The sequence below is a fragment of the Doryrhamphus excisus genome, linkage group LG6 (assembly GCF_037039965.1).
Source record: "Doryrhamphus excisus strain RoL-2023G ecotype Guam linkage group LG6, RoL_Dexc_Guam_v1.1, whole genome shotgun sequence".
Classification (NCBI taxonomy): domain Eukaryota; kingdom Metazoa; phylum Chordata; class Actinopteri; order Syngnathiformes; family Syngnathidae; genus Doryrhamphus; species Doryrhamphus excisus.
Genome location: NC_136362.1, coordinates 9,819,162 through 10,081,029, shown reverse-complemented (window position 1 = coordinate 10,081,029; position 261,868 = coordinate 9,819,162). Strand labels below are relative to the sequence as shown.

The 261,868-nt window shown below is 38.3% G+C and overlaps 16 protein-coding genes and 1 long non-coding RNA gene across 27 annotated transcripts; 9 read left to right on the top strand and 8 right to left on the bottom strand.

Moving 5' to 3' along the window:
* The first annotated feature begins 2,128 nt into the window (after positions 1–2,128).
* Positions 2,129–19,139, top strand: LOC131125343 (1-phosphatidylinositol 4,5-bisphosphate phosphodiesterase delta-1). 3 transcript variants are annotated; one of them, XM_058066801.2, is made up of 15 exons: positions 2,129–2,298; positions 5,092–5,250; positions 6,862–7,090; positions 9,303–9,432; positions 9,499–9,727; positions 9,911–10,112; positions 11,214–11,358; positions 11,414–11,566; positions 11,783–11,932; positions 12,019–12,178; positions 13,538–13,654; positions 14,883–15,061; positions 16,398–16,530; positions 16,998–17,147; positions 18,298–19,139. In XM_058066801.2, the coding sequence occupies exons 1-15, from the start codon at positions 2,280–2,282 to the stop codon at positions 18,387–18,389; spliced, it is 2,247 nt and encodes a 748-aa protein (XP_057922784.2). In that variant the 5' UTR covers positions 2,129–2,279; the 3' UTR covers positions 18,390–19,139. The 3 variants fall into 3 exon arrangements, with proteins under 3 accessions (XP_057922784.2, XP_057922783.2, XP_057922782.2); XM_058066800.2 differs by lacking the exon at positions 2,129–2,298 and adding an exon at positions 4,875–4,994 and having other exon boundaries at positions 12,022–12,178; XM_058066799.2 differs by lacking the exon at positions 2,129–2,298 and adding an exon at positions 4,875–4,994.
* Positions 19,140–20,570: 1,431 nt separating this feature from the next.
* On the bottom strand, positions 20,571–42,800 carry LOC131125344 (CTD small phosphatase-like protein). 2 transcript variants are annotated; one of them, XM_058066803.2, is made up of 8 exons: positions 42,016–42,800; positions 31,224–31,381; positions 31,033–31,065; positions 29,135–29,236; positions 27,153–27,209; positions 26,810–26,902; positions 24,828–25,013; positions 20,571–22,494 (listed from the first exon to the last, which is right to left on the bottom strand). In XM_058066803.2, the coding sequence occupies exons 1-8, from the start codon at positions 42,089–42,091 to the stop codon at positions 22,369–22,371; spliced, it is 831 nt and encodes a 276-aa protein (XP_057922786.1). In that variant the 5' UTR covers positions 42,092–42,800; the 3' UTR covers positions 20,571–22,368. The 2 variants fall into 2 exon arrangements, with proteins under 2 accessions (XP_057922786.1, XP_057922787.1); XM_058066804.2 differs by lacking the exon at positions 31,033–31,065 and having other exon boundaries at positions 42,016–42,797.
* A 1,910-nt stretch (positions 42,801–44,710) lies between these two features.
* On the top strand, positions 44,711–58,366 carry hhatla (hedgehog acyltransferase like, a). The gene is made up of 12 exons (XM_078791384.1): positions 44,711–44,773; positions 46,726–46,840; positions 50,977–51,044; positions 51,140–51,253; positions 52,740–52,934; positions 52,990–53,199; positions 54,338–54,509; positions 55,709–55,853; positions 55,924–55,959; positions 56,017–56,218; positions 57,196–57,337; positions 57,415–58,366. Exons 2-12 carry the CDS (start codon positions 46,735–46,737, stop codon positions 57,555–57,557), a joined length of 1,533 nt encoding a protein of 510 aa, XP_078647510.1. The 5' UTR covers positions 44,711–44,773; positions 46,726–46,734; the 3' UTR covers positions 57,558–58,366.
* A 1,251-nt stretch (positions 58,367–59,617) lies between these two features.
* Positions 59,618–67,673, top strand: LOC131125119 (kelch-like protein 40a). The gene is made up of 6 exons (XM_058066319.2): positions 59,618–60,749; positions 61,893–62,053; positions 62,244–62,351; positions 64,178–64,363; positions 64,549–64,698; positions 67,208–67,673. Exons 1-6 carry the CDS (start codon positions 59,655–59,657, stop codon positions 67,317–67,319), a joined length of 1,812 nt encoding a protein of 603 aa, XP_057922302.2. The 5' UTR covers positions 59,618–59,654; the 3' UTR covers positions 67,320–67,673.
* A 1,645-nt stretch (positions 67,674–69,318) lies between these two features.
* Positions 69,319–112,773, bottom strand: LOC131125120 (vasoactive intestinal polypeptide receptor-like). Of its 3 annotated transcripts, XM_078791386.1 has the most exons (18): positions 112,253–112,773; positions 112,046–112,173; positions 110,943–111,083; positions 105,396–105,603; positions 105,210–105,256; positions 104,761–104,834; positions 97,883–97,976; positions 93,875–93,994; positions 85,084–85,190; positions 83,543–83,640; positions 81,395–81,524; positions 79,572–79,725; positions 77,192–77,252; positions 73,737–73,803; positions 73,565–73,656; positions 73,329–73,458; positions 70,412–70,453; positions 69,319–70,297 (listed from the first exon to the last, which is right to left on the bottom strand). In XM_078791386.1, the coding sequence occupies exons 7-18, from the start codon at positions 97,953–97,955 to the stop codon at positions 70,106–70,108; spliced, it is 1,266 nt and encodes a 421-aa protein (XP_078647512.1). In that variant the 5' UTR covers positions 97,956–97,976; positions 104,761–104,834; positions 105,210–105,256; positions 105,396–105,603; positions 110,943–111,083; positions 112,046–112,173; positions 112,253–112,773; the 3' UTR covers positions 69,319–70,105. The 3 variants fall into 3 exon arrangements, with proteins under 3 accessions (XP_078647512.1, XP_057922306.2, XP_057922305.2); XM_058066323.2 differs by lacking the exons at positions 104,761–104,834; positions 105,210–105,256; positions 105,396–105,603; ... (1 more) ...; positions 112,046–112,173; positions 112,253–112,773 and adding an exon at positions 104,232–104,256; XM_058066322.2 differs by lacking the exons at positions 104,761–104,834; positions 105,210–105,256; positions 105,396–105,603; ... (1 more) ...; positions 112,046–112,173; positions 112,253–112,773 and adding an exon at positions 103,616–104,163.
* On the top strand, positions 110,392–113,388 carry mul3 (mitochondrial E3 ubiquitin protein ligase 3). Its single transcript, XM_058066333.2, has 4 exons — positions 110,392–110,911; positions 110,993–111,080; positions 112,063–112,183; positions 112,259–113,388. The coding sequence occupies exons 1-4, from the start codon at positions 110,795–110,797 to the stop codon at positions 112,746–112,748; spliced, it is 816 nt and encodes a 271-aa protein (XP_057922316.2). The 5' UTR covers positions 110,392–110,794; the 3' UTR covers positions 112,749–113,388.
* eif2b5 (eukaryotic translation initiation factor 2B, subunit 5 epsilon) lies at positions 112,923–125,976 on the bottom strand. The gene is made up of 16 exons (XM_058066318.2): positions 125,812–125,976; positions 125,501–125,625; positions 125,239–125,424; positions 123,591–123,768; positions 123,273–123,353; positions 123,124–123,201; positions 121,246–121,558; positions 121,023–121,168; positions 119,381–119,525; positions 119,190–119,291; positions 117,899–118,000; positions 117,699–117,789; positions 117,503–117,626; positions 116,251–116,376; positions 116,053–116,163; positions 112,923–113,130 (listed from the first exon to the last, which is right to left on the bottom strand). Exons 1-16 carry the CDS (start codon positions 125,953–125,955, stop codon positions 113,068–113,070), a joined length of 2,115 nt encoding a protein of 704 aa, XP_057922301.2. The 5' UTR covers positions 125,956–125,976; the 3' UTR covers positions 112,923–113,067.
* A 1,005-nt stretch (positions 125,977–126,981) lies between these two features.
* Positions 126,982–132,691, bottom strand: LOC131125123 (crystallin J1A-like). The gene is made up of 10 exons (XM_058066329.2): positions 132,591–132,691; positions 132,244–132,310; positions 131,801–131,977; positions 131,051–131,149; positions 130,892–130,984; positions 130,671–130,827; positions 129,289–129,404; positions 129,071–129,148; positions 127,549–127,688; positions 126,982–127,475 (listed from the first exon to the last, which is right to left on the bottom strand). Exons 2-10 carry the CDS (start codon positions 132,308–132,310, stop codon positions 127,377–127,379), a joined length of 1,026 nt encoding a protein of 341 aa, XP_057922312.2. The 5' UTR covers positions 132,591–132,691; the 3' UTR covers positions 126,982–127,376.
* A 7,211-nt stretch (positions 132,692–139,902) lies between these two features.
* casq1a (calsequestrin 1a) lies at positions 139,903–154,994 on the top strand. Its single transcript, XM_058066326.2, has 11 exons — positions 139,903–140,285; positions 146,226–146,319; positions 147,335–147,435; positions 147,578–147,689; positions 147,879–147,952; positions 150,848–150,978; positions 151,052–151,097; positions 151,180–151,234; positions 151,302–151,402; positions 153,807–153,881; positions 153,953–154,994. Exons 1-11 carry the CDS (start codon positions 140,049–140,051, stop codon positions 154,229–154,231), a joined length of 1,305 nt encoding a protein of 434 aa, XP_057922309.2. The 5' UTR covers positions 139,903–140,048; the 3' UTR covers positions 154,232–154,994.
* Positions 154,995–157,102: 2,108 nt separating this feature from the next.
* Positions 157,103–160,316, top strand: LOC131125122 (uncharacterized). Of its 2 annotated transcripts, none has more exons than XM_058066328.2 (4): positions 157,103–157,522; positions 157,723–157,793; positions 157,906–157,969; positions 159,166–160,316. In XM_058066328.2, the coding sequence occupies exons 1-4, from the start codon at positions 157,270–157,272 to the stop codon at positions 160,026–160,028; spliced, it is 1,251 nt and encodes a 416-aa protein (XP_057922311.2). In that variant the 5' UTR covers positions 157,103–157,269; the 3' UTR covers positions 160,029–160,316. The 2 variants fall into 2 exon arrangements, with proteins under 2 accessions (XP_057922311.2, XP_057922310.2); XM_058066327.2 differs by having other exon boundaries at positions 157,903–157,969.
* A 1,788-nt stretch (positions 160,317–162,104) lies between these two features.
* On the bottom strand, positions 162,105–170,918 carry tox4a (TOX high mobility group box family member 4 a). Its single transcript, XM_058069020.2, has 9 exons — positions 170,461–170,918; positions 170,329–170,394; positions 169,552–169,851; positions 168,183–168,425; positions 167,801–168,109; positions 166,741–166,821; positions 165,988–166,668; positions 163,522–163,661; positions 162,105–163,423 (listed from the first exon to the last, which is right to left on the bottom strand). Exons 1-9 carry the CDS (start codon positions 170,563–170,565, stop codon positions 163,366–163,368), a joined length of 1,983 nt encoding a protein of 660 aa, XP_057925003.2. The 5' UTR covers positions 170,566–170,918; the 3' UTR covers positions 162,105–163,365.
* A 681-nt stretch (positions 170,919–171,599) lies between these two features.
* On the bottom strand, positions 171,600–207,136 carry chd8 (chromodomain helicase DNA binding protein 8). The gene is made up of 39 exons (XM_058069105.2): positions 207,006–207,136; positions 205,153–206,175; positions 204,735–205,070; positions 201,667–201,780; positions 201,082–201,587; positions 200,887–200,998; positions 197,661–197,912; positions 197,524–197,592; positions 197,393–197,448; positions 195,553–195,670; positions 195,361–195,444; positions 195,110–195,247; positions 193,515–193,636; positions 193,114–193,357; positions 192,875–193,051; positions 192,631–192,774; positions 190,923–191,021; positions 190,344–190,503; positions 189,045–189,255; positions 188,770–188,965; positions 187,722–187,892; positions 186,199–186,489; positions 185,911–186,131; positions 182,751–182,953; positions 182,504–182,660; positions 182,341–182,430; positions 181,223–181,326; positions 181,010–181,133; positions 179,054–179,129; positions 178,706–178,980; positions 176,996–177,228; positions 176,263–176,907; positions 176,090–176,190; positions 175,774–175,986; positions 174,434–174,526; positions 174,245–174,358; positions 174,073–174,174; positions 173,880–173,984; positions 171,600–172,872 (listed from the first exon to the last, which is right to left on the bottom strand). The coding sequence occupies exons 2-39, from the start codon at positions 206,074–206,076 to the stop codon at positions 172,495–172,497; spliced, it is 7,758 nt and encodes a 2,585-aa protein (XP_057925088.2). The 5' UTR covers positions 206,077–206,175; positions 207,006–207,136; the 3' UTR covers positions 171,600–172,494.
* Positions 207,067–213,395, top strand: LOC131126499 (uncharacterized). 2 transcript variants are annotated; one of them, XR_013627513.1, is made up of 3 exons: positions 207,067–207,343; positions 212,614–212,681; positions 212,911–213,395. It is a non-coding gene; the product is annotated as an uncharacterized LOC131126499 (long non-coding RNA). The 2 variants fall into 2 exon arrangements; XR_013627514.1 differs by having other exon boundaries at positions 212,614–212,807.
* cbln12 (cerebellin 12) lies at positions 212,174–216,877 on the bottom strand. 2 transcript variants are annotated; one of them, XM_058069117.2, is made up of 4 exons: positions 216,721–216,877; positions 215,887–216,362; positions 212,889–213,008; positions 212,174–212,805 (listed from the first exon to the last, which is right to left on the bottom strand). In XM_058069117.2, the coding sequence occupies exons 2-4, from the start codon at positions 216,163–216,165 to the stop codon at positions 212,608–212,610; spliced, it is 597 nt and encodes a 198-aa protein (XP_057925100.2). In that variant the 5' UTR covers positions 216,166–216,362; positions 216,721–216,877; the 3' UTR covers positions 212,174–212,607. The 2 variants fall into 2 exon arrangements, with proteins under 2 accessions (XP_057925100.2, XP_078647509.1); XM_078791383.1 differs by lacking the exon at positions 216,721–216,877 and having other exon boundaries at positions 215,887–216,705.
* A 1,758-nt stretch (positions 216,878–218,635) lies between these two features.
* On the bottom strand, positions 218,636–229,243 carry trim110 (tripartite motif containing 110). Of its 2 annotated transcripts, XM_078791381.1 has the most exons (9): positions 228,438–229,243; positions 226,400–226,578; positions 225,609–226,117; positions 224,262–224,357; positions 223,121–223,354; positions 222,992–223,014; positions 220,930–221,075; positions 220,563–220,834; positions 218,636–219,230 (listed from the first exon to the last, which is right to left on the bottom strand). In XM_078791381.1, the coding sequence occupies exons 3-9, from the start codon at positions 226,095–226,097 to the stop codon at positions 218,961–218,963; spliced, it is 1,530 nt and encodes a 509-aa protein (XP_078647507.1). In that variant the 5' UTR covers positions 226,098–226,117; positions 226,400–226,578; positions 228,438–229,243; the 3' UTR covers positions 218,636–218,960. The 2 variants fall into 2 exon arrangements, with proteins under 2 accessions (XP_078647507.1, XP_078647508.1); XM_078791382.1 differs by lacking the exon at positions 228,438–229,243 and having other exon boundaries at positions 226,400–226,758.
* Positions 225,989–239,236, top strand: sall2 (spalt-like transcription factor 2). 2 transcript variants are annotated; one of them, XM_078791380.1, is made up of 3 exons: positions 225,989–226,565; positions 234,100–237,530; positions 238,800–239,236. In XM_078791380.1, the coding sequence occupies exons 2-3, from the start codon at positions 234,369–234,371 to the stop codon at positions 239,079–239,081; spliced, it is 3,444 nt and encodes a 1,147-aa protein (XP_078647506.1). In that variant the 5' UTR covers positions 225,989–226,565; positions 234,100–234,368; the 3' UTR covers positions 239,082–239,236. The 2 variants fall into 2 exon arrangements, with proteins under 2 accessions (XP_078647506.1, XP_057925094.2); XM_058069111.2 differs by lacking the exon at positions 225,989–226,565 and adding an exon at positions 228,900–229,191.
* Positions 239,237–241,694: 2,458 nt separating this feature from the next.
* On the top strand, positions 241,695–261,058 carry mmp14b (matrix metallopeptidase 14b (membrane-inserted)). The gene is made up of 10 exons (XM_058069112.2): positions 241,695–242,135; positions 252,560–252,708; positions 254,268–254,390; positions 255,269–255,576; positions 256,799–256,960; positions 257,051–257,208; positions 257,282–257,420; positions 257,492–257,642; positions 258,826–258,941; positions 260,099–261,058. Exons 1-10 carry the CDS (start codon positions 242,049–242,051, stop codon positions 260,557–260,559), a joined length of 1,854 nt encoding a protein of 617 aa, XP_057925095.2. The 5' UTR covers positions 241,695–242,048; the 3' UTR covers positions 260,560–261,058.
* Positions 261,059–261,868: the final 810 nt, after the last annotated feature.

Here is a 261,868-nt window from a genome sequence, read left to right as displayed (position 1 = left end):
TAAACACTTTTACCACTAGAGGGAGACAAATGTCATTTCATTATTTAATTGTATGGCAAAATGTCGTCGTTAAACAGGGGACCTATCATTCTTTTCCACTTTTTTGAGCTATAAATATTGTTACAATGTTGTATTCTCGCGTTAAACGATGCCAAAGCGTCTGAAAAAGAGGTTTGCTCATTTGGAGCCCGAGACAGCTATGTATAACTATTTTAATGTAAATTTAATACTTTTTTTCTCTTAAATTTAAAAAAAAATTCTCATAAATGTACATTTTTTCCTCATAAATGTACGAATTTTTTCTTGTAAATTCACAACTTATTTTCTCTTAAATGTATGGCTTTTTTCTCTGAAATTCACAACTATTTGCTGGTAAATTTCTGGCATTTTTTCCTTGTGAATTTACAACTATTTATTTGAAAATTTACAGCTAGCTTCCTGTAAATTTATAACTTCCTTGTAAATATAATTTTTTTCTAATAAATTTAAGACTTTTTTTGGAAATCTACAACTTTTTTTCTTTTAAATGTATATTTTTTCTTGTAAATTTATTACTTTTTTCTTGGAAATTTATTACATTTTTTCTCAAATTTACAACTAAATAGTTGTAAATTTCTCATTGTATGTTTCTCATACATTTATGACTGAAGTTTTTGTAATAAATTTAAGACTTTTTTTCTTGTAAATACAACTTTTTTCTTTTAAATTTATATTGTTTTATTGTAAATTTATGACTTTTTTTTCTCTTAAATTTATGACTGACTTTTTTTCTCTGAAATTTAGGACCTTTTGTTCTCTTAAATTTACAACTATTTGCTGGTAAATTTCTCACATTTTTTTCCTTGTCAATTTACAAATATTTACCGCTAGTTTCCCATACATTTAGGACATTTCTCGTAAATGCACAAAGTTTGTTTCTAATAAATGTAAGACTTTTATTTCTTGTAAATGTACAACTTTTTTCTTTTAAATTCATAATTTTTTTTGGTAAATTTATGACTTTTTCCTCTTAAATTTACAGCTATTTGCTGGTAAATTTCTGGCATTTTTTCCTCGTCAATTTACAACTATTGACTTTTTACTAATTTACAGCTACTTTCCCGTAAATGTATGACTTTCTCGTAAATGCAATTTTTAAAGACTTTTTTAAAGAACTTTTTTCTTTTAAATGTATAATTTTTTCTTCTAAATTTATGACATTTTTTCTCATAAATGTAACACTAATTAGTTGTAAATTTACAACTAGTTTCTCAGAATTTTTTTCTAACACTTTTTTCTAATAAATTTACAACTTTTTTCTCTTCAATTTATGGCGTTATTCTCGTAATATAATACCTTTATTCTTGTCCATTTACCACTTTTTCCCCTTTAACTTTAATTTCATAAAAGTATGACTTTATTTGTGTAAATGTACACCTTTTTCCCGTCAATTTACAACTTTTTTGTGAAATGAAATTTAATTTCTGACTTCATTCTTGTAAATGTAGTCATGAAATCTCAGATACATTTTTTCAATATGGCCCTAATACTTGTAATTTTCGAGCTGCTGCATGACAAATAATATATATCCAGTATATATACAGTAGATGAAATGATTGAAGATACTAAGCAATAGCCTGTTCCACTTGAGGCCATTTATTTGCATCCATATATTTCCATAATTGCATAAAACATAAAAGATGTCAAAGCCATGGACGTGTCAGCGCTATGTGAGGAAACAGCAGGGCTTGCCTCTGCTTGCCGACCAGGTATTGAGAACACGCCGAGACATGACAAGTTATTTTCCTCATCCTCTTCATCTCAAGATCTCTGAATTTTGCTGGATGTAACCCAGCATGTCTTGCGGGTTGATTTTTATAGTTTTGCTTGCGTGTCCTAATATTAGAACTTGTTCTACAATCAACTGAATAATGTGATCATATATTTGAGATTCGAGCCGATATTACGCCACCTGGTATCGACGCTATCGATATTTGTGTCGATCCGCTTATCTCCAGCTTGCACGGCAGGTTAGTCAAGGCTGCAGGAGTGGAGCTGATACCAGGAGGCGCTTTTCGAAACTTACCTGCGTGCTTGTCTTTGGGTGTGTGTGAGTGTTTTTCCTCTTTTCAAGCGACCCCCCCCCCTCCTCCCACTCCCAGACGCAGCCGCAGCGGGAGTGGAGAAGTTTGATCCCCGCCATTCTGCACATGGACACAGGGGCTGTTTTACAGGAGAAGACGACGCGTTAAGAGGGAAAAGTGTTCCCATAAGGGAGGAGGGAAAGAGCAAGGCAGAAGATGGAAACCAATGGAATCGGTATGATATTCGAATCCGTCCTTTACGTTGGAATGCGGGTTGTTTTCAGGAAGAAATATGGGAGATTCCATTAAGCCCACCTGCTGGATTTCTTCTGACGGTTTTATACATTTTACGTTTTAAAGTCAGGAAAAGTGTGCCGGGGGGTGGGGGGGTTGAACTCTGCGAACACATTTTTGGTCGTGATCGTGAAATACGAGGTCTTCCTCTAAAAAAAAAAAAAAAAAAAAAAAAGTTTAACTCGTAATCATGCTAGCGGGCATGTGTTCCTGCCAGTCACCACAAGGGGCGCTAGTAAACTATTGACTGCAGGATACAGGCCCGAGCAAGAATCATGCTCATGAACTGGCTTGGATTTAGTTTTATTTATTTTATTTATTCCTGTAATATTACAGCTGTTTTTTATCATTTCTACTGTTGCCCCCCCTCTCTACAATTTTGTTTTTTCTCGTAATTTTATGACTTTATGTCCATAATTTTTTAACCTTATTACCATAACTCCCTCAATCCACATAAAAAATACAATAAAAAGTCTAAATGTTTCAATTTTCCACTTAAATAATTTTTGTAATTTTTTTGTTATTTCACTTTTGGTCCAAAAATTGCTACTTTTTACTTATTTTACTTTGGTTGCTTTTCATAATATTACAACTTAAAAAACATAATTTTTTTAAATAACACATATTTAAAAAAAAAATCCACTCTATTTTTCCTCCATAGTATGTTGAGTTTATTCTCTTTATTTCTTCTTTTTAATAGTTTAATGATAATAAATATTTTTGCTCAATTTTTTTATTTACATAATATTTTAACCATAATTTTTCCTCCATATTATGTTGAGTTTATTCTCGTAAAATTTTGACTTTTTTCCTCATCACAATACAACTTCTTTTTAATATTTTCATGATATTTTTGCTCATAATTTTTTATTTGCATAATATTTTAACCATATTTTTTTTGCAACCTATTTTTTAAAAAACTTTTAAAAAAATCAAAAAATATTTAAACGGTATACTTAAATAATTGTACATTTTCCATAATTTTATGACCTTATTCCCATAAAAATATAACTATCCCCTAAACCAGTGGTGGGCAAACTACGGCCCGGGGGCCACATGCGGCCCACCAAGTGTTTGAATCCGGCCCGCCAGTTGCTTTTTCAGTATTTCAACTTTTAACATACAAACTGGCAACATGTCTTATTTAGTCTTTTTTTTTTAAATGTAAAATTTAGTGACATAGTTTGATGTTTAAAGTGCTCCTGAAAAAAGCCACATGAGAACATACAGCTACAATTAGACAAATCATTCAAGGAAAATGTGTGTGTTAAATACATGTTCTGGCCCCCTGGACAATTTTGTTAACTGAATGCGGCCCACGAGTCAAAATATTTGCCCACCCCTGCCCTAAACTAATAAAAAAAAATTCTACTAAATTTTTTTCTACTATTTAATTTGTAACTTTCTACTTAAATTATCTTTGACTTTATTCCCATAATATTTTACTTTATTTCCATAATATTAGAACTTTTCTCATGATATTACAACAAAATTTTCCCCTTTTAATATTTCAACTTTACGTTACTAAAATCACATTATTCTAATTAAATTTAAAAAATTTTCTCGTTAGATTACAACTTGTATTATTTTTCCCTCTAAGCGACATAACATGAGCTATACGTATTCTTCCGCCAGGCACACTTACAGTAACGACTTTTTCTTTTTAATATTTTAATGATAATATTTTGTTCATAATTTTTTATTTGCATAATATTTTAATCAAATAATTTTTTTCTTAACCTATTTTTTCAAAAACTTAAAAAAATGTTTCCAAATATTTAAACTATACTTAAATAATTGTACATTTTCCTCATAATATTCTGACCTTATTCCCATAAAAATATAACTATCCCTTAAACTAATTAAAATAAATTCTACTTGTTTTTTTTCTACTACTTAATTGTTTTTTCTACTACTTATTTTTTTTACTTTCTACTTAAATTATCTTTGACTTTATTCCCATAATATTTTACTTTATTTCCATAATATTAGAACATTTCTCATGATATTACAACAAAATGTTCCCCTTTTAATATTTCAACTTTACGTTACTAAAATCACATTATTCTCATTAAATATTTTTTGTTTCCTTGTTAGATTACAACTTATATTATTTTTCCCCATAAGAGACATAACATGAGTTATACGTATTCTTCCACCAGGCACACTTACTGAAACTAGTTCTCTGTCCAATATCATTTTCATGTGCTGATATCACTACGCCGTCTTATATTGATGTATTTATGTCATGTTCAATTCAAAATACATCTAAAATATTTCTCCTGCGTTTTACTCAGATTATAATCACGCTGCACAAATGAAATTCAATGGTATCATCCCTGTAGTGACTTGCTATGGGATCGCTACCAAAATGGGAAGTCCCCCCCCCCCCCCTATGGCAGCCATATTAAAAAGTGAACTTTGAGTGGGGCTGGCACGACACGCCCCTCCCACGCGCCGCTTCCTCCTTACGCCTTGAGCACACAGCAGCAGCAGCAGCAGCAGCAGCAGCCTGGGGGAGGGAACTCGAACCCGCCATGGCGTGTCTGCGTAAACAAGGTGAAGTCAGCAGATCCCAGGAGTTGGTGCGCCGTGCCAGAACCCAGCAGGTGGTAGAAAAGAATGTCAGGCTCTTGGGTAGGATGTGTGTTTTTGGGCAGGCGTGTGGACCGGCGTTCCGTTTAAAGCAGTCGGGAATCTTACAGCGTTCCTCACCTCTCTCTATTTCTCGCAGGTATGGAGGGTGACGCTGATGTCCAGTTCCTCCTGCAGGGTGGAGACCTCCTCAAGGTTCGCTCCTCATCCTGGAAGAGAAGCCGTTACTTTAAACTCCAAGAGGACTGCAAGACCATGTGGCGGGAATCTAAAAGAACCTTCAGGAAGCATCGGACGTGTGAGTGTTTTAACCGATGTGGATTTTTCCATTTCCTGTTGTAAAGATGATCATTTCTAACGGTTGTTGGTCTTATCAGAGATAGCAGGTGATAAGTGATAAAAAGCCTTGTGGGCGTGTCATCATGGAGACAATGATTAAGGTCTCCTGGTGAAACTGTACCAGGTGCAGGTCCATGCGTTCTCCATATTGGTTCTCCGCGGTGGTGTCTTCATACAGCGCTGTGGAGGAATTTTGCGGAATTGTTGTCATTCAGTCACATTGGAGGCTTTTCCAGCATGAAGTACCTTTTTAAGATCATAGTATTCAGGTCAGGACTTTGACTAAGCCACTCTAAAGTCTTCATTTGGTTTTTGGTGGACTTGCTGGTGTGTTTTGGATCATTGTCCTGCTGAAGAACCCAACTTGGTTTCAGCTTGAGGTCACCAACAGATGGCCGGACATTCTCCTTTATCAGAATTCATGCTTCCATTTATCACGGCAAGTCTTCCAGGTCCTGAAGCAGCAAAACAGCCCCAGACCATCATACTGCCTCCACCATATTTTACTGTTGAGGTCACCAACAGATGGCCGGATGTCCTCCTTCATCAGAATTCATGCTTCCATTTATCACAGCAAGTCTTCCAGGTCCTGAAGCAGCAAAACAGGCCCAGACCATCACACTACCACCACCATATTTTACTGTTGAGGTCACCAACAGATGGCCGGACATTGTCCTTTATCAGAATTCTTGCTTCCATTTATCACAGGAAGTCTTCCAGGTTCTGAAGCAGCAAAACAGCCTAAGACCATCACACTACCACCACCATATTTTACTGTTGAGATCACCAACAGATGGTCGGACATTCTCCTTTATCAAAATTCATGGTTCCATTTATCACGGCAAGTCTACCAGGTCCCGAAGCAGCAAAACAGCCTCAGACCATCATACTGCCACCACCATATTTTTTTTGTTGAGGTCACCAACAGATGGCCGGACATTCTCCTTTATCAGAATTCATGGTTCCATTTATCACGGCAAGTCTTCCAGGTCCTGAAGCAGCAAAACAGCCCCAAACCATCACACTACCACCACCATATTTTACTGTTTTTCTGAAATGCCAGATGTAATGGGAAACACACATTTCAAAATGTTCAACTTTTGCCTCCTCAGACCACAGAGTATTTCTCCCAAAGGTCTTGATGTGGTTCTGGTCTTGGAACTCGTTTTTTTTCCCAGCGTCATTCCGATGATGGAGTTATAAACACTGACTTTAACTGAGGCCTGCAGTTCTTTGGATGTTGTTGTGGGGTCTTTTGTGACCTCTTGGATGAGTCGTCTTGGGGTCATTTTGATTGGCCGGACACTCCTGAGAAGGTTCACCACTTTTCCATGTTTTGACCATTTGTGGATAATGGCTCTTACTGTGGTTTGCTAGAGTCACAAAGCTTTAGAAATGACTTTATAACCTTGACCAATCACTTTTTCACATTTGTATTATGTAGGTTTGGATTTTTTCCTCCCTACATAATAAAAAGTTTCATAAAAAAATGCATTTTATGTTTGATTGTGTTGTCATTGACTAATATTTAAATGTGTGTGATGACCTACTGGGCTTTGTGTGTACGTAGTCTCCCTGGACGACATAGCGGTGGTGCGGCTGGGTCGTCAGACGGAGGGCCTAAAGAAGTACACAGACCAGCAGGTGGAGGACTGCTGCTTCGCGATCGTTTTCAAGGACCATCGCAAGAACCTGGACCTCATCGCCAGCTCTCAGGACGAGGCCAAGCAGTGGGTCAGCAGCCTGCAGAAAATGATGGCCAGCAGAAACAACCTCAACCAGCAGCAGAAGGCGGAACAGTATCCTTATCGTGGACTTGTAGCTGTCCCAGGTACCGTCACGTTCTTGGTTATCCACATAGGAGTTAGGGTTCCGGTTTAGAACAATACACTCCATGCTTACTTCAAGCAAGGGGCGGAGCCTGTCCCGGTTGCCAATGAGTGGCAATAAAGCCAACACTCTCAACTATTGCCACAGTGCCCTCGCCCTGCACAATCTAATCTCGGACCCAATATGATCAATATGGCAACCCAAATATCAGTAACGCCTCTGCATCACTGACACCCACAGCCACCTTCTGGTGTGTTTACTTACATAAGGGGTGTCCAAGATGTGCCTTGAAGGAAAAAAAGCTTTTCCAAGAAGAAGAGCAGAAAGAAATGGCAAACACTAGCTGCTATTTTAGTTGAATAAAGTCAAAATATTAAAAAAAATAGTAATAGTAATAAAAGTAATTTTAGTAGCATAGACCTGAAATGTTAAAGAAAAAAATATATATTGTTACAAGTAATAATGTGAGAAACAAACAAAAGACAATAAAGTTGCAATTTTTGGAAACTTATTAAAAATATTTATATTTTTATATTATTTTATATTATTTTTATATTATTACAGGAATAAAGTCATAATATTCAAAGTAAGGTGAAATGTATTTTTTTAAACACAAATGGAAAAAAATAACTAATGTCTAAATATTAAAAAGTTGTCTTCTAATGAGGAAAAAGTCATAATTTGATGAGAATAAACATGAGGAAATATGAGGAAAATAATGTAATTTTAGCAGGATAGCTAGAGTTAAAATATTAAAATAAAATACTTATTTTAAGTAATAATAATAGTAACAGAACCCTATGAAGTTGTATTTTTAGGAAATGTATTTTTCCCCAAAATCTGGTTTTCTCACGTTTTTAGTCGGGAACTGATATTTTCCTGAAACGTACCTATGTTCTAATGCTGATTACTTTGGAATGGAAAAGGGTAGAAGCAAAATTTTTTGTTATGTTGAGAGACGGCAGTCTAGTCTTTGTTTTGGTACTTCCATGTTTATGTAGCCATAGAACAAAACACTCTGTGTGCCTTGAAAGAACGGGTCAATACGTTTTTTTTAAAGTAATAATAATAGTAACAGAACCCAATGAAGTTGTATTTTTAGGAAATGTACCTTTTCCCCAAATCTGTTTTTCTCAGGTTTTTAGTCAGGAACTGATATTTTCCTGAAACTTACCTATGTTCTAATGCTGTAGCCATCGAACAAAACACCTTGAAAGAACGGGTCAATACGTTTTTTAAGTAATAATAATAGAAACAGAACCTAATGAAGTTGTATTTTTTCCCAAAATCTGTTTTTCTCATGTTTTTAGTCAGGAACTGATATTTTCCTGAAACGTACCTATGTTCTAATGCTGTAGCCATCGAACAAAACACCTTGAAAGAACGGGTCAATACGTTTTTTTAAGTAATAATAATAGAAACAGAACCTAATGAAGTTGTATTTTTTCCCAAAATCTGTTTTTCTCATGTTTTTAGTCGGGAACTGATATTTTCCTGAAACTTACCTATGTTCTAATGCTGTAGCCATCGAACAAAACACCTTGAAAGAACGGGTCAATACGTTTTTTAAGTAATAATAATAGAAACAGAACCTAATGAAGTTGTATTTTTTCCCAAAATCTGTTTTTCTCATGTTTTTAGTCGGGAACTGATATTTTCCTGAAACGTACCTATGTTCTAATGCTGTAGCCATCGAACAAAACACCTTGAAAGAACGGGTCAATACGTTTTTTAAGTAATAATAATAGAAACAGAACCTAATGAAGTTGTATTTTTTCCCAAAATCTGGTTCTCTCATGTTTTTAGTCGGGAACTGATATTTTCCTGAAACTTACCTATGTTCTAATGCTGTAGCCATCGAACAAAACACCTTGAAAGAACGGATCAAAATTGTCTAAAATCAGCCGGGCCTGACTTCATCTGTGCTGAAACGTTTAGTTGCAGAATGACTGCCTAAAAAAAAAAACGTTATTTCCCAACACATGACATAATGTGTTGCATGTTTTGTTCTGCAACCAGACTGGTTACTAAGTTCAGCGTGCCTGCAACACAGTGTCAATATTTACCCAGCCCCAGGGGTAGAATGACAATAAAAACCTCAGCAGGTGTATTTCTGATGGAAGATGGAGTTTCTATTATCGGGAAAAATCCGTACTTGCCTTACATGAAACCCTTTCCCAGCTGGATCTTCAGCTGCATGAGCAAAGCCGACAAGAATAAAGACGACAAGCTGAGCAAGTCGGAGGTCAATAGTTTCATGCGCCTCATCAACATTGACGTGGAGGACAGCTACGCCGACATGCTCTTTGAGGTAACGCCTGTGAATAACATATCGATTGGTACAATGCATGTCATGTGACTTTTATATATCAAACAGAAATGTGACAAATCCAAGTCCGGGTACCTGGCTGGAGAGGAGATCAAAGATTTCTATGAGCTACTGACGTACCGGGAGGAAATTGATGTCATCTACCAGGCGTACGCCAAGTCGGCAGGCTTCATGAGCGCTGAGGACCTAGTGGAGTTCCTGCTGAAGGAGCAGAGAGAGAAGGCCACGCTGGCTGAGGCGCGCCAGATTATACACAAGTTTGAGCTGGATGAAAAAGGTCCGACCGCCCCTAATCGAGAGATCATTGATTCTATAGCGTTGATGTGGAAAACTGACTGGAAGTCTGGACCAGTTTTCCAGAAGATGTGACAGAAGCCGTGCTAATATGATCTTCCTTGCTGGAAAAAAAAGGCAGTCGAGTATGCGAACTTACACTCTTTGTATGTTTGTGTTTTTCCAGCCAAGGAGAAGAATGTGTTGACCAAAGACGGCTTCCTCGTTTACCTGCACCATCCCGACGCCCTCATCGCCAACCCAGACCACAAGGTGGTGTACCAGGACATGAGCCAGCCTCTCAACCACTACTTCATCTCCTCCTCACACAACACCTACCTCACGGAGGATCAGCTTAAAGGGCCGAGCAGCACAGAGGCTTATGTCAGGTGACTTCTGCCCCGTCGTGTCTTTTGTTTTGAAGGGGAAGTTAGACCTCCCTTTTGGAGGGTTTTGATTGGCTGCCTGAGAGCCTCTTATGTTAACTGTATATTCATTCACCTATGTCACGGGGTGTCCAAAGTATTTTTTGGGGAGGACTGTGGTAATAATTTATAATCTATATATATATATATAATGACTGAAAAAAATTATTTAATTATAAATTATATATTACATTATATATTATTTCCATATATAATAAGAATAATTTATTTCATATATACATATATACACACACATATATAATTTATAATATATACATTTTATAATTATATATTATGTATTATTCCCATATATAATGATAAGAATAATTTATTTTATATATATTACATATAATTTAATATATACATTTTAAATATTACATAGAATTTATAATATATACATTTTATAATATAAATTCTATATTATTCCCATACAATAATCATAATTTATTATATATATATTATAATACTATATATAATAAATTATTCCTATATATGGGAATATATAATATATATTTTTTTATTATAAATTGTATATTAAGGCTCCAGCACCCCCCGCGACCCTTGACGAAAAGCGGTACAAAATGAATGAAATTATATATTAAATTATTAGATATTATTCCCATATATAAAAAATAATAATTTATTGTATATATTATAAATTATATTATAAAATATTATATAATAATCATTTATTATATATTATAATATATAATTTATAATATATAATAAATTATATATGGGAATTATATATAATAATATAATATATAATTTATAATTATAAAAGAAAATACATTTTTTTAAAGTCCTAATAATAGAAATTAAACAACAAATAGTTAATAGTTTAGCCTTGTTTTAGCTCTGAATGAATGTTTGGATATTGTATTTTAATGCATCGTTTACTCTGTTTTTACTCTATTTTTATTACTTTTTTCTCTACTGTAAAGCATCTGAGTACTCTGAAAAACGCTATAAAAATAAAATGTATTATTATTATTAAAATAGGTTAGTCATATAGACAAGAATAAATTTGGAAAAAGAACGAAATGAAACTATTGTGTCTCTCAGGGCGCTGCTGAAGGGCTGCCGCTGCGTGGAGCTGGACTGCTGGGACGGTTCAGACGACGAGCCGGTCGTTTACCACGGCTACACGCTTACCTCCAAGATCCTCTTCAAGGACGCCATTAAAGCCATCAAGGACTACGCCTTTAAGGTGCGCCTTAGTATCATCACACCTTCTCCCCAAATCAAACCACTCTTTGTCTTAGACATCTGAATATCCGGTCATCCTCTCCTTGGAGAACCACTGCAGTGTGGCGCAGCAGGAAGTCATGGCACATCACATGGCTTCCATCTTGGGCAGCGCGTTGGTCACGTCGCCACTCGGGGAAGGCATGCCCACAAATTTCCCTTCTCCTGAGGTGAGTTTCTGTCGATTTTAGTGTTGACAATAAATAAATAGTGTAATAAACCTGTGGCTTGATCAACAAATAGTGCACAGAACTTCTTCATTTGTATTACCATGACTTTGTACCTTTCTTTTGCTGCTGTAGATCTGGAATTTCCCCCTTTATCTTGTCTGATCTTAAAAAGGTGACGATGCCTCCTCCTCACTGTGCCCCCATGTTTCCATCTAGGACCTGAAGGGGAAGTTCTTGATCAAAGCCAAGCGGTTGAACAAACTAGAGGCCACTTTTGCTACCGAGGCTTTGGCTGCTGATGACTCTGAAGTCACAGAAGAAGAAGAATCAGACGACGAGGAGGAACCGGAGGAAGAACAGCGTAAGGTCAGTTTGGGGCGGATAAGAGGGATGTTTTTTTTTTTTTTTTGGTGGAGAATTTGAATTGTATTTATTTTGAATGAAACATGCAGCAGAAAAAGAAACTGAAGCTTGCAAAAGTGCTGTCCGACATGGTGATCTACTGCAAGAGCGTCCACTTTCACGGCTTTGAGGACGCTAGGAGAAACCTGAGCTTCTACGAGATGTCGTCCTTTAAGGAGAAAAAGGCCATTGAACTGGCAGAGGAGTCGGGTAAGGAAGACGCAAACATTGTGAACATGGTAAAAAAAAAAAGTGACACAAGCAACAAATTGCAGAAAACGATATACCTAAGAAATATACAAACATGTCCCAATACGGGTTTAACATGAAATAAAAACAACTATTTTAATACAAAGCCTTTCATTTAAAGACAAGCGACATGGAAAACTAATGGATGATGCTGTAATGCTGCCTCTATCCATCAGAGGAGGCCAGAGGGAGGCTGACATCATTGCAGCACCCCAGGCACCAATGAATGTTGAGCTTTTTTTCATTTAAAAATCATATTGGTACTTGTATTGTATATTTTTTAGGTATACTTTGAGTGTTAAGTCGCCGTGTGATGAGTTTAGTGTTCCTTGTAAAATGACACCGTGAGTCCCACTGTTATATTGAGTAATGATTCCTGCCATTTCTATGAGAATAACACCGCAATATTATGAGGACAAATAACATTTTAGTAGAAGAAAATTTTAATATTAAATATAACAAAAATATAATTGTAATAATAAATATAAATAAAATATTAAAATATTAAATATTAAATTATTCTGGGAAAAAATTAATTAAAATTTTTGGAATATTTTGTTGCGTGAAAAGTTATACTATAAGTCAAATTATTGTGGAAATTAAGTCAGAATTACGAGAGGAAAATTTACAAGAAGAAAGTTGAAATAATTGATGGGGGAAAAAATGCAGAAATTATGAAAAAAACAGCTCGTAATATTATGTGTTTTTAAAAGTTTTTCATTTTAGTAGCCGTGCAGGTTTGGTTCAGTTTAGTACCAAATGTGAAAATTGTAAATAGTTCATGTGTAAAATATTTTTTTAAAAGGTTATTTTCATGTAAACAACAATTTTTGTGTTATGTTGTGAAAGTTTATGTTAAAGTGATATTTTGCTTAAACCTACCTCTAGTATGTTCTACTGCTGATTACTAAATATCGGGAAAAGGTAGAAAGATGTGTAATATTTCTTTTGGTATATACCATGTCTTTATAGCCTGAGAATATTCTGTGTGCCTTCAAAAATCAGTCCAAATAATCTAGGACTGAATGAGTTAAATATACTAAAACCAATCCAATGTAGCTCAATATATCCTTGTTGCATGTGTTGCATTGTTTACAAAATACAGAGAGCCAATAAAAAAAAAATTAAAAAAAAACAAGCTGTGGACTGAAAATGGCCTCCAGGCTGCACTTTGGACTCCCCTCTAGCAATGCAATCTCCGAAGACAATGCCATAATCACTGATGCTTCTCTAGGAAAATAGTCCGATATTCAAACATTCCCACAATAAGAAACATTATTCAATGAATGTGTGTGTGTGTGTGTGTGTGTGTTCCTACAGCAAATGCTTACGTCATTCATAATGTGGACAAGCTGAGTCGCATCTATCCGGCCGGCTCCAGGACAGACTCCTCCAACTACAACCCCGTGCCTCTCTGGAACGCCGGCTGCCAAATCGGTACGCAATATGTTCTACGATACACACTCTTGATGTGAACGATAATTAGGACCAGTTGGATGGTGAGGAGGTTCTAAGTAGCGCTTCAAAATGTAAAAGGAAGAAATGGGAGTAAGACCAAAAAAAGCAGTCAGTAAGGACTGAAGATGGTTTGACTGAAGACCTCATAGCTAGGAGATCAGGGTTCAATTCCACCCTCGGCCATCTCTGTGTGGAGTTTGCATGTTCTCCCCCGTGCATGCGTGGGTTTTCTCCGGTTTCCTCCCACATTCCAAAAACATGCTAGGTTAATTAGCGACTCCAAATTGTCCATAGGTATGAATGTGAGTGTGAATGGTTGTTTGTCTATATGTGCCCTGTGATTGGCTGGCCACCAGTCCAGGGTGTACCCCGCCTCTCGCCTGAAGACAGCTGGGATAGGCTCCTGCACCCCCCCCCCCCACCCTCGGGACGAAAAACGGTAGTAAATGAATGAATCTACTGTCTGGAACTGATCCAGACCCAAATGTTCTCCATTGGATTTAGATCAGGGGAACATACAGGATGGTCCAAAAGAGTGAGCTTATTCCTTAGTCATGAGGGATCCCCCCCGCTCCTCGCAACATCTCCACATAGCCGGCTGCCGTTAGACGCCCCTGCACAATGTCCAATGTTTGTTGTTCCTATCTTGAAGATGATGAAGATGTTTGAAGATGTTTTTAGTTCTTAAAAGCCCCTACAACCTGCAACATCTCCACATAGCCGGCTGCCATTAGACGCCCCTGCACAAGCTGAAGCTCCATTGTTGCACCCTAGAGAATTACAGCTTTCTATGTCCAATGTTTGGTGTTCCTATCTTGAAGGCGATGAAGATGTTTGAAGATGTTTTTAGTTCTTAAAAGCCTTCACTGGCAGATGGCGTCTAATGGTTCTGGGACGGCATTGGGCGCCAGTAATAATCTTCATTTGGGGCCGAGGATCAGTAGAATCGGGATCTTTTGAAGAAGTTTCGAATTACTGCCTCCAATCTCAGCAATGGAGATAAAAAATCTCACCGTGCTTAAAGACAGAAAGCTTTTCTGCCTTTGCCATCGAGGATTTAAAAGAATTTGGAAGCTCTACGTAGAACCTCGTGAAATCCCAGAATGCAATTTGTCAATTCTTGCAACTTTTCAACCGATCTTAACATTTTAATCCGGACCATGTGACCAAACAAACTGAATGCCATTCTCATCTTTGCCCCTCCCAGTGGCTTTGAACTTTCAGACCAGTTGCTCAGACATGGATTTAAACCAGGGCCGCTTCCTCGTTAACGGACAGAGCGGCTACATCCTAAAACCGGCCTACATGAGGAACAGAGTCACGGACTTCGACCCGATCACCCTGACCCGAGGAGACTGGCTGAAGCACAAGACGCTTCACATCATGGTCAGTACTCGGCAGCTTGAAGGAAGCCTTGGAGGGGGGCGGGCGGTAGGTGGGTGGGTTAGGGCTAAGCAAATCAAGCGCCCCTTTTTTTCAAAAGAAGAATTGGCGAGTTTTTCCATGTTGCCTTTTAAAAATCTTTCAATAGCCACATTTACATGAAGAGTTTTTCTCTTTCCGAATGGAATCTTTCCGAAAGCAATGGTATACATGGAAAGGAATATTCCAATCGCGTGTCTACATGCGCCGCTATAATCAACCAGAATAGTCAATGGGGCATGCACAGTAAAACATAAACACCAACACCAACATCACATGAGACTGGGCCGCATCAGGTTTTCCAAAAAAAAACAAAAAAATTTAAAAACTTCACTTTGGTTCCAATTTTACAAGAAAAGCTCTGATAAAACATTCCACTGTTCTCAAATATCTTAATTTTTATTTTTCTACACAAAATAAGATGAAAAATAAATAAACAAATCAAGAGTAAAGAAAATCAGTAATAAATAAATATAATAATAATAATAATAAAAACATAAGAAACCACATATAGTTGGTGGGTAGACAAATATTTTTTTTCAGATTAAAATGAACAAAGCATTATTAGAGCCCTGTAGACATGACAAAACACGACTATAGTCACATTTATACTCTTTTTATTTACAACATATTGCGCAACTGCAGGGTCTTGAGACACATGCTAACTCGCAAACTAGAGAGCTAGCGGCCTAAACGGTAGCCTTCAAGTTATTTCCTTTAAACTTAAATAGCCAAAAACTTACCACTTCCACACGGATAGGGAGGATAACTATTAACAGTTATTTAACCTTTAAGATGAACGTTAATCAAACATAATAATTTTTTCTGGGTACATGATACCATACAGCATCCATATCAAACTTGCGCGGGCCGCACTAACATTAAACTTTCATATCAAGGCAGGGGGCCTCAAACTAGTGTCCTGCGGGCCACATTTGGCCCGCGGGGCCGCGTGTTTGAGCCCCCTGTTTTATATAGATATTGTATTTTCTTTTTTAATAAAAGTGGACTTGTGAATGGTGTATAGAAGGGTTTAGATTCTGTTCCAAAGATGGCGGTCAACTTTCCGTTTGAGCGGTTACAAGATACCTCAATCGGATTGGGGAAAGGAATATTCCACCCCTGTGAATCCGATTATATATTTATTCGGATTTTCTTTCGGAATGAGGCAAATAACCCAAATGGAATTGGGTTATTCGGGTCCATGTATACGTGGCTAATATGTTTACATACAAAAGCAAAGCCCTTTTGTACCCAAAATGAATCATCTATGATGTAACGTATGCTCACATGTCAACAGGTCATATCGGCTCAGCAGCTCCCCAAAGTAAACAAGAAGAAGTCGTCCATCGTGGACCCGCTGGTGAAGGTGGAAGTGTACGGCGTGCCGGCTGACACGGCTGCCAAAGAAACCAGCACCGTGGAAAACAACGGTAGCGTTCTTCTTGGACTGGCTTCATAGAGTGTACTTTTAGTTCTAGCCCTAAATCAGGGGTGTCCAACGTGTGGTCTGGGGGCCACATGTCACCTGTATCGTGTCTCAAAAATGGTATTTCACGACAAAACTGAAAAAATGTAAATACAACAGCAGCAAAAATGGAAAAAAACATTTTACACAAGAATAAAGTCTGAATACTAGTAGAAAAAAAAAATAATATAACAGGAATATGACATTATATTGTAAGAATTTTTGGGGGGTTGAAATAAATAAATAATATGGAAACAAAGTCAAAATATTTTGGGCACACCAATATATAAGAAGTAAAGGAAGTGGTCTTATTTTAATGAGAAATAAGTCACAAATTTACAAGAATAATCTCATAATATTCTCACAAAAAAATAACATTAATAGGAAGTGGCAATTCTACGAGAATAATCATCCCTTTTCTTCTTCTTATAGGTTTTAACCCAGAATGGAATGAAAATTTCCAGTTTGACATCTACGTTCCGGAGCTCGCCTTGGTGCGCTTCCTGGTGGAGGATCACGACTCCACATCTGATAATGAATTTGTTGCGCAGTACACACTTCCACTCAACAGTTTAAAGATGGGTAAGTCCTCTGGCGGTGCTTTGTAACTTCGTACTTGAAAAGGTTGGAGGGCCCCACACTGGGGGGAAAAAAAACACAGAATTCCGAGGCAGTTTTGGCTTTCTTTTAATATATTTAAAAATGAGCAAATAAAAAATATATATATTAAACTATATATATTAAACAACACTCCTATTTCTTTTCTGAGGAAAAGTGGCCTATTTTCACAAAAAATATATTTAAATATATTTAAAATATATATGTAAAAATAAATATATATTATATTTTTTGAATATATATTTTAAATATTTAAATATATATTTTTTGTAAAATATAAAAATGTATAAATATCACGTGATTAAGATTGTACCATTCTGACTAGATGCGGGGGGGTTGGCTTTTTCTTTTAATATATTTAAAAATGAGCAAATAAAAAAATACATATTTATATTAAACAACACTCCTATTTCTTTTCTGAGGAAAAGTGGCCTATTTTCACAAAAAAATATATTTAGATATATTTAAAATATATATGTAAAAATATATATATTGTATATTTTTTGAATATATATTTTAAATATTTAAATATATTTTTTGTAAAATATAAAAATGTATAAATATCACCGACATACATTCTTACACACAATGTCTTTTTTTTATAATAAGTACCCTATTTAGATAGAAAAACAATCCAATTTGTGCAATTTTTTTGTAAAATATAAAAATGTAAAAATATATACATATATTATATATTTTTTGAATATATATTTTAAATATATTTAAATATTTTTGTGTAATTTTCACAAAAATTTTAAAAATATTCTATAGATATGTATATATATATTATATATTTTTTTCATATATATTTAAAATATTTTTTGTGAAAATAGGCCACTTATTTATATATATATATATATATATATATATATATATATAATATACATAAAATATATTTATTTTTATTTTAAATATATATTTAAATATAATTTTTTCTCCTCAGAAAAGAAATAGGAGTGTTGTTTAATAAGGACACTAATTCTGACTGGTTGGAGCTGCTATGTCAGCCACTGATAACTTCCACTGCCACTGTTCTTCTTCCAGAACATTCTAACATGTAATAAACTGGTAATGTTTTGTATCCACATACTAACTACGCCGTGTTCTCACACAGGATACAGACACATGCCTCTGCTCAATAAAAACGGTGACGTCATCCCCGCGGCGGCACTCTTTGTACACGTCATGGTCATCGATGCTGAGTGAAAACCCCACCGGCCCGCCAGATCAACATTTGACAGTCTTTTTTTTTTTTTTTGCGATTTCATTCTTTTTTTTTCTAATACGTATGACTTGATAGATCAACCACTATGATTTCACCAGAGAAATCCTTTCAAAAATGCCACATTCTATGATGAAACACATTACATTGTCATTTATAATCACTTTAGTTTAATTTTAGGTGCACTATTTTGGAATGAGTACCTTCAGTCACATCTGATTTTTTTTTTTTTGCATTATGACTAAAAGAACACCGACAAGAACACTTTTTGTTTGCTTAGCTCTGCCACATTGCGGCTTCATGTACAACATTTTATGACGTCGGGAAGTGGCCAGCCAATCACAGGGCAGATTTAGACCAATCACCATTCACCTCCACCTAACCTAGCATACATATATTTGGAATGTGGGGAGAAGTCACGCAGGAAGAATATAATGTGAGGTCTGGTGGAGGAAAACGCTAGGCATTAACCCTTTTAAAGCACGAACAGCCGTTTGGTTGCAGCGGCAGAGGCGGGAGAAGTTGACAAAACAGTGCCATCAAGTGGTCAAATGACGCTAGGGCGTTCAAGCCATTTTTCCACCTCAAAGAACCCCCATGCCCAGTGGGTCGTTTTGATGCTTTTATGAAAACATTATGCGGATGAAAAATTTTTTTTGCAGTTTTTCTTATTCAAACCAGTTTTTAGTATCTATATTTAGGCCCAGCTCGAAATAAAACCCAAGCTTTTTCAACTCTATTGTTGTGTTTTGTTTCCGCTCTGCACAGGTAGAAACAGGAAGTACAATGCTCTCAATGTTAACAGTTCTCCGTGATCTCGCAAAACTTCGTCCCTTTAATTCAAAACCACAAAAAATGTTCCCTTAGGGGCTTCAATGGTGACACACACATATCTGTGGGCACACAACAGAAAATTTACATAACATAGGAAACACGTAACTTGAAAAATAACTTGCTTAAACTCTTAGCTAACTCGTTTCTTGCCACAGCCAATGTACGGATATAAAATGAACAGCCTTACCTGTTTTTAATGATACACTATCGATGGTTGTCGTGTGGTATGTAAAAAGCTCCTGACTTTCTGGAGTCACCTTCTCAAAATACTTCCAGTTCCACATTTATACACCATATTTTTGTTTTAGCCTTTATAAGCTAATATGTCCGTCGATGTCGACAGGTCTTCTTCAAAGCTTTCAAAGCTCGCGCTCGCCTCAGTTCCTTTGGATTGTACCACTGAAGTGGGTGGTTCTATTCGTGAGTGGTAAGTATGACTCTTCTATTTTAAAACACACGTCATTGTAAATTCTTTATTAGCACAAATTTTATTGTTTTTTTATCTAAATAGGATACTTATTATAAAAACAAAGACATTGTGTGTAAGAATGTATGTCCCAATCCCCCCCGTATCTAGTCAGAATGGTACAATCTTAATCACGTGATATTTATACTCCAATCGCATGTAGAGCTGAGCCGTACGTCAACGTCGCCACCATATTGGATGTGTCAAGGCTGCGTTCTAAATGAATATACTGTAGCGACCCCGATGTGTTCCTGTTCACATGTCGTGTCCCAGAGTGTATAACCTTTCCGGGTGGCCGCGAATGCACCAGGGGGTGGGGGCGTGTCGTGGTGAGAGAACCAGGAAGTAGCTACTGTTGTGGTTGATGGCGTCTTAGTAGTGTGGTTACAGCCGACAGTAGGTATTGTTTTGCAATAAAAAAGCTTGTTATTGACCACAGTCGTAGCCACAAACACAAAAACTTGTTTCAATGAAGCCTTTATTATGGAAAGTAAAACAAAAAAAGAAGATGCTTAGGGTGACAACACACACTCAAACCAAATAAGAATTGAAAAGTGTTCCAACAAAGTGACAATTTGACCACCCCTGGAAAAATAAACCAACCAAAGAGGGGAGAAGAAGAAAAAAAGCACAGAGAAAAAAAATCAAGTGTTTTAGAACTTTGGTGTTAAATCCTTTTAACAACTCAGAGTAAGTGAGGTGGTGCACAAAGAAAACCAGTAAGAGACAAAAAAAAAATGAGTACAGGTACTGTGTAACTTCTCAACGCAAATACTAACGATAAAAAGGTAGGTAGAAAAATATCACAATGATACAAACATGTTTCTCAGCACGTCAAATCGTTGTGAGGAGTCGTCTTATAAAAAAAGGACATTGCACTGAAACCGTCATGAACACAACACTCAACCGCCATCACAAGTCAGTCCCCAATATCCCGCTATTGGTTGAGGTTGTGTTCTCAGACCACATGTGAATAGCGAAAAAAGTATGGCAACTAATTGAGACGTCGGTAAAAAAAAAAAAAAAGTCTATTTTGACACAGAAATGCCTCCCTTCATTCACGGTGCAAGCAAAAAATAAGTATAACCCGCAAGGCATGCTGGGAACTTACCCAGCATACCTTGCGGGTTATAAAAGTATAAGTATATTATGACTTCCTGTGCAACTTCACCAACCCATGATGTGGTTTTAAAGGGGATTGTTCTGTGTGGAAAAATACGGAGATGTGCACTTTCAAAATAGGTGAGACGCTGCTTTCGCCACAGGCGGTAAGGCAGATTCTGTGGCCTGAGAACCGATATCGGTTTCTAAAAATGTTGGACTGGAACTGATTCTGAAGGTAATGAGACGTGAACCAAAGAAGTGAGATGGTTTTAAAAAAAAAAAAATCTGAAATCTTATTGCCATGACAGCAAATGGCTCCTCTCAAACAGGCACTGAGGTGAAGAGCAGTTCAAGAGTCTTGGAAGGTAAACGACACAAACACACACACACACACACACACACACACACACCTCCACTGGTGATACGCGAGGCCACGCCTTCACTGAGAAGAAAAAAAAAAGGCGTAATCAGGTCCTCTTTCTCTTCTAGAACCCCCCACCAAAGATGCTAACATCATGAGGGGAAAAATAAGCATGACACTTCATACCTTTTCCACCGTGCACAATTCTCGCTCCACCGGTGACGTGCAAAATAAAAATACAAAAACAATAAGAGAGCGGGTTGAGGGGGGAGGGGCTAAATGCTGACATTGAAAAGCGAGAACCAATAAGGAAACAGCAAACATTAAAAGTATAACATTTCATTTGACGTCAATCAAATGAGTAAAAGCTAGAATGCAACACCTGGTTAAGATAGATGTTAAACTAGTTTGGCAACTAATAGAAGGGGCTACCAAAAAAAATAAAAATAAAATGGCACATTAGCTGAGCTTTAAGATGAAAATCAACCAAAAAAAAAAAAAAGACGTGCAGCTGGGGTATATAAGGTTTACTCCTTTTCCTAACAAATTAACTATTTCTACAAAGTACAATGAAAGCAGAAAAGGAAGTATTACTGTATATCATGGCACAGGAGGGAAATATACTAAAGGAGACAATTGATGATTTAAAAAAAAAAAAAATACAGGAAAAATATAAAGTTCTTCTGTGTCCACTTGATGAAGGATGGAGCGTTGAGAGGAGTATGTAGAAAACATCTCCCTTGTAGAAACATCACTCACACAAGGCACTTCATTCGGTAAGAAAAGCAGTCCTTTTCCGCCAACCGCAAACTGCCTGCATAGCAACAAGACGCGGACAAAAATCTTTGTGCCGTACCACAAAAGAAGTCTCAGACAAAAAAAAAAAAAAAGTTTTTTTTTTTTTTTTTTTGGTTTGAAGCACATAACCAAATAGTAAAACTTTGTTGGGTTTTGAAAATAAAGACCAGAGTTCAATCCTCTTAGCATTTTGTCCCTCGTTAGTGTCAACGTAGTTCAACACACAGTGCTCCTGGCTTGGTAAGTGTTTCTTCACATCCTGGGGACTCCGTGGCGCCTCCTACGGGCGGGCCTCGGTCTGGCAGACGTGTGGGGACAGCAGTAGGGAGGGGGGAGAGGTGGAAAAAAAAAAAAAAAAAATAGAGAAGCGCGCGGAGGGCAGAGCCCGTTCTGGGTCCTGCTACCTGCTTCTCAGATTCTGCAGGACGCCGTAGACCTCTTCTTCTTTGCTGAGTCCTTCAAAGAAAGGCAGCAGGTCCAGGAGCTCGGTGTCATTCATGTCGTCAAACCAAGACTGGACTGGGACCTGAAGAAGGGAGGGAGAACCTCTTTACTCTTGCTAAATTTGTGCGTGAAAAGGTTCAAACACATTATACAGTAGATGGCATGGTAACTGAATAAGAAGACGTAGCAAGAGGGATCAGTCATCCTTTTTTTTTTAAATTAGAGCCCTCTAGATATGAAAGACCCCTATAGTCACCTTTATACTATTACCCAATATAGAAGACATAATACATATAATAAGAAGACGTAGTAAGAGGGATCAGTCATCCTTGTTTTTGTTTTTTTGTTTAACATTAGAGCCCTCTAGACATAAAAGAACACCCCTATAGTCACCTTTAATCACCTTTAAACTATTACTCAATACATTTAATAATATAATACATTACATAATACATGCTTTATTAGAGTCTTGAACCAGTCATGATGTGCTATACATATCACTATATTGACAGTTACTATGGTACCCATTACGTTATTGTATGGTCATATCACCTCGTACTTCGGTACGTGACAAAAATAAAATTAAAAAAATGAAAATAATAAATAAATATTTTTAAAAATAATAAACATATATATAATAAATATAAAAAATATATAAATATTAATATTAGGAAAGCAGGAAGTGAACAAATAACAGTTACTGATTGTAAAAGTACCAGATGGAGGGGTAGGATTTAATAAGCTTTGCTTCTTCCTACTCCTTTTGGACATGTGGAACTGTGAACTGATTATGTGATGCATTCAATTGTAATCTGATGCATGTTCGAATGAAATAAAACCATTAATGACTATACTTTCATAAACCACGATGGAGCCAAGTCGCCAAACTGGACTCCAAGAGTCAACAAATAGTTGAAGTGAAAGTTGTGTAACATTCTTAGCTGGTAAGGTTTTTCATGTGTGTACATTTGGGAGATTTGTCATATTCAGCAATACACCAGACAGTTAGTTTTACTTCCCAATAGGCAGTATCAACTAGTCATTATGCTGCCAGAGTATTTCCCTTATTGCCTGTTAGGAAAGAACACGGTGGACGTAATCATGGCTCCCTTGGAGAGGACCAGGCTGCAGATATGGACCTTATTTCTGATTTGGAAGTTCAGTAGATGAAATATGATTTTTATTATTTACAAGCTCTGAGGAGATACCAAGTGCCTATTTAAGATGATTACTGTGACGTCTATTAGGGTTCCATGATTGGTGCCAGACAGAGAAGAGAAAGAATTTCCATAAAGTAGGATTCCTATTTATAAATGGAATACTGTCATGGCTGCACGGTGGACGAGTGGTTAGCGTGCAGACCTCACAGCTAGGAAACCAGAGTTCAATTCCACTCTCGGCCATCTCTGTGTGGAGTTTGCGTGTTCTCCCCGTGCATGCGTGGGTTTTCTCCGGGTACTCCGGTTTCCTCCCACATTCCAAAAACATGCTCGGTTAATTAGCGACTCCAAATTGTCCATAGGTATGAATGTGAGTGTGAATGGTTGTTTGTCTATATGTGCCCTGTGATTGGCTGGCCACCAGTCCAGGGTCTACCCTGCCTCTCGCCCGAAGACAGCTGGGATAGGCTCCAGCACCCCTGTGACCCTCGTGAGGGTCTAAATAAATGTTTTATTATTAGAGCCCTCTACACGTGAACCGTTTAAGATAGTTTGTGCAGACAGGAAGTGACATTCAGAGTTGAGTTTCAGCTTGGTGTGGGTTACGGATGCAACAGTAGCCAGTGTTTTTATTCAGGATTATTGTGCCTGTTTTGCTTGGCCATCTGGGAGGGGCTCAGAGTAAAGCCGCTGGTCCTTCACTTAGAGAGGAGCCAGTTCCGAGAGTCCGGTTCTTCCCTGGTGAGGCGTTCCCGGATGCCCAACCGGGGAGAAGTCCCCAGGTTGCAGACCAAGGACACGCTGGAGGGATGTCTCACAGCAGGCCTTGGTACACCTTGGGACCGGGAAGTCTGTGCTTCCCTACTGAGACTACTGCCGGACCCCGGATAAGCGGGGGGGGGGGGGGGGGGGGGGGGGGGGGAATATGGAAAAAAGGAATGATCCAGGGTGCGTTTAAAAGCAGTGTGTGCGTTGGTCTGGACCATAGATCCAAATTACAAGTGTGAACACAACCTCAGAAGTTCTAACATGGAAGTGGTAGAATCGGAAGAATCGGAAGATTTATTGTCTTGTCGCATATAAAAACTTTTACTTTCTACAAGCGCAGCTGTGTGAGATTCAGCGTAGGAAATACTTTCAACCACAAATTGCCGCTTGCAGAAGTATTTTTAAAATGAACTATGAAGTCATAGCTGAAATAAGACAGTACAAGTGACACACACACACACGCTCAACAAACAGCAAAGCAACTCACAGCATTTTCCGGGTGAAAAATGTACGAGGCGGGTGAATTGTCCACGATGATGACGTTGCTGAGCTCTCGTCCCAGCCGGCTCAGGTCCTTCACGTAGTTCCCTCTGTGGAACACGCAGGACTCTCGGAAGAGTCGTGCTCGGAACACGCCCCACTGGTCCAGCAGGTCCGCCACAGGGTCTGCGTACTATCCAAAGCCACAGGAAAACATGCGTTACTACATATGCTTAGTATTAGCGTTGTTTCATATCACTGTCCTAAAACTATACAATACAAGCGCTCTGCTACTCATATGCCTTAAACATGAGATGATTTACTATTTATATTGACGCTAACAGCTATAGCAGTGTTTCCCAACCTTTATTGAGCCAAGGCACCATTTCATAGCTATCATTAGCCAAGCTATATGCAGTATTGTGGCGACTATGCATCAGTAATGTCATAGAATACGTTACCTTTCACACATGCATGAAGGCTGGCTACTGAACCGAGCCGACTAAAAAAAGTTTCTCCTCTCATTCTGTGTGGAAGTGGTACTTTTTGTCTTCTTTGTCCTTCTTCCTCACTCTACTTGAAAGTGTTTAAGTTTAGAATAAACTGGAGCAGCGGGGTGGTTAGCAGTTTATGTCCCTACAGTGATACAGTAGCCTGCCCATGTGATGTAAACAAAGCATAATAGCAGTATTGGGGTGGTATTTCATGTCTACAAAGCTCTGTAATGCTAAAACCCATATTTAGAAAGTCATAAAAAGGTTTACAAAACTACGCAGGTTATTAATTGAAACCTACTTGGAGGAAATTTGCTTATTGCGGTCAAGTCTGGAACCAATTACCGTGATAAACAAGGGATGACTGTAGCTTATTAACCTTTTCTACATCGTTATGTCTCCCAAGCGGCAGCGTGCTAAAAAACAAAGACTTTCACCATCAAAGTGAAAATGATAATATTAAAAAGAAGTAGAGTAGAAATAAAAAAAAAAGCTTTAACTCATTCAAGACCACATAAGTCGAGAACTAATATTCGTTCATTTTCTACCGCTTTTTCCTCATGAGGGTCGCGGGGTGTGCTGGAGCCTATCCCAGCAGTCTTCGGGCAAGAGGCGGGGTACACCCTGGACTGGTCGCCAGCCAATCACTGGGCACATATAGACAAACAACCATTCACACTCACATTCATAACTCTGGACAATTTGGAGTCGCTAATTAACCTAGCATGTTTTTGGAATGTGGGAGGAAACCCACGCAGGAAACCCACGCATGCACGGGGAGAACATGCAGACTCCACACAGAGATGGCCGAGGGTGGAATTGAACTCGGGTCTCCTAGTTGTGAGGTCTAGGTGGCAAATGTGTAAATGTGCAAATATACAAGTGTACAGTGACAGTTATGATGTTGTCACTACCAACAGCACTAAATTCATCACATAGCAACTTAACACCCAAAAGGTGTACCTGATACAAACCTGGTGGCCAGCCAATCACAGGGCACATATAGAAAAACAACCATTCACACTCACATTCATACCTATGGACAATTTGGAGTCGCTAATTAACCTAGCATGTTTTTGGAATGTGGGAGGAAACCCACGCATGCACCGGGAGAACATGCAAACTCCACACAGAGATGGCCGAGGTTGGAATTGAATCCTGGTCTCGTAGCTGTGAGATCTGCGCGCTAACCACTCGACCGCCGTGCCGCCCATTTTTTTTTTTTTTTTTTTTGGGCGAATGAAGTGAAATTGGGTGGTTGGGAATCACTGTTATAAAAAGGATGCATCGGCTGCCATTTTCTACTCTAAAAGAAGAGGTCTCAGGATAAATAAGCAATAATCCACATCTAGATTCTCACGCATTATTACTTACCCGCATATTAACTGACAGAAAAGCAGAAAAGCAGAGCAAGTGTGAGCAGCTGAGAGTAAAAAATGAAGAAAAGCAGAAAGTGAAAGGTATAAAAAAAAAAAAAAACGATGCCTTCACGTACCTTTGCAAGACTGGCTGTGAAGAGCACACATTCAAAGAGCTCGCCCATCTTTTGGAGGAACTCGTCCACGTGGGGTCGTTTCAGCACGTACACCTGCACACGTGGCGCATCCAACAATCAAGGAGACACTTATGAGGTTATGTGTTTCCCCCATGGATGGTCCTTGCAGAACCTGCTGCTGAGATGTCATCCGTTCGGAATCTGAGGCTGCCACCCAGTGCAAGTAATCGGGAATAGGCCAACCAGGATAAACACAGCCTATCCTGGATTACTTGAATCGGATAACAACCATTTCTCGGATCTCCTCGTAGGCATATAAATAAGGCATTTTTGTGTGTATTACCTGATGAACTGTGCCGTCAATCTCCACTGGAACAATAAAATCTGCATTGCTGATTGGCTGTGAGAACAAAAACAGCAGCATTTGAGTCTCCACCCATTTATACACTACTAATTGTAATTTATTTTAATAACTGCAAGAATTGACATTTTGCACTGGTGGATCTTAGTGAGGTTGTAAGTAGAACTTCAACATGCAAAAAGAAGAACCGGGAGTGTCGAGTAAGCAATTTATTGCAAACAAGCATTACATTCGACGAGGATAAGACAATCATTTGAAACTTCTTCAAAAACAGCCTGGGGCTGTTTCACTTTTATGCTTATTTGCAATAAATTGCATTTCGCAGCTCAACCGGTCTTAACATTGCAATCAGGAGTGTCCAAGTACCGCAGATGACCAGCAGAGGTCCCGCAATGAATACCACAACTCACAATGATTGGGATTTTTTGTTTTTTTTTGTTCCCCTTGGGTGCCTTGCCAATAATTTAATCTTAACTCTTTTGGTAAATTGATGTAAGGAATGAGCATACATTCATACATTACCAATAAGAAGGAAAATACATTTCTGGGGATCACAATAGATGAAAATATGAGCTGGAAACCTCATATTACAAATATAAAACATAAGGTGGCCAGAAATATTTCAATATTGAACAAAGCAAAGTTTGTTCTCAATCAGAAATCACTCCACACTCTTTATTGCTCTCTGGTTCTACCATATCTTACTTATTGTGTGGAAATATGGGGTACTAACTATAAAAGCAATCTTCACTCGCTAAATGTACTGCAAAAAAAGGCCAGTAAGGATAATTCATAATGCCGCCTACAGAGAACACACTAACTCCTTATTTTTAAAATCACAAATACTTCAACTTGCTAATATAGTTCATCTTCAAAACAGCTAAAATAATGCATAAGGCTAAAAATAACCAATTAGCTAAAAATGTCATCCAATACTTCTCCACAAGAGAAGAAGAAGTACATTTAAATAAAACACTTATATGCTAGGACTACGTTAAAAAGCCATAGCATTTCAGTATGTGGAATCAAACTATGGAATGGATTGAGTAAGGACCTCAAACAATGCACAACGATGAGCCAATTCAAGAAACAATACAAGCAGTTGATGTTTGCTAAATACAAGGATGAAGAGTCTTGAACCAGTCATGATGTGCTATACATATCACTATATTGACACTTACTATGGTACCCATTATGTCATTGGATGGTCATATCACCTCGTATTTTGGTACGTGACAAAAAAAACAAACTATAAAACTATATTAGGAAAGCAGGAAGTGAACAAATGTAAGCTTTGCTTCTTCCTACTGTTTTAAATAAAAAAAATTAATTCAAAAATGTTTAAAAATTAAACTTAAACTATATTAGGAAAGCAGGAAGTGAACAAATGTAAGCTTTGCTTCTTCCTACTGTTTTAAATTAAAATAAAAAAAAATTTTAAAATTAAAAATTAAAAAATAAATTAAAAATTAAAAAATGTAAATTTCAAAAATGTTTAAAAATTAAACTTAAACTATATTAGGAAAGCAGGAAGTGAACAAATGTAAGCTTTGCTTCTTCCTACTGTTTTAAATTAAAAAAATTCAAAAAATTTAAAAATAAAAAAAATGTAAATTTTAAAAAATTCAAAAAAAATTTACATTTAAACTTAAACTATATTAGGAAAACAGGAAGTGAACAAATGTAACAGTTACTGATTGTAAAAGTACCAGATGGAGGGGTAGGATTTAATAAGCTTTGCTTCTTCCTACTCCTTTTTGGACATGTGGAACTGTGAACTTGATGCATGTTCAAATGAAATAAAACCATTACCATTATCATAAGATATAACCAGCACTGTAATATTACCTTTTTGGGGGGGACTAAAGCACATCCCTGTGCTCACACAAAGTCACCAAATTGAATTAACATAACCTTGAACGAATGGACATTTAAGTGATATTTCAAACAATACATCAACATACCTTGAATGAGCTGTGGACGAGTGTTTCATCCAAGTCAATCACAACGCACTTTTTCCCGTAGTCCGATATTTTCATCTCCGGTAGGAGGTACTTGGCTGGTGGCTGTGCGGAAGACAAGAGAGACCGAGTGTAAGACGTACACAGACCGGCACAGACAGATGGTCAGCAGGTCCCAGAGAGCGGAAACGGGCAGATGCAAGACACGCAAAAAGAAATACAAACCTTTGCATCAACAATTTAGTATGAGCGGATAATGTCACAATCCTTTATTGAACATCATCCTATGATAGACAGCGACTGGAAGGAGATTTAATGAAGCCGCTTGGAAGGAATAATAAAGGCCATGCAGAGGTGAGCTAAATAGTGCTACTGCGAAAAACAGTCCCATCATGTATACCGTAATTTCCGGACTATGGAGCGCACCTGATTATAAGCCTCAACCAATTCGTTTTTAGAGGAAAACCGATTTTGTACATACGCAAGCCGCACCTGTATATAAGCCGCATGTGCCCACATTAAAACATGTAAACGTATTTACAAAGAAAGACGGTACACAGAGAGAGTTTTCAAAGTTTTAATAATATAACTTAACAATAGCGGCACGGCGGTTATTTTTATTTTTTTTATTTATTTATTTATTTATTTATTTATTTATTTATTTTTTTAAAGCTGAGCTTGGAAAAATATATTAAAATATTTGTGTATGATAATTATAATTCTAGGCAGCACGGTGGTCGAGTGGTTAGCGCACAGACCTCACAGCTAGGAGACCAGGGTTCAATTCCACCCTCTGGCATCTCTGTGTGGAGTTTGCATGTTCTCCCCGTGCATGCGTGGGTTTTCTCCGGGTACTCCGGTTTCCTCCCACATTCCAAAAACATGCTAGGTTAATTAGCGACTCCAAATTGTCCATAGGTATGAATGTGAGTGTGAATGGTTGTTTGTCTATATGTGTGCCCTGTGATTGGCTGGCGACCAGTCCAGGGTGTACAGCTGGGATAGGCTTCCTCGTGAGGAAAAAGCGGTAGAAAATGAATGAACTTAACAATAATAATATAACTTTCTTCACAAACGGTGCCTGTGACACGGCAGTAAAACGGTAGCAACATGGTAACAACACGCTAGCAACATCTGCTCTCTGTGTGTTCACCCAGTCTTCTAGAATGTTTTCCCAGTTCGGGCCACCTGCTTTTATTACCTCTGAAAGCTTTTTTTCATCTTTTTTACATTGCTCCAGTTCTTCCTGCTGGCGTTTTTCAGCGTCTCACCATCGATTCGTTTATGCCAAGTTTACGTGCAGCGTAACTCTGTTCCTTCTTTAATCGGACAGCTCGATTTGCTTTTAGCTTGAAAGCTGCGTCATATGCCTTTTCTTTTTGCATTTTCCATGATGAGGGTATGTTGACGCTAATTTAATTGATGCACAAGACAAGAAGTTGCAGTCTTCCTTGACGCGTATATTCCACCGGTCTTAATCTTACCTTTTTCTACTCGAGAGTCCCTGGCGGCTGTTAGAAAAATTACATAAATTGGCCGCATCACTGAATAAGCCGCAGGGTTGAAAGTTTGGGGGGAAAAAAGTAGCGGCTTATAGTCCGGAATTTACGGTAGGTAACAATGATGACTCTTAATTGATGACCCTGGATAGCAAAAAGCATATAATGGCTGCCTTCCAAACCGGACCAAAGCAACAGTTTTGCTGTCAAAAGTTTGTGCAGATCGGGGCAAACTGATAGCGCCGCTGCAGCTTTAATAGGCTGAAAATGAGCGGCAGCGTGGCAGCAGAGCTGACGCTCTTCTAGGAGCGGTGGAGCCCACACAGGGAGAACGTGCCAGCACCGGCCCCCACACAAGGCTGCATGCAAAGGAAAAGTGAAAAAAAAAAAGCCAATACATACACTAGGGACAGGGAGGACCTCGACCTGGTCGCACTATAACACAGGAGACAGACATATGTATGTGAAGGGGGTAGGGGTGGGGGTGGGGGTGGGTAAAAGGACACAAAAAAAGGTCCATAAAAGAGGAAGTAAATAAAGACAAATAAGAACAGAATAAAAATTAACATTTGTAGCCACTAATGGCGTCTTGCCTTGGGGGGTGATCCATTCTCCTCAACAGGTGGAGGCAGGGGAGCGGTGTTGCTATTGGTGGCTGGCGGCTCCACATTGTAGTTGCGGAAGCAGCAGAAGAATGTGCTGAAGATGCTGCGGCTCCTCTGCTTCTTTAGGCTGCTGTTGGACTGGGACGCTATCAAACAGGAGGAGGAGAGAGTTGAGTATTGACAATATGGGAATCAAACAGTCAAACAAAGTGTAATGTTTCCCCACAGGACACGACAGGAAGTTGGGACATGAAGGGCTTGATGACATCATCGTGTAGTTTGTATTATTAGGCCATAGAACATGTGAATGTCATGTTTAGGAACATAAAGAGAGCCCATATACATGGACCCAAATATTCCAATTCCATTCGGTTTATTTGCTGAAACGGAAAGAATGTAACCTTTGTATACACCTCATTCCGAAAGAAAAGTTCCAATCCGAATGAATATATAAATCGGATTCCCAGGGGTAGAATATTCCTTTCCCCAATCCAATTGAGGTATCTTGTACCCGCTCAAACGGAAAGTTGTTAGACTGTGTTCTTCTTCTTCTTCTGTTGTTTATTGGCGGTTGGCAAGCAGCTTTCGTGTGCATTAGCGCCATCTGTGGAACAGAATCTAAACCCTTCTATACGCCATTCACAAGTCCAGTTTTATTAAAAAAGAAAATACATATCTATATAAAACATGTCCCGAGCTTAATTATAAAATATTAGCAAGATTGAACTTTATCTTTTCCTGTTCCCGGGTGCGTTCTTTCAGCGAATGCTGAGATATGACGTAGCACGCAGCTCGAGACGTTCTTCGATTTTTAAAAAAATGGAGGCGAGCAATCGGCACTGGACTGCTGCGGAAAGTTTGTTTTTGATTCTAACTAAATTTCAAGACTGGATGAACGAAAAACTGGCAATACGGAGTTATTCCAACAAGTGAAAGAAAAACTTGAGGAAGTCGGTATCACGTGATGTTGGTGTTTACGCTTGTAGACACGCGATTGGAATATTCCTTTCCATGTATACCATTGCTTTCGGAAAGGTCATTCGGAAAGAGAGAAACTCCTCATGTAAACGTGGCCATTGGTATACAATACTCCGTATTGCCAGTTTTTTGTTCGTCCAGTCTTGAAATTGAGTTTGGATCAAAAACAAACTTTCCGCAGCAGTCCAGTGCCGATGGCTTGCCTCCATTTTTAAAACTGGAGAACGTCTCGAGCTGCGTGTTACGTCATATATGAGCATGTGCTGTAAAAATGCACCCAGGATAAATTTAAACAAAGCAGGAAAAGATCAAATTCAATCTTGCTAATATTTTAAAATTAAACTCGGAACATACTTTATATAGATATATATTTTCATTTTTAATTTAATTAAACTAATTTTTTATTTATTTAATTACATTTTTCATGTTTTATATAGATAAGATTAAGATATGCCTTTATATATTTTCATTTTTAATTTAATAAATTTTGAATTTAACTTATTTTTTTCATGTTTTATATAGATATATGTTTAAATTTTTAATTTAATTTAATTAATTTTTAATTTATTTAATTTTTTCATTTTATATATATATATACGCTATATATTTTCATTTTTAATAAAACTTGTGAATAAAGTATAGAAGTGTTTAGATTCTGTTCCACACCGAAAGCTCCACACCGCCAATAAACAACAGAAGAAGAAAAACACCACGAAGAACGCACCCTGATTATTCCACCCTCGTGAATCCGATTATATATTCATTCGGATTGGCACTTTTCTTTCGGAATGAGGTGTATACAAAGGTTACATTCTTTCCGTTTCCGCAAATAAAACAAATGCAATTGGAATATTTGGATCCATGAATACGTGGCTATTGATGAGGGATAAAAACATCAGACCCCAACTGAAACGCCGGCAGCGCGACAACACCCAAGGGCTTGTTCCTATCGCCGCAGCGTCTGAATAATACAAAAAAAAAGTTGCCTGGGTTGCCTGAGACAACCTGAGGGTTAAAACGTTCTGTGATTTCATCATGGAAATGACCGACTGCTAATGTTTTGTTACTGGTGGTTTCTAACTTTTGACTAAGAAATATAGAACAAAGTTATCAAATCTTGGGTCGAGTGATCAAGCCTGACTCATCTGCTAATCTGCTAATGAGTTAGCTGTATGGATGACCATCAGTCACACACTGACACACTTCTGATAGTAAATCCACACCCAATAACAACAAGACATGAGGTCTAAATAAATAACAGCTTACTCCTTCCATGCCCAACCTGAGTCCATTTTGGGAAAGCTCCCATTTTTTCAGCTGACAGGTGAGTTCCTGAAAAAAAGCATGCATGCGAGGGGGGTGTTGGGGGGTGCGGAGGCAAGAGGCTCAGACCACGTAGTCTATATAAGGCTGCATTCCACTCCACCTATTATTCCCACTCCCTTGCCCCTTTACTCACACACCTAGAATGATATTACGAGTGAAGAGGACTACGGTCTTTCTTTCTACAAATTGAAATACGCCACTTTGTGCTGTTGTTTTTTGCTCAAATGCAAACCCAACAGATATTCTCCTAAGTCAGTGCATTGGCTTGGAATATACAGTACCTGAATAACCATTTATAGAGTACTGTATGTCGAAGGTCATTCAACAGTTATCGCTCTGCTTAAAAGGAACACTTAAAGTTCAATCACCGCCTCTTGAGAGAGAAAAACAAGCTCATTCGCACAAAGCCGAGTAAAAAAAAAAAAAAATACCTAGAGTACACAGACAATGACTCACATCTCACAGTATATAGGGGAATAGGCGACAACGACACAAATGGAAAAATCTGGTAAATGAACTTAATAGTTTGACACTTGCATGGTAGGCTCTACAAGTTGCCGCATGCAATTCCGATGCTTACTAGGACTCATTTTGGACTCGACTGAACCAAAACTCTGAAGGCGTTATGCTGGTGTTGTAAAAAAAAAAAACAATCCACAGGCTATAAATGGCCCCAGAGCCACAGGTTGGACTCCCCCTAAGAAAACCTGTCACAAAAACAAGGCAGAAGACTGAACTACGGCATCGCTGTGAATGATAATACATGAAGCATTAAGCATTAAGTGTTTTACACACGCTATAAACCTTGCAATCCAACTTAACTCTGTGTTTCCAGAATCACTCGTTCTTAATGTGTGGCTGTAATCAAAAGTTACTTACACAAAAGCTGCATACGACTTCTACCAAAACATGTAATAGTAGCATTTATTTCACAACTGCATCATGGGGTCGTTATTTTAGCGTAAACATAAAACCAGTCAAATGCAATCTACTAGTATTTTACATGTGTCTTAAAAAGGACAGATTATGAGCTTTTCACATTTGGAAGTCAACCATGAAAGAGGTTTGGGGTGGCTCTGAACAGTTTCAGACAGTTTTTTTTAACACCGACTCCCTGTGACATCACAATGAGCCAGACTTCCTTATATGGGCGTGCCCGGGTACAAGCTGTTAGCTGTACAAGCCGAGTGTGACCAGTGGGCGTGCCATGGGTGGAATTAATTAAAAACAGTTTTGGAAATCTGAGGAAATACAGTTGGAATAGGTGCAGATTGTGGAAGATCTTGAAAGCTTTTTGTGCTGGTTATTGTGTGTAGTTGCTCTATGAGTCCACAACTCAATACAAAGGGCCGATGTGAGAATGAGAATAATACAGGTAGGTTCACCTTTAACATAAATACACATCTGCATTAATGATTAGTAGTAGCAGCTAAGTTTGTGGAAAAGTATTGCATTACCATAATAAATACCACGAAACCATTATAGTTTTGCTCATCGTTATCACACCGTTAGAATCTCATACCAATCTACATTCTATACTATTTCTGACTGATATGCGATATCAATATCGGATTGGGACACACCTATTCATTATGTCGTTAAAGCCTCTTTCTCCAGTTTCATTTAATTTTTATGAATGACTTTCAGCAAAATACTGCAAGTACATGGTAATACACCGAGTACATAAATGACCTCTTTCAATGAAAAAATGTTCCCACAACAGTGTGAGAAAATGCTCCAATGGACACAGCAGAAATGAACGCACCAACATCTCCCAAAGCAACTTTCTCATGCTCTAATGATGATTGTTTACCTTGTTGAATTATGAAACAAGTCAAGTAAAAAACGTGAAATGACCTTACATACAATAGAACACAATATTTTCATAAAATCAACCCTCACTGGAGTGGTGTATTGCAATAAAAGTAGGACAGTGAGGCCCAATCCTGTGACTCATCACTACAATTGGCCGCTGTGATGAGGTCGGCACAGTGCGCCCAAGTCATAAACACAGCCGGGGTTGCACAAGTCTTCAATTTAGATTTTGGCAGCTTTGAGGGGTTATTGCATGGAAGTATGCTGCCAAGTTCCGGTAGCAACATACATATACAAATGAATGAAAAACTGAATGGAGAAAATAAGGCACTTGTCTGAACACCCCCACAAATCTGTGGACTTTTCCCTTGCCGATGTTCTGCAGATTCACACAGTACTTAGCTTACTTTAGCGTTTCCTCATGGTTGTTTTGTGGTTGAATACGGGCCTGTTATTACTCCAAAAATATGCACATTCCAGCAAATTTTACATATTTATGCCTAAAATTAACAATTTTCAAGTATTAAAAAATGAACGGAATGAACAACAATACAGCTGCACGGTTAGCACACAGACAATTCCACCCTCTGCGTGGAGTTTCCATGTTCTCCCCGTGCATGCGTGGGTTTTCTCCGGGTACTCCGGTTTCCTCCCACAATCCAAAAAAAACATGCTAGGTTAATTAGCGACTCCAAATTGTCCATAGGTATGAATGTGAGTGTGAATGGTTGTTTGTCTATATGTGCCCTGTGATTGGCTGGCCACCAGGTTTGTATCAGGTACACCTTTTGGGTGTTAAGTTGCTATGTGATGAATTTAATGCTGTTGGTAGTGACGACATCATAACTGTCACTGTACACTTGTATATTTGCACATTTACACATTTGCCACCTAGACCTCACAGCTAGGAGACTCAAGTTCAATTCCACCCTCGGCCATCTCTGTGTGGAGTTTGCATGCTCTCCCCGTGCATGAGTGGGTTTTCTCCGGGTACTCCGGTTTCCTCCCACATTCCAAAAAAACATGCTAGGTTAATTAGCGACTCCAAATTGTCCATAGGTATGAATGTGAGTGTGAATGGTTGTTTGTCTATATGTGCCCTGTGATTGGCTGGCAACCAGTCCAGGGTGTAGCCCGCCTCTCGCCCGAAGACAGCTGGGATAGGCTGCAGCACCCCCCCGCGACCCTCGTGAGGAAAAGCAGTAGAAAATGAATGAATGAATGAATTTAGAAATATAAAAAATATATAAATAAAATATGCTACAGCTCCAAAAATGATCCATTTATAGTAAAAATCTACTGGAAATTCACTTATCACAGTCCAGCTATGGAACTAATAAAACAAGGGATTACCAATTGTCCTAATTGCACCCCCCCTCGCACATTTTTATTGGCCAATTTCCTCCAGAAAAAAATGTTTTTAAAAAATATCAAAAATATCTCGGAAATCACTCCCCAGTCACGGCCCCCCCCGGGGGTAGGAACCTGGAAGTGCGTAGGAGGCATGTGCTGTATATCATGAGATTTGAAGGCATGATGTAAATGGCGCTACTCCACCTCACAGACACATTTGAAGCCTCGTGAAGCACTAGGAGAGTTGAGTCACAACTTTAAACAGCTGACCCTCCTCCTATTTCACGGACGCTTTCAACGTTTTAACAAAGTCGAAGCAAGATGAACACACACAAGCGGAGAGAGAAATAACTTTAAAGGAGACAATTTTCCTTAAAAATTGACAGGAGTCCGGTGTAGCCGCTTTCTCCCCTAAGAAAAAGATCATCTTTGAGAGTCGCTACGATTGGCCCTGAGGTCAGTGTGGTTCCCTCGCCAACAAGGCAGGGAGGGGAGCCTATATTTAGTGCTGCTGTTGGGCAACTAACTCAGTGTGAAAGGCAGCCACATGTCATATAACATTCAGTGGAGGAACAGTTTTTCGTTTTTGTGTCCGTGCCTGTTCAAATCCCGAGGAGGACTACCTGTTAAATTCCTCTGGAGCCGCTGCTGGGGATGGGCCCCACGTCAGATAAGCAAAAGACAAATCATTGACCGAGTGTGTAATAAACTCGCCATAAAGCCGGGCCCCATCTCCTGTCCGACATACATATGACCCATCAATACTCGGGTTCCAAAACTGCTGTAAGTTAATCAAGTGTACACTTAAGAACAACTCTTAAAGTGATAGGGCCGGTGTTTACTTCACATTGAAAGTACAGTACATTCTGGCCTTGGGGGGGTGGGGGGGGTCACCATCAGTGGTACATCTATTTATGCTTTACTCACAGCAAACAAGCCATTCAAAATCTTCTCAATCACTTCTGGAATGGACCAAGATGTTTGCAGTGTTTTGTCAATTCATTTGTTTATTTATTTGCGGCGGACCACCACAGAACGATTTGCACGACCCATTCAGTGGTACATCTATTTATGCTTTACTCACAGCATACAAGCCATTCAAAACCTTCTCAATCACTTCTGGAATGGACCAAGATGTTTGCAGTGTTTCGCCAATTTATTTGTTTATTTATTTGCGGCGGACCGGACCGCCACAGAACGATTTGCACGACCCATTCAGTGGTACATCTATTTATGCTTTACTCACAGCATACAAGCCATTCAAAACCTTCTCAATCACTTCTGGAATGGACCAAGATGTTTGCAGTGTTTCGCCAATTCATTTGTTTATTTATTTGCGGTGGGCCGCCAAAGAACAATTTACATGACCCGTTCATCGCGGAACGTTTGATGGAATTCCTTCGTCTGAAACGGTGAATAAGTCCCACACCATTGACCCCATGTTGGGGAAGTTACGACAGGAGCGCTTGATTTGCTCATGCTACATCGACATCACAGGAATCTAGCCTCATTTTTATCTACTATTGGAGACATTTTTTTTTGACTGTTATTAGATTTATTCCTCACATCGGCCCGATCGTTCACCATTACCAATTATGCATTATAGATCATAATGCCTGCTAGCCCTTTGCCACTGATAAGTGGGGAAATTTGCATTGCACAGCAGCAAGAGTAAAGAATCAGTTAAGCAGTACAAAATACACAATATAGAAAAATAAACAATATAAACAACCCAAGTATTAACAAAATCAACAGTTTTACCCAAATAATATGAAACGAGATGAGATATATGACCAGTCTATACTTATAGGTTATCACATGGTTTGTCTGGTATCAGGCCAGGTATCATGCCCCCAAGTGTCAGTATCACTATACAGGCACTATTTAATACTATACTTTAATACTGATACTATTTAATCGTGAGCTTATTATCACATACTATTTCATATTTACTATTATACTAATATTTACTATACTACTTACTATTTAACCGCTGACATGTTGACAGAGCACAGACAGCAGAAAAACAAACGCTTAGTGTTCACGCTCGTGCGCTGTTCTCTGATTGGTTGTTTCACGGGCACGATACCAGAGCAGCGCGCTCTGAGTGGACAGCTACGGGGGCTGATACTGGACATGGTTAAACTCTATATTTTATCAGTATCACTGCCCTGGGCTTTGACACAGTATCATTTCGGCCTTTTCCCGTATCATTCATGGGTGGTTTCTAGGGTACAGGGACAATTAATACTGTAGTATGTGATAAACTATGAGATCTTGCTAGTGAGTTAATATAAAGGCATTATAGAAATACTTCACATAGAACTTAATATATTGCATTTAGATACTGTCTACTTCGCAGTGGTGCGGTCATATTTTAAATGTTCTAGTAACATCCTCCCACTAACATGCTAAGATATCATCGACTGCGACACCCACGTCTGTCCAAGTCACAGCCGCCGTTACATATTTCCCCTCCGAGGATAGTGCATTGTGGAACTTGGGGAAAAAAAAATAAACTTCTCACATTACAAAAAGGGTTAAAGGTGACAGCTGAGCTGTAACGGTGATATACGTCCAATGGGTATAGGTGACCCGGAAACTGTTCCGGTAGCCTCAGGAAGGACACAAGCAGATGTTAGAAGTTAGAGTTTTGACCTCTATATTTCGACACACAAAGAGTGAGGACATGTTTACTGACTGAAATGTGAGCCATGAGCATATTGTTGTTATGAATAACATAAAAATCCTATTGAACTATGAAGTCATCACAGAGGAGGATAAACTGGAAGAGATATGACGTGACAAACAACTAATGGGTATATTGAGTAAAATTCTGCCTTAATGGTTTGGGATGTCATAACCAAAATATTAGAAATGATTCATTTAACGCAACACTACACTATTGTCATGCAAATGCTAATTAAATGACGGTGACTGTATTATTCAGATATTGCTGTTGTCATTTAGAAATTTTGATTTTCCGTGCCGATTTTTTTCCTCCAATTTTAGGATCGAGATTGGATCAGATCGGATTGGCAAAACTATGCAAAAAAATCGAATCAGAAGTCAAAAAACGTGGATCGGTACATCCCTTTTGTAAACACTTTTTTTTTTTTACTCAAAATGTCGGCACATAAATCAGAACCAGAGGTAATTTAGAATGAAGATGTTTATGTTACACGCTAACGATCTGCGCAATCGATCGATAGCGCTGCGCCAGAAATGGATCCATCGTTAGCGCACAAAGCGATCGATTTCTGCGCTGCCTTGCGCTGGAGACCGATGCTTTGACACTGCGCTGACGGCGGACAAAGCTTTGATTTGACAACAAAAGGAACGTTGAAATAAAAGTATCGCATAAATACATGAGTTCGTGTTGGTTTGTATATTCTGGTATGACTCGTGTTTTGGTCGTGCATGACAAGTTTGCTACCGGTCAAAAGTTTAAGAACTCTCCACAACCAGTCATGATGCGCTTTATATATCACTATATTGACAGTTACTATGGTACATATAATGTCATTGTATGGTCATATCACCTTGTACTTCGGTACGAGGTACATTATTTAAAAAAAAATGTATTATGGAAAGCAGGAAGTGAACAAATGAAACAGTTACTGACTGTAAAAGTAAACTGTATTATGGAAAGCAGGAATTGAACAAAAGTAACAGTTACTGATTGTAAAAGTACCATATGGAGGGGTAGGATTTAATAAGCTGTGCTTCTTCCTACTCCTTTCGGACATGTGGAACTGTGAACTGATTATGTGATGCATTCAATTGTAATCTGATGCATGTTCAAATGAAATAAAAACCATTACCATTACAAAACCTACGTTTTTAAGTGTTAAGAGGGTCTGTGTTTTTCTCTTCCATTGGTCATGAACACTTTTTTTAATGCAAACAGAGGAGGTAGTAAATACTCCAGAGCTTGGAACACCTGTAGGAATTAGTTGCCCCAACTGGCAACCTCCATTTCTGCAGAGCAGCTTTAAATTGTTGGCCCATTTTGTGGTCACTGAAAAAAGAGGCTTTGTGTAGAATTTTGAAAAGCACATTTTTTGGGTCGCCTCACCTTTTTTAACCTCTGATACTTCACCATTTAACCTAGTACCATTTCAAGCTATTTGTTGGACTTGAATGACTTGAATTCATGTGTTTACATTTTGTCACTAGTCTTTTGACTTCCTGTTTGAGTGTCGCTATTTTCTTAATCGATTTTGAAAGCTTTTACATAGCTTACCTATTTTAATGCTTATTTAATGAATTTGGTTCACTGTGTTGTGTTAGTTTGGCTTTGGTCATTTTTTTAGATGTCGTTATTGTGTTATTGTGACACTTGCTGCTAACTTTTATTCTTTTATTGTAACTGTTGCACTTCAATAATGAGATGATTTATTTGATGTAAAGTTAAAATTACATTATTATTAATATATAATTAATATTAATATTTAATTTAATTTTTCCAAAAACATGCTAGGTTAATTGGCAACTCCAAATTGTCCATAGGTATGAATGTGAGTGTGAATGGTTGTTTGTCTATATGTGCCCTGTGATTGGCTGGCCACCAGTCCAGGGTGTACCCCGCCTCTCGCCCAATGACAGCTGGGATAGACTCCAGCACCCCTGCGAACCTCGTGAGGAAAAGCGGTAGAAATTGAATGAATGAATGAATTAATTAATTAATATTTAATTTAATTTTTCCCAAAAACATGCTAGGTTAATTGGCGACTCCAAATTGTCCATAGGTATGAATGTGAGTGTGAATGGTTGTTTGTCTATATTTGCCCTGTGATTGGCTGGCCACCAGTCCAGGGTGTACCCCGCCTCTCGCCTGGTGACAGCTGGGATAGACTCCAGCACCCCCGACCCTCGTGAGGAAAAGCGGTAGAATATGAATGAATTCATTAATTATTAATATTTAAACGAAAGAAAAACAGTTAAAATGCGTGAAATAATAATACAAATACAATTAATCGTATTATTGTAAATATTAAGCGGCGTCAAACCAATTTAGAAGCTATGCGTTGACACCAATCAGTGCGTTTTGACGGCGGGCGACCCTTTTGAAGTTAAATAGGGGTACAACTTGATAAACTATGCATCTCAATGCAAAGTGTAACCGTGCCCTACCAATGTTAAAAGTGTTTACACCTGTTGCTTTTTTTGTTTCCTGATGCCACTTGTGTTTTTTTAAATGATTATGACCACCACGTAGTTGGCGGTGAGCGCAACTACTAGCAGCTGGGAAGTAGTTAGCTCAGCTAGCTACCGTTAAGTCCACGCGACCGTCGAATGTTCTTACCTTTTTCCTGGTTAAAGGATATTATTTCCTCCTCCTTGGGGTTGGAAACTTGCGTTATTATTGACATGTGGTCCATTGAGCCGGGTGGTTATTCCGTTGTGGACTCCGGTAATATTAGAGGGGATGCTAGCTAACGTTAGCTAGCTGTTTGATATGAGGGTGATCGGGTAGCCCACAAAGACCAGACAAGCGTCCGAAGCGAAGCGTTGTGGCAGCGGGGGGAGCCGGCCAGCTAGCGCGGTGCTGAATAAAAGCCAGTTAAGGACTGTCATCTAGAGCTCCGTGAATAACACATTCGTGAAATGACTTCTTTTTGCGGACTACACCTTGAAAAGTCCAAACAAACGAACACTGAATCAAGCCACTAGCTGAAGTTAACAACTAGCCGTGTTAGCCGTCAAGCTAGCCGATCATCGCCCGTAAAGAAAATGTGCAACCTTGTCTACCGCCAAAAAAAAAAAACACTTGGAACCCCGTCGAAAGGTTATTCTTATCCCAAACATGGAACAGACTCTGGGCTGGACAATGTTAAAGTTATCGCGCTAACACTTGTAGGCTATGTGCTGGCCCGACATTCCCCCATGCAACATGGAGGCTTTATGTATTTGAGTTGCATGTCAAGCGGGGGCGTTCGGAGTGGGAGGGGGCGCTTTGCTGCTGTCATGGAGTCTCTGAGGCAGCCTTGTACTAACTACAACATGGCTCAACATTGCAACTTACTTTCGCCACTACGTTGTTAAAAATTATACTTCGGAAACAAAGTAACGGCCCGTTGATAACATAACAAAAAAAAACACATACCGCAGTTAAACCCCAAAGTTTTCACATAAACTGCGCTATTTTTAACTATCGATTGCGTATAGTTTGTTTGATTTCCGGCGCGTGCCAACATTATTGTTTGTGCCCCCCTTTAATGGCTATTTATAGGATAAAGCGCGCCATCTTGTGTCTGTATTGTAGTACTGCATCAAGGCAGTAAAATAATGCACAATTGGCAAAACATAATGTAATGTAATGCAATTAAGACATAATGTATCAATTTATCTTGCAATATATATATATAATATATAAATATATATATTATATGCATATATATGTGAACAAAATGCGGCACAGTGACCGAGTGGTTAGCGTGCAGACCTCATTCACATTTTTAACTTACATTTTAATAAATTTTTGTTTTTGTGTTACTATCCCAACCTTCCATAAGTGGGTCAAAAATGACCCGGTCAGGTTGTTTTCTTGGAATATCTTTGTAATTAAATTTTTTTATCATTTCATATTCCAGGCATTCCTCAAAAAACATGTTTTTGATATCATGCCATTCACATTTTTTAACTTACCTTTTATACATTTTAAGAAATTTTAGTTTTTGTGTTACTACCCCAACCTTCCATAAGTGGGTCAAAAATGACCCGGTCAGGTTGTTTTCTTGAAATATCTTTGTAATTTAATTTTTTTATCATTTCATATTCCATGTATTCCTCAAAAAACATGTTTTTGATATCATGCCATTCACATTTTTAACTTACCTTTTATTAATTTTAAGATTTTTTTGTTTTTGTGTTACTACCCCAACCTTCCATAAGTGGGTCAAACATGACCCGGTCAGGTTGTTTTCTTGAAATATCTTTGTAATAATTTTTTTTTTATCATTTCATATTCCAGGTATTCCTAAAAAACATGGTTTCGATATCATGCCATTCACATTTTTAACTTACATTTTAAAAAAAAATTGTTTTTGTGTTACTACCCCAACCTTCCATAAGTGGGTCAAAAATGACCCGGTCATGTTGTTTTCTTGAAATATCTTTGTAATTTAATTTTTTTATCATTTCATATTCCAGGTATTCCTCAAAAAACATGTTTTTGATATCATGCCATTCACATTTTTAACTTACCTTTTATTAATTTTAAGACATTTTTGTTTTTGTGTTACTACTATTTTCTATGGAATCCAATACCATTGATTCTTATCAACTTATCAACTCCTAAATATAATACTAAATATCATACAAATATACAAATATACATTATTCCTAACCAAAATGGCAAAATTGGCATAAAAACGCATTGATTCTAGTATGGAAGAGTGTAGGGTCCAGTCACTCATGCGTCTAAGGGTCAACTGAGGCAAGTGAGGCCTGCACTTTTTTTGGATGTTGTTGCGGGGTCTTTTGTGACCTCTTGAATGAGTCTTTGCTGCGCTCTTGGGGGCCATTTTGATTGGGAAGGTTCACCACTGTTCCATGTTTTCGCTCTCGCTGTGCTTTGCTGGAGTCCCAAAGCTTTAGAAATGGCTTAGATCTCAACTAATCTGGTATCGATAGTAGTATTTTCTTATGTGTATCTACTAGTAATACTACTTATATACGGCGTATAACCAGTACTGCATCTCTGAGTAGATGCTACTGACTGATGCACCTGCTCCCCTCCTCATCGGAACCACAACGACTTCCCCCGAGTGTTTGATGGCTCTCCAGTGAGCCAACAGCATGGACCACTCCTCGCTGCGGCGCAGTAGTGGAGGATAAATATAACCCCCCCCCCCCACTCCACCTCCTCACTCCCTCCCTCCCTCCTTCCTTGCATTGAGCCTGCAACATCCCGACTGGCCGAAGCTGGCGATTGCAGGCAGCGAGCCCCCCACAAGACGGATGATCTGACCTCCTACAGCGGCCCCCCCCCTTTTTTCTTTTATTTCTTCTCTATTCCCGAAAAGAACAAGCTCTTATTTGGTTGTGCGGAGCGGACAAAAGGTTAGTGAAGTCTCGTACAGTAATAATGAAAGCTCAGCTCAGCATGCAGCAGCAGTAGAAACACTTCATCTCGTATGCAGGACACTTTGTAACCACGGTTACACAACACAGGACTCCTTTCTTGGTCCAACTCGCTTCAACTTGTTCTCCAAGTGTACTAACCTATCAGCGATATTAGAACAATATATCCAGCAAAACAGATGCACCGCTCTTGGTCAGGGCGGGCACTATTAAGTGAAGTGAAGCCGCCCCCCCCCCCCCAACGAGCTCAGATCACATAGCCCTGCAGCTGCACACCACCAACTGCTAGGGCTATAATAGGAGAGAGAGGTAGGGTTGCGTAGCTGACCATGCTGATTCCAAGGAGCCAAGGAGCTCTGCAATCCTATTTAAGTCACTGTCCTGTTCACTCCTGAAAGGCTTTAGTGCAACGTTAACTTGCAAAATGGGCTGCACGCCAATCCTTCAACCAACTTAAAGCTACAATATAACAGCAGCAATCAGCAGTCAAAATATTCAAAGAAAAAGTTGTCACCTCATGAAAAAAAAATTGTTTTCCTAGAATAATATCATAATATTAGGATGGAAAATAACAGAAAAATCAAAGTCATTTTACAAGAGTAAAGTCAAAATATAAAAAAAAAAAGTTGTAACCTCATGAAAAAAATTTTATTCTTTTACTAGAATGATATCATAATATTGGGGTGGAAAATAATGGAAAAATCAAAGTCATTTTACAAGAATAAAGTCAAAATATTAAAAGAAAAAGTTGTAACCTCATGAAAACTTTTTTATTGTTTTACTAGAATAATATCATAATAATAGGACGGAAAATAACTGAAAAAATTAAAGCTATTTTACAAGAATAAAGTCAAAATATTAAAAGAAAAGTTGTAACCTCATGAAAACTTTTTTATTGTTTTACTAGAATAATGTCATAATATTAGGATGGAAAATAACTGAAAAATTAAAGCTATTTTACAAGAATAAAGTCAAAATACTAAAAGATGTAACCTCATGACAAAATTTTATTGTTTTCCTAGAATAATATCATAATATGAGGACAGAAAATAACTGAAAAATCAAAGTAATTTTGAAAGAATAAAGTCAAAATATTAAAAGAAAAAGTTGTAACCTCGTGAAAAAAATTGTATTGTTTTACTAGAATAATATCATATTATTAGGACGGAAAATAACAAAAAAAATCGAAGTCATTTTACAAGAATAAAGTCAAAATATTAAAAGAAAAAGTTGTAACCTCATGATCATTTTTTATTGTTTTACTAGAATAATATCATAATATTAGGATGGAAAATAATGGAAAAATAAAGGTCATTTTACAAGAATAAAGTCAAAATATTAAAAGAAAAAGTTGTAACCTCATGAATTTTTTTATTGTTTTACTAGAATATTTATCATAATATTAGGATGGAAAATAATGGAAAAATCAAAGTTATTTTACAAGAATAAAGTCAAAATATTCAAAGAAAAAATTGTAACCTCATGAAAATTTTTTATTGTTTTTCTAGAATAATATCATCATATTAGGACAGAAAATAACGGAAAAATCAAAGTCATTTTGAAAGAATAAAGTCAAAATATTAAAAGAAAAAGTTGTAACCTCACTGAAAAATGTTACTGTTTTACTAGAATAATATCATAATATTAGGATGGAAAATAACAGAAAAATAAAGTCACTTTACAAGAATAAAGTCAAAATATTAAAAGAAAAAGTCGTAACCTCATGAAAAATTTGTATTGTTTTCCTCGAATAATATCATAATATTAGGACGGAAAATAACGGAAAAATTAAAGTCATTTTACAAGAATAAAGTTTAATTATTAAAAGAAAGAAGTTAGAATCTAATAAGAAAAATATAGATTTTTATGATATATGATACATATATTATGAGAGTGTGTAGTGTTTTAACTGTGCTCTCCTGTGCTGTGCAGATACATCATGGGGATCAAGGCTGCCCTCCCCAGATATGAGCTGTATCTCTACACTGCAGTGCTCTCTGTGGCCTTGATATGGGCCGGCAGTTGGATATTTGAGGCTTCGAGTGGTGAGTGGCAGGACGAACGCTCGCTATGCCTGTGTTCCCACACATTTATGCACCACCCCCCCCCCCCCCCACACCCGACACCTCAACTTTCTATTAATACAAGTACAATTTAAGAATGACCCGATTCACTATCAGCCTGTCATTCACAGCGGAGCCTGGCACAATGCATAATACCCAAACTCATCAGACAGATGTGCAAGGGCTGAGTGTGAGGTGGTGAATGGTACAGTCCGTGCGGGCACGCTCAGTTTTGCTGTTCCGGAGCTTGAAAATGCTCATACATGGCTGCTTTTTTTAAAAAGCTGCACTTAAACCGTATCCTGGCTCTGTGCCCAGAAGTAAGTGTCTCTCCCACTTTGAGATCCATTTTCACAGCCATTAGTTCAATCAGGGAGTTCATTTAAGTAGAATTTAACTTCAGAGGTGTCCAAATGCTTTCCAGAGAGGGCCATCTACTGGAAAAAATATATTTTTTTAGATAGAATTGTTGTTTTACAACTGGTATTTTCCAAATATTTCAATTTTCCTCTTAACTAATTAGCCATTTCTGCAAAGATAACACCTTCAGTGCCGGCCATTTCTGAACAGATCTTTGACGGCACACAAGGTATTTTGTTCTATGGCTATATAAACATGGATCCTACCAAAATTAAGATTAGACGCTGTCTTTTTCCAGGAAAAAAAAAGGTTGTTTCTACCTTTTTCTGTTCTTTAGTAATCAGCAGTAGAACATAGGTAAGTTTCAGGAAATTATCAGTTCCTCACTAAAAAAGGGGGGGCCTAACTTTCACTTTGACACAAAATAAATTTTGTTTTTGTGGCAGTTAAAATAGCTAAACAACTATACCCTCACAGCGGCACGCTGGATGAGTGGTTAGCGCGCAGACCTCACAGCTAGGAAACCCGAGTTCAATTCCACTCTCTGTGTGGAGTTGACATGTTCTCCCCGTGCATGCGTGGGTTTTCTCCGGGTACTCCGGTTTCCTCCCACATTCCAAAAACACGCTAGGTTAATTAGCGACTCCAAATTGTCCATAGGTATGAATGTGAGTGTGAATGGTTGTTTGTCTATATGTGCCCTGTGATTGGCTGGCCACCAGTCCAGGGTGTACCCCGCCTCACGCCCGAAGACAGCTGGGATAGGCTCCAGCACCCCCGCGACCCTTGTGAGGAAAAAGCGGTAGAAAATGAATGAATGAATGACTATACCATCACATAAACAACACAATAAAGTATGATTATTTATACTCTTTATTATTATTTATACTTTTTATTATTATTTATATTTTTTATTATTATTTATATATTTTATTATTATTTTTTATATTTTTTATTATTTTTTATATTTTTTATTATTATTATTTAATTTTTTTTTATTATTTATTTACAAACTTTTTACAATTTTTACATCTGGAACTGAACTTTGGCTAATGTAACAGCTGCATTTTATAGGGGCTTCCTCTTCCTGCTGCCTGTTTCTCTTCTTCTCATGACACACTTCTGCCACCTAGTGGCCATTTTCACGGCATTCAAATTGCTCTCAAGCTTAATCCATTGGCGGGGGAGTTGCATCATCACTTCTATAGCCGTTCTCTTCATATTATCACTTTCTTATCATAAACATTTGATGCTTTTTTACATATAGAATTTTCCAACTATCTTTCGGTAAATTTTTAATTTATTTAATTTTTAATTATGATTTTATTCTTTCAAATTTTCTCTCTTTTTAAAATATACTTTTTAAAAATTATATGTATTTTCAAAAGGGGCAGACTTTGGACACCACTGATTAAAGATTAAATGACATAGTCTGACTTACCCTAAAAACTCGACTTACATCAGTTTAAGAACAGAACAGCGCCCCAGAGCATGTATATGAGTATGACACCTCCTTGTATTCAGTGCAATTTGTACTCTTACTGTAGCTGTTGTTACTTAAAACAGGCTCCTACACAGAGGATAACATTTGAGCGGCGAGGCGAGCGCATCACCACGAGTCTATTATGTAATGTCTAATTTTGTCACATTGATTGAAGTGCTTGTGAAGTGATTAATCAAACAATTGCATAATAAATGTCATGTTTTTTTTCTCCCTGTGATAGAAGAACTGTGTGGGATTTCATGTCATAGTCAAGTCGCCTGCGAGTGGTCTTTATCACACAGGCGTTAAATCACATGCATCAGGAAAATGCTGCAATCTGCAGTTAATCCAAAGCGAGATCAACACCGACGCCGCCTACCTGTGTGACGTACGGCATATTGTACTCTAAACGGAAAATGTACGCCAAACGAGGATGTTAACCGCTACATCCATAGCGTTTGAACATGGGGTGAAAACCTGTTTGCCCCATCCTGATTTATTTATTTTATGCATGTTTCTCAGACGGGCTGCACGGCGGTCGAGTGGTTAGCGCGCAGACCTCACAGCTAGGAGACCAGGGTTCAATTCCACTCTCGGCCATATCTGTGTGGAGTTTGCATGTTCTCCTCCTACATTCCAAAAACATGCTAGGCTAATTAGCGACTCCAAATTGTCCATAGGTATGAATGTGAGTGTGAATGGTTGTTTGTCTATATGTGCCCTGTGATTGGCTGGCCACCAGTCCAGGGTGTACCCAGCCTCTCGCCCCCGAAGACAGCTGGGATAGGCTCCAGCACCCTCGCGACCCGTGATATTCACAATAAATAATTTAAAAATACGTGATTATGGAAGTCAAGTGTACAACGCACAATTTTTAAATGTTTTATGCTTCATTGAGAGCGTTTTTTTCTTTAAGCGTTGACATTTCGTAGTTTGTTCTGGGGTTCTTGAAGGCACCCTAGTAGCGGATAACAGACATTTTAAAGTTTTTCTGCATTCTTTCTACTAATTCTACTACTAATTCTTTCTACTTTTTTTTGTTCTTTAGTAATCAGCAGTAGAACATAGGTAAGTTTCAGGAAAATATCAGTTCCCAACTAATTGTTTTCATGTAGAACAACCTTTTTTGTGTCATTTATGTTGTGGTATAGATATTTCAGCTGTCACAAAAGCAAAACAAGTTATGCTAGAACTCAATCTTTTCACAAAAAGTTAGTCGGGAACTGATATTTTCCCAAAACTTACTTATGTTCTACTGCTGATATTCACAATAAATAATTTAAAAAATACGTAATTATGGAAGTCAAGTGTACAACGCACAATTTTTAAAGTTTTATCCTTCATTGAGAGAGTTTTTTTCTTTAAGTGTTGACATTTCGTAGTTTGTTCTGGGGTCCTTGAAGGCACCCTTGTAGCGGAAAACAGACATTTTTCTGACATTTTCAAGTTTTTCTGCATTCTTTTGTCATCTGAAATACGTGACTAGCACGTAGTTTTCTGCCATGAATGCTGATTAACAAACATGCGGGGAATCGATCGTATAAGCAGTGAAATACAGTAAATGTTCTTTGAGCATGTTTGGAAAAATATTGTGTTCTATGGCTATATGAACATGGAACCCAATGAAAGAAAGATTAGACCCCCATCTTTCACCAGAAAAAAATGTTTCTTTCTACTTTTTTCCGTTCCTTAGTAATCAGCGGTAGAACATAGGTAAGTTTCAGGAAAATATCAGTTCCCAACTAATTGTTTTGATATAGAACAACCTTTTTTGTGTCATTTATGTTGTAGTATAGATATTTCAGCTGTCACAAAAGCAAAACAAGTTATGCTAGAACTGTATCTTTTCACAAAAAGCTAGTCGGGAACTGATATTTTCCCCAAAACTTACTTATGTTCTACTGCTGATATTCACTATAAATCATTTTAAAATATGTGATTATGGAAGTCAAGTGTACAACGCACAATTTTTAAAGTTTTATGCTTCATTCAGAGCGTTTTTGTCTTTAAGCATTGACATTTCGTAGTTTGTTTTGGGGTCCTTGAAGGCACCGTAGTTGCGGAAAACAGACATTTTTAAGTTTTTCTGCATTCTTTTGTCATCTGAAATACGTGACTAGCACGTAGTTTTCTACCATGAATGCTGATTAGCAAACATGTGGGGAATCGACCGTATAAGCAGTTAAATGCAGTATGTGTTCTTTGATGCATTGTGTTTGGAAAAAAGGGTTTACTGCTCAATGGTCATCCAGGACGTTTGTATTTTTCCATTCAGAGAATGTAAACAGAAAGGCATTCAAAGAGAGTGTGAAACCAGGATGGTATTACTTTGGCAGAAAAATGGTAAGTTGCTATATTTCTTACGTGGGAATGCTCTTCTGAGTTGTGGTTTTGCTTACAGTTTCGTCGCTAAATCATATAATTGTTTTGTTTTGCAGGACGTTGCAGACTTTGAATGGATGATGTGGTTCTCGACATTCCGCAATCATATACTTTTTGCTCTCACTGGTCATGTGATCTTTGCCAAGATCTTCACCTTGTTGGCCCCAAAGGTGCATGCATGTGCGTACCGTTTGCCGTAGTCAGATAACATGTGCATTGCCAATTGTATTTATATATACATATGAATTATGTTGATTTTTAATATTGTATATAGTTTTTGCCTTATGTGTTTATTCCAAGGGTGTCCAAACCTTTCCCAGTGCATACGGTAAAATCAAATAATACAATACAGATAATCTGTGTGTGGCTTTCTAAAAACAGTTTTTAACATTATTAGAGCCCTGTAGATACAAAATAACACCCCTATAGTATTGTTTACAACACACTGGGCATCCATTTTGCTGCAGGGACTCGACACGGCGCATACGCATACAGTAAAATCAAATAATACAATACAGATAGTCTGTGTATGGCTTTCTAAAAACAGTTTTTAACATTATTAGAGCCATGTAGATACAAAATAACACCCCTATAGTATTGTTTACAACACACTGGGCATCCATTTTGCTGCAGGGACTCGAGACAGTAAAATCAAATAATACAATACAGATAATCTGTGTGTGGCTTTCTAAAAACTGTTTTTAACATTATTAGAGCCCTGTAGATACTAAATAACAACCCTATAGTATTGTTTACAACACAGTGGGCATCCATTTTGCTGCAGGGACGAGAGACGGTGCATACGCATACGGCAAAATCAAATAATACAATACAGATAATTGCTTTCTAACATTATTAGAGCCCTGTGGATACAAAATAACACCCCTATAGTAGGTACAATCAAATAATACAATAAAGATAATCTGTGTATGGCTTCCTAAAAACAGTTTTAACATTATTAGAGCCCTGTAGATACAAAATAACACCCCTATAGTATTGTTAACAACACACTGGACATCCATTTTGCTGCAGGGACTCGAGACAGCCCCCAAGCCAGCAAGTTAGCATTAGCCTTGAATAAATTTCTTCTACGCTTATGAAATCTCAGACTTACCACTTCCACACAAGATGGGAGGATAACTTATTTTACTCTATCATGTATGTGGGACATGCCAGGCCACATTTTGGACACCCTTGGTTTATTTAATATATTTTAAGTAACAAGGAGGTGATCTATAGCGGCTTATAGTCACATTGTTGACGAATATATTTATGTACGTGATTCCAGTTAAAACGACTGTGGATAGATACCGACTTGATGCATGAGAATGAAATGTATAAGGATGTGAAATATGGCATATTTAAAACAGATTGCGTATGTTTTAAACATGTTCTCTGTCTTGTTTCATGCTTACGCTGAAGATTGGTATAGATGGATGTAAGGTAACCTTAATAAACTTGTGAGTGTTATCATAACCTTTGTTATGTTTCATTCCACTCACTTAGCTGTGTTTGTTTACTCTAACACTATTAACACCTTGTGTGTTACATTTTCATGGTTCTAACATGATTGGTTTGTTAACATAGTGTATATTATGAAAGTTATGCAGTCATTATGCATCATAATGATAGCGGCTTACTGTGTTTTCCCCACAGCACAGATCTTTCGTCTTTGCCGTGTATGGGACTTTGGCGGTCCTGGTCACTATGGGCTGGACCTTCATTGCTTTGGTTCTGTCTCACTGCATCATACTCTACAGCGTGGCCATGATCAAAAGGAAATGGATGTGCTTCGCTGCAGGCCTGGCCACCCTCGCCTCAATCAAGTTGGAGCCGTATAATTCCTGGCAGGTGAGATTTATCAAGACACGACTTGAGGTCAGTAAATGATTGACAACTCCTGCAGGAAGCCTTGGTGACGGGCTCTTTTGACCTGCAAGATATTCTCTTCTACGGAGGATGCGGTTTCAGTATCATGCGCTGTATGAGCTTCGCTTTGGAGAACTGCGAGAAGAAAGATGGCAGCTACACGTTCTGTGACCTGCTGAAGTATAACTTCTACCTCCCTTTCTTCTTCTTCGGACCCATCATGACTTTTGACAAATATCACGCCCAGGTATTTTTTTTGTTGTTGTCGAGTTAATGTGTAAAAAAATATATATATTTAAAAAAAAAAATAGGACAAAAACTCAAACTCATAGTTGCTATTTTTTCCCATTTTTGCAATTTTTTTTGCATTTTTTTTTCTTTTTATGATATTATGACTTCATTCTCATAATATCAATTCTTTACAGCCTAATTTTCCAAAACTTGTAACTATTTTTCTTCTCATATATTCTTTAACAGTGCAACATGCTATTAACTCCCAGCCAATTTTCAAAAGACTGACTGATCTTTCAAGGCACATAGATTATTGTGTTCTATGGCTATATAAAAATGGAACCTAACAAAACAAAGATTAGACTCCCATCTTTCACCAGAAAAAAAAAATTATTTCTACTTTTTTTTGTTCTTTAGTAATCAGCAGTAGAACATAGGTAAGTTTTAGGAAAATATCAGTTACCAACTAATTGTTTTAATGTAGAACAACCTTTTTTACGCACAATTTTTTAATGTATGCCTCATTGAGAGCGTTTTTTTCTTTAAGCATTGACATTTCGTAGTTTGTTCTGGAAAATATCAGTTACCAACTAATTGTTTTGATGTAGTAGCGGAAAACAGACATTTTAAAGTTTTTCTGCATTCTTTCTACTAATTCTACTACTAATTCTTTCTACTTTTTTTTGTTCTTTAGTAATCAGCAGTAGAACATAGGTAAGTTTCAGGAAAATATCAGTTCCCAACTAATTGTTTTGATGTAAAACAACCTTTTTTTGTGTAATTTATGATGTAGTGTAGATATTTCCGCTGTCACAAAAGCAAAACAAGTTATGCTAGAACTGCATCTTTTCACAAAAAGCTAGTCGGGAACTGATATTTTCCCAAAATTTACTTATTTTCTACTGCTGAATTTCCCGATAAATAATTAAAAAATACATGATTATGGAAGTCAAGTGTACAATGCACAATTTTTTATGTTTTATGCTTCATTGAGAGTGCGTTGACATTTCGTAGTTTGTTCTGGGGTCCTTGAAGGCACCCTATTAGCGGAAAATGTTAAAGTTTTTTTGCATTCTTTTGTCATTTGAAATAAGTGACTAGCACGTACTTTTCTGCCATGAATTGTAATGTGCTTGTCCATCTGACCGGCATAGGCAAATGCCACAAAGCTGAGCCGCAAGGAGAGGGAGATGTGGAACATCACCACCAGAGCATTGTTGCATCTGGGATTGATTGTGATGGTGGACGTCTTCTTCCACTATCTCTACATCCTGACAATCCCCAGTGACATGAAGCTGGTCACCAAGCTGTCCGACTGGTGTCTAGGTGAGTTGGTAGTCACCAGGAAGGCCTCTGCAATGATGCTGCCACCTAGTGGCATCTACGGGTAACTGACTTGTGGAGGCACGGTTGATAAGTAAATGCATGACGGAAGAAACACTACCTCACTTTCTTTTTTTTAATTCGCGCCGTGCGGGAATTCGGAGCAGAGTTACGATGCAAACAAAAACAAACAAAAAGTATTTTAGCGCATAAATGGGGCGGCACTAACGTCACGGCGAAGAGTCACGTGTGATGTGAAGAAAGAAAAGTTGTATGAGATTTGTGGTTTTATATACAGATGAGGGAAAATTTTGCTCTGGTTTTGTTCACTTTGTATGAAAACTTTATTGTATTTTTCTACTACAAAAAGAATATGAATGTGTTTATGAATTTAATTTAATTTAATTTAATTTAATTTAATTTAATTTAATTTAATTTAATTTAATTTAATTTAATTTAATTTAATTTAATTTAATTTAATTTAATACAAAAAAATTCATATTCTTTTTTTGTAGGTCAAAACATACAATAAAGTTTTCATACAAAGTGAACAAAACCAGAGCAAAATTTTCCCCCATCTGTATATAAATCCACAAACCTCCTACAACTTTTCTTTCTTAATTTAATTTAATTTAATTTAATTTAATTTAATTTAATTTAATTTAATTTAATTTAATTTAATTTAATTTAATTTAATAAAAAAACATTCAGATTCTTTTTTTGTAGGTCAAAAATACAATAAAGTTTTCATACAAAGTGAACAAAACCAGAGCAAAATTTTCCCCCATCTGTATATAAATCCACAAACCTCCTACAACTTTAATTTAATTTAATTTAATTTAATTTAATTTAATTTAATTTAATTTAATTTAATTTAATTTAATTTAAAAAAACACATTCATATTCTTTTTGTAGTAGAAAAATACAATAAAGTTTTCATACAAAGTGAACAAAACCAGAGCAAAATTTTCGCTCATCTGTATATAAATCCACAAATCTCGTACAACTTTTCCTTCTTTAATTTAATTTAATTTAATTTAATTTAATTTAATTTAATTTAATTTAATTTAATTTAATTTAATTTAATTTAATTTAATTTAATTTAATTTAATTTAATTTAATTTAACAAACTTCAATCACAAAACAGTATAAAACAGTATAAGCAGAATAATATGAATGTGTATCTGCCCTGACATTGACAGCCGGTCTGGCCTATTCCAACCTGGTGTATGATTGGTTGAAAGCAGCCGTGATGTTCGGCGTGATTAACACGGTGGCGACGCTGGACCACCTGGACCCTCCTCAGCCCCCTAAGTGTATCACCATGCTGTATGTCTTCGCTGAGACGTGAGTATGGCCACATTTACAGGACATTCTTCTTTCAAACACGAAGCTCACTTCTATTTGGTCTTTATAGGCACTTTGACAGAGGCATCAATGACTGGCTGTGCAGGTGAGGGTTTACACATGCGGTGCGTTAGGTCAGCCAATAAGAGCGTTCCTTTCTCAGGTATGTTTATGACTACATCGGGAGAGATCACGATCAAATCTTCCGCGAGCTCCTGGCCACCTTGTGCACCTTCGCCATCACCACACTGTGGCTGGGCCCGTGCGAGCTGGTCTACATCTGGTCCTTCTTCAACTGCTTCGGACTCAACTTTGAGCTCTGGGTGGCCAAGTTCTTCTCCATTCCGCCATTTTCCACCATAGAGGTGAGAAAAAAATGATTTTTTTCTTTAATATTTCAACTTTATGCTACTAAATTGACATGATTTTTCCTCATAATATTACAAGCTTATTCCCTAAAAATAGTGACTTTTAATCTTGCTAGAATACAATTTTTATATTATGACTATTTTGAAATTTTATATTTACTATTATTACTAATATTGACTACTATTTTGATTTTAATATTTTACTAATTAATATTTTACTATTATTACTAATATTGACTACTATTTTGAATTTAATATTTTACTAATTAATATTTTACTATTATTACTAATATTGATTAATATTTTGAATTTAATATTTTGAATTATAGTAAAATTCTTGGTTTTTTTTAATTTTTCTGTTGCTTTTATTTAATAAAATATTTCAAATTATTTGGTATATTATTTATTTTGTTTTTCATTATATTATGTCTTATATATTTTTTTATTCTTTAATATTTCATATTTCAACTTTATGCTAAATTGACATTTTCCTCATAACATTGTGAGTTTATTCTTGTCAAATTGGAATTTTTTTTCTCATTAGAATACACATTTTCGCAAATAATGTTTTACTTTATTATCAAAAAATGTCATGAAAAATATTTTTTAAAGTCTTTCATAAAAGTCTTTAATAACTTCTCCTCATTCTTGTGAAATAAGGATTAGATTGAACCTTTTTTCTTAATAATTTGACTTTTTTCATGTAAAATTACTGCTGATTTCTCCTCTTTTTTTGTTTTCTTGTAAAATCATATTTTTGTCCGCGGGCCTATTAAAAAAAAAAACAAAGCTAATTGCTAATTGGTATTGTGCTGTGCAGTTTGTCTGTATTACCACATATTTATGAAGTATGACTCAATTAGTGTTTTTACTAGATTAGGTAATTACACAGATAATTCGATTGTGCCCGATGAGCGTACCTTTCAACGACGTCACAGTCAGAACAGCTGTCACTCAAATTTTTCTACATGTAGGGTGTCATGGGTGAAGCCATGTCGCGTAGGATCCGAGGTCTTTTCAACGCCGCCAACTTCTGGGCTATCGTCCTCTACAATGTTCTCTCCCTGAACAGTCTGGAGTTTGCCAAACTGGTTGGTAGAAGACTGCTTTTCAAAGGTAGGCGAGAAAAACACCCACCATATTTTTTCCCCCCACCTGTTTCACAGTATTACTGTTCCCCTTCCCACACACAGGCTTTCCTATGTCGAGCCTTTCTGTCTTACTGGTGACGTACTGCGGCGTCCAGTTGGTCAAAGAGAGGGAGCGTCAGCAGGCCCTGCAGGAGGACGCGGAGGCAGTCAAGCCGCTAGATGGTGGCAAAGAAAAGGCAGAATAAACATCAGGAAGTCAGGAACACCGCCTCACATTTTTCATCTGCAGCACTTCCAGCCTGCTTGTGACTTATAATTTTCACCTCGGTTGCACTTTCCGGAGACGATCACAACAATCTTTGGCACAAAGACTCACCATTAGATTTTGTATGCATGGTGATGGTACTGTAAAGGAACAATAGAGTGAATTATATTACAATGCCGATATTGATAAAGAGAATGTTATCCAAGGGCTACAAGGTGAAAACGTAGATATAAAAAGGTGCAGTGGAGCACTCCACGTTGCATGCAGCTATTATAATGATGTGTATCTACATAACTCCAGGCCATAATGCTTAGGACTTACTATCGATCTTGAATGTGCAGGATTTTGTAGGTTTTCCTACCTGTTTGTCATGTTTACACTCACTGCATTGCCTTATCTCAGTGTAAGATTTTTTTCATCAAGCAAAACAAGAATAAAGTCTTCCTCAATGCATAAAAAACCGTAGTTTTATCACGGAGAATTAAATCGAAACCTACAAGCATTTAACAGTTTCATTTGTTTGTATTGCTGTTATGGTGGGTCTAACACTGGTGCTGCCCTCAATATCACCACAAGGGGGTGTAGTTGAGGCGGATTTGATTATTAGCGCCGTTCCACTCGCACACAATGACATTAAAGTAAACCTTTAAAGGGCAAACCGATGCTTATTGAATCTGTTGATCTCTTCCGCTCAATTTGAACTTTCTTGACCTCTGCCTCCTTTTCCAGTTAGTGTTTGTTTGGTTTTTTTTCGACAGGTAAAATACGAGAAACTATTAACATGGAATGGGGACACAATACCTCTAAGGCACAGGCATTATTGAAGGAACAAAGCACTATTATTTGTACTAAGTCAATAACGCTTTTGTGACCTCCAGGTTGGATATAATAAATAAATACAACTCTTGGTTAATAGGAAATATTTCAAGACCCTTCAGGTGGTCCAAAATACCGCATGCCGGAAGGAGTCTTACCAGGAACCAGAAGAAGAGCTCATATTTCACCAGTATTAGCTTGTCACAATAATCAATAAATCAATTAACCGCAATATATATATATTTCCCGGCCTTTATAAGTATATAGTTTACTGTTAAACGCTGAAATTCAGGTGAATGGAAATGATGTCGTCGTGAGAAGAAAAGTTGGTGAGTCACTTCCTGATTCTCGCCCCACAACCGCGAAATGCATTCACTGACACTCCGAACATCACAATAACGTCTTCATTATCGGTGTAAATTAAAATAAATATAACTAATAACCAATAGTTGGATATTCTCACAATCATTCACTTCATAACTCAGAATGGAGAATAATTTACGTTTGCTCAGAAATCCTAATAAATAATAACAAAACGTGATTTTTAAAAAATCGTAGTGTCTTCGAACTCCACACCTTTTGCTTAAAGAGACTATTGTTTTCAGACGTGTGGTATGTTTTAGCTTAAATACAAATGTGTTTTATCCTATCTTTTTGTAAATAAAATATGGTAAAATTGTTGCAAATTGTGAATAACCATGATTGAACGTTTTAATCATTCCAAAGCCCGACTTTTCTGGCCTTTTTTTACACAATAATTGTTCATTTCATATTAGCCATAGCAAGTTACAATATGGTTATATTGGTAAAATAACTAATTAATCTAAATATTTTCGATACTACCATTAAATAAAGATATATTCTTCAAAAGTCATAATAATAATACTTATGTAGTATCACGACTGACTAGCTATTTAACTTCCTGTGTAATATGTAATATAAAATTTCTCATATTATCAAAATGACGTCCATCTTAGTTGCCTACTTGATATAACCCGTTAAGTCATTCAGCTGTTTGTGGGGGTCCTCATGATGCATGGGTGGGTCTGCCCTCCGTTCCGATCCACCAAAATGGATTCCTCAGCTCTGAGCGTGTGCCCGTCTATAAATACCCCGGGAGGTCTGACGGCCAATGACAGCTGCAGCCGACCCGTTGAAGCGTACTAGACTGATCTAGGAGGTTAGCGTGTGTCCGTGGCAGTCTTGTGTGCTGACGTGGTGGGGTGTGAGCAGAACCCTCAGAAGAAGGCGACGGAACAAAATGGCTGCTCTGGCTATCGACCCTACGGAGCAGCCTCGGATGTACCAGCAAACCCTGCTTCAAGACGGACTATGCGATCTTTTAGAGAACGACAAGTTTGTGGACTGTGTCCTCAAAATCCAGGAACGAGAGTTCCCCTGTCACCGTTTGGTTTTGGCAGCCAGTAGTCCGTTCTTCAAGGCCATGTTCCTCTCCGACCTGGAAGAGAGCAAAAAACGGGTGATAGACCTCAAAGATGTGGAACCTGGCACCATGGGGATGATCTTACGCTACCTCTACACGTCTGACATCAACCTAACGGAACAGAACGTCCAGGACATCTTCATGGTGGCTAACATGTACCAGATCCCGTCGATTTTCTCCGTTTGCGTATCCTACCTCCAAGAAAAACTGGTTCTCGGAAACTGCTTAGCGATCTTCAGACTGGGATTGCTCCTGGATTGTCCCAGACTCGCTTCGACCGCTCAGGAGTTCATCTGCGAACGGTACCAGGTTGTCATCAGAGACCAGGACTTCCTTCAGCTCGCCGGAACAGAACTGGCCCTCATCATCGGCGCCGACGCTCTTAATGTGGATCGCGAGGAAGTGGTCTTTGAATCTCTGATGGACTGGGTGAGACATGATGAGAAAACACGAAAACAGGAGCTTCCCGAATTGCTGCACTGCATCCGATTCAGGTTGATTCCTTTGGAATATTTTCAAGAAAAAGTGGAAAGTCATCACTTGATCCGGTTCAACCAGGACATCAAGAAAGACCTGGATCTGGTCAAGGATGCTCACAGAGGTCGTCTCCCCAAACCCAGGAAAGAAAATACTGACGGGAGTGAAGAAGACCAGGAAGGTTATCTACCAGGAATTCTCAACAACAACCCCCGCTTTGGGATGTTTGAGCAGGACTTGATACTGATGATCAGTGAAACCGGGACCGTGGCCTACGAGCCGGTCGGAAATGAGTGCTTTGTGGTGTCGGACTCGGCGGAAATTCCAAAGAACCACTGTAGCTTGGTGACCAAACAGAACCAGGTGTTTGTTGTGGGCGGGATGCTCTACAACCAGGAAAACCAAGACGAACCCTTCAGTTCTTACTTCTTACAGGTACCATTTTTAACTGCTAAGTCCATTAAAGGGTCTCTGATATCGTGTTCTACATTGTTCGATTCCTGAAATCCAACGGTAAATTCACAAAAATGACATTTATAGTCAACAACGGCAGCCATGATGAGCTGTTGAGTCTCATTTCTGGAAGTGACGTCATCGCAGTAGTGTCACTCGGCAAAAACGAATACGGCAGTTTGACTACGTCTTTGTCCAAGAGGAAAGTTCAGGACAAAAGTCTTTAACTTTCCTTTTTTGGAAAAGAAAATTAACTTACAGTATTAGTTGCATAATGAACATCCAGCAGCAACACAACATTTTTACATAAATATTTACAAAAATATCAATAATTATTATATGATTATTATTATAATATTATAAAATATTATTATTATTAATAATAATATATTATTATTATATATTATTAATTATATTTTATTATTATTATTATTTTATTATTATTATTATTTTATTATTATTATTATTCTAATTTTATTTTTAATTTTATTTTTATTTTAATACAAACTAAAAAGAATATTTTAATAATATATTACTATTTATTATTATTTATTATTATTATTATATTACTATTATTATATTATAAATTAATTATTATTATAAATTATTATTATTATTATTATTATTATTATTATTATTATATAAGTTGACCATCAGCGTTTGTTTACTCTGCTTTAGCTGACAGGTGTCACCTGATGATGTCATAAATTGAACAATGTAGAAGATAATTAAATTTTTACATAAAAAATGAAAATGAAAAAGAAAAAGTAAAAATATCAATAATTATTATATGATTATTATTATAATATTATAAAAGATTATTATTATTATTATTATTATTATTATTATTATTAATATATTATTATTTTAATTTTATTTGAATACAAAAATAAAAAGAATATTTTAATAATATATTATTTATTATTATTATTATTATATTATTATTATAAATTATTATTATAAAAATAATAATAATATAAGTCGACCAGGTGTCACCCTGAATATGTCATAAATTGAACAATGTAGAAGATAATTACATAATTAAGCAAATCTGATGTAACATTTCTATATGACCGAAAGATTGTGTGCAGATTTCAGATCCCTTGTCATTAATGTCATTCCCAGTTTGACCCAGTAAGTTCGGAATGGTTAGGAATGCCCTCACAACCAAACCCTCGCTGTTTGTTCGGGCTGACCGAAGTGGAGAACTCCATCTTTGTTGTTGGAGGCAAGGAACTGAAGGAAGGAGAACACGCTCTGGACTCCGTTATGATCTATGACCGACAGTAAGTACAGACAGTGATCCATTTGCTAGACGATGCAGGTATGCTGGAGCCTATCCCAGAAGGGGTTCATTCTGGATTGTTAAGAAGTTAAAATACGGGAAACTATGAAGGGTGCCGGGAAAGAAGGGAGGATTGAAGGGTACAATCTGATCTAAAGCACCTAAAGTAGTGTTTTGACCTCTTTTTTCAGGTCATTCAAATGGGGGGAGTCGGACCCTCTGCCATACGTGGTGTACGCTCATGGCACCGTATCACACAAAGGCCTTGTCTATGTCATTGGAGGGAAATCAGACAGCAAGTAAGTGCTAATCCGACATTCATTCATTCATTCATTTTCTACCACTTATCCTCACGAGGGTTGCGGGGGGTGCTGGAGCCTATCCCAGCTGTCTTCAGGCGAGAGGCGGGGTACACCCTGGACTGGTGACCAGCCAATCACAGGGCACATATAGACAAACAACCATTCACACTCACATTAATACCTATGGACAATTTGGAGCATGTTTTTGGAATGTAGTGGCCTTTTATTGTAGCCAGCCTAAGACCAATCATCATGTTGTCTCATCAGCATAAAATAATCAACCAACGTAAACTTATGGCTGTCAGCGTCAGTCATGAAGCTGAGAGTGACGCTTTTGGAATTGAACCCTGGTCTCCTAGCTGTGAGGCCTGCACGCTAGCCACTCGGCCTAGAAATGTCCTTTTTGCACATTTTCATTTTCCAAAATTCGAAAACATAATGACAAACAATATCCAGTTGATTAATTATGTAAGGGATCCCTTGAACTGCACATTTTGTAGTGGCCTTTTATTGTGGCCAGCCTAGGACCAATCATCATGTTGCCTCATCAGCATCAAAAATTCAACCAACGTAAACTTATGGCTGTCAACGTCAGACATGAAGCTGAGAGTGACGCTTTTGGAATTGAACTCTGGTCTCCTAGCTGTGAGGCCTACAAGCTAACCACTCGGCCTAGAAATGTAATTTTTGCACATTTCCATTTTCCAAAATTATAAAAAATTATAAAACATAATTACAGACCATATACAGTTGATTAATTCTGTAAGGGACCCCTTGAACTGCACATTTTGTAGTGGCCTTTTATTGTGGCCAGCCTAAGACCAATCATCATGTTGTCTCATCGGCATAAAAAAATCAACCAACATAAACTTATGGCTGTCAGCGTCAGACATGAAGCTGAGAGTGAGAGTTTTGGAATTGAACACTGGTCTCCTAGCTGTGAGGCCTACAAGCTAACCACTCGGCCTAGAAATGTCATTTTTGCTAATTTCCATTTTCTAAAATTATCAAAAATTATAAAACATAATGACAAACAATATACAGTTGATTAATTATGTAAGGGATCCCTTGAACTGCACATTTTGTAGTGGCCTTTTATTGTGGCCAGCCTAAGACCAATCATCATGTTGTCTCATCAGCATAAAAAAATCAACCAACATAAACTTATGGCTGTCAGCGTCAGACATGAAGCTGAGAGTGAGAGTTTTGGAATTGAACCCTGGTCTCCTAGCGGTGAGGCCTGCACGCTAAACACTCGTCCGAGAAATGTCATTTTTGCAAATTTTCATTTTCCAAAATTATCAAAAATTATAAAACATAATGACAGACAATTTTGTAGTGACCTTTTATTGTGGCCAGCCTAAGACCAATCATCATGTTGTCTCATCGGCATAAAAAAATCAACCAACATAAACGTATGGCTGTCAGTGTCAGACATGAAGCTGAGAGTGACGCTTTTGGAATTGAACCCTGGTCTCCTAGCTGTGAGGCCTGCACGCTAACCACTCGGCCTAGACATGTCATTTTTTCATTTTCCAAAATTATCAAAAATTATAAAACATGACAGACATTATACAGTTGATTAATTATGTAAGGGACCCCACGAACTGCACATTTTGTAGTGGCCTTTTATTGTGGCCAGTCTGATTGGTCTCATCAGCATAAAAAAATCAACCCCCGTAAACTTATGGCTGTCAGCGTCATACATAAAGCTGAGAGTGACGCTTTTGGAATTGAACCCTTGTCTCCTAGCTGTGAGGTCTCCGCACTAACCACTCGACCACCATGCAGCCCTCTAATCCGACATTTCCTGTCATACACAGGAAGTGCATGAGGAGAGTGTGTGTCTACAACCCCACTAAATTTGAGTGGAAGGACTTAGCCCCCATGAAGACGGCCCGCTCCCTGTTTGGTATCGCCGTCCACCAGGACCAGATCTTTGTTATGACGGGGGTTACGGACTCAGGTCTCACCAGTTCTGCGGAGGTCTATGACATCGGCGGTAACAAGTAAGACAACAGCTTTTATACTGACTGCTGTCGGCCATCTTTAAGAGATGAAGCATGTGAAATGACTCATGAAGCGGGAATAGTAGCAGATGATCACGTTGTAAAATAGCTCTTAGTGTCATATAATAATATAATATAGCATATGACTTAACACCAATGTGTGTGTGTGTGTGTGTGTTATCAAGGTGGTCCGAGTTCACAGAGTTCCCCCAGGAGCGTAGTTCTCTTAGTCTGATGTCCATGGGGGGCTCCCTGTATGCAGTGGGGGGGTTTGCAATGATGCCCAGTGAAAGCAGTGATGAGCCAGTCCCAACAGAGATGACTGACATCTGGAGGTAAGAAGGACTTACTACATGTTTTATTAAAGCAAGGGGCGTCCTTAGTTTTTCTACCAAGGGCCTCCTACAGTCACAATATATTTAAAGGGTCCCATAATTATGTTCTACTTTGTTGAATTTTTTTAAAGCGATACAAAATACAAAAAAATACAAAATAAAAAGAATATTTTTATAATATATTATTATTTATTATTATTATTATTTTTATAAAATTATTATTATAAATTATTATTATAAAAATAATAATAATATAAGTCGACCATCAGCGTTTGTTTACGCTGCTTTAGCTGACAGGTGTCACCTGATGATGTCATAAATTGAACAATGTAGAAGATAATTACATTTTTCCATAAAAAATTAAAATGAAAAAATAAAAATATAAATAATTATTATATGATTATTATTATTAATAATAATATATTATTATTATTTTATTATTGTTTTAATTTTAATTTTAATTTTATTTTTAATTTTATTTTTAATTTTATTTTTAATTTTATTGTTAATTTTATTGTTAATTTTATTTTTATTTTAATACAAAACAAAAAGAATATTTTAATAATATATTATTAATTATTAATATATTATTATTATTATAATTACAATTGATTAATTATGTAAGGGACCCCTTGAACTGCACATTTTGTAGCGGCCTTTTATTGTGGCCAGCCTAAGACCAATCATCATGCTGTCTCATCAGTGTCAAAAAATCAACCAACGTAAACGTATGGCTGTCAGCGTCAGACAAGAAGCTGAAATTGAACTCCGGTCTCCGAGTTGTGAGGCCTACATGCTAACCACTTAACCACCGCGCAGCCACTAGAAACGTCATTTTTGCAAATTTTCATTTTCAAAAATGATCAAAAATTATAAAACATAATGACAGACAATATACAGTTGATGAATTATGTCAGGGACCCCTTGAACTGCACATTTTGTAGCGGCCTTTTATTGTGGCCAGTCTAAGAACAATCATCATTTTGTCTCATCAGTATCAAAAAATCAACCAACGTAAACTTATGGCTGTCAGCGTCAGACATGAAGCTGGAATTGAACCCTGGTCTCCTAGATGCATGCTAACCACTCAAATGTCATTTTTGCAAATTTTTTCTTCAAAAATGATCAAAAATTATAAAACATAATGACAGACAATATACAGTTGATGAATTATGTAAGGGACCCCTTGAACTGCACATTTTGTAGCGGCCTTTTATTGTGGCCAATCTAAGAACAATCATCATTTTGTCTCATCAGTATCAAAAAATCAACCAACGTAAACTTATGGCTGTCAGCGTCAGACATGAAGCTGGAATTGAACCCTGGTCTCCTAGATGCATGCTAATCACTCAAATGTCATTTTTGCAAATTTTTTCTTCAAAAATGATCAAAAAATATAAAACATAATGACAGACAATATACAGTTGATGAATTATGTCAGGGACCCCTTGAACTGCACATTTTGTAGCGGCCTTTTATTGTGGCCAGTCAGTATCAAAAAATCAACCAACGTAAACTTACGGCTGTCAGCATCAGACATGAAGCTGGAATTGAACCCTGGTCTCCTAGATGCATGCTAACCACTCAAATGTCATTTTTGCAATTTTTTTCTTCAAAAATGATCAAAAATTATAAAACATAATGACAGACAATATACAGTTGATGAATTATGTCAGGGACCCCTTGAACTGCACATTTTGTAGCGGCCTTTTATTGTGGCCAGCCTAAGACCAATCATCATGTTGTCTCATCAGCATCAAAAATCAACCAACATAAACGTATGGCTGTCAGCGTCAGACATGAAGCTGAGAGTCAGAGTTTTGGAATTGAACCCTGGTCTCCTAGCTGTGAGGCCTGCATGCTGACCACTCGGCCTAGAAATGTCATTTTTGCAAATTTTCATTTTCAAAAATTATCAGAAATTATAAAACATAATAAGAGACAATATACATTTGAATAATTATGTAAGGGACCCCTTTGAACTGCACATTTTGTAGTGGCCTTTTATTGTGGCCAGCCTAAGACCAATCATCACACTGTCTCATCAGCATAAAAAAAAATCAACCAAGGTAAACGTATGGCTGTCAGCGTCAGACAAGAAGCTGAAATTGAACTCCGGTCTCCGAGTTGTGAGGCCTACATGCTAACCACTTAACCACCGCGCAGCCACTAGAAACGTCATTTTTGCAAATTTTCATTTTCAAAAATGATCAAAAATTATAAAACATAATGACAGACAATATACAGTTGATGAATTATGTCAGGGACCCCTTGAACTGCACATTTTGTAGCGGCCTTTTATTGTGGCCAGCCTAAGACCAATCATCATGTTGTCTCATCAGTATCAAAAAATCAACCAATGTAAACACATGGCTGTCAGGCTGAAAAGTGACGCTTTTCGTCACAACGATGCATGGGGGGGGGGGGGGGTCGGGGGTGGCGTTACAGACAATAATAGAGAACCACTGTTGTAACGACATGACGACAATGACTCTAAATCTTCCCACAGGTATGACGAAGCAAAGAAGTGCTGGAGTGGGATTCTACGTGAGATTAGCTTTGCCGAAGGAGCCACCGTCGTTCCCGTTCGCCTCAATACTCTGCGACTCAACAAGTTATAACGACAATCAGTGTGAAAGTTGCTCACTTCGGAGTCTCGGTTTTTTTTGCAACTGAGTAAGATGTTTGAGTCTAAATAAGGACAAAAAAATGCATCATAAAGTGCTGAATATATTTGATAAAAAGTCGATTTCTACATCAGTCTGTTGTTATATTTCGTTACGTGATGACTTGGAAGCATCCAGTCAAAGTGCATATGGTTTTTTATTCATCTTCCACGGAAATGATGTAATAACATCTTAAAAGCTCATTCCATATACTGTACAGTACAGCACGTTTACATACAAATATACACATATTATTAACATGATGCAAACAACATTTAGTCTGAAATGTAAACATCCATATCCAGTTGACACCTGAGCACGATAAGTCATCACCATAAAAACATGCCATAAACTCATCTTTACAATTTCATATGTGTACAATTGGTGCGTGTGACATTTTGTCTGAGGTATTTTCCAGGGAGTTGAACATCTCAAGCAAGCTAATGGCATAGTAGCAGCTGCAGAAGCTTCATCGTGATGCTGCATTCAATGAACCGGCCATAATACTTGAAAAGACAGATTTTTTTCTTGACGTTGACAATTGCCTATGATTTTTGTATCAACATTTCCAATAAGAATAACCGATTAGATTCACTTGTTAAGTCCTAAATACTCCTCAAAATGCATTTCAAGTATGAAATGGACAGATGGGTCTCACAGAACACAACAATGGTGCATTCAAGGACCGACAAAGAAGGTTTTAAATCTTAGCTTCACGAAAGAACAAGCAGAAGACATAAAAATGTCTAAACTGAGGGTTTCCGATAGCCTTGTTTACACTTGCAAGCACTTTGTCTCCACAGTGGTGCGCAATTTTGTGATTCAGTGGGTGGTTAACAGGTCTAATGTCTAAACTGTGCGGGGTTGCGTGCCTGTGCGCAAAGAACATCTTGAAATGTTCCAAATTTCTGATTCACAACTTATGTTCGCAACTGCTTCAAGGATACAGGAAGTGGTGCTAACCATGCGGGAACAGTGCGCGTCGCTCATTATTGTTGTGCGCTAGACGTAAACAGTACTCAACAAGGTGTAAATTTAAAATATAAAATTATCATTATTATACAAAAATATTTTAATATATATTTTTTCAGCTCATTCTAAAAATAAAAATAAAAATAAAAATAAAAATAAAAATAAAAATAAAAATAAAAATAAAAATAAAAATAAAAATAAAAATAAAAATAAAAATAAAAATAAAAATAAAAATAAAAATAAAAATAAAAATTTCATCTTACACCTGAATTGTGTCACAAGCAAACAACAACAATTGCAAGAATTGTAGTTGGGAGGGCAAGGCGATGAGCGGAGAGAAAGCATGGGTGCATGTAAGAGTTGTCACGTAAAAAATAAAAATAAAAAATAAAATAAAATAAAAATAAAAATTTAGACTTACGCCTGAATTGTGTCATGAGCGTACGATGACAATTGCAGGGATTGCAAGGATTGTAATTGGGAGGGCAAGGCGATGAGCGGAGAGAAAATCTGTTTAAAAAATAACTTCACAAAGCCACTTATTTTGTTTTTAAAAATAAAAATAAAAATAAAAATAAAAATAAAAATAAAAATAAAAATAAAAATAAAAATAAAAATAAAAACAAAAATAAAAATAAAAATAAAAATAAAAATAAAAATAAAAATAAAAATAAAAATAAAAATACATTTTCTACCGCTTTTTCCTCACGAGGGTCGCGGGGGGTGCTGGAGCCTATTCCAGCTGTCTTTGACCGAGAGGCGGGGTACACCCTGGACTGGTCGCCAGCCAATCACAGGGCACATATAGACAAACAACCATTAAAAATAAAAATAAAAATAAAAATAAAAATAAAAATAAAAATAAAAATAAAAATAAAAATAAAAATAAAAATAAAAATAAAAATAAAAAAATAAAAATAAAAATAAAAATAAAAATAAAAATAAAAATAAAAATAAAAATAAAAATAAAAATAAAACTCAACAGTACTCAACAAGGTGTAAATAAGTTGCGCGGGAGTGTGGTGATTGCGTGGCAAGTGTGTAATTCTTGCATCAACAGTCCTCAAAGTACACAATTTTGTGTGACAATGCTTCGACAAAATACGTGCAAGTTTAAAAACAGCGCCGACAAAGTTCAGTAACTACCGGTGGTGCGACGTGAGAGTATTTGAAAACATTTTACAATTTACAACGCTATGTTCCGTGATATCTTCTCTGGGACCGGGAACATCTGCAAGTCGGTTATATGCACCAAACTAAAAGCCGCGGTAATCTGAGCTGCACAAGCTTCATTAGTCTCGACTGTGGAATGTCATCCAGCAATAATTCAGTAGAGCGAAGGGTTCACATAAAAATGGCAAAGGGGCGGAGGGATAAGAGATAAGGTCTGGTACATTAGGAGTCTTATAGGGTTCTTCTGTTGTTAACGCAACTTACCCAACATGGGGCCATTAGGTTGAGTGCATGCACGGCTTAGCACAGGTGGGTCTTGAAGTAAACATCCTGCTTTTTTAAAAATCGCACTGGCTTCCAATCCAGCTATTGGTTAATATCGATATACTGTAATGTCACAAGGAACATCGAGAAGCTTGATTTCCTGTCACAAATGAGGGCGAATCCTGACTAGCACATCACATCGGTGAATAAAACAGCTGAGAACTTTCACAATGTACTAAAAAAAGGTCGCGTTGCCCCCTTTCAGTGACCGCAAAATCAACTACGCCGCTTACGTGCGGTGTGTCGCTTATTCCGTTTGCTTTTTAAGGACGTCAAATGGCCGAAAAGTGTTCCCGGCAAGCGGATGCTCGCCGCGCCGTGGGGCTGCATTTGGTCAACATGGTGATTTGTGTGCTGAAGTTGTTACCGTTGCTGCCGATGGAGGGCGGCTGGTACTTTGTGTCCGCGCCCAGGAAGCGTTGCAACATCCATCTACGCCACTTACGCTTCATCTCCGCTTGTACCTGCAGGGGTGGGGGGGTGGGGGTGTGGGGGGGTGGCGAGTAGGCGGACAACAGTGATATAATAGTCGGCGACATAACAGGGAGGTAAATGTTTTAGAGCGTTTCCCGTCTTACCTCGCCGTTAAGGAAGCAGTACAAGACGGCGACAACAAAACCCTGCAAAAAAAAAAAAAAAAGAATGTGAGCTGTTGCCAGCAGTCCAACTGCAGAGGGAATTTTTTTGTTGTATGAATAATGATTTTGGGATTATGACCAATTTGAGGCTCACTCTCAGGGAATATTTCCCAGGAGATAACGTGCTTAAAATAAAAATAAAAAACATCTGTTCAAATCTGTAAAAAAAAAAATAACTTCACAAAGCCACTTATTTTGTTTTTAAAAATAAAAATAAAAATCTGCAAATTTTCAGATTTTTGGTAAATATATTGGACTTTTTTGTTTTAAACTATTTAAAATATAGAATTATAATTATAACACACAAATATTTTAATATATTTTTCCAAGCTCGGCTTTAAAAAATAAAAATAAAAATAAAAATAAAAATAAAAATAAAAATAAAAATAAAAATAAAAATAAAAATAAAAATAAAAATAAAAATAAAAATAAAAATAAAAATAAAAATAAAAATAAAAATAAAAATTCATTTTCTACCGCTTTTTCCTCACGAGGGTCGCGGGGGGTGCTGGAGCCTATTCCAGCTGTCTTTGACCGAGAGGCGGGTACACCGTGGACTGGTCGCCAGCCAATCACAGGGCATATATAGACAAACAACCATTAAAAATAAAAATAAAAATAAAAATAAAAATAAAAATAAAAATAAAAATAAAAATAAAAATAAAAATAAAAATAAAAATAAAAATAAAAATAAAAATAAAAATAAAAATAAAAATAAAAATAAAAATAAAAATAATTTTGTGTATGAATAATGATTGTGGGATTATGACCAATTTGACGTTCACTCACATGCTTAAAATAAAAATAAAAATAAAAATAAAAATAAAAATAAAAATAAAAATAAAAATAAAAATAAAAATAAAAATAAAAATAAAAATAAAAATAAAAATAATAAAATAAAATAAAATAAAATAAAATAAAATAAAATAAAATAAAATAAAATAAAATAAAATAAAATAAAATAAAAATTTCATCTTACACCTGAATTGTGCCACAAGCGAACAATGACAATTGCAAGGATTGTAGTTGGGAGGGCAAGGCGAGGAGCGGAGAGAAAACATGAAAACAGTACAAGACGGCGACAACAAAACCCTGCAAAAAAAGAATGTGAGCCTTTGCCAGCAGTCCAACTGCAGAGGGATTTTTTTTTGTGTATGAATAATGAATAATGATTTTGGGATTACGACCAATTTGAGGTTCACTCTCAGGGAAAATTTCCCAAGAGATAACATACTTAAAATAAAAATAAAAAACATCTGTTCAAATCTGTTAAAAAAAATAACTTCACAAAGCCACTTATTTTGTTTTTAAAAATAAAATAAAATAAAATAAAATGGAAACAATACAAGACGGCGACAACAAAACCCTGCAAAAAAAAAGAAGAATGTGAGCTGTTGCCAGCAGTCCAACTGCAGAGGGAATTTTTTTGTGTATGAATAATGATTTTGGGATTACGACCAGTTTGAGGTTGACTCTCAGGGAATATTTCCCAAGGGATAACATGCTTTGCTAAAGCAGTTATAAATCAGGAAGAGTTTCCATCTTTAGCTGCCATCATGTCCCCCTGGCTCTTAGCATCAACCCAGCAGTGAGTAAATCTTCTGTTTTTCAGAATCTCATAAAAATAAACACACCAGACCCTTCCTTAGATCTTTCTGTGCGCAAGTAAGTCCAGTGGACCCCTACACATTCACGACTCAGCATTCATGAATCTGCAAATTTGCAAATTTTTGGTAAATATATTAGATTTTTTTTGTTTTAAACTATTTAAAATATAGAATTATAATTCATTCATTCATTTTCTACCGCTTTTTCCTCACAAGGGTTGTGGGGGTGCTGGAGCCTATCCCAGCTGTCTTTGGGCGAGAGGCGGGGTACACCCTGGACTGGTGGCCAGCCAATCACAGGGCACAAATAGACAAACAACCATTCACACTCACATTCATACCTATGGACAATTTGGAGTCGCTAATTAACCTAGCATATTTTTGGAATGTGGGAGGAAACCGGAGTACCCGGAGAAAACCCACGCATGCAGAACATGCAAACGCCACACAGAGATGGCCAAGGGTGGAATTGAACCCTGGTCTCCTAGCTGTGAGGTCTGCGCGCTAACCACTCGACCACCGTGCTGCCTAGAATTATAACTATCATACACAAATATTTTAATATATTTTTCCAAGCTCAGATTTTAAAAATAAAAATAAAAATAAAAATAAAAATAAAAATAAAAATAAAAATAAAAATAAAAATAAAAATAAAAATAAAAATAAAAATAAAAATAAAAATAAAAATAAAAATAAAAATAAAAATAAAAATAAAAATAATTAAAAAAATAAAAAAAGAATGAATAAAAATGTCAGCTTACACCTGAATTGTGTCACAAGCGAACCATGACAATTGCAAGGATTGTAGTTGGGAGGGCAAGGCGATGAACGGAGAGAAAACACGAAAACATGGGCGCATGTAAGAGTTGTTGGTCCAATGAATGGGAAATTTACATTAAAAAAAAGCCTAAACATCTGTTCAAATCTGTTGAAAAAAATAACTTGACAAAGCCACTTATTTTGTTTTTATAAATAAAATAAAATAAAATAAAATAAAATAAAATAAAATAAAATAAAATAAAATAAAATAAAATAAAATAAAATAAAATAAAATAAAATAAAATAAAATAAAATAAAATAAAAATAAGTCGGAGTGTGGTGATTGCGTGGCAAGTGTGTAATTTATGCGTCAACAGAAGGCCAAACAGTCCTCAAAGTCCACGGTTTTGAGTGACAATGCTTAGACAAAATACATGCAAGTTTAAACAGCGCCGAGAAAGTTCAGTAACTAAAATAATATGAACATTCACCTGAAATGACCCCAGGATCAGATCAAACACCATCCTCAGCTGCGGTTGAATGTGGTCGGGAATGAAGGCAAAAAGGAGATAATTTATCCCGAAGAGAGGTATCAAGAGCAGCGTGGATTTAGCCAATCTCCTGCACGGAGCAATTTGTGTTTATAGAACAAATTAATCCAGTTTTTGAACATAACATTGTTTCCATTTTCACATGAAATCCTTATATTATAAAAAAGGAAACTTACGAGTACTGATTCGATTCCTTCCTCCCGATGTCGGGGCAGTTCATCTTCTGCCGTAAAATGCGGATTATACACATGAAGAGAATGAAATTGACCTGCGGAGAAGGAAGCATAATGAAGGTGTGCAGATGTGCAGCAAATGCGGCAAAGAAGAAGAAGAAGAAATGTCACTCACAAATATGGTTACTAAAACGGGCGTTTTGATGATCCACCAGGGTTTGTCGTCAATAATATCCCAGCAACTGCCGGAAAAGATATCATTTTATATTCAGGAATGACTTAAGCCTTAATATTCGCAACATTTTCAGGAAATTATCTGATTATTATTGATATGATATGTCGTAATGAATTATATGAGTTCAGAACTGCACACTGCGGCAAGTTTGACTCGCGCAGGAAGTAGCCCGGAGGCAAAAGTTCAACTTGCCGGAGGAGCTGGTCTTTATTTGCAGTGAATCAGCTAGACATTTACACTCTTACTCACACGACACAAACAAACAGGAGATGATCAAGCCGAGGCAACACCTAGCTCACTTACAAGCACCATCCAAAATAACATATATCGGCATAAATACTTACATACTAAAAGACACAAATACTAATACTACAATAAATTTTAGTCTAAAAGCAGGTACCTTTTCTTGAACTTTCAGCCCTAATGCGGCTAATTTATGGTAAAATTCTAATCTTGTGACCTCTTTTTGCGAAAAGGTATCAGTGCACTCACAACAAGCTCAACATACTGGAAATATCAGGAGGTCATGATAACACCAAATTCCTCACACAGCGACTTAACACTCAAAAGGTGTACCTGACAAATATAAAAATGTGTACCAATATGAGTTTGAAATTAAAGCCAACTCCTTTAAAGTTTTCCAATAATGCATTGTGCCTGAGCAACACATTCATTGGGGCGCTGCAATGACATCAGCCTCCCACTGGGCTCTAAATAGAGGCAGCACTGCAGCGGTAGGCACCATTTTCTATACAGCTTGTGTTATTCTTATGCGTATGTTCCTCTGGCAGTAATGCATTATGGGTAGGTGGTAAAATGTTGCTGTTTATTTTAAACTCGTATTTGTACATAAGCGCCAAGGACATCAAATCAATAAAAAACATCAGTTAGAGACACAATGGTGATGCTGAGCCCTTCATGTAACTTATTTGCAATATTAGTTTGACTCCTAAAATATGGGGAAATAAAAAATGATAATTAAATACACAAAGTAATTACAAAAAATATGAAAACAATAAATACAATATAACAAATAAATCAATACACAAAATTTCAACTAAGCGATGGAAATTAAATTAAATGTTACATAACATAACAGGATATTTACCAGTAAAAATATGCTTCGCAGCAGGGGTCTCAAACTCGCTGACCATGTAGAACTAATGAGTAGAGTAGTTACTGGGGAACTAATGACGAAGGCACATTCAATGTCAAGTACTTACTGAGGTACTACTGAAGAACTAATGAGGAGCTAATGAGTAGAGTAGTTACTGAGGAACTAATGACTAAGGCACATTCATTTAGAGTAGTTACTGAGGAACTAATGAAGAAATAATGAGGAACTAATGTATGGAGTAGTTACTGAGAAACTAGGGCACATGCTTTTAGAGTAGTTACTGAGGAAGTAATGAACTAATGAGCCATCCATGAGTAGAGTAGTTACTGAGGAGCTAATGAGGAACTAATAAGCAGAGTAATTACTGGGGAACTAAGCCACATAAATGTAGAGTAGTTACTGAGGAATTAATCAGTAGAGTAGTTACTGAGGAAGTAAGGCGTGTACATTTAGAGTAGTTACTGAGGAACTAATGAGGAACGAATACGTAGAGTAGCTACCGAGGAACTAAGGCATGCACATTTAGAGTGGTTACTGAGGAACTAATGAGGAACTAATAAGTAGAGGAGTTACAGAGGAACTAAGGTATGTACATTTAGAGTGGTTACTGAGGAACTAATGAGATACTAATAAGTAGAGGAGTTACAGAGGAAATAAGGTATGTACATTTAGAGTAGTTACTGAGGAACTAACAAAGAACTAATAAGTAGAGGAGTTACCGAGGAACTAAGGCACATGCATTTAGAGTAGTTACTGAGGAAATAACGAGGAACTAATAAGTAGAGGAGTTACAGAGGAACTAAGGTATGTACATTTAGAGTGGTTACTGAGGAACTAATAAGATACTAATAAGTAGAGGAGTTACAGAGGAAATAAGGTATGTACATTTAGAGTAGTTACTGGGGAACTAACAAAGAACTAATAAGTAGAGGAGTTACCGAGGAACTAAGGCACATGCATTTAGAGTAGTTACTGAGGAAATAACAAGGAACTAATAAGTAGAGGAGTTACAGAGGAACTAAGGCACATACATTTACAGTAGTTACTGAGGAACTAACAAAGAACTAACAAGTATAGGAGTTACCGAGGAACTAAGGCACATACATTTAGAGTAGTTACTGAGGAACTAACAAAGAACTAATAAGTAAAGGAGTTACCGAGGAACTAAGGCACATGCATTTAGAGTAGTTACTGAGGAAATAACGAGGAACTAATAAGTAGAGGAGTTACAGAGGAACTAAGGTATGTACATTTAGAGTGGTTACTGAGGAACTAATGAGATACTAATAAGTAGAGGAGTTACAGAGGAAATAAGGTATGTACATTTAGAGTAGTTACTGAGGAACTAACAAAGAACTAATAAGTAGAGGAGTTACCGAGGAACTAAGGCACATGCATTTAGAGTAGTTACTGAGGAAATAACAAGGAACTAATAAGTAGAGGAGTTACAGAGGAACTAAGGCACATACATTTACAGTAGTTACTGAGGAACTAACAAAGAACTAACAAGTATAGGAGTTACCGAGGAACTAAGGCACATACATTTAGAGTAGTTACTGAGGAACTAACAAAGAACTAATAAGTAAAGGAGTTACCGAGGAACTAAGGCACATGCATTTAGAGTAGTTACTGAGGAAATAACGAGGAACTAATAAGTAGAGGAGTTACAGAGGAACTAAGGTATGTACATTTAGAGTGGTTACTGAGGAACTAATGAGATACTAATAAGTAGAGGAGTTACAGAGGAAATAAGGTATGTACATTTAGAGTAGTTACTGAGGAACTAACAAAGAACTAATAAGTAGAGGAGTTACCGAGGAACTAAGGCACATGCATTTAGAGTAGTTACTGAGGAAATAACGAGGAACTAATAAGTAGAGGAGTTACAGAGGAACTAAGGCACATACATTTACAGTAGTTACTGAGGAACTAACGAAGAACTAACAAGTATAGGAGTTACCGAGGAACTAAGGCACATACATTTAGAGTAGTTACTGAGGAACTAACAAAAAAATAACAAATAGAGGAGTTACCCAGGAACTAAGGCATGTACATTTAGAGTAGTTACTGAGGAACTAATAAAGAGTTAGGTAGGTTGTTTCCTGATTAGCTACTGTAATTTTGTGTACCTTATTGTAAAGTTTTATATATTATATTTTTGGACATACAATATTTGGTACGGCCCAGACTGTACCACCAGCGGTGCCTAAGTAAGTTGAGTTTGAGACCCCTGCTTTGGAGTGACAAACAAACAAGATTCAAACAGCATTATCCTCACCTGAGATCATTTAAACAAACCTTTGTAATCACCCACGCTGACATAAAGATGGCTGGGGCACCTGGAAATGACAAATATGAGCATAATAATAATAATAATCATGGTATTGATCATTAGTGCCAACAATTTTGAGTTTATATCTTGCAAAGACAGAATGAAATATCGCCTGTTGGATATGCTTGACATTTTTACCCACACAAATCGGAGTCCGACTGGCAGACATTAAATTTTAGGACCATTTATGGGGGGAAAAAATGTCAGAATCAGAGCGTTAAATCAAAGCAAAAAAGCACAGCACTGAAGATATAATTGAGTTGCCAATGAGAAAGCCTCTCTCAATGGCAAACATCCAAAATGCATGCTGAGCGTCTGACGGCTGGAATTAGTATTCATGATTGTTATGTCTGCTATGCCTGCATGGCTTCAATGTTTTGACCAGCTGCCGTCCAAACTACAACACCCGTCCATATGTAGATGGGGCGATGTAAAGACCAGATGGCCTACTGTGGGGCAACCTGTGAAAGTTAATATATGGGGGAACACATGGGACTGCACTGTTGGACCTGAAGGAGGTTCTAAGGAGACCACAAAATTGCCTGTTTGGAATTTGCAGGACGTCACCAAATATGGGACATTGAAAGGTGGAAAAAAGTCTTATTCTCCCTTGGCGGTTCTGATGGCTTCCAATGCTACTAGCATGACAAGGAGATCCCACCGGAGAAGAACTAAGACATGTACATTTAGAGTAGTTACAAAGGAACTAAGGCATGTACATTTAGAGTGGTTACTGGGGAACTAACGAGGAACTAATACGTAGAGGAGTTACCGAGGAACCAAGATATGTACTTATAGAGTAGTTACTGAGGAACTACAGAGTAACTAATAAGTAGAGGAGTTACCGATGAACTAAGGCACATGCATTTAGAGTAGTTACTGAGGAACTACCGAGTAACTAATAAGTAGAGGAGTTACCGATGAACTAAGGCACATGCATTTAGAGCAGTTACTGAGGAACTACCGAGTAACTAATAAGTAGAGGAGTTACCGATGAACTAAGGCACATGCATTTAGAGTAGTTACTGAGGAACTAAAGTATGTGTATTTAGAGTAGTTACTGAGGAACTAACGAGAAGTTACCGAGGAACTAAGGCACATACATTTAGAGTAGTTACCGAGGAACTAAGGCATGTACATTTAGAGTGGTTACTGAAGAACTAAAGCATTTATATTTAGAGTAGTTACTGAGGAACTAAAGCATGTATATTTACAGTAGTTACTGAGGAACTAACGAGGAACTAATAAGTAGAGGAGTTACTGAGGAACTAAGGCACGTACATTTAGAGTAGTTACTGAGGAACTAAAGCATGTATATTTAGAGTAGTTACTGAGGAACTAAAGCATGTATATTTAGAGTAGTTACTGAGGAACTAAAGCATGTATATTTAGAGTAGTTGCTGAGGAACTAAAGCATGCATATTTAGAGTAGTTGCTGAGGAACTAACGAGGAACTAATAAGTAGAGAGTTACCAAGGAACTAAGGCATGTACATTTAGAGTAGTTACTGAGGAACTAAAGCATGTATATTTAGAGTAGTTACTGACGAACTAAAGCATGTGTATTTAGAATAGTTACTGAGGAACTAAAGCATATATATTTATAGTAGTTACTGAGGAACTAATGCATGTATATTTAGAGTAGTTACTGAGGAACTAAAGCATGTATATTTAGTGTAGTTACTGAGGAACTAACGAGGAACTAATAAGTAGAGGAGTTACCAAGGAACGAAGGCATGTACATTTAGAGTAGTTACTGACGGAATAATGAGGAACTAAGAAGTGGAGTAGTTACTAAGGAACTAATAAAAAACTAAGGAGGAGCTAATGAATATTGGTTAGCGTTAGGTAGGTTGTTTCCTGATTAGCTACTGTAATTTTGTGTACCTTATTGTAAAGTGTTATCTATTCTATTTTTGGACATACAATATTTGGTACGGCCCAGACTGTACCTCCAGACAGCCTACTGTGGGGAAACTGTGAAAGTTAAAATATGGGGGAACACATGGGACTGCATTATTGGACCTTAAGGAGGTTTTAAGGAGACCATAAAATTGCCTGTTTGGAATTTGCAGGACGTCACCAATTATGGGACATTGAAAGGTGGAATAAAGTCTTATTCTTCCCTTTACGTTACTGGCATGACAAGGAGATCCCACCTGAGATGGGGGCGCCATCTTGATCCTTTGAAGTTGTGCAGGGGCGTCAAACGGCAAACTTTTGTGTGTTGATGTCTTTTTCAACAGCACGTTGTACTTCACGTCACTCCTTAAGCTCCAACAGTGCCAAATTTTGAAGGGGAGGTGGACGTTGTGGTTGACACGTACCCCAGCCAATCAGGATGTACCACCAGAAGTACTTCCTCTCGGAGAAGAAGGAGACAGCTAAGAGAGCATGGAGGTACAGGCCTTCCACCAGCAGCCAGAAGAAACATGCCATGACGCCATAATGGAAGAAGACCACCCCTGCTTTGCAGCCCACCTTAAAACGAACACAGTTGGAAAAATCTGGAATACACGCATTGTGGATGACGGGCAAAATTCCAAATACAAAAGTGTAGTTTTTCCTTGAATATGTTGTTGACTTATTTTGTTAACAAACATTGGAGAAGGGGGAACAGCTGTGTTTGGGAAAAGCCTCGAGGAGGCCATTTTTAAAAAGCCATTACGGATCTCAAAGAAGCTGATTTATAGTCGGCTGATCTAATCCACTCAGGTAATAAAGCAATAGATTCTACTGCTAACGTTGTTAACTTGATCAGCCACAAAAAGACAAAATAGCCCCCCCCTGCCCCCCCCCCCCAATACCAAAACCAGTTCACCAAACAGGAACTCAATGTCAATGTCCTGCTGAACGAACCAATGGGGAGCGTCGTTTGAGGAGTGGACGGACTTAGTAAACACAGCTCCACCCGGCATGAGCGCAAACATTTACTGTAAGTTACTGTAAGTCAGGGGTGTACAAAGTGCGGCCCGGGGGTCATTTTAGGCCTGCTGCTATTTTTTTTATTGGCCTGTGCTGCATTCTAAAAATGGAAAAAAAACACTGAGAACATGTGGTAATTTTATGAGAATAACATAATATGATGAAGAAAAAAAATATCATTATAGTATAAAAATTGTAATTTTTGGAAAATTACATTACGGAAAAAGTTTGAATGTTACACAAATCAAGTTTAAATGTTATTGGAAAAAAAGTCTAAAATAATTTACAAGAAGTGAGTTACAAAATAAAAAAAAATATTATAAAAATTATTATAAGTCAAAATATGAAGAGCAAAAACACATATTCTAACAAGAAAGTTGCAATTTTATATGAATAAACTTATATTATATTATATTAATAATACAAAATAAAATAATAAAAATAATAATATTCTAAAGAAAAACAGTCATTTTATTTGAAAAAAAATATTCTCAAACGTTGTAAAATTATAAGCTATTGTGTATAGAGGATAAGCGGCATAGAAAATGGATAGACATTGTAATATTAGGAGAAACAAAAAAAAAAGATAAAATTTTAATTTTTTGGAAAATTACATTACAGAAAAAGTGTGAATGTTACAAAAAAAAGAATTTTGAAATATTTGGAAAAAAAGTCTAAAAAAGTCTAAAATAATTTACAAGAAGTCAGTTACAAAAAAAAATTATAAAAATTATTATAAGTCAAAAAATGAAGAGCAAAAAGTCATATTCTAACAAGAAAGTTGCAATTTTATATGAATAAAGTTATATTGTATAATAATAATAATAAAAAAAAACATAATAAAAATAATATTCTAAAGAAAAACAGTCATTTGAAAAAATATATATATATACGTATATATATATATTTATTTATATTTATAAAATATTTTCAAACATTGCAATATTATAGGCTATTGTGTATAGAGGACAAGCGGCATAGAAAATAGATGGATGGATGGACATTGTAATATTAGGAGAAACAAAAAAAAAGATAAAATTGTAATTTTTTGGAAAATCATTTAAAAAAAGAAATATTATTTAAGATTATTTGAGAATAAAGTTAAAATATTTAGAAAATAAACGAGATGTACATTTTCTTGAAATGAATATAACATCTTAGTATTACAAAATATGGAAGTGGCCCTTGGTGGGCGGGCTGTTACGCCGTTACCGTTGGTACTCACAGATGATTGACAACTGTCGGCCTCATCCACGCCGTACAGAACCACATCCTTGATGAAAACGGCGATGCCTTTCAGTATGAACGACACGAAGAGATGCATGTGGATGTAGTTTCTGGTGCAGTGCAGCTTCCTGTAACACACAATAACGTCAGTGAATTGGGGCCCTGCCCACACGGGAACGTATGGAAACAAGTCGTAAGCCATTTACGACATCCATTGAAACATGTGTCACAGGAAATTTGTTCTGTGTGGAGGACAGGAAGTGACATTGTGGGTCATGGTTGGAACAGTAGCCCATGTTATGATTAGGCTATGGTTCCGGTCATGGTTATGATTGTGATGATGGTTATTATTGTGGGATCATATAAACCTGTTGTTTGGTGCTGGTGCTTATTGTGCAGAACAATTACTGACACCTAGTGACCACTGCAGAGTACTACATTCACAGTTTGAACGCATCTTCTGCATGCCTTATATTTGTATTTTAGCCATTTTAATGCTTGAACTTGTGTACTTTAGGCAATAAATACATACAATTTGTACAATTGGGCGGCACAGCGGTCTAGTGGTTAGTGCACAGACCTCACAGCTAGGAGACCAGGGTTCAATTCCACCCTCGGGCATCTCTGTGTAGAGTTTGCATGTTCTCCCCGTGCATGCGTGGGTTTTCTCCGGGTACTCCGGTTTCCTCCCACATTCCAAAAACATGCTAGGTTAATTAGCGACTCCAAATTGTCCATAGGTATGAATGTGAGTGTGAATGGTTGTCCATCCATGTCATTAATTCATTCATTCATTTTTATAGCGCTTATCCTCACGAGGTTCATGTGGGTGCTGGAGCCTATCCCAGCTGTCTTCGGGCAATAGGCGGAGTACATCCTTGACTGGTTGCCAGCCAATCACAGGGCACATATAGACAAACAACCATTCACACTCACATTCATACCTATGGACAATTTGGAGTCGCTAATTAACCTAGCATGTTTTTTTTTTTTTTTTTGGAATGTGGGAGGAAACCCCGGAGTACCCGGAGAAAACCCACGCATGCACGGGGAGAACATGCAAGGGGTGGAATTTAATTTTTTTTAATTTTATTTAGTTTAATTTTTTTGTTTTATTTACTTTACTTTACTCTACTCTACTCTACTCTACTTTACTTTACTTTACTTTACTTTACTTGTTCACAGTTCCACGTGTCCAAAAGGAGTAGGAAGAAGCAAAGCTTAATAAATCCTACCCCTCCATCTGGTACTTTTACAATCAGTAACTGTTACATTTGTTCACTTCCTGCTTTCCTAATATAGTTTATATTTATATTTATATTTATATTTATATTTATATTTATATTTATATTTATATTTATATTTATATTTATATTTATATTTATATTTATATTTATATTTGCTTTTTAACGTAGTCCTAGCATATAAGTGTTTTATTTAAATGTAGTTCTTCCCTGAGATCATATTTCTCCTCTCTTGTAGAGAAGTATTGGATGACATTTTTAGCTAATTGGCTATTTTTAGCATTATGTATTATATTAGCTGTTTGAAGATAACTTTGATAACTTTGATAACTTAGCCATAACTACAAACGTACGTTCCTCTCGGAACTACAACAGACTGGATGTTTTTCAGTGAAAAAGCCTCTAATGTAATGTTAATGACGAGTCGTAATCCAGCTGCCAAATATTAACAACGAATACTGCTCACATCCTGTACTGTCTGTGTACGCCAGCGTTCAAACCCCTGGCAAGAAGTAAACATATCCCTCGTTGTTTAACCATACGTACGCCACTGGGAACGGCCACGTGTTTATCAGCGGCCACGCCCCCCACCCGGGGCTGCTTTACTCCACACTGACTGGAGCTTTGGCCGTTCCTGCGTGCACACACACATGCTCTCTGTGTGTGCAAACTGAAGGTCAAAAGGAGGGGGGGGGGGTACGCTGTGAACAACAGCAGCTTGGCTAAGTGGTTGGACTTTATAGCTGCTTTCAATCCGCTTCCTCTTTGTTTGACAAATGTTGCAACCGCCGTCAAAATTCGCAAGGAAATCTGCCGTGAAAAACACCGTCAAACATTCAGGAAGTGAGATGTGAAATGAAAATAACCAGAAGATCAAGAAGCATCTTGATGGATGTGTTTACCGAAAGAGGCACAGGATGACGATGGCCGCCGTGAGAGAAATGAGCGACACGCTGTGACCGATGGTGTAGCCCACTTTGATGGCGTCCAGGAAGTCTCCCTGCAAACGGAGCAAAACGCTGACTAAAAAAATAGAATACATTAATAAAAAATAGAAAGTAAAAATATTTGGAAAATGTAAACAAAAAAAACAATGGCAAAAAATTTAAAAATTGCAGTAACAATACAATAATAAAAAACTAAAAATATAAATACAATGAACAAAAAAAGTTAGAATATGGGAATTAAGTCAAAATATTAAAAAAAGATTATTTAAGAAGAAAGTACAAATATTTGGAAAATGTAAACAAAAAAAACAACAGCAAAAAATTTAAAAATTGCAGTAATTTTACAATAATAAAAAACAAAAAATATAAATAAAAAGTAACTATTTGGAAAAACAATGAACATAAAAAGTTAGAATAAGGGAATGAAATCATAATATTAAGAGACGGAAATGTACAAAGATTATTTAAGAAGAAAGTGGAAATATTTGGAAAATGTTTAAAAAAAAGCAAAAAATGAAAAAAATTGCAGTAACGTTACAATAATAAAAAACTAAAAATATAAATACAATGAACAAAAAAAGTTAGAATATGGGAATGAAGTCATAATGTTAAAAAATAGATTATTTAAGAATAAAGTACAAATATTTGGAAAATGTAAACAAAAAAACAACGACAAAAAATTGAAAAATTGCAGTAATTTTACAATAATAAAAAACAAAAAATATAACTAAAAAGTAACTATTTGGAAAAACAATAAACAATAAAAGTTAGAATATGGGAATGAAGTCATAATATTAATAGACGGAAATGTACAAAGATTATTTAATAAGAAAGTAGAAATATTTGTAAAATGTAAACAAAAGAACAATGGCAAAAAAATGTAAAATTGCAGTAACATTACAATAATAAAAAACTAAAAATATAAATAAAAAGTAAGTATTTGGGAAAAACAATGAACAAAAAAAGTTAGACTATGGGAATGAAGTCATAATAGAAGAAAGTAGAAATATTTGGAAAATGTAAACAAAAAAAACAACGGCAAAAAATTTAAAAATTGCAGTAACGTTACAATAATAAAAAACAAAAAATATAAATAAAAAGTAACTATTTGGAAAAACAATGAACAAAAAAAGTTAGAATATGGGAATGAAGTCATAATATTAAGAGACAAAAATATACAAAGATTATTTAAGAAGAAAGTAGAAATATTTGGAAAATGTTTTTTTTAAAAAAAAGCAAAAAATGAAAAAATTGCAGCAATTTTACAAGAATAAAGCAAAAATTTATATAAATAAATAATTAAGTAAATATTATGAAAAACAAACAACATAGTTGAAATTTTCGAAAAAGGTTCCAATATTATGTAAAAAATAAAATTTAACAAGAAAAATTAGGGGAAAAAGTAACCTTTGACCTACAAAATTAGCAGGGGATGAAAAGAGAGCAAAATGCTTACTGAGCGAGGAAAAAACACTAAATCCGGTTGCCATACCGACCGTATGATCATCCATGGTGTTGTTGGGGTTGTAGCCGCAGTCTATAATGTAGGAGTCTATGCTGATGGGGGTCCAGCCATCCTCAGTGCAAGTCTTTGAAAGGTTACCTGATGAGAGGAAAAACAAAAGCAAAGGAAATAAATGCCTGTCCATGTTTGTATTTGAATCTAAGGGGAAAAGGGGGGGGGAATCCTGGTCTGTCTTTCCACCTTTCTTTGCCGTAGGTAAAGAAATACTTGGATGGGAAGCTCCTGGTCTCGGCCACAACACTGGATATGAGTTGAGGGGCCACTCCGAAATAAGGAAAAAGCCAAAAAAAGCACATGCTGTAAACACCCTGCAGTGGAAGGAGCTGAAACTTTAAGCTGCCAAGCGACAACCTCAAAAGTGGAGCCGGGGGACATTTGGGCCAATATCACGTCACAAAAAAAACTGCAAAAATTCTATAAAGTAAAGTAAGTATTAAAAATAAATGATGAAGTTTACATTTTTGAAAAAAAAGTTATAATATGGGAATGAATTCCAAAAAAAAAATAAAAATAAAGAATATAAATTGAAAAAAATGTACAAAAATTCGTAAAAAAGAGATTTTTGAAAAATTGAAAAAACAACAACAGCAAAAATGTAAAAATTAGCAGAAATTTTACAATAATGAAAAACTAAAAATATAAATAAAGCGTAAGTACTTGGAAACAATAAACAAAAAAAGTTTGAATATGGGAATGAAGTCATAATATTAAGAGAAGGAAGAAGAAAGTAGAAATATTTGGAAAATGTAAAAAAAAACAAGAACATAAAATGGAAAAATTGCAGTAATTTTACAATAATAAAAAACTAAAAATATAAATAAAGAGTAATTATTTGGAAAAATAATGAACAAAAAAGTATGAAGATGGGAACAAAGTCATAATATTAAGAGAATGAAATGTACAAAGATTATTTAAGAAGAAAGTAGAAATATTTGGAAAATGTAACAAAAAAAAAGGCAAAACAAAAAAAAAGGCAAAAAATAGAAAAATTTCAGTAATTTTACCGTAATAAAACAACCAAAAATATAAATAAAGAGTAACTATTTGGAAAAATAATGAACCAAAAAAAGTATGAATATGGGAACAATATTAAGAGAATGAAATGTACAAAGATTATTTTAAGAAAAAAGTAGAAACATTTGGAAAATGTAAAAAAAAAAAACATAAAATGGAAAAATTGCAGTAATTTTACAATAATAAAAAACTAAACATAAAAATAAAGAGTAACTATTTGGAAAAATAACAAACAAAAAAAGTATGAATATGGGAACAAAGTCATAATATTAAGAGAATGAAATGTACAATTATTTAAGAAGAAAGTAGAAATATTTGGAAAATGTTTTTTTAAAAAAGCAAAAATGAAAAAAATTGCAGTAATTTTACAAGAATAAAGCAAAAAAATTATATAAATAAATAATAAAGTAAATATTATGAAAAACAACATAGTTGAAACGTTCAGAAAAAAGTTCCAATATTATGCGAATAAAAAAGAAAATTTAACAAAAAAAAATAGTGAAAAAAGTAACCTTTGATCTACAAAATCAGCAGGGGGTGAAGTCATTACAGATATGAATGTGAGCACCCTGTAATTGGGCCCCACCCTCGCCCAAAAATCTTTAGATATGGGCTCCATCTCACCTGTGATCTTTGAGTGCTACCTTTGACAGGCACCTTGATGTAAAGCCTGTTTGTACATTCATGAAAGCCTCTCTTTCGCTGTAAATCCACTAAGAGGATACCGCCATCAACCACTCCAGTTGAGCTTTTGCGAGCCGCGAGGCAAACCCACTCTTGCATTTCCTCACCCTTAATTACGTCACAAAATGGACCTTCTAACTGGAATGCTCCCAAATGCTAAAAGGAAATGGAGAGGAGGCATGACTGAAGGGGATCAGTCGTCGGTTAAAAGATACCGGGACGGTTCCCACGTGTATTTGCCTCTTAATTACTCTGACTGGATATATACGACTGCAGGCACTCAGTCGGGGGGCAGTGAGGTATTTTTACTCTGCCCCTGCCCGAGGGGGGCACAAGCCAAAGGTGGATGTATGTACATTTAACCGAGAAGATTCATGACCCTCATTAAAGGACATGATCTATGTGGAGAACACCACAGGAGAGGGAACTTCAGACGGGAAGCTGCAGTTCATCAAATACAGTCGCCCAAAGCTCAGAATAGAAGATTCGTCTCTAGAGGGGAAAATTAATTTTTTTTCTCTTATCGCTAAACATGCAAATATCAATCGGTGCAGTTAGGACGTGATGATTGCAAATCAGTTCCCTAAACGGGACAGGAAACAAGTTGTGGAGAGTTGCGATGAGCAAGAACGGTGCTTAGAACTCGAAAAGTCGACAGTAATGCATTCTCACTGTCACCGTGTTCGCTTCCCCCCTAGGCTGACAAATGGACCTCCAATGACGACTCAACGTTTTATCCGAAAGACCGAAACCTTGCGGGTACTGACCTAAAAATGGACATTTATCAACACAGACTCTAAAGTTTTTTCCCACAATGCATTTCATCCGGGTAAAGCATTTAATTGGAAGACAAGCCTGGAGCGAGCCAAAGGAGCCTAGAGCCAAGAGGGAGGCTGACGTCATTGCAGCAGCCAAACAGCGCCACAAATGGGACATCTGTGCCACTTTTGCCAGGAAAGCTTGCTCTTGCCAGGTGATGGATCTTCTCATGATGATCTCATGAAAAAAACCTGAGGTACTTGAACTCCTCGGCCTCTGCATGATGGTGAGGAGGACACTGATATTCATTTTCTACCGCTTTTCCTCACGAGGGTCGTGGGGGTGCTGGAGCCTATCTCAGCTGTCTTCTGAGGGCGAGAGGCGGGGTACACCCTGGACTGGTGGCCAGCCAATCACAGGGCACATATAGACAAACAACCATTCACACTCACATTCATACCTATTAAACTACATAACAGCATGCATGATCATTCCAAACAGGGACCCAAAAGGTGGTACCTCCACGTTGGGAGCGGGGGGCTGTACAACAGACATTTGCTGCCGACTCTAATTGGTGGATGGACCAAAGAGTGTGTAATAGTACTTGATTGTATATTTCTTAGTTGTACCTATTGAGTGCTAAGTTGCTGTGTGATGAGTTTAGCGTTCTTTGTTTATGAAATCCTGAGACTGAGATCAAAGATCATGATCCTATCAAATAGAGAGCTGACTGGTCCTCACGGAGTCGTGCGTGCCATAATATGCCGTTTTATGACGTGGACATACGTACATGCTTGCGTACAAATATGTTTTTTTTCCTTGAAATTTAGCTAATGCACCAGAGGTTACGGTACATTCCTCGTATTTCCCATATGAAAATATGAAAGTCTCATATGAAAGTCTTTGATGATATTGTTGAGTCCAAAATCATCAAAATTTAGAAATGTCCATGTAGCTGCAATGACGTCAGCCTCCCTCTTGGCTATAGGCTCCTTTGGCTTACAGATAGAGTCTGCCAATGAAATGCTTTGCCCAGTTGAAATGCATTGTGGGAAAAACTTTTTTTTATTTTAAACATATAATGGTACTTGTTTGTATATTTCTTAGGTGTACCTATTGAGTGCTAAGTTGCTGTGTGATGAGTTTAGCGTTTTTTTGTTCATGAAATCCTGAGACTGAGATCAAAGATCATGATCCTATCAAATAGAGAGTCTTTGATGATATTGTTGAGTCCAAAATCATAAAAATTTAGAAATTTCCATGTCGCTGCAATGACGTCAGCTCCCCTCTTGGCTCTAGGCTCCTTTGGCTCACTCCGGTGGACAGAGGCTTGTCTTCCAATTAAATGCTTTGCCCAGATGAAATGCATTGTGGGATAAAATTTAATTTTTTTTTATTTTAAACATATAATGGTACTTGTTTGTATATTTCTTAGGTGTACCTATTGAGTGCTAAGTTGCTGTGTGATGAGTTTAGCGTTTTTTTTGTTCATGAAATCCTGAGACTGAGATCAAAGATCATGATCCTATCAAATAGAGAGTCTTTGATGATATTGTTGAATCCAAAATCATAAAAATTTAGAAATTTCCATGTCGCTGCAATGACGTCAGCCCCCCTCTTGGCTCTAGGCTCCTTTGGCTCACTCCGGTGGACAGAGGCTTGTCTTCCAATTAAATGCTTTGCCCAGATGAAATGCATTGTGGGATAAAATTTAAAGTTTTTTTTATTTTAAACATATAATGGTACTTGTTTGTATATTTCTTAGGTGTACCTATTGAGTGCTAAGTTGCTGTGTGATGAGTTTATCAATTTTTTTTCATGAAATCCTGAAGACTGAGATCAAAGATCATGATCCTATCAAATAGAGAGTCTTTGATGATATTGTTGAGTCCAAAAAATTTAGAAATTTCCATGTCGGACACTTCAGATATTTTCCCAACCGTATCGCTCGCCGGCCATAATCAAGGTGGAGAATGGTTAAGAATGCGGTTGGCATTGAAGTATGTCGGGCTGACAAATACCTGAGCGGCGTATTGACGAGAAGAGGGAGGCTTAGATTGCTCAAACAACGTGACAAGACACAAAGGCTGATAAGCTCCTGCTGTTTCAGGCCGCGCACTCGCTGGATTTGGCGCGTTTGAGGCGCTGCCAGAAGAATGCTTTCATCACCCTTCCTCCCCCGTGAAAAACTTGACTGCGCGACGACAACAAGACAGAGCTGAAACGAGCTTCAGCGTCATTTAGATCGAGGCTTTGTTTCACGTCATTCGCATGCAGGAAGCACGCCACGTTCCTGGCTTTGTTTTGTTTGCGCTTGACAGACTTGGACATAAAATGCATACCAGGTTTGTCCCAAATGAACCAGCGATGATTGGTTGATTTCACTTGCAGATGACAGGTATACATCATGATTCATAGCCGACTTCCATATGTTCCCTGAAGACCTCTTCCATTCTAAGGTCACTAGATCTCATCCCATCTGGGTCACATCAGTGCTTCCCAGGAACCTGGTCTTTGCAGCATTGAACCTTTTCACATGCTGCTAATTCAACCTCAGTTCACTTCCTATGTGGTTTCTGCTCGGCGAGCAGGAGATGATGCACTGTGGGTCAAGGACCTCTAACGTCAACATCTCTGCCGCTTGACATGTCTGGAGAACGTAATTCTCCTCATGTATAGTCTTAGTCTGCATGACTAATTGGGATCGTATCTACCACTTATTCTCACGAGGATGCTGGAGCCTATCCCAGCTGTCTTCGGGCGAGAGGCGGGGTACACCCTGGACTGGTGGCCAGCCAATCACAGGGCACATATAGACAAACAACCATTCACACTCACATTCATACCTATGGACAATTTGGAGTCGCTAATTAACCTAGCATGTTTTTGGAATGTGGGAGGAAATCAGAGTACCCGGAGAAAACCCACGCATGCACGGGGAGAACATGCAAACTCCACACAGAGATGGCCGAAGGTGGAATTGAACTCGGGTCTCCTAGTTGTGAGGTATAGGTGGCAAATGTGTAAATGTGCAAATATACAAGTGTACAGTGACAGTTATGATGTCGTCACTACCAACAGCACTAAATTCATCACATAGCAACTTAACACCCAAAAGGTGCACCTGATGCAAACCTGATACCAGCCAATCACAGGGCACATATAGACAAACAACCATTCACACTCACATTCATACCTATGGACAATTTGGAGTCGCTAATTAACCTAGCATGTTTTTGGAATGTGGGAGGAAATCGGAGTACCCGGAGAAAACCCACGCATGCACGGGGAGAACATGCAAACTCCACACAAATTTGGCGTAAATGTACCATTTTATTCTCGTTATATTCCGACTTTGCTCTCATTAAGTTATGACTTGATTTTTGTAAATTCAAGATGTTTTTCACATCAATTTATAATTTTATTCTTGAGCATTTATGACTTTATTATAGAAAATTTACAATTTTGCTTGTAAGTTTGGTTTTTTTTCGTAAATGTATTTATTTTCATAAATCGCGACTTTTTTTCTCATACTTGTCCAACTTTTGAATTTATGACTTTTTTCTTCTTTTTCTTCTTCTATTTTTTTTTTGTAAATTTTGGATATTTTTCATATAAATGTAAGTTTTTGTTATTGTAAATGTACAACTTTATGCTTGTCAATGTCCAACTTTCTTCTTTTATGAAAATGTATGACTTTTTTTTGTAAATCTAAGATGTCATCTAATTTAATCTTGTACATTTACAATATTATGCTCATATATTTAGGCCTTTTTTTTCTTGGAAATTTACGACTTTATTGTTGTAAATGAAAGACTTTTTTTGTGAATTTACGACATTGTACAAATTTACGAAATGTACAACTTTATTGCTGTATGTAAATATAAGACCTTTGTGCACATACATGTAGTACTTTATTCTTGTAAATTCACAACTTAAGCTCAGCAATTTTTCCTCGTTAATTTAGACTTTATTTTTGTAAGACTTTTTGCATAAATTTTAATGAATTAAATTTATACAATATTGTAAAGCATTTATGACCTTGTTCTCATAATAATAATTCTCACTTTTGTGTAAGTAGGAATGCCATTGAAAAGCCAGCAAAGCCCAGCTGCAGTTGGAATAATTCATGAGGAATAATTCCGCCGTGATTACGGGGAGAGAAATATTCACAAGTGCATCTTTACAGCAAATTTTTAAACAATGACGACTTCATGCCTCGGTGTTTACGTTACAGAAGGCCCCTGAAGCACACAGAGGCTTTTTCCTCAAGATGAAAAGCATAATTAGAGCATAATTACACAGAAGAAACTACCGGTAGGTGCGGCACTTGATGACAAATTGAACTTCATGCTAAGCCCAGTGGGGACAAACACTGAAACATTCTAAGAACGGCGTAATGGCAGTGGTGTCCCTTCCATGTAATGAGCTAAATCCCCATGAGCATGGATCTGGATTACAGCAGGATAAATAAACATAGCATGCATCTCTAATCACATCTTGATGCAGAGAACTCTGATTTTTCTCTTTAGGACTTTGTGTCGGAATTACATGGTATTCGATACGCCTGCTAAATATGTCAATGACGACGTCAACAAATACACCCGTAGTCACGTCATTATTAAGACTTAAAACATCCCTTTCATCATCTTGAAGCACATAAATATGAATAATATACTCGCAATAACGATAAAATATTCAATAAGGAGCAAATGACAATCTATCAATAAACGTTGAATCAATTGGCAATGCAGTATTACGTCAAATATCTGATTAAGTCACCTAAAATAAAAATAAAAAACCTTGACTGTGTAAAGAAAAGTATTGTCTATAATGCCAAAACATCACAAATTTCACCAAGGGAAAAAAAACAAAATTCTAAAAGACCAAAAACATGACCGTTAAATATAAATTGCCCTCTAAAAAATAAGAATAAAATAAGAAAAATAAGAAGTAAAAAATCATAAAACCATAAATGCAAAAGATTTTGGAAATAGAAAAAAAAAGAAAATAATTAAAACGCCTCCCCAAAACTATGCAAATAGGAAAAAAAAACATGGAAGGAAAAAAAAATATTTAAAATTCTAAAAGACCAAAAACATGACCGTGTAAATTAAAAAATATATATATCTAAATATAAATTGCCCTCTAAAAAATAGAGTGAAATAAGAAAAATAAGAAGAAAAAAATCATAAAACCATAAATGCAAAAGACTTTGGAAATAGAAAAAAAAAATAATTAAAACGGCCCACCAAAACTATGCAAATAGGAAAAAAAAACATGGAAGGAAAAATATATATATTTAAAATTCTAAAAGACAAAAAACATGACCGTGTAAAATAAAAAAATATATATAAATATAAAAGGCCCTCTAAAAAAATAACAATAAAATTAGAAAAAAAAAGAAAAAATCATAAAACCATAAATGCAAAAGACTTTGGAAATGGAAAAAATAAAGAAAATAATTAAAACGGCCCCCCAAAACTATGCAAATAGGAAAATAAATCACTTAAAATGCAAAAAAAAAACAAAAAACCTGACAATAAAAATAAGAAAATTCCAAAACACCACATTTTCAATCATAGAAAGAAGACAAAAAAATCACCTGAAGTACCAAAAAAACAGAAATTTGATGGCATAAATGAGATAAAAATCACCTCAAATGCCCAAAAACCAGCAGCTTCACCAAAGTGACTAAGGAAGTAGTCTGCAAACACTGCAAACCTCACCAAAATAGGAGGAAGGAAAATGTACCAAAAATGCCCCAAAAAAATAACATATAAGAACAAAAATCACCTAAAACACCAAGAAACCACAAATTTCATCAAGTTTCCCTAAAATGCAAAAAATCCCAAACTTGACCACGGAAAGACGCTAGCTATCCAAAAGACATTCATTTATTTTCTACCGCTTTTTCCTCATGAGGGTCGCGGGGGTGCTGGAGCCTATCCCAGCTGTCTTCGGTACAGGGTACACCCTGGACTGGTGGCCAGCCAATCACAGGGCACATATAGACAAACAACCATTCACACTCACATTCATACCTATGGACAATTTGGAGTCGCTAATTAACCTAGCATGTTTTTTTTGGAATGTGGGAGGAAACCGGAGTACCCGGAGAAAACCCACGCATGCACGGGGAGAACATGCAAACTCCACACAGAGATGGCCGAGGGTGGAATTGAACCCTGGTCCTCCTTCCAAAAGACATATAGTATAATAACATAAAGAAATCACTTGAAAAGTCAAAAGAAGCTAAAGGTGAGCGTCTGTTGGCGTAAGACTTGTTTCATGACGTTTCTTACGTTTACGAGTGGGAAGCTCCATGGAGAAGTAGAGAAGATATTTGGGGCACGGGATGGTGACCACGTCGCCAACGTCAGCATTCGGCCAGCAGGTGATCTTGTCCCACATCCCGCTGCAACCTGCAAGACATCCGAAACATGACTTCTACATCAGCGTGTACCCCCCCCCACAAGGGGCTTCGAGCACGGCCCGAGACGGGAAGCGGTGTTCCCATGGCAGCCGGAATATCAGCTCCGTAACAGATCACACCAAACCGCCTGACTTGATGACTAATGAAAACGCTCCCTGTCCTTTCTTGCATATTCCGATTTGAAATCAACACTTGTCAGTGACTTTCCGTCGTCTATTTGATCTCAGGATGCTAAAGTAGGTCACCGCACCTCAACCTATTTCATCAGAGTCGCCGCCGTAGCGCTCTGGGAATCCTTTTAAAGATGAAACACCTGCTTTTTAGATTACTTTTTAACCCTTTTGATCATAAATAGGAAAAAAAAACTATGACCTAGAATGCCAAAAGGCAACAAATCTCATTTAAATAAGAATAAAGTCACATAAAATGCCAATAAACCACAAACCTGACCATGTAAATGTAAACAAAATCACTTAAAATGTCAATACAGTGCAAACAGCATCACATAGATCAGGAAAATGTACCTAAAAAGCCTAAAAAGCCAAAAAAGCCACAAACGTCATCATCTAAATTACAAAAAAAAATAAACAAAATTGCTAAAAACCCCAAAACTTCACACTGTAAATTAGAAAATAATAACCTAAAATTCCAATACACTGCAAACAGCATCATATAGATGAGGAAAATGTACCAAAAAAAACAAAAAAACAAAAAGTATCATCTAAATGCACAAAAAAATCTACTAAAATGCTAAAAAGACCCAAAACTTCACATTGTAAATTAGAAAATAATAACCTAAAATGCCAATACACAGCAAACAGCATCATATAGATCAGGAAAATGTACCAAAAAGGCCAAAAAACCCACAAACTTTATCATCTAAATGACAAAAAAAATCAACTAAAATGCAAAACGACCCAAAACTTCACATTGTAAATTAGAAAATAATAACCTAGAATGCCAATACACAGCAAACAGCATCATATAGATCAGGAAAATGTACCAAAAAAGCCAAAAAACCCACGTAGGTCATCATCTAAATGACAAAAAAAATCAACTAAAATGCTAAAAGACCCAAAACTTAACATTGTAAATTAGTAAATAATAACCTAAAATGTCAATACACTGCAAACAGCATCATATAAATCAGGAAAATGTACCAAAAAAGCCGAAAAAGCCACAAACGTCATCATCTAAATGACAAAAAAAATCAAATAAAAAGCAAAAAGACCCAAAACTTCACACTGTAAATGACAAAATAATAACCTAAAATGCCAATACACAGCAAACAGCATCATATAGATCAGGAAAATGTACCAAAAAAGCCGAAAAAGCCACAAACGTCATCATCTAAATGACAAAAAAAATCAAATAAAAAGCAAAAAGACCCAAAACTTCACACTGTAAATGACAAAATAATAACCTAAAATGCCAATACACAGCAAACAGCATCATATAGATCAGGAAAATGTACCAAAAAGGCCAAAAAACCCACAAACTTTATCATCTAAATGACAAAAAAAATCAACTAAAATGCAAAACGACCCAAAACTTCACATTGTAAATTAGAAAATAATAACCTAGAATGCCAATACACAGCAAACAGCATCATATAGATCAGGAAAATGTACCAAAAAAGCCAAAAAACCCACGTAGGTCATCATCTAAATGACAAAAAAAATCAACTAAAATGCTAAAAGACCCAAAACTTAACATTGTAAATTAGTAAATAATAACCTAAAATGTCAATACACTGCAAACAGCATCATATAAATCAGGAAAATGTACCAAAAAAGCCGAAAAAGCCACAAACGTCATCATCTAAATGACAAAAAAAATCAAATAAAAAGCAAAAAGACCCAAAACTTCACACTGTAAATGACAAAATAATAACCTAAAATGCCAATACACTGCAAACAGCATCATATAGATCAGAAAAATGTACCAAAAAAGCAAAAAAAATCCACAAGTCATCATCTAAATAACAAAAAAAATCAACTAAAATGCTAAAGGACCCAAAACTTCACACAGTAAATTAGAAAATAATAACCTAAAATGCCAATACACTGCAAACAGCATCATATAGATCAGGAAAATGTACCAAAAAATGGCAAAAAACCCACAAACATCATCATCTAAATGACAAAAAAATCAACTGAAATGCTAAAAACCCCAAAACTTCACATTGTAAATTAGAAAATAATAACCTAAAATGCCAATACACTGCAAACAGCATCATATAAATAAGGAAAATGTACCAAAAAAGCCGAAAAAGCCACAAACATCATCATCTAAATGACAAAAAAAATCAAATAAAAAGCAAAAAGACCCAAAACGTCACACTGTAAATGACAAAATAATAACCTAAAATGCCAATACACAGCAAACAGCATCATATAGATCAGGAAAATGTACCAAAAAAGCCAAAAAACCCACATAGGTCATCATCAAAATGAGAAAAAAATCAACTAAAATGCAAAACGACCCAAAACTTCACATTGTAAATTAGAAAATAATAACCTAAAATGCCAATACACTGCAAACATCATCATATAGGTCAGGAAAATGTACCAAAAAGGCCAAAAAAACCCACAAACGTCATCATCTAAATGACAAAAAAAATCAACAAAAATGCTAAAAACCCCCAAACTTCACATTGTAAATTAGAAAATAATAACCTAAAATGCCAATACACTGCAAACAGCATCATATAGATCAGGAAAATGTACCTAAAAGGCCAAAAAACCCACAAACTTTATCATCTAAATGACAAAAAAAATCTACTAAAATGCTAAAAGACCCAAAACGTATTTAGTTTTAATTAGAAAATAATAACCTAAAATGCCAATACACTGCAAACAGCATCATATAGATCAGGAAAATGTACCAAAAAAGCCAAAAAACTCAACAAGTCATCATCTAAATGACAAAAAAAATCTACCCCGAAACTTCGACCCGAAACTTCACACTGTAAATTAAAAAATAATAACCTAAAATGCCAATATAGATCAGAATATAGATCATATAGATCAGATAAATGTCCCAAAAAACCCACAAACGTCATCATCTAAATGACAAAAAAAAAAAACTAAAATGCTAAAAACCCCCAAACTTCACATTGTAAATTAGAAAATAATAACCTAAAATGTCAATACACTGCAAACAGCATCATATAGATCAGGAAAATGTACAAAAAGGCCAAAAAACCCACAAACGTCATCATCTAAATGACAAAAAAAATCAACTTAAATGACCCGAAACTTATTTAGTATTAATTATAAAATAATGACCTAAAATGCCAATACACTGTAAAAAATCACCATATTGATAAGGAAAATATACCTAAAAAGTAAAAAAAAAACATCATAGTATTCCACACATAGTTCATGGTGTTATATTTGTAAATAAATAGTTATTTTGATGTAAAAAATATGCTTTTTGTGTTGTATATGTTATATGTTTAGATATATGAGCTATCATAAAGCAAATAATATTGCTTGAAATGTGTCTTTTCACAAAAAAAAAAGCTGGTTTTAGTTAGGAGCTGATATTTTCCTGAAACTTACCTAAGTTCTACTGCTGATTACTAAAGATGGGAAATGGTAGAAAAAATTGCAATAATTAAAAAAAAAAACATTAAAAAGTATCATGAAATGTGATCAAGCGGGGTATTTATTTAGGAATCTGAGCTGAAGCGCACGTGACGAGGCCGCGGCAGGAGGCGTAAGAATAAATATGTGCAATCATGCGGCGTGTTCTGCCCAAGGGAAGGTTTGAGAGTCTGTTTAGTGACTTCTACGCTGGACCCTGATGTATGCCGGATGCGCCCTAAGCAAATAAGGAGGACCAAAGATGACCGAGCCCAAATGTGGCGTACCTGTCGTCTTGTTCTCGATTTCCCCCTCGCACAGCTCTCTCTCCTTGGCGATCTCCTTCATCATGTCGCACATCTGGTTCTGCGCTGACGACACCTGCGAAGAAAAGAGTCACCATTCAACAAAGAATGCTGCTAAAAAAACTCCGACACGGTTTCATAGTTTTCTATCTGTGATGGACAAATATTTTCACAATAAAAGTCCTCCATTTAGCAGAATAAAGTTGTACCTTTCCAACAAAAACCCAGAACTTCATCTCAAAAGGTATTGACATGATGACACATAATATTTCCAATTACCAATATTACCAATGTGTCTTCGCTAACAGACAACTTCTTTTCTTGCACATTTACCAGAAAATCTGAAATTTGAGGGGAAAAAAAGTAATCAATGACTTTTTTCCTCTTAAATTTACTAATGTATTCTTGTAAATTCTCGTAAATGTACAATTTTTTTTGGTCTTGTATAGAACTTTTTTTTCCTCTTAAATCTACAACTTTATTCTTGTAAAATTATCACTTTCTTTCCTTACATTTACGACCTTTTTTCATGTACTTTTTTGTCTTAAATTAATAGATATTTGTACATTTGAGTTCCTCATATATTTTTGTCTTAAATTTACAAGGAAATTTAAGACATTTTGTCTTACATTTACAACATTATTTTTGTAAATTTATGGTTTTCTTTCACGTGAATTTAAAAGTTCTTTTTTCTTCATGAATTAAATTTTTTTCGTATTAAATCTACAACTTTATTCTTGTAAAATTATCACTTTCTTTCCTTACATTTACGACCTTTTTTCATGTACTTTTTTGTCTTAAATTAATAGAAATTTGTAAATTTGAGTTCCTCATATATTTTTGTCTTAAATTTACAAGGAAATTTAAGACATTTTGACTTAAATTTACAACATTATTCTTGTAAATGTATGACTTTCTTTCACGTAAATTGACAAGTAATTTTTTCTTCGTAAATATTTTTTTTTTCGTCTTAAATCTACAAGTTTATTCTTGTAAAATTATTACTTTTTTCCTTACATTTATGGCCTTTTTTCATGTAAATGTATTTTTTTGTCTTAAATGTATATATATATATATATATATATATATATATATATATTTGTAAATTTATGAGTTCCTAATAATTTTTTGTCTGAAATTTACAAGGAAATTTAAGACATTTTGACTTAAATTTACAACATTATTCTTGTAAATTTATGGTTTTCATTCATGTAAATTGAAAAGTTCTTTTTTCTTCATAAATTAACTTTTTTTTCGTATTAAGTCTACAACTTTATTCTTGTAAAATTATCACTTTCTTTCCTTACATGTACGACCTTTTTTCATGTACTTTTTTGTCTTAAATTAATAGAAATTTGTAAATTTGAGTTCCTCATATATTTTTGTCTTAAATTTACAAGGAAATTTAAGACATTTTGACTTAAATTTACAACATTATTCTTGTAAATGTATGACTTTCTTTCACGTAAATTGACAAGTTATTTTTTCTTCGTAAATATTTTTTTTTTCGTCTTAAATCTACAAGTTTATTCTTGTAAAATTATTACTTTTTTCCTTACATTTATGGCCTTTTTTCATGTAAATGTATTTTTTTGTCTTAAATGTATATATATATATATATTTGTAAATTTATGAGTTCCTCATAAATTTTTGTCTGAAATTTACAAGGAAATTTAAGACATTTTGACTTAAATTTACAACATTATTCTTGTAAATTTATGGTTTTCATTCACGTAAATTGAAAAGTTCTTTTTTCTTCATAAATTAACTTTTTTTTCGTATTAAGTCTACAACTTTATTCTTGTAAAATTATCACTTTCTTTCCTTACATGTACGACCTTTTTTCATGTACTTTTTTGTCTTAAATTAATAGAAATTTGTAAATTTGAGTTCCTCATATATTTTTGTCTTAAATTTACAAGGAAATTTAAGACATTTTGACTTAAATTTACAACATTATTCTTGTAAATGTATGACTTTCTTTCACGTAAATTGACAAGTTATTTTTTCTTCGTAAATATTTTTTTTTCGTCTTAAATCTACAAGTTTATTCTTGTAAAATTATTACTTTTTCTCTTACATTTACGGCCTTTTTTCATGTAAATGTATTTTTTTGTCTTAAATGTATATATATATATATATATGTAAATTTATGAGTTCCTCATAAATTTTTGTCTGAAATTTACAAGGAAATTTAAGACATTTTGACTTAAATTTACAACATTATTCTTGTAAATTTATGGTTTTCATTCATGTAAATTGAAAAGTTCTTTTTTCTTCATAAATTAACTTTTTTTTCGTATTAAGTCTACAACTTTATTCTTGTAAAATTATCACTTTATTGCCTTACATTTACGACCTTTTTTCTCATAAATGTACTTTTTTTGTCTTAAATTTATGTATATTTAAATTTGTGAGTTCCTTGTACATTTTTGTCTTAAATTTATAAGGAAATTTAAGACATTTTGTTATAAATTTTTTCAGATCTTTACCTTTTTGTCTTAAATTTACAATATTATTCTTGTAAATTTATGGCTTTCTTTCACGTAAATTGACAAGTTCTTTTTTCTTAGTAAATACTTTTTTTTGCCGTAAATCTACAACTTTATTCTTGTAAAATTATCACTTTATTTCCTTAAATTTATGACCTTTTTTCTTGTAAATTTACTTTCTTGTCTTAAATTTATAACTTTATTTTTGTCAATGTATGACTTTTTAAATCTTAAATTTAGGACTTTTTTCCTTAAATTTACAGCTTTAATCTTAGATCGTAGATCTTTCCGTAAATGTAAGTTTTGTCTTAAATTTAAAACTTTATTCATGTAAATTTATGGCTTTCTTTCTCTTAAATGTACGACTTTTTTAAATCATAATTTACTTTTTTTGTTTAAAATTTTATTCTTGTAAATTTATGACCTTCTTTCTGCTAAATTTATTACTTTTTTTCATAAATTTACTTTTTCCAAAATGTACAACTTTTAGAAGTCGGAAATTTCTGACTTCATTCCCATAAATTTACGACTTTGTTCTCGATATGTCCACATTTTTTTCCCCAATTTGGCTCTAATACTAGTACTAAAAGTAGTAACAGGTACATTTGTTATAACATGTAATACTTACAGTACTTTGTCGTATGGTCGTTTTACTCAATCACAGATCTTCCTTTCTGGATGCATTGATTAGCTGAATGCTTGGGTAGCTAACAGGCTAGTAGCTAGCTGGTGTGGTGTGTGGCGAGGTGTCAGCAGGCCAGTAAAGTATGCACGTTTTTGGGTATTTTTGTGTGTTTTACACTGTGGAATGATGTGGCTGTACGGAAGGGGGGGGGGGGGACTAGCAGACTACACAAACTGCAAGCGCAGGATTTATTGCTTACTTGGGTTGGATGAGTGGTTCCTTTCAATGTAAATCAGGCGGCCATTGTTAGTCACAATGTCAGTCCACAATATGACTCCCACCTTTTCCATTCCACGTGTGATTCATGTGGCGTCTTAGCTATGCACCCGTTCGAGTCCAGAAAGTACTACTTGAAATATTATGGTATTTTTCCCCGACACTATTTTACAACAATACATACAATTTGGGAATATTTGTGCATCCATGTTGGCCTAAAGTTTAATGTTTTAACTCATTAGAAAAAAAAATAGAAAGAAATAAGATTTTTGAGTCGTGGGCGTGATGGAGCTTATCCCAATTCAATGATTTAAATTTTTTTTTAAAAAGACGTCAATAGTTATAGATGTATTTGTGTGTTCCATCTGCCACACAGGCTGGATGACAAGAGTGTTCACTCTGCTTTTGTAGTGCAGGCACAGAAGCCATGATTTCACCTTCCGACAAACCCACTGTGGGAATATTTCCGATTCAAACAGAATGAAATCCGACAACCGGGGAAAAAAAAACCTCGGGCAGAGACGCCATCGTCCTGACAATCAACGCTGAATCAGGCTTTTTTTTGGTCATGATGCGCGCTCGCGACAGTGTCGCTCGCTACATTGCGAAAGTAATACAACCATTCAGTATAATACATTTTAAACTTATATAAAATAAAATTTCAGTGTAAATTAGAAAATAATGACCTAAAATGCCAATACACTGCAAAAGTCATCATAGCAATAAGGAAAATATAACTAAAAAGCCAAAAAACATAATAGTATTCCACACATTGAAAATAGTTCATGGTGTTATATTTGTAAATAAATGGTTATTTTGATGTAAAAATTCGCTTTTTGTATTGTTTATGGTTGTTTAGATATATGAGCTATCCCAAAGTAAAAAATATTTGTGTCAAAGTAAAATTCATGCTTGAAATGTGTCTTTTCACAAAAAAAGCTTGTTTTAGTCAGGAGCTGATATTTTCCTGAAACTTTCCCTGAAAGTTCTACTGCTGATTAGAACTCACTGTGGGAATATTTCCGTTTCAAATAGAATTAAATCCGACAACCGACACGGACAGTTTTCTCAACCGGGAAAAAAAAAACCTTGGGCAGCGACGCCATCGTCATAATAGTATTAGTATTATTTACATTTTATTATTACATAATAGTATTCCACACATTGAAAATAGTTCATGGTGTTATATTTGTAAATAAATGGTTATTTTGATGTAAAAATACGCTTTTTGTGTTGTAGTAAAATCATGCTTGAAATGTGTCTTTTCACAAAAAAAGCTTGTTTTAGTTAGGAGCTGATATTTTCCTGAAACTTGAATAAGTTCTACTGCTGATTAGAACTCACTGTGGAAATATTTTCGTTTCAAACAGAATTAAATCCGACAACCAGGAAAAAAAAAACCTCGGGCAGCGACGCCATCGTCCTGTCAATCAACGCTGAATCAGGCTTTTTTGATCATAATGCGCGCTCACAGTGTCGCTTGCTACATTGCAAAAGTAATCCAACCATTCAGTATAATACATTTTAAACCACACAAACACAAGCAACTTCGGTCAGTCACTTGAGTACCATCTAGTGGTTCAACTGTGAATTACACCTCCCATGACAATACAGATTTAAATGTTGATAATATCAATAATTGCCAATATTTTGTAAACAGAATTATATGGACCGGCAAAATTAGTTGGAATAGAGGTGCGTACGCTACATCACGACGTCACACTCGTTTCCGTGTGTTTTCCTATTTTTGCGTTTTCTACTTATAGTCTATGCTCATTAAGTTGATGCCGATTTCTGCACCATCCCGTTAAGGTGTCAACGCTATTTTTAGCGCTTTGACCTGCGGTGTCAGTGACACATAAATCATACATGCTTTGGTCACGGGAGACGGTTGTGGGGAAGGATGCTGGGGAGACAGACAAAGGATGCTGTTGCCATGACGCTGCGTGGAGAAACACCCATGCATCCCCGCTCCATGCCGGGGGAAGGGAATAAAAACACATAAGTGTCAGAGCGAACGTCATATGGTTGGGAAACGTGCATGTGTGTGTGTGTGTGTGTGTGTTGTAAGGATCAACATCCTTCAGTTCACACAAGTTTATAAAAACAGAGATTTTCTTTCTTCTATTCCCGGGATTAATGAAGATGATATTAAAACTAAACATTGTTAAGGTGCCTGAGTGGACTGCTGAGGTCCGTGTGGCGCGCCCCTGCATCCAAAACAAACTGTGTGTGTGTGCGCGCGCACCTCTAAAAAGTTCCAACATTACTGCTAAGCATTGCTGGAAAAGGAGCTCAAGTCACGTGCTAAGTTCTACTCACGGGTTCCAGCAACATGAAGGTCAGAAGGATGAAAAAGCCTCGCGCGCGCATATCCTTTAAAATAACAACAACAAAAGTAGGAATATTCGGTGTTTTTCTTCTCCAAAAAACAGCACACTAGCAGCGGCAAGGGTTGACGTTAAGATAGGTTTGGTTCGAAGTCCGGACTTGGCTGACTTCTGTGCGTTCTTGCGCACGAGAGAGCACGAGCGCGAATGGCTGCGGCGGTGACGCCTCCTCCCATTTTGTTGAGGTGAGTGACAAGCAGCCGATGAAACGTCATTGTGAGCTCATAGACACGCGGACACACCTTCTCTTTCATTTTTACTTCAATTTCTACTTTAAAATATTCACATGTGTGCATTCAACTGTGCTATAAAGGTGTTTTCTGTATAATATCAACGGTTTTTGGACATTTTCTTCAGTAAAAATGGCGACGTTGGATTGCATGTCAATGCAATGTTGGCAACATGTCAGCATTGTTGCCATTGTTACAACGTTACAAGAACGTGTATTATGTCAAGTAAAGTTTATTTATATAGCCCTTAATTACAAAAGGGTTTAACAAGCAGGCAACAGTAGATAACAGCAAAATGATAGACAATAGACGACTTACCATCATACACCATGACTTCCTACATAGCTCGTGCCATGTCGTTCATGTAAGTGTGACGTCATTGTCCCTGCTACACTCTTAAAAATGCTAGGTTAAAAACAACACAATTTGGGGTTTTTTAAACACAGCATTTTGTTTTTAACCCAAGTGAATATTTATGTTATAACGTAAATATTCACTTGTGTCCATTCAACTGTGCTATAAAGGTGTTTTCTGTATAATATCAATGATTTTGGATGTTTTTTTCAGTAAAAATGGCGCCGTTGGATTATGTTTGTCAGCATGTTGCCATTGTTACAACATTACAAGAACGTATATCATGTTAAGTCAAGTAAAGTTTATTTATATAGCCCTTAATCACAAAAGAGCCTCAAAAGGTCTTAACAGTAAATAACAGTAGATGATAGACAATAGACGACATACCATCATACTCCATGACTTTCTAATTAGCTCGTGCCGTGTCGTTCATGTAAGTGTGACGTCATTATTCCCGCTAATGATAATACTATGGAGGCGCTGCAGTACTCACTGCGTCCTGAAGGAGCGAGGGGGCGTGAGTGAGCTGCCGTGATTCCAATTGTTTTTTGACAGCAGCAGCATCAGCTAGAGAGCAAAAGTTTGCAAAAATATGAACAATACACAACTTTTTTTACACAACATAGAAAAACAACATGTAAAAAACAACTATAGTCAAGTAATAAATCAGATATACTGCTAATATTTTACATTTTGTTCGCTAAAAAAGAGCCATTTGCAGTCTCCAGCTGTTTTTAAACAGCCCTCTTGCACATACTAAAAACAAGAAAACCTCATTTGCATTTGCATCGCATTTGCATAGCACGTCTGCAAACAACACAGTAACCTTGAGACGCTGTCACAATGCTGATAGTTATTCCAATCAGTTTATTGGGAGCGTGTTTGTTTTGATTTATGGCATCGCACTCGACAAATGAGCATATATATACACACAGTGTGTACCTTTGGTTCCCACGTTGGTTGCAGCTCATACGTAGATAAGATAAAAGCTTCACCAGCGATGTCCAAAGGGTGGCGTGCAGCAAAAAAAACAAAAAATAGAAATGAGAAAAAGTTATTTCCTTGTTTGTCATCTTTGCAGAATTGTTGTCATTCAGCCATATTGGAGGCTTTTCCAGCATGAAGTACCTTTTTAAGGTCATAATATTCAGGTCAGGACTTTGACTCAGCCACTCCAAAGTCTTCATTTGGTTTGAGATGGACTTGCTGGTGTGTTTTGGATCATTGTCCTGCTGAAAAACCCGAGTTGGTTTCAGTTTGAGGTCACCAACAGATGGCCGGATATTCTCCTTTATCAGAATTCATGGTTCCATTTATCACAGCAAGTCTTCCAGGCCTGGAAACAGCAAAACAGCCCCAGACCATCACACTACCGCCACCGTATTTTTCTCTTCTTGGGTGACACACTTGTTTTTGCCTAGTGTATTTCCTTGGATGTTGTTGTGGGGTCTTTTGTGACCTCTTGGCATCATTTTGGTAGGCTGGGTAACTCCTGGGAAGGTTCAACACTGTTTTGTGATTCATTTAAGTTAAGTTTCATTGAGTTGTGTTGTAATTAATTGATATTTAAAAATTTTCTAACGCTTTTCTTCACGAGGGTCGCGGGGGGTGCTGGAGCCTATCCCAGCTGTCTTTGGGCGAGAGACAATGTAGAGTTGCTAATTAACCTAGCATGTTTTTGTAATGTGGGAGGAAACCGGAGTACCCGGAGAAAACCCACGCATGCACGGGGAGAACATGCAAACTCCACACAGAGATGGCCGAGGGTGGAATTGAACTAGGGTCTCACAGTTGTGAGGTCTAGGTGGCAAATGTGTAAATGTGCAAATATACAAGTGTACAGTATAATGTGTGTACAGTATAATATCGTCACTACCAACAGCACTAAATTCATCACATAGCAACTTAACACCCAAAAGGTGTACCTGATACAAACCTGATACCAGACTGGTGGCCAGCCAATCACAGGGCACATATAGACAAACAACCATTCACACTCACATTCATACCTATGGACAATTTGGAGTCGCTAATTAACCTAGCATATTTTTGGAATGGGGGAGGAAACCGGAGTCCCCGGAGAAAACCCACGCATGCACAGGGAGAACATTCCACTGTGGTGGAATTGAACCCTGGTCTCCTGGCTGTGAGGTCTGCGCGCTAACCACTCGACCGCCGCGCCGCCCCGTCTTCTAAACACTATTCCATTAATCGTTTTTTTCGGGTTACTGATAATTAGCAGTTTTCTTGAATTTTTACATGATCCTTGAATGATGCAGTGATACTACCAATGAGCTACCAAGTGAGCTAATATGACGGTGGTGTTGTGTTCAGTGCACGTGTGCTTTTCCACTCTTTGATGGATATCACCATTCTACTGGGATGCGTGCAGTTCTTGGAAGAAAATGAAGGAATTTCTTGTGTGTGCTCCCAAAGCGCCGACGTTACTCACTATATGTCAGACACAACCTCTCGCCAGTTGATTTATTTACGCTCTACATGGCTCTTGGGGGTCTGAGGCTTTCAAAGTTTGATGTGTGAGTCTTAAGAAAAAAGGTTATCTGGTTTTTACCACTTGTTCACAATAACAACCTCACTCGCAAATTTTGATACGGATCCAGTACCAAGTCAGATCGTTGCAAGTCAATTTTGGACTTACCCCTTGCGAGTCAGTGAGGATACAGTAGCTCTTTATTCAGCCAATCACAAGCTACGTATCAGTATACTCATAACCAACCGGAAGTCACAGGAGGTCATGACATATAACAGTATAACAACTAACTGTGTCATCTGACTGAGAACAACACTAAATTCATCACACAGCAACTCAACACTCCCAATGTATACCTCAGAAATATACAAACATGTACCAATATGAGTCACAATGAGTTTAAATTGTTAAATGAAAAAAACATGAAAACATTTTTACAAGAACAAAGTAAGAAAAAAGATTTTTCGAGAATAAACTTGTGGTATTTTGAAGAAAATGTGTCATTTTGGTGGCATAGAGTTAAGTATTAAACTAAAAAATAGAAAGAATATATTTTTTTAAAGCTGTAATATTAGTTGCAGAAAGTCTATATGTTAGGAAGGAAATTTTAAAAAAAAGTTGAAATTGTTAAAAAATGAAATGAAAAAAAAAATTAAATTATGAAACTGTTTTAATGAAAAAAATGTCACAATATTACAACAATAATTGAAGTATTAAGAATTGAAGTATTAAGCCAAAAAAAGGCGAGGCAAGGTCAGCCCACAAACACGAGTCCGTGCATGTCACAGACAAACGTTAACCGCATTTCCGCAAAAAAAACAGGCCTACACATTGCTATCTGGACTGCGTATATTTATGTAAGGATGAATTAGCGTCAACATGACAGCCTAATCAGCAAAGCCGGTAGCATTGTGAGCTGCTATACATCAACGTGTCAGCACATTTGCAATGCAGCCTGACAGTCGGATGGCTGCTTTCAAGCACAAAACATCCACTAGTGTGTGTGTGAGGCTTATTTTATCGACTGTATTGGGTAGTAGGAGTAAAAAAGTGAATATAGGGGTGTTATTTCATGTTTAGAGGGCTCTAATAATGTAAACAGGTTTGCTATGATGCAACTACAAAAATATTCAGTTTATTGAGTGGCATATTTCGGAAATTCACTTAGAGAATCTGGAACCGGGTGATGGGTTGACAAGCTCCGCCCCTCTCGTCACCCAATGTGGCCCCAATACTGTGTGGTATTAATTAATTAACAGCAGCAGAGAACTAATTACAATGCTTTGCCGCTTCTTTTTCACGCCTCGACAGAGAAAAGCAGCGATAAACAGTGGACAGTGACGGTTCGTACACATTTTGAAAGGGGGTGTGTGTTTAGCGTCGCAACGCTGTTTGCGGAGAGATCATCAGCATGGCAGTCGGCACACAAAAAGGAAGACAGACGTGGAAGAAAAGGGAAGTGAGCGATGCTTTATCTCATATGGTGACGCTCATGGTTCCTCAAACTCACAGCAGACAAGAAAAATCATGAGGGGAAGACACATTAAGAAAAAAAATGCCAGAAATAAAGAAAAGTCGTAAATTTCCCACATTAAAAAAAAAAAGTTAGAATAATATTTAATAAAATATAGAAAATATTTTTTTAATATAAGAATGAAGTTGTCCACTTATAAGAAAAAACTCATAATATTACAAGAATAAAGTCCTCAATTTATGAGAAATGTTTTTTAATATTATGAAAATTACGTCATAGATTTATTTTTAAAAAATTACAAAAATAAAGCCAGAAATAAGACTTTATTCTTGTAAATTTACAAGAATAAAGTTGCACATGTATAAGTAAAAATTCATGTAATATTGTGACAATACAGTCGTAAATTTACAGAAAAAAAACTACAAAAATATTACAATAGTCGCAAATACATTTTTACAAAAAAAACCTTACGAGAATAAACCGATAATGTTACGAGAATAACTTGCTAATTTATGATTAAGTCATAAATGTATGCGGAAAAAAAAGTTATTTATGAAAATGTATGGGAAAAACCTTGTACGGTTACAAAAAGTTGCAAATTTATGACTTTATTCTTGTAAATTCATGGCAAAAAAAAGAAAAAAAATTTGAAATATCACAAGACTAAAGTTGTAAATTTATAAGAAAAATTTGTAATATTATGAAAAACAAAGTCGTAGAAAATATTGTGATATTACAGAAATAAAGTTGCAAATTTACGAGAAATTTTTTTTAGTACTTTTACTGTCATTATGAAAGTAAAGTTGTACATTTATGACTTAATTCTCATAAATTTACATGACTAAAAAGTGGTAAATTTATGAGGAAAAAAAACTAGCAACTAGCTGGAACTACTTTCCTCAGCACCGAAATCCGACCAGAACTCGGATTGGGAGTGAGTCGTTGTTGACGGACTTCACTGCTTATGGGGGTGACTTCTTGTCAAAAAAACACGCAAATCCGAAACCCGTCCCCTTGTGAATTTGTAGGACGGCTTCAGCATCCCCATGTCTATGTGGAAACAAGTTTGTGGAAGGAATTTTTGTTCAACTTCATGATTGCGTGCCAGTGCAAAAAAAAAAAAAAAGCTAAGTCAACACAGATAGAAATGTTTGATAAGTGATGTGAACCCTGACCTCAGCACCATTAATTGAGCTCCTCTGACCTGAAGGGTATCTTTAATGAAAGAATGTGCCAAAATATAATCCTAATCATCCCATGGACACATGATGTTGCATCACCGGTGTAAATGTCCCGCCTCAATTCAAATACAAAAAAATGGTCAAACAAAAGCAAAATCCTAGTCTTGGAGCCATGCCTTTGTCCCACTGCCCTCCATGTTGCAGGACTGCCAACTCTATTGACACATTGTACACACATGGAGTACATTTGGGTCATGTAAACACTACCTGACTTGACTTTCTTTCTCTCTGTTAGCTATGTAAAACTACTATGTGAGAAATGATGCCAGAATTCCATGGATAAAGTTACTTGTGTGCCACTAGTGCAAGGTGCCAAATATTAGATAAACGTGCACTTTTAGCAAGTCAATGAACCACAAATATATGTTGAAATAATCATATCTTATTAACATAGGAATACATTATGATTTAATATGAAGTTAGCATTTGCAATGTCACATTTGAATGATATTCATAAAAAGGCGGGGTGATATTTTAACCAGTGAGAACTAATGCATATAGTTATACTGTAATTTTGCCTTGTTTATCTTAAAGCATAGGTTTTTTATTTAATTTAGTAGTGTTTTATCTTTTATATTATTTCTGATATTACTTATGTGTCTGGCATTCATTTTAGATAACAAAAAAAACCTGTGCACGTGACATTATCTTATCAGACGCTCCTTAACTACACAATTCATACCGGTAGTTTAATAGGACACTGCTGCCATCTGCTGGCTATATATGTTTACTCCATGCTTAGCGACATTTTAATTGGCTGCTTAAAAGTGACGTAAGACTTACGATTAATATTAGTGAAGCGGGAGAACATATGCGCGAGACTGTTAATGTGCTCTGTGATTGGCTGGCGACCAGTCCATTGTGTCTGTCGCGGCCCTCGTGAGGGCAAGTGGCATCGAAGATGAATGAATGGAGTTTGTGTTCGTGTAAATGTGAATTACGGTAGGAAAAATATGGAATATTGATAATATTTCAGGAACTATAAGGAGTAAATAACGTACAGAGATCTATTATGGATTTTTGAAAGACACATGGTTGTATAAAAAACTCTTTTGTATTTCTCTATTTGGTAGCTAATGTAAAGTCGGTTGCATGCTCCAATACAGCAGGTGGCGCTATGCACCATTAAAGTCATGGTTGCAATCTGGCATTAAAGAAGACGAAGAATTCGCTTACAAGGAAATGAAACTAGCTCCGGTTTAAACTTTGTTCGTGTGGACAATTCTTTCTTTAATGTCGATTCTTTTAAGTTTTTTTTTCACGGAAATCTTTTAATAACTTTTAAGAGAGATAGTGTTTTTCTAGTAGTTTCTACACAAACATGGGTGACTTCTCTATCAGTCCTTTGGTTTTATTAGGGGTAGGATCCAGTTTTGCCTGTTCAGGCTTGTTCCATCATTTATACCAACAGAAGAAAAAAGAGTTGACGAAACTTAAGGTAACATTTGAAACCCTTAAAATAAACTGACCAGTTTGATGCTGTTTGCTGTATGCTGTCCTAATGGTGATGGACGTCTAGGAGATACCGGTGTTCAGACCAGACGACCATTTGTGCACGGTGCTGAAATCATCTCCCCACAGGAGGCTCCAGTATGTTGCAGTAGAAGGTACTGAAAATGAATGGTAAAGGAAATTAGATGTTTGTGTAGTTTCCCCAGAGTTTTACATGTGATTACTCTTTATTGCTCTCTGGTTCTACCATATCTTACTTATTGTGTGGAAATATGGGGTAATGGGTATTGCTAAATGTACTGCAAAAAAGGTCAGTAAGGATAATTCATAATGCCGCCTACAGAGAACATACTAACTCCTTATTTCTAAAATCACAAATACTTCAACTTGCTGATATAGTTCATCTTCAAACAGCTAAAATCATGCATAAGGCTAAAAACAACCAATCACCTAAAAATGTCATTCAGTACTTCGGTACGAGGTACATTATTTTAAAAAATAAACAAAAAAAACTTAAACTGTATTATGGAAAGCAGTAAGTGAACAAATGTAACAGTATGTAAACAGTATGTAAATGTAAAAGTACCAGATGTAGGGATAGGATTTAATAAGCTTTGCTTCTTCCTACTCCTTTTGGACATGTGGAACTGTGAACTGATTATGTGATCACTCAATTGTAATCTGATGCATGTTCAAATGAAATAAAACCATTACCATAATTATAATATTTTCATACAGCATAGAAAGCCTGCTTACGACCTAAATACGATTGTTAACATATTAGCGCTCTTTAGACAACATTTAAAAAATAAAAATATGAAAGTTATTATTAAAAAATAATAAAATATATAATAAAAATTAAAAAAAAATAATTATTATTAAAAAAATCTAAACAATTATATAAAAAATAAAAATAATAAAAATATTAATTAAAAAAACTATATTAGGAAAGCAGGAAGTGAACAAATGTAACAGTTACTGATTGTAAAAGTACCAGATGGAGGGGTAGGATTTAATAAGCTTTGCTTCTTCCTACTCCTTTTGGACATGTGGAACTGTGAACTGATGTGATGCATTCAATTGTAATCTGATGCATGTTTAAATGAAATAAAACCATTACCATTACTATGTTTCAAGGCCTAGTCCAAGCAGATGAGAAGCCTCTGAGCAGCCAGTTTGTCCCGAGATGCTTTGGCGTTCTTCAGAAGATAGTAATCCAGGAGCATGGTGAATACTGGAACTCCCTTACTAAAACATGGTGCATTCTCAATCTTCACTTATCACGTCTGCTTTGTACCAACATGTTGTCTGATAACATTCCCGTTACCTCCAGGAGCTCTCGGCGGATGAACAGGAAAGAAACCAACAACTCTGTACCCTTCTCTCTTGTATGCCCTGGCTCCTACATCACTGACTTCGAAGTGAAGGTACAAGAACCGTCGGAGGGTTCGGGGTATTTCCTGGAGAGGGTTTACCACCGAGTGAGACGTGCCGAGGAGGGCTTGGTGAACGTGGTGTTGCAGGGCATCAGCGGCGAGCGCCCTGTGGCTATGGAAGAGAGCGAGGAGATGCTGCGGGTGGGTAGCAGCCTGACTGTATTCGGGGAGGTGGTCATGGAGGGAGGCCACGGCAGGGTACGGGCGCCAAAAGACGGCCGCGAGTACCTCCTAATACCCACTGGCTACAAGAGCTACATCGAGCGACATGAGAGGTCGGCCGGCATGTGGAAAATGCTGACTGCTGTTACGGGCATCACCGGAGCGTCGCTACTCGCCACTGTCATTTACGGCATGGTGGAAACACGGGATAATAGATCCAAATAGATGTTTCAGAGTGATTCCATCTACATATAGATATAGATTAACCATTGAATCAGCCAATCAAGGGATATAAGGGATTTGATTTTTTATAATAAAATTTTTCTTGTTAATTTAAGCATTGTTATCAGTACATTTTAACACTGACTATTAAATTAAAGTGTTGACTATGACTAATGTCATTGTTGCATGTTGTCAAGATTGGACCTTTTTTTAAGGATCATTTAATTCACAGCACACAGAGTTAAAACTGAATGGTGTACATAAGAGTGTGTGTGTTGCAACTCAAGTGTTTTTGTCTGGATTGACTCTTCTGCGATGCCGATTATTCCCCGTCCTCCTCTGAAGACTCCTCGGCTTCCTCCAGCCACTGGATGAACTTCTGGAGCTGCGAGGAGAGCAGAGAAATGTACCTTTAAATCAGGAAAGGACTTCCAAATTTTGATGTCTATCATCATATAGTTTAATATGCATTACCATGTTTGTGTTCATACAGGAAGTAGAGCCACACCTAAGGTAACACAGGCAATTTGAAGGAAAAACAGTGTGTTGCCTTTATGGTAGCCCCATCATTTGTTTCCTGGTAGGTGCTGACTGCATATTTTGTTATCAATATGATGCCTAGTAAATACAGGAATAAATTATTCCCTGAGGTGAGTCTGTTTTTGTGGGCAATATAATGAGAAATAAATTAAAGTTAGTATGAACAACACAAGAAGATATCTATAAGAATAAAGAGAAAAGACCAGAAATAAACAAACGCCAGTATCAAGCCATTAAAGATACTACTTCCGTGTTCAGAGCGGATGTTGGCGGTAAAACGTCAAATTAAAAGCAGTTAGGTTTCTGATATCACGTTTTACTTCGCAGTAGAGCACACAATTGAATTCGATGTATAACTAATTATTGTATTTCCTTTCAAGTATCAGTAAACAAAGAGATGTGGCTCCAGCAACACTAGCTCAGATGTTAGCATTTTACTTTCAACTCAAAAGACGAGCCGAATCACGGAAGTCAAAACTTATTCCTATTGTTACAATATCACTTGATGGCTTTACATTTCTGCAGTGAGGGATGCGGAAATTGCTAAATATGGAAATTAAATGATATATTTCCACCAAATTTTCGCTATTTGGAGGTAAGCCATGACCGGAAGTGTGCCTCCGTAGCTTAACATAGTTTTGCGACACAAAGCTCTCTTTTCCCTTACTGGCCACAGGGGGCGCCAAAGAATCAAAATGTTCAATTTGCAGTGTTTCAATATGCCGCTTATTCTCACTTGGGTAGTGTTGTACAGGATATACTATATAGGAGAGTTCTGACAGTTCCATATACTGCCAGTTGAGGGCGCAAAAGTAACGCTACAACTGGGTTCAAACACACATGCTTGTATCCGGATAATTAAGTTAATCAATTACCGCCACACAATGACATGAAATACCTTATATACAGTGAAGAAAATAAGTATTTGAACACCCTGCTATTTTGCTATTTCTCCCACTTAGAAATCATGGAGGGGTCTGAAATTTTCATCGTAGGTGCATGTCCACTGTGAGAGAGATAAACTAAAAAGAAAAATCCAGAAATCACAATGCATGATTTTTTAACAATTTATTTGTGTGATACAGCTGCTAATAAGTATTTGAACACCTGTGTATCATCTAGAATTCTGACCCTGAAAGACCTGTTAGTCTGCCCATTAGAAGTCCACCTGCACTCCATGTATCATCCTGAATCAGATGCACCTGTTTGAGGTCGTTAGCTGCATAAAGACACCTGTCCACCCCATACAATCAGTAAGACTTTAACTTGTAACATGGCGAAGACCAAAGAGCTGTCCAAAGACACCAGAGACAAAATTGTACACCTCCACAAGGCTGGAAAGGGCTACGGAGCAATTACCAAGCAGCTTGGTGAAAAAAGGTCCACTGTTGGAGCTATCATTAGAAAATGGAAGAAGCTAAACATGACGGTCAATCTCAATCGGAGTGGAGCCCCATGCAAGATATCACCTCGTGGGGTCTCAATGATTCTAAGAAAGGTGAGGAATCAGCCCAGAACTACACGACAGGACTTGGTCAATGACCTGAAAAGAGCTGGGACCACCGTTTCCAAGGTTACTGTAGGTAATACACTAAGACGTCATGATGTGAAATCATGCATGGCACGAAAGGTTCCCCTGCTTAAGCCAGCACATGTCAAGGCCCGTCTTAAGTTTGCATATGACCATTTGGATGATACAGAGGAGTCATGGGAGAAAGTTTTATGGTCAGATGAGACCAAAATAGAACTTTTTGGTCATAATTCCAATAAGCGTGTTTGGAGGAAGAAGAATGAAGAGTACAATCCGAAGAACACCATCCCTACTGTGAAGCATGGGGGTGGTAGCATCATGCTTTGGGGGTGTTTTTCTGCACATGGGACAGGACGAGTGCACTGCATTAAAGAGAGGATGACTGGGGCCGTGTATTGTGAGATTTTGGGGAACAACCTCCTTCCCTCTGTCAGAGCATTGAAGATGGGTCGTGGCTGGGTCTTCCAACATGACAACGACCCGAAGCACACAGCCAGGAAAACCAAGGAGTGGCTCCGTAAGAAGCATATCAAGGTTCTAGCATGGCCCAGCCAGTCTCCAGACCTGAACCCAATCGAAAATCTTTGGAGGGAGCTCAAACTCCGTGTTTCTCAGCGACAGCCCAGAAACCTGACTGATCTAGAGAAGATCTGTGTGGAGGAGTGGGCCAAGATCCCTCCTGCAGTGTGTGCAAACCTGGTGAAAAACTACAGGAAACGTTTGACCTCTGTAATAGCAAACAAAGGCTACTGTACCAAATATTAACATTCATTTTCTCAGGTGTTCAAATACTTATTTGCAGCTGTATCACACAAATAAATTGTTAAAAAATCATGCATTGTGATTTCTGGATTTTTCTTTTTAGTTTATCTCTCTCACAGTGGACATGCACCTACGATGAAAATTTCAGACCCCTCCATGATTTCTAAGTGGGAGAAATAGCAAAATAGCAGGGTGTTCAAATACTTATTTTCTTCACTGTACATTAATAAAGTAAAATAAAAATAAACCTACAGGAAGTCAAGCAGATACTAAAGCAAGAGGTGGCACTCTGAACAATGTGTTGGCCAATTAAAAGTGCAAAAAAAGACCTGATTGTTGTATGAAAGGTGCTGTAATATACGTAGATATAGAAATATTACAAACACATGATGTTTTCCATACAGACAGTGAACAGTACATTTTTTTAAAAATGAGCGTGACTCTAATAATACTGCTGTTATGTGAGCAACCTACCCCTTGGTTCTGCCGGAGCTGTCGGCTCTTGTCGGAGGTGGCGCCTTGAGAAAACCAGCAGAGGATCATCTCCTCCTCCAGGATCTCCAGTTGATACATGGTCATCAGGATCTGGATGAGAAACAATGCAAGTGTGTCAAGCCACAGTGAAACACTAACGTCATGAGTGTGGACTAATGTCATGTTGATGAGCCCCACCTTGCACATGGCCGCCCAATGGCTGTCCTGCTCCAGGAAGTGCTCCTCAAAGGCCGACAGACAGTCCAGTTGGTCCTGTGATCGCTTCACGTAATTCTTAAACACTGGTGACCATTTCTTCAATAACTGAGGAACGGAGGTCGACTTTTTGTTAGAGGCGGTTTATCGCTGGGGTAAAAGCAGCGAGCGACGCGTGATTATGAACAAAAGTAATGGTAGACTAAAGCAAAGTGCAGAAATTAACTCATTCACGACCAGACTTTATTTTTTTCAACAGACATAATTTCCAATATATGCTAATGGTAATGGTTTTTATTTCATTTGAACATGCATCAGATTACAATTGAACGCATCACATAATCAGTTCACAGTTCCACATGTCCAAAAGGAGTAGGAAGAAGCAAAGCTTATTAAATCCTACCCCTCCATCTGGTACTTTTACAATCAGTAACTGTTACATTTGTTCACTTCCTGCTTTCCAAATATATATTCCAAATATAAATTAAATTAAATTAAATTAAATTAAATTAAATTAAATTAAATTAAATTAAATTAAATTAAATTAAATTAAATTAAGTCACGTACCAAAGTAGGAGGTTACATGACCATCCAATAACATAATGGGTACCATAGTAAGTGTCAATATAGTGATATGTATAGCACATTATGACTGGTTCAAGACTCTTCATCCTTGTATTTAGCAAACATCAACTGCTTGTATTGTTTCTTGAATTGGCTCATCGTTGTGCATTGTTTGAGGGTCTTACTCAATCCATTCCATAGTTTGATTCCACATACTGAAATGCTATGCTAACGTAGTCCTAGCATATAAGTGTTTTATTTAAATGTAGTTCTTCCCTGAGATCATATTTCTCCTCTCTTGTAGAGAAGTATTGGATGACATTTTTAGCTAATTGGTTATTTTTAGCCTTATGCATTATTTTAGCTGTTTGAAGATGAACTATATCAGCAAGTATTTGTGATTTTAGAAATAAGGAGTTAGTATGTTCTCTGTAGGCGGCATTATGAATTATCCTTACTGACCTTTTTTGCAGTACATTTAACAAGTGAAGATTGCTTTTATAGTTATTAACCCAAAATATGGTAGAACCAGAGAAGCAATAAAGAGTGTGGAATGATTTCTGATTGAGAACAAATTTTGCTTTGTTCAATATTGATCTGGATCTGGCCATATAAATATAAATCTATCAATATAAACATGGAAACATGGAAAGCCGAAGAGGCGACTCACCGGCAGAAGCAGAGCAACATATTGGGCTGCGGTGAGCTGGGGGCCCTTCTGCTGGAACGGGATCTCCAACAGCACCCGAGTCAGTATCTGCATCACCTCCTTCAGAGTGATGTTGTAGGCATACCTTGCGGGGGCGAGAGATAACGTCACACTCAACAACGCCACGCAAGCAGCGCTGCCGAACGTTGACACTCACTTGAGAGAGTTGATCTCCAGTACCAGGTTGTCGCAGCTGATGTTTTCCTCCAAGCCTCTTTGTAGGGTGCCCACCACCTCTTTCTGGAACACTGTTGGTGGTACAGTAGAAGTATGCATACTGAAGTGTACTAAATGAAGTATTCCATTTGGGATTGTGGTATTTGGCTATAAATCAATTTTAGTACAAATGTGACGCACCTTTGACGTCATCCATCTCAGGGGAGGGAATCACCGGATCATCGGGATCGTCGGGCTCGCTGTCCTCACTCTCGCTCTCAAGGGCAGGGTTCGACGTGGAACCTGGGAAAACAAGGAAGTGTGTGACACAGATGCATTGTGGGAAGTGTACATATGATATTAAAACGTGACATTTCTCGTGACAGCAGGCCAGAGTAGTCTGGGAAGTACAGCATGGCTACTGTGAATGATGATAACAAAATAATATTTTTTATTATTTTACGGCCAATAATAATAAATATAAATAAAGCCAATAATAAAATATTATTATTATATATTAATAATTAATATTAATAACAATAATAAAAATATAAATAAAGTCAATAATAAAATATTATTATTATTATATAGTTATATTATATAATTACTTATTAATATCAACAATAAGAAAAAGATAAATAAAGCCAATAATAAAATATTATTATATATTAATATTATATTATTAATAACAATAATGAAAACAATCTAAATAAAGCCAACAATAAAACATTATACATTATTATATTATTAATAATTAATATTAATCACAATAATAACAAATCTAAATAAAACCAATTATAAAATATTATTATTATTATCATTATTATATATTACTATTATATAATTAACTATTTATTAACTATTTATTTATTATTAACAATAATAAAAACATAAAGCCAGTGATAAAATTTTATTATTATATAATTAATAATTAATATTAATAACAACAATAATAAAAATAAAGACAATAATAAAATATTATTATTATATATTAATATTATATAATTCATTATTAATATTAACAATAATAAAAAGATAAATAAAGCCAATAATAAAATACAACTATTATTAATATTAATAATAATTAGCAGTGCTAGTGTGCAAGGCATTACAGGAAGTGCACGTTAAGTAACCTGAGAATCTAACCTACTTTGGTGTTTCCAGTGTCGGCTGTTTTTTTAATGCCGGAGATGATTAGCTATTAGTTGATGTCCAAGCTAATTCTACATTTGATCCAATTTACTTAAAGATTTGTCAGATCCGCCCACATATATATTCGGACTATTCGCACTCATTCAATCCCAGCCATTTTTCAAAAGACAATGATGACTGATCTTTCAAGGCACACAGATGATTGTGTTTTATGGCTACAAAAATATGGAACCTACCAGAAAAAAACGATTAGAAAGGTTTGTTTTTACCTCTTTTAGTTCTTTAGTAATCAGCAGTAGAACATAGGTAAGGTAAACCAATCAGGAAATGGCTGTCCTACCCCAGAGACAGTGTGACAGTTCTTCATCGTCCGTGTCATCCAGACTGGTGGCCTTCCAGATGTAGCCTTGTCCCTCTGCTCCAACCTCTGCTGGGTTAAAAACTGCACAGGAGCGTAAACTACATCAGCTGACTCGCTGAAACGCACGCTCACGTCAAAAGTCAAAAGTACCAACAGGGTCAAATAAGCACCTTTCTGTTTGGTGTGGTCTTTGCTCTGCCCCGCTGTTGCAACATCGCTGAGGAACTCGTCGTCATCCTCCTCCTCCTCCTCCGCTGGATGATGCATGGACACCACCGTGCCCTCCGGCAAGGAGATGTGTGGTCCAATCACCACCTGGAAAACCAGGAAAAGAGTCAAACAGGAAAAGAGTGACGATGTTGAGGATTTTCTATTGTGTTGCGGAGGCTGTCGAAGGACCACCGCTGTTGCCGAATGCTCTAAATCAGGGAGGGGTTCCCAAACCAGTTCAGGGCCCACTTGAAAATCTAAAAAATGTCTGCGACCCACCTTTGTCCTATAAACAGTACATAGACAAAATGCTGTGTTCTCAGAGCATTTAACTTACTTAATAATAATAATAATAAAATAATATATTTTATTATTTTACAGCCAATAATAATAAATATAAATAAAGCCAATAATAAAATATTATTATTATTATATATTGATATTATATTATTAATAATGAATATTAATAACAATAATACAAATATAATAAAGACAATAATAAAATATTATTATTACTATTATTATATTATTATTAACATTAATAACAATAATAAAAAGATAAATAAAGCCAATAATATTACTATTATTAATATTAATTATTAGTAGTAGTAATTAGTAATAATATTCTAACATTAAATTTTATTTAATTAGTTATTAATAATATTTTATTACTGGCTTAATAAATATAAATAAAGCCATTAATAATAATAATTTCTTGGCTTTATTTATATTTATTATTATTGGCTGTAAAATAATAATAAAATGTGCAGTATGTGGAGTATGTGCTGCTCCATCCTTCCTGGTCTGTGAATTATTATTATTATTATTAATAATAATAAATAATAATCAATATTGAAATGAAAGCAGGGGGATAAAGGAAGCCCAAACTTTTAATCTGTGTACACACATGCATAATTAATTCTCATACTTTTCATAACTGCATTCAAGACGGGCATGATGACCAGAGAGCTACGTTCCAATCATAAACTGTCAATCATAAAAGGTTCCTAAAATATTGTGGTATAATATTGTAATAACACTCAATAGGTTATAATTACCTATAATATATATTTGTAAATCGTGCAATAAGTATTTTACAGTAAAAATAACTTAAAAAATAATATTTGCAAAAATGAATCCTATTTTTAATGACCTCTCATGGCCAGCCTGCAGTACCACCACCACACACCAGGGGGCTATGACCCACACTTGGGGAATCACTGCTCTAAATCATAGAAAAATGATCCAAATAACTAACACACTAATAAGTGTGTGAGGCGCATTGTGTCACGAGTGAACAACGGCAAGTGAAGAGAGAAGGGGAGGGTTCCAGAATCTAATCTAATAGTGACTTTTATTGCAAAGGTTGAGCTGGGATCGGAGTACAACGTCAACGTCAAGCGAGCAGGGAAGGCTTGTGGCGTGTGTCCAATTTAAACATTTTTGTGCGCGTTCAATTACTTTAACACAAAATTGGTATCTACTGCATCAATAAATGAGATAATTATTATTAATAAATAAAGTTGAGTGGTTTAACATTCAAACGCCTTGTATGCCGTTGTAAAGTAGAATAGAATAGAAACTTAACAGGAAGTACATTACATTGTACGCCAGGACGCACTGCTTATTCAGCTGGACGCCTTCTTTGACCTCGGCCTTGTCGCAGACCACAGAATGACTGATGACAACGTTGCTGGCGATGTGAACACGATTCCAGATGTGGGCGTGGTCCAGAATGACATTGTCACCTGTTTGCACAACAGCAGCTCGTGTTATGTAACAGACGCCATTAGTTCCCATGACGACCTCCTCCTGGTGAACTTACCTATGATGCAGTGGTTACCGATCACGCTGTTGGAGATAAAACAGTTGGCGCCGATGCTGGTGTCGCAGCCTATGAGCACGTTCTCCTCCATTTGGCTGCCGTGGCCGAGGCTTACTCCCGACCCCCGGTAGACATTGTGGCGGGAGTACGTGCAGCTCCATCCTTCCTGGTCGGTGAAATTCGACTCGGGGGTGAGGGGGTAGACCCACCGCCTCACCAGATCAGACGACACGGAGTCGTACATCAGCAAGTTGGACACTCGGGCGCCGTAGCCATCTTTGGTGACGTGCATGTGTATCTGATTCCCCAGGATCTGTTGATGCGGATCAGTAAGGAAGCAGTGCGTTGTTACATATCTTGCTGTTGTGGTGAGGTGTCACTACGCCTGTAAAGTAGTTCTTTGGCGTAGAAATATTAATAACAATGTGGTGTGGTGTCACTATACCAGTAAGGTAGTTCTTTGGTGTAAAAATATTAATAACAATATGGTGTGGTGTCACTATACTAGTAAGGTAGTTCTTTAGCGTAAAAATATTAATAACAATATGGTGAGGTGTCACTACGCCTGTAAAGCAGTTCTTTGGCGTAAAAATATTAATAACAATGTGGTGAGGTGTCACTATACCAGTAAGGTAGTTCTTTGGCGTAAGAATATTAATAACAAGATGGTGTGGTGTCACTATACCGGTAAGGTAGTTCTTTGGCGTAAAAATATTAATAAAGTGGTGTGGTGAGGCGTCACTACGCCAGTAAGGTAGTTCTTTGGCGTAGAAATATTAATAACAATGTGGCGTGGTGAGGCGTCACTATGCCTGTAAAGCAGTTCTTTGGCGTAGAAATATTAATAACAATGTGGTGAGGTGTCACTATGCTAGTAAGGTAGTTCTTTGGCATAAAAATATTAATAACAATATTGTGAGGTGTCACTATGCCAGCAAGGTAGTTCTTTGGCGTAAAAATATTAATGTGGTGTCACTATGCCAGTAAGGTAGTTCTTTGGCATAAAAATATTAATAACAATATGGTGAGGTGTCACTATGCCAGTAAGGTAGTTCTTTGGCGTAGAAATATTAATAACAATGTGGCGTGGTGAGGCGTCACTATGCCTGTAAAGCAGTTCTTTGGCGTAGAAATATTAATAACAATGTGGTGAGGTGTCACTATGCTAGTAAGGTAGTTCTTTGGCATAAAAATATTAATGTGGTGTCACTATGCCAGTAAGGTAGTTCTTTGGCGTAGAAATATTAATAACAATGTGGCGTGGTGAGGCGTCACTATGCCTGTAAAGTAGTTCTTTGGCGTAGAAATATTAATAACAATGTGGCGTGGTGAGGCGTCACTATGCCTGTAAAGTAGTTCTTTGGCGTAGAAATATTAATAACAATGTGGTGAGGTGTCACTATGCCAGTAAGGTAGTTCTTTGGCATAAAAATATTAATAACAATATTGTGAGGTGTCACTATGCCAGCAAGGTAGTAGTTCTTTGGCGTAAAAATATTAACAATGTGGTGTCACTATACTAGTAAGGTAGTTCTTTGGCGTAAGAATATTAATAAAAATGTGGTGAGGTGTCACTATGCCAGTAAGGTAGTTCTTTGGCGTAAAAATATTAATAAAGTGGTGTAGTGAGATGTCACTATGCCAGTAAAGCAGTTCTTTGGCGTAAAAATATTAATAACAATGTCGCTGTAGCAATGCAGCTCACTAATTCTTTTTAGAGGTTTTTCAGTAGTCATTATGGATGGAATACTGCATTCTTAGCTAAATCTTTTTAGCTTTTTTTTTTTTTTTTACAGTATGTCTCTAGAACACACAGAAAAGAGATACATGTTCATGTTTCACATAATGAGTATGAAAACATCAATGATATTTTCTTACCTCTTCATTGACCAAAATCCCCCTGACAAAGTCATTCCTCGTTTGGTAATCAAAATTGTCCGTGAAGAGCTCAGCAACCTGAAGCCATAAAAAAAGTGTTCGCTTATTTTGACAAATGTGACCGCGTATTAAAACCGAATGAAACTGACCTGTGGGGAGCAGATGCTGATGTGGCAGTCAAGGAGGTCGTGCCTTATTTCGAAATCATCACTTCCGCTGTGGAAAATGTTCTGTAGGGGTAGCAGTAATTTAGCTAGGTTGTAACATATACATATAAATAATCAGACTGCATCATGCTAACATTTTGCAGCAGTAGATGACTGAATTAAGAAAATATGAATAATACAATTGGTTGTCATGAACATTTACAGTGCAACCAACAATGTGTGGTTAATTATAATAATACTTTACTTTATTATTTTTATTATACTTCTTACCAAGTCACTTTTGTGTAAGGTGTCACCTACCATGGGGAAATGCAGCTTCTTCAATCCGTGTGTTTTGTGGTAATGTAGAACTCGTTGACTCTTGCTATCCAATGCTACGATGAGATCATCTTCCTCACAGCGAGACCTGTGACCCGGCGACGATTCTTTGAAGAGCATCGTCATCACTGAGATGTTCTTGTCAATCTTTCGCCGTTGCCTGAAGAACGTAAAAGGATTTCATTGTATATATTTACATATATTGATATTTACAGCCAATGGGTGTTTTTTTATCGGTCCTCGGCACATCCTAATAACACAAAGCGACAATGCGGGCGGATTTACATAAATAAAAGCGGTACGAAACCCTTTGTGGAAAAGGTTTGGACATTCCAGCTAATAAGACCAATAAAAAAGCTGTACGGCCATAACCAAGACCCCCAGAAAATAGCAAAAGAAGCAAATTTCTGACACCCCTGAAGCCATATAATATGCTTCACAGATTTTTTAAACACATTTTTATTGTAGAATGTATAGGTACTCATCACTAATGAATGATAAAAGATGGATGGAGTCCAAGTCAAGGCCTAGTCTTTAGCATGACTTGAGGTTCATTCATTTTCTACCGCTTTTCCTCACGAGGGTCGCAGGGGTTGCTGGAGCCCATCCCAGCTATCTTTGGGCGAAAGGCGCGGTACACCCTGGACTGGTCGCCAGCCAATCACAGGGCACATATAGACAAACAACCATTCACACTCACATTCATACCTATGGACAATTTGGAGTCGCTAATTAACCTAGCATGTTTTTGGAATGTGGGAGGAAACCGGAGTACTTGCAAACTCCACATAGAGATGGCAGAGGGTGGAATCGAAACCGGGTCTCCTGGCTGTGAGGCCTGCGTGCGAACCACTTGACCACTGTGAAGCCAATATTACCTAATATTAAATTCATTCATTCATTTTCTACTGCTTTTCCTTTCCTCATGAGGGTTGCGGATGTGCTGGAGCCTATCCCAGCTGTCTTCAAGTGAGAGGCGGGGTACACCCTGGACTGGTCGCCAGCCAATCACAGGGCACATATAGACAAACAACCATTCACACTCACATTCATACCTATGGACAATTTGGAGTCGCTAATTAACCTAGCATGTTTTTGGAATGTGGGAGGAAACCGGAGTACCCGGAGAAAACCCACGCATGCACGGGGAGAACATGCAAACTCCACACAGAGATGGCCGAGGGTGGAATTGAACTCGGGTGTCCTAGCTGTGATGCTTGTGTGCTAACCACTTATCCACCATGCAGCCCTAAAATGTAATATTCATTCATTTTCTACCGCTTATCCTTACGAGGGTCGTGGTGGGTGCTGGAGCCTATCCCAGCTATCTTCTGGCAAGAGGCGGGGTACACCCTGGACTGGTGGCCAGCCAATCACAGGGCACATATAGACAAACAACCATTCACACTCACATTCATACCTATGGACAATTTGGAGAAGCTAATTAACCTAGCATGTTTTTGGAATGTGGGAGGAAACCGGAGAGAAAACCCACTCCGCAAAACATGCAAACTCCACACGGAGATGGCCGAGGCTGGAACTGAATCCTGGTCTCCTAGCTGTGAGATCTGCACACTAACCACTTGACCGCCGTGCCGCCCGTGATATCATAGTATATCATAATATTTACCTGTGCTCCAGTAGTGCCTGGCTGATATCAATATTTGACACCACATCTCCATAGACCAGCAAAAAGTCTGAGCGTATAAGGGACTTAGCATCAACATCCCTGAGAACATCTCCCAGGGACCTGTACAAGTCTGATGTGATGATGTGGACTGTGTTTGGAGAGGTTGGTCGACACCATTTTGACTTCCTGTCAGAACAAAATACAAGATTAAAACCTACTAAGAATGACCATAATGTGCATGTATATTGTTTATAATACTTACAGTAAGTGTTCTTTGACCTGGCTAGCCATCCAGCAGCAAAACACAAACGTTTCCTGGACTCCCGTTGACGTGAGGAACTCCAAAGTGTAGTCAATCATGGCAACATTACCCAGGGGCAGCAAAGTCTATCACCAACGTTTGATAATGACGAATATTTTTTTTTTTGACACAACAAGTCAATGTTATGAACCGCCATTATCAGTTTAAGTATTAAAAAGCGTTTTCATCAGTGACAGTGATGTTAGCATTCAACCTGTTCCAATACGGTTAGCTTCGAACTGCAATAGAGTTAGCTTAGCATGGTGACTTACCCGCGGCTGGTCTTTAGTCACTGGGAAAAATTTCCGGTTGAAACTATCGGCTACTAAAACGGCATGCAGCTGAGGTTCTTCTTCCTCTTGGTCACATCCACCTTTTCTGCCTGGAATTCTCTGTTTTGCTCCTTTAGTTGCCATGTTGACTTCCCAATGGCTGAACTATGGCATCAGCAATTGCTATGTACGGCAGCCGACGTGGGACAATTCAGTGAAATGCGCGAGAATTAAAAACACAGAAAAAATACAGAAACTAAGTATCAGTATGTGGAATTAAACTATGGAATGGATTGAGTAAGACCCTCAAACAATGCACAACGATGAGCCAATTCAAGAAACAATACAAGCAGTTGATGTTTGCTAAATACAAGGATGAAGAGTCTTGAACCAGTCATGATGTGCTATACATATCACTATATTGACACTTACTATGGTACCCATTATGTTATTGGATGCTCATATCACCTCCTACTTTGGCAAATTTTTTTGACAAAAAATAATAATAATAAAAAATATAATATTTTTATTAATAAAAATATATATTTTATTATTTTTAATAAACAATATTTTTATTCAATAACAATTTTTATTAATAAAAATATATTTCATTATTTATTTATTATTACTTTTATTATTATTATTATTAATTGGAGACTCCAAAGGTATGAATGTGAGTGTGAATGGTTGTTTGTCTATATGTGCCCTGTGATTGGCTGGCCACCAGTCCAGGGTGTACCCCGCCTCTTGCCCGAAGACAGCTGGGATAGGCTCCAGCACCCCTGCGACCCTCGTGAGAAAAAGCGGTAGAAAATGAATGAATGAATTACTATTATTGTTATTTTTTATTATATAGTGTTATTTATTATTATTAATAATTTTATTAATAAAATAAAGTTAAAAACTATATTAGGAAAGCAGGAAGTGAACAAATGTAACAATTACTGATTGTAAAAGTACCAAAATTGAGGGGTAGGATTTAATAAGCTTTGCTTCTTCCTACTCCTTTTGGACATGTGGAACTGTGAACTGATTATGTGATGCATTCAATTGTAATCTGATGCATGTTCAAATGAAATAAAACCATTACCATGAACAACCCACCAATTTACTCCGGGATAATACCGTGTTTTGTTTCCATGTTGTAATTACAGCTGCTGTACTTTAATGTACCGTTTAAGCTGTTTTGCCATAACACAGTATAACCTCAAAGTCAGTCAAAACGATGCAAAAGGTGTCTTGTTGCTGCTTTATTGGAGAGTTTCTTAATATATAATATATAGTATAATAGAAGCTTTCAGTATTACCATTTCCGCACCATCAATATAAGCGCCAGAAAAGGGTCAGTAATAAACCCAAGTGCCCACCATATCGTATCCATGCACATTTTGATTTGAGTAAAAATAAGGAGAAATAGCACTGAAACATACCGGAACGATCGGCTAAACGTTCACAAAAGCAAAAAACATCCACACCCTGTCGAGAGTTTAAACAGGACGCTTCATTGACTGCTCTGTGAAAGCTCAACAGATGTCCACAATGTTCTCAGCCACCTAGAGAAACAACTACTGGTGCTGTTCTGTGATCTTCTTGCTGTGCTCCAACACAGATTCATAACGCTGGGTTCTGGAGGCCCAAGATGAAGGAATTCCCTCAAGGCCAACCTGGAAATATTAGGAATTGATATTGTATGAATCAATCAAACGTTATATTAAGTTATATAACCAGTGGTGCCACCTGAGCGCCGAGACAAGCCCCGATGAAGGAGCTTCTGCTGCAGGTGCATCCTCCACAACGCATAGTGTCCCTGATGGCCTGCTCATACTGCTTGGCTGTCAGGACTCCATGGAGCGCTGCTTGGAACGCACCCGGCACACCTAATGGGCAGACGTTCAGGATGAAGATTTATTGATATTTACCGGCATTTGCCAATTACACATCAGTACAAAAGAAATTGGTAATGGTAATGGTTTTATTTCATTTGAACAGGCGTCAGATTACAATTGAATGCATCACATAATCAGTTCACAGTTCCACATGTCCAAAAGGAGTAGGAAGAAGCAAAGCTTATTAAATCCTACCCCTCCATCTGGTACTTTTACAATCAGTAACTGTTACATTTGTTCACTTCCTGCTTTCCCAATATAGTTAAATTAAATTAAATTAAATTAAATTAAATTAAAATTAAATTAAATTAAATTAAATTAAATTAAATTAAATTAAATTAAATTAAATTAAATTAAATTAAATTAAATTAAATTAAATTAAATTAAATTAAATTAAATTAAATTAAATTAAATTAAATTAAATTAAAGGGTTGGCACAGCGGTCGAGTGGTTAGCACGCAGACCTCACAGCTAGGAGACCAGGGTTCAATTCCACCCTCGGCCATCTCTGTGTGGAGTTTGCATGTTCTCCCCGTGCATGCGTGGGTTTTCTCCGGGTACTCCGGTTTCCTCCCACATTCCAAAAACATGCTAGGTTAATTAGCGACTCCAAATTGTCCATAGGTATGAATGTGAGTGTGAATGGTTGTCTATATGTGCCCTGTGATTGGCTGGCGACCAGTCTGGTATCAGGTACATCTTTGGGGTGTTAAGTTGCTATGTGATGAATTTAGTGCCACTGTACACTTGTATATTTGCACATTTACACATTTGCCACCTAGACCTCACAACTGGGAGACCCGAGTTCAATTCCTGTGTGGAGTTTGCAAGTACTCTGGATTCCTCCCACATTCCAAAAACATGCTAGGTTAATTAGCGACTCCAAATTGTCCATAGGTATGAATGTGAGTGTGAATGGTTGTTTGTCTATATGTGCCCTGTGATTGACTGGCGACCAGTCCAGGGTGTACCCCGCCTCTCGCCCAAAGACAGCTGGGATAGGCTCCAGCACCCCTGCAACCCTTGTGAGGAAAAAGCAGTAGAAAATGAATGGATTAATAATTTAATTAAATTTTTAAATATTATTTTTGTCACGTACCAAAGTAGGAGGTGATATAACCATCCAATGACATAATGGGTACCATAGTAAGTGTCAATATAGTGATATGTATAGCACATCATGACTGGTTCAAGACTCTTCATCCTTGTATTTAGCAAACATCAACTGCTTGTATTGTTTCTTGAATTGGCTCATCGTTGTGCATTGTTTGAGGGTCTTACTCAATCCATTCCATAGTTTGATTCCACATACTGAAATGCTATGGTTTTTTAACGTAGTCCTAGCATATAAGTGTTTCAAATTTAGTTGATACCTCATGCGTTGGAGAAAACAGCAGGAATGAGCTCCTGGGGCGTTTTGGATAAATTCTCCTTCACCTGAGTAATGTGCCCTGAAAAAAAAAAAATCAAAGTGGATTACAAAGTAATGTTGCATCTTCAGAGTGGGGGTTGCATTTTAAAAGTTAAATAAGCTCATGCAGTCCCATGATTGTGTCCCATGACGTTACACGGAGAAGCAGGCCTTGCATACCAATGACTGCTTTGTCCAAATCTTGGGCCTGCTTTCTGTTTGGGTCATTGAGCTGATCCACAACGGCCTCCAGCGCTTTAGGATCAGGGCCGTTAATGATGAAATGCTCCAGGAACCTATGGGAAAATAACCCAACATGTACTTTTATTTACTTTACTTTTATTGAACACGTCATGTGATTCCTTAATGGTATCTCACACTCATTCACACACACTGGAAGTTCAACACAGCACTTCATGGGAGGAACTCTACAACAATGGAAAATAATCCAACATATACTTTTATTTACTTTACTTTTATTTAACACGTCATGTGATTCCTTAATGGTATCTCACACTCATTCACACACACACACTGGAAGTTCAACATGGCACTTCATGGGAGGAACTCTACAACAATATAGGGAATTATTGAGACCGACAAAAGGGTGGGATTGAACCCTGGTCTCTAGCTGTGAGGTCTGTGCACTAACCACTCGACCACCGTGCAGCCCATTCATTCTGTTTAACACCAAAATAATCCCTCACTGGGATTTAGAAACCACTGTTAGCACTCTAGGCTGCACGGCGGTCGAGTGGTTAGCGCGCAGGCCTCACAGCTAGGAGACCCGAGTACAATTCCACCCTCGGCCATCTCTGTATGGAGTTTGCATGTTTTCCCTGTTTTCTCCGGGTACTCCGGTTTCCTCCCACATTCCAAAAACATGCTAGGTTAATTAGCGACTCCAAATTGTCCATAGGTATGAATGTGAGTGTGAATGGTTGTTTGTCTATATGTGTCCTGTGATTACCTGTATCAGGTACACCTTTTGGGTGTTAAGTTGCTATGTGATGAATTTAGTGCTGTTGGTAGTGACGACATCATAACTGTCACTGTACATTGGTATATTTGCACATTTGGCACCGTTATATTTTAACATGGCTGCACGGCGGTAAAGTGGTTAGTGCGCAGACCTCACAGCTAGGAGACCCGAGTTCGATCCCACTCTCGGCCATCTCTGTGTGGAGTTTGCATGTTCTCCCCGTGCATGTGTGAGTTTTCTTCGGGTACTCCGGTTTCCTCCCACATTCACATGCTAGGTTAATTAGCGACTCCAAATTGTCCATAGGTATGAATGGTGAGTGTGAATGGTTGTTTGTCTATATGTGCCCTGTGATTGGCTGGCCACTAGTCCAGGGTGTACCCCGCTTCTCGCGCAAAGACAGCTGGGATAGGCTCCAGCATTCACATGTGAATTTATCAAGGGCGGAATAATTATCGGCTTGTCTTTTTTTAATCGTTTGATTAATCGATGATCATAACAGGCTATAAAGAACCTTAACATACAGCAGTATAAGACCAATGTTCGCCATTATGAAGGCATATCAAAACGAGATGTTTACCTGGCAGCTGCCAAAGTTTCTGCAACACACATGTCGTTGTTTTGAGTGACTCGAGTGGCCTGCTCAACCTTGTCAAGCATGTCCGGCTTTCCGGCGTAAAAAGCCACAATGGGAGCCAGTTTAGCGATCCCATCCATATCACAACTAGTCTCGCAGCCTGTGAGCAATACAACACCTCGGTTAGTCTTTTCCATCCCCCGGGTAATTAGAACCTCGTTCACCTGTCTCCTCTTTGCCAGAATCCACATTCTTCAGGAAGCTTTTTAAACTGCCGTGTCTCCACGGTCCGTCAATGGGCAGCTGAAGTTTTGGACCTGAAACCAGGACAGGGGAGTGTGAAATGTCATTAAAAACTAACATAGTTAATAAAATCTTCTTACCGTCTTTCTGCCTGTAAGGATCATTGGCAGGTGTGTCGTACTCCGATCCGGGTCCAAAGAATTTTAATGTGCGCTGCTTTAAATCATCAACACGTAGACCTGGTCGAGTGGGTTCCATAAATTAGACAACAATAATCTCGAGCAGAGCTGTGTATTCCGACTGATATTTCATTGGCTGAGAATAGCCACATTTACATGAGATTTTCCTCTTTCCGCATGGAATCTTTCCGAATGACGTACCAGAAAACAGTGTATACATGGAAAAGGAATATTCCAATCTCCTGTCTACATGCACCGCTATAATCAAAACGGAATAGTCAATGGGGCATTCACAGTAAAACGTAAACAACATCACGTGATTCATCAAAGATGGCGGACAAGAGTGTGATTACCACGGTTGTTGGGACAGTTGTAACGCTTTTTTTTTTTAAAAAAAGCAACTTGAACGGTCGGTTCTTTTAAATTTGTATCAAAAACAAACTTTCCGCTGTAGTCCAGTGATGACTCGACGCCGCCATTTTCAAAACTGAAAGAACGCACCCTGACAACAAGATACCTCAATCGGATTGTGGAAAGGAATATTCCACCCCTGTGAATCCGATTATATATTCATTCGGATTGGCACTTTTCTTTCGGAATGAGGTGTATACAAAGGTTACATTCTTTTCGTTTGAGCAAATAATGGAATATTTGGAATTGGAATATTTGGGTCCATGTAAACGTGGCTAATGACCAAAAGTAAAAGTCTACCTCCACGTTCAGACAGAGACTCCAACAGGACGTACGCTTGGTCTCCATAGCAACTCTGTTGGCCGGTCTGCCTCCTGTAGAAGGGATTTGCAGACTCTGAGCGGAACTCTGGATTTGGATGCCGAGTCAGGATCCCTTGCAGCTTCTGGAGGTCATAGACCCAGTGCAGGGGCTGTGCTGTAAAAACAATACCAGTTTTATTGAAAAAAATATGCATTGGAGTGCTTATTTTTATGCCTCTTACAATAACAGTACACCCATAATAATAAGATATTGTTCACTCAGTACAGTTATGTATATAAAATTCAACCTACTGTCATCAGTAGTGCATGTTTCTTGTTTACATAATGCAAGGCAAAGATTGACATCTGTGTGAGTGGTTGCATATAAACAAAATATACAAAATGTAGATCCGGTATGATTGTTATTATTATTATTATTACCTGCTGCATCTGCAACAGCTGATCCCACTATGGCTCCTATTGCTCTGTTGGCCACAGCAGCAGCCATCTGTGTAACAACATTATATACATAATATATACAATATTCAATATGTTTACAATACTCTGAAATTGTTTAAAAGTCACTGAATGCCTCAATGCAAGGAAATTATTATACAATATTTCTTACTTTTCACTTTTAAGGCACCTCGACACAGCTGTAGCTTCGTGACGTTGTATTGCTAGCTAGCGAGATTCTTTTAAGTTCTAAACATCCTATAATTTAGTTCAATTATAAGAAATATATACACAATAATCACAATAATTCAGCTTAAATGAGTAATTCTTACCTTTAAGTACTAGTATTTATGAATGTGATGCAATCTTGTACAACTCGCCGAGACAAGCGACTTCCTCAACTTGTAATACCGGTGACGTCGGGAACAGCTAAGCTCATTAGCGCCCTCCAAAGGATATCAGTGGCATTAATTGTAATGGTATTTTGTTGTGTGTCGTTCAAGTTATTTTTATGAACTGATAAATCATTGCTAACTACGAGATAACTGCTTTCAGGTTTAGCTTTTAGTCAGTTAAACATAATATTGTAGTGACTCCTAGAGGAATTCACACACTATTTAATGACAGGTGCCCCCTGCGTCATAATTTAGACAACACTGTTTTGTTTCACACAGAAAGGTGACGGGTTACTAGTCAAGGGAGGAGTCTGCTTGTCTTTGTAGAAAATTAGGGTTCGGTTTGTACTGTCCATGGTGGTGGATAGCCAACATTACAACACCATTACAGTAACATTACTGACATCTCGTGACCAGTGTAGAATACTACATCTTTCATTGCATCATTTCAATGTCTTGTATTAGTATTTTAGTTCTAATAGTCCTTTACAGTAACATTACTGACACCCACTTTGTTGTTGTTGGCCCCCAAGCCACACTTTGGACACCCTTTTTTTGTGTCAGTAATATTTTTACTTTTTTTAATAATTTTCCAAAAAATGCAGATTTATTTGTTTTCTGTGTTTCTCATTATGGCTTCCTTGAATATTTCTGCTTTATGCTAGTGAAATAACATGATTTTGTTTGTTTGTGTTCAAAATAACTTGAAAAGTTCTGAATGGATTTGGATGAAATTTTCTGGAATTGTCAGAAATGGGATAACAAAGAAGTAATTAAATTTTGGGGGTGATCTGGAGCCCCATCTGGATCCAGGATTTTTTTAAAGGATTCTGTAACATTGTGAGAGACAATTTTCAGCATTTGTATATATAAATCCACAAAAAATTGTCAGAGCACTGGTGCTTGCTACCGCATGCTAATGTTAGCATGTTAGCATTTCTAGCATGCTAACATTATTATACTGCAATTTTTTTCTATTCTAATTGATAGACACATACTATATGAACACTTACCACTACCATGCTAGGTGTTAGCATGCTAACTTCAGCATGTTAGCGTTACTAGCAGGTTAGTATTAGCATATTAGCATTTTTTTGCTATTTTCATAAGTAGACACTATCATGTTAATTGTTAGCATGCTAACATTAGCATGTTAGCATTGCTAGTATGCTAACAAGAGCGTCCTAGAATTTTTTGAGAACGTCATAAATATGAACTTAAGCAAACACCTAGTGATATCATTCTGGTTGTTAGCATGCTAACATAATTTTATGAACGTTTTTTTTAGCATTTTTAGCAATCACAACACAGGGGGAATTACAGTGCTGAGTAGAAATCTGAGCTCCCAGGGTGTTTTTCTAGTTTCTAGACGTTAATCTCGTAAAATGATAACTTTTTCTTTTAAAATGACAACATTTATGGCTTCATATTTTCATATTTTGAGTTGACAGTGCAGTAAAACTACACATAATTTCATTTTTAGCCGTTTACATGGGTAGACACTGATATGAACACATAGCTCTGTCATGCTAGGTGTTAGCACACTAAGATTATAATGTTAGCATTTCTAGCATGCTAATATTAACATGATTTCATTTTTAGCCGTTTACTTGGATAGACACTGATATGAACACGTAGCACTATCACGATAGGTGTTAGCATGATAACATGAGCATAGTAGCATTTTTAGCGATGCGATTTTCATAAGTAGACGCTATCATGTTAATTGTTAGCATGCTAACATTAGCATGTTAGCATTGGTGGTATGCTAACACAAGTATACTAGAATTTTCTGTGATATTTATGAATATGAACTTAAGCAGGCACCTAGTACTATCATTCTGGTTGTTAGCATGCTAACATAATTTTATGATTTTTTTTTTGCATTTTTAGTAATCACAACATGGGGGAACGACGGTGCTGGGTGGAAATCTGAGCTCCCGGGGTGCTTTTCTAGTTTCTAGACGTTAATCTCGTAAAATGATAACTTTTTCTTTTAAAATGACAACATTTATGGCTTCATATTTTCATATTTTGAGTTGACAGTGCAGTAAAACTACACATAATTTCATTTTTAGCCGTTTACATGGGTAGACACTGATATGAACACATAGCTCTGTCATGCTAGGTGTTAGCATACTAACATTATAATATTAGCATTTGTAGCATGCTAATATTAACATAATTTCATTTTTAGCCGTTTACATGGGTAGACACTGATATGAACACATAGCTCTGTCATGCTAGGTGTTAAGCACACTAAGATTATAATGTTAGCATTTCTAGCATGCTAATATTAACATTTCATTTTTAGCCGTTTACTTGGATAGACACTGATATGAACACGTAGCACTATCACGCTAGGTGTTAGCATGATAACATGAGCATAGTAGCATTTTTAGCATGATAGATGCTATCATGTTAATTGTTAGCAATTGTTATGCTAACATGCTAATGTTAGCATTGGTGGTATGCTAACACAAGTATATTAGAATTTTCTGTGATATTTATGAATATGAACTTAAGCAGACACCTAGTACTATAATTCTGGTTGTTAGCATGCTAACATAATTTTATGAATTTTTTTTGCATTTTTAGCAATCACAACATGTGCTGGGTGGAAATCGGAGCTCCCGGGGTGCTTTTCTAGTTTCTAGATGTTAATCTTGTAAAATTACAACTTTTTCTCGTAAGATGACAACATTTATGGCTTCATATTTTCATATTTTGAGTTGACAGTGCAGTAAAACTACACGTGCATGCATTTATATGTACAGTACTTTTGTTGCATGTTAATTCATGAAAGGCCCTTTGACGTTTTTTCTTCTCTCCAAAGGTCAAGCGTGTCGTTAGCTGTGCCTTAGCGGACTAATGAACCGGTCACGGATCGGTTCAAGCAGCTGATGACACGTGTCTGATCTGCATATGAAGTGTCACATCTTCATAAAGCTCAGCCTGTGGATGTGGAACAGCAGCTGCCTGTGTCAATTCGAAGCTGTAATAAAGTAGCCACGCTGCGGTATCTGGAGCACGTCGTACTCGTACTAATGCCTCGTACGACTGCAAAATGTTCACAGTTCCAGAGAATTAGTTTGAATCTCCATTATCGGCGACAACACACATTATCCGTGTCACGTTACACGCCGGTGCACGGATAGAATGTAGAGTGCATCTTCCCGACCGCTGCTGTAATACTGTATGCGTGCATATCTCGCCGCGGATAAGACGGGTGGGGTCAGATGCCTTCATTTATTTATAGTTTTCTTCTTTGCTTTCAATTCGTAAAGTAATATCACAGGTGATCATCTTGAGCGTACACTGCAAAAGGGCACAAGGGGAAAAAATAAGCACACGGTCCTCGGCGAAAAGCTTGTTTTCAAGCCGAACGGCGTTCTAAAGGAGCACCGACTTTGTCTCCTCCATGTCCCGAGGTGACCTGGTGAAATGTTCTAGAGCAGGGGTGTCCACGTAGTGAAGAATGAAGGGACGCAAGGGACACTTTGATATTTTGGGAAGCAACACGTGTGGATACGTGTCATAGCCACAAAAAATGCTACTTTCCCTTTAAATAAGCTTCAGAAATGTTCTTTTCATAATATCATGACTTTTTTTTCCAATAATATTTTGACTTTATTCCCATAATATTTTTTTTCCAAACTTTATTTTTTTGTTTGTTTCTCATGTTATTAGGACTTAATAATAACAATATTAAAACATTCTAATTATTAGTACTACTATTATTGTTTTTTTTCTCCCTACATTCTAGTACTTTTTGGCTGTTTTTTTTCTTATTTTTACAAATATTTCAACTTTCTTCCAGTACATTTTTTTCTCATCATATTTTGACTTTATTCTCAGAATATTTAATAAAATAACATATTTTTTCTTGAATATTTCAATTCTAATAATGCTAATAAAATGACATTTGATATAACATCACCAATCCATATTTTTGTATATATACATTTTTTTTTCCAAACTTAATTTTTTTTGTTTGCTTCTCATGTTATTAGGGCTTAAAATAATAAAATAACATATTTTTTGCTAATAAAATGACATTTGACAAATATGACACCAATCCATATTTGTATATATATAATATTTTTTCCAAACTTTATTTTGTTTTGTTTGTTTATTTCATGTTATTAGGACTTAAAATAATAAAAAACATATTTTTTTCTTGAATATTTTAACTCTATGCTAATAAAATGACATTTGACAAAATGACACCAATCCATATATATATATATATATATATATATATATATATATATATATATATATATATATATATATATATATATATATATATATATATATATATTTCCAAGCCTTATTTAACCTTAAACTTTATTTTGTTTTGTTTGTTTCTCATATTATTAGGACTTAAAATAATAAAATAACATATTTTTTTCTTGAATAATTCAACTCTATGCTAATAAAATGACCTTTTTTCCTTTATTTTGTTTTGTTTGCTTCTCATGTTATTGGGACTTAAAATAATAACATAACATTTTTTCTTGAATTTTTCAACTCTATGCTAATAAAATGACATTTGACAAAATGACACCAATCCATGTAGATAAAAAAGTATTAAAACATTGTAATTATTAGTACTACTATTAATGTTTTTTTTCTCCCTACATTCTACTTTTTTCAAATTTTTACAAATATTTCAACTTTCTTCTTGTACATTTTTTTTCCACTATATTTTGACTTTATTCTCAGAATATTTTGACTTTATTATTGCATTATTTGGACACCCCCTGAACTAGGGCTTTGCTGCCAACTGCAGCAAATAAGACACCGGTGTAGGCCTCCATTATTTTTAGCTTCCAGCTTCACTTTATATGGGAAAAGTAAAAGTACCACATCTTTAAGTTGTTTTCATTTTCTGCACACACACACACACACACACACACACACACACAACTTATATAAAAACGTAGCACTATCATGTTAGGTGTTAGCATATTAACATTATAATGTTAGCATTTCTAGCATGCTAATATTAACATAATTTCATTTTTCGCTGTTGACATGGGTAGACATTTATATGAACACGTAGCACTATCATGCTAGGTGTTAGCATACTAACATTATAATGTTAGCATTTCTAGCATGCTAATAACATAATTTAATTTTTCGCTGTTGACATGGGTAGACATTTATATGAACACGTAGCACTATCATGCTAGGTGTTAGCATACTAACATTATAATGTTAGCATTTTTAGCATGCTAATATTAACTTAATTTAATTTTTCGCTGTTGACATGGGTAGACATTTATATGAACACGTAGCACTATCATGCTAGGTGTTAGCATACTAACATTATAATGTTAGCATTTTTAGCATGCTAATATTAACATAATTGAATTTTTAGCCGTTTACATGGGTAGACACTTATATGAACACGTAGCACTGTCATGCTAAGTTTTAGCATACTAACTTTATAATGTTAGCATTTGTAGCATGCTAATATTAACATAATTTCATTTTTAGCCGTTTACATGGGTAGACACTGATATGAACACATAGCACTATCACGCTAGGTGTTAGCATATTCCATTATAATGTTAGCATTTCTAACATGCTAATATTAACATAATTTAATTTTTAGCTGTTTACATGGGTAGACACTGATATGAACACATAGCACTATCACGCTAGGTGTTAGTATACTAACATTATAATGTTAGCATTTTTAGCATGCTAATATTAACATAATTGAATTTTTAGCCGTTTACATGGGTAGACACTTATATGAACACGTAGCACTATCATGCTAAGTTTTAGCATATAATGTTAGCATTTCTAGCATGCTAATTTTAACATAATTTCATTTTTAGCCGTTTACATGGGTAGACACTGATATGAACACATAGCACTATCATGCTAGGTGTTAGCATATTCCATTATAATGTTAGCATTTCTAGCATGCTAATATTAACATAATTTCATTTTTAGCCGTTTACATGGGTAGACACTGATATGAACACATAGCACTATCATGCTAGGTGTTAGCATATTCCATTTTAATGTTAGCATTTCCAATATGCTAATATTAACATAATTTCATTTTTAGCCGTTTACATGGGTAGACGCTTATATGAACACGTAGCACTATCATGCTAAGTTTTAGCATACTAACTTCATAATGTTAGCATTTCTAGCATGCTAATATTAACATAATTTAATTTTTAGCCGTTTACATGGGTAGACACTGATATGAACACATAGCACTATCATGCTAGGTGTTAGCATATTCCATTATAATGTTAGCATTTCTAATATGCTAATATTAACGTAACTTAATTTTTAGCCGTTTACATGGGTAGACACTTATATGGACACGTAGCACTATCATGCTAAGTTTTAGCATACTAACTTCATAATGTTAGCATTTCTAGCATGCTAATATTAACATAATTTCATTTTTAGCCGTTTACATGGGTAGACACTGATATGAACACATAGCACTATCATGCTAGGTGTTAGCATATTCCACTATAATGTTAGCATTTCTAATATGCTAATATTAACATAATTAAATTTTTAGCTGTTTACATGGGTAGACACTTATATGAACACGTAGCACTATCATGCTAAGTTTTAGCATACTAACTTCATAATGTTAGCATTTCTAGCATGCTAATATTAACATAATTTCATTTTTAGCCGTTTACATGGGTAGACACTGATATGAACACATAGCACTATCATGCTAGGTGTTAGCATATTCCATTATAATGTTAGCATTTCTAGCATGCTAATATTAACATAATTTAATTTTTAGCCGTTTACATGGGTAGACACTGATATGAACACATAGCACTATCATGCTAGGTGTTAGCATATTCCATTATAATGTTAGCATTTCTAGCATGCTAATATTAACATAATTTAATTTTTAGCCGTTTACATGGGTAGACACTTATATGAACACGTAACACTATCATGCTAGGTGTTAGCGTGATAACATGAGTAGCATTTGTAGCGATTTGAAGTCATCTTTTTGAATGTTGGCTTTACCTCCACGCTCACCGTGGCCTGCATTTCCCCACTCCACCAAATTTGACATGTCTGAAACACACACCTACACACAAAGCCGTCTCCCCAGCGACGGCTCGGACCCCCCCCCCCGCCTCATCTTTCCCCACATAGACACGCACGCGCACCAACTTAGCTCAGCCCCTCTTTACGCCCCCCCGTGCCCCAATACCAGTCACCCGTGTGGGCTTTTTAATAAGGTGGATGTAGGAGTTGGTCTTGCTCTCTTCTGGGTGACGCGGATCGGAAGGGCCTCCTCGTACTTAAACACCAAAGTCTTAGTTGTGTACGATTTTCTCGACTTTTTTATTTTTTTTACCCAATTGACTCAAAATAGGAGTCATGAAGTGGACCTGGGTGCTGGTGGCCGTTTTCTTGTCCTTTGCGGGGATCTCCTGGGGTAAAGACAGCTTGGACTTCCCCGAGTATGACGGCAAGGACAGAGTCCACGACCTCCACGTCAAGAACTATAAGTCCGTGATGAAGAAGTATGACGTCATGGTGGTGTACTACCATGACCATCCCGGATCCACCCGCGTCGCCCAGAGACAGTTTGAGATAGAGGAGTTGTCCCTTGAGGTAAGACCAGTTGGGAATTATGGGTAATGTCAAGAAATCAATTTCAATATCAGAAAATATTGGCTTAATACTGACTTTCATGGAATTACCTTGGTAATATTACATAGCCGGGTGAAAAATAGCTTGTCCGCTGAGTTAAGCCGAGCTGGGAATTGTGGGTAATGTGATGAGAACGGCACCCGCATCAGAAAATATTGGCTTAATATTGACTTTAATGGAGTTATCTAGGAAAATGGCATAGCCAGGTCGGAAATAACTTGTCGCTTAACATAAGCTAAGTCAGCAATTGTGCATAAAGTTAAGAGATCCCATACATAAGAAAACTTTGATTTAATACTGATTTTAACTGAGTTATGTCGGAAAATAACATAGCCAGGTGGAAATTAGCTCGCCCCTTAACATAAGCTGAGTTTTGGGAATTGTGCGTAAAGTTAACAGATCCCATACATAAGAAAACTTTGACTTAATACTGACTTTAACTGAGTTATGTCGGAAAATGACATAGCGAGGTAGAAAATAGCGTGTCCCTTTACATAAGCTAAGTTAGGAATTGTGCGTAAAGTTAAAAGATCACATACATAAGAAAACCTAGCCCTAATATTGACTTTGACTGAGTTATGTCGGAAAACGACATAGCGAGGTGGAAAATAGCTTGTCAATTAACATAAGCTGAGTTAGGAATTGTGCGTAAAGTTAAGAGATCCCATACATAAGAAAACTTTGCCTTAATATTGACTTTGACTTAACTCAGTAACTTAGGTAACTCATAACTCACTTAACTTAACTTTAACTGAGTTGAAGTTCAGCTCAGTTAACTTAACTTTAACTTAGTTATGTCGGAAAATGACATAGCGAGGTGGAAAATAGCTCGTCAATTAACATTAGCTAACACTGCCTTTAACTTAACTCAGTAACCTAACTCATAACTCAGTTAACTTAACTTTAACTGAGTTAGGTCGGAAAATGACATAGCGAGGTGGAAAATAACTTATCCCTTAACATAAGCTAAGTTAGGAATTGTGCGTAAAGTTAAGAGATCCCATACATAAGAAAACTTTGCCTTAATATTGACTTTAACTTAACTCAGTAACTTAACTCATAACGCAGTTAACTTAACTTAACTTAACCTTAACTTTAACTCAGTTAACTTAACTTTAACTCGGTTAACTTAACTTTAACTGAGTTATGTCGGAAAATGACATAGCCAAGTGGAAAAAACTTGTCCCTTAACATAAGCTAAGTTAGGAATTGTGCGTACAGTTAAAAGATCCCATACATAAGTAAACTTTGCCTTAATATTGACTTTAATTGAGTTATGTCGAAAAATGGCATAGCGAGGTGGAAAATAGGTTGTCAATTAACATAAGCTAATATTGACTTTAACTTAACTCAGTAACTTAACTCATAACTCACTTAACTTAACTTTAACTGAGTTAAAGTTAAGCTCAGTTAACTTAACTTTAACTGAGTTACGTCGGAAAATGACATAGCGAGGTAGAAAATAGCTCGTCAATTAACATAAGCTAATATTGACTTTAACTTAACTCAGTCACTTAACTCAAAACTCAGTTAACTTTAACTGAGTTACATTGGAAAATGACATAGCGAGGTGGAAAATAGCTCGTCAATTAACATAAGCTAATATTAATTTTAACTTAACTCAGTAACTTAACTCATAGCTCAGTTAACTTAACTTTAACTGAGTTATGTCGGAAAATGACATAGCGAGGTGGAAAATAGCTCGTCAATTAACATAACCTAATATTGACTTTAACTTAACTCAGTAACTTAACTCATAACTCAGTTAACTTAACTTTAACTGAGTTAAAGTTAAGCTCAGTTAACTTAACTTTAACCGAGTTATGTCGGAAAATGACATAGCGAGGTAGAAAATAGCTCGTCAATTAACATAAGCTAATATTGACTTTAACTTAACTCGCTAACTTAACTCATAACTCAGTTAACTTAACTTTAACCGAGTTAAAGTTAAGCTCAGTTAACTTAACTTTAACCGAGTTATGTCGGAAAATGACATAGCGAGGTAGAAAATAGCTCGTCAATTAACATAAGCTAATATTGACTTTAACTTAACTCGCTAACTTAACTCATAACTCAGTTCACTTAACTTTAACCGAGTTAAAGTTAAGCTCAGTTAACTTAACTTTAACCGAGTTATGTCGGAAAATGACATAGCGAGGTAGAAAATAGCTCGTCAATTAACATAAGCTAATATTGACTTTAACTTAACTCGCTAACTTAACTCATAACTCAGTTAACTTAACTTTAACCGAGTTAAAGTTAAGCTCAGTTAACTTAACTTTAACCGAGTTATGTCGGAAAATAGTGGTGGAGGTGGAAAAAAGCTTATCCCTTAACATAAGCTGAGTTTTGGATTGTGCGTAAAGTTAACAGATCACATACTTAAGTAAACTTTGCCTTAAAACTGACTTAAATTGAGTTATGTCGGAAAATGACATAGCGAGGTGGAAAATAACTTGTCAATTAACATAAGCTGACTTAGGAATTGTGCTTAAAGTTAAGAGATCCCATACATAAGAAAACTTTGCCTTAATATTGACTTTAACTTAACTCAGTAACGTAGCTCATAACTCAGTTAACTTAACTTTAACTGAGTTGAAGTTAAGCTCAGTTAACTTAACTTTAACTGAGTTATGTCGGAAAATGACATAGCGAGGTGGAAAATAGCTTCCCAGGGAACGCTGACAGGTGAGGTCTTCAACATGTGTCACCAGCCAGTGGTGTGTTATCCACCTGAAGACAGAGAGCTGAGCTGTAAGGACTTAAGATACGGTGCCGTTGGGCCAGGCATGGGCGTGTGCAGTTTCAACTCGGCGTATGCGTGCACTGACGCACCTCCTTCGGTATATGTGCCATACCTCGGACCTGTCTGTCAACAGCACACGCCGCACATTCCTCATGGCGAAGCATGACGTCATCATTTATCACATATATGTGAAGTATTAGCTAAGTAGGGTTGTATTTTATTTTGAAAATCCTGCACCTGTCATGCACATAAAATACACTGCATGCATTTTGTGCAATATTTACACCAGTAAATAATTATATGCGGCACAAAAATAGCATTATTGTAAATCATTTACGGGCCGTCTGGGCTCAGTCTCGGGGCCCACAAGAGGTTCTGGCTTCGGTTGTGCAGGCTCAGCTCCGGGCTGTGATTGACACTTGCAGTACTGTACTTGTCAGCGGATCTCCGAGAACCGGAACATCACTGCCAACTCACCAAAATAGTCCCTGGAGCCGGTGGCGGCTCGGAGGCTATATTAATCCCGAGCTGCTTCTGTGGCGGGCCCAGCACCCCACAGAAGGCTTGTATTTCTCAGTATTAATGTATTTATATTCACGTGTGATGGCTTTTATTTTTTAGTAAGATCTGATAAAAGTAAAGGTTGAAGACGTTTTGTTTGATAAACGTCGAAAAAGTGTGATTTTTTTTTAAATTTTGCCTAATGAAGCTATGGCGGTCACTATTCATGTCAACGATCATAAATTGTGTGTTAATAAGAACGCCAAGTATAAATTTCCACCAATATAGATGTGTATTCACTTCCTCTTTGGACTTCGTGGTATCAAACCGCGTCATCCGAGGAGCATTCAATGTCATCGGGATAACGGGATGTCATCATCATCCCTTTTTTTTTAATGTTACCAGGTTAAAAATAAACCTCAGGTAATGAAATCGCATCCTGTATTTGGTACAGGAGACGATGTTTAAACTGATTTCATTTTTAAAACCGGGCCACGTGTTTACATACCGGACACGTGTGCAGCCAAACAAAGTGGGCCAGCCGCTCATCCGTTTCCTCTGGGAATGCGGCGCTCCCATTGGTGGACGGGACTGTCAGTCATGAGGTTCAAGTTTCATACGGATTTAGAAAGTGCATAAGCAGCGCAGCTGATAAGAAGGCTTTTATGGTCATGAAATAAGGAGGTCAGACAAGTCTTGTCGAAAAGAAGCACATGAAAACAGTGTGGGAATTAAGGGGGGGGGCGATCCAACTATCGATATCGATATCAGTATCGGATTAATGATTAATGTTTTTTTTTTTCAGTTCTGTTCTTGCTTAGTTTGACATATTTTGTCCAAATTTTGGAACTCGCACAACAAGGACCCGAACAGCAAATCTGCATCACAGACTCGACAAAACGAACGATTCACTGACTCACAGGTGCTGGACAAAGTCATGAATTACACTGACTCATGTATGCACGACAAATTCACTGACTCACGGTGTAACTGGTTACCCATGTGACTCGAGTGAATTGAGTACCCGATACACTACACTTGAGTGACTCATAAGAACTCGAGTCGACAAAACGAACAGTTCACTCAATGAAGACTCGAGTTTGATAACTCGCGGGTGCTCAACGAAGACTCGAGTTTCACTGACTTGTGGGTGCTTGATGACAACCCAAGTTTGTCTGACTCCACAAAGACTCTGGTTTCACTGACTCACGGGTGCTTAGCTATGGCTTGAGTTTCACTGACTCACGGGTGCTCAACAAAGACTCGAGTTTTGCTGATTCACGAGTACCCTGCACAGACTCGAGTCTCACTGACTTGTGGGTGCTTGATGGCAACCCAAATTTGTCTGACTCCGCAAAGACTCAAGTTTCACTGACTCACGGGTGCTCAACAAAGACTCAAGTTTCACTGACTAACGGGTGCTCAACAAAGACTCAAGTTTCACTGACTAACGGGTGCTCAACAAAGACTCAAGTTTCACTGACTCAACAGTGTAACTGGTTACCCATGTGACTCGAGTGAATTGAGTACCCGATACACTTCGGTGAGTGACTCATAAGAACTTGAACTAGAAGAACTCAAGTCGACAAAACAAACAATTCACTCAATGAAGCCTCGAGTTCACTAACTTACGGGTGCTAAACGGAGACTCGAATGTCACTGACTCACGAGTACCCCACACAGACTTCAGTTTCACTGACTTGTGGGTGCTCAACAAAGACTCAAGACAATCCAAGTTTCTCTGACTCCAGGAAGACTTGAGTTTGACTGAGTCACGGGTGCTCAACAAAGACTCGAGTTGCACTGACTCACCTATGTTACTGGTTACCCATGTGACTCAAGTGAATTAAGTACCCGATACACTTCGGTGAGTGATTCATAAGAACTCAAGTTGACAAAACGAACAGTTCACTCAATGAAGACTCGAGTTTGCTAACTCGCGGGTGCTCAACAAAGACTCGAGTTTTACTGACTTGTGGGTGCTTGATGACAACCCAAGTTTCACTGACTCACGGGTGCTCAACAAAGACTCGAGTTTTACTGACTTGTGGGTGCTTGATGACAACCCAAGTTTCACTGACTCACGGGTGCTCAACAAAGACTCCAGTTTTGCTGACTTGCAGATGCAGATTAAGACATGAGTGACTCAGAGGTGCTCAACAAAGACTCAAGTTTCACTGACTCATGAGTACCCCGCACAGACTCGAGTTTCACTGACTCACAAATGTAACTGGTTACCCATGTGACTCGAGTGAACTGAGTACCCAAAACAAACAATTCACTCATTGAAGACTCAAGTTCGTTAACTCGCAGGTGCTAAACAAAGACTCGAGTTTCACTGACTCATGAGTACCCCGCACAGACTCGAGTTTCACTGACTCACAAATGTAACTGGTTACCCATGTGACTCGAGTGAATTGAGTACCTGATACACTTCGGTGAGTGACTCATAAGAACTCAAGTCGACAAAACGAACAATTCACTCAATGAAGACTCAAGTTTGATAACTCGCGGGTGCTCAACAAAGACTCCAGTTTCACTGACTTGTGGGTGCTTGATGACGACCCAAGTTTCTCTGACTCCACAAAGACTTGACTTTCACTGACTCACGGGTGCTCAACAAAGACTCGAGTTTCACTGTGTTTATGTTCCAGCTTGCAGCCCAGGTCCTGGAGGAGTTTGACGATGAGGACATCGGAGTCGGACTCATTGATGCGAAACTTGACAAAGCTCTAGCTAAGAAATTAGGTAAGTCCTACTTTAGATTGAATGACTTTTCTCCGCGTACTCCGGTTTCCTCCCACATTCCAAAAACATGCTAGGTTAATTAGCGACTCCAAATTGTCCATAGGTATGAATGTGAGTGTGAATGGTTGTTTGTCTATATGTGCCCTGTGATTGGCTGGCCACCAGTCTGGTAAGAGGTTTGTATCAGGTACATTTTTTGGGTGTTAAGTTGCTGTGTGATGAATTTAGTGCTGTTGGTAGTGACAACATCATAACTGTCACTGTACACTGGTATATTTGCACATTTGCCATCTAGACCTCACAGCTGGGAGACCCGAGTTCAATTCCAGCCTCGGCCATCTCTGTGTGGAGTTTGCATGTTCTCCCCGTGCATGCGTGGGTTTTCTCCGGGTACTCCGGTTTCCTCCCACATTCCAAAAACATGCTAGGTTAATTAGCGACTCCAAATTGTCCATAGGTATGAATGTGAGTGTGAATGGTTGTTTGTCTATATGTGCCCTGTGATTGGCTGGCCACCAGTCTGGTAAGAGGTTTGTATCAGGTACATTTTTTGGGTGTTAAGTTGCTATGTGATGAATTTAGTGCTGTTGGTAGTGACGACATCATAACTGTCACTGTACACTTGTATATTTGCACATTTGCCACCTCGACCTCACAGCTAGGAGACCCGAGTTCAATTCCAGCCTCGGCCATCTCTGTGTGGAGTTTGCATGTTCTCCCCGTGCATGCGTGGGTTTTCTCCGGGTACTCCGGTTTCCTCCCACATTCCAAAAACATGCTAGGTTAATTAGCGACTCCAAATTGTCCATAGGTATGAATGTAAGTGTGAATGGTTGTTTGTCTATATGTGCCCTGTGATTGGCTGGCCACCAGTCCATGGTGTACCCCCAGCTGGGATAGGCTCCAGCACCCACCGCAACCATCGTGAGGACAAGCGGTAGAAAATGAATAAATGACTTGTCTATGACTACGTCCATAAAACAAAAACAGCTGACCTGCTTCTCGGATCTCCTAGGCCTCGAAGAGTCCGACAGCCTCTACATCTTCACAGAAGATGAGGTCATCGAGTACGACGGAGAGCTTGCGGCGGACACGCTTGTGGAGTTCATCTATGATGTTCGTGAGGATATAATCTCACAGTTAATAGCCCTCAGTTTGACTTGACTTGACACTTGCTTTCCAAGATGGCGGCCTCTTACTCTCATTTCCTCTTGTCTCTCTTCTCCATTTCCTGCGCCGTGTCTTTTTTCCTCCACAGCTTCTTGAAGACCCGGTGGAAATTCTTGACAACAGTAGGGAACTGAAAGGCTTTGAGAAAATCGAAGAGGACATCAAATTGGTGGGCTACTTTAAGAGTCACAAGTCAGAACGTAAGACTCTGTACTGTGATGGCATGAAAACCTACACTGTGCTTTGCAGCTTTTTGGATCAGTGATTGACATGCCTTGTTTTCATAACAAACCCAAGATCAGGCTCAGCTTGCATTCTCGTCGTGATAGCCATCGATCACGCGTCGTCGATGCCATTCGTGCCTTTGACGGCGGCATGTCTCGTTTCAGATTTCGTGGCTTTTGCTGACGCCGCTGAAGAGTTCCACCCTCACATGAGGTTCTTTGCAACCTTCAATCCTAAGGTGGGTAATTATGATTATGATATAACCATGACTATAGATATCTGAGACTACCCCCAACTGGAGAAAAAACAATCAACAATAATATTCTAAACTATTTTATAACCTACAAGGTATGCTGGGAAGTTACCCAGCATACCTTGTAGGTTATAAATGAATATTAAACTGTATAAAACAATATTTTTGCGATTATTTTTGCGATTATTTTTGCGATTATTTTTGCGATTATTTTTGCGATTATTTTTGTGATTATTTTTGCGATTATTTTTGTGATTATTTTGATTATTTTTGCAATTATTTTTGCAATTATTTTTGCAATTATTTTTGCGATTAGTTTTGCGATTATTTTTGTGATTATTTTTGTGATTATTTTTGTGATTATTTTTGTGATTATTTTTGTGATTATTTTTGCGATTTCGGACGGTATCGAAATAGACGCTCACACGCTAATATAAATGCAAATCTATACTATTCTATGCTCATTTACAACCCGCAAGGTATGCTGGGTAACTTCCCAGCATACCTTGTGGGTTATAAATGAATATTATACTGTATAAAACAATATTTTGCAACTATTTTTGCAACTATTTTTGCAACTATTTTTGCAACTATTTTTGCAACTATTTTTGCAACTATTTTTGCAACTATTTTTGCAACTATTTTTGCAACTATTTTTGCGATTATAGCGAAGCAGAGCTTCGCGGGTTATAAATGAATATTAAACTGTATAAAACCAGGGCTCGACAATAACAATGTACCGATGGCCCGGGGCAAGTTAAAACAAAATTGGGGCAAGTAAATCCAATCAGTGATATTCCCATCGGGCAAGTGCACTTTGGAATGCCATACTGCAAAGAGTTTTTTAAAAGTGGTTCTTGTTGGGTGTTGGTAAAACACGGACTGCATAATTCCGGTGGTAATTTGCAAACCAATCCCTGCAAATCTTGAAATGGACCAATCAGAATCGTTTATTTAGACCACGATCCACAATCCGTGTTTTACCCACACCCGTTCTTGTTCGCAATCAACCAATCAGTGATCGATTGACTAGGAAAACATTATCATGGCGTCCCTGCCAACATGGTCTAATTCTTCAACAACTTGTGAAGGAAAACAGCAAAAAGCGATGAACCAGTGCCTCCTAAACAAGTATTTTATTAGCGGCAGCAAATCAAATGATGGCACAGGTGAGTGAATCACATTGCTGTGACAATTTGAAGTGGTCGCAATGAAACACCACCCATTAGATCCAATACCAAGTGCTGATTTTGCACAAGCTACAAAATCTAGCGCTTCCATTTCTCTGTGGATTTTCCTCACCTTTGCTTCACAAATTATTGTTTGACCAATTGAGCATTTTTTTCTGGATTGAAAACACTTTACTAGTACACAAATGTGTCTATTCAATAATGTTTCATTGTGGTGCACAACTTCTAAAAGGCAAAGTGCCTAGAAGTCTCTTGACAATCCAGATTTCCATGCTACGTCATGATCTATGTAGGAAAACAACCGCAAGAAATGATAATCATTTCATCTTTATTTGAGATTCTCATGTGATGCCACAAAAATGAGATGATATCATTATGGCAGTCTTTTCATTTTACATGGGGCAAGTTCGGGCAAGTAGTTCTCACCTTAAGGGTTCCCCATGGGCAAGTCATTTTTGTTTTTAATGTAGAGCCCTGAAAACAATATTTTTGCGATTATTTTTGCGATTATTTTTGCGATTATTTTTGCGATTATTTTTGCGATTATTTTTGCGATTATTTTTGCGATTATTTTTGCGATTATTTTTGCGATTATTTTTGCGATTATTTTTGCGAGGAAGTTACCCAGCATACCTTACTGGTTATAAACTAATATTAAACTGTATAAAACAATATTTTTGCGACTATTTTTGCGACTATTTTTGCGATTATTTTTGCGATTATTTTTGCGATTATTGCAAAGCAGAGCTCACCAAGGGTTGGGTTGTTCACCCACGAACGGGGAACTTGAGCTGGGATCAGTCCGTCGTGACACAGGTTAGCTTTATCCTACTGATGCCGATTTTTTTTTTTGCGATTATTTTTGCAACTATTTTTGCGATTATAGCGAAGCAGAGCTTCGCGGGTTATAAATGAATATTAAACTGTATAAAACAATATTTTTGCGATTATTTTTGCGATTATTTTTGCGATTATTTTTGCGATTATTTTTGCAAGGTATGCTGGGTAACTTCCCAGCATACCTTACTGGTTATAAACTAATATTAAACTCTATAAAACAATATTTTTGCGACTATTTTTGCGACTATTTTTGCAACTATTTTTGCGATTATTTTTGCGATTATTGCAAAGCAGAGCTCACCAAGGGCTGGGTTGTTCACCCACGAATGGGGAACTTGAGCTGGGATCAGTCCGTCGTGACACAGGTTAGCTTTATCCTACTGATGCCGATTTTTTTTTGCGATTATATTTGCGATTATTTTTGCGATTATTTTTGCGATTATTTTTGCGATTATTTTTGCGATTATTGTGAAGCAAAGCTCACGGCTAGGGGACCAGAGTTCAATTCCGCCCTCGGTCATCTCTCTGTGGAGTTAACATAGCATCTTGCCATGTTGCACGAAGGAGGTTACGCAATCTATGTGCCTTGAAAGATCAGTGAAAATCATCAAAAATGGCCGATACAGAGAGGGACGGCTTTTGAAAAATGTCTGTGATCTGGAATTAAATGTATGCCATATATACGTCTGAATCTTACGGTGAAATAAGAGGTCAAAGGTACTCCTCCAGCCGCTCCTCTTTACAGATACTCTCCAAATCCTGAACGCTTTGAGGCTATCGCTTGGCAAGTCTATGATACTTTCTGATACTGTGGTTTTGTCTCTTTTGGTGCGTTCACTGTCACCAACAGGTTGCCAAGGCTCTGGAGCTGAAGCTTAATGAGGTTGACTTCTACGAACCCTTCATGGATGATCCCGTCGTCATCCCAGGAAAACCCTACACCGAGGAAGAGCTGGTGAAATTCATCGAAGATAACGACAGGTGAGTCGAATTGTGGAAATGGATCCTTACGGGAACGCCGAGAGTAACGTGTCATTTCCGTGTGCTGTTCAAGGCCAACTCTGAGGAAGCTGCAACCCCACAACATGTATGAGATCTGGGTAGGAACACAAAAAAACGATTATTTTTTTGCTTTGTTTTTTTTCCAAAAACCGTACTGATTGGGTGCGTTTTTTTCCCAAGGAGGATCATGTTGACGGTGAACACATCATCGCTTTTGCTGAGGAGGCCGATCCCGGTACGTGAACGTCAAAATAAGTACTAACGAACAAAACGGCCTCAACACGGTTTTCCCCTTTCCAAAGATGGCTATGAGTTCTTGGAGATCCTGAAGCAAGTTGCAGAGGACAACACAGACCACCCTCACCTCAGTATTGTCTGGATTGATCCCGATGACTTCCCACTGGTAGGAATCATTTCCTGTTTTCCATTTTCCAACTTTTCCCACATGAAGGACGGTGAATTCCTGACTTGTATCCTTGTGGTCGGTTTGTTACAAGGAGTGAGAGACGGGTTTACTGAGAATTGAGGACATCAAACTACGCTTATGTTATGTTATCACTGAGATGATCCTTTCACATGTTCAAGGATAACATCTTTATCCTCCATTCACATGTTTTCAGGTTAAAACGGCAGGTTTCAACCTTTTATGTACATGAAAACGACATTCTAGGTGACATTCTTTTGTTGCCTTGTTCTCCAAAAGTGGCTGCACGGTGGACAAGTGGTTAGCACACAGGCCTCGCAGCTAGGGGACCCGAGTTCAATTCCACACTCGGCCATCTCTGTGTGGAGTTTGCATGTTCTCCCCGTGCATGTATGGGTTTTCTTCGGATACTCCGGTTTCCTCCCACACTCCAAAAACATGCTAGGTTAATTAGCGACTCCAAATTTTCCATAGGTATGAATGTGAGTGTGAATGGTTGTTTGAATCGTCAAAGTAATTCCATTTGGTCATAAGTCTAGACGACGCTTGGAAAACGGAAGACGAGGGACTTATTTACTTTATTTACTTTCTTCTTCTATTGTTTGCCGTGTTCTGTGTCTATTTATAGCGTCACAAACAATACTGGGAGCGAAAATTTATATTTTCATATTTTTCATTTTTCATATTGTGCTAGGTGTTAGCATGCTAATGTTAGCACATGCTAATGTAATTATACCAACATTTTTAGCATTTTCAGAGGTAGGCACTTATACACTTAGGTCTTTTATGCTGGCTGTTAGCATGCTAATGTTATCAGGTTACCACATGCTAACATAATTATACCAACATTTTTAGCATTTTCAGAGGTAAGCATTTATACACTTAGGTCTTTAATACTGGCTGTTAGCATGCTAATATTATCATGTTAGCACATTCTAACATAATTATACCAACATTTTTAGCATTTTCAGAGGTAGGCACTTATACACTTAGGTCTTTTATGCTGGCTGTTAGCATGCTAATGTTATCATGTTACCACATGCTAACATAATTATACCAACATTTTTAGCATTTTCAGAGGTAAGCACTTATACACTTAGGTCTTTTATGCTGGCTGTTAGCATGCTAATGTTATCAGGTTACCACATGCTAACATAATTATACCAACATTTTTAGCATTTTCAGAGGAAGGCACTTATACACTTAAGATCTTTTATGCTGGCTGTTAGCATGCTAATGTTATCAGGTTACCACATGCTAACATAATAATACCAACATTTTTAGCATTTTCAGAGGTAAGCACTTATACACTTAGGTCTTTTATGCTGGCTGTTAGCATGCTAATGTTATCAGGTTACCACATGCTAACATAATTATACCAACATTTTTAGCATTTTCAGAGGTAAGCACTTATACACTTAGGTCTTTTATGCTGGCTGTTAGCATGCTAACATTTTCAGGTTACCACATGCTAACATAATTATACCAACATTTTTAGCATTTTCAGAGGTAGTCACTTATCCAAACACTTAAGATCTTTTATGCTGGCTGTTAGCATGCTAATGTTATCATGTTACTACAAGCTAACATAATTATACCAACATTTTTAGCATTTTCAGAGGTAGGTCTTTCATGCTGGCTGTTAGCATGCTAATATTATCATGTTACCACATGCTAACATAATAATACCAACATTGTTAGCATTTTCAGAGGAAGGCACTTATACACTTAGGTCTTTTATGTTGGCTGTTAGCATGCTAACATTTTCAGGTTACCACATGCTAACATAATTATACCAACATTTTTTTCGAATTTTCAGAGGTAGTCACTTGTACAAACACTTAGGGCTATTATGGAACGTGTTGGCATGCTAACGTGTTGGCATGCTAACATTTTCAGGTTACTACATGCTAACATAATTATACCAACATTTTTTAAATTTTCAGAGGTAGTCACTTATACAAACACTTAGGGCTATTATGGAACGTGTTGGCATGCTAATGTGTTGGCATGCTAACATTAGCATGCGTGTTTTCATGGTCAAAAAATCTAAATATGTAGGTAAAATCAATGTAGGATTTCATATTTCCGATGTAATTCACAATATGGATGAACTAATTTGTAATGTTTTTTTGTCAAGCGTTAAGATTTGGACTTTGAAGGCACCACGGTTACGCGCTATGAGACGCAAAAGTGAAACCTACACATAATAGATAGATTATGATTTTCTTTTCCGCATTCGTTTCAGTTATTGGTTGTGTCGTAGTTCACTTAGCCAATCCCGCCTTTCACTCAATGTCAGCTGGGCTGGGCTCCACCCCCTTTTGTGAAACGGTGATAAAAGGATGAATGACCATTCCATGATTCCTTCCCGTCCCTGCAGCTGGTGCCTCACTGGGAGAAGACTTTTGGAATCGACCTGTCCTCCCCGCAGATCGGTGTCGTGGAAGCTGATGATGTAAGTTAGTCCTGGCTGACTTGTCAAAGCTTAACGTGCGGTACTGACGCGGGGGTTTCTCGTGGCGGCAGGCGGACAGCGTTTGGATGGACATGGACGACGGCGATGACATGCCGTCTGCCGATGAAGTGGAGGACTGGATTGAGGATGTTTTGTCCGGGGAAATTGATCCCGACGATGACGACGAGGACGATGATGACGACGATGATGACGACGAGGACGATGACGACGACGATGATGACGACGACGATGATGACGACGACGATGATGACGACGACGACGACGACGACGATGATGACGATGACGATGATGACGACGACGATGATGACGACGATGATGATGATTATTAATGAATTAATATCAATCTGACCAATGCAGTTTCAACTGGTATCATCAAGATCAACATCATCCTCATTTCGATCATAGATACAGTGGAACCCGCTTATGTCGACAACACGCTTATGTCGACAACACGCTTATGTCGACAACACGCTTATGTCGACAACACGCTTATGTCGACAACACGCTTATGTCGACAACACGCTTATGTCGACAACATAAATGTCGACAACACGCTTATGTCGACAACACGCTTATGTCGACAACACGCTTATGTCGACAACACGCTTATGTCGACCAACTCTTCAAGTCCCGGTCTCGCGAAAAAAATGCCCGCTTAAGTCGACCGCCATCATCTGTTGATGTAAAATGTCCTAAAAAAAAATAAGTCTGTTTATGTTGACATGGGTTGTAGTTTTTGTCAACGTTGCGACATACCTACACAGCATTCAGCACTAAGTGACTTCCTGCTCAGCGTAAAGCCAGCTTCACAATATGCTGGCTGTTAGCATGCTAATGTTATCATGTTACCACATGCTAACATAATTATACCAACATTTTTAGCATTTTCAGAGGTAAGCATTTATACACTTAGGTCTTTAATACTGGCTGTTAGCATGCTAATGTTATCATGTTAGCACATGCTAACATAATTATACCAACATTTTTAGCATTTTCAGAGGTAAGCACTTATACACTTAGGTCTTTTATGCTGGCTGTTAGCATGCTAATGTTATCATGTTACCACATGCTAACATAATAATACCAACATTTATTATTGACGACGACGATGATGATGATTATTAATCGATTAATGTCAATCTGACCAATGCAGTTTCGACTGGTATCATCAAGATCAACATCATCCTCATTTCGATCATAGATACAGTGGAGCCCGCTTATGTCGACAAACACGCTTATGTCGACCAACTCATCAAGTCCCAAAAAATGCCCGCTTAAGTCGACCGCCGCTTCTGTTGATGTAAAATGTCCTAAAAAAATAAGTCTGTTTATGTTGACATTTGGTGTAGTTTTTGTCAACGTTGCGACATACCTACACAGCATTCAGCACTAAGTGACTTCCTGCTCAGCGCAAAGCCGGCTTCACAATAAAAGCATGGCAGTATCAACTTGGATATTTACCATAGAAACTACCGACATACACCCACTTGAATATTATGGAGGTTGGGGGAAAGGAGGGGGGGGGGTGTCAGCCTCCGAAATAAAACTTTATTGTCCATCGTAGTCAACACAATTAGCGTAGCAGCTCCGGTAGATGTGAGTTTAAATTGAAATAACAGAAAAATAGCAACAAATCAGCCATCTTATGTTTATGTCGGTTAGGCGTCAACATAAACGGGTTCCGCTGTAACATCTCTTCATTATATTATCCGATTTCTTTGACCACCCCGCCCATATATAGCCCAAGTCCGCACAATCAAAACAAACAAGTCAAGTCAAATCCTTGCACTTGCTTGCTAGCGCTTTTGATACGATTGGTGTTTATTGGTGCAAAAAAAAAAAATAACAACAGTCCAATCTAAAAGGTGCTAGCCGCTTTTTTTTTTTCCACCGACGTGTGTTGAAGTTTCACCAGCTGCCTCTGTCAAGTCATTGTGACCCTGCACATCAAATGGACGTTCTCTACCGCCACAGCGTAGAAGGATAGCCATCTTTTATTTTTGTAACAAGAGAGATTACGTACTGTGAAGTCTTAAATAAAGGACAGCTTGGACAGAAACAGCCATTACTGTGTTTTAAGAGTATTCTCATTTTAATCCATGTCCTTTGGTTGTCTTCGATAAAGACTAGATAGGACAGCTCTGGTCTGAGGGGGATGGATCGACACATTTATCCTCCCAGGTAAAGGAAGGCCCCAAATAAGATATTACATATTACACAAAAATAGCTGAGATTTTGAAAATAAAGTCAGAAATTTATGAGCATTAAGTCGTAAATGTACAAGACAAAAAGTTGTTAATTTGCAAGAAAAACGTTGTAATATTCAGAGGAAAAAAAGTTGTACATTTACAAAAAAATACATTACCAGAAAAAAATTATCATTTTTTTTTAATGTTGGATAAAAGGACTATAATATAATATAATATAATATAATATAATATAATATAATATAATATAATATAATATAATATAATATAATATAATATATTATAAATAATTTCAAAATTTACGAGAATAAAGGTTAAAAGCGTAAAATATTATTATTACAAGGAAAAAAAACTCTTAGTATTACAAAAATAAAATGGTAAATTTAGGAGAATAAAGTTATACATTTACAAGAAAAAAAATCTACATTTACAATAATAAATTTACGCACGACTTTATTCTCGTACATTTTAAACTGCGGTGCGACACATTAGAAAAACAAATCTAAGATTTTGAGAGTAAAGTCATACATTTAGGAGTATAAAGGTGTATATTTACAAGAAAAAAGATAAAGATAAGAAAGATAAGAAAAATAAGACCATAAAAACTCATGTGTGACTCGTGATAACAGTTAAATTAACATTATAGTTTAAATTCTAATGGTATTATATCTATGACCAGTGATAATCCGGCATTATTAAAATTAAAATGAGAGAATGCTTTGAAAATAAAAGGAACCAGGCGGAAAAGCGTTTACGCCATTTCCTGTCAACGTTTAAACTGGCGCTACGAAGTACGCATGCGCTCAATAGTGATGGGAATTTCGGTTCTTTTGAGAGAGTCGTGATTTTTCTTTTCTCGGCTCCATAATTGTTCATGAATTTTTGTTGCCATTCCAAAACAGGACTTTCTCAAATTATGTTGCACCGCTCTCCGGACATCACCCCTGGAACGTATATGTAACCCCTCCCTCCATTCTGTGTCGACACATAAAGCACAAAAAGAGTTGTCTCAAAAAGCCGGATCGTTTGCTTACTGCGTCGCTTCCACTCGTTACGCCCATTACTCGCTCGAGCCATGTGGTTGTTGATATCTTTTTAAACAAACCTTTCGTGAATTATTCTTTTATCATTTTTCATTCAAGTGGGGAAACAAAGACAAAATGTCAGCGGACGTGGTGAATATCCACGAACAAGTGGAGTCTGTGTTGGGTGCTCTTGTTAAAGTCGCCGCGGTGGAGTTGACTAAACTATTCGAGAGCAGATACCGAGCTTCGGCTGCTGTTGCTGAACCGGAACCGGACTCGGACCGCGATGAGAACCGCAAAAGGGGTGGAAAGTTGGAGTGTAGTTTATGGTCTGGGCAGAAGACCCGCAGCATCGGCGTGCAGGCGGACCGAGATGTCGAGTATCCAAGTATGCTATTCAGTTGTTTATAATAAACACTACTACTTCCTGTTTGGTGCACGGATAGCCTGCAAAGACAGCCGCCGGGGGAAAATGTAGATGTGTTTTATACATTTGCATGCACTAATAATACTTGCAGTTATTACGTGTACTTTTTGTATTTTCACACTTGTAGAACCCCAGTTTAGAGTTTTCTTACTTTTTTACAGATGGTGATTGTTCCCCACAGTGCCGGGAGGAGTTGGAGTGTCGTGTTCTTTCTGCCGCAAACAATCCGAAGGTCAGTCGGTAGAGTTCTAGGATTCTAACTCCCACGCAGAGTGGGAGTTAATTATATTTTTGATATATACTGTTGTTGAACTTCCGGGTTTTTTTTTTTTCGTTTTAAGCAGACTACAGCAGAGTTGAGCGTCCTTGAAACTGATTGTGAGCTGCAAGCTGATTCAACTTTGAACGGTAAATTATTATTTAAGATCCACGCAAACAGTCAGCATTTATCAGGAATAATCCCTTCCACGCCAGACTGTCATAAGGAGTATTTCTTATTGGTATAATAAAACATTTTTATACAGTTGAAGCCATGTTTATGACCTAAATACAGGTTTCTATATTACTAGAGCCCTCTGGACATGAAATAACACCCCTATAGTCACTTTTGCACTCCTTCATTAACATTATGGCGACACAGCGGTCGAGTGGTTAGCGCACAGACCTCACAGCTCGGAGACGAGTGTTCAAGTCCACTCTCGGCCATCTCTGTGTGGAGTTTGCATGTTTTCCCCGTGCATGCGTGGGTTTTCTCCCACATTCCAAAAACATGCTAGGTTAATTAGCGACTCCAAAATTGTCCATAGGTATCAATGTGAGTGTGAATGGTTGTTTGTCTATATGTGCCCTGTGATTGGCTGGCCACTAGTCTGATATCAGGTTTGTATCAGGTACATCTTTTGGGTGTTAAGTTGCTATGTGATGAATTTAGTACTGTTGGTAGTGACATCATAACTGTCTCTGTACACTGGTATATTTGCACATTTACACATTTGCCACCTCACAGTAAGGAGACCCGAGTTCAATTCCACCCTCGGCCATCTCTGTGTGGAGTTTGCATGTTCTCCCCGTGCATGCGTGGGTTTTCTCCGGGTACTCCGGTTTCCTCCCACATTCCAAAAACATGCTAGGTTAATTAGCGACTCCAAATTGTCCATAGGTATGAATGTGAGTGTGAATGGTTGTTTGTCTATATGTGCCCTGTGATTGGCTGGCGACCAGTCTGGTATCAGGTACACCTTTTGGGTGTTAAGTTGCTGTGTGATGAATTTAGTGCTGTTGGTAGTGACGACATCTTAACTGTCACTGTACACTGGTATATTTGCACCTTTACACATTTGCCACCGAGACCTCACAGCTAGGAGACCCGAGTTCAATTCCACCCTTGGCCATCTCTGTGTGGAGTTTACATGTTCTCCCTGTGCATGCATGGTTTTTCTACGGGTATTCCGGTTTCCTCCCACATTCCAAAATTCACAATTCCATGTTTGTCCACTAGATGGCAGAAGACATAATCAACCTGCGTATCCTGAGCTATTTTTTGTTGTTAAATATGATTTTTCTCATATGACTGAAAGCATTCACTTCCCTTTTCGTCTTCACAGGTGGACCTACCCAAAGCTCTCCACCAAAGGAGAAACATCTTATGGTTCAGAATGACCTGAGTGATGAAACCTGTGAAGATAGAAAGTTTGTCTGTCCTCTCCTCCTGAAACCCGACGCTCCTGCACCTCAGCAAGAAGCGAACGTCGAAGCCCACCCTCAGCGCTCAGGTGTGGGCCCGTCCGACAGTTGCAATAGTCGTCCACGGATCGTGTCGCCAAAGAAGAACAACCACCTCCTCCAGGTGAAGCTGAAAGTCTCCTCTCCTGACCAGAAGCTAAAGAGCGAGTGTGCGGTGAAGCTAGTTAACATGCTTACCGTGACGAAAACGGAGGTGAAGATTCAGGAGAACGCCGCCAGCAGTAAAAAGACATGGCCTCTCCCGAAAGATCTACGTCGCCACCAAGGCGTTCACACGGGACACCGCCTTTGTTGCTTCACGCCGTGTGGCAACGGCGTCTGGCGGCTCCAGAAAGTGGTGGCCCGCTCTCGCAACGGCTACGCCTGCGACGTCTGCCGCAAGACCTTCAAGCGCCGCAAGATTCTTCGCCGACACGAACGCTTCCACACGGGCGAAAAGCCGTACGCGTGCACCAAGTGCTCCAAGACATTTGCGCTCAGGAGGAACCTCCGTCGACATCTCAGGTTCCACACGGGGGAGAAGCCGCACAAGTGCACGCACTGCGATAAAAGCTTCCGACTCCGAGATAATCTGAAAGCGCACCTGCGCTTCCACACGGGGGAGAAGCCGTTCCAGTGCAACATGTGCGGGAAGATGTTCAGGATGATGAGGAACCTGGAGAAACACAACCTCACCTCGTGCGGACTCTTCGTTCCGTCCTTCAGGACCATCGCTGGATTGTAGCGGCGACTCGTCGGCGGCAGATCACGTCATTCGCTACCTCAGACTGCCAACACTGTTAGGTCTCCACTCAAGCCGACCCTCAAGTGATAGAGAAGATGGTAGTTGGTTTAGATGGTATACTTGTTTACTCATGTTTTTGTACTTAAAAGAGACAGTGTTTAAAGTATTTTTTTCTCCATACTAGACGTTTAGTATTAGAACTACTGATTTTGATAAGACACTTTTGTAAGATGGTCGTGATTTCATGTTAAGGATGATGGCTTTGTTATAAATAAATACTTTTGTATAAAGTGGAACTGGTCATGTTTTTCAACACAAGGTACCTAGCACTCTATTCAGGGCTATTCCAAGGTGCATTTGTGGCATGTTGTTATTTTTTTTACATTTATTTTTAGATAAGTTATTAAAAAAAAACACACACACACACACACAGCAATGGCAAAAATGGAAAAAACATAATTTTGGTATCAGAGTTGTAATTTTTGTGAAATTAGGTTATAGAAAAAATTACAAGAATTAAGTGAAAATATGGGAAATCAAGTCAAATAATTACGAGATTTCAATCTACAGTGGAAAAGAAAAAAAAAATTTTTTTTACAATAGTCAAAATATTACGAGAAAAAAGTCGCAATTTTCCCAGAATAGGTGACACTTTTGTATCAGAGTTGTAATTTTTGTGAAATTAGGTTATAGAAAATGTTTTGTTACAACAACCAAGTGAAAATATGGGAATTTAAGTCAAATAGTACGAGATTTCAAACTACAGTGTAAAAGAATTTTTTTTTTACAAGAATATCGTTTTACATTTTTTTACAGTTTTACAGTTGTAATTTTTATGAAATTAGGTTATAGAAAAAGTTTTGTTACAAGAATCAAGTGAAAATACGGGAATTCAATTCAAATAATTACGAGATTTCAAACTACAGTGGAAAAGAAAATTTTTTTTTTTTACAAGAATATTGTTTTACATTTATTTTTAGATAAATTATTTGAAAAAAACACAGCAATGGCAAAAATGGAAAGATAACTTTCGTATGAGTTGTAATTTTTGTGAAATTAGGTTATAGAAAAAAAATTGTTACAAGAATCAAGTGAAAATACAGGAATTCAATTCAAATAAGTACGAGATTTCAAACTACAGTGGAAAAGAAAATTTTTTTTTACAAGAATATTAATTTACATTTATTTTTAGATAAATTATTTAAAAAAAACACAGCAATGGCAAAAATGGAAAGATAACTTTCGTATGAGTTGTAATTTTTGTGAAATTAGGTTATAGAAAAAACATTGTTACAAGAATCAAGTGAAAATATGGGAATTCAATTCAAATAATTACGAGATTTCAAACTACAGTAAAAGAATTTTTTTTTTACAAGAATATCGTTTTACATTTATCTTTAGATTATTAAAATAAACACAGAGCAATGGCAAAAATGGAAAAACATAACTTTTGTATGAGTTGTAATTTTGTGAAATCAGGTTATAAAAAAAGTTTAAAAAGTTTAGAAAAAGAATCAAGTGGAAATATTGGAATTCAAGTCAAATAATTACGAGATTTCAAGCTACAATGTAAAATATTTTTTTTACAAGAATATATTCAAAATATTACATGAAAAAAGTTGCAATTTTCCAAGAATAAACTTGTAATATTCTAAAGAAAAACAGTATTTGTATTTTTTTTGCACACGTCGGTCTGTATTCTAAATGATTTTCTTGTTTATTACTGGTTACAACATTTTATTTGATTGCTTCATTTTTCAAAATTGTACAATAGGTCATAAATAAAATATTTGATTATTCAATATGATCTCAGGGAAGAAATAATTTGAGTTTTGTTTTATTTTTCATTAAAAAAATTAATTAAAAAAGTAATATTTTTTATAATAATTTATAATATTTTTTAAAATAATTTTTTAAAAATACAAAAAACAAATACATAGGAAAGCAGGAAGTGAACAAAAGTAACAGTTACTGATTGAAAAAGTACCAGATGGAGGGGTAGGATTTAATAAGCTTTGCTTCTTCCTACTCCTTTTGGACATGTGGAACTGTGAACTGATTATGTGATGCATTCAATTGTAATCTGATGCATGTTCAAATGAAATAAAACCATTACCATAATTTACTGTTCTTGTCATGTGATTCACATTTCCTTAGATTTTTGGTATAGAGGGAATAAATCCTGTTTCTGATACGAGTAGACTCCTAAAACTCTCAATGTGAGCGACTTGTATGTGTCTCCCCTACAAGAGAAGATTCCCATTGTAGTGTGTGTGCGTGTGTGTGTGTGTGTGTGTGTGTGTGTGTGTGGACTTGCGCAACCTTGAACAATTTAGTCTCTTGTATTCACACAGTGCAGTAGTGGCTTATCGCACATAAACAATCTTTATTTTCACATTCCCATCACAACAGCTGTACATGTGACCTCTCCAATTACGTATTGCTGTATAAAGTAGTATTGATTTGTAATAATATTACTTGACATATTAACAGTGGGGCTGCACGGCGGACGAGTGGTTAGCGCACAGACCTTACAGCTAGAAGACCTGAGTTCAATTCCACCCCTTGCATGGGGGAATAATCCCTTCCACATCAGACTGTCATAAGGAGTATTTCTTATTGATATAATCAAACATTTGTATACAGTTGAAGCCATGTTTATGACCTAAATACAGGTTTCAATATTACTAGAGCCCTCTAGACATGAAATAACACCCCTATAGTCACTTTTGCGCTCATTCATTAACATCATGGCGGCACGGCGGTCGAGTGGTTGGCGCGCAGACCTCACAGCTAGGAGACGAGTGTTCAATTCCACACTCGGACATCTCTGTATGGAGTTTGCATGTTTTCCCTGTTTTCTCCAGGTACTCCGGTTTCCTCCCACATTCCAAAAACATGCTAGGTTAATTAGCGACTCCAAATTGTCCATAGGTATGAATGTGAGTTTGAATGGTTGTTTGTCTATATGTGCCCTGTGATTGGCTGGCCCCGCCTTCTCACTCGAAGACACCTGTGATAGGCTCCAGCACCCCCCCCCCCGACCATAATGAGGTAGAAAATGAATGAATATTAACAGCGTGCAATATGTGCTCATTTATTCGGAAAAATGTGAAGTTGGCAACAGTTTGTGGCGTACAAAAAGCAGATAGAAAGTTCCTCATTTGGTTTTTCATCTAACTTGAGTACGGTATTTCCAAAACAGGGACTGTATATAAAAAGAATAATCAGCGTGTCAAACGACTGAAACTGAAAAATGTTTGTGTACTTGCGTCGAACAACCTTCAGGATGCTTCAAAGTCTTGATTAAGGCGTGCCATCATCAGCCAATAGTCTTTTATTTCACCGTTCCCATGGTCTGGTTCCTGATGGAGCACCACGCCTTAAAAATATTGCTAAGAAAAGACAAGCGTTTACATGAGAGGTTAATAAGGTTTAGCTAGCAGGTTTCAGTGTGTTGCTGGATGACAAAGCTAATGTATAGGGAAGCTACCTGCAGTGGGAGGCCACACATTCATTGCTGCAGTATTCTTTATCCCAGTCTTGGCTCTCCACTGCCGGGTTGGTGCAGCCCGACCTCACACACACGCACGCCGCTGCCGCCTCGCACGACTCGTTCACCTCCATCTCGTCCTGAAAGTGTGAGGAAATGTGTCCGAGTCAGTGACAAGCTTGTTTAAGCAGTATAACAATACAATACAATAGCCTGACTCAAAAAGAACACTGCACTAAAACATTCGACTCATCACACAGCAACTTAACACTTGAAAGGTGCACCAAATAAATATGCAAAAGATGCATTTAAGCTGCAATGACGTCAGCCTCCCTCTGGTGAACAGAAGCAGCAGCGCTTTCTTTGGAAGGAGCCAATCACAAGCTGTCAGTGCACTCACAACAAGCTTGTTCAAGCAGTATAACAATACAATACAACAGCCTGACTCAAAATGAACACTGCACTAAAACATTCGACTCATCACACAGCAACTAAACACTTGAAAGGTGCACCAAATAAATATGCAAAAGATGCATTTGAGCTGCAATGACGTCAGCCTCCCTCTGGTGAACAGAAGCAGCAGCGCTTTCTTTGGAAGGAGCCAATCACGAGCTGTCAGTGCACTCACAACAAGCTTGTTCAAGCAGTATAACAATACAATACAACAGCCTGACTCAAAAAGAACACTGCACTAAAACATTTGACTCATCACACAGCAACTAAACACTCGAAAGGTGCACCAAATAAATATGCAAAAAATGCATTTGAGCTGCAATGACGTCAGCCTCCCTCTGGTGAACAGAAGCGGCAGTGCTTTCTTTCTGTCAGTGCACTCAAAACAAGCTTGTTTAAGCAGTATAACAATACAATACAACAGCCTGACTCAAAAAGAACACTGCACTAAAAGATTCGACTCATCACACAGCAACTTAACACTCAAAAGGTGCACCAAATAAATATGCAAAAGATGCATTTAAGCTGCAATGACGTCAGCCTCCCTCTGGTGAACAGAAGCAGCAGCGCTTTCTTTGGAAGGAGCCAATCACGAGCTGTCAGTGCACTCAAAACAAGCTTGTTTAAGCAGTATAACAATACAATACAACAGCCTGACTCAAAAAGAACACTGCACTAAAACATTTGACTCATCACACAGCAACTAAACACTCGAAAGGTGCACCAAATAAATATGCAAAAAATGCATTTGAGCTGCAATGACGTCAGCCTCCCTCTGGTGAACAGAAGCGGCAGTGCTTTCTTTCTGTCAGTGCACTCAAAACAAGCTTGTTTAAGCAGTATAACAATACAATACAACAGCCTGACTCAAAAAGAACACTGCACTAAAACATTCGACTCATCACACAGCAACTTAACACTCGCAAGGTGCACCAAATAAATATGCAAAAGATGCATTTGAGCTGCAATGACGTCAGCCTCCCTCTGGTGAACAGAAGCAGCAGCGCTTTCTTTGGAAGGAGCCAATCACGAGCTGACAGTGCACTCACAACAAGCTTGTTTAAGCAGTATAACAATACAATACAATACCCTGACTCAAAAAGAACACTGCACTAAAACATTCGACTCATCACACAGCAACTTAACACTCAAAAGGTGCACCAAATAAATATGCAAAAGCTGCAATGACGTCAGCCTCCCTCTGGTGAACAGAAGCGGCAGCGCTTTCTTTGGAAGGAGCCAATCACGAGCTGTCAGTGCACTCAGAACAACCTTGTTTGAAAACGCAGGTGGTCGTTGTACATAACAATACAACAGCCTGACTCAAAAAGAACACTGCACTAAAACATTTGACTCATCACACAGCAACTTAACACTCAAAAGGTGCACCACATAAATATGACGATGCATCTGAGCTGCAATGACGTCAGCCTCCCTCTGGTGAACAGAAGCAGAATTGCAACAACAGCCACCATTTTCTATGCTGCTTGAGCTCCGATTAAAGACAAATTTGCATTATGGGAAAACTTTAAAATGTTTTTTTTTTTCATTTTAAACTCATATTGGTACAATATGTTTGTGTATTTCTGAGGTATACATATTGTGTGCGTTAAAAGTACTATATTATACTCATTTATAACCCACAAGGTATGCTGGGAAGTCTTGGCAGATGCTTTCCCAGCATGTCTTGCAGGTTATAAATTGTTAGTTTTGCATGTGTATTCGTGTCTAAGCGCTTATTTCGATGTGCGCACAATCCCCGTGGTGTGTTATTTTTGGTTGCACCGTGAGTGAGGTGTGTTATATACATTTGTGTGGCCGACTCAATTCCTCACAAATCACGGCTTGTCTTTGAATGCAACCCCAGAAAAATATCAAGGTTCTACTTTACACACAAACAATTGTGTTTAATATGGGAAACTTCTTCCTATTCTGGAAAAATAGGAATTGGAATGCCGGCCTACCGATTAATATGAATATATATTTACATATTTCTAATATGTAAATATGTACCTCTTCTGAGGGCAGCACCTCTGAGACGACAACCTCCTCATCTTGCTGACCTGCTGACTCAGCAGACCTCCCAACCTGCATGGCGGCCGCTGGCGCGGACGCAGACACGACTGACGCCACAGTGGCGGGGATGATGATGGGCAACGTGTCCTTTCTCTGAAAAGAGGCGGGAACTATTTTTATCTGCAGCGGAGGCGGAGGGGCCGCTGTGAGGGTCACGGCGGGCCCCGGTACGCTCCCTCCCTCGCGGGGCTTAGCCAGCAAACGTGGCGGCGCCGGCGCCATCTGCTGGAGTGGCGGCGGAGGTGGTGCGTTCTGCATCTGCTGCAGAGGCGGCGGCTGGCGGGGGGCACCCGCTACCAGGAGGGTCGGCTGCAGGCCGTGGACGCCGCCGGGTAGAAGCGTGACGAGCTGACCCCCTGCCTGCAGCATGTGCTTTGGGATTAGGATCTTGGTGATGGCCTGAGCCGGGGGGGCTGCTGCGGCTGTTGTTGGTTTGTTTGCCCCCGTGCGGGACCGTGTGGCCATCTCTGGGACGTTCAGAATGATGTTGGAGGCACAAATATTGGTGATGGTGTTCTCTTCGGGGTTATTTAGCGGACGGACGACGACGGCGGCGGGAGCTTGGCTGACCTGAGGTGGAGATGGTGAAGACGCAGCTTCCGCCTCCTCACAGGCAGGCTGGTGTGAGAGGAGATGATGCGTTAGAAAAGGCGGGAGTGATAAACACACGCTGGGTCAACACAATCTTACCTGTGACAGCTGATTGGCTCGATAAGCTGCGAGGGCTTTCAAGTACTCCTTTTTCGCTGCATCTGTTTTTCTTTTATACACCTGAAGGAGACGAGCAGGTCAACAAGTACAAGTTTCATTTGCTAAACTTCAACCATCATCATATACCATCTCGCCCATCATCAGCTGGGATAGACTCCAGCAGGACAAGCGGGCTAAAATATGGATGGAACAATAACAATCGAGCAATGGGCAACTTACCCTTGGGCCGCATTTTGGACACCATCAATGTAAGTCAGGGGTCTCAAAACACGCGGCACTAGTTTGAGGCCCCCGCCTTGATATGAAAGTTTAATGTTAGTGCGGCCCGCGCAAGTTTGATATGGATGCTGTATGGTATCATGTACCCAGAAAAAATTATTACGTTTGATTAATGTTCATGTTAAAGGTTAAATAACTGTTAATAGTTATCCTCCCTATCCGTGTGGAAGTGGTAAGTTTTTGGCTTTTTAAGTTTAAAGGAAATAACTTGGAGGCTACCGTTTAGGTCGCTAGCTCTCTAGTTTGCGAGTTAGCATGTGTCTCAAGACCCTGCAGTTGCGCAATATGTTGTAAATACAAAGAGTATAAATGTGACTATAGTCGTGTTTTGTCATGTCTACAGGGCTCTAATAATGCTTTTTTCATTTTAATCTGAAAAAAATAATTTGTCTACCCACCAACTATATGTGGTTTCTTATGTTTTTATTATTTGCCGTTTTATTCTTATTATTATATTTATTTATTTAATACTGATTGATTGATTTTCTTTATTCTTGATTTGTTTATTTATTTTTCATCTTATTTAGTGTAGAAAAATAAAAATTAAGATATTTGAGAACAGTGGAATGTTTTATCAGAGCTTTAATTTACCAAGGCGAAGTTTTTTTTAATTTTTTGGTTTTTAATAAATGAGTTTTTTGGGTTTTTTTTTGAAAACCTGATGCGGCCCAGTCTCACCTAGACCCGAGCTCCAGTGGCCCCCAAGTTTGAGACCCCTGATGTAAGTGAATAAAAATGGTAGCGGATTAGTCCAACCCACCTGCTTCTGCTCCTCAGCCAGGCTGTCCCACATGGACGCCACAATCTTTGACACCTCCCCAAAAGATGCGTTTGGATTCTGGCCCTTGATGGCGGCTTGAGTGTCTCTGAAGAACAGCGCGTATGCAGAAACCGGTTTCTGCGGCTCATTTGGGTCTTTCTTCTTCCTCCCTTTCTTTGCCACCACTGCAACCGGTTGCGATGTGGTTGGTGTCCCCGAGCCCCTTTTGGCTGTTGCCACGGTGATGGAGGACTGCAGAGCTGGATAGGATGAGGACAGAGACATAGGGGAGTCCACCAGCACGCTCCTCTGTGACAAGGACACATCAGATGATATGGTTGGAGTTGCGGGACCATAATAGTGGTTGTGAATGACCTCTCACCTTGAAGTCATCCATGTCCTCGTCTTGTAAGGAGCCAGCTGGGGAAGATGTTGGCGACAGTGGCTTCTGTTCTGAGGACTCTGCAGGATGTCCGCCTTCTCCCAGGCCCATCGCCAACTCCGTCTGGTTGATTGTAGCTAGCTGACCGCTTCCCATTAGACCGTGAGTAATGTCGGCAAGTTGTACGTCGATGGTCATAGGGGACGAACTGCTGAAATGGGACCCGCTGCTGTCACCCAGCTCCTAAATGCAGATGAAAATGAGGACAATAAGATAGAAATTATGTGATTATCCTATAAAGTTGGGTTCGGCAGCTTGCGTATTCGCGGGAAGCACAAAAACCAAGAACTGGATTAGGAGCAGATTCTGGAAGATCTAGAAAGTTTTCTGTGCGGGTTATGGTGTGTAGCTGCTCCATAGGAGTCCACAACTCAATACAAAAAACCAAAAATTAGTAAAATATGTCCTTTAAGTTAATTGAATTGGAATAAGAGCAGATTCTGGAAGATCTAGAAAGTTTTCTGTGCGGGTTATGGTGTGTAGCTGCTCCAAAGGAGTCCACAACTCAATACAAAAGACCAAAAATGAGTAAAATATGTCCTTTAAGTTAATTGAATTGGAATAAGAGCAGATTCTGGAAGATCTAGAAAGTTGTCTGTGCGGGTTATGGTGTGTAGCTGCCCCATAGGAGTCCACAACTCAAAACAAAAGACCGAAAATTAGTAAAATATGTCCTTTAAGTTAATTTACTTGTAATAGTAGCAGATTCTGGAAGATCTAGAAAGTTTTCTGTGCGGGTTATGGTGTGTAGCTGCTCCAAAGGAGTCCACAACTCAATACAAAAGACCAAAAATTAGTAAAATATGTCCTTTAAGTTAATTTACTTGGAATAGTAGCAGATTCTGGAAGATCTAGAAAGTTTTCTGTGCGGGTTATGGTGTGTAGCTGCTCCAAAGGAGTCCACAACTCAATACAAAAGACCAAAAATTAGTAAAATATGTCCTTTAAGTTAATTTAATTGGAATAGGAGCAGATTCTGGAAGATCTAGGAAATTAATTTAACTCGAATAGGAGCAAATTCTGGAAGATCTAGAAAGTTTTCTGTGCGGGTTATGGTGTGTAGCTGCTCCATAGGAGTCCACGACTCAATACAAAGGACCGAAAATGAGTAAAATATGTCCTTTAAGTTAATTTAATTGGAATAGGAGCGGATTCTGGAAGATCTAGAGAGTTTTCTGTGCCGGTTATGGTGTGTAGCTGCTCCATAAGAGTCTCTCCTCTAGTGCGGTATCGCTAAAAAGACACCTGATACTCTCTTCAGTTGAGTAAACAATTACAAAAACAATTAATTACTAAGAGATGTACGCACCAGTGATGAGGAACTGAGCAGGGCTCCTCCACCGGTCTGAGCCATGGCCTCCATGCGAAGATGTTCCAGGCCTTGGGAGCTGCTGTTCACGAAGGTTGATGCAAAAGATGGATCATTCGCCTCCACCACCAGGTTGCTAACGAGGCTCCGAGCAGCTGGAGGTCCCACGGCGCCCCCTGACCCGTCAGCTAACTCGAAGTGGGACACGGTGTCATTAAGGCTGAGGGACGAGTCTGGGTCGAGTGAAATGGGGGGGATCTCGAAAACTTCATCCCCGAGACTCGGGGTGTGGAAGGTTTGCTGTGTGTGGGCATATAACGGTTATTTGGGTTTTTGTTGTTGTTGTTTTTTTTGGCACAGATATGGCGTCTTCTGTACGGAAATGCGGAAGTTGTAACAACTTCAGCTGTGCTTCAATTCGTGCACTTCCATATGTACACTGCGTGCTTTGTTCCTTTTTGACCAAATAGATGACTCTCGTTGCGCACTTACCAAAACTGACGATTATAATATTTATTAGCTTCCCTTTCTTCCCTTATTTGTAATTGCGAATCGAAAACCAATCGAGTCCCTCCCCTTAAGCTACGTAACCAAGATGGCGACTATCTCGCGCGCTTCGCTGCGCACTCACAATATGGGCGTGTTGAGTGTAACATCCGGGTACTGGCAGTGCACTGTATTATTTCGCCGTACGCACTTTATGCACTCAAATGGCGTATACGTGCAAGTGCGCGAATTTGAAACACAACCGTTCGTATAAAACGTTAACACTCTTACCTCAGCGGTCAAAAAGTGATGAGCAGAACCACCAATGGCGAGAAAACTATCGCTGCCCTCGGAAAACTGAAACAGAGCGTTAGCATTAAAAGGAAAACAACTAAGTGTGTATCATCTTAGCAAACACGTTACCTTGTTTCCTTCGGGGTATGTACCATACGCTTGGCTGTCCAAAAACTCCGGGTCAACATTTTGAGCACATCCATCCGCCAGCCCGGCATAAAAATTAAGGTCCATTTTGAAACAATAACGTTATTAAACTATCTCACACGTTGCTTGCGTTTGTGTAATACAGGAACTTATCCAATTCATTGAGATCGTCGACCATTCAAACAAAAAGGGGATGCTAGCAGCTAGCTAACCACTAACACAACCCTGTTCTATTACGTTAGAATATGGGGAAATTGACAGTTAGGGCCGACACCCGCATCCAAAATGATTACTCGGTATTGTAGAAATTATGTAAGACTCCAAAATAGCACAGGTTTGAGTGTAAAGATGAAGTGAAACAACAAACCCATTCAATCGTGCGAGTGGACCCAGACAACTTCAAGGACAGTCGGAAAACAGAGAGAGACCATGAAAGGAAACAGGGAACTCGTGGAGCACGTGTTCTAGTAAAATAAAACAGTCAATTAAAAACGCTTTGAAGCATATTCAAATGTATTGCGTGTACTATTCCAATTTAAATTTCAACAACAGCTGTTAAGAATTGTATTACTACTGTATTTTATATTGTTCAGAATGAGGAGCAGTCAGTTTTCCGAACGGTGAAATGGACATGAATGCAACCTCGTCTGTGACGTTTACGTCAGATCAGTAAAACGTTTAAAATGTGGACCGAACCACTAAAATGTACTTTTATTACATCACTAGTGTTATTTACATTGCGCTCAAACTATCGATTTTCGTGTAATTTGATTAAAGATTGATGCATGACAGGTTGGCGGAAGGTTTGTCAACTTAAAAGTCTACAGCGCCACCTTCCGGGTCTAATGAGTTTCACTGGTCATCTTTAAATAATGGCGTCAATGTCACTTTTCTGTTTTGGGCACGTACTGGAATGGCTTTATATTTAAATTAAATGAACGTCAATTACATTTGTGACGTCAGCTCATACGTGGGCTTAATTGTTTGACTTTTAAAAATATTTAACCTTACATACAAGCTTGGTAATAATTATTATTCCACCCATATATATATATAATAAATAAAAGTAAAAACCCAGCTGTGTATTTGGAGCAGTCATGGAGGAGAACAGCTGTATTTTCTAAAGAAAATGTCAGTTTACTGGCACAAAAGAAGTGACAAAAATGTCAAAATATTTTTGTAAAAATCTATATTCCATAACAAAACAGGTACACTTCTGCAATCTTTTAATGAAACATGAGTGGACACGACTATTAATATCTCAGTTGGAAGTTACACATGACCTGAATATTGCTGTGTGAATGGGACAATAACACACAAGACTCCATTTCACTGTAGATTGCTGTTATTCATGTCACAGATACAATCATATCATAAAACAAGAATAGCAACTCATTGTTGTCGACTTTGCACCATAGTAACACAACTTACCTGATCTACATGATACAATACAACCATCTTTTCTTTCCTGCCTCAGTAACTAAAGCGCCACACACCGTCCGCCGTCCCGTCCCCCCCACACAGTTAAAACATTAACGGCACATCCGTACTGGATCCCCAAGTTCACAAAAGGTGACGTGACAGCACAAGGCTGGCTTGGGGGGGGTGGGGTGTGTGGATCGTGGGATGCCAATGAACTCGGTACACGTCCTGCTCTGGACCCTTTTTTCGGTTCCTAGATAAGAAAAAGGGTATCTACAGCACAACGGAGGTCCCCTTTTGGTCACAGCTGGGAATGTGATGGGAGCATCCTCAATATGAGTTGAGTGGAGGAGGATAGTGGGCCTTAAAGTAAGAGTGATGATTGCCATCCAGACAGTGGCTACAGTGGAGGACTGAGGAGAAAGATTGAAGTTCTTGTTGATGGGAAAAGAAAACATGGGTGCAAACCTGCTCTTTCATGACAAAAAAAAAAAAGTAGCAACATAAATTCATCAATAATTGTATACATAAAGGTAAAAATAAATGAGGAATAGTGAAGCACTTTCCGACAGGGACTAAGTGGGGGGTTCAGAGTCAATCCTCTGAGCTGGATGACGAGTCAGAGTCCTTCTGCGTGAGGATGACATCGTCCAATAGGGCCTCCTGATCCGAGCTGTCATAGTCTCCTTGGGAAAGGCTGTCGCCGGCCTCTATTTTTACATCGAAGTCTGGGCTGGTGAGGAAGTGTTGGGAAGTCTCCAGGTCCTCCTCGTCCATCATGTACGCTCCATCCGAGACCAGGGTCTCCTCCTCTACGCCTTCTAGGTAGGGGTTTTCAGGAGTGGGCTCTGGAGTGTGTTGGTGGTGGTGATGGTGGTGATGGTGGTGGTGGTGATGGCGGTGGCGGCTTTTCTTCGGGATCTCTGTGTACTCGTTGAGTAGTCGGTGGAAGAACGCTTCGGGTAAAAAGCCCTGGAAGAGCAGAACGGTGAAAGAAAAGGTGACAAGTCTTTTCCACACACACACCGATTATGCTAGTGGAATTAGGCTCCTACGTCACCGAGTGACAAGGCTCCAAAGCAAATAGTCGTCCCTCGTAATATTGCGGTTCCATTATCACTCCCTCACTATGTCATTTTTTTTTGCAGAAATTAATTAGTCAAAACATATTGAAATACAAGTGATATGTAGTATTCTGCCCACTAGGTGATACAGTGGGAGAAGGGGGGGGGGGACCCTCCCAACTTGTGTGGAAGTGGTAGATTTTCTAACCCCGGTCTTCCCCGCATGCTAACAACTCGACCACTTCCTGCTTTCCCAATATAGTCTTAAGGTTTGTTTGTTTTTTTAAATGTTTTTTATTAATTTAATAATTAATTTTATATATTTATATATTTTTTTATATATATTTAAATATTTTATTTTGTATTTTTTATTTTGTATTTTTTATTTTGTATTTTTTTATATATTTAATAATATTTCTTTATATTTAATAATTTAATAAGCAAAGCTTATTAAATCCTACCCCTCCATCTGGTACTTTTACAATCAGTAACTGTTACATTTGTTCACTTCCTGCTTTCCTAATATAGTTTAAGGTTTGTTTGTTTTTTTTAATGTTTTTTTATTTTTTATTATTTTGTATTTATTTTATTTATTATATATATATTTAATAATATTTCTTTAGATTTAATAATTTAATAAGCAAAGCTTATTAAGCATTATGACACCCTCACTATGTCATTTTTTTTTTGCAGAAATTAATTAGTCAAAACATTTTGAAATACAAGTGATATGTAGTATTCTGTCCACTAGGTGATACAGTGGGAGAGGGGAAAAAAAAAAAAAAAAACTCCCAACTTGTGTGGAAGTGGTAGATTTTCTAACCCCGGTCTTCACCCGCATGCTAACAACTCGACCATCGTGCGGAACCAACCTCAATAAACGAGTGACAACCGTATCGGCGTTGCAGGACATACCGAGTTCCGAACTGTTTCCGACCAATCCGGCATGACGACGAAATCAGGATTTTCCTCCAGATATTCTCGGAGGTCTTGCAGCATCGGACAGAACGCTGCTCCAATCTTAAATGTGGGGTTAAAAAAAAAAAACAAAAAAAAACTTTATTTATGCAACAAATGTTGCAGTGCCAGCATGTCGTCTCTGTCTCACCTTTTTTCCAGTCCTCATGTTAATAAGTTTGACCTTCTCGTTGCCCGTCAGGACTTTATCTGCCCTCCTCCTCCTCTTCCGTTTGCTCCTGTTTACGAGAAGCTACAACCACAAGACGTTTGACGTCAGAAAACGTCGACATTGACATTGCAGCCCTGATAAGCGTTCGTACCTCCAGCATGTCTCCTTCTACTTCATAATCTGGGTTCTCTTTGAGCCAGGTGGGCGGGTCCCGGCGCCGAGGTATACGTTCCAGTGGATCAAGGAGTCCATCTGGGTCTGATAACTAGAGCAGAGGCAGACAGCAGGAAGTCAGTAAACTAGATAAGGTGCGGTTGTTGCTGCAGCCCCATTCGGGTACCTCTTGGTCCTTGCGTCGCTTGCGACTGCTCTCGCCTCCCGATCCGTTGGGCATCAGCGCCTGCTTGGAGAAGGTCAGCTTCAGACCCTCCTCCTGGGAAAAACAGGAGACAGAGCTCTGATATACACCACGGCTTGGTAATGGTAATGGTTTTATTTCATTTGAACATGCATCAGATTGCAATTGAATGCATCACATAATCAGTTCACAGTTCCACATGTCCAAAAGGAGTAGGAAGAAGCAAAGCTTATTAAATCCTACCCCTCCATCTGGTACTTTTACAATCAGTAACTGTTACATTTGTTCACTTCCTGCTTTCCTAATATAGTTTAAGGTTTTGTTTTTTTTTCTCTAATAATGTACCTAAGTACCTAAGTAGGAGGTGATATGACCATACAATGACATAATGGGTACCATAGTGTCAATATATTTTTTTAAATGTTTTTTATTTTTTCATTATTTTTAATTTTACTTTGTATTTTTTTAAATTTTACTTTGTATTTTTTTATTTATTTTATTTATTATATATTTAATAATATTTCTTTATATTTAATAATTTAATAAGCAAATCTTATTAAATCCTCCCCCTCCATCTGGTACTTTTACAATCAGTAACTGTTACATTTGTTCACTTCCTGCTTTCCTAATGTAGTTTAACGTTTGTTTGTTTTTTAAATGTTTTTTAATTTTTTATTATTTTTAATTTTATTTTGTATTTTTTTATTTTATTTTGTATTTTTTGTTTTATTTATTATATATATTTAATAATATTTCTTTATATTTAATAATTTAAGAAGCAAATCTTATTAAATCCTACCCCTCCATCTGGTACTTTTACAATCAGCAACTGTTACATTTGTTCACTTCCTGCTTTCCAGAATACAGTTTAAGGTTTTTTTTAATTTTTATTTTATTTTTTTAATAATCTACCTCGTACCGAAGTACGAGGTGATATGACCATCCAATGACATATGATGATTCCCAACTGGTTTGGATGCGGGATCCACCACTATCCCCCCCCCCCCCACCTCCAAATTGCAAATTTTTTTCCACTCACTCCAACAATGGAAGAAAAAGACTTGACTTTTTCCATATGCGTCCCTCAATGGACAAAGTTATGACAGATATTTACAACTGTGTGTCGGATGGATGGCACATTAAGTCCGCTTGATGTTTTTCCCCTTCAGATAAGATAAGATAAGCCTTTAGTCCAACAAGGCGAGGCACCATGCGACCAGCACGGACAAGAACATGAGGTCCATTCCGAATAACGATGAACAGCGTTCCACACACACACACACACACACACACACACACAAAAGACGCAACAACAATTTTACCTTGAGGAGCTTGACTGTGAATTCTCCATCCTCTCCTTCTCCTCCAGACATGCCGATGGGCTTGCGGGCCGCGCGAGCGTAGGCCATCTCGTCTCCTGCCAGTTCCGAGTTTGCGTTGAGATGAGCCTCGGAGACGTAACGCCGCCCCGATGGCCACTGTCCGGTCAGCACCAGCGTACACAAACTGTCCAGACGGTTGATCAGCACACGGTCCTGAATTGAAATGAGAGATGCATCCATCCATTTTTTTAATTAAATAATTGAACATAAATTGATTAATTTTTAAGTTATTAAGTTTTTTTTTCATTTTACTCACCTTGGGCCAGTCTACTCTTATTGGATCAGAAGGTGGAATGCCATCTTGAGACAAGGTCATGGAGATTAAACTGTTATCTTCATCACACGTCTTCATGCCTGCTAAGAAAACAAAGACTTTTGTCTTTGGAGCGGCAAAAAAAACCACTATGCTAAAATCGAATGCTAACTCACCTCCATCCACCTCTTCATCACTATCTCCGCTGTCGTCACTGCTGCCCGATCGATCAGACGACGACGACCCCGAGTCCGAATCGGAATCCGAATCGGAGCCGCCTTCTTCGCCTTTGCTCCCTCCCTTGGCCTTGTTCTTCTTGAAGCTCCAGGTCTGCGCCTGTGCCTTGGCGTCATGGAGACCCAAAGGCGTACTCTGCAGATTAGCACCGATTTCCCCCCCGAGCAACCTAATATCCTCTTCTTGGCCTTCCTCCTTCCCACCGGACACCTCCCCGTCAGACTTGGGCTGGCCGAGGTGCATGATGGGCTGCGGCGGCGGCTGAGGCGGAAGCGCGGCTTGCTGGTTCTGAATGAATTCATCTCGGGCCGCGCTGAAAGTGAACTGAGGGTCGGAGAAGATTGAGAGCTCGGTGCGGCTGACACCGTGGAGCGCCGTGCCCAGCATGAGCTGGCGGTCATGGTCGGGTATGTTCCACCAGGTGGGCAACTCGGAGCTGGGCGGGGCCAGTGGCAGACGCTCTTCCAGGGAAGGGTGGGGGAGGACTCGCTCACGAAGGCGCCGGAGGAGGCTAATGCGGTAAAGTGTCCGGGAAGCACGTTCCTCTGTGATGGGCGCCACAGTCTGGGGACCCGATGACGTATCTGGGAATTGAACCAACATCATAAGTAATGGACTACTACATGACTATGTAATATAATCACATCAGTATCGCAAAACGACAGTAGTTACCTTCATCACGGCTAGGACGGAGGTGGCACACTCTCCGGCACATAATTACAAAAGAACGGAAGTACCGACTAAGGCTTTCGTCGGTTTTTTTATCCAGACGGGCAAAAGTACGAAATCGGTTCCAGTCAAAATCTGGATCTTCGCCGTCAGGAAGGCCCGGCTCCTTTTTCATCCGTTCCACGCCGAAGGTCGACACTACACGATAGAAATCACATTCTTCCCTGCGTGTCCACCTGCAGACATAATGGTAATGGTAGTATTTCATTTGAACATGCATCAGATTACAATTGAATGCATCACATAATCAGTTCACAGTTCCACATGTCCAAAAAGAGTAGGAAGAAGCAAAGCTTATTAAATCCTACCCCTCCGTCTGGTACTTTTACAATCAGTAACTGTTACATTTGTTCACTTCCTGCTTTCCATAATACATTTTTTTCTCTTTTTAAACATGTAAAGCACTTTGTGCTACATTCTATGTATGAAAAGTGCTCTACAAATAAAGTTTGATTGATTGATGGGCGGCACGGCGGTCGTGTGGTTAGTGCGCAGCTAGGAGACCAGGGTTCAATTCCACCCTTGGCCATCTCTGTGTGGAGTTTGCATGGTCTCCCCGTACATGCGTGGGTTTTCCGGGTACTCCGGTTTCCTCCCACATTCCAAAAACATGCTAGGTTAATTAGCAACTCCAAATTGTCCATAGGTATGAATGTGAGTGTGAATGGTTGTTTGTCTATATGTGCCCTGTGATTGTCTGGCCACCAGCCCAGGGTGTACACCGCCTCTTGCCCGAAGACAGCTGGGATAGGCTCCAGCACCCCCGCGACCCTCGTGAGGAAAAGCAGTAGAAAATGAATGAATGAATGAGTTCTCCTATTTTGTGTGGAAGTGGTAACTTTTTTGCTTCTTATTTTGTCTTTCCCCACCCCAGGCCATCTCTGTGTGGAGTTTGCATGTTCCCCCCATGCATGCGTGGGTTTTCTCCGGGTACTCCGGTTTCCTCCCACATTCCAAAAACATGCTAGGTTAATTAGCGACTCCAAATTGTCCATAGGTATGAATGTGAGTGTGAATGGTTGTTTGTCTATATGTGCCCTGTGATTGGCTGGCCACCAGTCAGGGGGGTACCCCGCCTCTCGCCCAAAGACAGCTGGGATAGGCTCCAGCACCCCCGCAACCCTCGCAGTAGAAAATGAATGAATGAATGAGTTCTCCTATTTTGTGTGGAAGTGGTAACTTTTTTGCTTCTTATTTTGTCTTTCCCCACCCCAGGCCATCTCTGTGTGGAGTTTGCATGTTCCCCCCATGCATGCGTGGGTTTTCTCCGGGTACTCCGGTTTCCTCCCACATGCCAAAAACATGCTAGGTTAATTAGCAACTCCAAATTGTCCATAGGTATGAATGTGAGTGTGAATGGTTGTTTGTCTATATGTGCCCTGTGATTGGCTGGCCACCAGTCAGGGGGGTACCCCGCCTCTCGCCCAAAGACAGCTGGGATAGGCTCCAGCACCCCGGCGACCCTCGTGAGGAAAAGCAGTAGAAAATGAACAAATGAATTCTCCTATTTTGTGTGGAAGTGGTAACTTTTTTGCTTCTTATTTTGTCTTTCCCCACCCCAGGCCATCTCTGTGTGGAGTTTGCATGTTCCAGTAGATGCAGCGAATACCCAAATTCGTACACCAAAACCCCTATAAAAACAAACGATCATACCTCTGTTGACGTTCTTGCCGTGCGATCTCCTTCAGCTTACTGGCTTGCTCACACCTCCTTCGCCTGCGGTCGCCCTTTGCCTCAGCTTCAAGTTTCAGCTGCTCTTGCCTGTAACTGCGCTGGTACGCCGTGATCAAGCGCCGCAGCCGCGCCGTCAGCGACGAGCTCGACGGCCAATCGCATCCGCTCTGGTTCGGGTTAGGTACGCTGTCTGTGATCGCTGGGATGGCCTTGTCCACCACTGTAATCTCCTCCTCTGCTTTCATGCCGTCAGGCTAGAAGACGAAGAGCGAAATTACGTTATTTGCTAAAATCGCTGTAAACGACAAAAGGTGCTCCGAAGCATACCTCCTCGTAAGAATCTTTGGGGAGTCTTGATGCTGGCTTGAACTCGGGGTCCTCAGAGTATTTATCATAATCCCCTCTGTAAGAAGTAAACACGTAATACGCAGGTGAGACACCAAAACGTTCATTCATGTGCGTGTGAGAACGTAAAATATCGTGGAGAGGGACAATAGCCACGTTTACATGAGTAAACACCGTATTATGCTAGTCATTTAAACCCTTCCATGGTATGTTTTCATGGAATCATAAAGCGACTGTAACACAAAAAGCCCCATTACAGAAGTATTTTTACTTACTAGGTGTCAGTAACGTTACATTGATGGCACAATGAGCCACTGCAGGAAGTCAATAATAATAATGACTAACGTCTGAGATGTGCTGTTTTCTATTATGACGTCTACCATATTGGGTAATACAAATGTAACAGAGTACAGGAGTGTTATTTCATGTTCAGAAGTCTCTAATAATGCTAAAAAACTGCATTAAAACAGATTTTCAATGCTCTGTGAAAATGTAATAATATATATATAATATATATTGATAATATATTACAGTAAAGTCTCGTTATATCGATATCGGTTATAACGAATTACTGCTTATTACAATACTATTTTCATTTCCCAGCAAATTTCTAGTCTTTTATGATATATTAGTATTAGTTCAGTTAGTACGATACCCGGTTATTATGATAATCCGGTTACTAGGATGCCCTTTTCATCTCCCGCCAGCCAATTTGGTCTGCTTATATCGATACAAAAGCAGCTTAAATCAATCTTTGCTTAAGGATTTCAATACCAAAAAAGAACACAGCGAACGGCTGCTTCCAGTCAACTTTATTTTTCACACTTCCACCACCAGAGCGCAGCACACACACACCGATTCCCGCACTTCCTGGTTCACAGGTCATGCTCAACCCACCCCACATAGCTGGCCAAACACATGCCTGCAACAGAAGAACCAACTGCGTTTGTGGTTTCTCTCGTGTGTATAGATTCTATACAGGCATGCTTGTTTTATACTATAGAACCATGTCGAGTGCATTATTGCCCACTTTTAATGCAGTTCGGCGCAGGATCGGATATATGGATAGTCCGGTTATATCGTTATTTTTTCCGACTCCCGAGAATATCGATATAATGAGACTTTACTGTATATTATATTATATTAATAATAATATATCCTACTTGGGGGAAATTCATTTATCACATATGGGTCTAGAATAGGGGTGTGTATTAGCAAGAATCTGGCGATACGATACGTATCACGATACTAGGCTCACGATATATATTACGATACTTTTAACAAGATGATATTTTTTTTTGTTTTTCTTGTAGTTCAAGATTATTTCCTGGAAAAACTGAATTACACCAGCAATATGCACTTACTAAATACATTTTTATTCGATTAGAATAGTATGTTATGCTGTATCACAAACTTTCCTTTGTAAACAATTAAAGTGTAGCATTTGGATAAATAAAGCTTTAACATATAGCTTTAAATTTACAAAAAAAAAAAAAACGCAACGAAAAAAATGCAGAGTGTACACTCCCTGACTTATCCACCATCACAAGAGTATTTTTGTTGAACAAAGTAACTAACATCAGTCAAAAGTCAATTTAGGATGCTTGAAATATCATTATTTTTGTTAAATAATGGTTATCAATTTGAAAAATAAAATACCTGCAATATCACAGTACTACTTTTGTAGTATACAAAAAAAAAAAACCTTCGCATTGCTTGCTAGCGGCTGATTCCTCATGGTGTCTCGCTAAGTGGACTCGCAGATTTGTCGTGTTTCTCGAATACTTCATGACACAATTTCCAAACGGCATAGGTTTTTGTCGATTTCTGCAGACGTTTCACTCGTGAATCTCGTTCAACGTCCTTGCCTAATTGACTACGTAAGTGTGGGGGCTGCCACAAATAAATGAATGTATGGGAAACACTGGTATGACTCACTCATCTCCCAGCTCCCCATCACCGGTATGTTGCTCGGCGTCGATAGCCTTGTCATCGGGGCGACCAACCCTCTCCAAGAAGCACAGGCGTGAATCCGCACGCATGGTCGTGTACATCTCATAACCTGGTAACGGCGTGCCGTTAAAGAAACTTGTTAAAACATACCATTCAGTTCATATGAACGGATTGGATGCTGAATATGAATTTTCTTACCGTGTTTGAACACACCGGCCAGCAGAGAGCGGTCAGCCTCCGCATCCCACCATCCGGCAGGCACTTCTTGCTGCTCCATCTCTGGTATCCAAATATCAACATCCCTGCGAAACAGTAAGGATAATTCATAATGCCGCCTACAGAGAACATACTAACTCCTTATTTCTAAAATCACACATACTTCAACTTGCTGATGAACAGTTAAAATAATGCATAAGGCTAAAAATAACCAATTAGCTAAAAATGTCATCCAGTACTTCTCTACAAGAGAGGAGAAATATGATCTCAGGGAAGAACTACATTTAAATAAAACACTTATATGCTAGGACTACGTTAAAAAGCCATAGCATTTCAGTATGTGGAATCAAACTATGGAATGGATTGAGTAAGGAACTCAAACAATGCACAACGATGAGCCAATTCAAGAAACAATACAAGCAGTTGATGTTTGCTAAATACAAGGATGAAGAGTATTGAACCAGTCATGATGTGCTATACATATCACTATATTGACACTTACTATGGTACCCATTATGTCATTGGATGGTCATATTCACCTCGTACTTCGGTATGTGACAAAAAAATGTAAAAAAAAAAATAATAAAATTTAAAAATTGTATGCAATTTTTAAAATTTAAATATTTTATACAATTTTTAAAATTTAAAAATCTTATAAAATGTTTTAATTTATTTTTTTTTAATTAAAATTTTTAAACAATTTTTAAATTACATTTTTTAAAATTAAAAATTTTATAAAATTTGCAATTTTATTTTTTGTAATTAAAAATTTTAAATTTGTATGCAATTTTTAAATGTAATTAAAAAAAAATACAAATTAAAAAAATAAAAACAAACTATGTTAGGAAAGCAGGAAGTGAACAAATGTAACAGTTCCTGATTGTAAAAGTACCAGATGGAGGGGTAGGATTTAATAAGATTTGCTTCTTCCTACTCCTTTTGGACATGTGGAACTGTGAACTGATTATGTGATGCATTCAATTGTAATCTGATGCATGTTCAAATGAAATAAAACCATTACCAAACAAAACAAAAAAAGCCCTTTACTTGCAATGGAGCGTTTCAATAGTAATAGTAATAGCAATTCAATCAGTGAATACCTGATGTCGGCCCCTTTCAGCACCGAGTCAGCGTGGTCACCAATCACCTCCTGCTTGAGATAGTAGAGCATACGCACCCTCAGCAACACCCTGGAGGAGGTATCAAAACATGTGTTAAAACATGACAATAACACACACACACTTTGAAAACAGTCCCACTAACTTGTTGCACTGGTGCTTGAGGTGTTTGCGGTAACTGTCGTCAAGCAGAAGGGTATCAGGATTGTACTTGCGGATCCACTCCACTTTCTGCACGTCAAACGTGCTCTGAGCTTTTACCCTCTTACCCTTCCTGCCCCTGGGGACGGGTATGGAAAGGCCTATGCAAGAAAGAAAGTTTGAAGTCATGGGAAAAAAAAAAAAAACCCATTTCCGTGGATGTATCAGTTATTTTTAGTGCGTCCTCCTACCGGAGTGGTTGAGCAGTGTTTGGGGTTCACGTCCGTTCTCCGGTGGTGTGATGAGTTCCCAGATAAAACTCTTGATGTTCTCATCGCCACGGTAGTGCAGGAGACAAAAGACCAGGATGACGCGGCAGATTGTTTCCACGTCGCGATCACTCAGCCGCCGCTTACATCTGGCGTGAGCCAAAATGTCCCTCCAGCGCCCCCAACTGGGAAAGAAAATGGACAAGATGTAATTCACGTGGAAGGGTCAATGATCATTTACTCACGGTGCAACTTAACCCTCCTCTTATGTTAGGGTCGGCAATGACATTTTCATTCATTCATTCATTCATTCATTCATTCTCTACCGCTTTTTCCTCACAAGGAAGGGAACATGCAAACTCCACACAGAGATGGCCTGGGGTGGGGAAAGACAAAATAAGCCAAAAAGTTACCACTTCCACACAAAATAGGAGGGGAACTCATTAACTCATTCATTTTCTACCGCTTTCCCTCACAAGGGTCGCAGGGGTGCTAGAGCCTATCCCAGCTGTCTTTGGGGCGAGAGGCGGGGTACACCCTGGACTGGTGGCCAGCCAATCATAGGGCACATATAGACAAACAACCATTCACACTCACATTCATACCTATGGACAATTTGGAGTCGCTAATTAACCTAGCATGTTTTTGGAATGTGGGAAGAAACCGGAGTACCCGGAGAAAACCCACGCATGCATGGGAGGAACATGCAAACTCCACACAGAGATGGCCTGGGGTGGGGAAAGACAAAATAAGAAGCCAAAAAGTTACCACTTCCACACAAAATAGGAGGAGAACTCATTCATTTATTCATTATCTACCACTTTTTCCTCACAAGGTTCGCAGGGGTGCTAGAGCCTATCCCAGCTGTCTTTGGGGCAAGAGGAGGGGTACACCCTGGACTGGTGGCCAGCCAATCACAGGGCACATACAGACAAACAACCATTCACACTCACATTCATACCTATGGACAATTTGGAGTCGCTAATTAACCTAGCATGTTTTTGGAATGTGGGAAGAAACCGGAGTACCCGGAGAAAACCCACGCATGCATGGGGGGAACATGCAAACTCCACACAGAGATGGCCTGGGGTGGGGAAAGACAAAATAAGCCAAAAAGTTACCACTTCCACACAAAATAGGAGGGGAACTCATTAACTCATTCATTTTCTACCGCTTTTCCTCACAAGGGTCGCGGGGGTGCTGGAGCCTATCCCAGCTGTCTTGGGGCGAGAGGCGGGGTACACCCTGGACTGGTGGCCAGCCAATCACAGGGCACATATAGACAAACAACCATTCACACTCACATTCATACCTATGGACAATTTGGAGTCGCTAATTAACCTAGCATGTTTTTGGAATGTGGGAAGAAACCGGAGTACCCGGAGAAAACCCACGCATGCATGGGGGGGAACATGCAAACTCCACACAGAGATGGCCTGGGGTGGGGAAAGACAAAATAAGCCAAAAAGTTACCACTTCCACACAAAATAGGAGGGGAACTCATTAACTCATTCATTTTCTACCGCTTTTCCTCACAAGGGTCGCGGGGGTGCTGAGCCTATCCCAGCTGTCTTGGGGCGAGAGGCGGGGTACACCCTGGACTGGTGGCCAGCCAATCATAGGGCACATATAGACAACCATTCACACTCACATTCATACCTATGGACAATTTGGAGTCGCTAATTAACCTAGCATGTTTTTGGAATGTGGGAAGAAACCGGAGTACCCGGAGAAAACCCACGCATGCATGGGGGGGAACATGCAAACTCCACACAGAGATGGCCTGGGGTGGGGAAAGACAAAATAAGAGCCAAAAAGTTACCACTTCCACACAAAATAGGAGGAGAACTCATTCATTTATTCATTATCTACCGCTTTTTCCTCACAAGGGTCGCAGGGGTGCTAGAGCCTATCCCAGCTGTCTTTGGGGCGAGAGGCGGGGTACACCCTGGACTGGTGGCCAGCCAATCACAGGGCACATATAGACAAACAACCATTCACACTCACATTCATACCTATGGACAATTTGGAGTCGCTAATTAACCTAGCATGTTTTTGGAATGTGGGAGGAAACCGGAAAACCCACACATGCACGGGAAGAACATGCAAACTCCATACAGAGATGGCCGAGGGTGGAATTGAACCCTGGTTTCCTAGCTGTGAGGTCTGCGCGCTAACCGCCGTGCCGCCCGTTTTACATTTTAATGCATAAAAAGAATCACATAACATTTGTTTATTGCATCAAGGCTTTTTGACTTTGTCAGGAAACTCTATTTCAACAAAATAAAACCAAAAAAATAATTTACTACATTTTAAAATGGTCTAGTTGAAATTATGACCACTGTATTGTTAGGGTCTGTTATAATAATATGACTATAAAGCAATATTTTGAGCCAAAACTGAAATCACAAGTGTACAATTAGCCAACACAATGACAACCAGCTCCTCTTGTCATCATGTATACTTCAGGGAATTCAGATTTTCTGGTTTTCCAGTATACCAGCAGAAAAACAAGGTCCAGACATGTGAGGGGAATTCACTCATTTGATTGGCTGATTTCACTTTTACAATTTGGATCATGGAAAGAATGGCAAGAAGTACAGTGAACCAAGATCTGGACCTGTTCTGCTTTTTGATTTCGGTTGATACTGAAGTTCTGTTGCTAAAAACAATAACTTTTTCTACCTTTTCTTGACATTAATATATATGGGTCAAAATTCACCCCAACACCATAGATGTTTCTTTAGTGATTAATACTAAAATGAGAAAATAAATTAATTGATTTAAGAGATATGTTCTATAGTTCTCAGTAATAGCCAAGTAACAAAATAATACAATTTATTAATATGATTCTTTTGAGGTTCATTTTACCATTTTTAAAAATGGAAATGGAGTATAGTGACAAAAAAAGGCCGACATGCCCACACCAAAAGTATTAAAACCAACATTTTCATGGATGAGATAACCTAAGAAGCTAACCAAGAAATGAGAAGCAAATTTAATGGTAACTTATTATTTTTTGTGTATTTTATAGCTGATTTAATTCATGGGTCAAAACCGACCTGCTAACATAAGAGATGATACCAGAAAGCTAACACAAGAGGAAGGTTAATAAAAAAAAAAATTGTCATTTTCTACGTACCCGTAAACAAGCAGATGCTTTTCCACCCGGAAACAGTCTGTGCGTCCGTAACCCACTCCGCTCTGACGATCGGAGCGTCGGGAAGAACGAGAGTGTCTGGAATTTGCAGGCGGGTACTCTTCGTCACTGTCCATGTCAGACAGCTCCCCGCCTTCTCCTCGCAAACTGGAATACTGTCGCGTCTGTTTGCGTACTCTCGGAGTGTCAATGACAAGTGTGTTCTAAGGAGAGACGAGTTATGAAATATTATTCTTAAAATCTGTGAAAAAAAATAAATAATCAGTTTACCTTCCGGTTGATGGTGTCCATGTCTATGTCAGCTTTCTTGGCCCACTTTTGCCAGAATTCAGGGTCGTCAAGGGCAATGTCGTTGCGGTTCTCAGAGGCCACAAAGCTGGCCTTGGAGAAGGTGGACCCCTTGCCCTCGCTCTCGATGGTGATGGTGGTGGCTCGTCGCTGGAGGATCTGGTCGATGTCTTCCTCACAGAAGCGACTGCCCTCGTCGTTCTCGTCCATGATGGCGGCGTATGCGCCCTTCCGGAGCAAGTCCTCGATCTCCTTCTTGGAAAACTGCTGGATCTGTCAGAAGTAACACAAAATCATTTAGATTGATGATGATTAATTATGGATGAAGAGTCTTGAACCAGTCATGATGTGCTATACCTATCACTATTTTGACGGTTACTATGGTAACAATTATGTCATTGGATGGTCATATCACCTCCTACTTCGGTACGTGACAAAAGAAAAACAAACAAAAAAAGCTTAAACTACATTAGGAAAGCAGGAAGTGAACAAATGTAACAGTTACTGATTGTAAAAGTACCAGATGGAGGGGTAGGATTTAATAAGATTTGCTTATTAAATTATTAAATATAAAGAAATATTATTAAATATATATAATAAATAAAATAAATTAAAAAATACAAAAAATAAAAAACAAAAACAAACCTTAAACTATATTAGGAAAGCAGGAAGTGAACAAATGTAACAGTTACTGATTTTAAAAGTACCAGATGGAGGAGTAGGATTTAATAAGATTTGCTTATTAAATTATTAAATATAAAGAAATATTATTAAATATATATAATAAATAAAATAAATAAAAAATACAAAAAATAAATAAAAAACAAAAACAAACCTTAAACTATATTAGGAAAGCAGGAAGTGAACAAATGTAACAGTTACTGATTGTAAAAGTACCAGATGGAGGGGTAGGATTTAATAAGATTTGCTTATTAAATTAATATAAAGAAATATTACATATATATAATAAATAAAATAAAATAACTAAATAAATACAAAATAAAATAAAACATAATAAAAAACATTTAAAAAACAAACAAACCTTAAACTATATTAGGAAAGCAGGAAGTGAACAAATTAACAGTTACTGATTGTAAAAGTACTAGATGGAGGGGTAGGATTTAATAAGCTTTGCTTCTTCCTACTCCTTTTGGACATGTGGAACTGTGAACTGATTATGTGATGCATTCAATTGTAATCTGATGCATGTTCAAATAAAACCATTACCATAATTATAATATTTTCATACAGAATAGAAAGCCTGCTTACAACCTAAATACGGTTAACATATTAGAGCTCTTTAGCCATCAAATAACCGCCAACTTCCGTGTTAACTCATGACACTTACTATATATATTATTCTACCGTCTTATGAATGCCTTTTGTGCTTAAATGCTTCATTAAAAGGGAAAGAAATAGATAAAAATTGCTTAAGCGTGCATATTATCAGACTAGCAATAGGTTGTATTCAGCAATAATTGCTATATTTTTGTTTTTTTTCTTACCCCATTGACATTGCTGTCTTTATTGCCGCTCATGCTTTGCAGAACGGCGCGATCAAGGCCGAGCTTCAGACTTGCTTTGTCGAGCATTTCCCTCTCGTACGAGTTCCTGGTGATCAGACGGTAGACCTTGACTGCCTTAGACTGGCCAATGCGATGACATCGGGCTTGTGCCTGGAAGAGGTGAGGGAAAAAATAAATATATAAATACAAATATGGTAATGGTTTTATTTGAACATGCATCAGATTACAATTGAGTGCATCACATAATCAGTTCACAGTTCCACATGTCCAAAAGGAGTAGGAAGAAGCAAAGCTTATTAAATCCTACCCCTCCATCTGGTACTTTTACAATCAGTAACTGTTACATTTGTTCACTTCCTGCTTTCCATAATACAGTTTAAGGTTTTTTTTAATAATGTATGTATATGATCCTTGTATTTAGCAAACATCAACTGCTTGTATTGTTTCTTGAATTGGCTCATCGTTGTGCATTGTTTGAGGGTCTTACTCAATCCATTCCATAGTTTGATTCCACATACTGAAATGCTATGGCTTTTTAACGTAGTCCTAGCATATAAGTGTTTTATTTAAATGTAGTTCTTCCCTGAGATCATATTTCTCCTCTCTTGTAGAGAAGTATTGGATTACATTTTTAGCTAATTGGTTATTTTTAGCCTTATGCATTATTTTAGCTGCTTGAAGATGAACTATATCAGCAAGTTGAAGTATTTGTGATTTTAGAAATAAGGAGTTAGTATGTTCTCTGTAGGCGGCATTATGAATTATCCTTACTGACCTTTTTTTGCAGTACATTTAGCGAGTGAAGATTGCTTTTATAGTTATTAGCCCATATTTCCACACAATAAGTAAGATATGGTAGAACCAGAGAGCAATAAAGAGTGTGGAGTGATTTTCTGATTGAGAACAAATTTTGCTTTGTTCAATATTGAAATATTTCTGGCCACCTTATGTTGTATATTTGTAATATAAATATTGTATGACTAAGGTGCCGGGCAAGTCAAGGCATCAATCTGCCAAACAGACGTACCTGCAGGTCATTTTGAGGGTTCCAGTCCGAGTCAAATATGACACATGTGTCAGCAGCAGTGAGGTTAATACCCAAGCCTCCAGCTCGGGTACACAGCAGAAAGACAAAGCGGTCCGAGTCGGGTTTGCTAAAGCGGTCGATGGCAGCCTGCCGCAAATTGCCACGCACTCTGCCGTCAATCCGCTCATAAAGGTATCTAGAAAAAAAAAAAAAAATACGATTAACACATGTAAACATGATACATCAGATGAGGAATAAAAATAGTAGTTTCCTACCTCTTGTTGATGAGGTAGTCCTCCAGAATGTCTAAGCAGCGCACCATCTGGGAGAAGATGAGTACTTTGTGGCCACCAGCTTTGAGACGTGGCAGCAGCTTGTCCAGCAAGACGAGCTTGCCCGCAGACCGAATCAGGGCCTGCAAATGGAAGTCTGGGGCCAGAGGGTCGTATACCATCCGTAACTCTGCTACGATCTTCTCCTCGGCACCTTGTTAAAGAAAATGACAGATTTTGTCATCAATGTGGGGAAAAAATGTGTTTATAAATGTACATACATGATTAAAAAAAACCAGTATTTTAAAGACACAGGCATGTTAACTCAACCAAAGACTGATTTCTATACGGTTTTCCCAACCCAAACACCCAATCCCGAAGACGTCTTTTAATTTTTTGGGGCACTAGAAGCAAAAAGAGGTGATGACGCAACTGCATAATAGAAGAGATCACGTTTAGTGTCGTTTTAAAAACTGTAAAAACTGCATATTCCCTTGTAAAAGTGCGTTCCAAAGCAAACAGGAAGTTGAACAGCATGGAGCCGTGTAGCATGCACAACGTTATTGTGACATTGAATGGCAATTTTAACGCATTCACACGTGTGCACACATGCACTTCACTTCCAAATGTGAGAATTATAAAAATAGCTATTTTCGTGAGAGTGAAATGTAAAATATATTATTTATTTTGAGGATGTGAAATGTCAACAATAAATCCAGATACGTTAAAAAACAAAACAAAACATAGCATTTCAGTATGTATGTATAAAAAAAAAATTTAAACTATATTAGGAAAGCAGGAAGTGAACAAATGTAACAGTTAATGATTGTAAAAGTACCAGATGGAGGGTCATTGTATTACATTGTATATAATGTCATTGTATGGTCATATCACCTCGTACTTCGGTACATTATTATAAAAAAAACAACAACCTTAAACTGTATTATGGAAAGCAGGAAGTGAACAAATATAACAGTTAATGATTGTAAAAGTACCAGATGGAGGGTCCTTGTATTACATTGTATGTAATGTCATTGTATGGTCATATCACCTCGTACTTCGGTACATTATTAAAAAAAAAACAACCTTAAACTGTATTATGGAAAGCAGGAAGTGAACAAATGTAACAGTTACTGATTGTAAAAGTACCAGATGGATGGGGTAGGATTTAATAAGCTTTGCTTTTATGTGATGCATTCAATTGTAATCTGATGCATGTTCAAATGAAAGAAAACCATTACCATTACCATATACGGCGCGTGTTAAATATGGAGGATATACTAGGAAGGGGAGTTGCACTACCGTTGATGAGGTAAGGGTGGTTGCAGCACTTGCGAAGCTCCATCATGGTGTTGAGCAGGTTGGGCACGTTGCTGTTACTGTTGGCTCCTAAACTGAGAAAACTGAAGTTCCGCTCCAGGATCGCCCGGTAGTACTTCTTCTGGACGTCGGTCAGCTCAACCTGAGAGGGTGGAGAAGACAAGAGTGATGTTAAAATGATGTTTTATGATGTAAAAATTAGCTTTAAGTTGCATTTATGTGCCCTTGTTATTGCATGAGGGTCACAGCTGTTTCACTCAAGTCATATGGGACACATAAACACTCACTGTTACATTCAATTTAGCATAAAGTACATTTATTACTCGGGATGCTCCGATAGCGTTATGTTGCCGATAGCGGTCTTCCATGAATGAGATTGGTCGATGCTTTTTTTTTTGAGTAATATAAAAACATGGGAAATAAATAATTCTTTATCAGCTCAAGATAAATAATGAGGTCATCGTTTGTCATTACATAAAATGTATAGTCTGAATTTAACATGTTTTTTTTACAGAAATTATAAATCGGAGCATCCCTATTTGTTACCATTTTTATACTAACCTCTATGATGGTCTCCTGTTTGGGCGCCAGATTCTTCTCAACATCCTCTTTGAGTCTTCGCAACATCATCGGCTTCAATATCGCCTGCAGCTTCTGAACCTAATGGTGCACAAAAAGGTTCAATTACACTTTTTAAAATGATCTATTTTGTAAATAAACAGGTCAGCATAACATTTTATAATAATCCCTAAATAAACCACAAAGCATGCTGGGTAAGTGTGTGGGGGGCATACCAGCAAGGCTTGTTGTTTATAGTATATTAGTGAGCACGGCTCCATTGCGCTACCCGCAATGAATTTTTGGTTGCACCGTGACTGAGGTAGACATTTGTGTTGAAAAGTTCCTGTTGTGTTGATGTCTGAGGAAAAATATCACGCTGATTCATAGCATATAATGAACAACTCTTGCTCTCTGTGCAACTCAAAATTCACCAATATGGGGCAGACTTTTCTACTAAAAAATGATTCCAATGGAATTATATTAAAGAAAAATGGGAAAAAGAGCTAAAAAAAAAAAAAAAAAAAAAAAAAAAACCATTACAGAAACTGAATGGTTGGGTATGATTATGACCCAAAACACCAAAACATCATCCAGGAAGAATATAATTAGATTTTTCATTACACCAGAAATTAAAGAAAAATATCTTAAAGTTACACAGCCATGTTGGCGTCAGTGTGGTACAGTCAAATGTCAACCATTCACATGTGTGTTTTGGTTCTGCCCAAATATCATTCATTTTTGGAAGGGGGTATGTAAAGTGTGACTTTTTCATGTGAGACATTGTATCTGGGCCACCTGGTGGGAGACTTTGTGTTAAGAGAAGATAGTATTGTATTTGTATAAAATCATGTCAGTAGCATGTAAAAAAAAAAAGCCATTACCAAAAAAAATGGCTTAATCCAAGACCCTCGGTACTGGAGGACTGGCTTTGTTGTTTATTGACACATAGATTGAGGACTGGTGAAGACATGTGTGGAGAAAAATGGGTGAAATGGACACTGTTCACAAACAGAAATTAAGGAAATGACTCAAATTGCACCATGACAGGGAATGTGGGTTAGCCAAATTGTGTGCTGTGTATGTCCAGTGCCCCCCCCAGCTTTTTTTAAGTGTGTTTGTATTGCTGTTGACGTTTTGTTAAAAAAAAAAAATAATAAAAAAAAAATAAATCATGTTGGTCGCATGTAAAAAAGCCATTACCAAAAAAAATGGCTTAATCCAAGACCCCCGGTACTGGAGGAGTGCCTTTGTGTGATGAACACAATACATGATATGGAACTATTGACACATAGATTGAGGACTGAAGAAGATGTGTGTGGAGAAAAATGGGTGAAATGGACACTGTTCACGGACAAAATCAAGGAAATGACTCAAATTGCACCATGACAGGGAATGTGGCATAGCCAAATTGTGTGCTGTGTATGTCCAGTGCCCCCTTTTTTTGTGTGTTTGTATTGCTGTTGACATTTTGTAAAAAAAAAAAAAAGAAATAAAAATAAAAAATCATGTTGGTTGCATGTAAAAAAGCCATTACCAAAAAAAATGGCTTAATCCAAGGCCCCCGTTATTTGTATTGCTGTTGACGTTTTGTAAAAAAATCAAAATAAAAAAATGATATGTTTCCCCCACATAGGAAAAAAAAGGTTTTGATCAAGAATTTGCAAATCCGTGGAGTCGGAATGTCGGAATCCACTACACTAGATCGTACCTGCTCCTCCGTTTTGAGGTCTCCAAATTCTCTGAGGAACTCAATCTCAGATGGGAACTGGGCAGGCTCCAGAAAATGAAGCAAACTGAAGAGTTCCTCCACGGTGTTCTGCAGAGGAGTGCCGGTCAACAACACCTTGTGTTCCTGGGGGGGACGACACACACCAAACGCAGGTGACTCCCGGGGTTAAGGAGACAAACGCATTATATTGGCATCTGCATTTTTTGCACTCGGGTCGACTAACCAGATCCAACATCTTCAAGCTGTCCAACAGCTTGCAGTTACGATTCTTGAGACGATGAGCCTCATCGATGATCACACAACGCCACGAGATCTCCCTCAGCTCCGGACAGTCGGACAAGATCATCTCAAACGTTGTGATCAAGGCGTCAAATTTGTATGCGCCTGGGATTAAATGTTCCTGCGCACGGAATGAAGCGCGTTAGAAACGTTCCGATGAAATCAAATCTTGTTACGCTATACCTTGTCATCTTTGCAGTACATCTCGTACTGCTGGATCATCTGTCTGCTGGCGAGGCTGCCATGGTACACGATGGCGTTCATGTTGGTCCACGTGGAGAATTCCCGTTCCCAGTTTGTAATGGTGGAAAGAGGAGCAATGACGAGGAAGGGGCCTTGGAGCCCCGCAGCATAGATCTCGGACAGGAGTGCGATGGACTGGATGGTCTTCCCTAGACCCATCTCGTCTGCCAGGATGCAGTTTTGCCTGAGGCCAGAGAAAGAGGAAGTATATTCTGCCTAAAATTGACTCATGAACTATGAATAAATCATATTAGTTATTTAAGTGTTGTCTAATTTGACATGGAGACTTTTAACATGGTCACTGAATGATTGGCTGAGCGTGAACGGGTTCAATGACATACCTGTTGTACCAGTTAAAGAGCAGCCAGTTGACGCCCTCCAGTTGGTACTCTCGAAGCGTGTTGCCGTTCTTGTACTCTCGGGTCTCCTCCAGCTTCTTCCACGAGCCGGCCGGGGGTCGGGACTGTGGAAGCGGAAAGCGTGACAAAATTCAATACCACGTTGCGACACTTTGTATTGTTCTTCAACTACTCCAGGCAGGTATATTCCACTTTTTTTTACTCATTATTGAAACTCAACAGGCGGCACGGCGGTCGAGTGATTAGCGCGCAGACCTCACAGCTAGGATCAGGACCAGGGTTCAATTCCACCCTCGGCCATCTCTGTGTAGGAGTTTGCATGTTCTCCCCCGTGCATGCGTGGGGTTTTCTCCGGGTACTCCGGTTTCCTCCCACATTCCAAAAACATGCTAGGTTAATTAGCGACTCCAAATTGTCCATAGGTATGAATTTGAGTGTGAATGGTTGTTTGTCTATATGTGCCCTGTGATTGGCTGGCCACCAGTCCAGGGTGTACATCGCCTCTCGCCCGTAGACAGCTGGGATGGGCTCCAGCACCCCCCCGCAACCCTCGTGAGGAAAAAGCGGTAGAAAATGAATGAATGAAACTCAACAGGCGGCACGGCGGTCAAGTGGTTAGCATGCATCCCTCACAGCTAGGATCAGGACCAGGGTTCAATTCCACCCTCGGCCATCTCTGTGTAGGAGTTTGCATGTTCTCCCCCGTGCATGCGTGGGTTTTTCTCCAGGTACTCCGGTTTCCTCCCACATTCCAAAAACATGCTAGCTTAATTAGCGACTCCAAATTGTCCATAGGTATGAATTTGAGTGTGAATGGTTGTTTGTCTATATGTGCCCTGTGATTGGCTGGCGACCAGTCCGGGGTGTGCCCGGGGTGTGCCCGGCCTCTCGCCCGGAGACCCCCTTGTGAGGATAAGCAGTAGAAAATGAATGAATGAAACTCAGCAGGCAGCACAGCGGTCGAGTGGTTAGCGCACAGAACATGCTAGGTTAATTAGCGACTCCAATTTGTCCATAGGTATGAATGTGAGTGTGAATGGTTGTTTGTCTATATGTGCCCTGTGATTGACTGGCGACCAGTCCGGGGTGTGCCCGGCCTCTCGCCCGGAGACAGCTGGGATGGGCTCCAGCACCGCCCCGCGACCCTCGTGAGGAAAACCTAGCATGTTTTTGGAATGTGGGAGGAAATCTGAGTACATGCAAAACATGCAAACTCCACACAGAGATGGCCGAGGGTGGAATTGAACCCTGGTCTCCTAGCTGTGAGGTCTGCGCGCTTCATTGTGTGACAGTTACATTTTACTTGTGTTATTTTTGTCTGTTTGTGATGCATGAGTAAGAGTGCTAATGTTATCCTGATTGTAATCAAAATTAAAATGTTAATAATTAACACCTCAGGCAAGTTGATGTTTGCCTCTGACGACTTTCAGTTCAAATAAAGCGTCAACAATTTAGGACAAATGAGAGGTGAAAATGAGTTTTCTATTATTAAACGGCAAATTATGGAGATTATAAAACATGTTTTGATCAAAAACCGGAATACGCGGAGATACACTGTGTTCTGTTTAGAGTCTCACCGTTCTCTTGAGACGGGGTTGCCGAGTTTGGATTTTGCTGAACTCCTCAACCTTCCCCTCGTCCACGTCCTCCTTCAGCTCCCAGGTGGCGTCTTCATACGGAAGGGAGCACCACTTGACCAAGTAGTACACCACATGCTCGAAGGGAGACGGGAGAGCAGTATGTCACTTTCCAAATATTTTCCGTTCTTTTCAGAATATTTAACAAAATAAAATAAAAATAATCTCTCTTCTAGAACCGTTTCTTCTACCTCGCCGTTGTCTTTGTCAACACTGTGGGAAACATCGAGAATCCTGTCCACTTCGACGTAGTCCGGGTTGAACAGCTCCTCCTCCTGTCAAGTACAGTAGTATCATCTCAATGCAACAACAGCAGCAGCAGCAGAACGGGTGGTACTCAAAAGCTCAAGTGCGCCCCCCCCACCACACCACACCACACTCACCTCTTGGAAGATATGCCTCATTTGTGCATGTTTGGTCTTGAACCTTTTGATCTTTTGATGGATCCTTTTGTCCTTCTCCAGCTGCTCCAAGCTGGCCCATTCACAGTGCAAATATGAACTAGGAAGAAGAAGAAGAAGAAGAAAGGGAGGATGTATTAGTGCAGGGGTCTCAAACTCAATTCACTTGGGGGGCCACTGGAGCTCGGGTCTGGGTGAGACTGGGCCGCATCAGGTTTTCCAAAAAAAACCCGCATTTATTAAAAACAAAAAAAATTAAAAAACCTTTGCTTTGGTTCCAATTTTCTACAAGAAAAGCTCTGATAAAACATTCCACTGTTCTCAAATATCTTACTTTTTATTTTTCTACACAAAATAAGATGAAAAATAAATAAACAAATCAAGAATAAAGAAAATCAATAAATCAGTAATAAATAAATAAAATAATAAAACGGCAAATAATAAAAACTTAAGAAACCACATATAGTTGGTGGGTAGACAAATGATTTTTTTCAGATTAAAATGAACAAAGCATTATTAGAGCCCTGTAGACATGACAAAACACGACTATAGTCACATTTATACACATTTATGTATATTTACAACATATTGCACAACTGCAGGGTCTTGAGACACATGCTAACTCGCAAACTAGAGAGCTAGCGACCTAAACGGTAGCCTTCAAGTTATTTCCTTTAAACTTAAATAGCCAAAAACTTACCACTTCCACACGGATAAGGAGGAAAACTATTAACAGTTATTTAACCTTTAACATGAACATTAATTAAACGTAATTCTTTTTTCTGGGTACATGATACCATACAGCATCCATATCAAACTTGCGCGGGGCCGCACTAACATCGGCTTGTGGGTTCACATCAAAACAAATGTAAAATATAGTCAACGACAGCACAACTGAACACAAAATAGTTTTTAAGTCGGTGTCAGTTTGAGGTCACCAAAAGATGACTGGACATTTTTTGGTAGGCAGCAAGTCTTCCAGATTTTGAAGCAGCAAAACTGATACAGACCACCACACTACCACCGCCATATTTTACTGTAGGTCTTTTTCCGAGTTCAACTTTTGTCTCGTCAGACCACAAAGTATTTTCTCCAAAGATCTTGGGGATCATCAAGATGTTTTCTGGCACAATTGAGACTTAATGTTCTTTTTGTTCAGCAGTGGTTTGGTCTTGGAACTCAGTGTCTTTCTTATGGTGGAGTCATGAACACTGACTAACTGAGGCAAGACCTGCACTTCTTAGGATGTTGTTTTGGGGTCTTTTGTGACTTCTTGGATGAGTCATCACTGTGCTCTTGGGGTCATTTTGGGAAGGTTCACCACTTTTCCATGTTTTGGTTATTTCTGGATAATGGCTCTCACTGTGGTTGGCTGGAGTCCCAAAGCTTTAGAAATGGCTTTATAATTTTTATTTCTTTCTCTCTCATTTGTTGCTGATTTTCTTTAGATCGACAAGATGTCTAGCTTTTCAGGATCTTTTGGTCTACTTCATTTTGTCATGTGATTTCTTCATTGACGATAGGTGAGACAGTAATCACGCCTGTGTATGGCTAGAGCAATTGAACTCAGTTATGGGATTTTTTAAAAATGATTTGAATAATAAAGCATTTTGTGTTCAGTTGTGTTGTCATAATATTTAAATTTGAAGACCTCAAACATTTAAGCGTGACAAACATGCAAAAAAATTCAGCACTTTCACCTCACTCGATATTAGATGCATTAATTTGTGTTTTTTTTTTACCTTAAGTATTTATTTTCACAATAATCACAATATTTCTGCAATAGATTTAGTTCTGCAGTGTAAGAAGTTATAAGACTTACTAGTTCTTGTATTTTACAAAGAATTCCTCAACATTGGTGTACTGCCCTGGGAAAACCTAGAAGAGAGTAGATGTCATAATATTACACACAAAAATAGGCAAGAAATATAAAATGAAAAGTAAACTTCATACTTCTTTCTTTGTTAGTCGCATAGAAAGGACTTTATCCACAATGGCAGCATCTTCCTCACTCGGGTTTTCCTGCAAAAAGATAAAACCATACAATGTAGTGGAGTACTTACAAATTCATTTTAAAATGTTCAACGCACCACAAAGAACTGCATGCCAGGCAGTCCGTCGGCGTTGAACTCCATTTCTTGGTGCATGTGAGCCGCTGCGGCGGCGGCGGCTGCTGCTGCCGGCGTTGTCACCGCCGCTACGGGCTGCGCGCTGATGGAGGCCACGGCCGCCGTGGTCGTCATGACGTCGACGTCCTCCTGCTCATCCTCGTCGTCAGTTATCTTAATGTCCAGGTCTTCTGTGTACTTCTTCCTTTTCACCACGCGATTTGAGCGCCTCTTCTGGACATGGGGAAATTGAATTGTGAAAAGGTGTAACTTATAATATGAGTGACTTTATTAATACACACAATATCCCTGAAAGTCCCTTAAAGTCCTGAATGAAGTCAGACGGACATCTCGGGCGCTACTCCCTACCAACCATTGAGGACACACTCAATTAACAGTACATAAATATGTACACTTATATTAATTGACATTGTGCTACCGCACATGATTGGATCAATCATTTTGAGGCATAAAAGTGAAAGCACATCCGCCCAGCTAAGGCCCTACAAGATAAATATGACTTGAAGTGGGACGCACAAACCATAAAATACCTAGGGGTTAATCTAACACGAAAAATGGACGAACTGTTCCATGCCAATTATGTTAAGGTAGACCAAGTTATTAGAAATGATATTCAAAGATGGGAAGTTCTTGTACTTGATTTTGGCTCTAGGATAGAGACAGTGAAGATGAATATACTCCCAAGGCTCCTCTATCTATTCCAAGCACTACCAATTAATATTCCAGAAAAACAGTTTAAACAATGGAACAAAATGATTTCAAGGTTTGTGTGGCATAACCAAAAGCCAAGGGTCAAATTTGAAACATTGCAATTGAGTAAAGATAGGGGCGGCAGGGGATTGCCAAATCTTAAAGAATACTTCCATGCTGCACAGATGAGAGTGGTTCTATGTTGGTGTGATGTACATTTTGTATCGAAATGGAAAAACTTGGAACGGACCATCAACGGAAGAGAAATTCAGAGTGCCATTGCGGGCGATGGGAGAGGGAGACAGGGGTGGGACTGTGTCAGTGATGTGACCAGTTTTACACTGGAATTATGGTTCAGTTTAACACGGAAACTCAAATTAGAGGATGACCTCTGTCCGCTACAATGGATAGCTTACGATAAGAATTTTGTTCCAAACAGTCATGATAAGACCTTCCAGCGGTGGATCCCAAGAGGTATAACCGCATGGTGTACGATAGTAACTAAGGGGAAACTCATGAGCTTTCAAGAACTACAACAACTATTCGACCTGGATGAAAACGATTATTTTAGGTACATACAAATGAGAAATTATTATGACAGGAAAATAAAATTCTGTATGAATAGAAGACATGGGCTGATTCAAATGGCAATGTCTTCCTACAAAACCAAAACTACGAAGACAGTATCCACACTATATAAAAATTTGATGGAGGGAAAGGCCAATACTCAGTATATTAAAGAAAAATGGGAAAAAGAGCTCAAAACAAACATTACAGAAACTGAATGGTTGGGCATGATCATGACTCAAAACACCACAACTTCATCTCAGGCCTGGAGGGAGCATTGCTGGAAGAATATAATTAGATTTTTCATTACACCAGGAATTAAACAAAAATATGTTGGGGTTACCCAGCCATGTTGGCGTCAGTGTGGCGCAGTCAATGTCAACCATTCACACGTCTTCTGGCTTTGCCCAAATGTCATTAATTTTTGGAAGAGAATATGTAAAACCATGGAGAGGATTTTGGGTTACAGTTTGGTTTTTTCATGTGAGACGTTGTATCTGGGCCACCTGGTGGGAGACCTTGTGTCAAGAAAAGATAGATATCTGTATAAAATCATGTTGGTAGCATGTAAAAAGGCCATTACCAAAAAATGGCTTAACCCAAGACCCCCGCAATTGCAGGACTGGCTTTGTGTGATGAACGCAATACATGACATGGAACTGTTAACACATAGATTGAGGACTGAAGAAGACGTGTGCGGAGAAAAATGGGTGAAATGGACACTGTTCATGGACAAAATCAAGGAAACTACTCAAATTGCAACATGACAGGGAATGTGGAATAACCAAATTATGTGATGTGTATGTCCAGTGCCCCCCCCCCCTTTTTTTTTTTTTTTTTTTTGTTTTGTTTTTGAGTGTGTTTGTACGTTTTGTTTGAAAAATATAAAAATAAATAAAAACAAAGTTTAAAAAAAAAAAAAAAAGTGAAAGCACATCTTGTTCTGTGGTTCTCAGCTGCCCCGGCACACTACCGGCCTCTCTTGGCGTCAACACGTCGGCGTTTAGCATGTCACGGGCTGCAAGCACGTAGCTAAGGTAATGGTTTTATTTCATTTGAACATGCATCAGATTACAATTGAATGCATCACATAATCAGTTCACAGTTCCACATGTCCAAAAGGAGTAGGAAGAAGCAAAGCTTATTAAATCCTACCCCTCCAGCTGGTACTTTTACAATCAGTAACTGTTACATTTGTTCACTTCCTGCTTTCCATGATACAGTTGAAGGTTTTTTTTGTTTTTTAATAAAGTACAAGGTGATATGAGCATCCAATGACATAATGGGTACCATAGTAAGTGTCAATATAGTGATATGTATAGCACATCATGACTGGTTCAAGACTCTTCATCCTTGTATTTAGCAAACATCAACTGCTTGTATTGTTTCTTGAATTGGCTCATCGTTGTGCATTGTTTGAGGGTCTTACTCAATCCATTCCATAGTTTGATTCCACATACTGAAATGCTATGGCTTTTTAACGTAGTCCTAGCATATAAGTGTTTTATTTAAATGTAGTTCTTCCCTGAGATCATATTTCTCCTCTCTTGTAGAGAAGTATTGGATGACATTTTTAGCTAATTGGTTATTTTTAGCCTTATGCATTATTTTAGCTGCTTGAAGATGAACTATATCAGCAAGTTTAAGTTAGGAGTTAGTATGTTCTCTGTAGGCGGCATTATGAATTATCCTTACTGACTTTTTTTTTGCAGTAGCTAAGGTATGGTATTGCTGTGCTCTCGTTAGCTAGTTTTATTTTACTGCGCAGTAACTTCCTTCAGAATGAAATGGGAATTTGCACGACGTAGGAAAGCAGTATACGTCTCTTTCCCGGCTGTTTGCTACAATAGGGATAAAACCATATAATGTTTCTAAACATGGACCAGCATGATAGAATGGGCGGTTCAACATGAGAAACATGTCTCCATACCATGATCAGGTCTTCCTCCAGCGCAGCAGGTGAGGCGGGGCTGAGCTCCCCGTCTGAGTGATCAGAAGACGCATTCCTTTTTCGTTTCTTTGCTCCCACAAGAGTGATAGTGCTGAGAAGGGGGAAAAAAAAGGGACGTTCAGAAGAGATAGTGATCAAAGAGTCAAGTCCCGTTTCTATATTTCCCCAACTTACTTGGTCTTGATTTTACTTTTGCTTTTGTTTCCTGCGGCGGGTATTACAATCCCTCCAGTGTCTATGACGCTCCCTCCTGCGGGTTTGGCTTTGCCTTTTTTGTCAGCGCCCCCTGCTGGTTTGGATGGCGACCCCGTAGCTACGGGACTTTTCTTCTTGCTCCCTCCGCCGCTTGTCTTTTTCTTTGCGGTCGACACCACTGTGACTGTACCCCCGATTTCCGGTGATGTTTGCGTGGCTGGGAGTTCATCCTGGTTGAGCACACGAGGCAGGTTCTTCTCACCGCGGGCTTTGGCTCTCGCTATCGCTTCGGCGACGATACGGTTTGCCTTCTCCTGCTTGCACAGGATCTCGACGCGTCGCACGGAGGAAGAATCGCCGGGGGCCTTTGCGATGCGGATGGTCTGCGTCGGGGAGGTGGTCGTGCTGGAGGGTCCTGCCGTCGAGGTGTTGACGACCTTCACCACGGAAACTGCCCCGCCGCCAGCTGTGGATGCCGAGCTTGTCTGTCAAAGACGACACATTGTCATTATCACTGTCCTGACAAAAATCATCTCCAATAAAAAAATAAAAAAAAATGGCTACCTGTGGTTGCAGGAGCATTTTGAAAGGCACTGCCAGTCTCTGACCCCCTTGGCCTTGGGATATCTGGAGTACCTGTGGGCTTCCTGTATTACCTCCTCCTGACACCAGCTGGTACTGAAACAAGACAAATGCTGTCAGCGAGCTTGACAAAACCGTTATCGACTGTCTGCGTACCTCCTGTGTGTCTAAACACCTCCCATGTTAAATATATTTAAAGAAAATACAGCCTTCTATGTGTTATGGGGAACTAAATGTATCATTACTGTAGTTTCCGGACTATAGAGTACACATGAATATACACCAATTAGTATCGGCCCGTTTCTATTTCCATTCATCCATTTTCCTCTGCTTATCCGGGTCCGGGTCGCGGGTAGGGAAGCCCAGACTTCCCGGTCCCCAGCCACCTCCTCCAGCTCCACCGGGAGGACACCAAGGCGTTCCCAGGCCAGCTGTGAGACATACCGTAAATTCCGGACTATAAGCCGCTACTTTTTTTTTCCCCCAAACTTTCAACCCTGCGGCTTATTCAGTGATGCGGCTAATTTATGTCATTTTTCGAACGGCCGCCAGGGGCTCTCGAGTAGAAAAAAAGGTAAGATTAAGAATATGCGTTGAGGAAGACTGCAACTTCTTGTCTTCTTGCATAAATTAAATTAGCGTCAACATACCCTCATCATGGAAAATGCAAAAAGAAAAAAGGCATATGGCGCAGCTTTCAAGCTAAAAGCAAATCGAGCTGTCCGATTAAAGAAGGAAACAGAGCTGCTGCACGTAAACTTGGCATAAACGAATCGATGGTGAGATGCTGAAAAACGCCAGCGGGAAGAACTGGAGCGATGTAAAAAAAGACGAAAAAAAGCTTTCAGAGGTAATAAAAGCAGGTGGCCCGAACTGGGAAACATTCTATACTGTGTTGCTATTGTGTTGCTAGCGTGTTGTTACCATGTTGCTACTGTTTTACTGCCGTGTCACAGGCACCGTTTGTGAAGAAAGTTATATTATTATTATTATTATTGTTAAGTTATACAGTAAACCTCGGATATATCGGAAATTCGCTCACAACGGACAGATAAAAAAAGAACCAATTTTTCTGTTATGCATTTCCAATAAAAATTAATTGCATATATCGGATTTTTTATAACGGATTTCGCCTATTTCGGACAAAATCTCCAGTCCCGTTCCAATTCCCCTCGCATATATCAGATGGCCGCATCGTGTCTTTCTCCTGGCTGCAGATTTAGGACAAATATAAAAGTGAGTGACGTCAATAATACTAGCACAGCAGTGAATGAGATCTTAACCTCACTATTGGAAATAACGTAGGCCTGACGGGCGTAACAGGGCCTAGCTTAATTAACAATTTGTTATGCTCAGAGTCCAATAAAGTTAAATTCTCATTACCTTACGTCTCTTTTCATTGCCCAGTCCAGGTACATTGGAAACATTGTTGCCTTTTTATAACAGATAAAATCCGATTTACGCATATACCGGATATAAATCCGATATATGCGTAAAACGGACATTTTCCGGTATACGCATAACGGATTTCGCTTATATCGGACAAAACTAGTGGGAACAATTGAATCCGATATATCCGAGGTTTACTGTATTATTAAAACTCTCTGTGTACCGTCTTTCTTTGTAAATATGTATACATGTTTTAATGTGGGCACATGCGGCTTATATACAGGTGCGGCTTGCGTATGTACAAAATCGGTTTTCCTCTAAAAATGTAGTGGGTGGAGCTTATAATCAGGTGTGCTCTATAGTCCGGAAATTACGGTAGCCCCTTCAGCGTGTCCTCGGTCTTCCCACGGGGGCTTTTTTCCCGGCTGGGCATGCCCGGAACACCTCACCAGGGAGGCGTCCGGGAGGCATCCGGACTAGATGCCCGAGCCACCTCAACTGACTCCTCTCGATGTGAAGGACAAGCGGATCTACTCTGAGCCCCTCCCGGATTGGCTGTGCTCCTCACCCTATCTCTTAGGGTGAGTCCAGCTACCCTACGGAGGAAACTCATTTCAGCCGCCTGTATCCGCCATCTCATGACCCAAAGCTCATGACCATAGGTGAGGGTGGGAACATAGATCGACCGTTTCCATTTAACAAAACAAAAACATGTAATCGTGATCATATGATGATAAGAGCCGTTCAAAACCGCTCGCATCTTCATCCGCTGTGGAAGACACACGGAAACAAGATGGCGGCGATGCTAATGAGGCCATCTTCACCACATACAATGCAATGAAGAAGCAACGGAGGGGGTACAGTGATACTTATCTTCTAGCTTAGAAAATGCTGGTGTTTACGGCTTAAAACTGCACCAAACATGATATTTTCTGTTGTGTAGTTGCATCATCACTTCTTTGTGCTTCTCACGTAAAAGGACATATAAATACATCTTTAGGAGCAAATGAGTTAATTGGAATGTTGTTTGTGAATTTTTTAAGACTAATCTGTCTTACGTGTTATTTTAGTTGACTACTGGTTATGATTTTTTGCTATGACAATCTCATTGAAACACAATATTAAAAAACAAATGGCACTTTTTCGCTAACTTACACCACATACTGCACTATGTGGAGTGGAATTACAGGAAAAGCACGACAATGTGTTCATTAGAGATATATCCTGCATGTATCAGTATGGACGTGCTGGACAATATCACCAAAATTAAAAAATATATATTTTATAAGAGTATTCATGGCATTAATTCCATAATTTCAAATACCATGATAGTAATGCAGAGGCCGGAATTAGAACCCGAATATTCCAAACTTAATTTCCTCAAGTACTTTCATTAAAATGAAGATAAAATGGTACTGTTGCTAACTTCTAAAATAATAATTTTAGAATAATAAATAATAATTATAATTAAGATAAGATATGCCTTTATTCATTCCTCAGTGGGGAATCAGTTAAGCAGTACAAAACACACAATATCAAAAAATAAACAATATAAACAACCCAAGTATTAACAAAATCAACAGTTTTCAGTTAATTAATTAATTAATGAATATTAAAATAATTATTATAAATAATAAAAAAAATAAAAAACTCTGTCTCACCTTCACGCCGCCTTGCTGGTTCGGCTGCTGTTGCACCTGCAGCTGGATGGTGAGGACTTTGGGCTGCCCCCCTGCCTGGCCTGCAGCCCGGGCCTGCGTCAAGGCTGAAAGCTGACTTCCCTGGAGGACCAGTTTTCCCCCGGGGAGCTGACCCAGGACCAGTCTAGCCGGAGCTTGGGCCTGTTGTTGCTGCTGCTGTTGCTGCTGTCCTCCTTGGGCTGTCTGAACCTGTGTGACCTGCGGCTGGGCTGCCACGGTTTGACCCGCTGGTGTCGCAGCAGCGGCCGCCTGTGACGGCTGTTGGAGAACCAGAGTGATTCTTTTTGCTTCGCTCCCCTTGAGGGAAAAAAAAATATTATTAGCCGCATTAGAAATAAGACAAATTAATAAGCTATATATATATAAATGAAGAGGTTACCGGGGTCTGGGCCTGCATGGCTGGCTGGAGCTGCACCTGATTTTGGGCTTGGACTTGGATGTGAGCAGGCTGGCTCTGGACTTGGACTTGGGTCTGGCCCTGGGGTATCTGCACCTGCACCTGCTGGCCTTGCGTCTGCTGCACTTGCTGGGGCATGGAGGTGAGCAACACCTGCTTCACGGGCCCGTTGGGCGACTGCAGCAGCCTCTGCACGCCGGCAGACCCGACCTTAACCTGGGCTTGCGCCGCGCCCGTCGCTTGGTTCAAAACCGCTCCTCCTTGCAATATGGACATGCCGGGTTTGATAGGCGAGCCGGACACCAAACGAATCACCTTGCCGCCGGTTTGACCCGCGGCTCCGGACACAGTCTGCAGGACCTGGGCTTGTCCTTGAGGGCCTTTAAGAATGACAATTTTCCCGCCGGCTTGCTGTGTGATGGCGGCTAACTGCTGCGGAGTGAGCTGCTGAGCTAACTGTGCGAGTTGCTGTGCGCTAGCGGCGGCGGCGGTGGTCGTAGCTGGAGGGCTGGAGACAGTTAGCGGGGAGTTCAGCAGGACGGAGCTACTAGTAGCCACGCCGGTATTGCTAGCGACAGGTACGGTGACCTGGGTCGGAACTTGAGGTACAGAATCAACAGCAGCAGGAACTTGGGCTACAGCTAAAGGAACCGTCTGAGCGGGTACCACTTGCTGCTGCGCCGGGACCGGGATTGGGGCCTGTTCAGGTACGGCGGGGGCTACTACGGGTACACCGAGGTCAGCGTTGACTGCAAGGTCAGACTCAGGGGTGTCCATTTGACCCAGTGCCAGTTTAAGGGCTTCCTCCACGGGGTCTGAAGAACCCTGTGAGAAGGACTCACCCGGAAGTGCATCCAGATTAAACAGGGGGGTGTCCTCAAAGAGGTCCATTATAGGGTCTGCCATCTTGCCCTCTCCGCACGGGGAGATGGGCGCAACGTGAGAGACGCTCCGAGATGAAAGCTAACTTGAACTTCCAGTTCTTCAAAATGTCAGAGGAAAGAGCTGGAGATAGGATAGGGGGGTGGGAGGGGACACAAAATATATATTTCCTGATTATTGCATAGCTCAAATATAAAATGGATACTAAGCTTTTCTAAATTTCGTTAAATAACTACATTTGGGAAAACTGCTCACAATTGAGTATCCAACACCACATAAAAGTAAACAATATTAAGTTCAAAGGACAATAAACTCAGAAAAAGCGACTGAATAAGCAGAGTTCGTCTTTTTATTTACCTACAGCCAAATTGTGGTCACATCTAAAAAGGTAAACTGATAATTCGGGTTTTATTCTAACTAAAAAAATAAATAAATAAGCGGCTGTAAAGGTTTAATAGACGAATAAAAATTGAGTATTTTTGGAATATTTGATATTTCAGTAATTAGATGAGGCAGTGATGCAGGAGGGGGGGGACGCAGGATGCTTTTCCCTCTGCTCTCATCGCAGTCTTGTCTCACAAAACCGTCGGTTAGCATTAGCTTCTACCGCCAAGATGTGTGCCTATTTGCAATGTGCAGGAACCGGGAAAAAACGACATTTATTCAGTCACGGACGCGCCGTGTTGTGTGCGTGGGGCAGTTAGCGCGCTTCTTGTTCAATTCCAAGCAACCTTCAAGTCCAGCAAGACTCCTTCAAGCTCATCAACAAACCCGACCAAACCAAAGCAACGTGCCACAATAACCATTACCCGTCAACGTTCTGACACGGGTTTTATAGGCCGCAATGCTCTTTCAGTTGATCTGCGTCCATTTTTTTCGCTAAATTACCCCAAAATAACGACTAAGTCCCCTGCCCCAAGCCTCTCAGTAATAATTCGGGGTGCGAAATTTACCTTTGCGTCGACACACATGGCGTTCTCCGTCTCACAACACTGTACGATTACAGGAAACGGCTAGGGAAGAGCAGGAACTAACATTCTTGCCAAGCGAGAGCGTACAAAGCCTGCCTCGCGGCTCGAGCTGAGCTATGATAGGTCGGGTGAACGCCGAGCCGGAAGCACGCGACAACCTCATTGGGTTAAATTGCTTGTCATTCAAAGCCCTTACAGCCGTTAGGCGGGATGTGAGGTGTAGTTTGGTTGAGAAACAATAAATGCGGCCTAGCTGAGATCATTTGACTGAGTGATCTTCGGAACTGCTGCTTTTCAGCCATCGATGCTAACAAGAAAAGGTGTTTATATGTTTATATTTTTCACTATGACCGAGTGTTTTAATTTAATTTAATGATTTAATGATACAGCGCCGGTTTTGCTGTATTTTATTACACACGGTGCAAAATATGCTGACTTTGATCTTGACCGTTCAGCGTAGGCCTCACGCGCAATAATTTTATTAAAATAGCATCTACATATGACTTTGATACGTTTACGTTTACATTTTTTTACCTTACATGTGTCTGGGCGGCAGTGAAATGATGCTCACTCATTTCACAAATTTGGTGAAGTAGCTCCCCCTTGTGACCAAAACACATACGATATTAGCGCCATTGTGCCACATTCATGCAATAATAATGCACTGTTTGGGGCCTCCCGGCTACCGTAGGTCGTGCTGCGTTGAGGAGCACAGTTCACCGGAAATTCAGATCAATTATATACTAGAGGAATATTTATCAGGTTATATTATCTGGCTCTATTTATTTTTTTTCCTTGCTTCTCAATTTTCAGGATATATTAGTAAATGAATGAATGAAATGAAACCAGAGTACCCGGAGAAAGCCCACGCATGCACGGGAAGAACATGCAAACTCCACACAGAGATGGCCGAGGGTGGAATTGAACCCTAGTCTCCTAGCTGTGAGGTCTGCATGCTAACCACTAGACCACTGTGCCGCCTTCAAACACCCATAAAAATGTTTATTTTTGCCACACGGCTCGTTCCACCCCTTTAAAGTCTTCCTGTTAGCATGATGTTGACATTCACCTCTGATTTCGCACCAACATTTGCAATAAAAGGGACTGTTGTATGCATTTGATTAGATTCCACACTCCTTCCTGCTTCAATATGCTACATATGTTTCATTTTTGGGCGGCACGGTGGTCGAGTGGTTAGCGCGCAGACCTCACAGCTAGGAGACCAGGGTTCAATTCCACCCTCGACCATTTCTGTGAGGAGTTTGCATGTTCTCCCTGTGCATGCGTGGGTTTTCTCCGGGTACTCCGGTTTCCTCCCACATTCCAAAAACATTCTTGGTTAATTAGCGACTCCAAATTGTCCATAAGTATGAATGTGAGTGTGAATGGTTGTTTGTCTATATGTGCCCTGTGATTGGCTGGCGACCAGTCCAGGGTGTACCCCGCCTCTCACCCGAAGACAGCTGGGATAGGCTCCAGCACACCCCCCGCGACCCTTGTGAGGAAAAGCGGTAGAAAATGAATGAATGAATGTTTCATTTTTGTGTCTCGTGATGTGTTCAAGGACTGCCAAATATCAAGATTAGATAATAATAACTCCCATGTAACCTCCAGCACCCTTGCAAGGGGGCAGAGCTGGTCCAGTGGAAGCATTTGCACTCAGTCAGTCATGGATCTTAAGCTAGCATAGCATTTGCTATTAAAATAATTCACATTTTAGACTCAAATAATTTACCTGCCCGCTGATTTGACTTATTTAAAATAAAGTATAACAGACTTTACTTGCAAAAGCCAAAAAATATCAATGAGATACATAGAAAGTGACAGTAAGTCCAGCATTAATACCACTTTAGCTGCATTAATATGACTCGGCGTATTAACGTCTGGCTTCAAAATACTCCGCATGTACAAAAAAATGCGTATAATATGAGTACGATTCACATTAAATTGAGACTCGGAGCGACCGTGATGATAAACCAAGCGAGCATAAGTGACTCCATGTGACAGTAGACCACTTTTCCACCACGGCAGCCCTGCAGAGAAAAGCCTTGGTGCTCGCCAGTGGCTCCATCTGTCTGCGGCGCTCCGAGTAAGTACATTTGCGTACTCTCTGCCCCGTGCCGCTCCGCTTGGTCCACGCCAACGCCAACTCTGCTGGTGGGAGCTATATTTACAAACAGCTGCTGTGGCGATGGCTAGAGAAGCCGTGCGAGGGAGGCGGGATAATATTTAGCCTGATCTGTGATCTGTTTACAAGCATTGTAAATAACATTGCATTGCAAATGTATTGCAGTTTTATATGTTTTATTTAAATTTGGAAATGTCTGATGCAGGCATAAACATCATGTGGAGCACAGCACTTCATTTTAAACATTAATAAGGGAAAAAAAAAGGCTTACTTGCAAAGAAACCCACAATGCACAGGGTTAACTTTATAAATTGCACAAATCCGATATCAGCTATACATAATCACGAAGTAGTTACACGTTTACAGTTTTTCTCGATTGTTTAAACACATACCTCATATTCTCAGAACTCTACACACAAATCCAAAAATCACTCACATCATTTCTGAAAACCCCTCAGTTCTCCTGCAAAATGAAACTTTAAATCCAAAACAGTCTTCATTCTTCTCAAAATGGCCTCCAAATGACGCACACAAAACACTATATGAACAAACATTTATATCAACCAGTTGAACACGGTGTAAAACACTGTGATTACATCATATTCATCATGACTCGGACCTTTTTGTGTTCAGTGTGACACTTCTAAAATTTTTGTTTTTTTTGTGTTTTATTTTTTGACTCAGAACACAATTTTTTTTTTAATTTTTCACAGAAAAACAATGTACGAAGTGTTCATCACAGCCAACACAAAGTTCCACATACAGTGGTCTGCATCTAAATGTATACAGCTTCAGTTCAATAAATAATAATAATAACTAGAAAATTCCCGCAGAAATTTTGATGGGCTTGCCACCTGCGCTGTGAACCCCGGGCCCGGTGCGCCAACGGCTACCATGCTAGCACCTAGCAAGACAGCCTCAAGTACCGAAAAGGTTGATGCAGTCCCATAGTGTCCCCACATCATGCCATGTGTCTATTTGCCTTTAGAAATGAGTAAATTGGCTAAAATGTTAACATGCTAACAGTCATCATGCTAGCACCTAGCAAGAGGGCCTCAAGTTTAGAAAGTGCCAAGGTTGTCCTATAACCTCCCTACATCATGCCATGTGTGTATTTGCTTTTAGACATGAGTAAATTAGCTTAAATGCTAACATGCTAGCAATTAGCATTTAGCCATTTGCCTTTAGAAATTAGTAAATTGGCTAAAATGTTAACATGCTAACAACCATCATGCTAGCACCTAGCAAGAGGGCCTCAAGTTTAGAAAGTGCCAAGGTTGTCCTATAACCTCCCTACATCATGCCATGTGTGTATTTGCCTTTAGACATGAGTAAATTAGCTTAAATGCTAACATGCTAGCAATTAGCATTTAGCCATTTGCCTTTAGAAATGAGTAAATTGGCTAAAATGTTAACATGCTAACAGCCATCATGCTAGCACCTAGCAAGAGGGCCTCAAGTTTAGAAAGTGCCAAGGTTGTCCTATAACCTCCCTACATCATGCCATGTGTGTATTTGCTTTTAGACATGAGTAAATTAGCTTAAATGCTAACATGCTAGCAATTAGCATTTAGCCATTTGCCTTTAGAAATTAGTAAATTGGCTAAAATGTTAAAATGCTAACAGCCATCATGCTAGCACCTAGCAAGAGGGCCTCAAGTTTAGAAAGTGCCAAGGTTGTCCTATAACCTCCCTACATCATGCCATGTGTGTATTTGCCTTTAGACATGAGTAAATTAGCTTAAATGCTAACATGCTAGCAATTAGCATTTAGCCATTTGCCTTTAGAAATGAGTAAATTGGCTAAAATGTTAACATGCTAACAGCCATCATGCTAGCACCTAGCAAGAGGGCCTCAAGTTTAGAAAGTGCCAAGGTTGTCCTATAACCTCCCTACATCATGCCATGTGTGTATTTGCCTTTAGACATGAGTAAATTAGCTTAAATGCTAAGATGCTAGCAATTAGCATTTAGCCATTTGCCTTTAGAAATGAGTAAATTGGCTAAAATGTTAACATGCTAACAGCCATCATGCTAGCACCTAGCAAGAGGGCCTCAAGTTTAGAAAGTGCCAAGGTTGTCCTATAACCTCCCTACATCATGCCATGTGTGTATTTGCCTTTAGACATGAGTAAATTAGCTTAAATGCTAACATGCTAGCAATTAGCATTTAGCCATTTGCCTTTAGAAATGAGTAAATTGGCTAAAATGTTAACATGCTAACAGCCATCATGCTAGCACCTAGCAAGAGGGCCTCAAGTTTAGAAAGTGCCAAGGTTGTCCTATAACCTCCCTACATCATGCCATGTGTGTATTTGTCTTTAGACATGAGTAAATTAGCTTAAATGCTAACATGCTAGCAATTAGCATTTAGCCATTTGCCTTTAGAAATTAGTAAATTGGCTAAAATGTTAACATGCTAACAGTCATCATGCTAGCACCTAGCAAGAGGGCCTCAAGTTTAGAAAGTGCCAAGGTTGTCCTATAACCTCCCTACATCATGCCATGTGTGTATTTGCTTTTAGACATGAGTAAATTAGCTTAAATGCTAACATGCTAGCAATTAGCATTTAGCCATTTGCCTTTAGAAATGAGTAAATTGGCTAAAATGTTAACATGCTAACAGTCATCATGCTAGCACCTAGCAAGAGGGCCTCAAGTTTAGAAAGTGCCAAGGTTGTCCTATAACCTCCCTACATCATGCCATGTGTGTATTTGCCTTTAGACATGAGTAAATTAGCTTAAATGCTAACATGCTAGCAATTAGCATTTAGCCATTTGCCTTTAGAAATTAGTAAATTGGCTAAAATGTTAACATGCTAACAGTCATCATGCTAGCACCTAGCAAGAGGGCGTCAAGTTTAGAAAGTGCCAAGGTTGTCCTATAACCTTCCTACATCATGCCATGTGTGTATTTGCCTTTAGACATGAGTAAATTAGCTTAAATGCTAACATGCTAGCAATTAGCATTTAGCCACAGGGAGAGTTGAGAAGTTAATAAAAAATAAAAAAAAATAAAAATAAGCCGTTAATCCCGTTTCTACGTGGTCGTATGGCTGAGCTACAAGAGCTGTGAAAAGTCTGTAAATTCTCGTTTTCCCTGGAATGTGAATAATGGGAACATTAATTTGACTGTTTTGAGTGTTTTTTGTGAAAACAAGAAGTTTACTTCATGAAAATTGTGCCAAAACTCTGAGAATTGTGTGTAGTGTTTTGAAAAAAAAAGTGTGTTGTAGATCTGCAGTGTGAGTGTAAAGCAGGAATTGGTGCTTATAGTTTAGCAGACTTTGGTTCATGGAGTTGGTGCATTGGTTCTATGTTGTGGTCATTGTGTCTCGGGCATCACAAATTGTGTGTAAACAATCGAGGAAAAACCTGTAAGCAAAGCATCATATACTCTGTCAAGGAATATTCAGCCTCACATGCACTGTGATCGTTTGTTCATCTCCGTTTTCCTCACAGGGGGAAGACCAGAAACCCGGAAAAGGTGGAATACTTCCATCCTCCCATGAGGTTACCCCTCTCCAGTCGTAGGTAGGCTTTGTCACCCTTCTCCATAATCACCAACCCGGCGTTGGTGGCCGCTTCTCTGGTCACATCCTGGTCCCCGGCAAAGGCTGAAATCATGGGCCAGCCGTTTACCATCAAGCTAACCTGTAAGAAACGAGATTTCGGTGCATCATTCGCCTTTGCAGTGATACCGTATCAATACCGTATATTACTCAGCAAGCACTTACCTGAATAGTCTGTCTGTTGTAGGCCTTGACAACGTGGAAGTTGAAGCTGTAAACACCTCGTCTCGGTGCCAGGAAGACACTGCTCTCCTGATCAAAATGACTGCCCACGTTCACCAGGATCTGAATTCACGGGCATGAAAGGACGGAGGATGGATAACAGGAAAGGGTGAAAATGCCACATGAACGCTGCCAAGGCTGTGTAGGTTAGAACAATCATCGCAAAAAGGGCAACAACTTGCATTTACTCGCATGAAATGTACTTCTAATTCTTATCACTGCATGGAATACTAGTGTTATTTTTCTATTGGTTGAAATGATACGAATGCTCCAGATCAGGGGTTCTCAAATGGTCTCAACCTGGAATCCACATATTCACCCACTTTTATTGAAGTCATTTTCATTTTTTACACTTTAAGGCATTTTAGTTAAAATTTTTAAATAATTTCATTGAAGTGATGAAATTATTTTACAGATTTATTGAAGTCATTTAAATTTTTTTGCACATTTATTTACATCTTTTTTTATTTTTTACAATGTTTTTTCATGTTTTATTTTGCCTTTTTAATTTGTATTTGTTTTTATTATTTTTATAGTGCTATTTAAGTTACATTTTTATTTTATTTGTTTTAACATTTTTGTGACTTCAATTAAATAATTTTTATGATTTACTATTTTTTTTACATCTATTTAGGTCATTTTTGTTTTTTATTTTTGTAATTTATTGTTTTACACTGAAGTCATGTATATATGTATTTATATGTAATTATTGTTATCATTTTAAAGTTATTTTTTACACTGTTACTAAAGTCTTTTTTATTTTTTTACACTTTAAGGCATTTTAGTTTAATTTTTAAAATAATTTCATTGAAGTCATGAAATTATTTTACAGATTTATTGAAGTCATTAAAATTTTTTGCACATTTATTTACATCATTTTTGATTTTTTTACAATTTTTTTTCATGTTTTTTTTAGTATTTTTGTGACTTCAATTAAATTATTTGTATGATTTCCTAATGTTTTTTATTTACATTTATTTAAGTCATTTTTGTTTTTTTCCAAAGCTACATGGCCCTGTGTGAACAACATGATTGCCCCTTGAAGCTAATAACTGGTTGGGCCACCAACCAACAACTGCAGCAACTGCAATCAAGTGTTTGGATAACTTGCAAGAAGTCTCTTACAGCGTTGTGGAGGAATTTTGCAGAATTGTTGTCATTCAGCCACATTGGAGGCCACCCTTAGCAGCAACAACTGCAATCAAGCGTTTGGGATAACTTGCAATCAGTCTCTTACAGCGCTGTGGAGGAATTTTGCAGAATTGTTGTCATTCAGCCACATTGGAGGCCACCCTTAGCAGCAACAACTGCAATCAAGCGTTTGTGATAACTTGCAATGAGTCTCTTACAGCGCTGTGGAGGAATTTTGCAGAATTGTTGTCATTCAGCCACATTGGAGGCCACCCTTAGCAGCAACAACTGCAATCAAGCGTTTGGGATAACTTGCAATCAGTCTCTTACAGCGCTGTGGAGGAATTTTGTAGAATTGTTGTCATTCAGCCACATTGGAGGCCACCCTTAGCAGCAACAACTGCAATCAAGCGTTTGTGATAACTTGCAATGAGTCTTTTACAGCGCTGTGGAGGAATTTTGCGGAATTGTTGTCATTCAGCCACATTGGAGGCCACCCTTATCAGCAACAACTGCAATCAAGTGTTTGGGATAACTTGCAATGAGTCTCTTACAGCGCTGTGGAGGAATTTTGCAGAATTGTTGTCATTCAGCCACATTGGAGGCTTTTCCAGCATGAAGTACCTTTTCAAAGTCAGGACTTGGACTAGGCCACTACAAGGTTTTCATTTGGTTTTTCTTCAGCCATTCAGAGGTGCACTTGCTGGTGTGTTTTGGATCATTGTCCTGCTGAAGAACCCAAGTTGGTTTCAGCTTGAGGTCACCAACAGATGGCCGGACATTCTCCTTTATAACAGCAAGTCTTCCAGGCCCTGAAGCAGCAAAACAGCCCCAGACCATCACACTACCACCACCATATTTTACTTTTCAGGTCATGCCACAGCATCTCAATAGGATTCAGGTCAAGACTTTGGATCATTGTCCTGCTGAAGAACCCAAGTTGGTTTCTTGAGGTCACCAACGGATGGCCGGACTGTAGAATTCATGGTTCCATTTATCACAGCAAGTCTTCCAGGTCCTGAAGCAGCAAAACCATCACACTACCACCACCATATTTTACTGTTGTTTTTCTGAAATGCCAGATGTAATGGGACACACACCTTCCAAAAACTTCAACTTTTGTCTCCTCAGACCACAGAGTATTTTCCCAAAGGTCTTGATGTTCTTCTTGTTCTGCAGTGGTTTTGGTCTTGGGACTTGTTTTTGCCAAGTGTCTTTCTTATGGTGGAGTAATGAACAGTAGCCTTAACTGAGGCAAGTGAAGCCTATTTGGATGTTGTTGTGGGGTCTTTTGTGACCTCCTAGATGAGTCATATCTGCACTCTTGGGAACATTTTGGTCTTCATTCCACTCCTGGGAAGTGAGGCCTGCAGTTTTTAGGATGATGTTGTGGGGTCTTTTGTGACCTCTTGGATGAGTCATCACTGTGCTTGTGTGGTCATTTTGGGAAGGTTCACCACTGTTCCATGTTTTGCCCATTTGTGGATAATGACTCTCACCGTGGTTGGCTGGAGTCCCAAAGCTTTAGAAATGCCTTTATAACCTTTTCAAGCCTGATAGATCTCAATTATTTTCAGTTTTGACAGTGGGGACAACCACTATTCACACGGGGGTCATGGAGGTTTGGTTTTTTTTCCTCATTTACTTTTGTGATGTTTTCTGCAGAAAAAGAATCAATTTTTGCTGATTTTTAAAAATGAGCTAATTTTTATGACCAAAAATTAGCATGGAATCACTAAAACTTGACATTAAATGTGTCTAATACTAAAGAGTTTTGCAAGCAAGGGAATCAAACATGCAGACAACGTACGTTATCAAAGTAGATAATCATGGTGCGGTTGCTCATATCCGTAGGCTCGTGGTTGGTCTGGCGACTGGCGGAGAAGGCGACCCGGCCGCTACCCGATCGTACCGACATACCCAGAGCGTTCCCGGCTGGTTCGGACGACGGCGTGGAGTCGCAGACCACCAGACATTTCCCTTCAAGAATGATGGGTTCTGTGTCATTCTGTGCCTCGGACCCCCGTGGACCCCACAGCAGCAGCAGCAGCGTCATGGCCAGAAGTACGGTAAGGTCAACTGGATGCATGATTGAAGCTTGAATTGTTGAATTAAAAAAAAAAAAAGTATTTCTTAGCTTTCAGATGTAGACGTGAATAACCGAGGTCATTTTTTTTTTTTTTTTTTTTTTCGAAAAAAGTATCTTTGACGTCAGTCAGGCCGTTGTCGGTCTTCTCAAATTAGCTTCCTCAGCAAAAAAGCCCTGACAAGGCGGATGGAGAGTATCTGGGGATGAGAAGAATTTGACAAGATGAGCAAAAAGCTCGTTCGGAGAGATGCATAGATTTGACAACACGAGCAGAAGGATGCAGGACCCAGGCAGTGGCGGCGGCGGGGGGGGGGGGGGTGGAGGAAGGAACAACTCCACTGAGTGACCATCTGTCTTTTACACGTATACCTCCTTCCCACCTCACGCCGCCCGACATGCATTTCCTCGCACCTTCACGCTCTTCAGTCAAACCAGTTGAATATTTATAAACATTACGCTCAAAACTACTTTTCATATGACAACTTTTTTTTTTTTTTTTTAAAACATGCTCTATATTTATGAATATTATTGCAAAAAAAAAAAAAACATACACACCTGTATCACAATGAGGAACCTCGCATTCCATACTCATCTTCTCGTCTCCTCGCTCACATCGTTCCACACAACAACAATCAAGTCCGATCCGAGCCAAGTCAGATGACGGTGATGTGATGATCTCTCTCTCTCTCTTTTTGTATCGCTAGCTCGCTCCGCCACCCCCACTTTTTTTTTTTTTTTTTTTTTTTTTTCCCTCCGCCTCTCTCGTTTTCTCTCTTCTTCTACATCCACCCACCATCCATCGCAGGGAAAAATTCAAAACATAAAGTAATTGAGTATGAGTGATTTCAAAGAAAAGAACCTTGAGTGCAATGCAACTTTTTTTTAATGTGAAGGACGGTTGGTTGATTGAATGGCTGCGTACCATCTTATACAAAATGTAGTGTTGTTATATTCTTTGGTTAGTCTGCAACATGCGGGTAATAATTCATAATTATATAATATATCATTATTATTTCAATGTATCATGTTTTGATACATGGCGGCACGGCGGATTAGTGGTTAGCGCGCAGACCTCACGGCTAGGAGACCAGGGTTCGATTCCACCCTCGGCCATCTCTGTGTGGAGTTTGCATGTTCTCCCCGTGCATGCGTGGGTTTTCTCCGGTTTCCTCCCACATTCCAAAAAAAAACATGCCAGGTTAATTAGCGACTCCAAATTGTCCATAGGTATGAATGTGAGTGTGAATGGTTGTTTGTCTATATGTGCCCTGTGATTGGCTGGCCACCCCGCCTCTCGCCAGAAGACAGCTGGGATAGGTTCCAGCATCACCCCGCGACCCTCGTGAGGAAAAAGCGGTACAAAATGAATCAATGAATGAATGTTTTGATACAGCGGTCTAGTGTTTAGCGTGCAGGCCTCACAGCTAGGAGACCCGAGTTCAATCCCAACCTCGGTAGTTTATTCATTCCCCTTCCGTGTTGTGCAGCAGCAGGGTCACTCAAAAGTGCAGCCTTGGGGCCATTTTTGTCACGCTGATTTTTTTTTTTTTTTTTGTCCTTTTTCATATTCTGGAAATAAAATGAATTAATTATGAATGAGATACACTGGTACCTCGGTTTTTGTTATTAATTTGTTCCCAAAGGGCAGAAAAGAACCAAAATAGTAGCAACATATACATGTTATACAGAATAAGGATATTTCTACATACTGAAAACAATAATATAAGTAATAATAAATGATTTAAATACATGAATAAATCAATGAAATTGTACATAAATTAACATTGTACATAAATTATTTTGATTCAAAATAAACCTTTTTGGGGCCAAGCAGGCCTCACAGCTAGGAGACCCGAGTTCAATTCCACCCTCGGCCATCTCTGTGTGGAGTGTTCCATATTGTTTACAATCATGTTCTACCTTGTTGTTTGTTCTAAGAACAAAACTCCAGACAGACTTTCAACTGATTAATCCGTTGTTGTCTTCAAAACAAACTTACAGCATGGCTCAGATATTGTGAACATCCAGCAGCAACACAACATTTTAGCATGACACATGTTTTGATGAATAATGTACCGAACCAAGCGTTTGTTTACTCTGTGTCACTTGCGGAAAAAGCTAGTTTTCCATGAGTGGCACCATCAACTATCAGTGTAATTTTTGCTAATTTCGTTTTTTTTGCTAATTTTGTTTGTTCTAAGAACAAAACTCCAGACGGGTGTTCAACTCATTCATCCGTTGTTGTCTTCAAAACAAACTTACAACATGGCTCGGATGTTGTGAACATCCAGCAGCAACACAACATTTTGGCATGACGCATGTTTTGATGAATAATGTACCGAACCAAGTCGACCATTGACCGTTTGTTTACTCTGCTTTAGCTGAGAAGCTATCAGTGTAATTTTTGCTAATTTCCCCTCAAATATCGAACAATATAAATGTAATATAAATCAAATATAAAAACAAAAGTTGATGAATCATGTCAGGGACCCTTTACTCAAAAATGTCCTGTCATGTCTTGACTTACTTGAGACATGCAAAACACGAACAATGACTTGACGAAAAAAAAATATCAGTAAAAAATATGTGTATCATTGCATATTTATAAATTGTTATGGAGTTATTGTGAATTAAATGTGTTTTCTGTGGGACAAAAATTGAATGAATGAATGACAAAGAACTTAGTAGACATTAATTTATGACAACAAACTCAACCAAAGATGCATGCAAACTAGATGATCGATGACACACTACGCCAAACTGGTTTCACACCAGTTTCCCCACAAGTCCTTACCTTAGACTTTAATGATAGAAATACAACTGTTGAGCTCGGACTTATAAAGTCCAAAGCCCAAGCATACCGGCTGAGTAAACGTGGTCCAGAAAGTGTGAACGTGGGTTAGGTTGCCTGATGGTCCTACTTCGGAGAAAGTGACGGTGCCGGCGCTGTAGTCCACAGCCACGGCCACGCGGTTGCCGGTCATTTTGTATGCGAGGCGGGTTTTCTTGCGGTTATGCCAAGCGGCCAGCTTCCTGTCGTGTTGCTGGGTCAGACTCCATGACACCTGGATATGAAAACAAAATGTTTGGAGCATTTAACATTAGCGTGTTAGCATGCTAAAGTGAGCACACTAGCATTTTTAGCACTATCACGCTTGGTGTTAGCATGCTAATGTTAGTACGCTAACAATTATACAAACATTTTCTGCAATTTTAATTAATATGAATGTAACAAACAATGAACGTTTACCCTTAGCGCTATCATGCTAGGTGTTAGCATATTAATGTTAACATGCTAACAATTATGTTAAAATTTTTAACACTACACTTACACAACACTACGCTTACACACACAATACAAACCCTTAGTGCTATCATGCTAGGTGTTAGCATGTTAATGTTAGCATGTTAATGTTAACATGCTAACAATTATATTAAAATTTTTAACACGACACTTACACAACACTACACTTACACACACAATACAAACCCTTAGCGCTATCATGCTAGGTGTTAGCATGTTAATGTTAGCATGTTAATGTTAACATGCTAACAATTATATTAAATTTTTTAACACTACACTTACACAACACTACTACACTTACACACACAATACAAACCCTTAGCACTATAATGCTCGGTGTTAGCATGCTAATGTTATCACACTAACAATTATGCAAACATTTTCTGCAATTTTCATGAGTATGAACATAAGCGGACCCTTAGCGCTATCATGCTAGGTGTTAACATGTTAATGTTAACATGCTAACAATTAACATTTTTAACACGACACTTACACAACACTACACTTACACAATACAAACCCTTAGCGCTATCATGCTCGGTGTTAGCATGTTAATGTTAATGAATATGAACATAACGAACTAATGAACGTTTACCCTTAGCGCTATCATTCTAGGTGTTAGCATGTTAATGTTAACATGCTAACAATTACATTAAAATTATTAACACTACACTTACACGACACTACACTTACACAATACAAACCCTTAGCGCTTTTATGCTAGGTGTTAGCATGCTAACATTAGCATGTTAGCATTCTTTAAGTCATTCAAACCCTTACATGGCATGTTTTCATGGTCAGGGAATCTAAATAGGTCTTTTATTATTCATTATGATCATCATCATCGTGATATTTTTCAAAATTCTTTGGTTATTGGGTAATATGAGTGTAAAGGTTAATAAATGTAATGTCAAGAGGGCTCTAAAAAGCTTCATAAAAAGTGTATATAGAAAGCTATAACCAGGTTTTCCATGCCCTGACTATGAAAAAAATGCATTTATTAATATTGAATCATACTTCTTAGAAATTCACTTATCGCTGTCAGGTTTGATACCAATTAACCGTGATAAACGAGTCGGATTAGTGTACGTACCGTGTTGTTGCCGAAAGCATTGCCCTCCTTTCCCTTCCGTCCTATACTCCGATAGCAGACGGCGATATCCCAGAATCCCTCAGCTTCCATCTCCCAATAGTGAGTCCCAGCCGTGAAACTCTGAACCGTAAGAACCTGCGGCCAGTGGTCGAAACGTTCAGGGTGGACCGCAAGGGGCAGACGACCTTTTAGCCTCGTGACCAACTGCATGTCGTCCGAGACGCACAGAAGAGGATGAGCAGTGTTGCTGTCCAGAGTCAGAGGACTCGTTACTGCGGTCACGGGGAGAACCAGTGAATGCACCGTCATGGCGGCTTTTTGATTACACAATGCTGAAAAGGAGGCGGACAAAAGTGTCGTTACTCACGCAGCTCCCTCTTGAGTTCACTGAGGCAGCGGAGAGTGGCGGTGATAAACTCTCGATATTTGACCTCCATGTCCTCCAGAATGTGCTTTCTGTCCAAACTGACTGGTTCCGGCGTGAAAAGCGGACTGTTTAGGTCAGGTAGTAACCTACAAAGCAAGAATACACACACATGAGTAGTTCATTTCGGCTCGTTACTGGGAAGTGTATCATGCGTACAGCATGGAGGCTCACTTACAACTTCATCTAGGGCAGGGGTCTCAAACACGCGGCCCGCGGGCCAAATGTGGCCCGCAGGACACTAGTTTGAGGCCCCCGCCTTGATATGAAAGTTTAATGTTAGTTTGATATGGATGCTGTATGGTATCATGTACCCAGAAAAAATTATTACGTTTGATTAATGTTCATGTTAAAGGTTAAATAACTGTTAATAGTTATCCTCCCTATCCGTGTGGAAGTGGTAAGTTTTTGGCTATTTAAGTTTAAAGGAAATAACTTGAAGGCTACCATTTAGGTCGCTAGCTCTCTAGTTTGCGAGTTAGCATGTGTCTCAAGACCCTGCAGTTGCACAATATGTTGTAAATAAAAAGAGTATAAATGTGACTATAGTCGTGTTTTGTCATGTCTACAGGGCTCTAATAATGCTTTGTTCATTTTAATCTGAAAAAAAATAATTTGTCTACCCACCAACTATATGTGGTTTCTTAAGTTTTTATTATTTGCGTTTTATTATTATTATTATTATTATATTTATTTATTTATTACTGATTGATTTTCTTTATTCTTGATTTGTTTATTTATTTTCATCTTATTTTGTGCAGAAAAATAAAAATGAAGATATTTGAGAACAGTGGGATGTTTAATCAGAGCTTTTATTGTAGAAATTGTAGCGATGGCCAAGGGTGGAATTGAACCCTGGTCTCCTAGCTGTGAGGGCTGCGCGCTAACCACTCGACCACCGTGCTTTTTTTTAGTACTTTTAACTAATATGTTTTGATTAAATTGAACTATGGCTATATTAAGTAACATTAACATTAAAAACATAGTTTACATAGACGGCACGGTGTGGTTAGAACTCACAGCTAGGAGACCAGGGTTCAATTCCACCCTCGGCCATCTCTGTGTGGAGTTTGCATGTTCTCCCCCGTGCATGCGTGGGTTTTCTCCGGGTACTCCGGTTTCCTCCCACATTCCAAAAAAAACATGCTAGGTTAATTAGCGACTCCAAATTGTCCATAGGTATGAATGTGAGTGTGAATGGTTGTTTGTCTATATGTGCCCTGGGATTGGCTGGCCACCAGTCCAGGGTGTACCTGATACATTTTTGTATCAGGTGCACCTTTTGGGTGTTAAGTTGCTATGTGATGAATTTAGTGCTGTTGGTAGTGACAATATCATAACTGTAACTGTACACTGGTATATTTGCACATTTACACATTTGGCACCTAGACCTCACAGCTAGGAGACCTGAGTTCAATTCCACCCTCGGCCAACTCTGTGTGGAGTTTGCATGTTCTCCCTGTGCATGCGTGGGTTTTCTTCGGGTACTCCGGTTTCCTCCCACATTCCAAAAACCATGCTAGCTTAATTAGCGACTCCAAATTGTCCATAGGTATGAATGTGAGTGTGAATGGTTGTTTGTCTATATGTGCCCTGTGATTGGCTGGGGACCAGTCCAGGGTGTACCCCCGCCTCTCGCCTGAAGACAGCTGGGATAGGCTCCAGCATTGTCATCCCTGTTTTTCTCTTCACTTGGAATCTGCAAGTCCAACCACTTTCTGCCTGATCCTTGCCTCGCTAGCAAGTTAGCTTTCCCTCAAACATTTCCTGGAAGCCATTGCTCACGGTGAAATATTTATCGGTCGGAAAATTGGAACAAGCATACTAGGTCCCCTTTAATTGTGACAAACGTGCAAAATATATATATATATATATATATGAATATATTGAACTGTTACAATTCCATACAGTAGATAGCATTGTAACCTTATTTCCTAACACACCTCAAACACAACACATCTCTTCATCAATACAGTAACAAACACTGCAACTGAATGGGACTTACTTTGTGTCATCAGACTGAAAGGCCTGGAGGAAGGACACTGATTATTACAACACTCAAACTATACATCACTATAAATAAAAAAGTGCTGTTTAAGGTCGCCGTCTAATACAGTACGGACTAATTCCTTACCCAGATGAGCAGGAAGGGGTCCGTCTCTTCCAACAACGAGGCCAAGTAATTCTGGATGTTCATCGTCTGGTTCAGGTCCTCCCTCACTTTGGAGCAATCTTCATGCACACGTTCCATGATTTGATCCCTGTCCTTCTTAGTGATCTCTATTAGCGCCTCCATCAGTTTCTCCACTTGGACCTGAAGGTCTGAGCCCAGGCGCTTCACTTGGGTATTTTCTTCCACTAGAGAATCCTTAATTAGAAGTACTGTGTTACTTTGATATCATACTGTTGGAATTCTTATTCATTCATTCATCAAAATTTGCAGGTTTTTGGTCCAAAATAGTATTTTTTTTTCTCCAAAAGTAGGCATTTTTTTCCTGCAGAAAGCATCTCATTCACTTTAAAACAATAATACATTTAAAATGTACCACAAATTTGTTTGATCATGTTTTTTCACCAAGCACTGAGATTTCACAGTCCTTGAATGCACCATAAAGTAAAGAAATTTTGAAGAAAGAAGGTTATGGTTCTGGAACTGAATCTACTATAATGTTATTGCAAATGTTGATCTGAAATTGGAGCTTATCAAGCCAGCAGAATGGTTTGGAGTCAGGAGGAGCAAGCAAGCTTTTTTAAAAAGATATTGTGATATTTAAAAAAAAAAGATTAAAGACACACCTTTTTAATCAGAAAAATTAATTAAGAAAAGTTTAAAAATATTAGTTAAAATATTTTTAAAAAATATTAAAAAGTTTATAAATATTAGTTAAAATATTTTTAAAAAATATTAAAAAGTTTAAAAATATTAGTTAAAATATTTTTTAACTTTTCTTACGTTTTTATCTTTTTAGTCTTTAGCTTTTAACTCCAGGGGGGGTCCTCCACACTGGGAGCTGTGTCGGGTCTGCTGAGGGGGTGCCATCCTTGGGTCCCTTCGACCCGGCCGGCTGGGGGTTCCTCCCTTTGATGTGGGGGTCCGCCCGTAATTGTAGTAATTGTTTTTCCTTTTAATTGTGGTAATTGTTTTTAATTCTGTAAAGTACTTTGTGTTGCATGTCTTTGCAGGAAAAGTGCTCTACAAATAAAGTTGATTTGATTTGATTGGTCTTAGCAGTATTAGCATTACTTGGTATTGGATCGACATCGGTATTACTCACAGCAATGGTAGAATCAATGTTGGCATAGTTTTTGAGAATTTGCTCTCCATTTTTTAGCTTCTCTTCCGACTTTCCAAGCAGCGTCTGAAGAATATCCTAAGGAAAACACACACGACATTATTGATTTCCTGCACAAACACAAATAAAAACATAAGGTGGCCAGAAATACTTCAATATTGAACAAAGCAAAATTTGTTCTCAATCAATTTTCTTTCTGGTTCTACCATTTCTTACTTATTGTGTGGAAATATGGGCTAATAACTATAAAAGCAATCGTCACTTGCTAAATGTACTGCGAAAAAGGTCAGTAAGGATAATTCATAATGCCGCCCACAGAGAACATACTAACTCCTTATTTTCCTTAAATTAAAATTAATACGCAAACTATATTAGGAAAGCAGGGAGTGAACAGATGTAACAGTTAATGATTGTAATATGGACAAAAAAATAATTTAAAAAACTTAAACTATATTTGGAAAGCAGGAAGTGAACAAATGTAACAGTTACTGATTGTAATATGGACAAAAAAAATTAAACTATATTAGGAAAGCAGGAAGTGAACAGATGTAACAGTTAATGATTGTAATATGGACAAGAAAATAATTTAAAAAAACTTAAACTATATTTGGAAAGCAGGAAGTGAACAAATGTAACAGTTACTGATTGTAATATGGACAAAAAAAATTAAACTATATTAGGAAAGCAGGAAGTGAACAAATGTAACAGTTACTGATTGTAATATGGACAAAAAAAATTAAACTATATTAGGAAAGCAGGAAGTGAACAAATGTAACAGTTACTGATTGTAATATGGACAAAAAAAAAAATTAAAAAAACTTAAACTATATTTGGAAAGCAGGAAGTGAACAAATGTAACAGTTACTGATTGTAATATGGACAAAAAAAATAAAAAAATAAAATAATTAAAAAAAATTAAACTATATTAGGAAAGCAGGAAGTGAACAAATGTAACAGTTACTGATTGTAATATGGACAAAAAATACAAACAAAATAATTAAAAAAACTTAAACTATATTTGGAAAGCAGGAAGTGAACAAATGTAACAGTTACTGATTGTAATATGGACAAAAAAATAAAATAATTAAAAATATAAAATAATTAACAATTTTTTTAAACTATATTAGGAAAGCAGGAAGTGAACAAATGTAACAGTTACTGATTGTAAAAGTACCAGATGGAGGGGTAGGATTTAATAAGCTTTGCTTCTTCCTACTCCTTTTGGACATGTGGAACTGTGAACTGATTATGTGATGCATTCAATTGTAATCTGATGCATGTTCAAATGAAATGAAACCATTACCATTACCATTAAAAACAACAACACACCTTCAGATCTTCCTCCACCTGCCTCAGCCCCTTGACTTTATGCTGAGAATGGCTTCCCTCCAGCAGACAGTCGCCGCATATGTAAACCCTCTCGTCGGCGCAGTAGTAGCGGAACAATTCCGTATGCGTGGGACACTTCCTCTGGGAAATGTCCCCCAGCGGCTCCACCAGCAAATGGCTGCTAAACGCCGGCCTGTCCAGGTGATGCCGGAGGTGCTCGGCACACAGAGACACCTCGCATCTCAGGCATGTCTTGACGGCGGCGTGGACCAGTCCTTCGTCCGCCTCGGGGGAGCAGCAGTCGCACAGCACTTCGCCGCGTAACTCCACGCACTGGGGGCATGCGAAGTGACCTTTGCCCTCGCCGTGGACGCTCCAGGCCTCGCGGGTGCACGCCGGACAGATGCTGTGACCGCAGGGGAGTGGGTGGGGTTTGCTAAAGATATCTCTGCAGACGGAGCAGGTCAGTTCTTCCGATACGGACGCCATAGTGATGTCCTCACGGTGTCCTAACAATGACAGCGCAGTAATACTACCATGGCTACTACCAATAGAATACTTAACAATGTAGAGACGGTTAGATTCCCGTGGTTCTTGGGTCTTGGTGTTATAAAGCCTGACAGGTTGCGATGGGATCAGGAGATCATCCTTGACAGCTTGTTAACCTCATTTACTGTAAGTAAGCTCTCGCATGTCCAAGTACTAAGTCTTTCAGTTGAGTACTATAGTATAGTACAGTATATACAGTATCTACATATACATATGTGGGTGGGAGGGGCATATATTCTCACCTGTTGTGCTGGTGTTTGCAGACAGAGGTCATCAGAACGGTGCAAGTGGTCGATATGCTGACACAGGTCCTTAATCCCGACAGCTGTAGGGTTTCCTTGGGTGTCTTCTTTAACCGTGTAGTCACATGACCAGGAGATGGGAGGAGGCTCACAAACAGTGACGCAGGTATGGGGCCATACTGCAAATGTTGGTATTGATCACATTATGGAGTAAATACAGGAAATGCATTTCAGGTGTGTGTCAGTCCAAAACACTTCATGCTGATTATTCACAAAATAGACAAGAAGCAGTTTCTAAGGGTTAAAACTCGAAGCTTTTAGTGCCAAATAATGGAAACTACCCTGTAAAATGTGATACCGTATTGTTTACATTTACCGTCAATGCAATATGCTTATAATTGTTGCTTTAGTGACATCTAGTGGCTTAATGGGTGTACAACACTTGTACTGGACATCATGGCGACAGCTCAAGTGAGAAGTAGTAAAGCCAATAATCTAATAATTATACTGAAACTTGATTACAAATGTAATAATATTATAATTATAATAATAATATAATAGTATTGCAGATAGGAGATGATCTTATTACATTACTTAGTGTATACATTTACAATCCACACTTGCTTACTTTCCTTATTTTATTACTTTGTGTATTTGTTCATGCACAATAAAATTAAATAAACCTCAAATATACATATTAAATACATAATATACATCTTAATTAAGAAATACTATTTTTAATGTATTTTTGCCCCATGATATTCTATTCGTCTGTTATATTGTTTTAGATTATTTATCAAATGAGTACAATTACATTTATTGAATACATATACATATATGTATATACATATATGTATATACACATATATATCTACATATATACACATACATACATACATATATATACATACATACATACATACATACATATATATACATATATTCACATACATACATACATATATACATATATACATACATACATACATACTGTATACTAGTATGTACTATGATGTTCTATAAGTTATTTAAATTAGCCCTCATAATATTGTAAAAACAAAAAGAATGATTATGAGACTCAAATATTCGTCATATACCCGTGAGTCAGTGATATTTGAATCTTTGAGTAACCGTGAGTCAGTGAAACTCAAGTTTTTGTCCAGCCCCAGTGAGTCAGTGAAGCACGAGTCTTTGTCGAGTACCCGAGTCAGTGAAACCCAAACTTTCATCGAGTACCCGTGAATCGGTGAAACTCGAGTCTTGTTCAGCCTTCGTATCTGTCAGTCAACTCTGACATCTTCATCAAGCACCCAGCCCCAGTGAGTCAGTGAAGCACGAGTCTTTGTCGAGTACCCGAGTCAGTGAAACCCAAACTTTCATCGAGTACCCGTGAATCGGTGAAACTCGAGTCTTGTTCAGCCTTCGTATCTGTCAGTCAACTCTGACATCTTCATCAAGCACCCAGCCCCAGTGAGTCAGTGAAACTTGAGTATTTGTTGAGTACCCGAGTCAGTCAAACCCAAACTTTCATCAAGTACCCGTGAATCGGTGAAACTCGAGTCTTGTTCAGCCTTCGTATCTGTCAGTCAACTCTGACATCTTCATCAAGCACCCGGCCCCAGTGAGTCAGTGAAGCTAGAGTCTTTGTCGAGTACCCAAGTCAGTGAAACCCAAACTTTCATCGAGTACCCGTGAATCGGTGAATCTCAAGCCTTGTTCAGCTTTCATATCTGTCAGTCAACTCTGACATCTTCATCAAGCACCCGGCCCCAGTGAGTCAGTGAAGCTCGAGTCTTTGTCGAGTACCCGAGTCAGTGAAACCCAAACTTTCATCGAGTACCCGTGAATCGGTGAAACTCGAGTCTTGTTCAGCCTTCGTATCTGTCAGTCAGCTCTGACATCATCAAGCACCCGTGAGTCAGTGAAACCCAAACTTTCATCGAATACCCGTGAGTCGGTGAATCTCGAGCCATGAATGAATCTCAGCTCTGACATCATCAAGCACCCGCGAGTCAGTGAAATGTGAGTCCTTGCGTACCTGTTGAGTCGGTGAAACTGGAGTCTTCGTCGGGTACTTGCGAGTCAGTGAAGTATGAATCTTCATGAAGTGCCCATCAGTCAAGTGAAACTGGAATTCCCGTGCAGCACCTGTGAGTTGAACATGTTCAAGTTAACCTAGCATGGTGCAGAAGGGGGAGGGGATTCGAATAATCGAATCCTTTTCAGATGTTTTGTATTGTGCAAGTGGAAACAGTGTGTTTTAAATAAAACAACACCACAAACCAAAGCCTTCCACGAGCTGTGTGTGTGTGAGAGACGCAGTCTGAGAGCCAGCAAGGAGGTAACCGTGGTCACTGTTTCCCAGAGGAGCGTCTGGCTGTGAGGGTCATTAATTATAATAGAAAGACAGACAGACCGACGGACCGACAGACAGACAGACAGACGGTACCGCATAGATCGAGACAGGCAGACAGCCCCCCCCCCCCCAGACAAAAAAAAAACACCAAAACAAGCATCGTTTCGTTATCGCTTCCATTTGCACCACCATACTTGTCCTCATAATCCCAACAGCAACACTTAACGGGAATCGTTCATTTGAAATTTTTTTAAACGCCATTTTCTAAAGGAGATAAATAATTGAAAAAAAAAATGCGTGTGTCCTACTGCGCATCCTTGGGAGTGAATAGGGAAATAGTGCGCCAGTGTCCCGGCTGAGGGAAGTCGTCGATCATCCAAGCAGCGCAGCCTCGCCTCCATTGTTAATCCACCACAACAATCATCCTTTATACCTGGTAAGTTATATTTATAGTATTATTTTTTTTATGATTTGTAAAGGAAGCTGTGTAAGCTCACAATGATCTGAAAGGGTGGGGGTGAGATCGACGCACATCCGGGATTTTTTTTTTTTTTTTTTGCTGGTAATATTTTATGAATCATAACTTGTTATGATGTCGGGGGCGCGCGTGGTGTGCAACAGGTGCTCGTACAGTATAGCGAGAGCGCGCATCTTAGTAGCATACATATTTGTGTGCGCGTTTATTACAGACATTATGACATCGACGTTTGTGGTGTTGAATGCAAGATGCATTGTTGGCACAATGGATTTCATATGAAGGATAAGGGGTTTTTTAAATTGATTTTTACCTCGATAATAATTTTATTGTGTGGTTTTATTGGTGATATTATGAGGTGTGTTGTGCATCTGGTGGGTTTTAATAGAAATATTTATGTTTTTTTTCTACATAATTTATAGATATTGTGTTTTTTGGGTTTTTTTTTCCCTTGTAGTCAACCTCTACCAACATGTCAGGCATGTCTGGACGAGGGTGAAAGGCAGCATTGTGCTTCCATTCACTGGCCTCATGTGTTTGGAGGAGGCGATGCTCACTCAGCTGTGCTCGCTCAACGCCATTGTTGCAAATTCCACCTCCTTTACCAAGCTCACACTGGGAAAACTGTGTGCATTCACTGCATTGGGGGGCGTCACGGTAACACAACCCTCGTCAGGCACCTTTAAAGGTGATCAAGAGTCAGGGGGGTTGTTGCATACTGTTGCGTTGAAATGTTACACAACCTGAATTAAAATATGACTAAAATGCTATTTTTTTTTTTTTTTCCGAGGATCAAAGCGTTCACAAAAGACAGGGCGCGGAGTCTTGGCTTGCCATTTGAATGTCAAGTAGCAAATGAACAAGTGGGTCTATGTGTGTGTGTGTGTGTGTGTGTGTGTGAAAGAGAGAGAGAGCGAAAAAACCAGGAAAAGGATACCGATTGAGTGAAACTGTCACACATGCATCTTGAGTACACCACAATGATACCAGCCCCGCGGACGCAAATTCCTCATGACCGCTCCACCTGACAAGGGACAAGGAGGACATTATGTCTCTACTCTCGATTTTTTTTTTGTTTACGCTATTTAAAATAAATGGAAAATAACTACATTCTTCAGTGTGCAAGGAGCGACATTAAAAGTTGCACAGTGGTCAGGCACCCTTAAAAAAAAAAAAAAAAAACATGTCCCGACGGAAGCAGAAGCGACCCCGGCAGTTTAAGAACTTGCGGATACTGGAGCATGGTGAGAAGACATGATACTGTATGTGAAAGATTTGATCAATTTTGCTTAAATATTGTTTGTAATCATGTTCTGCATTGTTGAATTTTTTTGAAAGGGAATGGTAAATTAGTAAAAATGACATTTATAGTTGATGGCGCCGGAAGTGACGCCATTAGAGTTCTGTCGCTCAGGTGAATAAACATAGAGGATGTTTACAGTGAGGAGAAAAAGAAGGGAGGAACATTTGGACATGAAATAGAGAAGTCGCAGAACATGAACTTAAGCCTTCAAAACATAGAATTACTCTGGGGTTGCTTATCGTTCAATTATTGTTTTAAAGTAGCTTTTTAATGAGCATAAAGGGCTATTTATAGCCTGATTTATAGCCTATTTTCCGGATTTTAAGTCACATTTTTTTCATAGGTTGGCTGTTCCTGCTACTTATACTCCAGAGCGACTTACGTAAACACTGGACACCTTTTCTGTTCATGTTTATTTTTCATGTAGCTGAATAATCATTGGGGCGGCACGGTGATCGAGTGGTTAGCGCACGGACCTCACAGCTAGGAGACCAGGGTTCGATTCCACCCTCGGCCATCTATGTGTGGAGTTTCCTCCACATTCCAAAACAAACACATTCCAGGAGCAAAAGGGGCTGTTTTTATAGTTCCCTGTTTAGGCGGCACGGCAGTCAAGTGGTTAGCGCGCGGACCTCACAGCTCGGAGACTAGGGTTCAATTCCACCCTCGGCCATCTCTGTGTGGAGTTTGCATGTTCTCCCCGTTCATGCGTGGGTTTTCTCCGGGTACTCCCACATTCCCACATTCCAAAAACATGCTAGGTTAATTGGCGACTCCAAATTGTCCATAGGTATGAATGTGAGTGTGAATGGTTGTTTGTCTATATATGCCCTGTGATTGGCTGGCCACCAGTCCAGGGTGTACCCCGTCTCTCATCGGAAGACAGCTGGGATAGGCTCCAGCACCTCCCGCGACCCTCGTGAGGAAAAAGCGGTAGAAAATGAATGAATGAATGAGTTTGTAAAATAAATTACCCGCCAAAAATGCGACTTATACTCCGGAGCGACTTATAGTCCAGAAAATAGGATGAATAAATATCACTGTGAAAAGATGTTTACATAACATGTATAATGCTTTGCAGCCTTGTTGCTATCATGGAATAGTGTTTAGAAGACATTATGTAAACAAGACATGACTTTGACAGTACCTCTTCAACAAATTTTAAATAAAGAACCAATTACAGCATTGAACTTGCAGTCTTCTCGAAACATCTTCCTGCTGGAAAATGTTGAGTGAAGAGTGAATAGCTGCAGCACTCTATTTTTCCCTGCGGATAGTGCCATCAAACCACTTTGTTGTTCATTCATTCATTCATTTTCTACCGCTTATCCTCATGAGGGTCGCGGGGGTGCTGGAGCCTATCCCAGCTGTCTTCGGTCGAGAGGCGGGCTACACCCTGGACTGGTGGCCAGCCAATCACAGAGCACATATAAACAAACAACCATTCACACTCACACTTTTTGGAATGTGGGAGGAAACCGGAAAACCCACGCATGCATGGGGAGAACATGCAAACTCCACACAGAGATAGCCGAAAGCGGAATCGAACTAAATTCTCCTAGCTGTGTGGCCTGCGCGTTAACCACTCGAGCGCCGTGCAGCCCCGCTTTCTAGTTAAGTTATAAAAAAATGAGAAAACAAATGTAGTGTGAGTGCCCACCCGCAAATAAACGTGGATGTACTGTACTTCAAACCAAAATATTTCAGATGGTATTTCTCCTCGTGAGTGCAGACCGACCTAGCAGTAAATTTAATGGAGTCCGACTCCTTTCTGTTGTTATTGTACATCGTTTATATTGGAATGATTAGTTGCCTGCCATTATGAGAAACACTCATAATGAATGACATAACTGAAATCCAAATGGAAACACATGTGGAGGAAAAAAAATAAACCGTACAGTGAATTGATTGGCTTTAGTTAAGATCATGGTGGTGCTGGGCACTGACGCATGGCCATGAAGAACCCAATGTGAAACACACCAACCTAGCAAACGGCTATTAGTTCATTATGTTTTTGCACGACGTGCATGCAGAGTGCTGTTGTATTTAAATGTAGTCTGTTTGGCATGTGTTTGCACATCTGTCACTTGATCCTTTTTTGGGCAAAAAGTGAGCTTCCTGGTGGTCTGTGAGTCATATGTCTTCTGGGCTGTTGTGCTTTTCTTTGCACGCCACTTCATCTTCTTTGCTTGTTCCCGACGCAAGCGGACTGTTTAAAGTCAAGTGGAACAGAGAATTATTAATCCAATACTGGATAGTACAGACCAACATGTATCCCCTAGAACAGGGGTCTTAAACACGCGGTCCGCGGGCCAGATGTAGCCCGCAGGACACTAGTTTGAGGCCCCCGCCTTGATATGAAAGTTTAATGTTAGTGCGGCCCGCGCAAGTTTGATATGGATGCTGTATGGTATCATGTACCCAGAAAAAATTATTACGTTTGATTAATGTTCATGTTAAAGGTTAAATAACTGTCAATAGTTATCCTCCCTATCCGTGTGGAAGTGGTAAGTTTTTGGCTATTTAAGTTTAAAGGAAATAACTTGAAGCTCTCTAGTTTGCGAGTTAGCATGTGTCTCAAGACCCTGCAGTTGCGCAATATGTTGTAAATAAAAAGAGTATGAATGTGACTATAGTCATGTTAAGTTTTTTTATTATTTTATTTTTTTATTATTATTATTTTGTCCACATTACAATCCGTAACTGTTACATTTGTTCACTTCCTGCTTTCCTAATATAGTTTAAGTTTTTTTAATTATTTTATTTTTAAAAATTTTTTTGTCCATATTACAATCAGTAACTGTTACATTTGTTCACGTCCTGCTTTCCAAATATTGTTTAAGTTTTTTTATTATTTTTATTTTAGATTTGTCCATATTACTATACAATGACATAATCGGTACTATAGTAAGTGTCAATATAGTGATATGTATAGCACATCATGACTGGTTCAAGACTGTTTGGATATTGTATATTAATATGCATTAATATTGTAGTTTTATGCATCTTTTACTCTGTTTTACTCTATTTTTATTTATTTTTCTTTACTGTAAAGAGTCTTTGAGTAGTCTGAAAAGCGCTATACAAATAAAATGTATTATAATTATTATTTTTTTATTTTTTGTCCATATTACAATCAGTAACTGTTACATTTGTTCACTTCCTGCTTTCCAAACATAGTTTAAGTTTTTTAATTATATTATTATTTTAATTATTTTATTTTTTTGTCCATATTACAATCAGTACCTGTTACATTTGTTCACTTCCTGCTTTCCAAATATAGTTTAAGTTTTTTTTTATTTTATTTTTATATATTTGTATATTAATATGCATTAATATTGTATTTTTATGCATCTTTTACTCTGTTTTACTCTATTTTTATTTATTTTTCTCTACTGTAAAGCGTCTTTGAGTAGTCTGAAAAGCGCTATACAAATAAAATGTATTATTATTATTATTATTATGATTATTAGAACGTCACTGCCTCCCGAGTAGAAAGATTGCATGTGTGTTTGGTGTTAGTATCGGTTAACAGTGATGCAATTTAATGTTCTTTTAATTTGCAGGTGCCCTTAATTTGGCGGTGAAGTCACATCCTTTCAACCCAGATTCCTCTCCAACTACCATTTCTCAAAGCAAACAATCAGTGGACACTATCCATTCCCCTGGAAAGGCCTTCCGGTGTCGGGAACCTACCCCGTCCCCGAACCAGCCCACCTCCCAGTTTGTTAAATCCTCCCTCACTCTTGACGACCCATACCTTTCTCCCGCCAGTCAAACTCTACCTGTTCAGAATCCGAAGTCTTCTACAAAAGTTCCGCACCAAGACGCAATCATGGCTTCTCCTAAACTGGGCCTGTCAGCCACCACCACCTCCTCATCGTCATCGTCCTCCGCCTCCATATGTCCGCCACACCCGGGAAGCCCCAGCCGAGTCCCTGAAGGTCCCCCAAGTCCTGTTACCCCCACACCGAGCCCAGGAGTGTCTTCCGCTTCGGTTGCTCCGACTCGGGCCCAGCTGAGTCTCGCCCTGATACTCGAGGAGCTTCGGGTACTCCAGCAACGGCAAATCAACCAGATGCAAATAACGGAGGAGATCTGTAGACAGGTTCTACGTCTGGGCGGGGCATCGTATTCAATAGATACGCCCACCCAGCAGCTCCTCCCACCCCTACCTCAACTGTGTTTAGAAGACAAAAGGTCCAACAGTCCAACTACCCAACCAGCAACCACTCAGCCTTCAACATCGGTAGCTCCTCTCTTGGCGTGTTTTTCGACTTTGCTCCCCTCTCAGGTTTCTAACAAACCTTCAAAGTCCAGCAACGCCCTGTCCCAAATCCTGCAACCGTGCAAGCCCCAACCGGAAAGCACGGGAGGCACCTCGGGGGCTGAGAATTACCAACCTTCAGACGCTCCCACGTCTATTGCTTCTTCGAGCTACCCGTTGGCGTTATCGTTGGCTCTACCCAACCACTATTTCCACGAAAAATCACCGAATAATTTAAGCGAGCACTGTGGCAAATCCTACTTAAACTCATCCCCAAATACCCAGTATGCTTTGCAGTCTCTCACCGGAGGCGCTAACGCTTCATCTACCTCTTCGTCCGGCGGTTCTAGCCGTCTACAGCATGTTTGCCGTTTTTGCGGGAAGATCTTCAGCGGCGACTCCGCCCTGCAGATACATCTGCGTTCGCATACCGGAGAACGGCCTTATCAGTGTCCCGTGTGCCTGAGTCGCTTCACGACTCGGGGTAACCTCAAGGTTCACTTCTTACGCCACAGGGAGCAAAACCCTGAACTGTCGCTTTCGCTGCTTCCGCCATCTTTGTTTGGAGTGGCGTTACGGGCCACGGATACGAGTGGCGGTAGTAGTACTTCTGAAAAGAAGGCAAAAATCAGACCGGAGGAGGAAGTTTACGGGAATGATTTGGACGTCAGCGGGACAAATAGTGGGTTCCCAGTTGGGGCAACAGGAGGTTCGACTCCTTGTACGTTACCTCTGCCTCCGAGTGTGGATCTGGCTTTGATTTCACATTCCTTACTGCAACTTAATCGAGCGGCAGCTGTTGCAGCGGCGGTCTCCATCGCCTCCGGCTCATCTTACTCCTCCCCTTCCACTTCGGTACCCGCCTCTTCATTGTCCAATTCCCTACTTTCCATTCCCACTTTATCTTCATCTTCGACCATCTCAGGGTTGTTGAAGGGTGCAAAGCAGCATCACTCCGATGAAAACACACCTCCTCAAGCCGCCATATTGTCTCCTGCGGCTTATTCCCAGCTAGCACATCTCCCAAAACTCCTATTCCCGGCCGGTTCCTCTACATCCGTTTCCAGCAGTGCCACACACTCAACACTCCATCCCGCTTTGGGGATGCTACGTTCTCCGCTACCATCAAATGCAGCATCACACCAACCAGCTTCTACCAGCCTTTCGCATATCACTTTCCCGTTCTCGCCTTTTCATAAAGTGCCATCCCGAGCCGCGAACACTCAGTGCTCTGTGCCGTCCTCCGTAGCTATCTCCACACCAACATCTGAAACATCTAAGCTACAGCGGTTGGTAGAAAAGCTAGAAAAGGCACCTGCTCAATGGACGACTTCTTCTTCTACAATGGAGGTCCAGCCAAGCAACACTATGGCGTCTCCAGGAAGTTCAGCTAACAGTAACTTCACACATACTAGCACCTCCACCACATACGTTATGGCATCTCCGCCATCTTCTAATCTTGTTTCCACATCAGTTTCAAAGTTCACACGTCAAATGGTTGCTGCGCTCGGTATGGGTGTGAGTAATGCCGGCGCCATCGCAGGGGGTTTGCTACCGACGCTAAACATCGCTCCAGCTAGTAACTTAGCAACCAATCAATGTGGTGTTTGTTTTCGGGTTCTGAGCTGCCCGAGAGCTCTTCGCTTACACCAAGCCACTCACCTCGGGGAACGTCCTTTCCCGTGTAAGTTGTGCGGAAGATCCTTCTCAACTAAAGGCAGCCTACGCTCACATCTGGCAACCCATCACACTCGTCCACCGAACGCTCGAGTCCAGAACTCCTGTCCGTTGTGTCAACGTAAATTCACCAACGCTCTCGTGCTTCAGCATCACATCCGTATGCATCTTGGAGGACAACTGCCGCCAGAAGGTGCAGATGATTCCAGCTACGAGATGCCATCTGAATCCGACATCAAAACATCTCAACCCGGCAACTCGAAGACTCTATCCCCGAGTTCAAAGCCTGTAGACGTCGTCGCAAGTCCCATTCCTGAGCCTAAACCCGCTGAATATGACGCAACCCATAACAAATATGGATCCTCAAGCCCAGACCTCAACCCCCCGTCTGATCTCAGCCCGGACCCCTTCATGATCATCACAACACAAACTCCACCGCCAACCACAGATGATGACCCCCCTGTTCTTAGTGCCAGTGCGCCACTCCCAGCTGAAAAAGATACCCAAGCTCAAGAAGCTGTTTGTCAGGAACCCGCTCCATTTCCTGACGCCCCCCCCCATGCCCCAAGGTCAAATCAACCAAATCTGCAAAACACATCCACTAATTCTGACCCATTCGCTTACAGTACGGTTTCTTCCTCAAAAACTGTAGAAACTCAAGCGGAATCAAACTTAGACCCTTCCGGGGTGAAGTCACCTCAACTGATGGATGAAGACAGAGATACGTTTTGTGCCCCGGCGACACCAAAGCAAGACCAAACGAATATTCCCGAGGAGTACTCCACAAAAATGTCCGCCTCAGAAGCCGGTGACAATATTCAAGGACGAGATGCTAACAGGGCGGCAACTTTTGGTCAGAATTTTAATTTGGATTCATTTGAGAGGGACGAACCAATAGAAGGTGTGAAGATGATTACTGGATCGAAACCAAGCGAAGCACCCGACGTTTCTCTCCTAGCACCGACCCTCCCGTCACCTATAGCGCGACCTGAGAAGAAGACGTATTGTTGCGCTGAATGTGGAAAAGCATACGCCAGTCGCAGCGGGCTGAAGGTAAGAAAAAAAAGGGGGGGTGGGGAGGGCGCTGGAGTCTATCCCAGTTGTCTTCAGGTGAGACTACACCCTGGACTGGTGGCCAGCCAATCACAGGGCACATATAGACAAACAACCATTCACACTCACATTCATACCTATGGACAATTTGGAGTCGCTAATTAACCTAGCATGTTTTTTTGGAATGTGGGAGGAAACCGGAGTACCCGGAGAAAACCCACGCATGCATGGGGAGAACATGCAAACTCCACACAGAGATAGCCGAGGGTGGAATTGAACTCGGGTCTCCTAGCTGTGAGGTCTGTGTGCTAACCACTCGAACGCTGTGCAGCCCTGCTCAATGACATATCAGCAAAAAATGTTCATTCATTCATTTCCTACCGCTCACCCTCACGAGGGTCATGGGGGTGCTGGAGCCTATCCCAGCTGTCTTCGGGCAAGAGGCGGGGTACACCCTGGACTGGTGGCCAGCCAATCACAGGGCACATATAGACAAACAACCATTCACACTCACATTCATACCTATGGACAATTTGGAGTCGCTAATTAACCTAGCATGTTTTTTTGGAATGTGGGAGGAAACCGGAGTACCCGGAGAAAACCCACGCATGCACGGGGAGAACATGCAAACTCCACACAGAGATGGCCGAGGGTGGAATTGAACTCGGGTCTCCTAGCTGCGTGCTAACCACTCGACCGCCATGCAGCCTTGCTCCATAACATGCATTCATTTTCAACTGCTTTTTCCTCACGAGGGTTGCGGGTATACTTGAGCCTATCCGAGCTGTCTTCAGGCGAAAGGCGGGGTACACCCTGGACTGGTGGCCAGCCAATCACAGGCCACATATAGACAAACAACCATTCACACTCACATTCATACCTATGGACAATTTGGAGTCGCTAATTAACCTAGCATGTTTTTGGAATGGTGGAGGAAACCCACGCACGGGGAGAACATGCAAACTCCACACAGACATGCACAAGAAGGGAATCGAACCCGGGTCTCCTTGCTGCAGCCCCGAATATATTATATTCATTTATTACCGCTTATCCTCATGAGGGTCGCGGGTATACTGGAGTCTATCCCAGCTGTATTCAGGCGAGAGGCGGGGTACACCCTGGACTGGTGGCCAGCCAATCACAGGGCACATATAGACAAACAACCATTCACACTCACATTCATACCTATGGACAATTTGGAGTCGCTAATTAACCTAGCATGTTTTTATGATGTATAATATAATATTGCTTTTCTGTTGTCGTACACAGGGCCACATGAAACACCACGGCGTCGTTCCCAAAACAACCCGTCCTCTACCCCGCAGTAGCCGTTCATGCGCCGACCCACCACAGTCGTCACCTGTAGCTTCCTTGACGATTCCGGCCACCACAAGCTCAGCGGGATTCTGGAACCAGTACCAAGCCTTCCTCAATAACAGTCCAGGGTCAAGTGATGATCCCGCTCTTGTCAGTCAGGGGGGGAAAGAGTCTGCAAAGCCTTCCGGGCAGTCCGACATGGATGCGGGGGCTCCCGAAGAGACAGGATCCTAACCTGCTGCCGTAGTCGCTGTAATATGTTTGTATATGTAAACGTTGTGATTCCAAAACAAATGAAAATCAAGTAAATACGTTAGTAATTGCTGTGACACGACTGTTGTTGGTATCACTGTTAGTATATATCGCACATCCTTTTTTTTTTTTTTTTTTTTTTTACATAATAGTGTCATCAATATCAGCAGAGCAACAGTACGCCATTTCTGTGTTGAATATTATGTCATTTGTTCCCAGCGTTGTGCTTAAAGTGCAATAATACAATCATGTCATGGTGGTGTCGTCCTTCACTTCACACCAAAAGCACAGTGAACCTACTGATGGTCTTTAATGTGACCTTTGTGAGCAATATGAATGTCGTTGTGGTGCAAAAGTAACCTGTGACACATGCTACTAAAACTATATAACCTTTTTTGTCTGTGTGTGAGGTGTACTTTCGTTATGTCTCTATTAAAAAATTACATCTGATGGTGACTTTGCTTAATATTATGTTTTTTTTCTTAACACCAGAGTGGGGTCGGGGGAGTGTGTTTTTGACCAGAGGTTCTCATTAAAAATGTTTTACTTTTTTTTTTTTACTTATTAAATTAAATTGTAAAAAAATATTAACGTTTACTTTTTTCCTTTTTATTTTTTACATTTATTTAACATACTTTTTTTAATATAGTATATGTTTTTTTTTACCCTTTTAAGTCATTTTATTGGTGCATTAATGCCACAATCCAATGCATTTATTCTGATGGTGACTTTGCATAATATTATGTTTTTTCTTAACACCAGAGTGGGGGGGAAGTGTGTTTTAGACCAGAGGTTCTCATTAAAAATGTTTTACTTTTTTTTTTTTACTTGTTAATATTTTTTTTACAATTTTATTTCATGTTTACTTTTTTCCTTTTTATTTTTTTATACTTATTTAACTTACTTTTTTTGAATATAGTATATGTTTTTTTATACTCTTTTAAGTTATTTTATTGGTGCATTAATGTCACAATCCATGCATTTATTCTGATGGTGACTTTGCATAATATTATGTTTTTTTCTTAACACCAGAGTGGGGGAAGTGTGTTTTAAACCAGAGGTTCTCTTTAAAAATGTTTTAGTTTTTTTTACAATTTAATTTAATGTTTTCTTTTTCCTTTTTATTTTTTAAAAATCTTTTACACTTAATGTAATTTTTCATATAGTTTTTTTTTACCCTTTTAAGTCATTTTATTGGTGCATTAACGTCACAATCCATGAATTTATCAGCTAGTTGGGTGTTCAAAGTCATTAAATATATACAATGTAAAATATTAAGTATTAATATATTATATTAAATATTATATTAAATATATACAATATATACAATGAGCATTTATTAAAAATGTTGTTTTTTACTTGTTAATATTTTTTTTTACAATTTAATGTTTTCTTTTTTCCTTTTTATTTTTTTACACTTATTTAACGTATTTTTTTTCAAAATAATGTTTTTTTTTACCCTTTTAAGTCATTTTATTAGTGCATTAACGTCACAATCCATTCATTTATCAGCTAATTGGGTGTTCAAAGTCATTAAACATATACAATGAGCGTTTATCTACCACTTATGACTACAAACGTTGGCGTACAAAGGATTCTTAGAACATACAAGAGAGTCAATAGAGCCTGAGTCTACAGTACGTGTAAATTAACAGCAGCAGTAGCACAATGTATCCATTAGGTGGTGCCATTTCTCATTTTAAATCAGCAGTATTACCAAAACCGACACTTGAAAATTGTCAAGATGCTTCAGTGATTTTACCTTTAATTTGTTGATCCCGATTATAATCACATTAAAACTTAACATTTCAGACATAAAATATAAATAATTTGTGAATGTAATGAACACCACCACAATAAAAACATTTGTGCTAATTAAATATTTATCTCAGCAAGCTAGTATCGATCTGACACCGATGCTACCCCGACAAGTGAAACGGTCGATCTTACCTGCGAGCCTTATACTTGAATTCTTGAATCAGTAAACCCATTGTTGTTGAATCTGATGAATCTAATAAAACAAAAAAATGACAAAGTTAAAAAAAAATCGTATTGCAAACGCAGTGAAATCCGTTTGTATTTCTAGCTTGGCTAGCGAGCTAGCTACATAACTAGCTTGTAACTAGCTACATAACTAGCTTGTAGCAAGCTAGCTAGCTACATAACTAGCTTATGACTTGCTTAATTCCTAGAAAACATTTTCCAAGGGCAGTGATTAAAATACAAAAACACACATTTATTGGCATGTATGTGACATTCTGCCCACTAGGGGACAGACTTTTGTTTCAACAGAGTGGGGCGTTCCAATCCCACCACGTCTACACTCCATGGAGGAGCCAGGAAAAGGAGGGAGGCCTGTGGATGAGCGATACTGTAAATTATGGTATCAATCCAATACCGAGCAGGTACAGGAACACTATTTTTTTAACAATACTAATACCGTGATTGCACAATGAGCAAAATAAACACAATAGTGCTACAATAAAATAAAAATCGACGAGAATTGATACTAACTGCTACTAAAACAATCCCGGTATCGATATGATCGATATTTGTCTCGACCCACCCACAACAGCGATAGGGCTTCAAAATAGGACGTGGAAGAGGAATAGAGGACAGAAGCAAAAGCAGAGCCACCAGAATCAAATTTGGACCTAACTTACGAGCCTTGTTTCTTTCATCTTCCTTTTGTACTTTTTTTGTTGTTGTTTTAAATCTCGCCAAAAAAAACTCGTACAAAAGACGAGAAGAATGCGTCGAGAAACAAAATTATAACTTTGTTGTCATTTGAGAAGTGGCACGCGCTAACCGCCAACCGGACTATTTTAACGTCTTTCTGATTAGCATTAGCATAATGTTTTGACAAACGTTACAAGTAAAGACTTGGTCCCATTTGAAGACATATTTTTGTAATAGTTGTACTATTCGGAGAGCGAGAGAGACAGTGAGATGACACCGCTGGTTGGACTGCTGCTGATGGCGGTGCTGTTGCACTTGAGCACCCAGGCTGGGACGGACAGACAAATCAATCCTGAGGTAAGTCAGTACAATATCATAAGGTTATTGTGGGATCATATATCCACATATAACATCAGGGCTGTCCAAAGTGGTTCTAATATACAGTAATAATATCATAAACATAAAAAAAAACAAGCTATCGGGCTAAACAGACCTAGAGCCGCACTTTGGGAACCCTTTCTCTATAACTTTTTCCCCATAAGAAGAAATTGAATAACAGTTCAACTGTTGCCATCCTATAACTTGCAAGTATGAAAATGTAATCATTTTAATATTAAGTCTTAAATACAACAGCGTATTAGGGCTACATTCAAAATACAGTCAGACAGTAATTTGACGAGAAAAAAGTTGTACATTTAGAACAAAAAAAGTTGTACATTTATGCAAAATAAAGTCGTACATTTAAAAGAAAAAAGTAATATATTTATGAGAATAAAGTTACAAATTAACGACCAAAAAGTTGTACGTTTATGAGAGCAAATTTTTTTTTTTTTAAAAAAAGGTACATTTCCGACAAAAAAAATGTCATTTACTTGAAAAAAAAGTTGTACATTTATGAGGAAGTCATCATTTACAGGAATAAAAATTTACATTTGAGGAAAAAATTTGAAAAATGTTGAATTTTTGACATTTATGAGAAAACAATTTATAATATTACTTTTTCCCAAGGCCAAAGGTCATATAAGTCATCTCAGACAATACTTGTTGAGACTTTTTCTCGTAAAATGATCGACTTTATTATTGCAAATGTAAAAATTGTTCTTGTAAACCTACAAATTTATGCTCAGAAACATTCAAGAATGAAGTCATAAATTTACATGAAAAAAGTCGTACATTTGTACGAATAAAGTTGTAAAAAGTCGCCAAATGTCACATAAGTCGTCTCAGGCAATGCCTGATAAGACTTTTTTCTCGTAAATTTACAACTTTAATATACTTAAATATACGAGAATTAAGTCATAAATTTATGAGAAAAAGTCGGGAGTTTGTACAAATAAAATAAAAATAAAAAATAAAATAAATTTACAAGAAAAAAATATATTTATATATATATTTATATTTATGAAAATAAAGTCTTAAATTCATGAGAATAAAGTTGTAATTTTTTTAGAAAAAAAGTAAAAATTCACGGGATTAGTCATAAAATTTAAAAGTTATAAATTTGCTAGAACAAAATCATAAATGTACGAGAATAAAGTTGTAAATTTAGGAGAAAGAAAGTCATACATTTGTACGAAGTCGTACGAAGTCGTACGAAGTCGTACGAAGTCGTACGAAGTCGTAAATAGTCGTAAAAAGTCGTCTCAGGCAATGCCTGTTAAGACCTTTTCTCGAATATTTACGATTTTATTCTCGCATATGTAAAAAAAATTTTTTACTCTCAGAAATATACGAGAATGAATTCGTAAATTTATGAGAAAAAGTTGTAAATTTGTACAGTTAGTCATAATTTCATGAGAAAAAAAGTCAAATTTCGAAGGGAAAAAGCCAAATATTCGCAAATTTAGGACAAAAAATGTGCGTGAATTTGCAAAATAAAGTTGTACATTTGAGAAAAACGTCATGAATTTGAACAAAGTCATACATTTATGAGAATGAGGTCATTAATTTGAGAACAAAGTTGTAAATTTACGAGGAAAAAAGTAAAATTAGTGAGAAAAAAAGTCATTACATACGCCCGCCCTTTTTTGATAGCCGTCTCAGGCAATGCCTGTTATGACGAAGTATTAAAATAATGTCAGATTTTGATAAAAGAAAAAAAAATTTAATATGAGAAAAAAGTTGTAAATTTACTAAAAAAGACTCTGACAAATACAACTATGACAAAGTTGAGCTGTGTTTTTTTTCTTGAGATACATACAACGTCTCCACATCAAAGTGGCCCCTCGCGTCCTTTCATTCTTCAGTGTGTGGCCCTCAGTGGAAAAGGTGTGGACAGCCCTGCCTTAAAAGGAACCTTAAGCGTTTTAGGACATGCTTATATATGTATATATAAGTCATAACAGTGTTTTTATAGTCCAAACTAATAGAAGAAGAGAAGCTGGTAGATCATATCAACACAAGTCGCTTGACGTTGGCACTAAACAACACGGGAAGGGGCCTTGACCCCGCTTGGGAGGAAGCAGCCCATAATGACGACAACGCTCATGAAAAGGCTGAGAAAGTGCTGAGAATGCAAAAGCAGGGCAGCAAATGGGGAGAAATCTGAGTTTGTGTTGTGGTCGGGGGCCATTTTTGTGGGACTGTTAATATTTAGGGGGGATGGGGAGATGTAATTGTTGACATCTGCCTTGAGTTACAGCTCAGCAGAGCCGGAGAGGTTCTCCAGCTGTGGAAAAACACTAAGATAAGAAGCAGCGTCATGCCGGGTTTGCTTCTTTATTCATCATACGACAACTTATTAGCTTTTTCACTCATTACAGCATGAAATTGCATCATGAAACGTCCCGTGCGGGGACTTGGATGGATGGATGGATGGAGCGGTGGTGCCAAACGTCTTTTGTCATTATTATTCCAGCTGCGCCAGTGCAGGAAAGTTACACGAGTTCGGCTGACCTACATTCAGCTGCCGAATGAAAAGGCACAATTTATGATTCGAATGTAAACACAGCAGCTGGCTCGACACCAAATTCATAAGCCAGGATTGAAACCAGAGATGATCCAACAGTAAAGTTGGCAAAGGTCTGCATTGTCTGCAGTTAAAGCCACCAAGACATACAAAAAGCTGCTCACAATCAAGAGAGTGGGAAAAACCATTACAGTTCTTGGTTAGAGTACGCCTTGGTTAACATGTTTTGCTGAAAATGTACGCCAAAATTTGACCTCTGTTTGCGTACACTGTGACAATACTGTGTTATTCATACACTATGTGAGTCCAACTGTGTTTTTTTAGTGTATTAATATCACTAAATGTCCTTGTTAGTACATGGAAACAGGAACCCAAAGTCAGTGACGTTGTCTGTCTGTGATGTCATCAACGTTGACTCTCTAGTTGTTTGCTAACTTTTGCTAACAGTGACGTCACAAGACTCCAAAATGTTAAGACTTTTAAGAAAAATTGGGGAAAAAAACATGCAGTCCTTGGTTAGCATATGCCCTGGTTAGTGTCAAAATTTTGTCTTGGTTTGTGTACATTGTGACAATGTCGAGTTATTCATATGCTATGTATTTTAATCACTAAATGTCCTTGTTAGCACATAGAAACAGGAACCTAAAGTCAGTGATGTTGTATGTCTGTGATGTCATCAACGTTGACTCTCTAGTTGTTTGCTAACTTTTGCTAACAGTTACGCCACAAGTCTCCAAAAATGTTAAGACTTTTAAGAAAAATTGGGGAAAAAAACATGCAGTCCTTGGTTAGCATACGCCCTGGTTAGCATCAAAATTTTGTCTTGGTTTGTGTACATTGTGACAATGTCGTGTTATTCATACTCTATGTGTTTATGTATTTTAATCACTAAATGTCCTTGTTAGCGCAAAATGTTGCAATATGAACAATTAAAGCCACAGAGATTCCAAATTTTGATAGTTACTTTTAAGAAAAATTGGGGGAAAAAACTTGGTTAGCATACGCCCTGTTTAGCATTACAGTTTTGTCTCGGTTTGTGACTATTGTGACAATGTTTTGTCCCTATAAACCCTATATGTTTTTTTATGTATTTAAATCACTAAATGTCCTTGTTAGCACATAGAAACAGGAACCCAAAGTCAGTGACGTCGCCTGTCTGTGATGTCATCAATGTTGACCTTTAGTTTGCTAACTAAAACACTTAGTCCCTAAAATATGTCAATATGAACAATTAAAGCCACAGAGACATTCAAAATCTACATAGTTACTATTGAGAAAAATTGGGAAAAAAAACATGCAGTCCTTGGTTAGCATACGCCTTGGTTAGCATTACAATTTTGTCTCGGTTTGTGTACATTGTGACAATGTCGTGTTATTCATATATGTGTTTATGTATTTTAATCACTAAATGTCCTTGGAAATAGGAAGGGGAAGAAATTTCCGTCAATTGTCTATGATGTCATCAACGTTGACTCTCCAGTTGTTTGCTAACTTTTCCTAACAGTCACGCCACAATTCTCTAAAATGTCCAAAAACAGAGACATTCAAAATCTACATAGTTACTTTTAAGAAAAATTGGGGAAAAAAAAAACATTCAGTCCTTGGTTAGCATACGCCCTGGTTAGCGTTACAATTCTGTCTCGGTTTGTGTACATTGTGACAATGTTGTGTTATTCATAAATGTGTTTATGTATTTTAATCACTAAATGTCTTTAGAAATAGATAGGGGAAGTCCGTTCAGTCACTTGTCTATGATTTCATCAACGTTGACTCTCTAGTTGTTTGCTAACTTTTGCTAACAGTTACGCCACAAGTCTCCAAAATGTTAACGCACAACACGTTTTTATCGTTATACATATAAAACAATGTAAATAAACGACAAACGATTGAACACTTAAGGTTACTTTTACTGAAGACGTGATTGTTGACAAAGACGAGACGTGCCAGCAAGATCAACACAGACACCACTGATACTTTGTTATTGTTATCAGTGGTATCAGGTGGTCTATCAGAAGTATGGAAGCTGTTGAATTCAGCGTATCGTAGATGCTTTTATTCATTCATGTTCACCGTTTGTTATGAGGGCCACATTGTTTCCTTTAATAGCAAATTATAGCCAAATTATGTTTATGTGTTAACTTTGTGAGTGGTCAGCACGTCCGTCCCAGTGCGATAAACACTCATGACCACCGGATACGGACTCTGAAGTCATTTCCTTTGCTTTGTGGTTAAGACAGGAAGTGGTCTTTTGCTTTTTTACAACTCAAACAGTTGAAGAAATGATCGTTAAATGAGATCATTTCATAGAAGACTGATGAATATCCAGCGAGGACAGTGAAGAGGCTGTGGCAGATGACAAAAGAAGGCACTGTGGCCGTGATTGATGGCATTTTTTTTTTTTTAAAAGAAAGACGGAAAATGAAGGCGTCGTCCATGGATATAGAACCGGATGTAAATCATAGCCACATCCATACACAGATCATGTAGTGTATGAACAATTCTATACATTGTATCAGTAAATCCTTGCTGGGTATTCAACAATCTGATGCTGGTCGACACCAAAATTGAAGTGAAATTAGTATTTTTTTTGTCAATATTTTACTGTTTTTACAGTAGTTTATCACAGGCATTGTTGACATCTCAAGTGGCATATTAGTTCTTTTTAAATTACTTGAGATGTTTCATTGTATACAACTTTAAATTTAGATTATAGTATGTATATAGACTTGTATAAAATGTACAAAAAGCCTTGGTGGAAGATACAGTTTATAATTTTATACTAACAAAGCTGGGAATGAGTGGAATAAAGACAGGAAGGAAGGAAGGCTGCTTGGTTTTTTTGTTTTTTTTAGAAAGACACACCCCGGTCATAAACAGTGGGTGGCCTGAGGGCAGTATCCCTGATGAGTGATTGATGTTGTTACAGGAAATGAGGTCATAATTAAATCCCTTACCTCATTGAGAAGAATACTGGCAACTTCAACTGTAGGATTAAACACAGTAAATACACAATATACATCGGATAGTATAGTGTTGGAATGGTGTGTGCTGCATGCATACCCAGCATGCATCAGTTCATCTTTCCATTGGCTCAGTCGGGATGGAACAAGTGAGTGTCTTTTGGTACTGACACTGTCACGAGGGGGTGGTGGAAGTTGGGGAGGGTGGGGGTGCGAGAGCTGATCTGGAACATAAAATGCAAGAGACACTCTCGTGAACAAAAGGTAGTCCAAAAAAATCCCCAAATGATCTTGCTAAGTGTTAGCATGCTAGCAGTTATAATGTTAACATTAGCATAGTAGCATTGTCTGCCATTTTTATGACTGAACATATGCAGACACTTGGCATTACCATGCTTGGTGTAGCAAGTTAACATTAGCATTGTTAGCGCATTAACGTTAACATGGTACATTTTTGTTGTTGTTTTAACAATAAGTAGAACTCTTTGTAGAACACTTTGAGCATGCACTCTTAGTATGTTAGCATGCTAACATTAGCATCAAAGCAATTTTGCTGTTTTCTTAAGTAGAGATGTATCTAAACATTTAGTTACCACACTTAAATTTCATCACATTTCTGCACAATTTCAATATTTTAGTATTAACATACACACACTTAGCACTACCATGCTAGGTGTTGTATGCTAATGTTAGCCTAGTAGGATTTTTTGCCTTTTTTTTTCCAATGTAGAACTCATAGGAACACTTGACTGATTGTTATCATGCTAATGTAGCATGTTAGCATTGGTAGCATGCTCACTTTAGTACAGTAGCATTTTCTGACAATTTCAGGAATATATACACAGACACTTAATGGTACAATGCTAGGTGTTGCATGTTAACATTAGCATTGTCGGCATGCTAACTTTAGCATATTGAGCATTTTTTCCATTTTTAGAACTCATAGGAACACTTTGTGCTATGATGCTAAGCTATGATAAAATGCTACTATACTAATGTTAGCATGCTACCAATGCTAACATAGTAGCATAGTAGCATTTTCTGCCATTTTTACGAGTACATGCGCAGACCGATGTTAGCATTGTTAGCACGCTAATAAATTATAGAGGCATTTTGGTCGTTTTCATAAGTAAACGCACTTCATGCTAGGTGTCATTTTACATTTTAGATTTCAGCTCAGATTTACTACTTCTGCTTTGACGCTCCTGCTCATTTTTTCCTTTCATCAATAAATGAATGTTACACATTCACAGGCAATGTCTACAGACATCATACAGTTCATTATGAAGTCTTTGATGTGTGTGACTGTGCTAGTAAATGGCTAACCTTTTGACTCGCTGGTGTATTTGCTGTGTGACTTGACAATAAAGCAGCCAGGGGTCAAGTACAAACATTTCCCAGCACCACTTACACATAATTCTACTTTAAAAGGCTTTAACAGTCATCTCATGTGTAAATAGTGACTATTTCCACTTCCTGCCACCTTTCTCAAGTCTCAGCTTATTATGGCTGTAAAAATAGCATCAGTTTGTAAGTGAATAAGACTTTTTTTTGTCATGTTAAGGATGAATCGAGAGCCCTTAGTTCAAGTCAAAACAAGTACCCAGTGTCACACAACAGCAGTCTTTTGAGTGAGGTGAAAAAAAAAGTGAAAAAAGTTTCAAGTTGAGCCTGAAACAGCCTTTGCCTTATACAGAACAACCTTCATAGTTGGAAACACTTTTTTTCCTGTTGGATATGAGTCAGTTCCACGGTTCAACTGTCACCATCAAGAAAGCTTTCATGTTAAACCAGGGCTGTCCAATATGCAGCCTGGGTGCCATTTGCAGCCTGAGGTTGTTTTTAAATTTGAGAAGAAAACAAAATAAAATTATAAAAGTCAGTATTTTTAGAAAAATTGGTTGCGGGAATAATGTCAAAATATGATATTTATTCATATTATATATTTATATAAAGTCATAATTTTATGAGAAGAACATTTGCGAAGATTATTTTAAAAGAAAGTTAAAATATTTGGAAAATGTAAAAAAAAATGTTTTTTTTGACAAAGCTGAGATGCATTTTTGTCTTATACAATAATCCCTCGTTTATCACAGTTAATTAAAGTATGATTCTGTATGAATAAACAGAATATTTTATGTAGTAGAATCATAGAGAACATGTTTATGACCTTCTGAGTACCACTTTTATCATTATTAGAGCCCTCTAGACATGAAATAGCACCCCTATAGTCACATTTACACTCATATTACCCAATATAGTAGTTAGAATCAGACGAAATAAGCTATTGGTGTTCATGTGTGTTTTCATAAAAGTCTTCCATAAAAGTTGATGGAAGTAGCGCAAGCTAATGTTAATGTAACAGTATTTTAGTATTTTTTTAATGTATTTTTCTTGCTGTTCCACGCTAATATGTACCGCATTCTGTTATCATAATTCCATATCCTCAGTTTGTCATAACCTGGTCGACATAACTATCTGTTTATGTTTGCTTCAGATTGATTAGGTCCGGCGAGGGCAGGGGTAGGCAACCCGTGGCTCCAGCACCAGGGCTCCTATTCTCCTTATCGTGGCTCCTTTTGGTCATGACAAAAAAGTTATTTCTTAGTGTTATTATGATACATCTTGAAGTTCGAAATGAAACTTTTACATCCATTTTTGAGCTGCACATTCCGCCATCTTGTTCCCACATGCATGCTTGTCGTATAAGACACAAGACAGTGAGTCTTTATGTCCACTGGAGCCTCAACCAGAAAGAACTCATTGAAAGGCAAAGTCTAAACACTGGAACCTCCACGATTTAGACCTTTCACGGCCCCAGAAATGTTACACGGCGTTTGCTCCAGGCCAGACTCGATCAAGTGGTATAAGAATCAGGTCTATCAGCACACCCGTGTGAATAAATCATGTATACTGTATGTTTAGTTTAAGCACGCATCAGCAGCAGATGGTCTTTTTGGAGTGGTTATTGACAGGCTCTTGGGTGTGGTCCCAAGTCTCCGGGGGTTTCCATGATAGAGGGCAAAAAGGACAAGGGGTGGAGGCGAGGACAGAGACTTTGAGGTTTGGATGCAACAGGGAAGAATTCCCTTTTAAATTACTGACTGACACTTGGAGCCGCGCTGGAGACATCTGCTGAGGTTTTGTCTGCATGAGTCTCACCCTCTGACACTCCCTTTGGGTCTTTGCTCTCTAAACATTTGTCATCTAAGGCTTAAAATAAATATGACGTGGATAAAACATAAATCATTTTCTTTATATGATGTTAAATACCCATTCAAATGAGGTAAACAAAACCTCAGGATGAATAGATGTTATGCTAACGTAACATAACAAACATACCTGGGAGGCCCAATAGGCTAAATCAATACAACAAGCCATTCAGTCCGACAAGCAAGTTCACCAAACTCCCGATCTCATTCCACATCATTAAATCCAGTGAACCATATAGCGGTTCTTAACGCTAACGTTCACGCTGTGTTTTATGACAATCCATATCGCAGCACTAGTCAAACTTTTTTTTTAAAAGTACGGTAAAATACGGTAATATTTTAACAATTAATAAATTAAATAATATATATTTTTGTGTCTTATACGACAAGCAAAAATATTTTTATCAAAGCTGTTTAACAACATTTTGTATTAGACTGTTGATAAATATGTGTACAAAAACGTCAACACGTTTGTTATTAGTCCGGAATTTATGGTAAATGTCGAAAGCCCACACAGTTTTTAATTTATTTGAAAATATAATAATAATTATATAAAATAATAAATAATTATATATAATGATATGTGTAATATAATGTAATATTAATATATAATAATAATATAATATACATATAATGATATGTGTAAAAGTAAAAAAAAATAATTCTAATTTTAACACTTTTTAACCAAATTTTTACTGTTTAATCAACATATTAAAATTAAATTAATTTAATTAAATTAAGCAAATTAAAGACTATAAGCTGCTTAAACAACAATGCAGCTAATTTATGGGTGAAAGAAATACATTTCCCATGATGCTGAGAGTGCAGATTCAGGAAGTACTGAAGCAGACATTTATATCACGTTTTAAAGCAGCGATTGTCTTTTGATCTGACAAATCTTAAGTAAGTTTGATCAAGTGTAGAATTACCGCAACAGATGTGTGTGTGTGTGAGAGTGTACTTCTGCCACTACAAAGTGCCATCCATCAGTGTGCAGTTGCATCATCCTAATTTAACAACCGGGTCACTTCCACTCCTTTTAGTGACTTTTTAGTACAAAATATCAACATTAACAATGCCTTAGTGTTATTTTTCTTGGCATTTCAGTCTGAGAAGATGTGTGTGGGGGCGAAGTGGCAAGCAAAGCCGCTGGCGTGTGTCCACATGTCGAGGCAGCACCGCGGTTAAATGGTTTTTGCAGGGGAACTTCAGGTCAAGTTCAACCCAAAGAACTCGATGACCACGTGAAATCACACAAGTTGCTGTGACTTCAGTGGTGTTAATGTTTTACCCAAAAGTGGGAATTTCCTTAGCGGGTTTCTGGCTTGGTGGGTTTTGTCAAAAAGCTGAGCTGTCTTTGTTTGTTGAATCCGGAGTTTCACTAAGTTCTCCAATGGCTTTTGGATTCAGTCACTGGATGGAGATGTGCCGAAGGGGCTTCACGTGATACGCTGTTCTGTTTGTTTGGCACCAGAAGGCTTACTTTGCACGCTAGCGTGGAATGTGCTTTTGCAACAGCTGCACTCAATACATCAACATCAGGCTCTCGTGATTCAGAAACAAAACAGAATCAAAACACTTCCTGGTTCAGGTTCAACACAAAAAAACATCACGTGTCAGTGTTGCAAGGGGTGTTTCTGAAGTCTGTTTTGAGTTGAATATTTTTATGAGTAATATTTGCTGTGTTTTGTTTTTTTGCAGTCATGGCTGCAACAATATGGTTACCTTCCCCCGGGGGACATGCGGACCCACAGTCTACGCTCCCCTCATTCCATCCCCTCAGCTATCGCCGCCATGCAGAGGTTCTATGGTCTCAAGGTCACCGGCTCGTTTGACACCGACACCATAGAGTGAGACTGCAGTTATTTGAATTACAGTACTGTGAAAAATTATTTGTCACACTGAAATGTTTGAAATCATCAAAATAATTTTATAGTTCATTAGTCAAACTCAAGTCAAGTTTTTAGTAGACTGGAGAAGTCATGCTCCCATTTATGACAGCAAGTCTTCCAGGTCCTGATGCATCAAAACAGCCATAGACCATCACACTACCACCACCATATTTTACTGTTGGTATGATGTTGTTTTTTCTGAAATGTGGTGTTACTTTTACGCCAGATGGGACACACTTTTTCCAAAAAGTTCAATTTCTGTCTCATAAGCAAAAGAGCCCCGGACCATCACACTACCACCACCATATTTTACTGTTGGTATGATGTTGTTTTTTTTTAAATGTGGTGTTACTTTTACGCCAGATGGGACACACTTCTTTCAAAAAGTTCAACTTCTGTCTCATCAGCAAAGCAGCCCCGGATCATCACACTACCACCACCATATTTTACTGTTGGTATGATGTTGTTTTTCTGAAATGTGGTGTTATTTTTACGCCAGATGGGACACACTTCTTTCAAAAAGTTCAACTTCTGTCATCATCCATTTATGCTTCTATTTATCACAGCAAGTCTTCCAGGTCCTGATGCATCAAAACAGCCATAGACCATCACACTACCACCACTATATTTTACTGTTGGTATGATGTTGTTTTTTTTTTAAATGTGGTGTTACTTTTACGCCAGATGGGACACACTTCTTCCAAAAAGTTCAACTTCTGTCTCATCAGCAAAGCAGCCCCGGACCATCACACTACCACCACCATATTTTACTCTTCTGTTTCTGAAATGCCAGATGTAATGGGACACACACCTTCCAAAAAGTTCAACTTCTGTCTCTTCAAACCACAGAGTATTTACCCAAAGGTCTTGGGGATCATCAAGATGTTTTCTGGCAAAATTGAGACCGGTCTTAATCACAGCAAGTCTTCCAGGTCCTGATGCATCAAAACAGCCATACACCATCACACTACTACCACCATATTTTACTATTTGTATGATGTTCTTTACCACAACAACTTTTGTCTCCTCAGACAATAGAGTATTTTCCCAAAGGTTGAAACAAGCCTTAATGTTTTTATTCAGCAGTGGTTTTGGTCTTGGAACGCTGCCCATTTGAGGCAGGTGAGGCCTGCGGGGTCTTTTGTGACCTTAGATGAGTCATTTTGGTTGGCTGGACACTCAAGATTCACCACTACTCCATTTTTTGGCCATTTGTGGATAATCACTCTCACTGTGGTTGGCTGGAGTCCTAAAGTTTTAGAATTGGCTTTATAACCTTTTCCAGGCAGTAATGTTGGTTTGGATTTTTTTTTATCGTTTAATAATGAAACAGAAATAATTGCATTTTATGTTCAGGTGTATTGTCATTGACTAATATTTACATTTATTTGGTGATCTGAAACATTTGAGTGTGACAAAAAAATAATAAATTGTGAAGGGTGCAAATGCTTTTCCACACTACTGTGTATGATATATTAACACATTACCTTTATGCACCGGTGGTGAAATATACGCAGGGCCATGAAGAGAGCACGTTGTGGTGTGCCGGACAAATTTGGTGCCGAGTTGAAGACCAACCTGAGGAGAAAGCGTTACGCCATCCAGGGCCTGAAGTGGACAAAGAACGAAATCACATTTTCGTAAGTGGCTCAGAATGTTAAATGTAAAAAATGAATTTCAACCAATAGGGGGGGGCGACATTGAACGTGTCCATTCATTTTCAATGTGAAAAATGTTGCCGTGAATTTTGAATTATGGAATTATGATGTGGGAATCTTACAAAAGAGCTGAACATGTTTATGTTTGGTGACAAAAAAATAAAGATAAATATGATGAAGACTGAGAATTGAACCAGCAAACATCAGGTTGGGAGACAACCAGTCACGCTATAAAATAAGTGGAAAATGTTCAAGGATTTTTCATAAATTATTGGACATACAATGTCAAAAAAACCCAAGACATTTTCTGTCCTGCCTTTTTTCTATATTTTCAAATGGGGGGGGGGGGGACTGGGTGTGCTGGTAAAAATAACAAAATTTTCCTTATTTGCCCAATACTTTTAACTTTGAAAAAATACAAAAACGTCAAAACAAATTGACAAAAAATACATGTTATTTAATTAATTATTAATATATAAAATATATTATTACATATACATACATATTACATAGATTAAAATAATAAAATACAAAAACTTTATACACTGTATAATAAAATCTATTAAATATCATTTTAAATATGAATAAATATAGTAATTTTATATATATTATTTAATGTTTATGATTTAAAAATTATATAATATATCAAATATATTACTACATATACATACATATTACATATATTAAAATAATAAAATACAAAAACTTTATACAATGTATAATAAAATCTATTAAATATCATTTTAAATATGAATAAATGTAATAATTTAATATTTATTATTTGTTTTTATGATTAAGAAATTTTCTGCGTATATTGATGTCTCGACCTAATTTGACACGCAACATGCGGCACCCCCCAGGATACAGAACTACACCCCAAAGGTGGGCGAGTACGAGACCCACGAGGCCATCAGGAGAGCCTTCAAGGTGTGGGAGGCGGTCACCCCCCTGCGCTTCCGGGAGATTCCCTACCATTACATACGGGACAAGGTGGAGGAGTTTGCCGACATCATGATCTTCTTTGCGGAGGGTTTCCACGGCGACAGCAGCCCCTTCGACGGCGAGGGAGGCTTCCTGGCGCACGCGTACTTCCCTGGGAACGGCATCGGCGGCGACACCCACTTCGATGCCGCTGAGCCTTGGACGATCGGAAACCGGGACCTGATGGGTGAGACTTTTGTGTTCTTCCACCTGTACTGACAGGAAGTAGTCCTGGCGCTGGTGTGACTTCATTCCTGCAGCCGTGCTACAGAAACAGGAAGTGGGCTCCTCGAGTCAATGTGACCTTCAGATGTTTTGGGATATTCTGGCCAGTCATGGGTTTGTTAGTCACTTCCAAATAAGACTAAGAGGAACACAATTACACATCTAACTCCATCATGTGAGGTACACAATGCATTTTAACCTAGGAAGTTGCCCAGCATGCCTTGTGGGTTACAAGTGATAGGCAATATATAAAATATATTATTACACATACATACATATTACATATATTAAAATAATAATAAAATACAAAAACTTTATACAATGTATAATAAACTATTAAATACCATTTTAAATATGAATAAATATAATAATTTAATACATACTATTTAATGTTTTTGTTATTTAAAATCATTATATGATACATAATAATATAATAAACAAAAAATATATATAATAATGTAAAATTATATATTTTAGAATTAATGTGTTATATTATTTTATTATTATATTATATATATAATAATATATATTATTTAATGTTTTTATTTTAAAAATCATATAATACATAATAATAAAATATATATAATAAATAAAAAATATATAATGTAAAATTATATATTTTAGAATGAATGTGTTATTTTATTATATTATGTATATAATATATATATATATTATATTAAATGTTTTTATTTAAAAAATCATTATATAATACCTAATAATAAATTAAAAATATATAATGTAAAATTGTATATAATTATACAATATACATTTTAGAATTAATGTGTTATATTTTATTATTATATTATATATATAATATATATATATTTAATGTTTTTGTTATTTAAAAAATCATAATACATAATATAATAAATTACAAATATATAATAATCTTAAATTACATATTTTAGAATGAATGTGTTACATTATTTTATTATTAGTATTTTATAACATGTTTTGCATGTGAATACACATGCATGTATTGTATATGTGTTTATTCCTACACCTGCGTCGTCGGGGCTGTGCAGTTCCATTGTTGGTTGCACCGTGAGAAAGGGAAGCGTATCAAAGCGTTCCAAGTGACACTGGCCATAGTAACATTCGGGGGTAAAAATGAAAAAATGAAGACATTTGGACTCCCAATTCGCTGCAGTTGTCCACCTTCTTACTTGTCTTGGTGCCAACAGGAAACGACATCTTCCTGGTGGCGGTTCATGAGCTGGGCCACGCTTTGGGTTTGGAGCACTCCAGCGACCCTTCCGCCATTATGGCTCCTTTCTACCAGTGGATGGACACTGAGAACTTCATACTCCCAGACGATGACCTCAGAGGCATCCAACAACTTTACGGTACGTCAGAAGAAACCTCCATCCGAGTCCCGGGATGAACTTTAACCTGGCCGGACTGCCACTGAGAACCCTTGTCTTCATTCGTTTTAGGCTCCGGTTCAGGACCTCATCCTCCGTTTGTAACGCCACGTGTACCGACGGAAACAACTCCCGGCTATTCCCCGGATAGGCCTCGCTTCGGGCCGAACATCTGTGAAGGACACTTTGACACCATCGGGATCCTCAGAGGGGAAATGTTTGTCTTCAAGGTACCGCACGCGACCTTCAGAAGGGATTTCTGTCTCCTTAAATTGATAGAAAACGTTTTTTTTTTCCACTCAGGATAAATGGTTCTGGCGAGTACGTAACCACCAGGTGATGGATGGCTACCCCATGCCCATCGGCCACTTCTGGAGGGGGCTACCTTCTCACATCAACGCCGCTTTTGAGAGGGAGGACGGCAAATTCGCTTTCTTTAAAGGTTTCATTTTCACGCTTATTTTTCGTCCTCTTTGAAAGAAGAATACTCACCGATATTATCTCGTCCGTCAGGTGACAGGTACTGGGTGTTCACGGAATCTCTCCTCGATGGAGGATACCCCAAAAGTATCAAGGAAATGGGGAGCGGCCTTCCCAAAGATCGCATCGATGCGGCGCTGTACTACACCCCCACTGGCCAGACCTTCTTCTTCAGAGCTAGCAAGTCAGTCTTTTTGGGGGGGGGGCGAACTGAAAAAAATTTAAAAAACAGCAAAAAAATTTTAGAAAAAATAGCTATAATTTGATTAGAATAAAGTCAAAATATTAAGATACAAAAGTCATCACTTTAGGGAATAATATGGAAATATTATAAAGGAGAAATCAAAATGGAAATATTATAAACATTTTTTTTCAAAAGTAGTAATTACAGATGTCTGATATTGGCTTTTTTTTTTTTTTACTAAAAACAATATTGTCCAACTCTCAATTTCCAATACCGATAACATTTTGGAAAATTTGTTTTGCAAAAGAAGTTCAAATATTACTGGAATAAAAACAAAAAGAAAAAAATTGATAAGAAAGTTGAAAAAAAGTGGAAAATTTAAAAAAAAAAGACAGAAATAGAACAAAAACAGCAGTAATTTTCAAGTTGTATTCCTCACATAAATATCAATAAATAAATATAATATCAATAACATAAGAAAACCCATAATATGAGAAAAAATAATCAGTCATTTTAGTAGCATAGGCATGAAATATTAAATAAAATTATGCTTTTATAAAAATGTTTATATGATGAGAAACAAACAAAAAAAGGCATAACTTTTGGAAAATTTGATCGGGGAAAAAGTTATAATATAAAATAAGGAAGAAGTTATAATATTATGGAAATAAAGTCGTAATATTATTGAATTAAAGTCATAATATTATGAAATTTGAAAATTTGATCAGGGAAAAATTTATAATATTATGGAAATAAAGTCGTAATATTATCGAATTAAGTCATAAGTCATAACTCCAAGATGAAAATTTATAAGTAAAAATTTTAAATGTATAAAAAAAAAAAATCTGTAAATTTTTTGAAAAAAATCAAAACTTCTTAACAAGCCTGATTGAGTTTAGATTTCATTGTGACCGCCATTAATTTCTGTTTTAAACCTTCCTCTTTTGGAAAAGAAAAACTTTAATCGATGAACATCCAGCAGCAACACAACATTTTGACATGACAACAATTTTGATGAAAAATAGACGGAACCAAGTTAGTTTTCTCTGCTGCCGCCATGAACTATAAATATAATTTTTTACAAATGCACCATTTTCTTTTTTTTGACCAATTTAGAAGATAATTTGCGTCAACATACCCTGTATCGTCATTCAACTCACAGTGGTATCTTTTATTCCCGCAGGTATTACCGTTTTAACGAAGCCTCGAGAAGTGTTGACGACGGTTATCCGAGGCCGATCAACGTCTGGCAAGGAGTTCCCGACAATATCAAGGCAGCCTTCATGAGCAAGGATCAAGGTGAGTGTTTATCTGCACCCTGACGGGCTTTCGAAGTGGAACCCGTTTATGGACTGGTGCATGTCTACATCAGCACCACTGAAACCAGCACTTTTATTTTTCATCCTTTTGCTCCATTTTAATATGTTTTATTTTCATGTGTTTTATTCTCTACCGATAAAGCTTTGCCCGTCAACCTGCGTGTTCTTCTCTTGAGAGCGTCCTGCATTTTTCCTATATTTTCAAATGGGGGGGGGGGCTGGGTGCGCTGGTTAAAATAACAGAATTTTCCTTATTTTGCCCAATACTTTTACTTTGAAAAAATACAAAAACGTCAAAACAAATTGCCAAAAAATAAATGTTATTTATTTTTTTAATTATTAATATATAAAATATATTATTACATATGTATACATATTACATATATGAAAATAATAAAATACAAAAACTTCATACAATGTATAATAAAATCTATTAAATATCATTTTAAATATGAATAAATATAATAATTTTATATATATTATTTAATGTTTTTATTATTTAAAAGTTATATAATATAAAATATATTACTATATACATATATATTACATATATAAAAAATAATAATAAAATACCCAAACTTTATTCAATGTATAATAAAATCTATTAAATATCATTTTAAATATAATATTTTTATATATATTATTTAATGTTTTTATTATTTAAAAATAATTATATAATATATAAATATATTACTACATATATTAAAATAATAATAAAACTCTACACAATGTATAATAAAATCTATTAAATATCATTTTAAATATGAATAAATCTAATCTAATATTATTTAATGTTTTTATTTAAAAATAATTATATAATACATAATAATAATATAAATATAATAAATAAAAATGTAATATAAAATTATATATTTTAAAATTAATGTGTTGTATTATTTTATTATTAGTAGTGTTTTATAATCTAATACAATTATTTGAAATTGTATTTTATTTATTAAATATATATTATATCTATTTTATATATTTGATTTCATTTGTTTATTTCTATATATATATATTATACAATGATATTTCATATATTTGATATTTTTATAGTATTATAATTTAATGTATATGATATATATTTGTGTATATGCCGCATGTGAATGTGTATTTGTACTTGTGTTTTGTCCGTAGCGTACACGTATTTCTACAAAGGCAATAAATACTGGAAGTTCAACAACCAGATGATGCGCGTGGAACCCGGGTACCCCAAGTCGGCGCTGCGTGACTGGATGGGTTGTCCCAACGAAGACCCCAAAACGGACGGAGGACGCGGCGGCCACGACACGGACAAGGATCGAGACCACAACGACGACGACAAGGACCGAACAAGAGACAGGGAGCGGGAGAGAGAAAGAGAACCCGAGACCAGAGTGGAGGAGGATGCCGAGGAGGAAGAGGATACGGAAGTCATCATTATCGAAGTCGACAAGGAAGGCGGGTCGGGGAGCGGCACGGGCGCGGCGGCCGTGGTCATTCCGTTGTTCCTGTTGGTGTGCGTGATCGCCACGCTGGCGGCGTTGGTGTTCCTGCGTCGCTACGGGACTCCACGTCGGCTCCTCTACTGCCAACGTTCCTTGCTGGACAAAGTCTAGAGGATGAGGAGGGGGGGTTCGGGGGAGGGGCGGGGGGAGTTAAGGGGGGACGGGGACTGAAGGAGAAAGAAGTGGAAGGAAGGTTGAGGAGCACTTAAGGTTGGAAACCACTGCAAGCGTCGTCACTTCCACGATGTTCTCCGTCCAACACTTTTTTAAATTTTGGCCTTTTGCGGTTTTAGTATCGGCTGACGTCATTGGAGGGCCTCTTCGGGGTTGTCGTTTTTTGAACCTTCTGATAGGACGAGCCAGTGTGAAGCATAAAAGTGATCCAAGTGTCTTCCCCCTTTGGTTATATCCATCCTGATGTTGTCATTATTATTCCCAATATGGCTACCATTGCTGGTGTCTTGTTTTTTTTGTACATTGTCATTAAAAGGTCCTGCTGGACAGTGACATACACTTTGGAAAGTGGCCTAATTTTATATGTTGGTGAAAACTTGACTCTTTTTATTTCATCCTCAAATGAAAAAAATAAATCAATTGATGTGAAACAAGACTCGGATTTGTACTTCTGATTGTTTACAGTCAATCACACCGCCGTGATATCAGCGACACTGCAATAATGCATTGTTGTCATTCAGTCATATTGGAGGCTTTTCCAGTATGAAGTACCTTTTTAAAAGGTCATGCCACAGTATCAAAATAGGATTCAGGTCAGGACTCGGACTAGTTCAATCCAAAGTCTTCAGAGGTGGACTTGCTAGTCTGAAGAACCCAAGTCGGTTTCAGTTTGAGGTCACCAACAGATGGCCGGACGTTCTCCTTTATCAGAATTTATGGTTCAATTTATCACAGCAAGTCTTCCAGGTCCCGAAGCAGCAAAACAGGCCCAAACCATCACACTACCTCCACCATATTTTACTCATTGGAGTTGGTTTCAGCTTGAGGTCACCAACAGATGACCGGACATTTTCCTTTATCAGAATTCATGGTTCCATTTATCACAGCAAGTCTTCCAGGTCCTGAAGTAGCAAAACAGTCTCAGACCATCACACTACCACCACCATATTTTACTGTTGAGGTCACCAACAGATGGCCGGACATTCTTCTTTATCAGAATTCATGGTTCCATTTATCACAGCAAGTCTTCCAGGTCCTGAAGCAGCAAAACGGCCCCAAACCATCACACTACCTCCACCATATTTGACTCATTTTCTGAAAAGCCAGATGTAATGGGAAACTTTGGTTTTCTGGCAAAATGGAGACGAGCCTCAATGTTTGTTTAGCAGTGGTTTTGGTCACGCCACAGCATCTCAATAGGATTCAGGTCAGGACTCGGACTAGTCCAATCCGAAGTCTTCAGAGT

Coding starts and splice junctions, on each gene's coding strand:
- LOC131125343 (XM_058066799.2), top strand. CDS start 4,895: ATGGCGTGTCTGCGTAAACAAGGTGAAGTCAGCAGATCCCAGGAGTTG. Junction 11,933..12,018: donor CGGAGGAAGAACAGCGTAAG/GTCAGTTTGGGG, acceptor TGAAACATGCAG/CAGAAAAAGAAACTGAAGCT. Junction 17,148..18,297: donor ACTCAACAGTTTAAAGATGG/GTAAGTCCTCTG, acceptor GTTCTCACACAG/GATACAGACACATGCCTCTG.
- LOC131125344 (XM_058066803.2), bottom strand. CDS start 42,091: ATGGACCACATGTCAATAATAACGCAAGTTTCCAACCCCAAGGAGGAG. Junction 26,903..27,152: donor TTGACGGCACAGTTCATCAG/GTAATACACACA, acceptor CCACGTGTGCAG/GTGTACGTGCTGAAACGACC. Junction 25,014..26,809: donor TCACAGCCAGTCTTGCAAAG/GTACGTGAAGGC, acceptor GGCTTTGGATAG/TACGCAGACCCTGTGGCGGA.
- hhatla (XM_078791384.1), top strand. CDS start 46,735: ATGGGGATCAAGGCTGCCCTCCCCAGATATGAGCTGTATCTCTACACT. Junction 51,254..52,739: donor TCACCTTGTTGGCCCCAAAG/GTGCATGCATGT, acceptor TTTTCCCCACAG/CACAGATCTTTCGTCTTTGC. Junction 55,960..56,016: donor ATCAATGACTGGCTGTGCAG/GTGAGGGTTTAC, acceptor TTCCTTTCTCAG/GTATGTTTATGACTACATCG.
- LOC131125119 (XM_058066319.2), top strand. CDS start 59,655: ATGGCTGCTCTGGCTATCGACCCTACGGAGCAGCCTCGGATGTACCAG. Junction 64,364..64,548: donor TATGACATCGGCGGTAACAA/GTAAGACAACAG, acceptor TGTGTTATCAAG/GTGGTCCGAGTTCACAGAGT. Junction 64,699..67,207: donor GAGATGACTGACATCTGGAG/GTAAGAAGGACT, acceptor ATCTTCCCACAG/GTATGACGAAGCAAAGAAGT.
- LOC131125120 (XM_058066322.2), bottom strand. CDS start 103,666: ATGCGCGCGCGAGGCTTTTTCATCCTTCTGACCTTCATGTTGCTGGAA. Junction 97,977..103,615: donor CCTTCATGTTGCTGGAACCC/GTGAGTAGAACT, acceptor TTTTCTTCGCAG/GTGTCGTCAGCGCAGAACCA. Junction 70,454..73,328: donor TGATCCTGGGGTCATTTCAG/GTGAATGTTCAT, acceptor TTTTTTTTGCAG/GGTTTTGTTGTCGCCGTCTT.
- mul3 (XM_058066333.2), top strand. CDS start 110,795: ATGGGTGACTTCTCTATCAGTCCTTTGGTTTTATTAGGGGTAGGATCC. Junction 111,081..112,062: donor CCAGTATGTTGCAGTAGAAG/GTACTGAAAATG, acceptor CTATGTTTCAAG/GCCTAGTCCAAGCAGATGAG. Junction 112,184..112,258: donor AACTCCCTTACTAAAACATG/GTGCATTCTCAA, acceptor CGTTACCTCCAG/GAGCTCTCGGCGGATGAACA.
- eif2b5 (XM_058066318.2), bottom strand. CDS start 125,955: ATGGCAACTAAAGGAGCAAAACAGAGAATTCCAGGCAGAAAAGGTGGA. Junction 118,001..119,189: donor ACTGTCACACTGTCTCTGGG/GTAGGACAGCCA, acceptor TTGTTTTCCCAG/GTTCCACGTCGAACCCTGCC. Junction 116,164..116,250: donor ATTGGGCGGCCATGTGCAAG/GTGGGGCTCATC, acceptor TTTCTCATCCAG/ATCCTGATGACCATGTATCA.
- casq1a (XM_058066326.2), top strand. CDS start 140,049: ATGAAGTGGACCTGGGTGCTGGTGGCCGTTTTCTTGTCCTTTGCGGGG. Junction 147,953..150,847: donor TTGCAACCTTCAATCCTAAG/GTGGGTAATTAT, acceptor TGTCACCAACAG/GTTGCCAAGGCTCTGGAGCT. Junction 153,882..153,952: donor GTGTCGTGGAAGCTGATGAT/GTAAGTTAGTCC, acceptor TCGTGGCGGCAG/GCGGACAGCGTTTGGATGGA.
- LOC131125122 (XM_058066327.2), top strand. CDS start 157,270: ATGTCAGCGGACGTGGTGAATATCCACGAACAAGTGGAGTCTGTGTTG. Junction 157,523..157,722: donor CCGAGATGTCGAGTATCCAA/GTATGCTATTCA, acceptor ACTTTTTTACAG/ATGGTGATTGTTCCCCACAG. Junction 157,794..157,902: donor CTGCCGCAAACAATCCGAAG/GTCAGTCGGTAG, acceptor TTTCGTTTTAAG/CAGACTACAGCAGAGTTGAG.
- tox4a (XM_058069020.2), bottom strand. CDS start 170,565: ATGGACCTTAATTTTTATGCCGGGCTGGCGGATGGATGTGCTCAAAAT. Junction 166,822..167,800: donor TGGCTGAGGAGCAGAAGCAG/GTGGGTTGGACT, acceptor CGTCTCCTTCAG/GTGTATAAAAGAAAAACAGA. Junction 163,424..163,521: donor TGTGTGGCCTCCCACTGCAG/GTAGCTTCCCTA, acceptor GTCTTTTCTTAG/CAATATTTTTAAGGCGTGGT.
- chd8 (XM_058069105.2), bottom strand. CDS start 206,076: ATGGCAGACCCTATAATGGACCTCTTTGAGGACACCCCCCTGTTTAAT. Junction 195,248..195,360: donor TTGACAAAGACAACGGCGAG/GTAGAAGAAACG, acceptor TCTCCCTTCGAG/CATGTGGTGTACTACTTGGT. Junction 173,985..174,072: donor ACATGAGGACTGGAAAAAAG/GTGAGACAGAGA, acceptor CCCACATTTAAG/ATTGGAGCAGCGTTCTGTCC.
- cbln12 (XM_058069117.2), bottom strand. CDS start 216,165: ATGCATCCAGTTGACCTTACCGTACTTCTGGCCATGACGCTGCTGCTG. Junction 213,009..215,886: donor TGATTATCTACTTTGATAAC/GTACGTTGTCTG, acceptor CCGTGAATTCAG/ATCCTGGTGAACGTGGGCAG. Junction 212,806..212,888: donor ACAACAGACAGACTATTCAG/GTAAGTGCTTGC, acceptor CGTTTCTTACAG/GTTAGCTTGATGGTAAACGG.
- trim110 (XM_078791381.1), bottom strand. CDS start 226,097: ATGGCGTCCGTATCGGAAGAACTGACCTGCTCCGTCTGCAGAGATATC. Junction 223,015..223,120: donor ACCCCTTCCTGCTCATCTGG/GTAAGGAATTAG, acceptor TCCTTCCTCCAG/GCCTTTCAGTCTGATGACAC. Junction 219,231..220,562: donor ATGCTTTCGGCAACAACACG/GTACGTACACTA, acceptor TTTCATATCCAG/GTGTCATGGAGTCTGACCCA.
- sall2 (XM_078791380.1), top strand. CDS start 234,369: ATGGCTTCTCCTAAACTGGGCCTGTCAGCCACCACCACCTCCTCATCG. Junction 237,531..238,799: donor CCAGTCGCAGCGGGCTGAAG/GTAAGAAAAAAA, acceptor TGTCGTACACAG/GGCCACATGAAACACCACGG.
- mmp14b (XM_058069112.2), top strand. CDS start 242,049: ATGACACCGCTGGTTGGACTGCTGCTGATGGCGGTGCTGTTGCACTTG. Junction 242,136..252,559: donor ACAGACAAATCAATCCTGAG/GTAAGTCAGTAC, acceptor GTTTTTTTGCAG/TCATGGCTGCAACAATATGG. Junction 258,942..260,098: donor CTTCATGAGCAAGGATCAAG/GTGAGTGTTTAT, acceptor TTTTGTCCGTAG/CGTACACGTATTTCTACAAA.